General features: G+C 39.2%; 1 protein-coding gene and 2 long non-coding RNA genes across 3 annotated transcripts; 2 read left to right on the forward strand and 1 right to left on the reverse strand.

The window, feature by feature from the left end:
* Positions 1 to 46687: 46687 nt before the first annotated feature.
* On the reverse strand, positions 46688 to 193672 carry LOC135416804 (uncharacterized). Its single transcript, XR_010431743.1, has 6 exons — positions 193344 to 193672; positions 167785 to 167904; positions 157347 to 157554; positions 95013 to 95114; positions 94739 to 94765; positions 46688 to 46832 (listed from the first exon to the last, which is right to left on the reverse strand). It is a non-coding gene; the product is annotated as an uncharacterized LOC135416804 (long non-coding RNA).
* A 4157-nt stretch (positions 193673 to 197829) lies between these two features.
* On the forward strand, positions 197830 to 202681 carry LOC135416252 (collagen alpha-1(I) chain-like). Its single transcript, XM_064659190.1, has 2 exons — positions 197830 to 197871; positions 198454 to 202681. The coding sequence occupies exon 2, from the start codon at positions 200025 to 200027 to the stop codon at positions 201204 to 201206; it is 1182 nt and encodes a 393-aa protein (XP_064515260.1). The 5' UTR covers positions 197830 to 197871; positions 198454 to 200024; the 3' UTR covers positions 201207 to 202681.
* Positions 202682 to 205690: 3009 nt separating this feature from the next.
* LOC135416253 (uncharacterized) lies at positions 205691 to 243003 on the forward strand. Its single transcript, XR_010431498.1, has 2 exons — positions 205691 to 207371; positions 230614 to 243003. It is a non-coding gene; the product is annotated as an uncharacterized LOC135416253 (long non-coding RNA).
* Positions 243004 to 243793: the final 790 nt, after the last annotated feature.

The following is a 243793-nucleotide window of genomic DNA, read 5'->3' on the forward strand; positions in this document are numbered from 1 at the left end:
TGCTTAATGTTTTTTTAATTTTGAGAACAAACACAAAAGGAGGTTTCAGTAGAGCTTTGTTTTCTTGGTGAGCGTGGGAGACTGTTGGGTCATGCTGCTCTTCCCAAATAATTTTCAGTGTCACCAAGTGTTGGCCAACATGCAGTGAGGGAAGAGAGACATTTACAGCAACTAGTGTGACTTGTTTCAGGTTAAATATAAGGGCCTACCCCTATTGTCATGTACAGAGAAGTCCTATGACCCAATCAAGTAAACCTGTCAAAGATTTTGTCTGCTTCAGACGTGGACTTAGTCTAACCTACTGAAGTAAATAAGATTTTTTCCATTGGCTTTAGTGGGAGATGAGTCAGTCTTCAGAACTAGTTATTGTATCCTTGGGGTTTGCCAAAACTTACTTTCAAATACTTTACTTAATGAAAATAAATTAACAGAATCTAAAATTCCTCGCTAGAGGCAATGATGTCAATCAAAGGTGATTCATAGCCACTACTACTTTGGAGCTACCTCTATTGCTTTTACATTCTGCAAATCCTGTTGGTCCATTTTCATGTTGCTAGTCAGTTCAGAAGTTGACTCTGAATCAACTTGCTGGAAGACACATTGGTAATATCTATATAAGCTCATATGCTCTGCCTGGCTGCCCTGTGAGCTGATCTGATATTTTTAACACCCATAGTGTTCTGTTACCCAGCGTGCTACATTATATATCTTTGCTTTCTGAGCTATTTATCAGTCTCTAAATGCATCTGTGGATGGTTTAATCAATCCTGTGTATTCTCAACTCTGTTCATTCACTAACAGTGCCTGTTTCAAGTCTTTATTTTTTTTTCTTAAAACTATGAAATAAAGGATTGGAAATCTTGGAAAGGATCTGTATGTGTGCGAATCCCTTCTGACTGTGGAGTGTCTGTGAAACAGCATGGCAGTCTCTCTAAAGTAGAAGTATGGAACAAACATGAAAAATGGAAAGCAGTGCTTTAGAGGATGCATTCGTTTTGTTACCACATAACCTTTTCTTCTATCATTTGTTTAAAACATCCTCAAGCATGCAATTAAACCCTCAAGCATGCAATTAAATTATTCGACACTTAAATTTACTTTTGAAATTATGTTTGTATAACTTCCATACATAATTGTTTTAAATTAATTCATTAAAGTCTTTATTGTGCATGGCTTAAATTAATTCTAATCTGTAGCTCAGCCACATCAGAATCAATATCAAATACCTTCTGCTTTCATCTCTACGCACAGCAGGAAAAAATTTCTTTTGATTACAGCATTGAGGTAAGAAGAGAGATGATTTTAATAATTGAAAGCACTACAACTGGAAGGTAGAGCATTTAAAAATTTTCTGGTGTATTTCTGGCGTATTCACATCCTTCTATACACAGTCCTTCAAACAGATAAATGGTATTCAACCTTTTTGGAGGTCTCAGTGATGCTTATGATTTCCAGAATGGTACTTTTTTTTTCCACTGACAGTGATGAGAATCACTACAAGAGGTCAGATACTTCTGAAGTTGAATATGCTACTGAGTGAAACCCTTTTTAGTTTAACATGATGCTCCTGTACTTGACTATTATATCTATGAGAAAACAACTTTTCACTAAATTAATCCACAATTATTAAACTGTCTTACATTTTATCATATCCAAGACTGCTTATTATTGTGCATTTATGCAAAAGCTGGTGCATCATTAAAGTTCTAACGATTGACTGCAATGCACTTTTTGTATTATCATATTCCTGTTGCAATTTCTTTCCCTTACGGAAAAATATTATCCAGACAACTGATTTTTCCGCTTTCAACTGTGGAATAACAATCACTGGATATTTTTTATATTTATACAGGTAGAGGCATCAGTGAGCACAGAGAAAAACATGCTTTTTTCAATTAATCATTGCCTTTACATTTGAAAAAAGTTATTACATTTTTGACTATATACAGATTTTCTCTTATGATGATGTATTATTTTTCTGTGAGAGAACTTCAGAAAACAAAATGATTTTAAATTATTGTCATGAGAGGATGACATGTATGGTTTTTTACTTTTAAAAGAGTCATCATATATTTTTCTGTAATTTTACATTTCTTAAAAAATTTTCTAACTTTACTTCTTAGCAGCTATGTTGGAGTTCCTATTATAATTTCATAATGAGTGATTAAAATGCTTATTTAGCTACAGCAAATCTTGTGACAATTACTGTGCTTTTTCTTGGTACTTAAAAATAATTTCTTGAGTAAATGAAATACAAAAATTCATACTAATTACTCAACTTTTACTTGTTTAAATAATTTTTCTACTCTATGTTACATGTGCACAGCATTTGTGACCCAAAATATTTGCCTATACACTCATATTGTTTATCCAGTTAAAAAAATAAATGAAATGAAATAAAACAATTTTTGAGCAATTGCAGTCTGGGCATCCTAGCTGCAATTCCTTTAGAAAGACTGCAGCTATTTTGCAAATGCATTTCCCACCTTTTGCATTTTAACAGTATCTGAAATCTTTGCCCTGCAAATTATTAAAAAGTATGGATAATCTTTGGTTTTGAACATGCCATATATATGCAAATTGGTATTGCTTGAGCTTACTTACACATTCCTTTCTTTTCAGACAGGACTCAGGCAAATGAAGACACCTTTGGCAAAGAGGCTTTAGATTCAGTCGCTCATCAAGTCTCCCCTTTCGAAGCAAATCCTGTCATATTTGCATTAATCACTATCAGTACTTGGTCCTTTTCCTCTCTTTTACCAAATACAAAATAAAAAGTCCTCCAGCAGTGATCTCAGTGCTGGTGCTGATGGATGTCCACTTCAGTTTTTTGAGACAGATCTTTTATTTCCTTTGAAAGGCTTCAAAGTCTCGACCTGTCCAGCCCAAAGCCCAGAGAAAACCTCTTTGCAGTACCTTCCACTTAACTGAAAAACTTCCTTTTCTGCAGCCCCACCACCAGCTCAGAAAGTGTTGGCATGTTGCACATCCCAATCCTGTATGTTACCCATCAAAACTCTGCAACAAACTTAGCAGCATTCGTAGGTACCAAATATTTACAGAACAGTTAACGAAACATGTCCAGAAATGTTCTTTGAAGCTCTTTACCTGAGTCACGTATGAAAATTAAAGATCTTTGTTAATAAAATTCTTTTTTTTTTTTTAACAGGAAAACTTTAAGCTAAATTGATCATTTCTTATTTCAGGTTTGCAAGACAGTGAGATCTTCAAATAACCCAAAAGACAACACTGTTTCTGAAGGAAGATTTTTTGGATTGGTTTTACTCAAAGGTTGGATTTGTTTTGGTTGAATTCTACAGTGAAACAAAGATCAATTAAAAGTTTCATTATTTAGTGTCTCTATGAAGCACCAGTTTGTTGACTGAGCCTTTCTTGTATTCTGGCAAGTAACTGATGAATTTTGTAATATTACTTTGAAATAAGGAATGAATGGTCTCCCTGTCTGGATGTACCAATATTTTGGCCTTGACACAACCAACAGTAGCCATAACAAAGAGAAAGGTCAAGTAAGATATTGCATTCAACCTATCCAGCTCATTTCAGACACACGTCTAAACCCACTAAACACCCCTGCAGCACAATTTTCTGGACTAAAATGCAGCTATAAATGATCTACAGACTGAGACTCACTCAGATTTCTACAACAGAAGCTTTGTACCTTCGTTCAGCTGTAGCTCTTTAATCATGTCTTTTTTTAAAAGTTAAATTTAAAAGCAATAAAACACAAATTAAATAAAACTAAATTTTATACTATGCTTTTTGCCTGGCAAATCTTCTGAAAGAAATATTTGAAAGTTTACCAAACAGATCAAGTAATGATATTTTCCAGACTCTGGTTTTATCATCATGTAGTTTAAGCAATGATAGATGGCTTTCAGCCATTATCGGTCAGATAAGTACCAGTCAAAGGACTGGGGGATTGTGGTGGTGATATTTCTGCTCTTGGTTTAGTTCTAGTGTAAGTTGATCTGTATATCTTGTAATGGTTTTCGGTTGTTGAAGCACTGCTTCATTTGTTCTCTTCGTGCTGGTAAACAGATGGGTCCAAATCTTCCCCTAAACACAGAGGATTTGAGGGCTGTATCTGAGGGCAAAACGAAGCACATGTGACTTTACAAATTAGCTTATACATTTCTTGACATTTAAGAACATACATTTTATATTTTTTCATAAAAACATTTTGAAAACAGCATGAGACATATTTAAGTTGCAGATGTGCCAAAATAAAGAGACTTGGACTTTGTGTGTGTCCTTTGCACATGCAATGTAGGATTTCCCTTTGAATTTTTCCAAGCCCCACACTAAAAAATAGAATAATCTGTGATGATACTTAATAATTTTAACAGACTTTACCATTATTTGACAGTCTTCCATAGAACACATAGATGAAGCTATTTTTTTCAGAAATTTTAGTATTTATGCTACAGCTATTTGAGTTAATAATAAGAAGAACAGAACGATACTAGTACATAAGTCCTCACCCTGCTCCAAAAAGAACGAATGCCCTGGGTGTGATTCCAAATATACCTCTCTCTTGGGTTTCTCTTGCATTAACTTAAATTACAATGAACCATAATAGTGCATATTTTGACTAGAACTTGGCTGTGCCTCAGGTCTCTCTGATGGCTCCTTCTCTACTCTGCTTCCTAACCCACTAGTGCTACTGAAATCCCTTTACTCTGGCATTGAAGTCAAGCGTCAGTGAAGAGTTAATTTTGCAAACATGTTCAGATATGAGTTTTCTTTATCAAGCAAGATCCTCTAAGCAGATACTCTATAAATGAAGATATTCTTGAGCTTCTGGCTCCTTCTTCAATACATTGAAGCAAGACACAAAAAAAAAGATGATTGCATTTTAGGCACTGCGTGTTATATCTGGTCATAGAGAAAGTGTTCTGCCAGTTGGCTGTTTAAATTCTGAAATGATAACATTATGTTAGATTTTTGTAATGCTAAATTCAAATTCAGATTCTAGTGCTGATCTGGTTTCATACCAATCTAAATGTATTCCAGAAACAGTGTTTTCACACCCATTTTCTGTGGCTATAAATGATGAATATCCATATTAAAACAAGAAGAAATGATCCTTCCAGGAAGCAACAATGGTAGGTACAGGAGCAATTTGCTGTGTTCTAGCATCTTTCATTATTGTCAGGAGCAAGGCTCCAGATCTATGTTTACAACAAATTATTATGGTGTATGTCAGAGTATTTCCACGAATTTCATCCATTTAGAGATTGTTTTGAAGGAGATATTATTTAGTGTCTTTTGGAGCCAAACTAATTAACTGCCTTAGTATTCAAACTTTGTTTTTAACAATCTGAGCTCATATTTATAGGAGAGAGACATATTAACTAGTATTGCGATGCCGCTCCCTGGAAACATTAAGTCATCCCTGCAGATTAAATCTGCTAAAATATAAAACCTATTGTAGTAGATCCTGACCTGCAACATTATTCTTTCTTGGGAGGAGAAAAGGCAAAAGTATTATTAGTTTATCTTCTTTAATGAGTAAGTAGAGAATGTATTGTAGACATTTTTTCTTTCTGTTCAGAAAACAGTAATTCCTTAAAAAAAAGTGAGGTGGGGGGAAAGGAAGGAAAAAGGGGGGGTGGGAAGAGAAAAAGGAAAAGAAGAAAGAGAAACTGACTTTCCTACATTAAAGAGAAATCAACTTTCCTGCATCAACTAGACCAATGATTAAATGTGTGAATAAAATTCAGATTATATTTAAAAATTATTGGAAATCCAGGCAAACATTTGTTCAGGCTCCTAACACTCTTCAAAAATTATATTCTTCCTGAAATTTGCTGTATTATTACTGTTCTTCATCTGCTGTCACTCGGAGGTCTAGGAAAACTGATTTCATATTAAATGCAGATGCAAGTCATCTGCAACATGGGGTGACTGCATGTTTGCATTTTGCAAAATTAATAAAAGGGGTTCAATTAAGTTTTGGTTCTTAATATTGTTAATATTGTAACACAGATATTATAAATTTGAATATTCTATTTATGTATTTGAAAGTAGCATTAAATACTAGAATAGGTGGAAACTCTCAACAATAGTTACATTATTACCAATAATTCACAAAGTGTGCTTTTCTATTACATTTTAGACTTTTTTATACTTTCACAGTGTTGTGAAAAGTTGTTTTACTGGGGCTCATTTAGCTTAGGAAGCACTCAGGAAGAGCTCAATGGAGTCAGGGATCCCAGTCATGGCTTCAACAAGTTTCCAGGAGTGAATCCTGCGACGCCTGTCCTGCCTTGGACACAGCTCGCAGAGACAACGTGGCTGGGCTGCCAGCACACTGCCCTGCACCAGGTTGCAAGATCAAAGCTCACTGCTGTTGGACTCAGCCTTCACAAATCTCGATCTTGTAGCGCTGGAGATGAGCACTGCCATCCTTACGAGCAAGGAAAACCGAGCAGTGAGAAGGTTGGTTTATTTGCATACGGCCACACAGTAAGTCGGTGATAGAGCAGTGCAGGAGCTGGAGAGCCGCTGGCCAAGGAGAGGCCACGAGCACACCGTGTTGCTGTAGTGGTCAGGCCACGCGCCAGTACAAGCCGAGACATTCTAGGATAAATTGGCAGTACGCGCTCCGCAAAGTTTTCCTCCATTTCTTTTATTATGTAGTGAGTGATACATCAAAATCCCCTGTCTTAAAAGGATATAGAATAGCCATACACATTCACTGAAAATTTATATCATTGAATGCCAGCTTGAAGAAATGTAAGCTGGAACAAAAAAAATTAATAAAGTAACGAGATTAATTAACATTTTGTCACATTTTTAAGCATTTTAAATGTGTAAAATATATTTACATAAGAAACAATGTTAAAGTGCTCAACAAACCATTTAACTGATAGGTGGGATAGCAAAGAAAATTATATTTTTAAAACTCCGAGAGAAGGAAGAGAGCGAAGGAATTTTTACATGGTCATTAGCTTGCAGGATGAAAACAATTCATTGATATCTATTCCACGTGTTAGCATCTGGCCCTCAGGGAGGCAACATGACTGTTCAACTTGAAGAAAACAAGATTTTAAAAAAAAAGTTACTTGAAAAATTTCTGCGGAAAATCTACTTAATGCTGGCAATATTAAGTCATGGGCATAGCTCTGTGACCTGGGACTCTTGAAGCACTGAGAAAAACTTGAAACTGGGCCTCTGGGTCCCTGGTGACAAAGTCAGTGTAATGTTGCAGGAATGTTCATGTTTTTTGACACAGGGAACACTTCAGCAGTTGATCCCTGCTCCTTTTCTCTCCCCATTCTTCTTTCCTTTGCAGAAATGTCACTTATTTAATTAGAATAAATGGGCTATGCTAAGCATTTGAACCAAATCTGGGATGTAGCAATATTTGGATGTGCCCTCAACCACAAACTCAGCATGCCCGTGCCTCTACAATGTTGACTTTGGACTCTTGAGAACCCAAGCACAACTGGGGCACTTGGGGCAGGACAACTGGATAAGAAGAAGAAATTTGTGGGCCAAGGAACTTGACCAAATATTGTGTTCCAAAAGGCAGCTCTGTACACAAAGAATAAGGGGAGCAATAGTTTATTCAAGTGGCTCAACACAAAACAGATGGTGAGATTTCAACAGAGCAAAGGACTGATGGGCAGTTAAAGCAGACAGACACCCTCAGAAGACTAAGACCCCAAAACTGATATGCTGATATGCTATGATATCCTGTGAGACTTAAACTTCTGAAGCTAATTTGTGTGTTTCAGTATTTAAATTGAAAAGTAGTGTTTCTAAAAACAGTTTCTGGATTTCTTAAAACAGATCCACAGGTCAGATGTTGCCTTTTGTGGTTCTGTTTGTGGGGTTTTTTTAATTTTCACATAAATATAAAAGAAGAATACAGTCAACCTAAAAGCTTTCAGATTCTTCTATGAGACCTTTCCCACCCCTGGGCAAGTTTCCTGCCCTAGCAGGGACCTTTACCTCTAACATTTAGACAATTAATATCTCTTGACTTGGTGCACTGTTCTTGTTTTCACATTCCTGAGAATCACCTTAAAATGCCCCTAAGGTACAGAGGAGGAAAAGTAAACTAGCAAGACATGAAAAAAAAAAATTAGAGGTACAATTTTGGTTTCTGGTGAGAGGAGTGATGAGATTTTTCATTTTGTCAAATTTATAACAAACGCTAAAATCATGTTTTTTGGAGACAGAATAGAACTTTAAACTATTGAGTCTAAATTTCCTTTTGCTTCTGGTAAAATGCAAGTTCTAGGCTGTAGCAGGTTTTTCTGTTTTGTTTTGCTATAATTTTATTCCCCTGGTAATCCCAGAAGCAGGACAAGAATTAATTTCAAACAAGGATCTTTATTGTTTGCATAGTTCTGTACTTTGTTTAATTACAAAAACATGTTAGTTGTTTTTTTAATTTAATTTTCTTTGAGAAAATGATGGTTCAAATTAAGGGGAAAAATGTTTTTCAAAACTCAACAGTTCTGTGAAACCTTAAACTGTTTTTCTTTATGTTGTCTAAAGTTTTGAAAAAGCCCTAAATGCTACCAGTTGGGTTTTTTTGTTTTGTTTTGTTTTTAGGACTTCTAAAAGGATCAGAGACATAAATCAGTCATTGATTATGGTCAGTTGAGCTAATCAAACTATCATGTTACTATATATATTTTTTGCATCCACTGTATGCAAAATTGTTCTGACCATGGAAGTCTACAATTAGTCACCAAAATTTCACTTGCAGTTTGGGTTTCCATATTGCAATGAACATTGTATAGATTCTCACTGAAGAAGAAAAACATCTGTTGAGAAAAGAAGAAAGGGTTAGTCAGCTGTCTCTGAGAAATAAGAATGCAAATTAAAGTGGAAATACTTTGCAAATTTAGTTCACAGTCCTGAAAGTGAGGACATGTTCAAAAACACCAAAGATTGAGCCAAAGCTTGAGTGTCACATGAAACTTAACATTCCTTGGAAGAAGGATATTGTAAGATGCATTTCTACGTGATCTACTTTGCCACTCATTTCAGATCACTGGAAAGTCTCCTACCGGGTATTAGTGACAAAAAGCTATGAAACCACAGAATGATCTCAAACTTTAACAGAAGTTATATGATTTGAAAATTCAGCCATGAATACTTTAATTACTAGTGGTCTTTCAAAACACTGTAGTCTTCCAGTTGTCAATAATTAACTGCAATTTGTTATCAGCATTTTAACAGAGGAGCCAATAAGATTTTTCTCCGGTGCCTGTGCTGATTCCATCTTTTCCAACTGTGGTGCATTGAAGGCACTGGGAGAGATATCCAAAGGCTTAAACTGTGTTTTGCTTTTTGATGATCATAGAAAACATTCTCTTAGTATTCAGGAAGAAACAAACATTTGAATATACTATTATGTGGGCACATAAGGTCTCTGTATTTTTACAAGAACATAAATGTCCAGTAAAACTCAGCTCATACTCACCTAATATAGAGAACTCCATCAAAGTCATTAAAAATCAGATAAGACAGAAAATTATGTAGCTCTGAGTACTGCTCTTCAGAAACATCTCCAATTTGGTCCCACCGCCTCTTTCTAGAATTTGATTTTCATATTGCCTAGTGTGTTTTTATATCCCAGAAATTATTTGTCTATAGCGAGTGTAATGTACCAGAATACAAAGTTTAGAATTTTCCCATTTGGCATATTAGAAGGACCAAAAACTCCTGTAAGCCATGGTCTGTATAACCCACTCGTCTGCTCATTTCTATGGTGGTTTCCAAAAATATAACATTTAATAAATGGAGCAGAAATAAATTGAAGCAAATACTGAAGGATATGCAGCACAATATCTAATGCAGATTTTGATAATGTGAAATTTACCATATCCAGCGATTCACTAAGCATAAATCTTTTGTACTTGAAAGTCAAGTATACTAGAAATGAAATCTCAAATCTGTTGAAGAGAGTGGGAGTTTCCTCTTTGATTTCTAAGGTCCTGCATTTTACTGTAGGCATATTTTCTCTTCTAAAAGTACAATTCACATGGAATTAATTGAGTGGACAAATTATATTAAATTGGTTCATTACTTATTTCTGTCTTTAGACATGCATTGCACACTGTAGACCTGAGATGGTACCAGAAAGACTGATCTAAATGAAAGAATTTCTTGACTTCAAAGGGTCAGTGATATAAAATAAAATCTTCTATACATATATGTTTATGATATTCAGGAAACTAACTTCACCAAATAACATCTTTGCACTGATATATTTTATTTCAGAAATTAAAATAAGCTACACTCTATAACAGTATTTTATCATAAGGAACACTTAGGTACTTTATTTGAAAAATATCCTAGAAATAGTTGAATAACATTTTTGGTCAGATCTGCCAATTAGTCTTACTGAAATATTTCTGAATTCTGTATTCCAGATATTTTAACCAGAGAACTAAATGTGAAGATGGGAATCTTTAAATAATTTACTCATTTTATATATCTAAAATTTGTTTGCATAAGTGTTTAACCAAGTAGCCTGAAGGCATAATTTCTGCTGAGCCAGTATTAGTCCCTGGCTCAGCTGGGGGGCTTAAATACATGCTTTCTGCAAAAATGTCAGATATATCTGCCTGAAAAAATAGGAGTATTGCTGTCAGCATCAGATCTTGTGTCTCAAATTAGGTGTATTCCCAAACTCTTGTTAAAATCTGAGTTTTACGGTTAACTGTTCAAAAGCCAGTGTTTGAATGATGGAGTCTCTGACATGAAGAACATAATTTCTTTTAACTTCTTTGAGCAATCTGTGAATTCTTCCATGAGCTTCCCTTTCCTTGGTGACCTGAGATGACTTAAATTAGCTACAATGCACTATGTGGAAAACAGTGTCTCCAATCCGTCCTTCCCCACTTCTCACTTTTAATTTATTGGCCACCCACTCCTCTTTTTTCTTTTTGTTCTTGTCCAAATTTTCCTATTTCCAGCATATGTTTTAAGATTAAAAAACTCTTATTTGGCAGACAGTATAAACGCTGTACCTCAACAGATGTTTTTAGTGTCAGTGCAAGAAGCGGCCACACGCTGATGCGGTTCTGCTTGGCACCATTTCTTGTCTGGAGAGACTGACACTGCATGAATATATTCATTTTACTGCTGGGTTCTTTTTGTCATTTTTTTCCTTCTTTCCCCTCTCATGACACTGTGGTAAATTTGGTGTTTCTGTGACTTGTTCCCTCTTTGCATATGACTTTGTTTTATAAGCCATCCAAGTCTTGTTTTTGTAGACTACAACTGACCTGAATTTACCTTTGAGCACCTCTCCCTTTCCTTTAACTGTATTACCAGGAATATGTTTTCAGGTTAACTTGTAGCCTTCACCAACAGTTTTCATGTGTCTCAATATCACTATTTCTCTCCAAAATGTATTGCTATGCACATGCATCAAAATAGTTAGGGCCTCAGTAAGTACTATCCAGAAGTTCAACAGGTTTTTTTATTTACTCAGCTGGTCATGTTCTTGTACGAAGGAGGTTTTTTTCAAGCTGTATTTGAAACAGGGGACAGGTTATGTAAGGGCATAATAAAAATATGGCTTTTGTGAAGGTACAAGTATGATCCAAAAGAGACTTTCTCTCTAAGTCTCCTTCCGTCTCCTAATCTGAGTGGATTTTTTTGGCCTGATGACAGGGAAGGTTCTTCTGTGCAAATTCATGCCAGGTAACAGCTGAAAATGAGAACTGGAAAAGTGGACAAGAGTAAAAAAATGTGAAGCTAAACATTATGAGTTTAGAGTGCATGTTGACCATAAAAATCTCTTCTGGCGAAGTGTTAGCAAATGGTGCCATATGAGACGCCACAACATTTCCCTAAGCTTGCGAAAGGCCATAATTGTGGTACTCCAGATAATCTCATGTGGTAACTGCTTATAAAAATTGACTCTTTAATGGCAATCTCTGTGCTGTATATTTTTTTTATGGCCCCTCTGCAAGAAAAATGAAGCATAAGATGGAAGAAAAAAAAGAAAAATCAAGTGATGGAGCACTTGACTTTCAAAGAACAAGAATATCTGTCACATCCAGAGCCTCACGATGAGGATGCTTACCTGCTTGATGAACAGTGCTTTCTCTGAGCACCAGAAAAGGCTTTTCCAGCTGACACCCTTAGCTAGCGACAAATCTCTGCTCTCTCCTTCACTGCTAATCTGTTGCCTTTCACAGGAGTATATTCTTTTGGGCCACCTCCAAGAAAATGGAAAACTGGAGTGTAAATCCACTTAAATTGTGAGGGGAAGGGGGTTGTGACCAATATTGTCCACTTTCTAGTCAGTGCTCCTAACTGTTAAGCTACTACACAAAGCATAGATCTGTAGTACTGGGATTTTTAAAGGATGAGCCCTGCTCAGAAAGACATGGATCCTTCCAAGGTCAGCATCCAGAAGTGGACACAATCCCTGTATTCCAGGGAGCAATGGCAGCTCACCTTCATTGCCTCTCCTTGCTAACCATGTCTGAGAGCTGCTTATCTTCTCAGATACTGGCTGTGACCCTGCTGGGCTTGGGCACCCGTTTTAGGTATAGATACTTTTATACCAAATTCATCCTTTTGGAGCTCATTCCAACAGACAACCAGCACATAATGCTGCACGGAAGTGTGAGGTGTATCCTCCTCTTCTCCACTATGGCTTCACAGGAAATGATACTGCTGTTTGGAAGGAGCAGTGCAGGGAGCAGCTCCAAGAGGCAGTCCCACTGCTCATTTTGCTTTTCACTTGCTATAGATTCCTGCTAGACTCCCTGGGCTTTCCTTCTGTCTCTGCTTTGTGCAAGTAGCTGAAGATGTTATTTCAAAAGTGGGGGTGATGGAGCTCATCCTGACCTTAGGTAGCACTCAGTGTCATATCTCTACTCCAGCCGGCACAAACACACAAGCCTTCAGTGTCAGGGGTACATGTCTCATTCTTCCGGCTGCTTTTGTCGCAAACAAATATTTATTTTGGAGAAAGCAGGGGAAATCCAATTCTCTAGTTGTGGTTTCGATTCCTTTTGTCTGCAACATGTTCTGCTAGGGAAGTGATGCACAGCGGTTTCTTTTTCAAAGTTGCTTCTGGCTCGGCAAGAAGGTGGGTGGCAGGGCAGTTGGAAGTCATCAAGCACAAGCAATAATGTTTAGTAACCTTTTGTATAACTCTGCCCTGCAACCATTGCAATGGCTTCCTTTTTCTGTTCTTACTGGAGGACAGATCCTGGGAGGTCCTGAGTAACTTTGAATTTTTCTGAGAAATTCCAAGTTCTGAATTTAAGATTCTAAACATAGCACAGAAAAGGCATCATAAAACCTTTCTTATCCATACCGCAAAAAGGGAGCCAGCCACAAAACTGGAATAAAGTGAAGTCTCCTAAGGGCAACGGAAGAAGGCAGCAACAGGACAATTAACATGAGAAGGCCACAGTAACTCCCTCATGCTAAGAGTCAAATCCTAAACTCCTGGGCACCAGTTGGATAGATAGGATCTTTATGAAATATTTATGTCCAGAATGGAACAGGTGTCAGATTTTTCTCATCCCAGTGGCAAGCATAGCTGCCTTATTGCCACCAATTAAGCAAATGTCAGCATGAAAGACATGTTCAGGAAAAAAATTGCCTCTAGATCACAGTAGTTGCAACTGGTTAGTTGCTAATGACTTACAGTGATGATTGGTGATATTTATTCATGTGGTAGACTTTGAAAGCAAGAAGTGGAGTTTAGCATCCCTGGCTAATGTTTTCCCAAAAGTAATATGATGGCCCATTCAATGTGCTAATAGTTCTCTTAGCATTTTTCATTTGCAGATTTTGGAAAGTAAGAGATACAACTTACCAGCAAATATATGTAGTGCACAAATACATTCATGCTATGGTAGAAAGCAGGGAAAATATCTGCTTCCTGGCCATGTAATTTTTCCTTCAGCAGTATTTTCCCTTCCACTCCTTTGTCTAGAGGAAAAAGTTATTCTTTGTCTTCCTCGATGTCCACTGCCAGCAGAAAATGTATATGCATATTTTGAAGAAATTATCTTACTTTAAAATAAGCTGTTCTTCTCTTTTATGGTGATTGCACACATGCATATTGACACAACGTGAGCCCAGAGGAAGGCTGCATATTTGCCACAGAGAAGTAATGGAAGTTCTTTATACCAATAAAAATCGTAAGAACATTGCCAAGTGCAGCACCATTCCCGGATGCTCCTGGATGGCTCAGGATCTCATGAAATTGAAAAGAGCTCCACATGAATGCTCATCAGATGACAGGAAAGGTGAAATTTCTCAGCATTACCACCCACTTAGATGAAGAGCTAGTGGCATTCACTCCAATCATTGATGCAGTCTTGTCTGCAGTCTCAAAACAGGCCATGACAGCCTCTTATCTATATGAACAGTCTGCACGCAAAGATGACATCCCCAGATCATTAAGCTGTTGACAGAAAGAGCCTGAGAAAACACCTGGAATTTCTGATCCTGTCAGAAATCAGAAACAAGAAGAGAAACAAAAAATAAGGTAGAGATTTACTGGCATTCAAAGTATGGAGGAAAGACACGAACAATTGATAAAATTTAAGTTTCTGACTGAGATGGAATTCTGAGCCAAAAATAAGATGGCTCTTGAAAAGAAAGTCCCATGAAAAATGGACATGATAGAGAAAAAAAGACTCTCTTACCCTCCAGGAGGAGGCAATATTCAATTATAAACACATCTTCAACAGATGCATCAGTGAGGAAGTTACTGCAGGTTAACAGAAAGGATGTGAGTGAGGGTCATTAGCACCAGTTTCAAGTCTCATGGAGGAGAAAAGTTCTTAAGAAATGGAATAAATTTGATTGACCATTTCAGAAATTTGAGGACCAGGAGCCAGAAGTCCATCTGCAAGAAACAGAGTATACCTCTCATTTTGTAACCATATTCCCCCTTACCATGGCCCAACAGAACAAAAAAAAATACAGTAACTCAATCAGATCTTAAAAGGCACACTAATCTTTTCAAAAACATCCAGGGTTTGACTTTTTCAAATCTTCGTTCGTGAAGCCCAGCCATGATGAATAATAAAGCAGCCATAGAAGCCGAACATGCCAAACTGATGTCTGAAAATAGTATATGTATTCATCCTGAGACTCTCCACATATTTCTAGGAATGAAAGTACGCTGATATCAATAAAGGCCAAGGACTCCTTCTCTTCTCTCTGAAGGCTATCAAAAGACCCAGCAGCAATGCAGAAAAGCATTGTCTCTGTTGAAGAATGAGCTCTGTCCAGCTTCCAACAGATATTCTGCCCACCCATGGTTGTTTGCATTTATTGCCTCTCATAAAATGCACTTTTTATTCAAAGAAGAGAAACAAAGGAACTTCTGCTGGTACTGAAATCTTAGTTTGGATCTTAGGGGTAATGAGGGAAATATGCTCTTAACACCTCAAGTTCAGACAGTTGGTGCAGGAGATAGATGCCAGAAGGGTTGAGGACACAGCGTCAGTGATGAAGGGCCTGGATTTGTGTCATATCCCAGCTATCATGACAGCAGAGAGAGTGCTTCCAACCACTGTCCATGAAGATTGTGTTATTCACAGTGGACTTGCTACTTGACAAGAGTGACACAGTCAACCTGATAGGACAGAGAGATCCTCTGGAATAAAGGTACAGAAAATGGTAAGTACAATTTTTTCTTGGAATTTTTTTCCTGGCAACTTAACAGACACTCTGAGTCTGGGGTTAATGGCCTAAAAAGCACACAAGACTGTAAAAAAAAATTTCAGGGCATAGGAACATCCTCTCAATCATTTGCAAATTTTGGTGCACAAGTTCTTCATTATTGTTGAAGTAGAATGATAAAATCTGACCTAGCATATGAGTTTTTGAAGACCCAAACAAGGTCAAAGCAAGACTGCTGGCAGAGATATTTCTGAAGATGAGGCTTTCCCCTCCTGTAAACTTGAGGCTTGAAAAGCGGACACTTTAGAATAGTCTGAAGTATGCCTTTCTCCTAAGCTTTAAAGGCATGTTGCACACCAGTAAGCAGAAGCCAGAAGGAATTCAAACATTTTCTTAAGACGGTTCAAATAAAAAATGAAGAACTGAGATAAACATGCAGAAGCTGTACACAGCTCCCCAGAGGCAATGAAGGAAAGAACTGTTCAGGATTTACCAAAGAAAGTCTAACCCAAAATCACACACTGTTGAGTGCTGTCAAAAAGTAAAGAACTCCAGCACAATTGTGTCATTGAGAAGGGAAACATTATGAGCCGTTTCTCATTATACATATGTGCATAAATCACAAAGCTCACATACTAAAGTGCTGAAGGAATAAAATATGTGGTCTCAAGTGACAGGGTTTATTCATATGCTCTGTGTGAACGTATACATTGATTAACACTTTAAGTCAGGAGATAATCTTATCCACCTATTCTAAGATAGACCATACCTTCTGAATATATTTTTTTTAAAAAATCTTTACTATTGGAACTTACAATTCTTCTTTATGCTGGTGTAACAAAAAAAAATCAAATTTGGCCTTAATCCTTAAACTGACAAGACAAATTTGAATCTTCATCCTATGAAGAGAGCTAACAATGGTTTTGTAAATTCTGAGTCTTAGTTTATATTACTGTGACTGGGAAGCCTAATTTTTTTAAATTATGTTATGTTGGAGGTCATGATCTCCCAAATATTGAAGAACTTGTTTATAGTTTGGTGTTTAATAACCAAGTTCATTAAGCACTTTCTACTTTAAATTAGCCAGTTCTTGGATCATCACCAAACTCTGCAGCATGCTGCTCCAGGAAAACTCTATCCCAGATCTGATGAGAGTTTAAATTGCTTTATATTTTTAAAGCATTAATAATATTTAATATTATAAATACACTGAAAAGAGGTGATTAATTACTAACATAAAACAAAGCCCCAGACAAGCACTAATTTATTCTTGTCAAACTAATCCCAGATTTGTGTTTTGTATTTTCTTCTCTCCTTTATTATCTGTTTTTATTTTAGATTCATAGGATATATCCAACAGAAGTGTTTTTGATGCAATCATTGTCAAGCCATTCCCAGTATTACTGATAAATGCCAACTAATATAGATGAAGTTGTGATACTGGACTGTGGTTACCATACTCAACTGTGGGTGTACTAAAATTAGACATTTGTATTCCCATTTAGCCCCTTGAGTTACTCACATCACTGAAATGAAGGCCACTTGTTTAGGTGCCGTTCGATAAGTGACTAAATTGAGACCCCATGTGGCATACATATTACAAAATAACATTAGCTTGTTCCTTAATAGGCTCCCATGAAAGGCAACAGGAATTTAGCCATGGAATTCAAAGGGGACAGACTGCGCCCAGCTAGTGGATTGTGTAATAGTGTTTATTTTGATGTTAAGGTTTTGGTACTTTTTCTCTGCAAAAAGATTAAAAACATAAGTTAATAAATCTTCTAATTAAACCACTTACCAATATTACAACATTAGTGTTGGGATAAGAACAAGCAAAAAGAAAGGCAATTATAAAAGCGGAAAAGAAACAAAGGAGGAAGAAAAAGGGACAAGTAGGTGGACTCAGCCTTTGGCTGTCAGTTTGGCTCCTTCATTCTCTCCAAGGCGTCTTTTGGGGGACCAGAGTAGGTGACAAATTTCAAAAGTGTTGACAAGCCTGGCAGACCAGCCATTTCAATTCATCCCTCAGCAACAATGCCAGGCAGTTGTTAATGGCTCTAACATTCTCTGCTTCATGATGATTCCAGGATTAGGGATAGGTTTTTGCTTTAAGTCCAGTATGGGCTCCCTGCTAAGAGGCTCAAGCTTCCTTAGACAGTGAACACTTTCAGTCTACAAGCCACAAACCTAGCCTCTTTTGCCAAGATAAAAGGGACAGAAATCTTTCAAAAGTTGGAAAATCACTTAAGGAAGTAAAAAAGAGAAGCGAAAGGGACCCCACTCATCCACTTTTCTTTCAAGGGGACGTATGTTCTGAAATCCCTTCAAGAGTTTGGAAGTTTTCTGCATTAATTTGGAGGCATGTTACAAACTTTGCTCTTGTGCAGAGGATAGACAGTTCCATATAACATTGCACAAAAATAACAAATTACTTGGATTTTTAACAAAGGGTGAGCAGGTTTCCCAAAATGCCTCCTTTGCTTCTTGAACAGGCCTCTTCCTACTAAATGGTCTCTCCTTTTGCTACCAGAGCTCAGCATCAGGCTATAAACGGAATCAGCAGTAGGACAATATCTCTTGCAGTGTCATGGATGCTGGTGGACAGGACCTGCCCTCCATAGCCATGCTTCTTCTATATCACTTGAGGCATGACCAGAAACACTGGACACTCCTCCTCCTTTTTGCCTTATAACCTGACTCCCCTAGGTTACTAAATTTTGAGTTCCAGCAAAGGAACAGAAGGGACTAAAATGACTGAAAAACAGACTACATTTTTTAATATCTTCATACACTAAAAAGAGGGGGAGGGGTTCACCTATATTTTCAGCATTGCAAACCTGCAGAAGGAAAAATGAGATTTTGGCTCAAAACCAAAACCTCTTAATTTGTAGTTGTGAATATTGCACACTTCACTCTGAAACATTGAAATAAATGAAGTTTTGTCATTGGTTTTCTCTGGAAACTGGCACCAAGCCTTCATTTATTAACTTCAAGTCTGTTTTACAGCTGTAAACCAATGCACAAAGCATATGGTTTCTGATGCATTACAAGTTAGAACTGCCTAATGAACATTGTCTTAGAAGATTACTTTCTTTTATGTATAATTTATTATGTCTTCATCTGTGAAACTCATTCAAAGCACAAATGCAAAGTAAATATATTGGGGTTGAAGTTAGAGCTACAACAAGAATACACAATAGTAAATGTGCAAAACACTTTCTCTATCTTCAGTAGTTCCAATGGAAACCTTCACAAATCTGCAAGACTCTATTATAAACAAATACTGTCTTCTTTCAGCAGGGTTTGCAAAGCAAAGAAAGCTGGGAAAATAAGTGAGTTTCAACTTATTTTTAGTTTAAAGAAAAACTAACCCTAAAGCATCATCCATCCCTTTCAGGATTTTCCTTGAATCAAATCAAAATGGATGTTTATCTCCATAATTTAGGGGAGAAAAAATGTCACTCTAGACGGTATCAAGAGAGTTAAAATTTTATACTACTCTTTTTCACTGCCACTTTGTTGTCTTCCTAGTAGGTGGCTATACAAAACCCACATTCAATTACTCAAAAACACTAATTGTTCTGAAACATGTATGGCTGACTGACAACAAGAAATCCTTTTTTAATCTCACTTCTTTCAAGGTCTAAATTATTAACTTGCAGTGTGTAACATATAACTCAGTTTGGGAATAAAATTATCTCCAGATATAATATTTCCAAACTGCTGCTAAACTGATCACTTAAAGTCATCTCACTATTTAATCTGAGTAGAATTAAAAAGAAATAGAGGGTGTTTTGTATACATACAAATATGGGTGGGAGACAATAATATTAACAGAGTATTTCTTATCCTTCCTAGTTACGCTTCTTCTGTTTGTCTAAGCAGATTCTTGGCAACCTTAAAATTCATTAATATGGGAAATATTGAACTCATTGGCTGCAACACCTCTATTTTAGAAATCAGACTACTACTATCCACCACATGTTCTGGCACAAACCCAGGTTCATTCTCTCCCTCTCCATTCTTCTTATCCCTCAACCTCATTAAAGCCCCACAAAATTACCCATGGAAGCAAGCACTTTAGAAAAAGTCTTTTCAAGGATCGTGTCTAATGCTGCCACTTCATGGTCAGAGCCACAGCAGGAGAGCACAGAACCTCATGGAGCCCATGGGGGCTCTGACTGGGTGTAGGGATGTTCTCACATGGAAGATATTATAGAACTGGAGAACGAGGCCAAGCAATTTGTTCATTTTTCACATGATCATGTATTTTGCATATGTTGTGCAGCAATGTACCTTTCAGTTGGGACTGATTATGTTAAGCTGAAGTTCATCTTATGTAATGCTGATCACTTAGACCACAGATGTTGAATTAAGTAGGCCTTCAGGAGCTGGCCTTCTCGCCCCAGAGTGATTACAGAACCAAGAGCAAAGTGTACCAGGAGTAACATAAATCAAGAACTGAAGGACAGCAGTTCAAACAGGGCTCTATATGGACTCCTTATCCCAAACTTCTCTTATTTTTCTTTGCCATCTGAGCAGATTTTGATTACTGCAGCCTGTGTCCAGGTTTTCTTAGAGTTCTGCCAGAAACAAGAGCTGGGGCATGTTTATTTCTGAGGGCAGATCCAAGGGGATAAGTTCATCCAGCTAGCAGGCGCTAGCATCCAAGGGAGTGAAAGAGGACATGGGGAAGGTTCATAAATCCATAGCTTTAGAAACAGAAATGGACTTGGCAGTAATTGTTCCTACAGACATACAGACTGGGAGTAGGGAGGGAGGTTGATGGGGTGAATGTATAGGTGGAAAAGGATTTGACTGTAGACAGAAATGAGGAATGTACACAGATGAGTATCCAGGACACAACAGAGGAGAAGAAAACTTCAAGACATAATCTGAGAAGTCTGAGGTGACTTGGCAAGGAAAAAACATCAATAGTACCAGAGTAGACTGATCATGGGTGGAAAGGCCTTGGTACAATGAGATCAAGGGAGATGGAATTGCTGGCTGGGTGATATCTGGTAGGATACAGGTTTGAGGGGGTTTGAGGATTTGGGGACTAGGGTGGAGGTAGTAGCGGATCCTTGTGCAGTATCCCAGTTTGACATTAAGGATGTAACAATGACATGATGTTTTCACCACAGTAAGATGCTGCTATAGCCACTGATACCCAGTATTTCCCTCTTTTGTCCCCATCCCAATGAGGAGGTCTGCAAGCACATTTTCTGGAGGCTCTTTTTTCACTGATAGAAGTGCAGCAGTTCTAAGTCACAGTAGTAAGGAGAGCTCAAAACATTCAGAAACATGGAAAACCACTGAATATTTCCACAGAGCTGCACCGTGCCTGAGGAAGGTTAGGAACCATTAAAAGAAATGTGGTCGGCATTGCAGTCATGCTCTTTACTCTCACAGTGGAGCTGAAGCATTTGATATTCCTCATACAAAGTACAGCACAGCCGAACAGAAAAAAAAAAAAAAAGGAAAACCTGCAACATCATGAAACAATGTTGAAATATACCTTTGAAAACCTTTTAACAGTAGGAAATAATGAAAGGCCAATGAGAGAGAGTTTGGGGAAGTCTGGGGAATCTTACTTATCATTCAGGAGCCAAACAAATTCCCAATACAAGGCAAGACCTGGGATTAAAATTTCGGAATAACATTACTGGAAGAGTTACAATTTATCCTGGATAAGTGTTGGACCATGAAGCACCAGCATGCCATAAATCAACAGTTACTTGGTAATAGGTAAATTGCAGAGGTCTCTTGCAATCCAAACTGGAGACTGATGGTTATATGTCATAGGTATGCTTTGCATAAAAGCATTGTCTCATTTTTTGGGTGTCAGTGCTTTGGGACCCTGTTCACGTTCACGTGTATGGACACATATATTGTGGGTACTGCACATAGCCACTATAGCTAATACACAACAGCAAGGTCTACGCTTCTTTTTGAGTAACTGTGACTTCAGGAAGGGTTGTAATTGCAACACAGCAAGCATCCCACCGCCCAGACATATTCAGCAGGGACTGTTTGATCACCTAAACATTTGAATATCTGGTGCCTATTTATTTGCTTGAGCAAGTAGGTGGTAGGAGGAAAGTAGTACCTTAGTCAAGAAGAGGACAGTTTGCTCTCTGGAAAAGTTTGGGGCAGCTGCTTGATTTGAGGGAGCTGCTCCCAGAGGGAAGAGCTTCTTCTCAGGCAGAGGAAGTGGACAGCTTCTCTGGGGGTAGAAGGTCACATATGGCACATGTCTGTGAGTGATTACCTGCAGCTTGAGGGAATATGACTGCTGCAGGAGGAACTGAGGAGTTGCTTGCAGCGGAAGGATGAAAGGGTGCGAGACTGCTCAGCCTGTGGTGCAAAGGTACGGGGCTATAGGTTTCTAGGTGGGACAGCATAGGTGTGTTGTGCTGACCTGCAGGAGTCTGGGGACACATCTGTTTGGTTCACACCAAATTTTAGTTTTATTTCTGTAACTGGACCACCTGACTTTTGATATCAGCTCTGGCCAAACACAGCAACCTTTGAGCCCTGGCTGCTAAACATGACACTGAGTGCTTGGTGTAATCCAAAAAATAATGGTGCATGATTGCTGTAAGCTTCATGTTCTGCCAACTTCTTGTAGAGTGGTGTCATTGCAGCATGGTGGGTGGTGGGAACTCAGTGAAACTTTTGGAATTAGAGATGTTTGAATTCAGAAATAAATCTGTTTCTCTTCTTTTTGTTCTCATCATTTTCAGCTAGATATAGATCTGTCTAGACAGAGTGAAGCTATATTAATAACTTCATTATTATTATTATTACTATAGCTAACAAAACAGTCTAAGTGCTTTAAAAATAGGCTAGTTTTTATTAGTGGGAAGAAATTTCATGTCCAAGATTTGTCTGAGCTGTCCTTCTCATGCTGGCTAAGTACGGGAAGGCAGTGACTGTCCTCCCACTCCTCTCTGAATGGCTCCTAAGAAAGCCCTTTGGAGTTTGTGATTTACCCCTAGACCATTAAGTACGAACAGCTTCGTCTTACGGCATCTGGGCTTTTTTTGTCAGTGTTCATTTTCAGGACAATTTTGTATTGTTTATTTTTTTTTGCTTCAGCTGAAAAAACAAATGGCTGTCAGATTCCAGAACAAAGCTAACTGTGGTGAGGGATTCTGAAAATACTACACAGGAATCCATTTGTATCCGATGGAGCTAGTAAAGCAGCATTTATATAGCCTACTTTAAGGGTCTTGTAAAAGATGCTGAACTCACACTCAGAATCCCTGCACAAGGGTATTACCTAAAGTTTAAATCTTGGTGATGAGAGATTAGCTGTTGTACATTCCTTTGAAACGTCCTAAGTATTCAAAATGAACATCTGATTATTAAGAAAACTGCATCACTTTTATCACAGCATGAAAATCAAAGAACAATAAATTTCCCTTTTAATTGCACTAGTTTGTGTTTTAACTAGTTTGTTTTAATCCAAAATAATTTATCCTTAAAGAGAACAAAAAACTTGGAGGAAATCTGAAGCAAACCAATTTGTGCCCAAATGTAATTGCAAAATCTACATTTGCTTTCATTCTCCATTTTTTCCCTAGTTCAGCCTTGTGAAGCTTATTTGTCACTGTAAAAATCTCAAATGTACCAATCTCTAAGAAGCTACAGGTGATAGAAATGTCACCCATATAAACAATTTATGCTGTGTGGACTGTAATTTTCAGACAACTACCATTAGCTTTTTTTTTCTAGTGGAGAATATTACATTTACTAATTAATACCAGCTAGAAAAATAGAATATCCTTTCAAAGAACTGAAGGAAATGTCTTTGATACTCTGCTCTGGGCATTTTACACATATTCCCAACCCAAATATCTGAGTGAGGCACCTAAATTAGCTACTCGTGACACCTTCTGTAACTGATTAAGAGAGACAGGTTACTGCATTAAAAGAGTCAAAGTATGTGGGTTAGATTTTTGGACAGAATTCCAGGAGAAACTTCTCACCTTCCACTGTTCAGGGAGGGTTTGGTACATACTCTCAGTCTCCTTTTGAAGAATATGAAGTCCTTAAGAAGCTTTGAGTTGAAGCAAGTGATGTAGCTCATCCAAAATATCACCATTCCAAAGAACTTGAAATTTTTTTGTCTCATGCTGCCACAGTTTCTGTCCACTGTCCCTAAAGGGGCATGTCTCTGATCATACCAAAAATGCTTGTTTGCAGCAAGTGCTATAACACTTAGCTCAAGCAGAAGGTGATTGTTCAGGCAATGACTGTAGAGATGCAGTGGCCACTGACTGCAACAACAAACTATCCTGTCATGGATTCCTCACCTCTTCACATTCTTAGATCAAAACTAGATGCTTTTCTGAAATACAAAATCTAATCAAATCTAAATTATTTGGTTCAAACTATGAGTAACTGGTTTAAATAATATAACTTCTTATGGTATAGCAGCTTGAATTAAATATATAATTTCTTGAGAAATGCTGATATTAAAAATAAATCTTTGAATTTCAGTTCGTGTTCAGTGGTTAGCTATGGAAGTCAACAGAAACTTATGATATCTATTTGAACATTTAGTTAAATCCTGAGTATGAAAGAGAGACAAAGGAGATAGAAAGTGAATTTAGAAATAAAGCCAATTATGAAAGGTCATGCTCAGCAATGACACAACTACTTCAAGACAAAAAGAAAAAATGTATGCTTTTGCAACTGTTCTGGATTCTTGCCCCAAGTGGTTTGTTACAAAGCTGTGTGTTTGATTACACAAAGTGCTATTGAGCTGAGAAGCATCAAAACCAGGATCTGTTGGATTCTGAGCTATTGATGACACAATTAACAAGACAAAGGCACCTGTGCAGTTAGAAGTGCCATTTGTACAGACCAAATTTTAAGACAGTCTTGTTTTGACAGTTTTGTTATGCTTTTCTTGTTTATTTTCTAAAAACTCCCACAGCACTGAAGAATTGATCCTGTGATGTAAATAAGGCTCTGGTCATCTATTTATATAGCACATTCTCTACCCTAAGTAAAAATGCATCAAATATTTAATGGAATAATATTATATTAAGGAAATTGGTATATTTTTAATGGCACAGATTATTTTTAAAACTAGATGTGTGTATATTCCAAATTAAAATTAAAAAAAGAAGATAGATACAATTTATCAAACATACACTTCTCATTAATGTCTCAGATAGTTCAATAATTTTATGTTCAATTTTTTTTCAATTATAGGAAGCTCCCTAGTGACCTCTAAACCATCACAAATTATAACCAATGCAGGTTAGACCTTTCCCCAGAAAAGATTCTGTCCAGATGAATTTTTACTGGAAATGGGGTCTAATACTGCAGGAACAATAGTATGAAGTCTTTTTCGGTATATGGAAGTAAATTGCAAATTAAGAAGTTTATTTTCAAAATTAAAGGTAAAAGCACAGAAAGGCTGCTCTAAAGGACACCTGTTGCTTTAGAAAACCTGTAATAAAAATGCAGTTTTTGTACCATAGCAACATGCAAGAACACTACCAGGAGAGTGTTTTCAATCAAGGCATTCATTTCTGTCCACAGCTGTTCTGCATTTAGTTTTTTAGTTCACATTACTCCTATCTGTTTGTCCAGGGCTAATTCAAACTGAGAAGGAGCTATATGTCGCTCACTAAGCAACAGTATAATTAAAAGTCTCATTACTACAGCTGGTTTGAAACATTTGAGAGCTTAGGAATTTGAGGGAACTCATATTAAAAATAAAAAGGATGTAATCACAGCCTCCTGTACAGTTTAATGGGCAAAAGTAATTTCATGATTGCATTGGTTTGAATGAAGCACGTTGCTCTAATTATGTATATTGTGTATGCACGCAAGAGTGATTTAAAATATTCCTGAAATTTCAGTATTATAATTAATCTGGGTAAACTATTTACAAATCATGAGATCATTTCATATCATGCTGTAAGACAGTTTTCTTATACGTGAATCCCAGTTGCACATTTAAATTATCCATTTTTTGCACAGCGTCTGGCTTTCTGGATGGATGTAGGGAAGTACACTCATGTTGTAGCAGTTTGCTTTTCAAACACTGAGCAAGTAAACCATGTGTTTCATTGTTTGGCATGGCACTTCTGAGGATGCCTACATGTTACTCTGTTCTTCACCATACTACTCTTTCTGGAAAACTCATTCCAGACTGATGTCAGTTTGAGTATATGAAGGCTGCAGACTTGTTCTAATTGCAGTACTAAAACAAGCTGTGCTTGTGCCAATATTTTCCAAATTTAATTTCAATCCACAGCAAGTTTTGCTTACTTTTGAGCAAAATCAATTCTGTCAGGTTTTTTATTATTAGAAGACTATACTTTTCCTGTATAATTTTTACACCAAAATGCTTGAGATAAAGCTGAAACAAGAAACATCAAATGCTAGCTTTTTTGTAGATCATAGCAATGACTCAGGAAGCAACCCGAGGTTGAACCTCATCATCTCTGTATTTTTAAACTAGAACTATTGTATATTAGCATGTTTAGACTACTAGCTCTTAGAGTGTTGCTTTTTATAGATGGGCCTCTGCAGACAAGTTTGGTGTTTTTTCAGGAAAGCCTCAATTAAGAATGTTTTGCCATTATGAAAAGGCACTTTTAAAATGTATTTGTTAAGAAAACTTCAAGTTTTCTTCTTCCTTCTTTCTCTCTTCATCTCTCAATTAAAAGAACTCTGGGAATTAAAAAAAAAGTCTGCTTCTACAATGTTCTGATTGCCTCCTACAAAAGCAAAACCAATGGAAGGTAATCATGGTCAGTGCCTGTATAAACAGACTGACCTGCCAAATCAAGAGAAATACTAAGAAATATTGAGAAATCAAAAACATAAAAGAGCTAGTGGAAAACCTGGTTTGTATTTAGTGGAAACACTTATTTTAACACTTTGAGTTTAGCTTTGGAACTGGGAGAGTAAACAAAAGTGTTTCTTCTATGCCAGCATAGATGTTATAGAGTTGAAATCGTTTCTGCTGTCCAGAAGAGGGGTCATGGAGTTCCTAAAAGGAGCCAGGAGTATTCATTACACATAACTTTGAATCATAAAAGTTATCCAAATGATGCACTAACAGCATGAATGGTACATACCTCAGAATTCTGGGTTAGTTTGGAGAAGAGTACAAACTATCGATTCATGATATACTTGATGAATATCTGAACTTCTGAATATTTGTCCGATCCAAGCTTTCCCATCTGATGACTTATACAATGTTGCTTCAAATTGTGCAGGGTCATTTTAATCAGTTGGGAACTGCTTAATTCAGCCTCTAGTAATATAAATGAAATTTCTTTCATTATTCACATTGGAATTATATGTTTTGTGCTCATTTTGCTTTCTATATCTTTGGAAATTAAGTCCTAGATGTTGCCCTATTCTTAAGATTTTATTTCAGTTCACACTAACGTTTCACATTTCAGTAAGGAAAATATTTCTTAGCACAAGTGAAAACACACGATATTAATTTTGAGTATATTTCATCTGTTTTCTCTGCATCAGTTCAGGTAGCTGCCTAGCCAAATGCTTTATAAATGTAGTGTGCTTAATTTACAAAGAACTTTATTCAATGAAACAGCAGAATACCCTTTTGGCTTGCCCAACTGGATACATAACCAAGACATCTGGAAAAATGGCCTAATTTCACATTGTAAAATAATGCAGAAATATAAGATCTTCCCCTCTTTTCCTTCACTTACTGAGAATTATATCATCTAGGCAACCATAACCCAAAAGAACATCATTCCGCACATTGTTGGTGTTATTTTAAGTATTCTTCTGAATACTACTTAAGAACTCATTTCTTTTTTCACTTACACCTGACATATCCCTGTTGTTATCCTGACATTGCCCATGAATCTCCTCCAAAATAAGGTAGATTGTCTCAGATCAATTCTCAGTGGTACATTTCATATTTATTTACAGATACAGAAAATAGATCTTCCACGTGCTTGTTTCCTCTCAAGCTGTCTTGGGCTAATTCTTTTCCTACCATGGGGCCATTCTGTCTTTATTTAACTTGGTTATATTTAAATTTTGTCCTGTAACCTTTGACATTATTTTTTTTCTTAATAGAAAAAAGATGATACATTATTAATGTGGTTAAATTTTCCATTTAAACAATTCTGACTTGGTGTGCTTCACTACTTAATCTATTTGAGATTGCCTAAGTTTTTCCCCCCATCAAGACCAAAGAGAAACATATTGGTAAAATGAGCAACTTAAAGATGACAAGCTTACTGTCAGTATTCTGCTCAGCATGTAAAGTTGGCAGCTGCTTAACACGTATTCCAATTTCATAATGATGGACACTGGAAAATGCAGTATTTTTCTCTCTCAGCCTTTCCTAATTCACTCCATATGTAAGCAGAACTTACCTCATGCATCCGGATTTCTAGCACCCCCTCCCCATGTAGGGGCAGGGTCTCCAAAGCAAATAAATAAATAAAAATGACCTTGGTGGTTTGTGGTTTTTATACACACTTTTAGTCACACATACTCAGAACCACTAAAAATCACCAAATCCCCAGAGAGCCAAGATTTAATTTAGATCACACGTTACAGGCCAGAGTAGAGAGTATCTTTACAATAGCAATATTTACTTATATTCATCAACAGATGGTAAAAGAGCACAGGGAGAAAAGCTTGAAGAAAAGTGAGAAGCTTTTCACAGAAATAATGGTCATATCTGCTATAGGTCGTCAATAAAAAGCAAATCAGATATGGATAGAATATGTAATTCTTGCATAAGTATAGCTTGGTTTTTCAAAATTACATTATAGATCAGAAATTTCTTCCTTATGTGTCTAACTCAAAACTGAAAGTTAAGTTTACACTATTCCTCTCTGGTTTTTTGGCCAATGCCCATTTACTGTGCAAGACAGAAATCAGAAACAGCACTAGTATGAGATTTGACATATGCAGCCAGAACCAGAACAGTTTCTTTTAGAGTTGTTTCCAAAGAGATGACTTCATCTGCCATAGTTACATGTGGCCATGTGCAGAACTAATGGAGAAGAACACAAAAACCAAAGCAGAATGTAACTCCCACAATTATTCAGTTGTATTTTTGTAACCATCACTCTTCTTTGGAATACCTACAAGACTAATATAATTTCTACTTTGGCTAATTTCCCTCTCCCTAAAATAAGTATTATCAAAGATTAATATATTTTTTATCCCTTTCAAGAAGGCTGGTTCATATTCGGTTTTCCTCTTCAATGATAATGTTCCTTAGTTTCTTCAAATCCTAGTGTATAACCTGGATGTTCAAATTGGGCTTCCACTGAACTTTCACTTTATACACTATCTGCCTCAAGTTATAGAAATAAAAATAACTCTCCTGCCACACAAACGTACTCTGCAGAATAGTGCCATGAAAAAAGGCATTTTTTTGTAATGTAGATTTTCTTTATTTCTAACAGTGTGACACAGCTCTCCCTCACTACCAAGAAGACAGATGAAGCTCCTAACACTCCCCCCCAAAAAAGTAAAGAAATAACTCAGAAAGGACAATTATTTATGCAGCTTGGAGAGGAATGCCTGCAAGAACTGGTGCTATTGTTCAGATAAAGGGTGATTTGCTCATTAAATTGCATCAGATAACACGCAAGTTAAATCCAGGCTGCAAAAGTTACCTGAAATTAATATGTATGAAACAGAAACCTTAACCATCAATCACATGCCATATACTGGCACATATATGTCTACCATTTTTTTTTTATTTTCTGGCATTTCACCCATTCATAGAATCCCCTCAGCCATAGAAGGTAGTCTGCTAAAAGGGTGGCAGAAGACTTAGTGAAATCAGATGATTTTGCAAAAGAAATTAATTTTTCTGCATTTTATTTGCTGAAATATAATACATAGAACATTTTTTTTTCCTGTGATCAACTACAGCAGTAATCTTTTCATGACTCATCTGCCTACCCTAACCATGCCCCTAAAAGACAACCTGGTTCTTTGAATCAGTGTTCCTTAGGACAATTTACTACAGATGTGGAAGGAAACCTCAGCCCAGCATGAAAACAAAGACTTTTAATAATTTATTTAAGCATTCGTGTGAAACTACAGAGTGAATTTCTGTTTGTACAATATGCAAAACTTTACTTGCCAGACAGCAAATGTCTAAATACATGTTCTGTTTCTGATCAATCGCTCATTCAAATTGTCAAGTAGTCAAAAATACATTTAGAAAAAGATGTAGTAAATGAAGACTAATGTGGTTGCTTTTGGAAGTTAAGGTGTATGTTTACCTGGCTGTTTACCTCAGTGGAGAGGAAAGGCTGCTGCTGGCTATAAACTGAGAGTTCAGTTGCACAGTTTGCTGCAGCAGCATAGAGTTCTTGGTAGGTTAACTTAAATAATTTTCGTAACCATGTTGTAGACATACCACATATAAAAGTGAATGTAAAAAAAGATGGAGAGTAAAAACCTCATCTGATGTAGTTCCTGAACCATTATATGTCAAAAATTCAATGAGGCAAAAACAAAAAGACAAACTTTTCTGTTTTCCATGTGATCTTGTCTCCTAAAGTCATGAGCAAGGAGACTACCTTGTGTACACTGGAGCCTCTAGGCAGAACAATAATTTGGGGGGGGTTCCTTGCTGATTTTTTGTGGGTTTTTTTTCCAATCACTAGTGACTTTTCCTGACATCATTATGTTGGTTAGCTATCACTGACTGAAGCTTTTAATTATTATTAAAATATATATTTTAAAAAGGCACTGGTATCTACACTATCATAACATTCAACACTTTTTTACCATAACACAATTGTGTGTTTGGTTGTATCTTTTATCTGGGACCATCCCAAGTAGTATTAATTGTCCTAACAAATTGAGTTACACTTGAAACTTAGCAGGTGCCAGCCTCTAAACAAGCTAAACAAAGCTTGTTCTCAATATGCAATTACGGAGTGGAACACTGTGCTCTGGGTGCAGTTAACACGGGTTCAACAGAAGACTAGACAAGTTTATGGAAGAGGAATCCACTGAGACAAAGACACCTCAAACCCACATCATTATTTCTATTTTAGGAAGTCCCTGACCTGCAAATTGTTGAAGCACTGGGAGAACTGCTTGCTTCCCTGCCCCTACACATCTCTGTAGGCACAGGCTTTTTTGACACTGTCGGTGACAGGATGGAGTGCTAGAAACACAGCAACTCCTGCTGTAAACACACAGGAGCTTGTGTAGGTCAGTGCTGCTGGGGTTCAGCATGTGCTTCAGTGAAAACTCTAATGGATTGTTGACAGAAAGCAACCTTTTGAGATTTTTGTGGACAGTAGCTGCTCAAAGAAACTGTAAATTAGAAAATAAGCTTTCCTGGACAAGAGACAGCTTTTTGTTATGTGTTTGTATGGTGGCCACAAAGAGGTCTTATAATGAGGACAATAGGTTTACTGGGACAGTAAGTCCCGAACATTTCCAGTCACAACTTCACCAAAAGGGCATCATGACCTCTCTTTCTGTAACACTTCTGTGTTACAGAAAGTTCCTGTGCATTTTATATTTCTGTGATTATAACCCTAAGCAGGATTTACAGGCCCATATTTGGGATTAAGTGTCCACGACTGCTACTATTATACAACAAATACAAAGTCCCCAGAAGACTAGTTTGTTAGCAAACAGAATAAACTTCTTAGAGACTGAACCATAACTCTCTCCTGTAAAAAGTCTGCCATTGCCACTGCAAAGAAACTGAAACAATAGACTAAACAAAGACAAGAGTTAACCATAGTGTTTTTCATTCTTTAAAAGAATAAGCAGTGTAGCCATAGATTCTTGCCAGCTCCTGTTGCCATTTAAATTGTACCAAAGACACAAGTACTTAGAAGAGGAAGGATGAATATGAACCTGCCAAGCTGCAACAACAGTACTCTTATCTGTGGCGCAATAATATGGGTACAATAAAATTAGTTTATAAGGGTGAAAATAGCAACTTGCCATAACAGTTAGGTTTTTTCTCCCTTTAAAAATTTCTAGTAAACAAAATAAAAAGATGTTAAGAGTTATCCTTCCCCTATTTTCTTTTGTACATCTGTTATCTTCTTGCAGCCAATTTTTTCTGAAAAGTTGATGTTTTGTTGAAGCAAATCCAGTAGCTGTACAGCTGTGCTGCTGTGCAGAACAGCAACCCATTGCTCACCATCCTGAGAGCCGCACAAAACTTGGGAAGAATAATTGGCTCTGAATTTCAAGGTTCTCCATACTTTCTTCCCTCTTACAGTATTCCAGAGAGCAAGATGTCAAAATAGAGCATTCTTTTATGGTATATCAGCTGTTCCTGCTGTGAATGCAAGGCAGCTTCTTCCACCTTTCATAAAGGAGAAGTGACTTTTCAGTCAGTTTGCATTTTCTGCTGGGCAACAGCCTGCATACGGACAATCACCATGCCATAGCTGACAAATTGCTGGTTGACATTCTAGCTTATCTAATTCATATACACTCACCTTCAGAAAAAGAAATTGGAAGGTCACCTATTTTCAACAGCAAAATGATGCAATTTTAGACTTTTTTTTACCTTACAGACAAGCCAGCCAGGAAAACTAGGTTACTAGCTCTTTTTAAACTAATTTTACTACTAATGGTCCATATGCCAAGTAAATTTTTTTAATCATCATATAGTAGAGTATTTATATGTATCCTCAATAAGCAAATTGAATTTTAACCAGCTCCTATGCAACTAAATCTAAAAAAATAACATCTTCTAGCAGCCCTTCACATGGGAGATAAGAATCTTTGAGAATTCAGGCCCCAAGATTTTTCTGCTTGGTAAATTTTTCCATTTCTTGACCAGCTTTTCTGTGTATTTCACAGTTGTACTGGTCCAAGTAATGTTCACTGGTGGGAAAATATGGGTGTATCAAGTGGATATTGAAAAGGCTCCAGTATTTATGCTGAATGTACTCTAGAGGAAGAAGTTCTTTAAAAGTGTTAAGAAATGCAAATGTGGATATTTTATTGTTACTGTTCAGTGATTCTAGGAATGCATCAAAGGATATATTCATAATATCTGCTGGAGTGTAGATTGATTTTTAGTTGGTTAATAGCTAACAGCTTCTATTTTCTTACCTCCAATCAGTCTCTGAGGATTGTAAACTTCCATGACATGAAGTTTCAATGTGATGTGCAAAAGCTCTATGGGTTATCTCATGCTTCTGTTTACTAAAGAGACTCACAGATGGCTTTTAATGACTATCCTTTTGTTTCATATATGAAACTAATGTTCTTTTCTAAAGAAAATGACACTGTGGAGATGAGGTATGTTCCAGTTAGTCCTAAATTAGAACCACAGTGTTCAAAAATATCTGAGTGTTCCTGCCCTCAAGTGTTGGCAAACTCTGTAGAATACTTGTATAACTTGCTCATGTTGAGTGTTTCTTTAGGAGGAGTTGTATAAACCAGCAATACATCAGGTCTAAAAGGCAGTAGGAAGAAGACGTGGTTAATGGCAAGTAATGACACACAAAACAAATCTATGAAATCCCATCAGCAATTTTTTCCTTCATGGAACAAAATAATCTGACATTCAATCATCAGAAAGGTATCAGTTCTGAAAGGCACTAAGCAGTGAAACGCACTGGAGAAAATATATGAATCAGTGTGAAAATCATTTCCCCAGTGACATATCACCTTTCTTTTATCTGCTCCCTCCTTGGTGCTTCCCTCATTTTACCTTGCATGCTATTCACTTCCACAGTAGTGGAAATACATTCAGCTTTCTCATTTCACTCGCTTCATCCTCATATATAATTTCTACAGAAGTATTATTTTTATTTCTCTGTCATCACTTCCAACTCTCAAACCACTTTCATCACTTTTCCTTATTGCACTTGTTTTTTGCTCTTTTATTTTATATCTTCCTTTACATTCTAGTTAAGCTTTTTAACAAAACCAAAGAAAAGGTGATTGGACCATTTTTCACAACAAAGAACAGATATTCCATTCTACATGTACTGTGATTACATCATGTTTTTCATTGCTGCAGATATCCTCCCAAGCACTCACATCCCTGATGTGTTTTTGGGTAGATGGAACCTGTCCTGCTCAGCGTGTCTTCATCTCCTCCTCACAGTCATTTGCCAGATAACTCTATGCTCCCTTTTCCGCTCCAAAGCAGAGTCTTTGCCAGCAACTTCATCACAATTTACCTGATGCTTTTTCTAGAGATAAAATCACAGGTTTCCAGTGCAGACTTCTTTCCTTCAGGTATTGGTACTGTGCTCTTACTCCATGTGATAAGACATGGCTGCACACTTTGCCTTTAAGCTAACAAGCTAGCAACCCATCAAAAATTTCATGAGGAATCTGGCAAACTGTTCTGGATATTTTTCCATGTACCACCATCTCTATCTCAATATCTGAATGGAAAGCCAGTCTTATCCTGTGGATGCTTCACCAAAGAACATGAGACATGGAATATTTTAAAGGTATATATTATCTGCAATGGAAGCTCTAGAGAGAGACATCAGCATGAATACCTAAATATGTCCTGGATTTTCTGCATTAAAAGGCACAAGTGTAGCCATACAGACTCTCTGATACAGGTTCTATTCCTAGTTATTAATAAATTTAATGGCTAGAGAACAGAGAAAGGAAATTATGAAGAGACCTACTTCTGCAGTTACTTTCACAAAGAAGTTAATTGGGGGGTGAGTTTCACTTAAAGAATAATCAGATCGATATATCTCATATCTTAAATTGTAAGTTCAAACTGGAAGCAAGCCTTCCAAAGGGTGACCTAAAATTTTATTCAGACTGCCTTAAAAAAATGAAGCAACCAAAGACCAATCCATTTGGAATATATGAAAACCGACGACAGCTAATGCAATGTAGATGTGTTAGTGAAAATAACTGCCTGTGTATTTAGGTATGCACAGGATTACACCACATAAATAAATACATATAAATTTACTTACTTCAAGTCAATAGGATTTTATGTTGCTATTTTTAAAGAAAGTGATAATGATAGGATTGCACCAGCAAAGAAACTGTTATTAAACTGGTGACAGAAGAGTTGGAAAAGTCCTTGTTTGCCTTTATAATATTCATGCTTAGTCTCCAGTATTTTGGACTCAAACATGTGATTAGAGAAATCTAATTTAGCTTAAGACTATGTCTCTATTCAATACAGATGTCTAATTATGTGTGTACCTATATATATAGGCACGCATACCTACATAAATGTCACAGCAGTAGAGGAAGCAAAAGCATAGGAGATAAAACCTTTAGCTTCCCTCTGCCATTTAATAAGAGTAAGACATTTCAAAGGTATTCCATCCACCTTATCCCTTAGTTCTCCACCTGTAAAATAAGAACTTGCATCTATCTCAAACAGAAGAACTTGACGAACACTTCATTAATAGGAGAGTTTAACTAAAGCTGACCTCCACTAGGAAATTGCTACCTATTTCTAGTGTAAAGGAAAACTTCTAGTGATAATGTTATGCTATAATGACATACACTAAGTAGAGGAATATTACAAATGTTTATAGAATCTGGGGTGAGAGAGATCTAGATGCTTTACAAATAATTTGCTTTCAGTCACTTTAAAACTCTTTCCATTCAAATATTAATCACAATAAATTCAATACACTGTACAAAGAATTAAGATAAAAAGTATTTCACACTTAGGTGTAGATTTGTAGTACTGCTAGGTTTGAACTGACTGTAATGTAAGTATATCACTGCTCCAAAATCAGAAGACAAATAAGGCCACTTCAGACTATATCTGTCTTCCTGAAGAAATTAATTGCAGAAAGACTTTCTTTAAGCATTGTTCAAAGTCCCTTTCTTTAACCTGTAATAAGTTGCACATAAATGCATGTCCTTACTATGGGTATAATTTACTATTTGTGATGTCACAAGAGTGTTCTTACACTGTTTAGGTTTCAAAGTACTATTAATGGGAGAAAAGAAATTGTGTCTCTTTCATATATATCTTACCTTACAAAAGTAGAGAGAGGGTATAGTTCCCAATGTGTGATGCTCCATGTTTTTGAAATTACAGCCCTTAGAGATTTTTTTGGCATTAAATAAAACCACTAACAAATTGCTAGTGGTAAAACATTGCATGAACATTGTTTCTTGCAAAATATTGGAAATAACTATTGTAGCATTACTCAACAGTTAGGCAACCTCTGTTTACTGTAAGTATTAGCTCCTTGAACAACGTGTCCTGCATACGTAAATTCATTCCCTTTGGAACCAAACTCCCAACTCCTAACACTTGGATCACAAAAGTAAAACAAAAATATATGAACGAGTCCTCTTGCTAACTGGTCTAATATCCATAGCTGGACGAAACTGCTTACTTCAAATAAATAACTAAATAAAACATGGCTAAACAGAACCATGCTTATTTTTCAAACATTTCCCCACAAACAGTCCTAAAGAATATATTTCATTTAGTGAAAAATAAGATTTTGTTTTACTTCTTGTGTATACATCTGAGAATCAAATTGTGTAGCTACTTCTCTTAGGAAAAGTAACTAGAGCACTGTCCATCATACATCTCAACATCCCTTATTGGTCAGTGAAATTTTCATCTGAGCAAAAGAGGATTAACATGTTCCTATCTGTCTCCATCCACGAAGGAAACAATATACTAGGAGAAGAACTGAAAATTTTGAAGCATTTCCTCCATCATTAAAAGTTCAGTAGTGTGATGGGAAAATATAAACTCTTTTTTTTTTCCTTTTCCTCCATATAGAACTAGATCCAGCAAACTAAACATTGGCTCTCCTCGGAGGGTAGAATCAAAACTCAGATTTCGTTCCTACTCTCTCTAGCATACTTCTGTAGTGTTGAACAGTAAATGGAAACAACCTTGATTTGTAACCTTAAATCCAATTCCCTATTTTCCTCTTTCTGATTTTTTAGACTGTTCTCCTTGGATTTTGTAAAGATGGATTGGAAGAAGTCTTCTGGATTGAAATATTTCCGGTTCAAATCCAGCCTTACAGTGGAGCTAATACTGACTCTCCTCTGAGTTCCAAGTACATTCCTAATTATTCTTTCCCATTTTATTCCAAACATACATTGTAATAAATAAACAAGAAGAAGTGCTGGTTTTTTATACATGTGTCTTTGATTTTATCTTTTTTTTTCTTTTAAGTCATAATTACATGTAACATCAATTGTAAAAACACACATCTTAGAGGAGAGCTTGTTATTTAAGTAATTCTACTGTGGTTGACAACTAACATGCAGAAAATTAATTTAGATCCTACATTAATCCCAGAAGCTTAACAAAATTGGAATTTGGGAAGGAGTACAACCATCTTTACCGGAGAGAAAAGAATGTCACAACACGTTTAGCACATACTATGCCAGCAGTAGTAAAGCAGAGATGGGAGTTAGCACCTGCTTAAGAAGAGAACAAGCATGCTAACACTGGGAGTCAGGGGAATTTCCCACTAAACTACAACATATAGAAAGTAGGTCACTTTTACTCTTTTGAGAATGATAAAAAGCAACAAAATTCTGAATTATATATGAACCATTACATTTAATTTTCTTCATCTCCAGCAGCTCCCAGGAGCCTTGAAGACAGAAAAATCTGGATTTTACGACTCTGGCAATTATCTAAGTTAATACCGTAGAGTTCTCCACAACCATTTTTATTACAGTTATGGGTCTGTCAACTTTTCTATTTTACTCCCCTTTACACTTCTTTCTGTAGTGCTTGCCTCTGATTTAATGTTTGCTGTAAAATTTACTCCAGACATTACTTGGCACACAAACATCTTACAAACAGGCTTTACCTAAAATAAATCTTGAACATATCTGCAATGTAACTTATCTAGCTCTCTTGCCAGGTGTTACTGGCAGAAAATAGGGTCAAGTTCAAATTTATTACCTTTTTAAAGGTAATAAATATGATTGGGTAATGTGCCGCACCCAGAAACCTGTGAAAACTAAATATCTTCTCTGTGTGACCTTAAATGTCAATTATTTTCTATTCTGAAACATGGAGTCTATGCAAAACAAGAAAAACATTATGTGGGGAAAAGGAGAACTGCAGCTTGATAGCATACAACAAAACCTACTCCCATTTATAAATACAAAAAGCAAAGCTATCTGATAATAGAGTTGAATTTAGGAGTCACATTTTCTATAACATAGTAGGCTAAATGTAAAAAACTGATTACAACACTTCCATGGAAGAGAAGAAACACTGGAGGTCAGCACCCAAAACAGAGGCCTAGTAAAAGAACCAACCACTGCAATTTTCCTTAGGGACTAAGTTCAAATTCAGGGCAATGAATGTTGTTCACTTGAGTTATGCACAAAGGATGAGAAAGGGCAAAAATACAGGCACAGATAGAGCAGACAGCAGTAAAGCTCCAGAGACAACTAGAGAGAATGTAGGATGATTTTGATAAGAAATTAAGCAAGAAAGAGGGGCTTAGGGTAGACCATTTCTGAGGAGACTGTTAAAGCAATGAGCCTCTCGTGTTTACTTCTTATGGCATTCAGGGAAATGGGAGTTCACAAATATAGACAGAATTGCAAAAAAGAATGATTACATTTCATCATCAATTTGTAAAAACATTGCCCCCAGATATCAACTAATCACCATGGATTAAAAAGAGTGAAACACCATCAAAGTAGTTCAGCAGCTTTGCACCTGATTTCCACCTCTCCCAGTGCAAACACCTTTGTAACAGCACCTCCCCTTCACCTGCTGAGAATCACACTACTGCCAGCATAGCACTAGAGTCAAAAGGCATATTTTGGTAAGTCTTATTCCCATTGGAAATGCTTCCCTGAGCTCATGTTGAGAATGCTCCAAAATGAAGCCAGAGAGAAGTCAGGGGCACTGGTACTGAGAGGGGCACTGGTGTAGCACAGTTAGCTCATCAGGACTCACTCACGCTTTATTCACTCTTTGCAGCCTTTAAAAATTAATATCACCAAAGGCCTTAAATGTAGTCTTTCCCATCTGGGAACACTGGCTTGCCACAAGGCTTCAGTTCTGTTACAGTTCTTTCAATTTAAAGCCTTAAGAAATGTGTTGTTTTCTTATGTTGCTACTCAGCATGTGGCATATGGAAGATGACAGCAGAGGTCAATCCTGTGAGTTCCACAATAATATAGAAAATACAATTTATAAGGAGACAAAATATGGGTGAGAAACAAAGGAAATCATCAATATGGAGAGATGCCAACTACCAGGCATGTTGAATTTCCTGACAAAATCCATGCACAGGCATTAAAACTGTGAAAGCGAGAGCTAAGTCTCCATAGAGAATTTATAATGGAAGGTGAGAAAAATTGTTGGTATAACATTGTGGGGTTGGGGGCAGAGGGGAGATAATCAGGATGCTCCTGTTGGAATAATGCTCCCAAATGCTGAAACAGATCATCAAAATATTCAATGAGTCCAGAAAGAACAGTAGATACAAAAATGTTTTGTTTTGACTTTACCTGAATAAGTATTTGTATTGAGTAGTAAGAAAAAGATATACTACAGAGCTCACATTCTTGGCACCCACAAATAATCTCAGAAAGAATGGAAGCAGATCAGTTTTACATTTTTAAACCAATAGACCTAGCTTTAGAAACATGCTACTCATTGCAAGATCAACTACAGTGATCAGTGAAAGGAATATAACAATAATGTATTGATACAGAATAAGCACTCAAATTCCAAACTAAGCAAACAGTATGGAGTGTGCAGGTGCCATGTATTATAGATGCCATCTAACACATATGCTACAGAGTGCAATTTGACAGAAAAATTAATGGCCAACCAATAAACTGCAGTGACAGAAACAGAGGAAGCAGAGTCGATGTATCTCCATGTACTACTGATATGCCAGGAAAAACAACCACAAGCACCTATTCTTGCTGTATCTGAGACAGTTTGGAAAGACCTCCACTGAAGGGAAAGCAATCTGCACTGTCAGATAGCAGATGCAGAGATTATTTATGTACATTTATTACAGAAAAAGGCAGACAGACACTCAGCTGCCATTTTTGCTCTTTTGTTATTAAGTCAGCAATCGATCCAAATCAAACTAGATTGCAGAGCCACCTGCACTTCAACTTCAGCCACATCATGGATTAGCAAAACCAAGTACTGATGAGGTGTAATGAAACTGTTTCAAGACCAATAAACTGTTGATAAGAAGCCCATGAAACAAGTGATAATAACTCTTGGATTCAGTAGCAGATGACAAGATTGGATTTTATTTAAAAGGGACCATAATCCCATTGGATTCAGTAGCTGACACTAGGAAATGCATAAATACTACATAACCGAGAACAGGCATGCCAAACATAATTCAGGAAGCACAGCTCTTGCCAGAGATAAATTCCAGTTCTGAGTGTATATGATGCAGCATGAGGTGTGCAGAAAGTACTGTGATCTTTGTAGCAAAGTGAGACTGCATATTTTCTCAAGCCCAGCTTCAGCTGGGAACAGATCAGAAGAGACCTCCCCAGATTTACTTATGTAGCTCTATGGTCCAACTACACCACTCCAGTTTCTGGGAAAAAGACCATCTGAAGGACACTCAGACATAAAGTTTGATTTGGAAAATGAAAGCTCAGCGCAACTAGCAGACTGTGCTCAAACTTGCTAGTATGTCAAATCTTTACACGCTATAGTCCTTAAATTTCTCATTTTAAAATCTTATTATGCAACTATCACAGTCAGAAAGACAACATTAAAAGAAAAGGATGTCCTTTATATTATGCATGTCCCTAAAATATGGGACCTTCAGACATCAACATGTATCACACAACTCACAATAAAGATAGCTCTAAAATCTTAAACTTGTTCTGTCTTGTTTCCGGTTTAATGTTGCAATCTTGTACCACCTCCTATTTATTAATGTACTATTTATATAAAAAAAAACCAAACCCTCTTTCTTATACAATCACTTTGCTCTTGGAGGTACCTTCATGTCTTCAATCACTACCTGTATAAGACAGGAAGCAAAAGCAACATACGTTTACTAAAGATAAAAGAATATAGGAAAAGACCAGGATATGAAGCTCTGGTTTGTTTTCCTCACACATCATAATCCACTTACAGCTTAACTGTAAGTAACTGTAACTGTCAAATATTACTTAAGTAGCACTCAATTTATTTATGATACTGGTCAAGACTCAAAAGTGATAAATGTTGCACATTACAAACATATCAGATTGGCCAGATCACAAGCTCTTAAAGTTTTACCCCAGTAACCTCAGAGGTCTGGCAGATTAGTAATACTTGCATATTATACAGAATATTTTCTTCTAAAGAATTTCAGCAGGTCCTAAACACAAACTATACCTCTGAACAATAAATGTCATGTTTGCACACAACAGTGATCATTTTTTTGCCTCTCAATGCAACTCTAGCTAATATGCCAAAAGGAGTTGTCCTTCCCTCAAACCAGCAAGCACATCATCCATGTCAGGATAGTGCAAAGAGAGGTGCAACACTTCTGTCCAAGCACATTCCACTGTCATTTTGCTTGTGAGTTGAAATGACATTTCCTTTGAAGTGGTGGGATAGTAATGGAAGTCTGATAAAAGACTTCCATTAGCTTCATGGATTGAAAAAGCCATATATTAGCGGTTTAAGATTAGTAATAACAATTACTGCCTTCTCTCAATCTGTTGAAAACTGTATAAAGGTCACAGCACTGCTGATGCCCACATTTTTTGCCTGTTTTACACAGCTGAACAGATAGAGTGACTCATGACAGCCAAATTCTAAGATCAGACTCTAAGCAACGATGACATCAGATGCTGCCAAAAGACATTTGATTCCTCTATTGTGAAATGCCAGGTTGGTTCTGGGACATGGTAAGAAGCCAACAAAATTCTATAGTGAGCTATTGTGTGATACTAAATACAAGATCATCACTCCTGCTGCTGCTGCAAATCACAGGGCATCCAAGGATATGTCTAACGATATTGCCACTTTCTACTGTGTTTACAGAATACTGCAACAAAGCTTCATGCATTCAGACTATAGAAAGTGTCTGCGAGAGAATGGAGACCCAGAACTCAATGCTGGGACTACAAATTAAGAAACTGAAACTAACGAATCTAATGAAAGCCTCTCACCAGCAATATATACAGCATAGTGCTTCAAAAGCAATCTCATGTCCTGAGCATGTACAAGTTTCTCTGCACCTGACATTTTGCAAAATTTTTGCATTTATTTCTGAGCAATATGGTATTTTTATTAGGTTCGGCATGCAATTAAAAGGATCAGATCTTCCTTCCAAGCTCTCTGATACTAATTTAAATGTCTAAACAGAACTATTGCTGATTTCAGCCAGTAAGTGTCCTATCCTAACGTGATGACATTGTAGCCAATTCACTATATTCACAGTAAAAGGAGTAAAAGATAGCTGCGGACAGCTCCTTAAACCTGAGTAGTCTGTGCTTAATAGATGTGGGCTGGCTTGATTGGCAACTGTACAATTTATGTTGCAAAACAGCACATGATGTATAAAATGTATTATGCTTTTAATTAACTTATTTTTTGTCAGTTTTGACTTTGGGAAAGAGGACAGTTATGCAAAAGGAAAAAAAATACACCATTTATTTGATTCCAAATAAAGTGCTATGGAAAGGTTCTCAGAGCGTAGAGAACCAAATTAATCTCGGTAGAGCAATTGTCTTCTCTTTTTAATTATATAGAAATATGGCAAGTATAGCAAGTGTTTTGCACTGATAATAGCAGTATTTGGAAAATTCAAATAACACATATGCATATTCAGATATGCCAAATATTTTGTTCTTTTTTTAAAAGATGAATTTATAGAGACCCTTCCATACTATATTTGATCAGATCAAGCTTCCAATTCACCCAGCAGCCAATCCTGATGGTGTCCTAAATGGGTCCCAGGGAAGAGTGTGAGAATGGTTTATTATACAGCACTAATTTCCCAGAATATTTTTCAGCCTCCAGGGATTTATGGCTGAGCAATTCCTGAGCAAGGTGCAGCAACTCTATCTTTAATAGTTCTCAATGGTTTCTTCTTTTCATCCAAGGACTTTTCACATCTGAGAGTTTTTCCTGTCCATAGCATCTTGTGACAAGAACTTTGACAGCTTAACAGTGGAATGTGAGGCAGCAGTACCTTTTTTCCCTATTTTAAAATTGCCACTTCATGGGTTTACATATCCTACTTCTTTCTATAATTCTTCACAGTAAAACCTTACTGTGCCTAGGAAGCTCCTGGAACAGATCCTCCGGAAAGCTATGCTAATGCACGTGGAGAACAGGAAGGTGATTCAAAGCAGCCAGCATGGCTTCACCAAAGACAAGCCCAGTCTGACAAACCTAGTGGCCTTCTACAATGGCACAACTACATCAATGGACAAGGGAAGGGACAGATGTCATCTATCTGGACTTTTGTAAGGCCTTTGACATGGTCCCCCACAATATCCTTCTCTCTAAATGGGAGAGGGATGGATTTGATGGATGAACTTTTTGGTAGATGAGGAATTGGTTGGAGAGCCATATCCAGAGGGTAGTGGTCAACAGCTCATGATGGAAGCTCAATGTCCAGATGGAGATCAGTGACAAGGGATGTCCCTCAGTGGTCTGTACTAGTTTATATCTAGTTTATATTAAAAGTACTGATTAATATCTCCAGCAGTGCAATCGAGTGCACTCTAAGAAAATCTGTAGACGCCACCAAGCTATGTGGTGTGATTGACATGTGAGGGATGGGATGTCATTCAGAGGGACCTGGACAAGCTTGAGAAGTGGGCCTATGCCAAGATCACAACGTTCAACAAGGCCAAGTGCAAGGTGCTGCACCTGGGTCAGGCCAGCCCATGGTATCAATACAGGCTGAGGGACGAACACACCGAGAGCAGCCCTGACAGGAAAGATTTGTGGGTGCTGGTGGATGAGAAGCTGGACAGGAGTTGGCAATGTGTGCTTCCAGCCCAGAATGATACTAGATTTGTGAAGCATGATCCACCTTTAAAAATCCATATTGATTCTATGCCAACACACAGTATTGATTCCTGAGTACACTGGTTCTCCAAAACAATTTTTTTGCAGTAACCCAGGTTCCAAGTTTCTCTAGAATCCTTGGGTGAATATCATATATTGCTGTTCATTATTAACAACTTCCTTAAGCAATTCTATCAAAAACCAGCACTATGGAGTCTAAAAGCTTCTTGGAAACAATGTGCTTTTTTAGTTCCCAAGTCCTTACACAATCACAAGGTTATGATTATAGCCAGGTAACCAATATGTACAGTGAAAACTAACACAATTAATGGGATTTGGTGAAACAGGTATTCTTAAACCTGATGAAAATGAGGAATCCAATAGAACCGACTTCTTCAAGACTTATTTCCTGCACTCAAAACTTAAATTAATTCTAACCTAATCTGAAATGTAACTGTAGAATTAATCTCTACAGGAATCTGTAAACATGAAACATCAGTTGTTGATAGCATTCATCATCCCAAACTTCCAGGTCAAACTTTTTCTTTCCCAAACATGAGATAAACCCCAGCCATAATCCTGCTTAATATATGGACAGTGAACTAATTTTTGCAGTTAAAATGTATTAAAGACAGTAGCTGTATCATCAGAATACACTAGTGTCTCTAAATATTCCCTTCCCACTCAGGTGAACAAACTTCATAAGGTGTCAGAATAACACCATTTGCCCTTCACGATGCTAACCTGCTTCCTACCACTGAAGCCATTCCAGACCCAGTGACAAGCTAGGCCCAATGAGCACTTTTTTCTTAACTCCTACTTTTAAGCCAAAAAACTGAAATCAAACCAAGTGACCATTTCATCAAGAAAAATTGATTGAGATTCATTAGAAAACAACGTTCTTTCTAATCTTTGTTGACTCTAAACAATCCAACAGTAGGTCATAATGCCACCCTAAACCTATGCCTAATTTTCTTTTAAATCAAAACGGCTAATTTGTATAGTAAATAAAATTATAAGGCATTTGTTCCCAATCATACAAACTTTCATCGTATCTCTGTCAGTATTGCAGAATGTAAGAATAAAAAGGCTTTTTACCTTCTTTTCTGAAAACCTGATTCTAGTCCTAGCCCTAAAATTAACATGTACTGTAGAGAGGGAAGAATCTGTACTTGAATACCTAATATGAAGCATATGCTCCTGCCTACGCCATAGTACTCTCTCTGACATGTTTTTTCCCAGTTTCCTAGCCTTATCCCAAGCCTTCCTTAAATGGAAGATGTGTCCAGGAATACTGAAAACAAAATAGTTGCTTATGACTACACTAGCTGCCTTCTGAACCCTTATAAATCCAGCAAAAATCAGACTTGCTACAGCTTTCCTTTCTGATATCCTAACCCTATATTTCATCAGTTCCTAATGAAAAATTAAAGATATTCATCCCCAGTGATATCAACATTCTTATTCCTTCCAGTCATGTGGATCTGACATAAAAACAGGTTCTCAAGCCTTTTTTGTTTTTTTTCAAATTTTAAATCTAACCTATAGGTTACCTATACACAAGAGCCCTCCAGAACAACTGAACATTATCCATTCTCTCTTTCTTTCTTGATGGCCAGACAAGTATTTCATTATAAAATGACCTTTTCAAAACTTATTTTCAAATTTTAATCCAAAACTACACATTGAAAATCAGTAATCCAGACTAAAGTTCAAGAACTGGTGAATTTAACCACAGTGGCTATTAAAGCAACTATTTCAAAAGATTAAAGAGAAGTTGAAGAACAATCTTAAGGCACTGGGTCAGGTAAAGCTCTTATTATAAGTACATTGTTTGAAGTTTAAGGTTGGTTTCAAGACTAGCCTTAGAAGAGTGAAACAGTGTTTAGCACTGAACAAGCATTAAATAAAGATAATGCTTGCCCCATGAAACTCACCACCAAAAAGGGAACCTGGAAGAAGACAGGATGCTGTAGAAGGCTTAGAAGAGGACACTAGCAGCGTGATTTCATTGCAGGTGTGCCTGACCCACCTGACTAAATAAATGTTGACAGTAAAGAGATTATTTGACTGTTATTGTTAAGTATTAACATGCCTTACAAAGACGTGGTTTGAATGAGATAGCAGTATCTGGTATATCAAATTCAGAGGTTAGTTTACACTTGGAGCACTCGGTAGGCAATCTGAAGATGGGAATGAGAGATAGAGTGGGATGTGAGAACCTCTGTGTATCATCTGTGCTTTTGCTCATTAGATGGGAGAAATGTACATTATATTCAGCAACATATTTGTGGTTCTGGCACACATACAACCAGATTCAGATGTTGCCACATCGTTCTGCCTTATATAACCCACGGTGATGACAGAAACCGCTGACAAGCTTGCTGCAAAGGACTGGTCAGTTTTTGGACTGGCTAATGCCAACTAACTATCTCCACTGCTAGCATCTGTCATTCCAGAAATATCTGTTTTTAAAGGGATTTAAAAGAGCACTAAAGACTGCACTACACATTATCTGCAGGCAAAACTGCAAGTGAAATTTTGGACATTTCTTGTTAAAACCATAGCTACCAACATGCCATCTAACAACTTCTCCAAGATAATTCAGGTGACAATTTAACTGTAAAATGTGGATAAATTACAGAGAAATACATATATAATATAATACATAATGTTATCTTTGAATCAGCCTCTTTCTCTATAGAATTAACATTTTTCCCAATAAGTGTTTTCCCAATAAGTATTTCATTACACGTACAATAATTTATAATACTAGAAAAAAAGTAAAGCCAGGTTCAACTGGAAAGACAAAAATCCATCCAAACCACTTTTACTGAATTACTAAGCATGCCTTGCAAGAAAAGCTTCCATGGTCTTGTCAGGAAGGGAAGCAATTTATCACTGAATCCAGCCCTTAGGTATCTGAACAGAACTTCAGATTTCAGAAGTGAGCTCTGTGGCTTTCTTTTACAGGTTAAAAATACTTGTTAAAGCCGTCTAAACTGTTGCTAAGAGAAGTGACACATTTGGCAGGGATTTGTGAGTGCTAGCTGGAGATTCTAGAAAATAAAGTGGGTTTGGCTTACATGTTGTTTTTTTAATTTACTTCAGAATCTTTAGCAATAGTTACAGATAAAATTCAAATCATTATATAACACAAATTCAGTATACACTCACCAAAGGACTTCTATATCTTCTTCAGGATCTTCCTACGAAGCCCCATCAGCTGAGACAGAAATACACCATTTAGACGTAAATTTTAAAACATTTACAGAAATTTAAAATAAGTATCTTCCATGTCATACATGGATTTAGATACAGGGTTCCTCCTGCAAGAGGGAAGACTGAGCCAGACTCTCAGCTCTTCACAGCTCTCTATGCCCGTGTACCTTGTGTGTTAGTCATTCAGATGGCTCTCAACATACGCTGGAATAAGTTAGCTGGGATTTAGGTATTATCAGGCTGAGTTGGAGGAAGAACATGACCAGGAACCAATTTCACAGGTTATGCATTTCTATGAAATCTTTAAGAAAATGGAAAGTCTGGGTTTTTTTCTGTTTTCACTGTTTGGAAGAGAAACATGATGTTACTGAAACACGCTGCTAAATGGTACTATAGAAATACGCAGGCAATGGCTTAATAGAAATTAAATTGTTCCTTCAAAACTCTGAAACAGTGAAGTTCTAAACCACTCCTTGACTAGAAGCACATGACTATTCCCATCAGCTTCCCCTGGGTGTCCTCGATGGTTTATGAGCTGCCTGTTGGACTAGATCATGGTCATGTACAGTACTCTGAAGTCAAAAGCAGTCCTGTAATTCGGTTCTTAGCACTAACACCTCAGACCGTCCTTTGTATTCCTAAAATGTTATATATTTTTTAAAAAATAAGAAAAAAATAAAGCCTTGATGTTGTTCTGTAAGAATTGTTGTCAGTCCTAAACAGCTCCAAAACTTTTAATAGGAGTGGAGTATTGCTTGAGATTTTCAGGCATTCATATGTCAAACTCCTTTAAGAACCTTTGCATTAGTTGTAGCCATGACCTCAGCTAACCCAAAGAAAGCCACAGGCACGTCTCCTTCCCTATTGGCAGCTACTTTAATTGGCAGGTTCACAATGAGCACTTTTGTTTGCATCCTAAACATGCACAGGATGATTAAAATGTTTAATACTTTCATCCTGCAAGTGCAGCAATCAATATGTTGGGTTTTTTAACAGGCCAAGTCATTACACATTTAAATAACCTCATTCAAACACTTAAGGAACTTGTTTTACAAGGACTAAAAAGGTTCCCTATTGAAAATTATATGGATTTAGCTCAGTTTAAAAATAGATATTTTGTTTGTTTTCCATTCAGTTGCTCCGCTATTTGCTGCTCTTTGCTTGCATATGTAGTCTCTGAGTATTTTACTACCCCCTGCTGTATGGAAAGAAAACTGTGCAGTAGTTGTGTACTATGCTGCTAACACCTCTTGAGAGCTCCCCATCAGCTGGAACACCAAGGGGATGGATTCAGAGCGGTTGGAGACATAGAATTCTGTTTGGGTTGTCACATGAAGTTCCTAGTGGGTATGGCATGGATAACAGGGAACAAAGTTTTCTTGACAGCACCGAGATCATAGACCGTTGCTGGAGCAGAAGGGTTACTGGGTTTGTATAGTGCATATCATCGATGTTTCCCAAGCAACTAAAAGCGCTTTGTGAAGCAATGAGTCAGTCTGGTTGTGCAGTAACCACACACAGCGATTTATGTTTTCAGAAACTATGTGTTCAAGAACAGGATATTGTTATATATGTCTCTAGCACTAACACTGTTGAGCAGCCACTGAATCAGACTGACCACCTCTAAAGCGTGTGAGCAACATTTGGTGTACTACTGTGTACCAGAACAACCCACATAATATTCACTCACTTGGGCTGCTATATTATGTGAAGAAACTCTCGCACTTTCAACTCAGCTGAACTGCCTCTCTTGGTTAAGGGCATAATACTGAATTGCCTTCCACACTCACACGAGAAAATGCACATTCCATGTGCAGTTTGCAGCTCAAATAAAGAGCACACTCAAATATTGCTCACCTATCATCAGAAGCCAGAGACAAACATTTCTCTTACATTTTTTTCACAAAGTAATTTGCCAGAAAATCTCATTCTTCTACCATCAGTTCCCTGTGCTGGAAGAAAAGGGATTTGAATTTGTGCTCAGTGGCATTTCCTCTCCTGCTGCAGTTCACACTGGGTTAACCTGGTGTTCACACAGGGGAAACTTATTTGGAACTGGTGTCGAGGCTGGTTGGTGGCTGGTTCACCATAGCCCTGCCCCACCTGCCTGGCTGAGTAGCAAGGTGGTCTGCTCCCTGGACTGCCCAGCTATTTGTCCCAGTCATTAAACTGGAGCACCCTTGAAAAAACTGGTTTTTTAAAGGCAGTTCATGTTGGACTGTAACCTACTCTCAGGAATAATGGTAATTTAATATATGTATTCCCCAGCAGCAGAACAAGTCATAAATAGGAAGTCCCAGAGTTCAGATTCAATCCCTTGGTCCACAGGGGAAATGACCTGCTCCAAAACTTTTGCTGGCACCAGTCATTTCCAGCTTGGTGCCAAAACTGATGCATGTCCAGTGATGGATAAAATCTACCAAGTCTTCAGTACTATTTGCAGTCTAACATTGCCTGCATATGAGACTGCCAGCAATTTGGCATTGCCTGTTCTTCCTTGACAATACCTCCACCTTTGACAACAAGTTTAGGCAGAAAAAGAAAGGAACTGCTTATAATCACTTGTTCCTTTGGGTGAGCAGGAACCTTAGTCCATAAATAATTTCTGTTGCTTTGGCACAGTGCCTCTGTCTCTGAGTAAGGCACCACTCTACCACCCTCTCTTCAGGGCAAGCCACCTGTAAAGGGTACACAGCAGTATGGCCACATGATTTCATTCACTGCAGCAAAATAGGCACAGCAGATAGAGGCAGACAGCAATCCAAATTCCATTTCAGTTCCTAAAACAGAACTGATAATCACAGAATCACAGAATGTGCCAAGTTGGAAAGGACCCACAAGGATTATCAAGTCCAACTCCTGGCCCTGCATAGGACCATCCCCAAGAGTAATACCATGTGCCTGAGAGTATCATCCAAACACTTCTTGAACTTCGTCAGGCTTGGTGCTGTGACCAATTCCCTGGGGAGCCTCTTGCAGCATCCAACCACTCTCTAGTTGAAGAACCTTTTTCTCATATCCAACCTAAACCTCTCCTGACACAACTTCAGGCCATTTGTTTGGGTACTGTCACTGGTCATCACAGAGAAGAGATCAGTGTCTGCCCCTCCTCTTCCCCTCATGAAGAAGCTTTAACTGCAATGAGGTCTCCCCTCAGTCTCCTCCAGGCTGAACAGACCAATTGACCTCAGTCACTTCTCATACAGCTTCCCCTCAAGGCCCTTCACCACCTTCATTGCCCCCCTTTGGACACTCTTATAGCTGAATATCTTTCTTACATTGCAGTGCCCAAAACTGCCACAATATTCAAGGTGAGGCTGCCCCAGTGCAGAGCAGAGCGGGACAATCCCCTCCCTCGACCAGCTGGTGATGCTTTGCCTGATGCCCCCCAGGACACGGTTGACCCTCCTGGCTGCCAGGGCACTGCTGACTCATGTTCAACGTGACATCAACCAGGACCCTCAGGTACTTTTCCATGGCACTGCTCTTGCAGTGTCTCATTTCCCAGTCTGTACGAACACCCAGGGTTGCCCCATCCCAGGTGCAGAATCTGGCACTTTCCATTGTTGAACTTCATATGGTTGGTGACTGCCCTGTCCTCTAATTTTTTGAGGTCTCTCTGCAGGGCCTCCCTTCCTTCTAGGGAATCAACAGCTTTCTGTCATCTGCAAACTTGCTTAGTATCCCTTCCACTCCTGCATCCAAGTCATTTATGAAGGTGTTGAAGAGCACAGGGCCCAAGATGAAGCCCTGTGGAACTCCACTAGTGACAGGTCACCAGTCTGATGTTACCCCATTCACTATTACCATTTGTGCTCGACTTGGACTATGGACCTTCTGATGATGTTCAGCACTGAGTGATGCTAGTGGATTATAAAGGTTCAACAGGCAGAGGCTACGAAATGTATACCATGAAAGAGATGGATTAGCCAGATAGTTTCCTACAGCCAACTCTTTGTAAATCTAGTCATGTCCAGCACAACTGACTTCTCTAAACTTCTATTACCAATTCTTATAAAAAATAATGCATTTGACTATATTTTGCTATGATGTCAAATACATTATTTGACAAATTTTTTTTTAATTTAATTTTTTTTCAGACAGTTCAGCTAACTCCAATAATAAAAATGCCTTATTCTGTCATCATTCAATTCACTTCCCATTTCAGGAAAAAAAATCAAGACTAAACATCTACCAAATGTTATTCCTCTCCAACTGAATATGATGGATGGTCTGAGGATCACATAAAAATTAAACAAAAAGTGCATTGTTCCTTTCCAGATTTTTCAGCTGGTGTAAATCAACATAGCTTTGCTGATGCCAAGTTGCAGAGATGTACATCAATTGAGAATCTTGCCCTTCATCTTCAGAGAGAGATATTTTACCTACAATTTAGTTTCTCTGTCTTTTCAGGCTCAGGCAAACTTCAGCCTACTTTCCTTTCATGCTCTGCATATCACAATAAATAATCTCCATTTTGGTAAGTTCCTCACTGCTCCTAACCTGAGAAGAGGTCCTGTGGAGAAGGCACAGAACAGATGTAACTGGTCAGCCACTCTGTCCAAGACTGTCTGACTGAGATCCAGGCATCGTAATTACTCAGTGTTTCAGTCCTGATTTGTGAAATACATCCTTAGCAAAGAGAAGTACACATAGGCTTGTGCATTGATCAGGTCCCATGATGCTATAAAATCTATAAAAAACTTAATATCAAAATGAAATAATTTCAATTTAATTTAAAGTGCAGTCCTAAAGGTACTACCACTTTCCATGTAGTTTGATCCTTCTAACTCCTTTATTCTCTCTCCCTGAAATCCAGAGGAGCCCAACTACAGCAGGGACCAGGTATCCTCTTCCGACACCTGGGAAGCTGCAAGCATGAGGGAGAAGAAGCCTTTATAAGGTTAAACTCCAGGACTGTCAGGCTCCAAAAGCCTCTTGCTCAGGGTGTCTCATGCACAGGGAGAAAGGTACCTGCAGCCCAGACTCAGGAAAATGACTGCATCGCCAGTCCATGTCTTCACTTCTCCAAAGAAGCTGGCAGGGACCCAACTCTTAACCATCATCTCTAAAATGCTGCTTCCAGACTTTTTACCCTCACTTGCTGTAGCACCATTGGTTGTTTGTCTTCCTTCAACCTTCCCTGTCTCCCTCCCCAGGATCCTTTTCTCTTCCCAGTCTTCAACCACAGTCCCTCCCAAACCATACTAACGAAAGCTTTGTTTTCGTTATATAAGCCCAGCACATAATCAAATATATTTAAAAAATAACAAAACTGTGGAACTGACAAGACATGTGTCTACCATCAGCCCATATCCAAATACTGAGGTTTGAACTTGGCTCAGACATCCCTGAAAATGCCAAATGCAGATTTCCACGAACACAGGGAAATGGATCCATAGCTGATGTAAACAGAATAAAGGTGCATTGTTTAAAGTTGCTTAGCAAACACATATGGTAAATCGTAGATGAGAAGAGAGTTGCAGATTTCAGACTGACAAGCTCTTACACATATATTTAACACTAAGCAAGTGAGGGTCCCACTTTCAAACGGGATACTCACCAGCTTAAAGGTAGGTAGCTGTTCAAGAACTTGAAGAACAGAAGTCTCAGTTCTATAGGCTCTTTTTGTACTGAAACCCAATCCACATTTAGACCTTAGACATCTCTGTAATAATTCAAATCAGGCATCACCAGACAGACTTCTTTTTTTGTTTTAATTGGTTTTGAGGCTAAGATTAAAAACACATTAAGCTCCCCTATAACTGAATTCAATTAATTTGCTGAGGTCTACAAGTGCACACGAAACCAGAACAGAACATGAGGGATCAACCAGTCTAAGTTAAAGGAAAAAAAAATGCAAATTTGAAGATTTCTTACAGACAGTTTTTAGATGGAGGATCTGATTTATATGGCAAAAACTCAGCCTTGCTCCAAGGTGCCTGGCCACAGACGAAAAAATGGTAATTCAACTCTTGTCCCAGGGATCTGACAAAGTTGGACAACAAAGCAGACTGGCAGCCGTCATGGAAGCCTTCAGATGTTTTCACACTATAGAGATGTAGCATCCAGTTTAAGCATTAGCAGGAGCACAGAAGTTGCATTCCCATCTGCAGAGTGTTCAGCATAAGCTGAGCTCTAGCTTGGTGCAATTGCATTGCTCATGGCAAGTGAGTTGATAAGTTTGCAGCTAGCCAGATCATGCCTCATCACAGCAGAAGACTGACGTGAAGACATGTCAGGATAAGAAAAGTCAATACAAAGGAAATGTGGGGATGGGAGGGATTGGGGGGGGGGCAAGAAACGAATACAGAAATAAGGAAGCAAATTAATAGAGAATAAGAAATGTTTAAAACATCAGTTTTCCCTGTTGAGTACAATTCTCTTTGTGTTTGGGGTGTTACTGTTGATTTTCTATTTGGGCTGTTTTGGTTTTTCTTAATGTTGTTACATATAATTTTTCTTCTAGAACAATCTTCTATAAGGTAATAAAATGCTTCTGCATTGACCATTCCTGAAAATGATTTTATGAAAGAAGGAGACAGCAAGAAGCCCAACTCCTCTTTCACAATAAGTAAAACTGTCCCACTGGGTCTCTGGTCACGATAATATACTATGGGAAAAAAAGGACTACAAACATATTACAAGCAATATAATAAATAGCATGTGCAAAATGTACAGTATAGTAAATACACTACAGGGACTACTTACAGAGTCTCTTCCACTCCATAACCATCAACCATCTTCTGTGGTTTGGCACATCAAATATTTGCTATGTACGTTACTATTTTAAAAGCATTGCAAATCCTTGGCTGGACACCAAACAAATGCTGTATGTTTCTTTGTCAATTATTGCCTTGTATTTTCAATATCCGACACACCCCCCCCATGCAGTTCAATGTGTAGAAACACCAATAAAATACACAATGCTTATTTCCAGTGACACATATTACAAAATGGGTTTGTCGCATTGACAAAGCAAAGGATTTCTCTTTAAGGGGAAGTCTCAAAGGAAATCTACCCCATTAGGAGACAAGGACTTCAAAATTGTATTTGAGAATCACTTCTGTTAAAGAACCGTTTTGCAAGTTGTGTAAGCACAAGGTCCATTATATGAATAATAATATGGGACTTTCTGCACTGCTGTGGAAGGACTGACATATGAGTGATCCTTATGCACTCAAGTATACCACTGAGTAACACCAGTAACACCATATTAATTAATATTTATGTCACTAATGCACATACACACCCCAAACAGAGCCACCTGCCCAGGTAAGGGAAGAGAGAAAAAAAACTTTAGGCAGGTAAGATGGGGACACTTATCCTTGCTAGAGGTTTGGCTGGGCAAGATCTCAGAAGTCAAATTCCACAGCAGCTCCCAATAGCAAAGATGGATCAGTCCATCATCTCCTAGCAGGCTGAATACCCTGCAAGGGTTTTCTCACTCCTGCCTGCCTTGGACATGTCAAAGAAATCAGCATCTTTATAAATTAGAGAATACTATATCTTATCCAAGAAGGAAAAGAGAAATAATGAAAGAAATCAAAGGAATCCAGAAGAATGGAAATACAGAAGCAAATTATTGAGATTCTGCTTATACATGGAATAGAAATAAGACTACTAAGAAGGTTGCAAATTGTGATATCAGGCAGATGCCAGCAGAAAGAAGAGTGATTGCCAGCTTACTGAGTACAACATAGATATTAGAAGCAGTCCATCATGATTAGGAACCAGATACCGGGATGTTGTCAAGTGGCCCTGGCTCAGATCAGTAACAGGAGTTTAGAAGATATACTGGAGGGTGATCATGGTTCCATGATTCAATGTGTCCAATTTCTTATCAGCACATCTGACACCTTTTTTATACCAGCTCTAAAATATTTCTGCTACTGGCCTGGCCTGGATTCAAGCTGGAATCTGCAACAAAAAATTCCTCTCTAGTACGAGCAAATCCTAAACTTTTCAGTCCATACTTCTTTCTAAGTAAATTTTCTGTAAATAATAAAAATGAACTTGCAGAAATTGAAGATGGTTCAAAGAGGCATATTTGAAATGAAGAAATATGTTCCAGATTTTGTTGAGAAAAATAGTATCAGGAAATTAAAACACATACAGCATACATCAGGATACAGAAACTACTATTATTGCTATTATATGCCAGTCATAATGTCACTAAAAACTTTATCAGTTCTCATGGATTTGAGTTTGTATGGAAATCGCTTACATTAAGTACTGCTTTTAAAAAACTGTTGTGTAGCATATTACAGTTCCTCCTAGGTCATTGAGGGTTTTTTCTGAGATACATTAAAATCTAATAATAACAGGCCCTGCAGTTCATTACAAAAGTTTAGGATTTTGCACTCTCTTATAAAAGAGGACATGTCAAAGTATTACATTAGCAAAGTGTTTACCTCGCTATCCTGAAATTATATCAGTGAAGAATACATGCTCTAGGGCATCCAGCTGTCTCTATTTGTACTCAATGACAATCTTCCATCAGAAAATGCATCCATAGTGAGGGCATTGGGCATTTCTGGAGCATTTAAGTTATCTATATCCCATGTGACATAAATTCTTTGCTTAAGGTCAGCTGAAATGCAGAGTCTCTCCTTCCCTTCCCCTCAGACTCTATTTAGAACTGCAGACAAATATATATTTGTCAAAATAACTCCTTGTGGAAATGTAGCCAACTCGATTTACAGATTGATATATCTGCACCAAAGACTGACCTCAAGTCTTGGTTTGAGTTATTTAACTCGAGGAAAGCAGCCACTTTATCACTATTTTTGTCAGAAGATTGATTACCAATGGACACTTGCCAATGCTAAACTGATCCAGCTTGAGGATGGATGTTAAGTCCAGACATTTCTTTCAGGAGATTGTTTTCTTCTGTGCAAGCAGCTAAGCTTTCATTTCCAAAAATATGTGAATGTCCAGAGTTTGATGCTGTAAGGATAAACTATAAATTCAGAATCAAATATTACCTGATCCTGCCATGTGAGACTGAAGTTGCAAAAAAAAAAAAAAAAAAAAAGCTTTTGAGAATTAGAAGTTGAAAGTCACCTCAAACCATGTTAGCATTGAACTCTAACAATGGTCCATGTCTAGTGAACGTTGTCTGCCATTTCACATATATTTCATATATATATATATATTTCACATATGTGTGTCTTAAGTGTGCTACAGTGATTTCCACATTCTTTTAAGAATGACTTCTCATTTCAGTGTTTCATTATGCCAACAACTATTCAGCATTACAGTCAGTGGCATGCTAGCCCTCAAGCACTCACTTGCCCTCAAGCTTCTCTACAGTTCCTCTGCCGGCAATTTTCCAGAAAGGGTTTTGGCTCCTCAAAAGTCTACAGACTTGGTTAAAAAGCAGTAAATATAACCAACATGAGACTGCAAAAAGTAAGACAAAGAAATCACTATATATCACTAGATTTTGAGGTCAAAAGACATCTGATTGTATAACAGAGGCCACAGGGTTTCATCCAGGTACTTTTGCACTGAGCCGTATAATTTCTGTTTGAACAAAATATATCTTCCATAAAGGCATTTAGTCTTATTTAGAAATGTCAAGAGAGAGAGAATTCACTTCTTTTCTGGGTAGTTTGTTCCAGTGGTTTACGCCAACAATATTTCCAGAGCCTACAGAATGAAGGGATATTTTCTGTACTTATATAATTCCAGCTCTCATCTATGCAGACAGAAATTCATTAAAGTCAACAGACCTCGATCATCACTGATTTAAGCCAAAAACTTTAAGTTCCATTGACTGTCTTTGTTTTTAATATCATCAAACATTTTTTTCAAGCCAAGAACCCTCAAAATGTTTACTTGTTTGGCAGGGAATAGTAAGATGTGCAACAGTTTCTCAGGTTATACTGACTCTATTAGATAAGGACTGAGGATGTCTGGGTGTGCAGATAACATAGTAAATATGGATCTTCAAAAATTTACCCAAAAAGACATGGTCATACCCCACTGGCAAACAAACTTGTACAGCTTGGAAAGAAAGTCAAGCATTTGCTAAAGAACTGGATGTTTAGCATGGATCAAGGAACACAGTGGGTGGTTGTTCTCAATGCAAGATCATCCTTTTCCTCTGCTTGGAAATCTATTTCCACCAGCTCACTTAGGTGAACTGATTTTGCATTGTCTTCAATAATTTCTTACTCTCACTGTCTTCATTCATTACATTGTAAATATGGATGTCACAGTTTCTTCAGTTGTTTGCAATAAAGTTGTTGCAGCAAACGGATGTACGGGGTGCGTTCGTGGTCAATGCAGTCAGCAGTTGCTACAAGCTACTCCTACCACAAGAACCGCCACAGAGGCAGTCAGCTTCTGCTCGTCTCACATAGCTGGCCTTCTAGCAAAAAAATGGAAATGGCACTGCTTCCCTGTAAAGAAGTACAGAATAACTGCCCTTCCCATCAGCCAAAAGCTCCAGCTCAGCTGAGAAGGCAAAGAGTTAAAGATCGTATGGGACTTGCAGGATATAAGAATGGGATCACAGGAAAGCAAAGGCTCATGAGCAAAAAAAAGGTGGAATGAAGAAAGGATCATGAAGGGAATTAATAAAAAAATTGTGTAACTGGTAATGTCATCTTTATTTGAGTTTTTTGGATACTCCTGTAAAATATCCCATTGTGGGCTACAGTGTTGTTCTACTAAATTTTTAATATAGGGAGTCTTTCTGCAGCACAACGCACCACTGCTAGAAAGTGTACTATGTCTGGGTTCATGCAGATAATCGATAGGGAGACCAATATTGCAAACATAGGCTCCACCCTGTCTATCATGGAAGTAATATTGTTAAACATTTCTTCTGGCACCTCATAATACTGATATGCTGGGAATACACTTAGGGAAAGCAACTTTTAACACCTGAGCTGCCACTCTATGGAGTATTTCTCATCAAAAATTCATGGAATCTCTTGCACAAGCTAAATTACACTTTCCCATTCTTCTCAAGGGCCAACCCTGAAAACTTTCATACTAGGACTGGTCTCTCTCTATGCTTTGGTACTAAGAGGAGTAAGAGGAATAATCTGATGTTGAATGTAAAATCAGTATTTGGAACTCTAGAAATTTCCTTGCCATTTAGCCTTTAGACACAAGATGGCAGCAAGAAATTCATTTCAAGATTTTGCTATCGGTAACTCAACGTTACCTGGCAGTAACTGTTCAGTATATGGGCTTGTGGCCTTGGTTATTGTGAGTATTTGATGATAGTGTCCACAAACACTCCTACTGTTCTCCTATCTCCCACGACCCTGAACTCTGCTGTTCGTTCTAGTCGTAACAGCCAAGGATTATTGCTCTGGGTACACAGCCATGCACAAAAATAGTTCTATCACAAACTCAGTTGTGTAAGGTGGTCAAGCACAGCCCTTCTAGTGGACATAAATCAGTAGAAAATTCATTCAATAAGTCTTACTTTATTATGTAGCCCTTGCTTCCTATTCTTTCCTAATGTGATTTTTTTTTTCTCATGGTTTTAACTTTTAGGACGTAGAGCCTTTAGTAGTACCAAAATTTTTTTTGTTGTTTTTGTTCTTGTTGTTTTGTTTCTGTTTTGGGGGTTTTTTTAGATTTCTCCAACCTATGATGTTCTAGAATTCTTTTGGTCTAAAGTACCAACTTTAGAGTTGTTCAAGAAAGACTTTGTAAGTTCCTAAATGTTCTTTGTTGGAAGGTTTTTCTGTCTTTTAAATTCAAGTGAAAAGTGGGTTTTGTCATTACACAGAAAATTTATTTAATTTTACCCCACTAAAAAAAAAAGGTGGAAAAATTCAGATCTTTAGTCTATATCTCCAAAGTTCCTTAGTATTTGCAGAGCATTCACAGTTTTTGCTGACATGAGAAACTGCTCCAAGGATTCTTACTGCCAAAGCAACGCTCTAAAATTAAAGTTTGTGAACCAAACTTGGTGCCTACAGCCTACGACAGACTCAGATACACTTTGGATCAAAGGAACAGACATATAATACAAACAGGCCATAATAACTTATATATATTCAAAAACCAAAGCATGCTGAAGAGGACCTAGAGCATATCCTCAGAGCCAGCAACATTCTGGAACAATGTTCCTCATGTTGCAAGTAAGCCATAGCTGCAAAGACATCGCTCCACCTAATGTTGAAGTAACATGACTAAAGCACCCCGACTAAAAAAAAAAAAATAACTATAAGAAAAGTACTCGTATATATATGTCTGGTTCTACCCATAAAAATATGGATATCTATCCGCCTCTTTTATTTATTAAACTTCCTGGTAAAGAAGCCCCGGAATTTAATTACACAGCCCATCAAGAGATGTATGTATGTCTACTTTATTGCATATTTTTATTGTCTTTCTTTAAATAATTTTCTTCCGACTGTTAACAATTTTTTCAAGTGTCTTGTTATAATGGGACTGTCCGGGTTGGTCTGATAATACACATTTAATGCTTTAACTTCTCAGAATAAATATTCTGCTTCATAGTAACCAGACATTTCACTTGACACATTATAAGGACTGATATTACCTTGTTTGGGACATATGGTATACAAGTGTACAGAAAATTTGGCCCTTTGTTAAAGCTTGTTAGTGTTTTTCCCCTCAGAAACACATATTTTTCTTCAAAATTAAACAAACCAAGATTAATAAATATTCTCTGTGTTAAAAACTTTCATATTTTCTGTTCAAGAGGAACGAAGTCCAGCTAGTAATTAATCTGTACTCAGGTTCAAGGGCAGAATTACTTACTTACAGTCTTGGAATGCCAGAGATTGAAAACACATTTTCATCAGGATACTAACAATAATGAGAGGGGTGATGAGGTCTGAAGAACTCAGATGAAATTCTTAAAATAGCTACCTAGATATGTGTTTAAGTATTTACCCTTACTAACATTGAAGTTTTCACTGGGCATCAGTATGTCCGCCTCAAACTAAATAAACCTAAAATGACCCTCAAAATTACCTTATTTTTTTGTTGGAAGCAGTCCTGATGTTCTCTTTAATACTAAGAAAATGTGCAGCATCTATTGTGTGTTTAGATGGAAATCAATTCTTTTCTTCAGGAATATTATTCTAACATAACATTTTAGAGACCCTGCACTTACTCTCTTCTACCCACAAAGTTCTGAATAGCTTCTCATTTGACCTGTGCTTGAATAGCTGAAGAGTGAATTGCACTTTTAATTTTCCAGATAGCAATTCCTATTTTAAGAACATTTGTTCATTTGATTTTATCTGCTACATACAGCATTCACTTCAGAAAGCAAACACCACAGGAGCAAAAATCCCTCTCAGCAATCTAATTACTACAAACAAATTCCCGAGGCCAAAAATTCACACCACATTGTCTTCCTGGCAGGACAGGCAGATGTTGTCATGACCTTAAATCTTCACACCTTCTTCTGGTAAACTACAGGCAAAAGGTGGAAGCACAGATCTAATTTTTATTTGTCATCCTGAGAGAAAAATCCTAGCAGTTCCAGTAAACTGCTGCCCAATTTCAGGGAGGGTGAGATTTTTGACTAATCTCCTTAAGCTTTAGACTGTGCAAGGAGAAGCACAGACCTGTTACAGGGGTGCCTCGCACAGAATAATTGATACAGCACAAACACTGAGACCAGGGAGAACCAGAGCCAAAAGGTTCAGCCAGTAGAGCAGAAAGCTGTGGCAGACCTTTCCACATTGTCACCCAGTTCTGCACTTGGTACAAATCTTCCTCCACTGAAGTGGGCAGACCTGAATTGGAACAAGATGAAGCTACAGATTACGTAACTTATAAGCTCAGCCAAAATAATATAAAATTAATTGTCTCTTTCCCTTCAAACATAAACAAATTCACCTTGAATATGCTCAAATACTGTTTATATGTGCTTTCCACGGGCTCTCAAACTATCATATGGTACAAATACTATATATAAGTGAGCTTCTGAACTGATGCCCAAGTATTCATAGAAACCATATTTTAAAACTTCATGATGAACAATGGTGCCAGGCACCCAAAAGTTTAACGAATATTGTAGCAGAAACTATCTGTACTGTGTACCAGAAATTAACCAATTAAACTCCGGTTTCAAATTTATCTGAGTCAATATTCCCAGGGAAATTATCATTACCAATCTATTTTTTTTATTATAAAAATTGGTTTAATCTGAATAATGAATAATTTAAAATAACTGCCTTGCTCTTATAATGTAGTGAAGTGAGAATCTACATTTATCAAATAAATTATTCATTGCAAGATTAGTCATTCTGTTCTGCCAATACATATCACACAAACAGATTCACTTGCTAGAATTATGGTTTGAGAAGAAATCTTGGCTCATCTTAGCTTCCAGTTTCAGCAAAATCACTTAGTCAAACATGGGACCTCAGCACAGAGGCTATCATAAGGATAATGTCACATATCAAAGAAAATAAATGTAGTCTGAAGAAACCACTTAACCTAACAACACATTTTAAAATTAAAACAAATAAGGTAGCTTTAAAAAATGACATAAGTGATATGACACTATTGAAGTAATAGGCTATTCTGGATAGAAAAGGGTATAATAAATTTTTGAAGAAGATATCTATTAGAGAGTCAAATATTGTAGGCACAATGTTTTTGAAAACTAAAATGAAATGTTGCAAGAGAGTAGGAGTCTCTCATTTGGATTGAAGTCTGAGACTCAGTGACTTTAGAAACTATGACATAAAGAAACTTTTAATACTAACTTTGAATTCTTTTATACCATTCAAATACATCTAGTGAATCAGGTTCATGAGTACAGATGACCTGCAACAGAGCTTATACAATACTCTTTTGCTGGAAAACATCAATTTCAACCAACTCAATAAATAGTGAATATGGAAACAAGATGAATTTTTCAAACCATGAGACAGCATTAAAGATTTATAATATTTTAAACTGGAGTGAGTCCTTATTATTTGTGCATGTTATAACAAATTTGGTTTGTTTAATTTTGCCTAGACTTTTTTATATTCAAGGGATGTAGGGACTGTTCAAAATCAAATAAAAACTGAGTTGCAGACACAAAAGTAAAACACAAAGACCAAACAGGTATTAATTTCAGAAAATGCAAGTCTTTCCTACCAGGAACTTGACAATAATTGAAGAAACTATTATGATCATGATATGATTTGCAAAGATTTTGTGTTTTTCTTCAATCTCCAGCTCTTAAGAGTCCTGTGGTTACTAAAGAATAGAAAATTTTATTTAAAATGGCATAACTAAATCTCTAGCTTACACAACTGAGAAACAAGCCTCACAAAATGAAGCGAATGTGTTTTAAAGAATTAGAAACCACAATGCAATTAAAATTAAATAATAATATATTGCTGGGAGAAACACCCTGATATTGATACTGAGACTAACCTCATTAATGATTTTTAACGTCTGTTACACAAGTTACTTTCAACTATCTGGCCAACTTTCATTTTTTACAATATCTTGTCATAGAATCACAGAATGGTTTGGGTTGGAAGGGACCTTAAAGATCATTTAGTTCCAATTCCCCTGCCATGGGCACATACACCTAAAATTAGGAGCTGAAAAAAATACTGTGCATCAAGTTATCTGTGCATTATTGTATTTATATTAACAGTCATATCCTGTTATTCAAACCCTTACATGGTAATGTCTTACTCTACAAAATCACCACAAAAATTACCAGATGTATCTGTCTACAAAACTAGAAAATACTCCAGCACTATTGAAGTCAATGATTTTTTTGTCCAGAAGCTTAAATGGAACCAGGGAAAGTAATATTTAAGAGAATTAAAATAGATATACTCCTCTGTATTAAACATATTTTGATATTGCACTTTTCTTGGGGAACTTTACTAAAATCTGAAATTTTGTTGATAGTAGTGGAGAGATACAATATCAGCTCCATCTTATCAGAGGTGACTAAACTAAATAAATAAGTAGATAAACAAAAAAAAAAATTAAAAAAACCCAGAAATATATCCACCCCACTCATATTCAAGGAAAATCCTGAGGCTATTCTGATAAATATAAAAATCTAAACATTTCAAACTAGAGTGGCCATTATAAAAACAAGCAGTTCAAATGCTAGACTTGAAGGAAAAGACAGTAAGCAACAAAAAACATCAGATGAAGGAAATGCAATTAAAAAAAATATTGTAAACCAGACAAAATTGTATAGTGCTAATGGAAGGAGCATAGAAAAGATATTGTGACAGACAGGCATGTACCATTAGAAGCAACACACTTCATTTTGTACTAAGTGTTCCCTTGGCTTGTCAGTGTGTAAAGAACAAACACCAAGCAGGATTCTTATTCACCAGATAAGGAGCTGTGTTATAGCTGAACTCAATTAACCACTAAGTGAAAAATTTGATCCAGGAAGCTGAAGATGCTTAGAAACTAAATGAGTAAAATGAGATGAACAATTTTTAAATATTTTAGAATAATTTTACTCAAGAAAAAAAAAGTATAAATTTAGGTAAATAAATATTATAATTACTAATATTCTCTCATAAACAATTTCTTCACTAAGAAAACTAATGGAACATTATCTAGATTTTATTGCTATAGGATAAGCGTACAATTGTGTGGAAAAAAAAAGTGGCTGCCAGTGGCTCATTTTCAAACTAGAATATTATGCTTGAGAAGGTCTCAGCACAGTTGAAGTCATTAATAACTTGGTGGAACACAAAATAGTCCTAAAATTGGGCAAAGACAGAAGTGGAAGAGACTGCAAGAAATTTGAAAGATCCAAAGTAAGTGTGATAAATTAGTAGAGAGAGGGGAATGAAATCATTTAGATGAAATTTTATAAAGTGTAAAGTTCTGCATTAAAAGAAAAACTCCAATATAGGGTATAAAAAAGGGAAGGCTGGAAAAGAAAGAACTGGGTAAGCTGGATCACAGACTGAATATGAGTCAACTGCAGATGAACGTTTCAAAACAGAATAATATAATTCTGTGTTTATTAAAAAGAAAGCTCTACATAAAACATTGAAGGAAATTATCCACTCTACTAATGACTGGTAAAGCCTCTACTTCATCTATTTTTGTCTCTCAATTTTAAGAAAGATGTGGTAAAATGGAAAGAGTCCTGAGGAGAACAAAGAACAAGGGGAAATTTATAAAATGTGACCTATCAGGAAAAAACAGAAGACTGAAAACAGAATGATAAACATCAGCCAATGTTGACTTTAAAAATTTTAAAGTCATTACATATCCTGTTTCCATCAAAGGACAGCAAGAAGTAATCAGCTTCATGTGTGAGACAAGACAGATTAGATGTTAGGAAAAGCCTTTATACCAGGGAGACAGGCCCCTCCAAGGTGGGTGCAAGAGGGCAGGTAGGGAAAGTAATCACAGCATTACTTTGCTCTAAAGAAAATTTTCAGCTGAAAATGGAATAAGCAAAATGACTGCAGTGAGAGTAGGAGGAGTAAGGTGCTGGCTGTCCAGCAAATAGCCTCTTTCAATCACAGGCTCGATCTGCTACATCAAACACTACTCGTGGCTAATTTCTTTCCCAGTTAAAATTGGCACAGTTGCAATGGCCTGAAGTTTTTCTTGGTCACTATTGTCTGGTGGCATCAGACCTTGTCCTTTGTCTATGAAACGAAAAGTGAGAAATGCTTTTAACAAAAGACAGCTGTGGACAACTTCTGATGGTAGCCTCGCACCAGTGGTCGATTCCTGCCATCTTAACAGATTTACGTCTTAACAGTTTCCCAAGAAGCTGTGCTTGTACTTCAGGGAGGTACTGTACTAGGCTTTTAATTATCTGTGACCTTCTGATATAGCTATGGTTACATCCAGCATCTCCCTCCTGTCCTTCCATTACATAGGTCATCCATGTTTATAGTCAGTCCCTAGCATGCAGGGAATACAAGAGTAGCAGCAAAAGAAACTCCAAAACTCACCAAATGAGGCATAAGGATATTAAATCTGTAACACTGCAGTTGCACTAGAAATATTTATTTGCCTCCATCTTGGTATTCTGGCCAAGCAAATTTGTTTGAATTTGTAAATAGTCTGGTTCAAATGAGCTGTTTTTCTGAGTAGCTGATTTTAAAGTTTCCTCTTGTGAGGAAATTTTCTTGTTGTTTTGCAGATAAAAATCAAATATATTTTGAAAAGACTGCCTACATCCATGGGGGCAGAATAATATTTTGACAGAGGAAATGCCAATGTTTCTCTGCTTCATTCTTGGCCAAAGTCACTCGCCAAGGTATGGGAGGTGCTGGACAAAGGTCAGACCTTTGGGTTTACGTGCATTTTGGCTAAGTTTCTTCTTGGCTTAAAAAGGTTATTTGGGAACTATTGGTTTCAATGAACACAGATAGTATCTATGACTCTTTTCTGGGTAATCAGTTTGCTTAGTGCTCTTACCACTGTGGAAACCCTTATTTTCAAAGTGATAATGATTGACAATCTGATTTATGTTCATCTCTTTTTAATCTGCTCTGGGCTATAGTCACTGCAGAAGTGTATTATAAGGAGCAGACTGCAGTGCAGGATGCTGTTCAGGTCACAGCAGCTGACTGCTCCACTTCAGGATCTCCTTGGGAGTAAAAGCATTATCCAATCTATGCACAGAAAGTGGTATCATTGTGAGGTGACTGACCTCCTACACAAGAACTATTGATAAGATTGATTTTCATTTGCTGCTCCACGCTTAGGTTGCAGAGTATGGTATTGGTCAGCTGCTTCTCCCTCTCAAACCTGAGGTTCCCCAGGGTGACACCTGGCTAGTTTTCCTTCTGAGGCAGAGCAGGATCTGAGGGCTCAAACAGCTGTACTATAACAGCCTTACTCAAAAACTCAGCTGCCTAGTGTGCAGTCCCACCCTGACCCAACACAAAACCTCCATCTGTCCCCATTTGACCTAGCACATTAGAGAGGATGAGAGGGTTTTTGTCAGATGCCTCACCAGATGCTGCCAGATGTTGTCAGATGCCTGCCAGAATTTACCCTGCAGCTGTTAGGCTGTCACAGCTCCTTCTCTAACCTATTCCCAATGTGGTGCAGCTACATCCCATCCCTCTCTTGGAACAGCTTGTCCAGTTCCAGTCAAGGCAGAAGCTTTGAGTAACAGACAGTAAAACTTTCGGCACTGAAGTGCAACACAGGCACAACAGCAACAGACAAAACAGACTGACAATTTCTTAAAGTATTCCACCTAAGAGCAGGAATTGACTATAAAAATCACTGGAGCACTGCATCAGCAAAAGGTTTGGAGATAAAATAAACACTGTAAACATAATACAGCCTTTCATAGTAGGAGAAAGACTGAGGGAGGAGGAACAGTACAGCCTTTGCTGTTTTGACTGGCATCACTGCTTGTCTTGCTCTGACAGGTTGCCAGGTTAAGGTTTTGTTTTGAATCAGTCATTTCCCCTTGAACAGTGGCAACTGTTACCATTGTTACCCTGTTACACTGAATATAAAACAAAATTTCCACCAGCAGCTTTCCTACCATATGTTTATTCTAGGAGGCAGCAGGCATCTAGGATTTGGTAGCAATCACAGTGAAGAAACATTTGCAGGACCTGTCTCAACAATATAATTGCCTCAATCACAGTAATATCATACAGAAGGAGACACTGAATTCACAACTGCTGTCCATGAGACCTAAGAAATCTAATAATGTGAGGAATTTTTTTCTTTTTAATTGAAAGGTTACTATTTTGAAAATCATCCCTCTAAAGCGTAAAGCATACACTTGAAGTATTAGTGCTGAAACTGTGTCAATCAGGTTTTAGCTGCAAAATTATTTAACAGGTTTTCTAGAAACACTTTCACTTTTTCTCTGCGATAGATCTAGCCACATCCTGGTAAAATCAGTTTCACATAGAAAAGTGATATGAGGGGTTTAAAATAGGATTTCATAGGGTTTTCATATTAGCCTGGCTTTAATTAGTAAGATGTCTTTGAATATCTCTAAAAACTATCATGAATTCCTAATTACTTATTGAAAATATTATTATAAAATTACTCTTATTTACTTATGATGTTTTTTCTTCATAATCATTTAGATATGAAGAACTAACTCTATTAAAATTGGTGAAATCTCTCCTTATAAGAATACCTTTACAGCTAAATCAGAGTATCACTAAGTGCTTAGTAGTTCAATAAAGTCATTCAGTAAATAATGAGTGCTCCTTCTTTGCCTGAATTCCTAGAATGTATGCCAAATTGCCAGTGATCTCTCACTCCTAAACAAATTTTCTTAAATATTTGGTAAGAAAGCTAGAAGTTACTAGAAGTGGTTGAGAATAAACTACCCATATGGTCTCCTGGACTTAAAAAAGATGAAGTCTGATGTAATGTTACAGGCACTGGATGATAGTTTATTAATAACAGCTTGTATTTTTGAAAGAACCTAGAAGAGTTAGACTCCCAAATCCAAGTGCCCTTTAAAGGGAAATTTTTGCTAAATCCCATAGGTTCTTTTGAAATCCCAGATATCATTAAAAACTAGGAGAGGAGAAAGATACATCATTTTGACCTTAAAAAGAATCTACTGTCAATAATGTCAGCTGCTTGATACTGAATGAAAGAGGTATTTTTTTAATGAATGAGAATGAGTGGTCTTCTCCAATCATAAAAATTAGCTAAATTCACATTCACCTTCTTGAAGGTAAAATAAACTTATATCAAAGTACTGTAGTTCATTTATTATGCTGCAAGTAGTTAGATAATCACCTTTGACTTGTTCTGCTGCACTTCATTTTTTGAACATTAACAGGAACAGTTTATACGTGTGAGATTTATGTCATGCTGAGACACTTTTTATAAGATTTACAGACCAGAATACGAAGGAAGCAGAGCTTTTAGAAGGTAAGACAAACAAGATAAGGATGAGGGTGTTGAGCTTTTAATGAAACATAGATGCAGGATATCATTACAAAAATAAATACACGAGTAAAAAACAAAAGTCTAATCAGCCAAAATTCATTGTTACAGCAATGGATCTGCCCCAGTAGGGTTTACCTGTCCTTGTTTTAACAAGTAATTTGTAATTTCTTGGTGCCAAGTGATTTCTCTGAACATGGAAGTTGTTGCCTTCAGTGATTCAGCTGGAGGGAGCAAACTATTAAGAAAAATTACTATGAAAGCAGATTAAAAAATAAATTAAAATATTGTATCAGAACAGGGCCAGTCTCTGCTTTTTCAAGTGGTTAAATACAAGACAGGAACTCTTTTTTCCAAATTTACCTCCCCTCCCCTCTACCTATTTGTTTCCAAGCTCACAGAGTACATTAGGAAAAGCACCACCGGAAAAAAATAAGAGGAGGTAAGAGAGGGAGAACATACAATAGATGTTAAGCTATGCACAGAAAAACATGCAAGTCAAAACCACACAAATTATTCAAGGTTTTTGAGTTGTTTTCTTTTATTTACTCATGCTGAAGACTAACAGGCTTTCCATTACATCACATTATGATCACATTATGTGTAATTAAAGTGTGTTACATTTACAGATTCTGAAAAACTGATGTGGCAAAGCAAGTTCCTGGAAAATATGTATAAAGATATTTGGATTGAAGTATTTGTACCCTTTCACTTACTAATGTTCAGTTAAATAAAATCTGACAGTTTCTTTATTAAAACTATGAAGTGATGTAGGACATCCTCCCTCAAGGACTCCTCAAATGTAAAATAAACAGTATGAAAAAGAGGGTACACTTTTATCTCTCCATAAAATGTTCCCATCTTTTGGCTGAAACAAAGAAGCTGCATAAAGTTAGCTACAAGTCCCAATAATCAAGGGAAGGAATTGGAAAATAACCCTGCCAGGGAAACTGCAGGAAACTGCAGGAGTTCTTTTGGCCAATGTAGTGTCAACACACTGTCCCTTTGGCCAACCAAGTGGTTATTGGAATAACAAAAAAAAAAAAAAAAAACAACACAGAGTTGTCAAAAGTGTCCATGAATAGATAGGGGCAAATTTTCCAAGGGCAGAAACCTTTTTCAAGCAGACAAAAGAATCAGCATGAATTATACACCTGTATTCACCAAGATACCACATAAAAATGTCTGAGGGAAACTAGATGCGAAACAAAACAAAAAACAAAGCAGTGGAAAATGTCCAATCCTGTTTTTTTTACCCATCAGGAAGAAGTACAAGAAGAATTTTTTGTACTCCGGCATGATGGATGTCAAAACTTTCAAATATGTAAGTGAAAATCTGTGCAAATTTCATCCATCGTATAAGCTCTCAGCTTGGATCTGCTCTGGCAATTTGGACAAAAGGAAATCTAGTTGTGTACCATGATACTAGTTGCACTTGCAAATATGAGCACAAGTTTTTGTATGAACAAACCAATCATTAAAGACAGAGGGTCAAAAGTGACCATAAAGTGCCAGAATCTCCTATTGCAAAATTTTTTTAAAAGTTGATTACCCACTGCTAACATAGGAGAGATGTAACATCTAATGAAACCAATAACACTTCTTGCAACCAGTTAACTGGAGGGCTGACATTCAAATATTCCAGACAGTGTCAGTGGTAGAATTCTCTGGAGACTTGACTGGATTTAGGGGATGAAAGTAAACATGACTTTTTCTTCAAGTGTATTCTTACTTTGGTGGACCCCTTGTAACTTCTAAGCCCCTTAAATGAAATGGAAAATAGTTGACTGTCAGAAAACATCTGGCAGACTTAACGGAATGCACTGATTGTGTTCAATGACATCTGCTCCACAGAGAAGCATTACCTGGCTCTGTTCAGAATAAGCCAGCTGTTCAGTCAGCTGGAATGAGCAGTCAGAGGTGTCTAAAGAAATCGGAAATACGACAAATACATATTGTCTTGAGATTAATTTAAAAAGGGTCTTTCTTGGCAAAAAGCCAGGCATCCAAAGAAAAAAGGATTGCCAGCTGAAGATTTAATGTCTCTCTAGAAATATTTCCGTGAGGACATTTCTTTGGATCAAGATGATGGGAAGGAGAAGATTTGTCAGCATATACTCTATATCCACAAGCAGCTTTCTGAGAAGTGGCAGCCAAAATGGCTTTGTGGCTTACATGAGATTTACATTGAATAACTCTGCTGCCAAATCAAGATTCTTGACTTTATACACTCTCTACAGGGGCTGTTTCTTGAACTGGAGAGAATCAGTTGTTTACATCCTTTTATGGTAAATGATAATATTTCTACAAAATTCTAACTTCTTTCCACAGGGGAAAAAAAGAACCCAATCATTGTCATGAATCGAGACCTGATAAATACTTTAAGTAAAATAATATAATAAAATAAATATACAGGGAAACATTTGGAGAAAATGCCCACTTGAAACAGCCTCTACCCTCAGTATTTGAGGGACTGATTTTGTATGATTCAAACTAGCATGACCATTCAGAAGAGTTTGAAACTAAGAGGCCCAAGGAAGAAAACTCAAAAAGAGTTGCATTCAACTCTCCAAATCTGACTTTATTACACAAGCAAAAGAAAAACAGTTTAAAGAGTTCAGTAAAAAAGAAAAAAAAATGAGCAGAAGCAGCAAAGAGAAAAGTATAAGCAGAGAATATAGGAGTAGCCATGGAGACAGTTCAGTTACTGAAAGGATCGAGTTAAAGTGGGTGAGGTAACAGAGAGGCAAGTTTGGTGTTTGGAATCCAATGAAAAGTGGCAAGGTTACAAACCAGGGGAAGTGAAACCAATAGAGCAGGACATGAAATTAGACAGTAGAGCCCTAACAAGATTTGGTGGACTATCGTTCATGACTGGAAAGTAGATATTTAAATGCATGATAATCTTTTGAAAGCTAGAAATAAAATCAGGAGTAGAATACTGCCATAGTCTAATAAAGATCACTTCTGCAAGTAAAAATCGGCAGTAACATGGATAAAACTGAAGCTTTTAAGGTCAAAATCAATTTGAATGAAGGGATTTAGTATGAATTACGGTCAGAAGTTTGCCATTGCCTCACATGGATCAAATTTGAACCTGGATGAGGACCTCATTAATATTTTGTTGGAAAGAAAATGGCTATCAGAAATCGTATCGTTGTGTGGACACAAAAATTTCCCAGACACATATTGGAAAAAACATGCTACCAAATATGGTAGGACCCACTCATTGCTGAATGTGATAGCCAACATATTTCTTCACCAAGTGTACTGTGACTAATATGTACTATTACAAAAAAGGTTCTGGTCAGCTGGAAGCGACAGATCAAGCAGAAGACCTGGGCATGGAACTTAATCACAAGATTACTATGAGTCACCAGTATGATGATAAAGTGCAATGTGATACTAGCCCATGGCAAAAGCAGAATATTTCCAATAGAAATTAGGATGTATTAATATCATTATAAAAAGTAACAATAAACTGAAGACAGTGCTCTGTGTTATACTGTGTGCAAAGATGAACTCAGATCAGAATAGGTAAAAGGAAGGGGTACTCATCCTTACAGAATACTGAGAGTCTTCTTTGGGAGGAGAGACAAATATGGGAGCACAGATAAAATGTGACTGCTCTCTATGAATTGCACTAGTATGAGGTAAGAACGGGAGGGAAATAAAGTTGCCTGAATCAATTTAGGAAAGAAAAAAGGAATAAGTTTCCTTACAATCAGCTTCACAAAGTCTTGAAAAAGCTTCCTGTAAGAAGTACAGGAGCAAATGTTAATTCATTGGCTAATGAAAAGGATATCGAGGTCAGGAATGGGATTATATGATGCAGTTCATCCCCAGTGCAGAATACTGCAGATAACAATCCAGTAAAACCTTTGTCTTGTTCAATGTCCACATACCTGAGATGCAACTTTTCATCAGTAGATACCAAACTCTTCACACAGGACAATTAATACCCATGTAATATAGCATTAGAATCATAGAATCATAGAATGGTTTGTGTTGGAAGGGGCCTTAGAGATCATATAGTTCCAAACCCTCAATATACTAATACTTAGTTCTCTACATGCTGTACTGTTTGATTTATACCAGTGTAAGACATTTTTTAATATGTTGGATTTTATTTTCACACTGTACCTAATAATATTCATAAGACGTACACTATGGAAAATGCAGAAATATGAACCAAATTTATGTAGCACCAAATAGTATCAAATATCAGTGGCTTTTCACAACACAAATTGCATTTTTTCATCCATTCTTTCTTTCTTTCTCCCACCCTCTGTTTAAAATATGAACATTAAATAAAACAAAAGGGTCACATTTAGAAAGCAAAGATGAAAATAGGTGTTTGCTTTGGCATATGTGGTTTAGGTTATGTTTAAAAGGTAATAGAACACTACGTAATATGTGTTTATTTCTCCTCTGTCTCAAAGTCAAGTGTGTTAGGGTAAAGTTTTCTTTTAGATCTTATTGTCACAAATGTTACAAAGTTTAAAAACACTAAAGACTTCTTTGTGTTATCTACGGTGGACCTGCGGAATGAACTGCTCCTAGTTGTCACTGAGTCAGTGGACTTTTAAAATGAATGAATCATTTATGATCAGTAATAATTTCTGTAGCTATGCAAGATAGGACAATGAATTCAGCATCAAAATTGCATTTTTCAGAGCGTAAGTTTTTATGAGTATGAAAAGAGTCAATTTCTTCTCAATTTCAGCTCTCTGCTTCGACAGATACAGGGATATTTCAGCTATCCCTGACAGTAAAGTTAGTAGCTGGTGCTGTATGAAGACAAGAGATGAGATATGGATTGAGGTGTCAGTTCAGTGCAGTTCTCTTCCATATGGAATATGAGTATTTCTTTATATATGAGGACCTAATTCAGCAAAAAAACCAATGTAAAACTGACATAACCGTAAGAAAATTCAGGATTGATCTTAGAGAGAAACGGGAAAGATATTGTCTGAAATTGAAGAAGCTTTATGTATGTTTTCATCGGTAATACACAAAATTACATAAGCCAATGAAATTTCACCACTAGTGTCATAATCTCAGTGCTTGAGTCTATGCCTGTCTGACCTCACTTAAACTCAGAATTGTCATCTTGGTAAAAACATCCTCTCTAGTCTACACAAAAAACAGCTTGACCATTCTCAGTAACGAGGGGAGTTACAAAGCTGGTGCAGCTCATTCAGAAAGAGTTACTATGGAACTTGCGCATCACATGTATTTCTACATCTACACGAGGTAGGCACACGTGAGATACACAGTTGGATAGAAATGAAGGAGGGAGGAAAAAAAAGATGTGCAAATTAATTATACTTTCCATTTCCAATTATGCACAATTTTAAGGTCCTCACATGAGGCTTTAAATATCTGTAAACCACATCTCAAAACACATGCAGAACTACAACTAGTTTACTTAACTTCAGATTGCACTTTGAAGCATACATAATCTCAAAATCAACTAGAAGGCACATACAACTTGCCCTGAAAATTCAAGCTTTGGGAATTCAGGCTGCTTCTCATTGTACTAATCATGCAAAAGTATAAGAAGTTTAGAAGATAAGTCAAAGGAAAGGTAATCAACAGCAGTCTTCATGATTTTGCCAGAACATTAATACATCAGACTTCCACTGTCAAGGACAGTTTCCATCTATCTGCCTGAGTTGGGTCCATTGGGAAACATTCTTCACAGCTTTCATCTGAAAGAGCATCTAATAAAATGTAGAGGATGATGTAAAATCAGATCCATCAAAATCAAAATACATAACCTATTTGAATAGAACCTAAGCTGGTTTTCATTATTATGGCAAGTCTCCTATGATACAAATCATCATATTTTGAGACGTGATTGTATTGTAACAAGTGGTTCAAATCATTTTCAAACTGGAATTATGGGTAGATTACTTGTGGTACAGCTGTCCATCTGGAAATTTCAGATTTTATCTATTTTCAGCAGAATTCTAACACATCAAATACTTAGAGTTGCAGAAAATGACAATGTATTTTGACTACATGCTGTCTAGGTAAATATTTGCAAATGAGGAACACTGAAATTAAAACAGGTTTTTTGTGTATGTGTCACTCCATATATTTTGTTTTTTCTGGCTACCAGTTCAAATTTTGGCTACTACTTCAATACCATTCAAGAAGAAAGGTAACATTCAGATAATTGACAATTATATAGCATGAATAGTTGAGTGGCATTATATGTGGGTAACAATAATAATCTTCTTCCTTATCCAAAAATATGTGGTGCAACTGTTGAGACCTCTTCACTGGTGACAATCACACTGGGGATTGTCACTTTGAAATGATTGAAGCAAAGCATTTGGAAACAAATATACCTTGGATAGTGGAAAATTTAGTATAATTGAACTTGTCCTAGCTGGAGGTGTCAGCTAGAAAGCAAGCTTTTAGGCATCTGAAGATAGTGGGCTTGGCTTAGGAGTCAAGCCTCAACTTGAGAAAAAAGGGAATTCGCATGAAATATCCACCCAAACAATTGTATATCCCTTGTGACCAGCTGTTCCTACCGTCTTAGATTTACACAAGACATAATAAAGAACCAAAGAGGAATTTAAAAGCAAACAAAAGCCAGACCAGTAGGAGAAGGTTTGGATCCCAACCTGCCCAAACTTGGAAAGGCTTACTGCACTACTTTTCAGTTTGAGCTCATCTGCAGTTTTAAGTGTGCTTGTCAATTTAAATTAGACCTTTACAAGTAAAAATAAAAATTTATTTTACCAGTAACTCTTTAAGTGTTATCTTAAGAGCTGGATAAAGTATTTGCACTGAAATTCTGACTGATTCAAATGGACCCTGCATTCCAGGCTACATGGGTTTATGAAGCCCAGTCCATTCAAATGCACTCTGCAATGCAGTTGTCCATAAACACAACAAGCTCCAAAATTTCTCTTCTTAATCAATCTCAATCAATACATGCTCCAAATTCCTCTTGTTCTACTTTCTCTAATGCTCTCAAGCACTTCATGCTTCCCAAAATCAACTAATGTAAATGGAGACCTAAAATGTAGAGGAGATGAAGAATAAGATAACACAGTGTTAGTCTGTATTCCTGTCCAAGTATGGAAAATCAAGGCTAAAGGTTCATTTACCCTGCAGAATCTAAAGATTTCAAGATTAAAACAAGCCTAGCCTGCAACATACAACAACCATAGGTAAGGAAGGGCCATCACATGTATTTATCCATATTTATTTTTCAAGTACACAAAGTGTATGCATCACAATTCTCTGAAAACTGCAAAATGTATCACGCCATGGTAAGCAGCCATCAGAAAATGACCAGGACAGCTAAAGGAATCATTTATAAATCAACTTAAAAAAACACTCAGTAGATTATTTGCTGGAAAATGCAGCTAGGATGATAAAAAAGAGGCAGATAAAAGATTTGAACATATTTAATTGTTTTGTCTGAATATTTTTTCAGGAAAATGGTTTGGGTTTTCTCTTCAAAATAATTATTTTCTTTTCAAATATATTTAAAATTAATAACTCAATGTTAAAGGAAGGATTAAAAATCCCACAGTGATGTGCAATTTAGTAATTTGGAGCAGAAAATGTTTAGTGTAAGGAGAAACAACATTTTACTTGCATTACATTTGGATTTTTCCTTACCGAGGGATAAAGAAAAATTTTTCACTATGAGTCAATTTGAAATATTTTCTTAATTTTTGTAATTCATAATTTAAAGCGAAAAATTAATTTTCATAAAGACCTAATGGCAAAGTTTTAAATGGGAAGAGGCTGGAACTTTCTACCAAGTACAAATAAGGTCTTATTTGATTATTTCAATTCAGTTCAGTAGGTGACTAAGTTCAAATAGACACACAGAAGAAAAGAACTGAGGCTAACTTTTTACTTTCCGTGTTTTAGGAAGTGTGCTTCTCCCTATATGTGACACTCTCACATATATTCCAGCTCCATATGTCACACATACTGCATGTACATATCAGGTTGCCAATATGTCCTATAACCAAAGCATCACCTGACTCTGCCTGAACCCAACCTGATCCTATTAGGATCAGATTACACAGAAATGAAGCTGTTAATAAAGTTATGAATTTGATGTTAAATTTTATTACAGAAAGACCTGCCGGACATTTTGCTGTGAATTTTACCCCGTACAAATATCTGTCAAAAAGCCCAGAAGTAGCCACTGAAACAGATACTTTAAAATTCATCTTCAAGCACACGATGCAACCTGGCTTAATGGTAAATGCATATCAGCTACTATGCAATGAGCCTGACATACTAAAGTTATAGATCATAAAACATGAAAAAGACATTTGTTTTCTACTTCAAGATATTCAACAGCTGTGTTTATTCTGAGATTTTTTTTTTAACAGATAAGAAGTCAGACATGATGCCTTTTCTCTAACAGGAGTAAGAATGTTTTTAACCATTTTCTGAAGCTATTAGTTTCTGTCTTAGCCACTCTCTTAGTGGTGCTTAAAACAACAGTTGAAAAAACATATCTGTGAGTGACAATAATAGGAAAACCCCGATTTCTGGGTTTAACCTATTGAACCACCCCTAAACACTTTGGCACCCAGGTGTAGCAGCATTTGAAATGCCACATGCAACACAGAAATCCAGCATTTTTGATAGCTTTTCTCACAGACCAGAGTTATCTTAGTGCAGATAAAGAGCTGCCCATCCAATATGCTCTGGTTGTTACAAGCAGCTCTTGAGAGTCCAGCCAGCCATGGATCCTTGGATCCAGCCAGCCAGCATCCTAACAAATCCTCTGAGGATTCTCCCTGTGCAGATATTATCAGCAAGGCACATGGCGCCTTTTGTGATTAATGCTCTAACTGACATGATGGCTAAGGGATGGCCTTCCTCATGCACTGCAAGAGTTTAATGGTGCTCAGCCAAGCATAAATTAATCATTTTTCATCTTTTTTTTATATTATATGGCCACCCACCAATACTAACTTTTAGCCTTCTTTTAGTCTTTGCGATTCTGCCTTTTTTTTTTGTTTGCTCACTGTAGCCTTGATAGCAGGCAAAATTTACTAAAACATAACGAAATAACCTCTTTCCTGTCTAACAATTGGCACTGAGAGGAACTTTTAAGTTCTGGAAACTCTTAAGGTCTTCTTCATAAAGCTGATGAGCTCCTCAGCATTCTGCAGACATTTTTGTAAAATTACCTAGGCAAGAGTGATCCTAGCCAAAACCAAGATTTATTAAAAACAGAGAAAATGGAATTCAAAGAAAAAGTTTCCTGAATAGCAGCGAACTTAACACTTCAGTGAACCAGGATTTCTATGATGGCACATTGTAGTGATGGGGTCAGACATACAACTTCAGGCAGTCCGCAAAATAAAGGTACCTGATACAAACATACTCTTAATATGTTTTAAACTCACCTGAATACACATTCAAGTACATGTATTCCTAATAAAATATCACAGTTCCAATTTTTTTGCTGTTTATTCTAAATACTTTTTATGATAGATAAACAAATTAAAATGCAGTACCGGTTTACAGAAGAGAATATTCCTCAGGATAGCTCCACATAGCAACATACACACAATGTAGATAGTTAAGTTACTTTGTCTTCTGTCTTTAAACTTAGCAAATTATTAATAGTAACAAAAAAATAGTGAATTTACATTGATGCAGGTATCACTGGAGCAACTGATGTAAAAGTTGGAAAAATGTCACAAGCTTTCATCAAGTGAGAGTTTCTATTTCTTCCCAGTTCTATCACTTCTCCTAGTAAAAGTCATTACCTCTCTGCACAAAATTTTGCCCTATCTTGGTTTACCTAAATATCTCAGAAACATTAAAAGTTAAAAATATCGGCTCATTAACTTTTCCTGCTGTTAGTCACGTGTATAGGTAAAAGAGAAGGAGAGTGTAAAGATTAAACTGTCACTAGCTTTGCTAACCATGCCAAAGGCTGTATGCAGCAGAAACATTCAAGCAGAGACCCTGGCTTTACAGCACAGTAAGTTTTTTGAGGCCATGTCTCAAAGGGTCCGTGTTGTGCTAAGCCAGGTCTGTGTCATTTCCCTGATATTTCCTGAACTGGATGACGTCTACCCACAGCAGGAAAGAGAAGGCCAATGTCCATTACTGGCAGATGTGCACGAGAATGGCTGGATTTGAAAGATACCATGCCACGTTAAGACTCTAATCTGTTTCTGGACTCAACTTTTCATAGACTGTGGGAAAGAGAAAGGAAATCTATACTATAGTATACATTTTCATGGCAAATGAAAAACATTATACATCTTAAAATATTGTTCTCAAGTATTCCTCATATAATCATTGCCTGCATATGTTCAAATACACCTATTTATTGAGTTCATTGGCTGAACATGTTTTCATCAATATGACTCAGCCATAATTATTTTCACTGGAGTTAGGCACAAGTTTCATAGTTTCCGATCTAGTCCTATTCTTTGTCGTCTTTCTTATTCTTAGCTCTGTAATTAAGGCCTTATGTTTTAATAAGTGAAGAAGATGCAAGATACACTACTGCCACAACCCAATAAAATTTCTTTTTTTTTAGGCATATTCACACTGGGCTGAGTCTTTGTTTATAAAATGGTTAAGGTTTCTAGTTATTAAAAGAGATCAAATATATACTGAACTCTACTGCAGAAATCAGCTTCAGAGTTTTGTTATAAAGCTGTAAAACACAGCACCAAGGAGAACCACAGATTCCAAAATCCTGTCAGAGGATCCCTTGGGCACTTCAAGAGAGATTAAATCTACAGATTATTCAGGACAAAATAACTTGGCATGCTTTTTGGCACTAGAAAAAAAAATACCACCATTTCTAAGACCTCAGTTTCAGTTTGCTCCTGATTTCCCAAACATCTCAAATTCTCACTGTTGGAATTCCTCACAGCCGAATTCCTTCCAGCTTTTGTTGAAGTGCCTTCTTTGCAGAAATATCACAAAATTATCTGATGGCAAAAATAGGTATTTTCTAAATCCATATCTTAACTATCTAATCCCTGCATTTAAGCCTCCATCTTCATTTCAGTCACAACTGAAGGCTCCAACCCTGATTTAGGGAAGTCAGGGGATACAATCCCTTGGTTTAAAAGAAAAAGTAGGCAGAATAGCAGCAATATTGTACTCTAACCTTCTGAAAAGCAATTTCAGACTCTGTAAACAAATCCCCACAGTCTACTGAGACAAGACTAGGAAAAAATACCACCTGAGCAGCCCTTCCATCTGCCTAGGAAGGGCAATGCAGACTAGCACAAACTCTATCACTTACACAGGAGTAAGATTCAGGATCAGGGTTGTCATTTTATGCTGACCTGATGAAACAGCTCATAAAATACACTATCCATCAGGTGTAGCCCCAAACCCTGTTTTCAAACAGAACTGCCCCATAGAACTGAACGTCTGTAATTTGTTGTGGCACCAAGACTGCATAACCTCAAGCACGTAAAACTACTGCACTGCAATCTCAAAGCAAAATAGTCATGCTTCAACCAAATTACACGATCTCAGTTACTTGTTCTTGCCACTCGCTCATGTCCATATTAACCTTCCTTTTTTCTCATTATCAGTTTTCATTTGGTGAAGTTTCCTCATCTGACACCTTTTGCACTGACATGAACACTTCAGCCATCACAATGAAAGGGTTTGAAAAGGGCAGCTGATCCCTTTTAATAATGGTACAGATTGTTTAGGTAGCTACAGCCTCTATTCCTCAGTGACTGGCATCAATGGCAATTAGCCATAATGGTATTTGTAATGTTGCAGTGGCAGAAACAGTAATCTGTGCTTGCATTTAATTCAAAGTGTATATTGCACTGCCTGGTGCTGCATCAGGCAAAAACTCAGAGACTGTACATCTCATTTTCACTTTGAAATTTCATGATACAAGAACTGTACTTCCAGGTAGCTTTGTGGTCTTTTGCTTGTAATGGGGTGGGGGGGCAATGTTAGGGGGAAAATGGGCATTTTTCTATGCGGAAAGTATTGCCTTTCCTTCAGAAAAGCCAGCTATTCAACCTTTTCGAAATTTGGTAAGAGACAACCAAATAATTTTGGCCAAAGCCGTACAAAAATAGTTTGGGGGTTTCCCGCAAAAAGTCCTGCAAGTTTCTAAGAAATGTAGATTCTATCTGGAAGTACATTCAAAAAAGTCTTTTTCCCATTCAAACAAAGATTCAGACAGAAAGGTCATTTTGGGTAATCTCCTCCCTCCTTATTTCATCAATTATGCTATTGAATCTAATTTCATCAGAAGGAAGTCTCTCATGAACTACAGTATTTAAAAAAAAAAAAGAAATAGCTTTCAGGCTGACATGGGAAAAAACCCCAGCCATTTTTATTTGTGTCTGTTGTAGTGGGAACCTTGGAAAAACAAAGCAACCCAATGCCACTAGTGTTATTGCACATAAATCCAACTGCTGATTATATATTCTGACAATGCTAAACTGTTCAGTTCAATCTCAGATGAAGCTAAAACCAGGCAGAGCTACTGAAGAGAAAGACGGTGACAAATTTCAAGCAAGTATCAAAATATCTTACCCTGACCAAGAGGATTTATGAGCCTGAAAGCATCTGACCTCAATTTGAAGAACTTTGGAAAATTTTACTGTTGATTTGTTCAGTAGTATTTGGGCAAACAAGAATAAAATGCATAATAAACTATGATCCGTGCATGAGAACATATCTAAACAGTTGAATATATAAATAAGGGGTTTTCTGTAATCCAAGAAAAACAGTAGCATATTTGACCAAAAAGAAAGGAACTTTTTCTCTTAATTTTTGTCCATATCCCTAACAGGTTTTAAATTCACACAGACATATAAGACTTACAATCAGAAAAATATGGAGAAGGACAAAGAGAATGATAGAGAAAAAAATAAAGCCAGAGAGAAAAAAACAGACTTCACATACACTCTTAAATTAATTTACATGCAGAAGACGAAAAGTGAACTAAAAATTCAGGAACAGAGCACTTAGAATCTATTATTTCACTTCCCAATACCACAGATACAGGCAAAATCAGAGGATGTAAATGAGTTCATTTAAGGCTCATATTCCTGATATTTTTCCAATGAACATTTCAGACTCATTTTGAAAAACATGCCCAAGACAGATTTTCTTCTGGTGTTTGCCTGAATGGCACTCTTGCCTCTGCATAAGAATGCTTCACTGTTTTCGGATCCATTCCAATACTTTTCCTAGTGTTTCACTTTGAACTGAAGAAAATGAGAATTCTCAAGGCGCACCCTTGTAGTAAACTGAGTCACATCAGGTCACAATGATTTGGCTTATACGGCTACATAAAACATTGCAGTTGGCACAGACATATCATAAACAGCTTGGTAGTGATTTTTAACGAAATGTGTTTGCTTGGAAGTCTGCTGAAAGACGAACATCAAGACGTAGATTTTCAGTTCTCAATTCTGTTCTTCATGCTGGCAAAGCACCTGCATGTTGTTACAGGCAAATGCCAAACTCTTTGTTTGGAGGCAAGAGTTTCCTCCCTCCCTCATTTATACCCACTTTCATGGCATTCTAATGTAGGCTTTCCTCTCTGTTTATTCTCAGCTTAGTGGTGTGACAGCCTCTGATGTTCCATCCCAATAGTAAATCTTGTTTTCAAAGTGCCTTACTTGTCAAGAAGCACACTGTAAGATTCATGTATCTGCCTTCATCAGAAACCATTTTTAAGGATTAGCTGGCAAACCTGGGGTTCAGAAGTTCCTGCCAGTACCAGGAATATACCCCAACTCCGCTAAGCAATGCTGAGAAGCTTCCAGCTCCCACCTTGTCACAGCTGGGCACAAAGAGGACAGAATTGAAAATATCAATATGGCTCTGTGGAAGAAATTCATGCAGAAAGTAAGAAGGATGAGGCACTATTTTTTCCTCAGTTTTACCCTAGGAAAAATTCACTGACTTGAATGGAGTCACCCTGGAGTAAAATTAATATAATACAGTGATAAATCAGGCCTATTGGTGCACTGACAGTGCCCCTGTAGGACCTTCTCGAGCAGCCAACCTACTGAATATTGCTAGCAGCATTGTCTTCCCAAGCACTGTGCCATGGCATTTCCACAGACAAATTGTTTCCTGACACAGCAGAGACTGATCTCCATGCTTCCTGCTTAGCTAATGCATTATAACCACATTGTTTTGCACTGGTTGCCCTCTAATTTGTGTGCAAAAAGATTTCTGAGTCAAACACACAGCCCTCAGCTGTGGCAAATCCATGTGGAGTTTTGACTCCTAAAGCATCCAAAGATCACAGAAGTTACAGATGTAAAATATATTTCCCTAACTACTTTTATGATTTGATTATTTGAAAAGCCAGTATAGAAAAGATGGATCAGAATACTGGAGCCAAGAATGCTTTCTAAGGAGGCAATGATAGCCAAACTCCTGGCCTTGAAGTCCAAGGTAGAAAAGGATGCCCTGAGGAATATTTATACAGCTCTTGGTCTTTTTTGGACTCCTCAAAAATTTTCTGCCTTTTCTTTTCTGTCAGATATTAAAACCAAGAGGCAGCTTTAGACAGTGAAATATTGTGTCTGGTCATAATTGCTTGGTAATTAGCAGCTCTCAGTGGCAGCAAGCCAAATAATAAACGTTTCTTCCAAGTATATCTAGTCATTGTTTTGATGACACCTTTCCAACTCAAGGCTTTTCATTTCTGGCCAATGTGAAAAGCACCACAGGGGTGGGGCAACGTGAAATGAAAATCAGATTCCTCTTTGGAAATCAGATAGGAGGAAAAATACCTTAAGAAAAAAAAGTCAGATAATCAGGACTGTTCCATCCTTCTTTCAACAACTCCAAGAGACCTTTGATGGTGGAAACATTCTGGTTTTCTCCTACAGATCCAAAATGTCAGTATATTATGTACTGTTCCAGGCGAAGATAAAATGAGAAAAATCAAAATTTATATTCAACAGACTCATTTCATGCCTACTCTGAAAAGTTCTGTCAACATTTGGAGGAGAGAAGGAAGGCAACCTGAGTACAGAGACAAAATACAGACCACCATCTCTACAAACTGTTCCACCACTGTAAGCAGAAGACAAAAAAATCTTAGGATGTTCATCTTACCTTGGTCTCCCATCCAGTCAACATACACAGACGCTGTTCTGAACAGAGTCCATTTGGCATTTTAGACATCTGCTGTAGGGTAAGAAGAGCTGGTACCTACAGTCCATTGACTTCATTGACTGCATATCCATAGATCATAAGACAATGCTCAAGGACTCTCATAACAGCAAACATTTGCATTTCACATGCCTTTACATTGAGTTAGATAAAATCCACCCTCCTTCTCTAATCACAGAGGCCTACTGCTCTTCTAGACTTAGATGAAGAAGTCTCCTTCAGAAAAGAATGACTACTATCAAGGTAAACCAACATGGCTGGTTGTCCACAATCTTTAGGAAACAGTCAGGGATGTCAGAGACAGAGAACTATTGGTTAAAAAATTGTACGTTGCTCTAGCCCAAAAGGCAGAAAAATAGAGGAAGTTCTAATACAGAAGGGGTAGTTCCAAAATATCTACAACTGTTATCTTCCAGACATCTGTCCCACCTTTTCTAACATGAGGAGTACATCTTGAGTGTGTGCTCACACTCCAGAAGGCCAACTGTATCCATCTGTGTCAAAAGCAGCATGGGCAGCAGGGCAAGGGAGGTGATTCTGCCCCTCCACTCTGCTCTGGTGAGACCCCATCTGGAGCACTGTGTCCAGCCCTGGGATCCCCAGCACCAGAAAGACATGGACCTATTGGAGTGAGTCCAGAGGAGGGCCATAAAAATGGTAAGAGCACTGGAGCACCACCCCCACGAAGAAAGGCTGAGAGAGTTGGGGTTGTTCAACCTGGAGATGGGAAAGCTTTGGGAAGACCTCATTGCAGTACTTAAAGGGGGCTTATAAAAAAAGAGGAAAAATTACTTTTTAAACAGGCAGATAGGACAAGGGGGAACAAGGGTTTTAAACTAAAAGATGAGAGATTAAGAATACTTGTTAGGAAAATAGTTCTTTGTTCTGAGTGGTGAGACACTGGAACGGGTTTCCTAGAGAAGTTGTGGATGCCCCACAAGTGTTCAATGCCATGTTGGATAGGGTTCTGAGCCTTTCTATGATCTCCCTGGTTTAATTGTAAATTGGCTGACAAATAACCAGGGCTCAGCCCAGTTGTCCCTCCCTCCTCAGGACTAGGAAATTCCATCAAGAGGATGGGCAATATAGTTCAGGAGTGGGTGGAGGTATCTATTGTTTAGGCACTTCCAGACCCCACAGAGCTGCTCTTCTAGAGCCCTCTACAAGCTGAACAAGGTGTTTTGAGGGTTCCAAAACATGAAGTGTATCTTCTTGTATACACTTCCATTGTTTGTAAAACAAAGCAATCTCCATAAACCATGTAAGACAGAGGGCCCAGGGAAAAAGAAAGTACAGATTAACTAGATATCCCACGTATTTACTTTAGACTTCAGTGCTAGTAATGGTCTCTATGTGGATAAAATAAACTAGCACATTGACAAATTAAACGAGCTTGAAGGAATAACAAGAGTTGAAATTATTGCAATTACACAATTTTCACAGAAATGCCAGACTGAAGTTCTCTGAACTGTAAATGAGACCTGAGGGTCAGGTTCTGTCCCAGGAAACACATGAGAAATCTCAACCAAATAAGTGAAGTAGCACTAACAATAATCCAGTGCAGGACTGTGTGGGCTGCCTCTTCCCTGGGGAACTTTTCCCACCATTTAGGCTCTGACTTCAGTATTAAAAGTATTGTCTTCTTGTAAGCTCAGTCATTAGTCCTTTCTTGCTCCTCTACTGTTTACTTTCTTGAAGGAAAAACTGATTCACAGCCATGAGAACACAGCATCCTGGACAGCCTGGCCTGCACTCACTGAACTCCCTGAGTTCTCACAGAGAGACAGGTGCCTAAAACACCAAGGGATGCTCTGCCTCAAATAACTGCAGTCCTTCTGAGATTGCTTAAAAGGGATAACCCTCATATTTAATTCTGCAGCTTTAGGTCCACAGTTTAAACTGAGTTCTATTTTAGCAGCAGATACAGTAGGGGGAGGAAAAGTAAAGTAGAATCTCCCTAAATCTAAACACTATATTTGCTCAGCCTAAAGGCACAACACATCCCTTTAGACATAATTCCTTATGGTTTCCACAACTCCCAAAGCTTTAGGGAGCCTTTCTTGGATAGCCTCCAGCCCAGGACAACCAGCAGACACTTCACATACTCCTCCACTTGCCCTCACTCTACTGCTACACTTTGACCACTGGACCATTCTGACTTTACACACCTTCTGCACATCACCAGTATGGTGGAGTGTTTCATCTATTTCCCATCTCCATCTGATATGAACTTGATGCAAATTATAACTACTTTTCATAAGTTATAAGTTGGCAGAGAACTTACCTTGTGATTTTCCAACAGATATTCCATAGATTTGCAAGGGGTTGCACTTATTTATGCGTGACCCTGGAAGCCTTTTTAATGGGATATCACGGAGCATATTTTGGCAGGCCATTGAAAACGATTTTATTTTACTTGCAAGATCACATAGTCAGCTCAGCAGTGCTGAAATGTGGCAATGAATTCCTCTCATCGCGTAGAGATGATGATCAGCAATACTACCAATAGATAGGAAAAACTAACCAAGTCATCCTAGTCAGTGGATCTTACTTGCATTTAAGGCTGACACATACATAGCAATTTGCCTCTGTTCTGCAGCAGCTGCAAACTATTAACTATGACAATGAAGTTGATTTTTAAACCAACAAATATGATGGCTATTATGAAAGTTTTACCACTGTCACATGGTGTGCAGTCTTTAAATTCATCCCTTGCTGTGTGGCTGAACTTTTATTGAATTTTTTTTTAAATTAAAGGAAGGTCATGCAAGGACAGAAAGCCTCTTTGTCAATCAGACTGTGCAGTGCACAAAACTCTTCCAGAACTCTCATAAAAGCCAAGACCAGCACACTGTACTTAAAGCACAGTGTTGCAGAGATACCACAACTGTATTTGACAGATAAAAAGATACTCCCACTCATTCCCCATTGCTTCTTTCCGCCTCCAAAATGCCATCATCTTTGCTGGGTTCTCAGAAAATATAGCACTGAATGATCTATTTGTCAACTGAGGGAGTTTTCAACATAAGAAACCTTCAAAATTATACCCATGGCCCAAAGCACACACCTTTGCTCTAATACACTGATAGAAACAAATCAAATGAAAACCAACTTCCAATCCAAGATCTACACAGAGAAGAAGAAGGATTTTAGCCTCTTCTGATATCAGGAGATGTTGATGATTTGAGGAATACTTACAGTGGGATATCATATAAAATGTCTCTCATCATGCACAACTAAATTGTGGCCAAATAACTCTGTAAAAATCAATATGTAACCTTTAGATAATGTTCATTTTTTTTCCTACAGGCCCAGTGACACAGTACAAAAAAATCTTTGAATTCTAGAAGCCCTTATAACTATTCAGCTGAAGAACTGATTCCTCCTGGTTTCTATTTCCATTCATCTTCTTTCTCACCTCATCATATGAGCTACCCTTCTCCTTCAAAAGAACTGCAGAAACCCACAGGCAGAGCAGGGGGTGAGCCTCACTATTTTACATAACAAAATCATATGCATCAAAACACACACACAACTTCCCAAATGTCTGAGGTTAGTTATCCTTCATGTCCTGACAAGTTACACCCACCTTTCCCAGAGGAACTAACTCACTCCATAACAAATCCCAGACTTCTGTTAAAACAGCAAATAAAGTAGGACCACCTACCATCCAATCCTGCAAACACTTACTGGTAGACATCCTTGCATGCCTAGTGCCATGCACAACCTCAGAGTTTCAGCTGGTCTGTCCTCGTAACAAAGTGCCATATCTCCAGCAAATGTTTCCAGAGTTATGCTCTATTGCTAGGTCAAACTCAGCTCAATTCTGTAACCTCTGTTTACAGTCAGCCTCCAGCATTGGCTTATGCTGGAATAATTTATAAGAATGAAACACAAATCTGGATTTCAGGATAAGGCCCTCAGTAAACATGTGGGAGCATTTATGACTCTGCGAGACCTACGTTAAAAAATAACTTAAAAACAGACAGTATTTCCCTATGATTGCCCTGTTTTCCCATGTTCCAGTTTGCTCTTTCAAAAAGGCTGGTAGGCTGAGATATTGGTCACTATGTGAAAATGACAACATTCAATTAAAACAATAGCAATTTTCAAGTGACACTTTTTTTTTCAATAGATGTATGACATTCCTAGACATTCTATTAATTAGCAGGCCCCAGGCAACATATTTGGTAAAACAGAACAATCTGGCCTTTGATTTTTATCCAGGCCTTACCCAAGATCACACAGAGGTAGCCAGGCTGCTGATAGATCCCCCACACAGAGCACACACCCCCAGCAAACAGCTGTGCTAAGAACTGCATGTAAACCACTTTTAAGAGTTCTCAATCTGCAGTGAAAGAAAGAATGATTTATTCATTAATAAAAAACTGCTGGTGTTGGACTGGACAATCAGAATTTGCTAAATGGACTCTACTAATGAGTTCCAAGTTTGGTTTTGCATCCTTTTTTCCAGTTACCTGTTTCAACTTTAAGTCATGCTGGATGAAAAACATATCCTGAATGTTTTCTATCCTTCAGAACCAGGAATTCAAACAAGCCCATTACTCTCAAAGTAAGGAGGATATTAATATCCTGATGAGCATCTGAAATTAGCAGCATCTCGTGTTCTACACCTACATGATGGTTATCTAGGAACTGGCATCCTTGTTATATATTTTCTGGATGGCTATAGTTACAATCCATCAGTACACTGGATGAAAAACACCATCTCAACAGATGTTGTAAGATGCTAGCTGAAAGACTCTACCTTTTGATACTCCCACCTGCATTAATAATTTCTGGTTGCATTGGATAAAGATCTGTGAGTTCCTTCATGTTTAGGAATTTATTAAGGTAACCAAAACTTTGGAATCTTTCTTACTGGTTGTATTATTCATTTTGTCTGTAGACAATAATGGCCCTCTTACATTAGGGATAATTAGGGCCTTAGATGGGCTTTCAAAGACATTTCCACATTTTTCAGTGATGTAGCTGACTAAAACAAAATCCAAAGGGAAAAGGGGAGGAGTATTTGATCTTGAAAGCAGCCAGACTGTCTGGAGGATATGTATTTTGAAGGTTTTATTGGTAGCCCTCAGAGAAAGGCAGCTATAACCTAAGCTTGAAGGCTAGCAAGGGCTATGTGGGTTTGTGTGGGAGGGGGTTGTCTAATTTGTAAATGGTGAGTTATTAGCCCTGACATTTGAGAATAGACACTGCATTGTGTTGATGATGAAAGCAACCCTAGTTTTCTTGTTAATGGCAGTGATTCATTCTTTCCCACTCCACTATTGTTCCCATTTACCTGGCAAAGAGAATTACTTCTTATGTGCTCCCAGTTGCTGATTTCTGGAAAGACTATTCAGATGAGCAAAAGCACAGGAGAAGAAATGCACCAAACTGGCAAAGTTCTGGAAACAGCACCAGTGGATCTCTGAAAGGGTGTGTGGCTTTTTCCCCCCTGCCTACTCCCCTTAGCACTCGAGAAAACCCTGCCTCTCTTCTGCTATACTCAGAGCTTTCAGGCTCCCTTCCTTTCAATTCAGGATTAGTCTCTTAAACCCATGCTTTTAAAATTAATTAAAATATCCTAAGATGTGTTAAAGTTTTGGAAGCTTTAAATTACTTTAAACATGTATGTAGTCATACATTTGGTAACACAGAGCAACCAGCCTTAGATTTTCCACTACAGCCTTACCCAACTGCACAAAAGTAGCTATGGCCACAACTGGCCTCCTATAAGACATGAAAACACACAGAAATCCCACAAGGGCTCCCAGCCAATAGCCCTTACAGAAATCCATACATTAAAGTTTTTTAAATTGTCTTAAAGCCATGCAATATCAGGACAATGACCAGGAGTAAGAAAATCAAGACCGAAGCCTCCACACGGAGCTGTCTCTCCAACAGTCTGTTTTGTAACATGCCTGGCTACTGCGCTCAAATTCTCTGTTTTTCACTTGGCGAACTGCAAACCCAACACTTCTCAGGCTGCCTCCCCTCCTCCCCAGCAGACTGTGACACTGATAGATGGGCCTGATCCCTTGCTAAAGTGGAAGAGCTGCATTGACGTCAGTGATGATACTTCTCTTTCTTGCAACTACCAATCTGGCCCTCCCACTTTTACAAATGCCCCCGAGGGGACGACATGAAATACAAAGCTTGGAAAACTACAGAACTATGACTTGGGAACAGCCCATGGCACAGATTAGGGGACAGTAGCCATAAAGAGTTTGAATCCAGATGTGAAATTCCCCCAGGCTAGTACTATTCAAACCCTATCTCTTATGTGAAGCAAACAAGTTAAATTAACTATTAGTTCAACCTTACCCGTAAGACACAGCTTATTGTGAACAATGAAGATCTTTGGAAGCAGTTTACTTTGGGACACGCAAACAGCTATATGTCTGCCAAAAGGCTGAAGCATATTCCACCCTTGGTGCAGCCAGCCAGGACCACTGCAGCAGGCAGGGCAGACAAGCTGACTGACACACTGGGGTTTGCTCTGTGCAAATATTTCTTGTGCCCATGGAGCACAGAAACCACAGCTGCAGTTCTGCCAGTGGAGCAGAAGGTGTCACGTCCAGAGACAGTAGTGGGCATTCAGCTGACCGCAAGCAAACAAAGCCTAAGTGGAATGTGGTATCCTCAATTCCATCTTGGGTTTCAAGTGACTAAGTGAAGAGATGCATGAAGTTCATATTGAGTCCCCAAGCCACCAGGTGCCTACTAAACAGAGCTAGAGCTCTCTCTAAGCTGCTGCAGCCAGCCACAAAGGTAGCTGGGCTTTGGCCATGCAGAATTCCCACAGATTTCAATGGGAATTTCAGTGTTCCAGTCTGGACTCCAAGAATGCATTGCTGGACCCAGAGCTCTGACGGCTGGAGCCGTATTCAATATCAGCGTCTGGCAACACCCATTTGTAAAACAGTGACTCATTCACAGGCACAGCTTTAGAGGGACAGACAGGATGACTTTAATCATACATTTCCATTTCATTAACAAAGCTCAGTAAAAACAGATGAGCATCCTGGATGATAATAGTTGGTATTAATCTAATGACTGCAGTGATCCACTGCCACACTTAGGAACAGTTTTATATCCTACAGAATGCATTGTTTTCATTTGCTTCAAGAACATAGCAACTAATGGGCTCCTGAGGCTAAGGACAAAATAATTGTTAAAATACCCATGAATTTTGTTTGGGGAACAGGTTTGGGTTTTTTTCTGAAAATCAGAGGCAGGGAAATAAATTACAGAAAGTAATTTGAAAGAGAGCATCTTCAAAAGGACCTGAGTGACTTGGGAGTCTGGGACACCAGATAAATAAGTTGTCATTAGCACTTTCCATTCATTGTAAAGAAGAGAGCAAGTGGTTTGTGCAATGGACTGTATAGGAAGAGACATTTAGTTTAGGCAGCTGCTACTGCAAGGTGCTCATTTGTCATGCCTGCACAGTCCTTTCCACAGAACAGCTGGGTTTCCATTGAAACATACAATTTTAAGTCTTTCCCACTAACACTAGCATACATCAATCGTCAGACCTGACAGAATGCATCTGAAAGCAGATTGTTTGTTAAAGCTGGACTTTGGCACTGGATTATTACTCAAAGGTTCCTTTAAAAAGAATGGGCAGTCTTTAGGACACCATTTTTCTGAATCATGTCTGTCTAACCCTTCTAACATATTCAGGATGTACTTCTATGGCAGATTTGCAAACAGATCCAATTCTCTCTGCAAGTGCTCCAAGAAGCCCAGACAGAAACTACCTCTGACTCTAAAGTCCTATAACAGCAGCCCTCTAACACTGAACCCAAGCTAATATACCCTGCTTCCCAGCAGAACCAATTAGTTCATGCTCAGCCTCAAGTTAACGATGGCTACACAGCTTCCCATTCCCAGGCAGCTTTCATCAAGCCAGCTTGGAGCGCAGACAGAGTGAGTTCATAGAGTTCATATCTGCCAGCCAAATCCTGAGTAGACATACCTTCAGTGACTCAAGCAGTTAGGAGTAGAAAGGCAGGATGAATCTTGTGCAATATTCTCACAGTCCAATAAAGGCTGGCCTTGCTCACTAGTTTGAAAAGCCTGTCGGAATATGGAAACTTCCTTTGCTTTCTGGACTGATATAACTTACTTTGTGTATCAAAACTCTTCCTTGTTGACACTTTCCCAACTTGACAGTAAGTCTTGCTCCACCAAGAAGACTGAGTGCTCTCCTGCGCAGAGGCACATGTTCCTTCAGGATTCCCTTCCTCAAGAAAATATAAAATCAACATGTGCTCAACCAAACTCTTTTCATTAATTTAATTTCCTACATTCTGTAAGGTGACAGGTCCCCAGGGAACACCAGCACCTCACAAAGTGTTACTCAGTGACGAGACAGACAGATTTGAATTCAGCATTGCCGTCTGAAATCCCTCTGGTTAAGATCATTGCACACAGCCAACACATGAGATTTCCCACAACTGCACCCAGCTGAGAAATGAGATAAAAATCTGATGCTTTGATAGAATTAAACTTTCTACAAGGCACACAAATCCTATTGCTTTATCTTTCTATAGTAAAAAAGCATAGAGAATTAAAAACTGGTTTGCTTCTGAATGTTATTCACTTGCACCTACAGCCCCAGTCTCCTGTGCAGTTCCACCATGTGTCTTACTCACCTTTCAAGATCTCAGGCTAATTTTCCCCCGCCATTTTTATAGCAAAACACTTAACAGTAAGTTTGTCTGCTGCCTCTACCTAGTGCATACCTGCATACCTAGGTTAATGCTCCAAATTAAGTGGAAACTACCTTGAAAATCTGCAACGCTTCTGATCTCAGCTTGCATAAGGAGTCAAGTCTAAGACAGTTCTTTCTATCCTTCCAAATAGGTTTTCTGCTGTCTTCTCAGTTTCCTCTTCTACCATCCCCACACACGTAGGAAAAAAGGTCCCCTCATAACAGAACTTCATCATGGTTACATTTTATGAACTAAATCAAAATACCTGTTTGACATTTCAGCCACAGCTCATCTAATTTTGTTGTTTGTTGACCCCAATAAGTCATTCATTTACCAAATAATCTTAGTAATCAGGCATCGTTTTTCAGTAGTATATTTGTCCAGATTCATTATTGTCCACACAATTATCTGTAGTTCATTTATTATTTATATTTTTAGATCATAGGGACAATTTCTCCAGGCTTATACAACACTTCTAGTTGGGCAACACCAACCTGACAACACCTCTTTCTGCTTTTCACAGAAACTCTTCAATCAGGACTGCAGCATCCGTACATATTCTAACTTTTGCATAACCTTGTCCGCTAAGCTTCTAATATTCACTTACATTTGAGTTTGTAATTTCCAATTTGTTTTAGACAGAGCCTGTAGCTGTTCACCCAATATAGTAAAATCTGTCTAGCCATTAGGACTAGCAATGGTGCTAAGACAGTGTGATTTTCCTGCTTTGCTTAATGCATTTTCTACTGCATCTCTTGATTTCTGTCAACTTCTGCTAATATTTTCCTACCAACCTGGGCAGCAAGGTAGTGGCTGGTCTTACTGCGGCAGCATAAAAATATCTCTCATTGTGACAATAAACTAACAGGTGGGAAAATTTAGGTGTGCAAACTCTTTGAACACATGTTATGTCTATTTATTCTTCATATGCTCTGAGGAAGCCATCCAGGAACACTAATCAGAAAATGTGCAATAAATATAATGAAAAAACACCCAAAACTGTTAATATTCTACAAATATGTGCTTACTGGTTGGAGAAAAAAACAACACTACCTTCTTTTTTTACTGTCCTATTTAGCTCTTTCTTTTCTCTTGCCTCAGTTAATACTAAAAGACCTGTGATGATGAAAGCATGATGTCTGTGACACTCTCATTCATGGTCCAGGTGCAATACACATTGATCTCCTGCATGTAAACATCTTCCTCTGTTGTACAAGCTGAGAAACCATCTAGCCTATGGCTACTTTGCCAAAGGAACTTTCTCTTTACTCAGCTCCTGGCTTAATAACAACGATGTCACTCAGCATTTTTAATCACAGTTTGTTGTATGTAGCCCATTGTTTATGTGCAGCACTATAAGGTGTGTAACACATACTGTCTCTTGCTTATTTTCATAAGCTGAAACTAATTAATGTCATTTTGCATGCCAAGGATAAGAGGACAGCTGGAAACTATCAAGGAGAAATGCAAGCAGTACATGAGCTGTTTCTTCAGTCAGCTGTTTCACCGCCCAAGGCACACACACGCACTCACAGCTTCCTCTCTCAGGTCCAGTCCTGCTTTAGCTCTGCCCCTGTCACTCAGAATTCAATATAATTACCCCAGCTTTACAGTGGCCTAACAGAGAGCAGGCTTGGCCCCAAATATCCTATTGGTAATTCAAACGTGCCTGTTCTATCAAATCTTGATACTGAAAGCCTTCTGGGGACATAGACAATCAGGATAAAATAGCAATTAATACTACATAATTGCCTTAGAGTATGCTCAGAAGTCTTTTACAATTTCCAAATAAATGTCCACATGCTCAAGCCACAAGTCTTGGCCTACATTCGCCATCAATAGACATATCTTCGTCATATCTCCTGGAGGCCAAACACAGGGTTTGTCCTGACCATGAGGAATAGAAGCAGAGAATTGAGGTTCACTGCAAATGCCATCTTACTGGTCTTCATTTTCTGTGACAGTACACAGGCCTGGTAACAGTTATCCAGAATGCTTCTGCTGACCGCAGTTTCTGGGATAGTTCTCCCTCACTTAACCCTGAACCTTTCACATACACATGAAGATAAACACCCAAAGTTCTACATGCTAAGACTTAAGCAAACACATTTTGTGCCAGATGGCATAGGCCAATAACCTGCAAAAGTCCACACCCACACAGAATTACACAATGGACCACACGTAATTTGGAGTATGTCATTTGCCTATCGCCGAGAATTATCAAGATCAGTCATTTCCAGAAACAGTTTGCTGGTCTCAACGGATCAGTTACACTGCATTTATTTTTGCTCTAAGCAATACCTTCTATGCCAGTCATTCATACCAATTTGGGAGTTCACCCAGATCCATCCCTAACCCTTTTCCAGGTCCTCAAGCTCAATAACATTTAATTCACCAAGTGGAATTCCTCTGGCTCTTTTCTGCAATCCTAATTTCAACTTTGTCCTGATGAGCTGCCAGAGACAGAGTCTACTCCACAGGGATCTCAAATTCTACAGTCCACTGCAGCCCAACACTACATGACAGCAAATCTTTCAAAAGAAAGAAAAGGCTCCACAAAACATTATTGGAGGTCTAACACTTCAAAATGTGAATTCGTACGTCAGTTGTAACATGTTCAAACTTCGACACTCAGCTAATGCACAGACCTCTTCTGAGTCAGTGCTCCACAAAGGCTTAGCACGAGGTACCTACCTGATATCTTGGGTATCAGCTTTAATCTATTGAATGGCAAGTGTGTTGAGTCAGAAAAACCAGCACTCCAGGCAAGAGTGACACAAGAACTTTTCTCCATGCACAGTAAACAATACACCATTTAACTGATACCCTCAGTGATTCTTTCAGAACAGATACAAAGAATAGAAGTGAATTTCCAGGAAGTAGCTCCTGAACTCATCCAGAATATAAAATTACAAGGTATTTTGTAGATTTTCAACTGACATCAGAAAGGCCCAACTAACAAACCAATTAATCTCAAAACAATAACAGCCCTTAATCTAACATATATCAGCAAATTCCTGTTTCTCCCTTTTCTAACAAAAATAACAACACTGTAGTTGCCAGTGCATTAATAAGATCCTATTTCTGCTCCAGAGACTGAATCGAACCTTTGTTCTTCACAGCAAAGGATTAAGAAGGTTGCTATTTTGGTAATGAGATGTGGAGAGGTACTTACTTTGCAGCTGAGATCCAGGCTGGATGCCTGAAAAAGGAATAAACTCTGTTACCTCAGATGAACTTTATTTGTATAATCAGTATATCAAACTCTGTTAGTGTGATGCATATCATTAGCAATAAATAGAGACTATTCGTGAGTAATTACAACTTGATAGAGTGTTTAAGCTCATTTACAAAATATGTCTTATGTTGTAGATAAAATCATGAATGTAGATTTTAAGATAGCAACATATGCACACAAATAAGGAATTAGAAGAAGAAAAATTACTTACTTTCTAGGCAGCTTATTGGTCAGCTTCTTCTTTTTTTTCACACAGAATCTAATTTTTTTCTGGATATTTCACCTCTTTCAACAAGAACATCATGGAGAAACACTGTCATAAAGAGACACAAGAAGAAAAAAAGTGTCAGAAAAACAGCACATGGACAGGGACAAATAGGAGAACACTCTGAAAAGATCAAATCATAGGACATGGATCCAAGTGCTGAGGCACCAACTCAGTGCCCAAAATGATTGAGAAAACTGTTTGTGAAGCTGGAAAAGGAAGCAGTGACCTGTGAAAATGAAACCAACTTCATGAAAACATTAGTCATACAAAAAATATGTTGTTTATAGTTATCATAACAACATTTTTATTAAACAAACATGTTTGGTATATAAAGTTGTTGCAACTAAAACATTGCCAAAGGACTAGGGTAGGTAAGGTAGTGTGGTTAGAACCTGGCACCACTGCATAATTACATAGGGATCAACTTCTTGCACTTAGAAATGGAAATGTTTGGGGCTTACATCAGAGGAGGTCCAAATTTCTAAATGAAAAGTATTTTTGTAACAAAATCTAGGAGCATCTTCAGATATAGCAAACACAAACAGAAGTGAAGACAAACAGAGTCTCACCATTTCTTTTTCATCCTGCTTATTGGCTGTTGACGTGATGAAGTACTTTGAAAATATGACAAACATTAAACTATTTACTAACTCTCATTTCCAGTCTATCAGGGTAGTGTATTTTAAACATATTTTTTAAAGATCCACCATGATGCAAAAGAACCCCAGAAACAGGCAGAATGTCAGAGGGAAATTGCTCCATTGGTCATTGCTGATATCCACTGGGAATGATGTTTTATATCTGACAAAACTGCATGATTATCTGCATCTGATGATCTCTCCTTCTCTAATGAACAGTAAGAATAGAACACTAACAATCCACAGGGGTTCAGATATATCTGACAGCGTAGTTGCCAGATTCCATAGGGAAACAAATCTTATACAGATAAGCTTTGTCTTCATGAGTGGTCACATGCATATTACCTCTTCAATAATTTTTTGGACACCATCACCAATTTCAACTATATCTAATAAAAGCAGACACCTCAGAAACAATTAAGTTCTTAACATGCTGCAGGAAAATTGTTGGATGGGTGAACAGGATGGCCTTAATAGTGGTCCCAACAAATAAAAGGCTTCAGTGTGAACATAACCTACTAAGCTTAAGAGAATCCACTAGTATTGAGCCATCAGGAATTTCCTAGTTACTGAAAAATCTACTGTTGGAGCTTATGACGTTGGAAAACCAGAGAATCCAGTGCCATAGAAAACACCTTATTCATTCTGAGCTCCGAGTAACAGTTTTTCAAATTGAACATGAGTAGAAAAGAAATTGTGCTCACCAGTTTACATTTGCAGGTAACATTTTAATCAAACATGAAAGAATTGGGCTCAATGCAGATGCGACAGAGGAATATTTTTTGGCCTGTAAAACACAGGCAGTCAGAAGGTACAAATAAACAGTCCTCACTCCTTGAGTATACAGAACATGTTAATTTTCTTTTACATTCTCCAACAGGTTAACCAAACAAAAGATCTATTTACAGCAGAAAAAAGACAAAGTTCTTCAAGGACTGACATCTGAGTATCACTGTGAATTTATGACAGGAAGATCTATTCGCTGAAACTTTCACTTTTATTGTCTCCAGAAACACTAATATTGAGAATAATTTTAGATTTTAAAATAAGTCCTTCTTTGAGTATTTTCATTTTCATATCATAGTAGAAGTGCTTTGTAACTCAGGAGTTAACTTTCACTAAAAAGTCTTAAAGGCCCCGACCCTGAAGCTGGATCCACATCAGTTCAACTCTGGCAGGTCTCAAAGACAGCTCTGCTTACAGAAAAGAAAAAGATCCCATCCATGCAAGTCAGGGAACTGAAATTTGATATGCAGATTTTGCATAGGCATCCCTAACATTTAGGTATTCAGCCACCTAATGGAAATTCTTTGGACTAACCCAAGGGGAAGAGGCATTGTGGTTGAACAAGATGGTTGAATAAGAAATTCTGGAAGTGGCAGTTTCATTAGGGGGAAAAAAAAAAAAAAAGAAAAAAGCATATTTGAAAATTAAATACAGAAAATTTGGCTGCCATATGGCATGGGGAACTCAAATGGAAAAAAGTATCTTCCATGTTTTTGCTTTCTTTCTGATAGCTGACTATGCCTGCCCCATGCAGCCTATAGACAATGAATGGGCTGAATGGACACCTGCAGGAGGAGGGAAATATTCAGCTGGGTGAGAGCTTTAACATCTGGCTTCAGTTTCAAAAAGTACAGTCTGAGTTCTGATGGATGGAAAAATGGATGAGTGAAGGGATGAATGGATACACAGATACATTTTTCTTTTACAATGCAAAAATCTTCTTGACCTGAAATGCTGTCTCACTTTGTGCATAGTATGGCTACAGACTCAGGCATTTCTATGACAATAGCCTTCAGTGTTTAAATTATGTATTATCTCAGACTTCAAAATTTCGTAGAAGTGTAAAACAATTAAGCCTCTGTATTTAAATGAAATGGTTTAGTGCTCAGCAGTCTTTCTGCAGCATAGTTAGCAGATCCCTCAAGTCTCTCTTTCTCAAATATATAGGTAATGCCAAAGTCAAAAGTAAAAGAACATGCCTGCTGTGTCATTCTTGGTATCAGTGAAAGGCCCAGGGTTCCAGACATCAGTTAGAGGTTTTACCACCTTCAGAGCAAAGAAAATGCAAGTTAAATGTAATATACGTATTTATATGTATCAATAGGATAACCATAGCCTTAGTGACCTTTTATAGAAGCTGCAGAGGCAATGCACCAGTGCTCACTGGGTCACAGAGGGAGAAGGACAGACATGGCCCTCGGTACTGCACTTGCAGTAGTTTGGGAACACTGGCAGGAGGCATCCTAGGTCCTTCTTCCCTTGAACAGTCCCTGTAAAATCAACAGGTGTTTAGAGTGCCCAGACTTGCTGAAAATGAAGCCATGGTTGTCTCGACTTGGGCAACCACACTTAGAAGCAATTTTTGAAAAAATTTTTCCCTGCCTGCAGGGAAATGAGGGTTAGAGCAAAGCTGTCCTAGCTCCCAGGCCTCACACGGAGGCAGCTCTTTGACTGTAGGACTCCTTTTTCCCTCACTTCCCCTAGTCCTTTGCAGTGAGGTGGGGCCAGAGGGAGGCATTTTCAGCCTTCAGAGGACCTTTATACTGTATTAAAAATATGGTTTCTTTAATGTTTCCTTTCTCAAAAGTAGTAATATAAACTAACTGAGTGTGCTCTTAGGAGAGCTTTTGGCAAGGGTGTGGGACAATCCTGTGCCAAACCTCATCTTTGGCATGAAGAAATAAACAGACTGTGGTTCTGCAAAAAGACAAAACTTTTGGAAAGCCTTTAGAATATTTCTCATAATGAAACAGTGGGGGGGTAGTTTTCTTGAAATTCTGAATACTCTCCAGAATACAAATCCAACCTTTAAATGTTTTGGTCTCTTCAATTATGAACTGAGTTTGTTCACTAAAAAAAATGAAACAATTAAAAGATGAATGACAGATAGGCTCTGATTTTGAACAGACCTCATTAAGGCTATTTCCACACCTGTCTAAAGTAAATAAAAATATTGTGTCAGATAAGAATGAAATTATTCTCATCACTCTATATTACAGAAAGGGAAACTGAGATTGAAAGATCATGTGCTCTGTCTGCCTAAAGCCACAAAGGATTCACTGCCCAGAATAGCAGTGCCAGATTAGTTTGCTCTAGACTCTGGCTGTTGAACCCTGTGTTTCTTGATGATGTTCCCATTCACGATACCTGAACAAGAATATCATCAAAAATATGGGAAAGAAAGGTCTGGTCTTGGATTTCATTTCTGGATGCTCCCAATAATTTTCCAAAGTAAATTGAATGGCAATATAGATTGTACAGAGGATTCAGAAGAAAAGCAGTCACAATGTTTCACAAATATTTCAGTAAAAGGGTCCTGACAATGAGATTTCTCATTAACATCACGTTTTAGAGAAAAATGCAGCAAGTCAATTAAAAGTCGAGAAGCCCAACACCTTTATATTATTTTGATTTATTACCTGAAATCCTGCTGTGATATAGAGTGGATCAACCTCCCATATTTAGCAAATGAGGTTTATCACACGTAGGTCTGAAACACACTTAGATGAAGACTGAGAATTCAAAAAGCCACTGTACTTTGCCAATACACACAGAATCATGTTGGACTGCCCAATGTATCATGAGTGTTATTAAAAGAAACTAAATACTTTAAGAACAACTTTAAGAACATTGTAATAATATTCTTTTTTGATTTTGGGTGGAAAGGGAGGTTGTTCTCTTCCTTTTAAGGATTATTTTTTCTAAGTACATATTTAAATCCTACTTAGTTCTGTTTAACTCCAGCCTTGTAAACCCTTTGTGTGTTTCTTTTGCTCTCAAGCTTCTTTAAACACTTTTGTATCTCTCCTTCCAACACGGATTTTGCTGCATTTTTCCTCTTTGTGCTCTCAGAAATCAAGTCTCTGACTATTATTCGGAGAACTTCTCCCTTACACATCCAACTCCTCTGCTGTAGGCAACAGAAAGGTTTCAGAATTAATAACCTATGAAAAATGAATGAGACAATTCTCAACTCGTGTAGCTTTAAAGTTCTCTGCTTACTCCAGCAGATATCTCTGTAGCGGATTCATTCATGCCAGATCTTCAGCTTTTCTCTGCAATAATGACAATAAGAGAAAAATGTTTAAATATAGATGCCAACATTTTGATGTCACCACAGGATTGTTCAAGCTGGAGCCAGCACCCTGATGGAGGTCACTCTAGACCTTGACACCAGTCTGTCACTTTGAGAAAATGGACATACCTCAACTCCACAACCCTCCATTACAGCTACATAGTTGACATTTTTTTCCAGCACATCACTGCAAGAAGCAGTGGTTGAGTCCAAAGCTTCAAGAATTTCACTAAAGAATGTATCAGTATCTGGTTATGTAAAGGCCTTTGGTTAAAGAATACATAAACTCCAAATACCACCGAGGCTTGTGGTTTGAATTTTCGAGGGTTTTGAGTTTAGGAATTTATATCTCATCTTACTGTGAGAAAAGAGAAAGCAAAAACAACTGAGAAATTGTACTAGTCCACTGAAAACTAAGAGCCATATGCTGTCATATGCCACAATAATAAACAAAAGGTTCGTGTAGGACAGAAAGACAGGCTGTGACCTCCTTTCCACTAACTATCACAAAGCTGTTTGCTACATTTTTATAAATGCTTTCCTATTTTCACATTTAATACACTTTGTAACGGTGTGGCTCCCCCTCATTATTTAGACTCCAGGTTGATCAGTCCAACCTCTGATGTATGTCCAAGTGCTTCCCAACAGAATTTAGTACTTCTTATGCAGGAAGGTGAGAAGCTTTTCTTTAAAAATTTCCTCCCTATTTTCATCATAATTCACTGCAGTGTCTGTAGACATGATGCTACTATACTGAATAGGGCAAGATGGGGATTTTTTAAGTTTAAGATGCATACGGCGACATTTTAAGTTGTAAGTGATTCAGAAGCACTACTGAAGAGGTATTTCCTGTAAGTAGCACTATAAAATCAGTGGTTATTTAAAGAGGATTAACAAAACAAGAGTGTGGAAGTGGTTGACCTATTAAGAGGTGTAACACGAGGATGGCATGAAGCCAAGAGCAGGAGACAGCTGCATAGTACATTAAGAAGCCGGACCCTGTGGATCAGGCTGGATTTATACAATAAAAAGAGAAAAGGTTCAGTTGTGAAGAACTTCTCCTGCATGGATGAGAAAGCTCAAGGCAATATTTTCAACTGAGTAAGCACTAAATGATGAAGGAGAATTCCAAGGCCTGATCCAAGTTAATGAAAAAGGCTTTACTGACCAGGTTCCCGATTACAAGATGAAAAGCCCAAGTCTTACAGTGAATTCAGGCTCCAGCAGAGTCAGGTAAGCTCTATCAATAAAAGTGCTGCTGGTGTTCAACTGAAATACAAATGTGAAAAGGATGTTTATTTCACAAATACTTGCTAGACAAAGCTTCATGGCCTATCAAACACATACACTGAAATACACAGGCAAGTACAGACTTCCATTGCAAAAACATCTTTAAGGTAATGTGCATGCACAGTAGCTCTGTGGACTACAGCTTGTGTTCACTCCACTGACCTCATTCTCATCCATCTATGTTTAATGTAGCCCATCACAGCAACTGAGTTCTTTACTTGCTAAATACACAATGTGGATACACTTTGGCTTTTTCTAAATTGTAATTTCACAATTTTTTTTCAGGATAAAAAGGTGAATTTTATGCAAACTTCTTTCTTAGCAGATGATTGAAAACACAGTTTAAATATGTTCATCTTCTATTTAATAAAAAAAATATCAGCAGATGTTTTTTGGATGAGCTACGTTGTTTATTATTTTCCTAAGATGTCCAAAACATGATACTCATTTAACCCCTAGAGTAGTGACACAGAAATTACATTATGTGCATCATACATCAAATAATAGTCACTCCTGCTGTTCTTTAGACATTTGGGGCTTAATTTGCAATTATTTGCATTTATAGAGCAAAGCTATACAATAGAAATGGGAACACATCTCCTAAGTTGATACAGAATTAATTTTCAAAGGGTGACATGCACCAAAAATCCTATTGCGTGATTAGTACAAACATGTAAACAAAAGAATGAGGAACAGCGTTGTCTGCTAATGGATTTTCAGTTATGAATTTCCATTGTTACAACATGTGATTAATTTACATGTTCAAATTAAGTCTCCATTTTTGCATGTTTAATTATGAGGTATTTAAAAGCATGGATGGGTGTATTTGATTATGAGTAGCATCTAGGAAAAAGCTTGGCACTTGCAATTTGCTTGTCCTGGTTTAAAATGTTCTCATTACATCATGGAATGAACAAGTTAAAAAAAGGAATGTCTCTGTTCCCAGTTAACAATGCACACAAGTCAAGAGCTCTCCTCCTAATATTTCCCAGAAGGATGTGCATCAGAGGTATCTTTCTGACAAATGAATGGCAGAAGGAATCTGTGAAAACAACATTGTGTCTTTGGAGAGTCCAGTAGTGCGCATACTGTGGATGCCATTATTTAATCTCATTTTAGAGTTCTTCATTTCCAAAAAATTCAGACAACCCTAAATTTTAGTGGGATTTCCATTTTGTGTGTCTGTGCCATGCACGAACAGCTCTAGGGACTACTGCTACAATTTTCCTAGTAAAACGTGAGGGTCCAACTGCAAAGGAGGGCTTAGGGTTGTCAAATAACCAGTTTTTCAGTTAAGCTGCCAAGCCAAACAGTTGAAAAAGAATGCTGGTTCAAACTGAATCGAATTCAAAATTTTTCCAGGTTTCCACATTAAAACCACTACCACTCCCACCCAGCCCACTGTACTTCTTTTAACGTGGAATGTTCCCTGTGTCTCATTAGGAAACATTTTTGGAAAATGCAAATATTTGGTAAATGCAAACATAAAAGACAAGGAAATACAATACAAGATACATACAATTGTTGCAAAAGGATTGTTCTCTTTGACTTTTTATATACAATTCACTCCTTGCTATACTAAGAAATTCTTCCTGATGTGTTGACTGCAATAGGGTTTGCCGCAGCTTCCAAAGTGAATGCCATTAACATTAGCTTGAAGAATCATTCTTACTCTATTGCTCATTGACTACAAACTATCACTGAAGTAGTTTGCATGAAGTGGTTTATTGGACCAGTTTTATTTTGGAATTATACAAAAAGTAATTGCTAGGATACTCACATGAGTTAGGAACACAAATTCAAACTCCTGCATTGATTGGACAGTGCATGGGTTTGAATTAGGACCTGCCTTTCCTTGTGTGGCTGTTTTCTGGAGGATTGTGAGGCAGGTTCTCACCCCTTGCATTGTAAATGGTTCACTTTGTGTGCAGCACCGAAATGGCCATGATCAAAACTGAGAACATCTTTACAGCCAGTTGACTAACACACGCCCCTAGCAGAGAGGGCATCAGTCCCACAGACTGCTCCTCTGAAGAAAAAAGGGTAAAAAGGAGCAACTGAGAACACATTGCAGTAGACCTCACTGTTGCTAATTGTTCATGTCCTGTCCTAAGAGACAGGACAGCAGGATCTAAATACCCAGAGCAGAGGACAGAATTTAACCATGGCATCCATCATTGCAGACAGGAGGTAGAAGGTCTGCCTGCCTTCCCATCGCTGCCAGTATTCTCAGATTAAATTTTCTGGTAGATAAGAATCAAATTACCCTAAATAATTTGCTCAATGCCAAAAGTGACCTTTTTTTGACACTAATTTTTTCTCTTATTGTCCTAGAAGATAAACACACACTTTTGAGACAGAACAAGTTCTTCAAACAGGAATATCCCAGCAAAGAAAAAGTCTGGTAAATGTAACAGCAAGCTCTTCTAGATAAAAATCATTATATACTATGAATAGAGTTGACCACACATATACTCATTGGAGTACATATATTTGAAAATGCTTATATGCCTGAAACCTCAAGACACTGCAGCTCAGATCAGCTGCCCACTTTACAGAAAGGTTCTGGAGAAAATCCAGCCTTCATGCCATTCCCATTCATTTCTACACTCTGTGCTCTTTTCTGCATCTTGGCACTATTTCAACAAGGCATTTGCTGGACAAGCAGCAAAATGTAGTGTTAAATACCTGAATTCATGAAAGTTTGTGGAGGAATGGCCCTTCTGTTTGGTAAGCATCTATAAAGATGCCATAGTCATAGAATTACATAATGTAAGGGGTTGGAATGGACCTTAAAGATATTAGTCCCAACCCCCGGCCATGTCAGGGATACCTCCCACTAGACCAGGTTGCTCAAGACCTTACTGAACCTGGCCTTGAACACTGCCAGCATTGGGGCATCTACAACCTTCCTGGGCAACCTGTTCCAGTGCCTCACCACTCTCACAGTAAAGAATATCTTCCTAAATCTAACCTGAATTTTCTCTCTTTCAGTTTATATCCCTCATTCCTTGTCTTATCACTACCGTTCCTGACAGTGAGCTCCTCTCCAGCTTTCCTGTAGGACCCCTTCAGACACTGGAAGGTTGCTATGAAGTCCCCACACAACCTTCTCTTCTCAGTCTGGACAGCCCCAAATTTTTCAGCCTGTCTTTCAGCTTGCTCCAGTCCTCTTTTCATCTTTGTGGCCCTCTCTGGACTTGCTCCAACAGTTCCATGTCCTTCTTATGTTGAGGACATGCCATGGTTTGAGAGCTCCAAAATACAATTCCCTAGTCCAAGCCCCCTCCCACATCTCAACCCAATGTGAGATGGGTTTTCCAGACACTACACGAGACTCAAAAATGGGGGAAGGGAATATATATTACAATGACTGTACAAAATAAATACTACAATACATTACATACAATCTTAGCTATCTCTACCATGACAAAAAAAGTATTTACAATGGATCAAATCTCTTCTCCCTTCCAACTAAAAGTCCAGGAGGGAAGAAGGAAAAGATCCCTTTCCACTCTCAGAGCAGCAGTCTCTCTAGGGCAGCAGTCTCTCTGTTTTGCTCTTCCATGCAGCAGCTGTAGCTGGATCTCTGCCAGTACACACAAGGGGTTATCCAAGCCCCTCAGCCCGTCGTCTTCAAGCGAGGGTCTTCTCTTCCGTGGACTGTGTAGCAGGGACAAAACTCGCTTCACCACATCATATCATGGAGTGCAAGACCCCCATGAAGGTCCCTTCCTCAGGGGATTCACCCCCTGAGTCAGAACACCTCAGGCAGCTTTCAGTTGAAGGCCTTTTCCTCAAGAGTTCTATCAGAGCTTCTGTGCTCTGATCTCAGGCTGCTAGCTTAGCTTGGTAGCAGCGGGGAAGGGGGGCCAAGGTCACCCCCTCTGCATTCCTTTGGCCGTCCTGGTCCAGCTTTCCAGGATGCCTGAGCTTTTCAGCTCCCCTCTGCAGTGCTACTGCACTTCACACCTCCCTTCTAGGAGGGGTCTCCAAGGAGTTTGGGGTCTGTTTTGATCAGTTCTTACCCCAACTTTCTCTCTGTGTAGAGCCTAGTTCTCTCTCTGCTGCCGGTTCTTTCTCGGCTCTCTCTCTCTCCTTCCAGGAGTTCTCTCTGTGTTGCTGCATGCCTGTCGTTGTTGCTTGGTCTTATATCTTCTGGCTCTCTGCCACTGTTTCTCTGGTCAGTGCAGTTCTGCCACTGCTGCTGCTGCTGCTGACGGTGGAGAAGCATCCCCCAGTTTTCTAACTACAGGTACTTAGCCCAGTCTTACACTGTTCCAAGTCCCTGTAGCCCCCAGCCGGGGGCTGGGGGAGGCCCAGCCCCCAGTGGGGCTGCTGCTGCTTCTCCTCGTGGCTTCACAACATGGCTACTTCTTCAACAACTACAACTACTTTCTCTTCTGTTCTACTTGTGATATGTTTATATTTTGCAAAAGCGCTCATTGGGTAAAACCTCAAGGGTTACCACCCCCTGGGGTTTTACCATTTTATAACTCCAGGGGGAAAACTGTTTCCCCCCACCACAGGACACCAGAACTGTATACAGAACTCCAGGCAGAGTCTGGAGCAGAGCAGAGCAGAGTAGAGGGGAAGAATTGCTTCCCTCGACCTACTGGCCATGCTGCTTTTGATGCAGCTCTTAGCAGTGATAGCAGTAGGAAAATACTTTGTAAATACATTTATAAAACATTAAAATACATTTATAAAAATTATTTCTAATACGACAGAGAATCAATACTGAGCATTTTCAGGTAATCCTAGTCACTCACATTTGCTGAATAACTGGATGAATCATAGCAGTCCCTGTGTCAGAAGGCACACACCCTAACTTCACAGGATCACAGAATCTCAAAATCAATCAGGTTGGAAAAGACCTCAGAGATCATCGAGTCTAACCCTTAACCTAACACCACCCTGTCAACTAGATGCCATAGGTATGTAGCTGAGCTTGTTGAAATTTTAATTCCAAGTATGCTTTTTCCAGGAAGAGACAGAGAAAGTAGAAAGGTTTTCTTCACAAAATGCCTTTTAGAAAATGACAAACTGAATTAAACCAAGAAAAGACATTTTTACTCAAGTAGTGGAGATTAGAAGGAAATATATGTAAAAGAAAAAAAAAGTGAAAGTAGTGGGGGTTTTTGTTTGAAACTATTAACACATGGAAACATTTCTTTTGAAATTGCATGGAATTGAAGTTATTTTTAAGTGTTACTGAATACACTTTAATTTCCTTTGTTCTCTTTTTGATGGAGGCTTAACTGATAATCTCTTGCAGTTATCATTATAGTTGAAGCCTGCATCTATTGCTCTGGGGCAAGTAGCTATTTGCAGAAGCTTATTAGGTTTATTACTAAATGGTAGCTCAGTGGAAAAAACACCATGGCTTTGAAAGAAGACCTGGCATGCAGATAACATTTATGACTGAGTAAATTCCACTAATACTTCCATAAGCAATGTTTTTGTTTTCTACCATGTTTTTGTGACTTTTACTGTGCTTTTCACTTCACTTTAGGCATTCAAAATGTGCTGGTTAGCTTCTTGACTGATGATGAATTTTAATTTCCAGATGTTGCACATGCAGCTGGTATTCTCACCACTGCTTTACTTGCCACGGGAACCCAGCTATGGCTGAGGGTACAGCTGGAGTGCACAGAACTTCAGCCATTGCCCAGGAGACACAAACAGCTTCAGTCATTGAGTTACATTCCGAATATGCTGGATAAGAACTGACAAGATGTTAGGGTAAGCAGCAACAGCAGTTAAACTATCTGCAATACCACACTGGCACAATCATAACATTTCGTGTTATGTGCTACCTTGTTCAGCGGCACCCGAAGACATTGCCTCTCACTGAACTGTGGCACACTGACCTCCTCAAAAACCCCAACAGATTATGAGAATGCCCTAAAACACAGCTGGATTGCTCGCAGGCAGAGTAATACATTCAGAAAGCATTGCAAGAACTCTAGCTTACACAGCCTTACTGTGGGAGGGCTTTAGTTGAAGCTTTTATATATTAGCTAAGGAAAAGGGCTGTTTATATCATTTCAGCACAGCTCCCCATTCATTCCATTTGGATTTTTAACAGTTCCTTTGCTCTTGTTCAGTTAGAGGATCATCAGAAATTTGCAGTATTCTGGACGTTTTCAAACATTTCACATATTTTTGTGTCAGAACTGCAGTGGATCACATGACGTGCAGCTGTGTTAACATATTTAGGGTTTGGATACTTACAAGCTCCTGCACTCTGGAGTATTATTTTTCTACTTGTTTACATTTGAGAATTACTGGATTTTGTTGGGTTTTCTAACCACAAGGTTGGAATTTATGGGGAAAAATTAAGCAGTAAATAGATACAGTGTCTTACCTTCGTTTTTAATGCCCTCCCTGCCAGCAGAAGGATTAGAGAGATAAAGCTGGTTTTCTTCTGTGAAACTGCAACTAGTCCAGTCACAAGCTCACAAACACTCCTTTCCGTTTCAGCTATACTTTGGCCACACAAGTGTGGTTTACAGATTATGGAAGTTACAAAAACACATGACAAAGAGCTCTCAACAGCCTGACTTATGTATCAGCAGGAAGAGCTTCCCAGGGACCTCTCCATCCCTGCAGTGCTGAAAAACTTCCAGGGAAAATCTTCCTGGATACTGATGATCTCGTTTAACTCAGGCAAAACTGTACTCTCAGCCAGCTGCTTCATTATGGGAAAGTACCAGTTCACAGAAAAAGGACTCAGAAACACAAAACTTTATCTTTGAAACACAGATCTTTACCTGCAAAAATTCTGATAACAACAGCAAGTTTCTACCAACAGATCACAGACACACTTCATCATTTAATTTCATAGACAGAAGAACAGACCCCATAATTCTTTCTAAAGATGCATGATGCCACCATTAATAAACTAAATGTGCAGTACCTTAATTGAGATCATTTTTTTCTTTCTTAACTCTGCAACTTTTTTTAAATACCAACAGCCGCAATTGTGGAATCCAAGGCATGCCTGATGCTGATACTGGATGCAAGTAGCATGACTTTTTTTACAGATAAATTTGCAATTAGGCATATAAAGAAGAAAGTAATTACACTACTTTTGAGGGAAATATCTGAAATTACATAGACAACACTTCCCAAATGGAAAGTTTACAATGGAATTTGTCAGTAAGGATTTTTGAAAGTGATCTGATTAAAACAAGATGAGTCAGTCAGCTGACTGCACAATGTTTAATGGACAGTTCTTCAAAATCTGTGCTGTGAAATTTGGAGAAACAATAGCAAATTCTATGTTTGTAGAACTCAGAAAAGTATGTTACCTGCAGTCTTAAAGCAAAAGTGCTTCAGCAGAGACTCAGCAAAGGAGTATATTCCACTTGTCCTTTAGCTGCTGCTGCAGGTGGCTCATAGGTGTTAGCTTATACCTAGCAGTCTCGACCTCAAACATGCTTCAGCATACAAAGTTTGCATTTGATTGCCATCCTCAATCCAATTTCAAAGAATAAAAATATAAGATGTTTTTAGTGCCCAAACCATCCAGATTACTACCTCAAACCTTCTCTGAGCTTAAGGGAATGATACAGATGATTGTTCTTAAAATTGTTGTAATTGAGAATAAGAAGCAAACTTCTATTATAGAATGAAGGGCTCAAATTAGTTAATCTATTACTCAACACTTAGAACTAAATTAGAGGAGATCAACACAATATGAGGGTGTAATTCTGACTTCACCTACTTGCAGATATTTCAGCCATCTTTTTTCAGCTTGAGATACCATGGCAAGATAACTACTGTATGCTCATTAACTTGCTTTAGGAAAGGAAAAAATGCAATCATTTGTCAAGGAAGAACAAGCCTACAGGAGAAACTGTGAGATGGTCTGCTTAAGGGACTTGATGCCATCTCTCTCTTGCCCTTGAGATATTGATTTGGCATAAGGTCTCCATTGCCAAAGGCTGCCATGGTTCTGCAGCAACATTCTACTCTGTGGGAAGGAACTTACCATGTTTCCAAACAAGTCTTCATCTGAAACAGGAGTCAAAACATGGCATCTCTAAGTTTCCTGCAAGAAGGAAATTTCAACACATATAGTCTTAGAAAAAAAAGTTCATTTTGTTGTTTAGCAACAAGCTGCTCCAATTCTGAGGTTGCCCCAACACCTAGAATTGCTTGAGGAACACCCCTTGGGAGGAGGCTGTGCTCAGTCAGGGCAGATTTTCAACATCCTGAGAAGTAGAACTGTTTCAGCTACAAACCCATCTGGTTTCACACACAGCCAGCTTTTATACACTACACATTCTCTATATTGGTTGAGGTTTGCTCGTATATATGAAACAGAATCTACATTTAGGCTCTATTCTTACCCAATCACAAAATATGTTGAATGGGAAGGTACCCACAAGGATCATGGAGTCCAACTCCTGGCCCAGCACCCATTCCCAAGAGTCTCACCATATGCCCGAGAGTATCTCCCAAACACTTCCTGAACTCTGTCAGTCTTGGTGCTGTGATCACTTCCCTGGGGAGCCTCTTCCAGTGTCCAACCACCCTCTGGGGTAAGAACCTTTTTCTCACATCCAACCTAAACCTCCCCTGTCACAACTTCAGGCCATTCCCTCAAGCCCTGTCACTGGTCACCACAGAGAAGAGATCAGTGCTTGGCCCTCCTCTTTACCCTCACAAGGAAGTTGTAACTGTGATGAGATATCCTCTCAGTCTCCTCTTCTCCAGGCTGAACAGATCAAGTGACCTCAGCCACTCCTCATATGGCCTCCCCTCAAGGCCATTCACCATCTTCATTGCCCCCCTTTGGACACTGTCTAATAGCTGAATATCTTTTCTGTATTGTGGTGAACAAAACTGCCACAATATTCAAGGTGAGGCCGCCCTAGTGCAGAGCAGAGAGGGACAATCCCCTCCCTCGACCAGCTGGTGATGCTTTGCCTCATGCCCTCAGGACACCGTTGGCCCTCCTGGCTGCCAGGGCACTGCTGCCTCATGTTCAACTTGTCATCAATCAGGACCCCTAGGTCCCTTTCTGCAACACTACTTTCCAGCATCTCATTCCAATATACAGCCTTGCTTGCCCTTTTGTTTCTCCTACACAGCACTGTCTACCTGCACAAAGAACTGCATGTTAGCAGACATAATCAATACAATTATTTTTTTCTGAGCCAATTCAGAGGTTAATCTAGTCTTCCCTTCAGTGTCAGTGACAACTGATGACCTTATTGAAAAAAAACCAGTCTGGTATGTTCTTGAGAACCTAGACAGAACTTTTTTCCTGCCAAATATGAAGTCACCATCAGGATCAAAGCTTTGCCATCTGTCTCCTTCTACTCCTGGTTAAACCCCTATTTAAGTGTGAGGAAAAATTAAAAAAAAAAAATATAAGAAGCCTATCCAGTCCAAGCTATAATGCCTCAAGACCATTTAGTTGAAACTTGTAGTGTTACATACACTGCACACACTTCAACCCAATCCAAGAAGACGGTAAGCAAGGCAAAAACAAGAAAAAACCCTTCATTTCCTATTTTCTGATCCTCTACCTAGTAGTATATCCTTATTATTACTACAACTATCACCCATCAAGGATCAGGTTCTGACAGAATTCCCATTATACCTCAGCTGTCCTGTTACATTGACTTTGCTTCTACTTTGCACTTCTCCTTATCATGGCTAGGCTTTGCAAATGAAGATTTGGGAAGGACTCTATCCGCATTTGTTACAAGCGCACTGGTGGCTAAAAAGGCCAATACGAAATAGACAAGTCCGGTTGCAAAAGGCACAGCAGAAAGACTCCTTAGGTGGTATATTCTGCAAGACACGATTCTTTCTGTGTTGTCTTTTCTCTTCAAGAGTGATCCTGCGTGCGTTCTCAAAGGAAGTGATCCTGCGTGCGTTCTCAAAGGAAACAGCAGCGTTATAGACGGTGTGTCTGCAGGCCTCCCGATTGGAGGCCAGATTAGACCAGCTATGTTAATCAATATGGCCAAGGCTGAGATGTTGTTTCAGGGAGTCCTTGTATCTCCTCTTCGGGGCTCCTCTCGTGCAGCAGTCGGTGGCAAGTTCACGATAAAGCAAGATCTTAGGGAGGCGGTGATCCTTCATCCTGGAGACATGCCCTGCCCATCGCAGCTGTGTTCTCAGCAACATGGCCTTAATACTCATAACTGCTGCCTGTTCTAGAACAGACATATTGGTCACATAATCTGACCAGTGGATGTTTAGGATTGTGCGGAGACAGCATTGATGGAAGCGTTCTAAGAGTCGCAGGTGGTGGCGGTAGATGACCCATGATTTGGATCCATATAAAAGAGAAGACAGCACAATGGCTCTGTAAACACTGATCTTTGTACTTTTCTTCAAGTGTTTATTACGCCATACTCTTTTATGGAGTTTTCAGAAGGCACTGTATGCCTTTGCTAACCTGTTGTCTGTCTCTCCGTCAATCTTGCCATCCGAGGAGATGAGGCTACCAAAGTAATTAAACTGCTGGACTGATTTGAGCTCTGATTAGCCAATGGTGATATGGGAATGATGGAAGACTTCCTGAAGTGCAGGTTGATAGAGAACTGTCTTCTTTAAGCTGACTTCCAGCCCAAAAAGCTCAGTAGCCTCTGCGAAGCAGGATGTTAAACGCTGCAGAGTTACTTCTGTATGGGCAACAAGGGCAGCGTCATCAGCATAAAGCAGCTCCCAGACAAGATGGTTTAGGGTCTTCAGTTGCCTTAGGTTGAAAAGGCTTCCATCAGTACGGTATCGAATGAAGATACCATCGAGGTCTGCTGTGGCCCTTTGGAGCATCATGCTGAAAAAGACTGTGAATAGGATTGGTGCAAGGACGCAGCCTTGTTTCACACCATTGGTAATTAGAAAGGGCTCAGAAAGTGCATCTCCATATCTGACTTGGCTGTGCTGATCCTCATGAAGTGAGATGATCATTTTAAGGAACTTGGGGGGACATCCTAGATGTTCTAAAATCTGCCACAGACCTTTTCTGCTCACAGTATCGAAAGCCTTGGTGAGATCAACAAAGGTTACACAGAGATCTTTGTTCTGTTCCCTACACTTCTCTTGCAGTTGTCTGAGAACAAATATCGTGTCTGTGGTACTCCTGTTGGCTCTGAAACCACATTGGCTTTCAGGTAGAATTCCTTCTGCAAGAGCGGGTATTAGTCTGTTCAAGAGTATTCTTGCCAGGATTTTGCCAGCAATGGAAAGCAGAGTAATACCACGGTAATTTGAACATTCTGATCTAACTCCTTTCTTCTTATACAAAGTGATGATGACTGCATCACAAAGGTCTGATGATAGTTCGCCTAGTTCCCAACAGACACTTCTCCTTAATTACCTGATAAAGATCCAGATGCCTGTTCTGATTCTGGACAGACAAGAAAACAACACCTTATCCTAATAACAAGACCCGATATCCTAATAATAGGACCTGATATTCTAATAACAGGACCCTAATCAACAACTGAAAAAGAGAAAAGATGCCATAGGAACTAGAATCACCAGCAGGAGCAAGGAACCAAGATATACAGGAAGAAAGGAGCAGAGAAGCATGAGCAGATCATGAAGAAATTAGAAGGCAGTCAAATTAATTGTAGCATTGTCCATCATGACTAGCTTCTCTTCAGAAAGAACAAAACACTTGTGACAGTAAAGACTGTTGGAAGACACATTAAATATTTTTGGTTCCCTAGTAGTCCTATCCTGCATTTCCCATTGAACAGGGAAACAATGTGACTGCAAATGGACAACAGGACCACAGATGGGAAGCAATGGTGTAAGCAGCTGTGAACAGAAGGGATGTGTCCAACAGGAAGCTTTTCTGTTCAGAAATGGGTCATTCTCTGAAAGCATTTGAAAACCTTGCAACACACTGAAATAATTTAACCCATCTCAGAAGTGTTTAATGGTCTGTACAAAACAGTGTCACATAATATCTGTCTCAATCCCTTTGAATGAGGCAAGTTACAAAAAAAAAAAAAAAAAAGACTGGACAATGCAAATGCCAGAAATATAGCCTCTGGATTCCAAGGGCCAAAATAAGGGACAGGTTGAGTATCCAAAGTCATCCTTTTCCATCCTATATTACATCCGTATTCCACATTATTTTCTATACTGCCCACTAACCAAATGGAAGTAACTCAGTGTCAATATAGGTGAAAAGGCTTTGAAGAACCATCTATGTAGAGATTGCAAGAATAGCCATGGCTTGCATAGTCAGTGTCCAGCTCGCTTTGTTTTCAGGAGTACAGTCTATTGGAATCAGTTATAAGAAACAAATTAATCTGGGTTTTGCAATTAACTTTAATGAAAATTAAAAGTGTTTACAATGTAGTAAAGTCTGCCAATCAAAATGCTGCTCTGTGATTCTCACAGAAGTGCATGCTTCTCACCTAGATTCACCATCTTCTGGAAAGCAAGGATTCCTTTTTTCACCTGGAAGGCATAGGTATTAGTGTAGCATCCACAATAGGGGAATAAAGGAAAGCCAGAAACCATAAAGAGCAATCACACTTTAACACTACAGTGGTTCAGAGGCCAAGTACTGAACATTTCTATTGCATTAAATGAATCAAATATTCACAAGTCACAACAGCTGTGGAGGAAATCAGCCAACATGCTGGTAAATACACAATTGGCATTGCGTGCTGTCTCAACATATCAGCTATAGTGCAGCTCCCTGCGTTCCTGACTATAGTCAGTGCCTCTAGGAGGCACTATGGAACTGCAGTCCAGGGCACTGAAGGCATTTAGAAAAGCAGCCACAACCATAAATCCTCTTTTCACATGTTGTTGTTCATCTGCTCTCTATGAGGAGATGATTTATTTCTGTGGTAGGGAGCTACTCAAAGGAAAGCCTCAAAACATCCTAACAAGGATAAGTGTGACATATGTGTTATGTCAGCCACTACCCATTAGAAGGCCTATTTCCTAGAACTGACATAGATGCAAGTATTTTCTGTAAAACAAAGTGCTGACACCTTCTCTGATATTATGGAGGTCATTGTGAACTAGGAAATGCAACTTCCACTGATCTTTTTGTTTAGTCTAATTTTTCAGAACATTCTTAATGAAACATGTCATGTCATGTCAGGATACATCATGTTGTGTACATGATATACATATCACATGATATACATATCACATGATGTAGATCCTCCATCCCAGTATTCTGGGACAAGCTTTTCTTCATACTCTTGATCCCCAAGGATAATAATTCTTTCTCCACAATTAACGACCAGTGGTCATTCTCTGCAAACCAGCATTCTGGCCAGGGGCAGAACGGGACCCCTTCCCCTCAGATAGCATGAGTAGTAAAGCTCCATCTTTGTTCAGTTGAGATGATCTTGTGCAGAACTGGAGTAACATAGTGGTGAGTCAAGCTCACTATGCTTGCCCATGGAGTATTTTATTGTGTTCTTTTGTCTGTGGTTCATGTACATAATCGAAAAGGTCATTCTACACTGAAAGCAGTTGTTTTGCCTTTACTAATGGAAAAACAATTCCCCATCTCACAATCCATAACAATAAAAATAAGTACAACAAAACTCCACCCACATGAAAGAACCAGCCAGCAAGAACATCGCATTGCACAACATCTCCCCAACTCATAGAGGCCAACGCGTCCCAGTTCTCCCTAGATATCTGTTCAAGAAGCTGGGCTATAAAGCGTGCCCTGAAGGTGAACAGCTCCAAGAGTTTTTGGTCCTCTGCTTGGTCCAAGCCATTACTGTGACTCATTGTTCTTATTTCATGAGTGATTTTAATTTAAGGTCAATATGACAATGAGGTTGTCATGCTTGGGCAGAAAATTATGCATAGAGAACAGATTTTAACAGGTGTTCACATATTACTCCTAGTTGCCACTGTACTTCTATGTTTGCTGCACATTACATGTTTGCTATACAGACAAAAATTGGATTCTGAGCTAGTTAACTTGTCTTTAATGTTCTTCAGAATTGTTTTTCTGGAACTCCACTTTTATTGCAACTTGTGGCAGTCAATAAAATGCTATGGGTTTTTTTTGTAAAAAGGTCAAATGTGCATAAAGCATATAATTTAATTGAAAAATAGAAATCTCTCAACTGAAAAATACCCAACAATGTTTCTCAGTAGCTTTTAAAAGACATTTGTTTTTGATCTCTTCTGATTTTTCTTCTGTTTTGCTTTGGGTTTTAATCAGAAGTTAGTTCACAATCTTTCAAAAGGGAAAAGACATTATCTGGAGAGAAGATGGTAAGTAAAAAAAGTCCAACTTTTTATCAACTTGAGAAGAAAAAATTTCAGTATGTTTTCACTTTTTTCCCCCAAACCCTTCCATTTATGACACTAAGAGAGTTGACAGACATCACTAGCAGTAGATCTTCAGTCTCTTTGGCGAAACACTTCAGGTCTTTACGAAAACACTAAGTCAGCACTACCTCCTGTGAGCAAGAGTCCAGGGTGAAGTCCAAACACAGCATGTACCAGAGGTCTAATTTACTCGTTGTTCACACAGAATTCTGCAGCTCTTTCATGGCATGTCTCTCCCTTTCCTCCATCAGAAAATGTTTTGCCAGGCACAAATCAAGCTCCTGAACTTTCATTGCAAATCAAAAATTAGGACAGCTTAAGGCATATAATTTGGGTTATGATTTGCAATATTCATTAAAAGAGCAGCCAATTCTGGCAAAGAAAAAAATGTCCTGAGCTACAATAATGAATACAGAGTTTGTTACAACACCAAGACTGATGGTCTCATCTGTAATGATCTAACAGTGGCTGCCTTTATATGGTACCTTGTTTTGATTCTCATATCAATAATTACATTATATGTCTCAAAACATCTAGGTGTTTGGGTTCATGTTAAAACCTGTCTGTGGATATGCACTGGGATAGGAGCTATTATAGAATCACAGAACAGATTTCAAGAGAACTAATGATTCTTCAAAACATTGATGAACATGACCAGGGACCACTCACTATGATCCCTTCTGTCCTTAGAACTTACAATTTGAATGCGTGAACTGAGCTTCCCGATGCCAAATGAACTCACCAGCACAAAACTTCCTCTTTGTGCTCTTCTCCAACAGCTTCCCCAAGGCACAAATTCAACACCTGAGTTAGCATTCATTGCATGGTGCCACCTTGTCACCTACTAGAAAGTAGTACAAGAATTTCTGCTGCACATTTTCCTGACGATTCCTGGTTAGCATGGCCATGCTAAGTTATAACTTTCAAATAAATTGTACTTTTCTTTTGGCTATAAGGGTGCACATTGCTGCCCATTGACAGGAATGTTGCATTTACTACTTCATGTGTGACCTCAAGTATGTATCAGGTAGCCTTCAACTAGGCTAGCCAGTCTAAAACACTGGCACGGATTTGTGTGGCTTTTACACTTCTCGGTATTAAATGGATTCAAACAGCTTGAGAGACTAATGGATATTTCTCTAATTTAATTTGAAATTATGATATACTCTTTCTTCATATGCAGAGCTACAGAATCTCACTGTGAACTAACACCCAAAGTAACTTTAAAGCAATCTTTTAGGATCACAGGGGTAGCTTACAGTCAGTTGAGCAACTGCAGCACTGAGTTGATATGTTGGGAGAAGAGATCATTTGACTGGAATTTACTTCATTCCTCTCTGAACCAACAATCAGGTATCTTTTAATATAAACTCATTGCTAGTTCCAAAGTTAACTCTTTGCCTGAGTTCTGATTTCCAGAGCAACTTTACAATGTGAGGCTCAAAGAGTTTGGATTTTCTTAAAGGACAGATTGTAAGTCAAAGATTAAGAAATGGTTCTTTTTGTTTTAAAAAGACATACAGCTTATTGCAAATTCACAAGCTTCTGACGTAGTCTCTCTGATCCAAATCTCTACTATTCCTCCAGTATATTTTCCACTGCCTATCCCCCACTCCTCCCTGCACCCTAAGGCCAAATTATAAAAATTAATGTCTTGGTTTTTATGACATGGACACTGTTGAGAAATGTTAACCCAAAGTCACATTAAGTTTTTCTTGCTTCAACTTTCCTTACCAACTTGACACATAGAGTAAGTTTTTCAAAAGCCTCACTAAGATGCAAGTATCTTCCAAATAAACTCCGATGCCTAATAAGGCAAAACAATTGTATGATTTTGTACAGAGAATTGTGCAAGTCAAGTTTTTTTAATAATTTTTTTTTCATTATCTTTAATTTTGGAAGGTTCTGGTTGAACATGTAGAGGCAATAAAACTTTTCATTTAAAATCCCTAACATATGAAAATTGTCAATTATCATGGATGAAGTCTTGGGAACCTGATTCACTAAACCTTAATGTTCAAAGGAAAAGGAAGGTCCTAAGTCCAGATAGATTAAAAGCAAAGAAAATCCTAAGCCAGCACCCTCCTGTGAAACTACAGAAGACCAAGGGACATATCATCTTGTCAATATTTGCAGGGCTGTATGTACCTACCTGACTTTGTTGTGCAAATCACTGATTTAAATTCACAACCCCTATCAGACATATGCATGAAAATATGTGCTTGCACACATACTATATATACAGCTGCTCAGAAAAAAAAAATCAGACTAACAGAGCTAACAGAGATTTATGCAGTTAGAAAGAAACTAAATATAGGACAAAAGTTATAATTTAGCTTTAACTTGTTCAGAGATACAATGATTCTGAATTGAGCACTTGTGCTGCCTTATGTAGTCCTCATATTACCATGTTTTTAAATGTGATTTTCTTTAAAAAGTAGTTTAATTTCCTGGGAGGACTTCCCATTTCAACCCTTATTCAGTGAGTATCCCCACTGAGATCAACTTCATCTGTATTTGCAAAACTATATTTCAGTATTGAAATTAAGAAATACCTGCACAAGGAATCTGATCCGTCTTGCCTCCTGCATGCGAACAGCTTAGTTGGGGACAATGAAACTACTAACACAGCAGAGGCAAAAAGTTCTCACCTGAGAAGGATTAGTAGGAAATCACAGGAAAAAGGTTTTGAAAATCCATTCCTAATGCTCAAGGTATGCCACTATTGTATAATGTAATCAAGACCTTTAAAAGTATCAACCAAAGACACTTGATATACTCTGATTCAATTGCAGATTACTGATTGCAATTGGCAGTCTGTTATATAAGTCAGGACAGAATGCCACAAAAGTTACCTCTGACTTTAAGTATAGCTAATCCTAATGAATTATTGTGGGCCACTGATTTTCTCTCAATTTCTATTAGTAATGGAAAATACATTTCAGGTTATTTCTATTTCTCTTGAGTAATTTGTTTCAATTCCTTCTCTTTCCATTCATCAGACTTCAGCAGATATCTTCCAGGATGCAGAAGGACTGCCACAGGGCTGTAGTGGAAGATAATACTGAAATAAATTCAAGCTGCATGTTTCATTCTTGATGGTCATTGTTACTTTAATAGTGCATTCCGGACTTAATCAGTTAATATTCTGTTTGGCCACAGTCAGCTGGAGATGAATATCTACTGTAACAATAAGGATCTTATGATAAAAAGAAAAGATTTATCGTTCTTCCAGGATGAAGGTCATGAGGTTTTGGGTTGGGGGATTTTGTTGGGTTTTTCGAATTTTTTGAGAAAAACCAATTTGTCCCATCATATAAACAAAATAAGTCAATAATAAGTAATAACAATTCTTTGTCCTCATTAGCTCTTCACTAACAACATCACTGTGATGTTTTCCGGGATACTCCACTTACATTAAGGCAATTTTGTTGTTTTTCCAGTTCCAAAGCAGAATGATAATGACGGTAGCATCCAAAACAGTTTCTTGTAATTGCCCAAATTGTACAACACCTTACCAGGATGTCAGTAAAACAGCCAAAGAATTTCACATTATAAAACTGGGCATATCATCTGATATAGCAATTTTGAGCATATTTTCAGACTAGTCAGAGTTTATAAGCTTTCCCAACTCTAGTTTAGCCAAAAGTCTTTCATAGACCATCTGGTTCTAATGATACAAAACTAGAATTTTTGCTGTCTTTTTCACTATGCTACATTAAATTAAAGCTTAAAACATCAGTAAAGTAAAATCCATTCTTTTTATATTATGTCTTTTAAATTAAACATTAAGTATTCTGGCTAAGTAAATGTGTTTATTTTAGTAAAACTATACAGCATATACTATATGATACAGTCAGCAGAATCTTTAGTTCAGTTACTCTTGCATATTCCTGGTCCACAGCCCACTGAGGAAAAGGGAAGTGTTTCCATTGACAACAGTGGTCTCTAAATGAGGCTCCTACTGTGAGTGACACCACATCCTTACTCATCCTAAAACGTGTATGAGATTTCAATACTTTTCCCAAGAGAAAAGGTTCAAATTATGCTTACAGCAGCTCTTCCTAAGTGATAAAAGGACCCAACTGTGTATCTCATACACACTTGGTAACCCAACTGAAATTCAGTGAAATCAAAATATTAAGGATGTGATAAGAGGTTTTATAGTGAAAAGGTATTGTGAATTATATAATCTTTGTATTCACTGTAGGTAGCTATAAATTGGCTCTTCAAGTTCAACTTTCACAAGTGCCTGCAAGACACTTTCTTACAGCAGCTGTTGAACAGCAATGGAGTTTTGAAAACCCCACCCTAAATGTAGCCCATCATTTCTGAGCTCAGCTACAACAGGTTACAATTTCCTGCAATTCACCATCAGTCTTAGAAGCTTGTTCTGCAGGTGAAAACAAAGATCAAGATTTCTAAAGATGTGTAGGAGAAAAGTCCATTTTTAATAACAAAAGTGCCTAGCTACTGTAGTTTCAGAGAGGCCAAACCAATCTGGAGGTCTAATCAACCATGAAGATCAACCAGCCACTGCCTCAAGAAGCTGGCACCTTCCATGCATCAGCTAAGGTCAACCGACAGCAAATACGGTTTCTTACTTATGAAACCAGTTTATGTTTTATTGTAGCAAGTGGCCATCATCTTTTTCTGTATGTTTTATATTTCTTTGCAGTTCCTTTCACTATAACTCTCATTATAAAGTATCATCCCTCTTGTAGCAAACCCAAAAGCAAATATCCCACATATTTCACTGAGGTAAACAAAGACACAGCTACTATCCAAAGGGGACATCACAGACTGTTCTATTGTATTCACTTCCCTAAATCCAAATATGTTAGGAGCGCAGACCTCATTTTGTTTCTTCTTTCTGCTTTTTTCTCCTCTCTCCATGGTAGTTTCTGTGTTATTATTACAAGATAGTTAGAAGAGAGAGTTCCAGCCCTAAATTCCTTACAAAGTCGCCTGAACGGGAGGTTTTCTGCAGTAAGAAAGGACTGAGAGAGAACTGCATGAATTGGCCCATACGGAGTTACATGCTAAGTGTTGTTATTGTTCTCAGAGAGTGCATTTAAGGTTTTGGGAACAAACAATAAAACGAACAGCTGAACAATTTTAATCATGGCCCAGTTCCTAGTTACAATTATTTTTAAGCTGTCTCACCATTAGCTAGACTCTGATTTTTTTTTCCCAATGAAAAAATACATTATGTAAAACTTAAAGAAATACTGTATTTAAATGACAGAAAAAGTAAAAAATAGATTCTGAGATGTAGCCTGCTATGACTTCTGCTCTTAGCCCAGCATTTGTATATGAGTTACACATAATTTTCAAAATGTTCCATTCTCTATATACTTCATGTATAAGCCAGTTCTCTAGGAAAATATTCTTTCCTAGATGAGTTGAAAGAGTGGTCTCTGAACTCTGTGACTAGACAGAGAATATCAGATTTTGACCACAGACATGTCTGAAAAAAACTAGAACTCATGCATGTATGAAAAGCATATTTCATGCATTCTGTGTTTCAAAATGCTACAGCAGGGACACATCAAATCAAAGTAAGATGACAGCTCACACAAGCAAATGAGAACGAGAGAATAAGATGGCAAAAGGACGTGAAGACATTTGGAGAGACTACTGACCAAGAATATTCTTTTAAGATCCCTTCTTCATTCATTCAAGGCCTGATTCAATTACTTCCACTGGAGTCAACAGGAAGACTTGTGGTCTTCAGTGTCTGTTATTGTGGCTCATTACTTGTGTTACAGTAGCACACTGAATATTCAATTAAGCCCAAGCACTATAATACCAGGTGCTATACAAACACCCACAGTGGCATAACCCCTTCTTACCAAAGCTTGCATCAAGCAAGACCTTAAATCACATACAGCAAAAAAAAATACAGTAACAAAACATGGGAAAGAGTCCAAGGGATTTAGTCTGGCTTACAAAAACAATCAGTGGCAACACAAGGAAGACTGGTTGCATGACTGTATATAGTGCCCTTTGTATTAACCCATTCTGCCTGTTGGTGAACTTCAGGTCAAACCCACACCACACGGTATGAATGATAATTGAGGGAATGAAGTAAAAATTTACCTGCTAAATACGGTGAACAACTGCCACAGTGCTTCTACTCATGGAGATTCCATGCACTGCAGTTAAAATACATTACATGCAGAAGGCAGGAATAACAAGTACTCCGCTTGCAACTCTGTTTTTTAATAAGAGTTCTGCAGGAAAATGTCATAAACAGAAATACAGAATCACTCCAGAGGTTGCCCATTTCCACGCCTCCCACATTACAGCAGTCTCAGTTATAACCATGTCATTCCTAACAGATGTTTGTCTCATCTGTTGATGGATGCCCCAAGGCAATCCCTTCCAGCACTTCACCTCCCTTGCCATTAGAACTGTGTTCCTTGCTTCTAATCAGAACCTTTCTTGTTATAGCCTGTGCTATTAGTTCTTCTCCCACTGTATCACCTTTTCTGTCTTCTCTTCTTTAGGTTAATCAACCCAAACACATTAAAATCTCTCCTTTTAAATCTTCTTGTGGACTAATATTCAGCTTGAGATCCACTGTTACCTTAGTGTTTTTTCAACAGTTTCTACTATTAGAAACTGTCAGGTTATCCATCCTGCATTTACACAGTTGATTATTCCTGTCTAAGTGCAATAACTTCCACTTGTCTGTCAAAAAATCCTTGAACTTCATTTCTAAATCTAATTTTGAATTCCAGTTATTTTCTTTAGTGTATGCAGAGTCAGTGTCAACTGCAAATTTTATAAATCTGTTCAATATAATCATACAGGACACTACTAAAAATCTTGAAAGCCTCAACAGATCAATACATTAAAGAACTACTGAAGAGTACTATTTAGACACAGTAAGTCCATTTTGCACCAACCCCATGGTAGTTTAATTAGGAATATTTGCCTTGATTTCTCATTAGAATGCCATATAAAAAAAAAATCAAAGATCTTATTAAATTGACATAGGCTTTTTAATTCTTTTGTATCCAGAGTCTGCTGCTCTGTTGTAGATTGCCTTGACACAGCTTGAACAAGTGATACAATTTGTTTCTGACTTATTCATACATAGGTTGTTGTTCAACTCTTTATTTTCTACACGTTTAAAATTAGGTTGCTTGTAATTTGTTCCAGAATTTTGGGTAGAATTGCATTTATATTGATCAGTCTATTCTTTCTAACAGTTCTTTTCCCTCCCTTCTAAAGGTCATCACCAACTTTTTCCCTTTTCTCACCTATCTTCAGTGAGTTATCAATTAGGAATTATTCTGAACCTCATTTTCTTTAAATATGTCTAAATGTGTTATGTAAAATCCAGACAATCTGAAATCATTATCTTAGTTAAATACCATGCAGTTAAAACCTGTAACTTAATGAAAGTACACAGAGAAGAATGAATGTTCATTTTGCAATCTCCTGAGTTCTTTAAGTGTTTTATTTTGCAATTTTAATTGCCCCTTCAATAAAACCTTTCTCCCCTTTTTAAACAATTTGGGGAATTGGCTGGTTATTTTTAGCAGCTTGTGTTATTGCCTAGGAACAAAGCTGGATCATTCACATACAGATTTGGTCTTATGGCTATGAGGAATAAATGTCCTGTTTGGATTCTCCAGTTCAAAAAGTGGGATGAGTTCACATCTTCACTTTCTGAACAGTATAGCACTGTGCAGAAATAGCATCTGAATTTTGGAAGCAGTGTGGATGCATCAGTGAAATGCTGCATCTAAACTAAGTAAACCTATTCTGCAGAGCTAGTTATCCCAGACACAAAACAATATCATGAGCATCAGTTCTTTCAGATAGTGAATAAAGATCTTCCAAGGCAGTTCAAGGGAGTTTTTTGCCACATCATTGACTTCAGCCAGAGCCAGGTCAGATTCAAAAATGGCAATGTCTTCCCTCTACTGCCTTTCCTCACCAAGATAAGAAAATACAAAGCCAAGGTTCATATAAGTATATTCTTAAACAAATGGAAACCTTGCTTACACCATTGTATGTGGCATTGACACCAGATTACCACTAAATTCCATGATTGTGTAATTATAATAGTCAAAAAATTCCTACCTACCCTGTTAAAACAACCCATACATAGAAAGTGGAAAAAGAATCAGCAGAAATAGTTATAGTCATCTTCATCTGGTACTCAGCTAGTCACTTTTCCACCCTACATTTAATGTGGAGAGAGTAATTTCACATGTCACTTACTTCTCAGCAAATTTATGTTTCCAAGAATTTCAAGAAACAAAAGAGAGTTTGTTGTGAAAACTTAAATTACTGTCATACTGCATAATAAGAATGGTACATGGGAATATTTAGGTGGAATTGCCCCATTTATTTTATTCTTTTTTAACTGCTGATAAACATGTGTCTAATGATTCTAAGTTCTGTGAATCTTCTGACCACTAACCACAGCCTTTCAATGCAAGGCTGAATAGCAAACTACTTAATAGCATCCCTGTAAGTACAGTTGTTTTCAAAATAAGTGATCATGGAATAAACTCTGGGCAGTAGGACAAACCTATAAACAACTCAAACATTTTTTTATGCAAAGATTGGTTGGAATATCAAACAAACTGCCAGAAGTTATGCAGCCAGAAGTTAAAGTGACTTGTGCACATTAATTCAAGAAAAAGTTGGATTATGCTTTGGAAAACAAGGAAATACTACAGTGCAGTGCAGTAGACACTAGCTTTCTTTTTCCTCTTTTTTTTTTTTTAAGAAGTTGGGATTAAGGTTAGACTGTTGCACATAATTAACAAATATACCACAATTAGCAAACTTTCTTCCTTCATTTTCTGTAATCTGAAAGAAAGTTTTCCATGGTTTTATAGGACTGACCAGTTGGTTCCCTTTGCAAGACTACTTTTATATCTGTAATTGCTGAAGTAAACATGTCTCTTTTTTTGGGGGCTTGAGAATGCATAGCAGCACTTTAAAAAGAAATTTAAGCCTGAAAAAACAGATGAGAAAGACAAGATAAAGTAAGACATCTTAACGATTAGATAATTCAGTAGATACCTGAAGAACAGAAAAACTGAAACAAAGAGCATCTTCATCTGTTACATGTTTCTGTCATGTTCCACCCTTTTGTGGTCATCAGGACTTATAACACAGCAGGAAAAACAATCAGATACAGGATAAATAGCTCAGGGAACAGGATAAATAGCTCAGGGAAAAGGAAAACAAAATGAAAAGTCAAATGCAAATTCATTTTTCACCAAACTTTTGTGTCATAATAAAACTGATAAAGATTGTTTTCGTTGGAGAAGTGATTGCTAGGTTTGCCAGAAAGTTAAACCACTAAGATAATCAGGAAAGAAGAAAAAGAGGAAAAAAAAAAAAGGTTTCATGAAGCTTCAAACTTTTCATTGGAAAAGGCAAAAATATAAAGGCTTAAAGGTTGCTGGTAAGAGTAAAGTCCCTTCATTCACTCAAGCTGTCATCCAAGCCTGGTGCCACAAACAGAAGCAGTAACAATGATAAGCACAGTTGCTCCAACTGGATGAAAAAAAAAGGATACCATCCAGTCCCTTTCCTTTACAATATATGCTTGTTTCCTGTGGCACATCTCCTAATAGTTCGTACAGCATATTTTTAAAATTCTCAAAGGGTCAAGTTTCTACTGTCCTCCCTCAAAGACACCCTTGTGACTTAGGAACAACTAGAAATTATATAGCTGTGACTTAACATGTAAAGTAACAGGGCTGATCAACACAGGCAACAGAAGCAACTTCTGCTGACTACCTGATCGGGAAGAAGCAGACAAGACCTTCTTCAGACAACTTGGCCTTTGTCCTCACTGGAGACTTTAACCACCTCCAATATCTGCTGGGGCAAAAGTCAGCATGGCAGAAGTGATTCAGGAGGTTTCTGAAATGCACTGATTGTAAATTCCTGACCTAGGAGTTTAAGAAGCCAGTAAGGGTAGATACTCAACTGGGTCTCACACTTGTAAATACAGAAGAACTTGTCAGAGACATGAAGGTTGAGTGGAGCCTTGATTGCAGTAACCATGAGATGGTGGAATTCAGGATCCTGAGGGAAGAGAATCAGATAAAATGCAGGATCACAACACTAGACTTCAGGAGAGCAGATTTTGGCCTGTTAAGGAACCTGTTCAGGAAGAACTCTGTGGGATACAGTCCTAGAGAAGAGGCGTCCAGGATAGAGGGTAACTTTCCAAAGATCATCTCATCTATGCTCAAGAATTGTCCATCCCCACATTGAGGAACTCAAGCAAGGGTGGTAAGAGGCCTGAATGGATGAACAGAGTGCTCCTGACAAAACTCAAACACAAACAGAAATTATACAAGAGAAGGAAATAGAGATAGGTGGAACGAGGAAGAATACAGAGACACTGTTTAATTGTGCAGAGATGGGTTTAGGAAAACCAAAGGCCCCCAGCAGTTGGATCTGGAGAAGGATGGGAAGGGCAACAAGAACAGCCTCTACAAGTACAGCAGCAGCAAAAGGAAATCTATGGATAATGTGGGCCAGCTGCTGAAAGATACAGAGTACATCAAAAAGCCCAAGTCACTCCTCTTGATATAGGAAAGACATTTTTCACAGTAAGAACAATCAATTACAGGAAAAACCTCCTAAGGGATGTGGTGAAGTTCCCAGCGCTGGCGGTTTTCAAAACACAAATGAACAGGGTGCTAGATAATCTCCTCTAGACTCCCTTTTCCACAAAAAGTTGGATCATATATGTTCTTTCAACATCCTTCTCAACATGTGCTGTTCTATGATTCTCTGATTCTGCGATTCTGTGATTTTACACTCAATATCCTCTTCACATCAGTCTTTACTAGTAAAGAGGTTTACCTTCAGGAATCCCAGATCCTGACACCAGTGGGAAAGTCTGGACCAAGGAATAATTACTCTTTGTAGAGGAGTAACATTATGAAACATTAAACCAAATTGGACACCTCTGAGTCCACGAGGCCTCATAAGATGCACAGATGTGTGCTGACCAATGTCATTGTGAGATAATTCTCAATTATCTTTGAAAGCTTATGGTTGTCAGGAGAGGCTTGTGAGTGGGAAAAAAATCCAACTTCTGTCTTCAAGAAGTGCAAGAATGAGGTTTTAGAGAACTACAGGCCAGTTCACCTTCACCTTGGTCCATGGGAAAGTGATGAAGCAAATAATCCTGGAAGCTATCCAAACATATTAAGGGTGAGAAAGTGATAGGCAGTAGTCAGTATGGATACAGGGAGAAGAAATCGTGCTTTCTATGATAAGATTACTCTGGTGGATGAGCAGTGAATATAATTTATTTTGACTGTAGAAGAGCTTTTGCCACTGTCTCCTATACCATTCTTATTGAAAAGTGATGAATACAAGACAAATAAACAGAGAGGGGAGTGGACCAACAACTGGCTGAATGTCTCAAAGGGTTGTAATCAATGGTATAGAGAGTCCAGATGGAGGAGACCAATCACCAAATACCCCAGGATCCAGTGCTGTTTAACATCTTCATACATGACCTGAATAATAGAACAGAGTGAACCCTTAGCGTACAAAATTGGGAGGAGCTGCTCGTGCTGCCTTTGAAAGGACTTCAGTTGAGAAAATTGACAGCAATCCCATGAGGTACAACAAAAGGGAATGTGAAGTCCTGTACCTGGGCAAGAATAAGCCCATGCACCAGTACAGACTGGGGGATGACTGGCTGGTAAGCAATTTTGCAGAGAAGGACCTGCAATTCATGGGGGAAAAGGAGTGGAACATGAGTCAGCATTGTGCCCCTGTGTCAAAAAAACAACAGCCTGCTAGTCTACGTTAGGAACAGTGTTACCAGCAGGTCAAGGTAAGGGGTATTTCCCCTCTACTCAGCACTAGAGAGACACATCTGTAGTTCTGGACTCCTCAAGACAAGAAGCACAGGGACATTCTGAAGCAAGTCAGCAAAATGCCCCAAAAATGTTTAAGGGATCAGCTGGGACTGCTTAGTCCACATAGCAGAAAGCTAGGGAATCTTGCCCATGTGCATAAATACCTGCTGGGAAGTTAAAACTTCCTACTGTGATAGGGGGTAGACCACTGGAACAGGTTGCCCAGTGAGGATCAAGAGCCTTTGCAGATATTCAAAATGCAACTGGACACTACCCTAAACAACATGCTGTACTTGACTAAGCTTTGAACAAGGAGTTTGGACTGCATGATGTCCAGTGGTTCCTTTTATCCTCAACCATTCCATGATTATGTGCTCCAGGTAAAACTCTCATGAAAATTAAAATATCTTGTATCTTTAAAAAATGTTTTGCATTCCTCAAAATCCAGTAAAAAGAAAAAATAAGGTGAAGAAAACAGAACCATTGTTACTACACCCACACTAATTAGTGAATAAGCCAGAATCAGAGTACAACAAAGTCTGTCAGGTAGTAGTAGTGCTATATCATCAGATGACATTCCACATGATGGAGGTAAAATCTATATGGTTTAAATTAAGACACAGAGTAGATTTACTAGCAAGCTTTTGTTTTCTTGATTCAAGCATTTATCATAATTTTAGACTAACAGCTAGAGTTCTTCTTTGGTAGTGATAAAATATGGCTGGATGAAACTTGTCGGGGCCTGCCCTTTATTTCCTTCTTAGTTGCATTCCCTTGGTCTTTGAGGAACAGATAGTCAAATTAGGAAGTCCTCTTACAAAATGGTTTACAAGAAAGCAGGATTATTTCTGTAAACAATGGAAAAGTCCAGTTGTTGGATGTCTATTCATGAGAGATGAAAATAATGTGAGGTTATTTGACTCAAGAAAAAATCAAAAATCATAGCAAAAGGTGTTCACAGTGATGGACATGCCACAGTGACAGTTGTGATCTACCTAAGCATGAGGTATTATACATCAAAGTTTCAGAAAGTAAAAGATTCACAGTTGCTTGTTCAGAATCCTACTTGAAACAAATTTTTAGAAGAAAGTAAAGATCAAATACGAAACTGTGGACAAAGGTCATGGAGAAAGGCAGCATTTCTAAAAGAGAAAGCCTGAGATAATATCTGTAAGCAATGTTAGTGACAAGGGAGAAAGGAAGGAGAATTGTGCCTGTACATACTTATTATTGCCAAATAGGCTGAAAAAACCCCAACATCACTGCTATGGTATTTTTTTCCAATAGACTTAAAGGACAGCAGCAGCGGAATCTGCTGTTTGTGTTAAAGTGTCAGGAGGGGAAAGATCAAAGACATGGAAACATCTGCTTTTAGAAGCCACTTGAAAAATAATTATGCAATAGCCTGTGAAAAACATCTGTTAAAAATGCTGCTGTCCACCCATCACATAGAAGGAAGACACTTAAGGAAAATATAAGCAAGACCAGGAGAAGATCAGCGCTCATTTTTCTCTTGAAAGACTCATTATGTCAAATCCAAACTGAAACCCAAGGGTAAGTTTAGCAAGAGAAATATGATAGAAGCAAGCAGCATGATACACCACTGCCAAACAGATGGTACAACCTGTTGTTACATAATCAATACAAATTGAACCAGAAACTATGCTTAGCGTGTGTACACTTTCTGAACACAAACAAATTGCTTCCTGGGAATTTTCAGCCCTCCCATTCACAGAATCTAAGGCCTTGCAGCTCTCTGTTTTACAACATCAAGGCTATTCCAGCACAGAGCATCCCTCCCAATCACTCAAAGGAACTTGAGCTTTCTGTAAATCTGATCACACTGCATCTCCGCTCATTATACAGTGGATTTAACATCCAGATCTTTCAGAAGGACTAGTGAATCCAATGCAGCGTTGTGTTGACATGATGCTACCTGAATCATAGAGAATGCTTTCTCCTTATCACTTTGATGTGCTGTACACACTCAATAGCTCATTCAGTACTGGAATACATGTCCTGACATAGGTGATTTTATCCAAAACATTTTAATCTGCAATCAAGATAGTGTGTATGTGCTATTCCCATGGTCCTGCTGATTAGCAGAAACTGGCTGAATTACAATATTTAACACTGTTCTACACTGTGCCTACAACTTTAGCCAAATTAAAGGAAGAGTTCACGTTTTAGTTCTTAAAAAGGCAAAAGACAGCACCTGACGCTTTCCAACTTCTGCATCGAATACTCAATAGAGCTAACTTCATCTACATATCAAATGTCATATTATAGATAAGATTCTACATTGCATGTAACAGAAAGAGGCTGGATATGAGACACCTTCCTCTCCTGTATCCTTAAGTTCATGCTCAAATTCAGTTGCATAAGAAATTCTGCCCTTCCTACCAAAAGAAATTTTTCTTGGGCCTCAGAACAGACCCTCTAAAGTCATTGCCATATATTGCTGTGTTTGCCTCAGAAGTGGATATTTGTCAGTAGGAAGCAAACCACTTGCTAGAAATACAATATGGTATGTAAAATTCTTTGAGATCCTAGGGTAAGGAACACGATAAAGTAATATAAGAGAATATTAATTTTATATCAATAAAACAACTAATTCAATATAAAGTCACCTTGATGCTTAGGCTATCACAAGAAAATAGAACAAAGGAGGGACAGTGTGGTTTTAAACATGCCCAAAATAACTGTAAACCAGGTTTTCAATTCATAGAAATTCACAGGAACTGTATTCTCAAAACAGTGGTTTGTAAGAAGCACCATTGCAGTGTTTCCTCTGCTTATTTTTGTAATTAAAGAATTTTTATTAAAAGTTTTAGGCTCTGTTAGTACCAGTTCTTTTCTGAACTGTCAACAGTGATTAATGCAGATGGTTTAATAATTTGTTTTCTTTTCTCTAAATTTTTTAAAGGAACATTAAATGAACCCAATATCTCATCCCCAATCTTCACAGTTTGATAAAGGCCATCCATGTTTTGCTGCCTAAAAGCATTTACAGATGAGGAGTAAAACACACTGAGTATGACAGATTTAGGTATTTGTCAAGGAGTGGGAGTGCAGGTGGGAGAAATCTATGAGTATGTGCTGCTGTCCTCAAGTGTTTCCTTGAAATCCAGAGACTGCCAGTAGTGTTTCAAAACAAAGTCAGTGTCAATCTTAAATATTCTCTTGCACATAGATGATGTCTCTTCTAATTCTCATAGAATTAAAAATATATTATAAATATATTATAAAAAGTACATGTTTTGGAGATTCTGGGAAGGGAATTTCTGAAAATACAGCCACACAGCAAGAGCTTTGTTATATTCCCCGGGTTAAAATGACAAAGGAAGAGGTCTGCCTATCACTGCACTTCAAATTCACTGGCAAAGAGAGAAGATATTGAATTATATTGCTCTCTGAATATTTTGCCAATTAAACACTTTAAAATTTGGCTCAAGTAAACCATCTTCAAATTCCTCTCTCCTGTAGCTGGAATGCAGTAAAGCCACCAAATGAAGACCAAGCTAAATATTTTAACTGAGCAAGATACATTCTGGTTTTCTGCTCCAAACTACATGGAAGTCTCTATTATGGAATGGGATTACAGGATTAGAGCAGGTTTGCCTGTGGCATTTAGAGAGTGTGGCAGTTGGCTTCACTGGAGAATTTCCACAGCTAACATAGTTCACATGTGTCAGACCAATTTCCATGTCCATGCAGGACCAGCATCAGCACGTAAATGCTATATGGTTGCTCCCTGACTGTAAATGATCTAGTAATAGTTCAATACAATGCTGCCACTGACTTCCAGTGCCAGTTAATTTAACCAACAGTGTAACTTAATCAAAACCTTGGGTACCATGTAATCTCTATTAAAAATAGAAATTGCCCTCTCTAGTGACTATTTCAAATTGCCTTGGATGGGGGGAGGGAATAATTATGTTTACTAATGCCTTTTTTTTTTAAGGGAAAATAAACTAGAAAAGGAAATTCAAGGGCTTGAAAGATATGCAGACTCACCTACACAGAGAAGCTAATTTGCATTATAGTGGAATATGAATTTAAATGTAAATCTTTCTGATTAACCCCTGATGAGATAGCAACTTCTGGTATCATTTTTCTTGCACAGCCTTTTTGCAGAAGAACTTGTGCGGAAAATTAATTTGAGGCAATCTATCAGGAGGAGCCACTCTGGAGTAATTTCCTATGGCAGAATCCCTGGGACTGCTTGTTCAAATGCTTTCAGTCTGTACATTGAAGTTCTCTTCTATGCCTGACTGGGCTGTCACCTACATCAGTTGCTCAGCTCCACTGGACTCTGCTCCCCAAATCTACTAGTGAAGAATCAAAAGTGTGATGGAGGTTAGTTACCCTGTGCAGAGGGTCACACTAAGGTTTTTGCCAAATAGTGTTGTCTTTACAGTTCACATGCACATGTGTTAACACTATTCCTAGAAGACACTCAAGTAAAAGAATAAATCACTCTCTCACATGTGAATGAGATGCAGTCAACACATCAGTGAGACAAACTGTGCAATTCCTAACATACTGAGCAGGGATTGCTCCTGTCCAGCAAATGGACTTTGGTCCATGCCATAAATCAGTGCAAGCGGTAAAAACCCTGGAAAATCTTGGTCTCTCTGGAAGAAACCAATTTAATCTGGTCTTCAGACATTTGGGTGAGGAAAATACAACATATAAAGCTGTTCAGGGAAGGCAATAAATCACTTGTATTATGTCATGTACTGAAAGCAACACCTGATAGTCAGTTAAATGTACATAGAACAAGTGAAATCAGGCAGGTTTGATTCCTGTCAGCTGCCTTATAAGTCCTCAAGTCCTACCACTTGCTCATCTTACGGGTCTCAAAAAATAATTTTAAGTTAATCAGTTTTCAATTAATATTATGCCCATTTCCACTCAGAAATCTTGTAGGATTTTCCAACTTGTTCAGGTGTGCTCCAAACCATACACTATACAGCACAAGAAAATAGCTCATCTGCTAAAGGAAAATGACATAACCAATTTTTTATATTACATTTTCGCTACTACCAAAGATATAGATTAATTTAGATTTTTTTACTATAAATCTATCTACAATAACCAAAAATATGTAGTTCTGTGTCAGGGACACTAAAAATGTGAACATAAATGTTCCATAACACATGGAATTTTGTGGAAACTGTTACAGGAATAAAAATCTATGCATAAGTGGAGCCTTTCCAAGGCACTTTAGATCCCAGGTAGACAGGTAAAATTTAAACTAACAGCATTTAGAATTCAAAGACAAAACTTAAAACTCATTAAAAAAGCACAAGCCTCTGTAAATTGAAATAAAGCTGTATCTGCATTCAGGTGTAGCAGTACCAAATTCTTGTCCTCTGTGGACTGTGCATGTTATCTGTGCACAAGGTGGACCAGCCACAATACATTTCTGTGCCACACAGCAGCTCTTCTTGCTTCTTCATGGTTAAAGACAATTGTCGTAGCCAATCTGATTATCAAGTATGAGGCTGGGCTGCAGTGGACTCTGTTAGAACTTGCAGTGGATTAAGTTTGTGCTGTTTGCTGACATAGAATCACAGAATGGGTCAGGTTGGAAGGGACCACAATGGGTCATCTAGGCCAACCTCCCTGCTCAAGCAAGGTCACTCTAGAACACATGGCACAGGATTGTATCCAGATGGTTCTTGAACATCTCCAGTGAGGGAGATTCCACACCCTCTCTGGTCAATCTGTTACAATGCCTGGTCACCCATGCAATAAAGAAGTTGTTCCTCCTGTTCAGGTGCAACTTTCTGCCCGCTGCCTCTTGTCCTATTGCTCAGCACCACCGAGCAGAGCCTGGCTGCAACTCTCTTTGACACCCCCTCTTTAGCTATTTTTACATATTAATGGGGTCCCCTATCAGTTGCCTCTTCTCAAGGCTGAACAGGCCCAACTCTCTCAGCCTTTTTTCATAAGAGAGATTCTCCAGACCCTTGACCAATTTAGTATTTCTCCATTGGACCTGCTCCAGGAGCTCCATGCCTCTCTTGTACTGTGGAGCCAAGAACTGGACACAGTACTCCATGCTGTGGCTGTATCCACAGTGCTGGACACAGTCTCATCAGGAATGACTAGAGGGGCAGGATCACTTCCCTCGACCTGCTGGCAATGCTCTTCCTAATGTATTCCAGGATTCCATTGCCACTCTTGGCCACCATGGCACACTGCTGGCTCATGGAGAGCTTGTTGTCTACCAGCAGATCAGTCCCCAGCCTGTTGTTCCTTTCTAGGTACAGGACCCTGCATTTGCCTTTGCTGAATTTCAGAAGGTAAGGACATGGCCATTTTTAGATCTCTGTGCCTGGTGAGCACTGTATACTAGGAGGAGCGGCAACCTGCCTCATGGTATTACATTTTTCTAATAAGCTGAAGAAAGGTTCCATTATATCTTCAGGATATGTTGAAAAAAAATTCCCATTATTTTACTAAATACAAGTACTGTTGTTACCTTCCTAGTACTACTCATTAAATCTTCGCTTTACCAGTGCTATCTCAGTATTATCCTGCCTCTGCCCTGACTGCCTTGGTTTTGGATTTGTACTGACTAAAACCTCAGTAAACTCACGAATTGCATAATAATGCTTGCTAACAATTATTTCCAACATACATAAAAATACATATATGGGCTTGAAACCGCATGGTGTTACCTTTTAAGCTTTGTAGTATCTCTCCTCCTTCCTGTCTACTGTCTATGAGAGAAAGGCAGGCACAGGAGTAGATATTTTTATGAAGAATTTATTTCCCAGACATACTTTTGCCAGCTTCCCTCCTAAACATCTGAAAATGTATTCAGTTTCTATAAAATACCAGCTTTCCCAACAGTGAAAATACATTAGGCTGATGCTGCCCACAACACTGCAGAGCAGACTCAGCAGGCACTTCATCACATGAGGCACATTAGTAAAGCTCTGATTTTAAAAATCAGTTAAAGCCTGATGGCAATCTGCATCTCCCAATTTGTGCAAAAAAGACGTCTTATACTACAGAACTACTTGATCCATCCCTGCAAAATTATGCATGCTGAGCAGTACAGATTGCATTTAAACCCTTTTTTTAAAGGGCAGGAGCTGGGAACACTACATATTCAATGATGTGGACACAGCAATTGTTTCATACCATTACCCCTCCAAGAATGAACTGGAAGAGTCAAGGATAATTTTATTTCTTTTCAAAAGATCAGAAGATATGGCCAAAGAGAAGGGATTCTTTTCCTTTTTTTAATCTGTTGAATACCCCAAGGTAAATATAATCCTTAATGTAAGTGTATTAATAGGAGATCCCCTAGCTTTGATCAGGGAATAAATTTGCTGCTTCATCCACCTGGTGAAGCAAAATATTTCACCAAAACTACATTTATCTTCAAGCATCTCATATCTACACCAGAAAGAAGACATAAAAAGAAGAGGCCTCTTTGCAGAGACTTGTAAGTTAAATCAGAATAACAGAAGATGGAAATGGAGGTAAGAGGTAATGGGTTTGCAAGGTTTTTGCCAATACCAAAAGCAGAAAATCTGGTGGGATCTTTCATCGAGACAGACAAGTTCCAGTTTGATATTATTGTTAAGTTAGCATTAATAAAAAGTAATGTAACCACTTCCAATAAAAACACATGAATATAATCAACAGGATCAAGACCAATTCAGAGACAGACAGCACGCTAAAAAAATCTCTTACAACTGCTTTTAATTGGTTAAATTAATCAACTCTGATATAGAAAGACAATGTGTTTGTTATCGGTACAAAGATACAACATGTATCTCTAATCAGTAATAAATCAAGTTGGAAAACCTATTATGTTATAGCAACAAAGGAGAGGATGCCGTTTTGAATGAAAATTGAGATGTTTTTATGAATTCCCTACTACTAGTACATAGGTTACAAGTTGATGTGTAGCAACTAGATTTAAATTCCAAAAAGGGAAGCGTAGGTAGCAGGACAATTGGTTTGCGAATACATTAACTTAGAAAGGGAAAAGGTAGCTCAGTGTTCAGCTCCACAGGGACAACACTGTCGAGCACATGCATTAGCAGAATGTTGGGTTCTCAGCAGCATAAGAAGCCTCAGCAGTCCAGAGTCTCCTGGTCTCTGCACAGAGCATTTGAATCACTCCCTTGGATTTGGGTATCTAGGTTCTGCCTAAGTTTTACTTTAGGCATCTAAGTGCTTTTTTGGATCTCACTCTAAATTCTTACATATCATAGAACCTTTTCCAAAAACCCCATTAATTTCCCCAGCAATTACCAGAAAACTATGAGATTATTTCACTAAACAACAAAGAAAGAATTAAATTGTTTTTCTGGTTTTAAATGAACTATGAAAGAAAGCACATCTGCAAAGTAAACTTAAAATACTGGTTTGAGCATTTAAACCACTTTATAATAAAATATACATGTAGTGACTTCTGAGATCCTACTGCTGCAGGTCATAGAATCTATTGCTTAATTGCTATCAACAAATGTATAAATACACCTAATTAACTAGTTATTATGCACATAGTTTGCTTGTCCACCCCAAGAAACTGCACAAAACTCTTTTGTAATGTCCTCCACACTACTGGGAGATTACTCAGCATCTGCATGAAAACACACTCCTTCTACAAGAGAACACAGGATTAAATAAATACTGCATGATCTAGAAACAGCAGGACATCTAATCCAGGCAAGTATAACAACTTTGCTGTGTTTTCTTGGGAAAGACAAATACTCTTTTACTTCCTTCCAGAACCCTAAGGTGGAGATAACCAGTATCATTTCACAGGGCTGGTGAAATGAACTGAAAATAGTGAGGACAGCTTGTTAATTTTAAATAAACTTGCATGTTGGAATGAGAAAGAATCCATACCCATAGGGTTTAGTCAGGCCATTTTCCCCTTCTCTTTACCATGTAGAATAAAAAAACTCTAAAGGTTTTCAACTCATCACCCTTACAGGAAGTATCTTTTATTCCTCCTGGCAGACTTTTAGTATTCAAGCTGAAAGATGTGGGTTCTACTTTCATCTTCTTTTGATTTATATAATGATCCTATTTGTTTTTATGAGCTCAGTATACTGTCAACAACAACAGGACTCTCAGCTGGGCTTTGTGGATGCTGATGCTGAGTTGCAATTGAATTTATACGGCTCCGAAGTTTGTCTGAACCACAACCTTCAGATTCATGACCAAACTTAGGATGGAATGAGGCCCATGTTCTGTCCCAGGGCAATTCTTCTTCTACATGGTTGTTTAACTCCCTTGACACTCCAAGGATACTGTCCCATGGGAGGGATGGAGATTTCACTTCTCTCAACAGCAAAAAACATGTACTACTATGAGAGATATGCCCCTTGGAGCTGAAAAAGGATGGCTATACAGACAATATAGCCTATGTTTCTGATTTTTCCAAGAAAACAACAGAGGTAGCTGAGCATGTCAGATCTTAAACACAAAATTAAATTTCAATGTTAGTATCTTGCATCAGTATTTTAACTAAAAGGATATATATAAAAGGTAAACTTGGAAGAGAAAAAAAATTTAAAGTAACGTACAAGATCTGTAAGAAGTGTCCTGTAGGGTAAAATATCCATTCAGTGTTTGTCTGAGAAAACATCTGGGAAAAAAAATAAAGAAAAAAAAAACAAATCAGGGAAGTGCATGAAGCAACTCTTGAAAACATACAGTATTCAGGTACAGACCTCCAGCAATATAGCCAGAACTAATGGCTAACATAGCTAAACTGCTGATTGTATTAATATAATAAAAGACTTTCAAAGACCCCCTCAGAACACCTATAGTCCCATCAGGAGACTATCAGCATTTTAAATAAAATTAGCATTGTAATTTACCTATTGATAAAATCATTGCAAACTTCACTTTGATGATACTAATTGCTGTGGCTACATTTTTTAAAGGAGGAACCCAAAATACCTTTCAAGATTAGAGGCAATATCAACAAAGGGCATTCTATGCACTTCCAGATTGAGACACTTGAATACAAAAAAGTTATTATTTTGCTCTTTTGCTGAAGAATGCTGAAGAATGTTTCAAGTACAAGTTCAACCTTGTATGATGAACTATATATGTCTTTCTCTAAGTTAGGGGTTATCTCCCTCTGATTTAAATAGCCCCAAGAGATGCACCTTCAAAAAGCTTCAATTATTATAGGATGTTCATGTCCATATGAAACCAAAGGTTTTGTCTCCATTCCACATCCTGCTTTGGCATACCTCTAACATGCTGTGCTTACTCGTAGCTTCGAAAATGTATTACTTTTTAAGATGAAGGGTGTGAGGGAAGCAGAGAAACAGGGAAGGCCATGCTAAATTCAGACCATAAAACCACACCACATTTTCAGCAAGTAGCTGACCTCCTATGCTCCTATGATTTCAAACTTTCTTTGGATTCCCTAATAAACAAATTCCCAAGACCATTATGTGTATGGTGATAGCAAATTTTCCTTTTTTTTTTTAGACGATTATTCAGAAAGGGCACAAACTGATCCTTAGGAGAGATAGTGCTTTTATCTACAGGATCTTTGTAAACAAATTGATCCAGATGTTTTGCTTTAGAACTCTCTAGACATAGTAAATTATTCCTTACTACATCAACACTTCATTTCCTCTATTTGCAACTAACATCTCAAAACAGAACCCTTTTCAAAAGACAAATAATTGAAATGTTGTATTAGCATTAACAAGATCATTTGGACACTTTTTAAAATAAAATCTGTCTTCTATATATGGATGCATTTGGTTACATATAATAGTTTCCAGAAAGGATCAAGATCAAATATATTAAGAATGTATTTGGATCCTTTTCCTAAGCCACTGAAAATTTATCAAAGAAATCCTAAGAATTTAATTTTTCCTTTCCATTGTTACATGCTTTGTTGCATTTATCTTTAATAAACCCCTAGACATGTGGAATGGTAATGGATTCCAAAGTCTGAGTAAAAACTAAGACAACAACTAGTCTATCCCATCAAAATGAAACTAAAGTGAGACAAAGTAAGAAAGAGAGGGAATAGGTATATGGACTAGGTAAAAGATATTTAAGAATATTTGACAATATAGGCACATATACACTCAAAAATTAATGGAGAAGAAAGAAACCTGCTCCTTGTGTTTCTCAGTGGCATGCCCAATAGAATATTCTTCCAAAATGCCTATTTCTTTTAATTTAAATTTTGTTAAACCAGTAGTAAAAAGTGTTATTTACTTTAAAGATCTAAGGGGCTTTCAGAAATAAGAACAAGACAAATATATTACCTGTAAAAAGAGCACCATTAAATATATCCCAGATGAATACACTTTATCAAAACACATTTTAGCTGACTTCTCTAACTATCTTTAGATGTTTTTCTTGCATTTTAAAATGTGACCAATTTCTCCATAGCATTGAAATAATCTTTCCTATTCACACGCTTTCTGAAGAGCTCATGCTGTCAAATACAGCAACCAGATTTCCATCCTATGCTTCCTGAATCAGAATATTTTCTTTAAAATGAAATCTTTGGTAGTTTTCCAGTTACTGTAAGGACAGAGGGATCAACTGAGTGCACAGCAACAGATTACAAAGCAGGTGGCTTGAGGCTAAATCTAAACAGTTTCCTCACATAGCTTTGCAAAGTGGGGTGCAGATAACTCCTAATGAGTGTTAAGGGCTGTCTAGTCACTTAGTTGTATACAAGGTCTAGACAGGTCAAGGTCTAAGGATCAGAGCTTCTAATTACATTCTATTAAATACTTGTTAGTTGTAAAAGATGTCACCAGAACACCCATCAGAGCTATAGTATCTAGTTATTAAATAATAGTGCCCTCATAAGACCCTCAAGACTTGAAAAACTATGATAAGATACGGAAAAAGAAAAAGAGACAGCCAAAAAAGAGGTGAATCTGAGGACACAGCTGAAAATTGAGGTCATTGTTCTATATCACATTCCCCATGTAAAAGAGGAATTTGAAACTCATCGTCTATTGAATCAGTCGGTATTTGGCAGCATCATTTCTAATGTTGAGTTAAACCATTTAGGAGACAGAGTCAGAGAGCCTTTCATTGCACAATGAGAGAATAATGAAATACATTTATTTCATAACCTGTATTTGTTACAAACACAACTCATGGAGCTGTTGCTCATTCCCTAAAAGCTAATAAAAGGGAGAAATTAATATGCCTAAAACCAGCATGGTTTTTTATTTCCTTTAAATAAAAGCCTCATATAAAATCTCTTGTGGTTTGGTGATACTGTGCTGTTGCTGACTGGCAGGGCAGGATTTGGCGATGCAACCCCCCAAAGACTGTTATGCTGTTTTTCTCCCAGTGTTCATACTGGGAGGACACAGCAAGTCAGACAGCTAAAAGGAGAGAGCACCTGTTAGGCATGAATTCTGCAATGACATGTTTTCAAACAGCAACAACCTAAGTGGGTAGTAAATAAATAACAGGCTCAAGCTTTGGCTAGTGAAGAGCCACCCACATGCACGCAGCCAAGAACACCAGCACTCATAAGTAAAGGTAACACTTGCATCTCAGGACAAGGAATGCTAGTAGGCAGTGCCAAGGACTGATCTTGCCCATCTGGGAGGATGATCTCAGGAGACAGAAATATGGTCTCCAGGGTCAGGAAACAAATTCCTGAGGATCCCTTTAAAGGCAGCACAGCAGTGCTGGAATAACTCCAAAGTACTCTTTTTTTCTTTTTCTTTCTTTCTTTCTATTGGAGCACCCAAAAACATGACATTGTTCAGACCTCCTGGACCTATGAAACATTTTGGAAAATGAAAGACTCCAGGTTTTGTCATGACCTCTGGTGCTTCTCAGCCTCCTGACAGCCCTTGAATTACCTGGACTGCAGCCTTCCTTGCAATATCTTGGCTCTGCTGTTCCCTGTCTGCCTGGAACCAATTAATGCATTAGCACAAAAAAAAAAAAAAAAAAAAAAAGGCAATTAATCATCCTTCTCTGAACCTCAAAAGATTCAAGTTTTGGAAAGGCCTTTATGGAGATGGGGTAAGATCTGAACTGAGTTACCTTTCTAGCTGACAAAAAGCCTTGCTATTTATTTCCCTTCTTACCAGCTGATATCTAAGTTGTGGAATTGCATTTATCAGGCTTGCTTCCCTTATAGAGAACCTCTGTCCTCTATAGCACCCTAGTAGAGGCTAAAAAGGGCACCACCTTCTACTCACAGTCTCCTTTTTTCCCTCCCAGGACTCAAACTGCCCGGTACAAGGTGGTAAGAACCTCCACTTTGTCATCTCATCTTTTGGTGAATCTTTTTTAGCCTCAAGCCACAACATATCAATGCCAACAGGAACACACAAATTTTTTTTTATCTCACTCATAAATGGAATACCTTCCTTCTGTCACCCAGGAGAGTCTCAGAACCTCACAAACCTCTTCAGTTCCCTATAATCCTATCTATCCAGAAAAGCCCCTTTTTGTACAATTCTCCTCTCCTGACACAGTTAACCTGCTCACTCACATCTCTCAGATGCGACAGAGCGCTTCGTTCTCCCTGGGACTCACAACCACTTCTCCTGCCCCAACAACCCTCCACCAACCCCTCCCACAGACTCAGGGCATCGCTAAGCACATACTAAGTTTGAAAGAGTCCTTAAATTCAAAATCTGAGGATACCCTCACTGCTGACAAGCCTCTGTCTCCTCCTCCTCCTCCCTTCTATTTCTGGTCCTCGATAAGAAGAAACGAAGGCTGCGAGGAAAGCCTGTAAGAGCAACTCACATCAGCAGTGCACCAAACACTGCCTTTGCTCTACAGAATCAATTTGTAGATGTTCCTCAGGGCCAGCATCATTTAATAAACTCACTCCATACCTATGGCAAGCAGAAAGGAACATGGGCATGGCAGGACGGGGTTCAGTCACAACTGGTAACAGGAAAATGCAGCTGAGTCTCGAGCGGCTTAACCACTCTCCAGGCCTCCATCCCCTGCAATCCCAGAAACTAGCAGACGGCACTGATCCCAACTACACCTTCTTTTAATTTTTTGTCCCTTTACCAGATTTTCATTTCTGTCCCAAAATACTCCCATATTTCTTTTTTTACCCTTAAAAACAAGGGTAAAACAAGAGCTGGCTTTGAAAACTGTCAATTAACCAAGAACAGAGGGGAAATGACACATCAGGAGTAAAATGGAGCACTCAATTCTCTGGCTTGCTAATTAGGATTTATGTACTGGAAAAATCTAATTCCTGGCACCGGTGAGTTAATAAAGAAATGAAAAAATGTCTGGAAAATTGGAAAAACTGGTATAATTGTCTAAAAAAACTAGCACATCTGGTCATTCCCCAACACATTGTTATTAGCACCACAATTATTTCAGCAGGAGGCAAGCTGGGAAGAAGTAATACATGACCAGTGAAGAAAAGCAGTAGCAGGAAAACCTACCATTCAGGCACTGAATCCTGAGAGAAAGCAGACTTGCCATTAAATAGAAAAGTCTACTTTACCATGCATTTCTTTAAACTGTGATTTATAGTGTTTAAACTGGAGATAATTGTTTCCACTAGGATTATCACAACTGCAAAATTATCCAGTTCTTTTTGTGTAGTCATTTACACTGGTACATGAATTGCTAACATTCTGATATTTACCTGCTTATTCTAGTGGTAGGAAGGGAAATCTGAGGTGCAAAACAAGAGAAAACAGATCTCAAGATAGCAATTCATACAGCATGTATGTGTACATGAAGAGGATTCATTTGCATGCTCTTGAGACTCAAACGCTCATCATAAAGATTTCCCAGACCATACCAGTGAACCTGATAAGTTACTTGTCCTTCTTTCATAATTGTTTTTATGAGGAAGGCAAGAAAAAAAAATCCCAGGAATAATGCCAGTAACCATTGCACTTTGTTGATTCTCCTTTGAGTTTTTTGCTTTAATATTTTTGCTGGGTGATATTTCATGATATGTCCATTTTGAGAGTTTAATGGGGTTCTCTTGCTTATTCTGAAGGTAAATCCTTCAGGAATCTTATACAGAATGAGCCTCTTGCTACCATATTGACTACTAAGACCTTTTTCTTTTTTAAAGTATGCATAAAAATTATCAGCCATCTTTCAAAAGTAAAGCATGTTAATTTACATTCTACCTAAATTGAGCAAGATCCAGTAAGTGATTGAGCCGTTTCAGTGCTAGGCAGTGTAACATGCACGTATCTTTCAGTACCTCAGATCCCACAGAAAATTTCAAAAAGGAAATGGAATCTCAGTCAATTCACAAGATAAGTTCATGCCTCAGAATTTAATCCAAAGCTGCCAACACCACGCAACACCTGACGGCAACATATTCAGGAGCTAATCACCTAGAAGTGGCCTAGAAGGTGGCTATGCCTTAAATCCTGATCATTCAGGACAGCAGTTTCACTTAAAGAGTATCTGGAGCCCAGAAGCCTCTACTCATATTACATATCTCTCTCTGTAAAAAAAAAAAAAAAAACCAACAAAACAAAACAAACAAAAAAAAACAACAACAACAACAAAACAAAAAAAAAAAAAAACACACACAAAAACATGATTCATGCTTTTCTATTAAAAACAGGTTGGGAAAGCAGATGGATTCCTGTCTTCATATAATCACCCAGTAATTGCCCAGGCAGTAAAGGATCTCATTTCTTCCCTTAGCTCAAGGGAGCTCAAAGTCACATCTCCAAAGAAAGCTTCCTATTCACAAGTATGCTCAACCCCTCAGGCACAGTCAAGAAGCTCTGGGCTCAAAACAGACACCAAAAACTGAAGCACAGCAAGATCAGTAGGTTTACTTGTAAGTAAAGAGGCATCCCTTTTGCTCCTTTACCAGGACTTTACTTTATCAAGCAGCAATTTCACACAAAATACACAATATGTCCTGCAAGCAGGGAGAAGAAACACATCTCTGTGTAATGTGAGCACTTCTTCTTCACTCGCATGCTCAAGTGAACAGTGAAGCATGACAAACTGAATAGTTGACTACTGCCTACCCAGTGGCAAAGCTTCATGGAGTAAGATGACAAATGCTCTACTACACAAACCAAGACTAATTGACAGCCTAGAGGCTAGATATAACTCAGTCAGTGGAAGATGTAGGATTTCACCCCATTAGTTAAAGGGCACTGAAGCATTCTCACTCATCCTGCTCAAGTATCTCATCCAGCAGGCTGGATTAAGCCCCTTGAGGTGAGCTTTAGAAATAAGTCAGCAGCTGCCACTCTTTTTTTTTTAAATGATCGAATATCTCAGCATGTAAATATTCCTCACAGATTAAACCCATCCCAAAATTCACAAACCTGCCATCTTTGCCCTTTCCCACACTGATGTATCATCTACCTCTTTAATTTAAACTTCTTACATATCTTCTGACATCACTCAAACACCAACTAATTTATTTCAAAATATGTTGCTTCAACAGGTTTGTTTTTCTCTCTTGAAATTGTAAAACATTCTTCTCTATCCCAAAGAAGTGGTCAAAAAACCCCAATCTTATTCATCTCAAACATGTCAAAATTTCACTGTTAAGCATACAAAGAGACATGGGGAAAGGGGAGAAAGGTATTAACTTGGACTAATGGAACTGCTGTGCTTCACCTTGGAGTGCAAAAGAGCATCTCAGCAAGTCCATCCAAAACACATTTATTTGCTTTTTACAGTTACCAGATATTATGTTCCCATACACATACAGAACTGATCTATTTTTTTTATATTCTGTACTGGTAGCAAAAAAATAGTCATAGGAATACTCTGTTCCCTTTCAGGTCAGTATGTGATTTAGATATTGAGATGCTTTGCCTTGTCCATACTAAGGTGTGTATACAAAAGACAACACTCAGGCTCCTGGAGAATATGTAGACAAGACAGACAGTGATTGTTGATCCCTGGATGATGGTGAGTCATAGCTAGATGGCAGAAATGCTGTGTTACTACTGCTCCTTTCTACTCATCTTGTTTTTAAATCAATGAGTGCCCATAGCGGCAGAGATGATCAAATTGTCCATGAAGCAGCTCCACGACTGTAGGTATCTACAGCCTGGCATGTTTGGGTACCTGGAAATTTCTGACTCCTTGCTTTGCCAATGACCTTTGGCTCCTCAGCAGAAGCTACCCATGCACTTTAGCTTTTTCTGATGTCCAGTTGGACAGAAATTTCCACGAGAAAAATAGAGCACAGGGTTCAGCTGGAAATGTCTATCTTTTCACTATTCAGTTTAATCCATCTATGTTCATAAATCAATGCCCATGAAATGTAGGATTCTCCAGTTTCAGATAGGGGCAGAGGGAAAGAAAGAGTTCAAGATCTCTTTTGACATTTTAAATTACAATGGAGTTGATTTTTTTCAGCCTTAATAAGGATCATGAAACCATATAGCAGCAGTCACCTTAATGTCTGCAGTGCTTACAATTACCCTTTGGTTTCAGACTTAACACAGAGAGTTTGGGATTCCTGAAGCATTAGTTACATGGTAGTTATGCTTCAATTAGTTTGAAATCAGTCTCTTTGAGACACTTATACTGAAGATCCATGTCATTAGAGAGTATCCATACAGTTGAATCACCGCATTTTATGAGGGATCATTTTGTTGTTTGGTCTCCAATGGTGACTGCTGCCCCATTCAACATCTAAAGATTCTTATCAGCTCTCACTGAAAAAGCAGTATCATCAACAGTCAAAAATGCATTTTTCCCTGCATAACCCCTCCTACCATGCCCACTCTCATCCACAACTGATTATTGGCCAAGATTGCCAAAACTGATCTTTCTGTCCTCTTCCTCAAAGGTGCCACTAAAACTATCTTTTTTTTTTCTTTTCCACCCCTTTGGTAACCTGTGAAAAGAAGATGCCTCGAAGGGACAAGATACTGAAATCTAAACTTTTTTTTATTTGTATCACTACAATCAAACTAGATTAATAAACATCATATAAAATCATCAGATTTGCTTTTCCCTGTTAATATAACTTGTTTACTATATATGCTTCAGGTGCCAACAAAGGCTAATAAGTTGTGTCACCCTCATACAAAACCAGAATCAAATATCATTTCTCCAACCTATAGGAAGAATAACTTGTGAAGAATTTTACTGCCTTGTATCTCAGTGCACTTTAAAAAAAAATAGCATAAGTGTTCTCATCCATACTTCACCTAAACATAACAAGGAACTGAAGCACAAAAGAGTCACCAGGTGTGTTACATGCAGAGCTGGAAGCACAAAGAACAGCTTCTCTCTGTATGTTTTTCTTTCCCCTTATTTTTCTCCTTTTGTATTAGAAAGTTTGCTGTCAATGACTCTCATGATTGACCACATGACATTACAAAAGTCAAGAGAGTGAAAACTAAAAAACCAGGGAAAAGAAGCTGTGAAGTGAGACTATTCTAAAGTCTTTGATTCTTCCTTTTGTTTTAAATTACTTTTTATTTTTCTGCAACTAACACAGGTTTTGATTAAGATTTTCTTTGTTAAAGAATCAGCATTTTCACTTCTGCTGTTCTTTTGAGATATCCATGAATTCACCAGGAAAACCATAACATAGCAGATTTGGCAATTCTGAAATTTCTAAGTAAAAATCAAACAGAAAAAAAAAATCAACATTATAGAACATAAAGCATAAAAAAAGACTTAGGCCAAAGTTTAAACTATATTCTTTCAAATCTTCCTAAGAAAGGGTTAGGGCAGGGGGAACTGCCCTCATTAAGCTGGATTCCATGGAAAGAGAGTTGTTGTGCTTTGGGGTTTTTTTGGTTTAGACTATTTTTTTTAAGAGCTAAAAGAAATTTCAAGGCTTACACTTGCCTTGGAGCCTCATTGCCAATTTTTGTGGTTTTACAACCACGGTTTCTTATTTTTCTTTTTTTCTTTCTTGTGTTTTTGGGTTTTGGTTTGTTGTTTTGTTGCTGGGGTTTTTTCCGCGTTTTGTTTTTTCGTTTTTTTTTTGAGAGGGAGGAGTCGTTTGTTTGTTTTTCTAAAGTATTTCTTTCTTTCCCATTGTCATGTATGATACCCACACACTAAACAGGGGAAACTAATGCCAAAGGGCATACAGAGAAATTGCCTATTCAAACCCAATTACATTTTCCCTTCTTCATCACCAAAGTCTAAATGCAGGACTGCTAAAGTAAGAAGGAGATTTCACCTCTCTTCCCAACCTTGATAATCAAGTCCTGCAGGACCTTAACTCTACCACCAATTTCTTTTCTAGCCTGCTACAGAGGCTATGCCCAGTATGGAGCTAAAGCCAGTAGTCAAATTTAGCTTTTGGGCAGGGCACTCTGGGCCCAGTAGCAAAAGGTTGAGCAGTCATATTTCCAGTGCAGTTTTGCCTGGGACAAGCAGATCTCAAGTGTTTAGCCCTCTCTATCTCATAGAAACACAAAGAGTAGACAAGACAAACGCAACAGCCTTCTTAGGAGGACTCCAGCACCTGTGGGCTGCCACATTGAAGCCACTTTGCCCACTATTGGCTGGCACCAAACAAAACCAAAGAATTTTTTGCATGCACAAGTCTTCTCTGCATCCAACTTGAAAAGATTTACTATGAGAGTAGTCAAGGGAAATCCAGGTTCTGATAGTGACACTGCGAACTCATTCATCTACTGTCCTGTGTAGTTTTAATATTTATGAGTTTTATTCTTAAACACCTCTGTGAAGAAAGAGCAAATTTTGGGGTTTTCTGATTGCTGCAGGCCACTGTTGATTTGTCATACTGTGGTTTATGTTATGGTAGGAGAAAGAGAACATCCTCTGCTGATTTTTATGCTGATGATTTTGCAATCTTGTTTGAAGTTTTAAATAAATAACAGCTTCTTAACAGTAGCTTGAAGTAAACAGTGACTTTGTCCCTGGTCTGTGTATGATATTTCTTGGTTTTGGTGGTGGGTTTTGGCAAGGAGAGGAAGATGAGAGCAAGATGCTTCCCTCTGCCATTCTTTCATACTGTGAGAAAATCTAGTCTTACATGTCAATATCCCCAAGGTTACAGGGACTATACTCCCTCTATTTCCTGATCATCTCAGTGAACCCAAAGCAAGTAAGAGGGGAGACTGACTTAGAAAACAAGGTTTTTGAGATACACCTGTTTCAATCATGAGACCTACTTGGACTCATTGCCTGCAATATCTTTGGACCAAGGACCATCAAGACATGCATCCTTCCCAAAAGCCAGTATAGAGACAATGCAATTCCATATCATGTTGTGTGAATTGCCTGTGATTCAGACTTGCATGATGCAGTCTGCACTGTTCTCACAAGCAACATACCACAAGGGAAAAACTGAGCTGTTGCTGGTTTTTAGTGACTAAGTTTTGACAACATTTATAAAGGCTTTTAAAATTTCTTAGGGTTTCAAAATATTTGACTATTTTCAGTTTAGGTTATAACACTTTCCACCACACAAGACATTCAGGCCAATTGAACTGATGTTCACTACATCACAAACTGATAACCAGAAGGGCTGTTAGTTTCCCTCTGTATTCTAGGGACTGCTCATGCTTTTTGTAACTAAGTCAAGGTGGGAATCCCAGAAGAGCAGTCTAGAAAGAGTTAGTTGGTTTAAGACCTGTTTTCTTCTTAAGCCCATGAAAAATTTATTGCTCTAATAAAAACTGATTGAATATAAATAAAAGGAGCATTAAATTAAAAGAACTTGAGCTGACAAGCTCGACTAACCTGATCTTCTATGACAATGTAACCCACTTGTGGATGAGGGAAAGGCTGTTGGATGTCGTCTACCCTGACTTTTATAAAGCCTTTGACACCGTTTCCCACAGATTGTCCTGGAGAAACTGGCTGCTCAGGGCTTGGATAGGCATATTCTTCATTGGGTAATAAACTGGCTGGATGGATAAGCCTAAAGATTTGTGGTGAATGGTGTCAAATCCAGCTGTCAGCTGTTCAATAGTGGTGTTCCCCAAGGATCAGTGCTGGGGCCAGTCCTGTTTTATATTGTTATCAAAGATCTAGACAGCAACATTGAGGGCACCCTCAGTCTGCAGATGACACCAAGTTGGGTAGGAGTGTCAATCTGCTGGAGAGTAGGAAGGCTCTGCAGAAGGATCTGGACAGGCTGGATAGATGGGCCAAGGCCAGTTGTATGAGGGGTCCTGCACTTGGGTCACAACCCAAGGCAACACTACACACTGGGGACAGAGTGGCTGAAAGGCTGCTCAGCAGAAAAGGACCTGGGGGTGCCGGTCGGCAGTAGCTGAACATGAGCCAGCAGCATGCCCAGATGGCCAAGAAGGCCAATGACATCCTGGTTTGTATCAGGAATAGTGTGGCCAGCAGGACCAGGGCAGTGGTCATCCCTGTGCACTGGTGAGGCCACAGCAGAGTATTAAGTTTTGGGCCCCTCTGCAATAAAGACATTCAAGTGCTGAGCATATCCAGAGAAGGGCAACAAAGCTGGGGAAGGGTTTGGAGCACAAGTCTTGTGAGGAGTGACTGACAGAGATGGGGGTGTTTAGCCTGGAAAAAAGGAGGCTCGAGGAGACCTTATCACTCTCTACAACTACCTGAAAGGAGGTTGAAGCAAGGTGGGGGTCAGTCTCTTCTAAAAGGTAACAAGTGATAGGACAAGAGGAAATGGCCTCAAGTTGCACCAGGGGAGGTTTAGGTAGGATATTAGAAAAAATTTCCTCACAGAAAGGGTTGTCAAGCATTGAAACAGGCTGCTTGGGAAAGTGGTGGAGTCATCATCCCTGGGAGTATTTAAAAGACATGTAGATGTGGTACTTAGGGACAACCAGCTTGGCAGTGCTGGGGTAATGGTTGAGCCTAATGATCTTAGGTCCTTTTCCAACCTAAACAATTTTATGATTCTATTATAAACCAGAAGAGATGCAAAGACGCTACAAGTCCTAAGGAAAGAGTGGGTTTATTTTGTATTTTGCAGCATTTTTAAAGTTTCTTGAATATAAACAATGCATTTTACTCTCCAACATCATACACTTTGTTCCACAGTTTGAAAAAATAAATTCTCCTTGTAGCTGTTGCTTTTCCAGACCACAGGAAAATACTAACAGTGAATTTAAGATTCATGTTCCTGAAGAGGTATACATATTGTCACAGTCTGAAGTGTGCTACTGCTTGAGAGCTTGATTACAAACTTTATGACTGTTTATGGAAACAGTGACATTCTTATGAATTTTCTTCTAAAGAGGAGGATTTACTACAAGTTAAAGGGGTTGTCTTGCAGTAGTTTACCCAAAGTTCATTATGACAGCACTGAAAGGCTAGAAATAGATATTTTAGAAGAGAAAAATAAGAACCATACTCTTCCCATTTCTATCTCCTATTATCACTCATCCCCATCTTCTGTAATATCTTGCCATCTGTATTAAAGTTCTTATTTTGCTCCCTCACTTCAGAAAACCAACCTCTTAATTTATCAGCCTTTCTAGCTTCTGTCTTCTATCTTTTCTTTCTTTTGCCCATTGCTTCTCAGTATCTCTCCTCAACTTTTCCTGTGGAACTGACTTTGCATTTCAGGCTCCTGAGTCAGTTTGCTCTCAACAATAGAGAGGTTTTATGCCCAGGTGAGCATTTGTCTGGGTACTGAAAAACCACTAAACCTGGGCATAAAAGCATCTATTATTTATAAAAACACAAATTTCATCTGCAGCTAACATTCCTATTATAAAGACCTAGAGTTTGATTCTGCAGCAAGGAATGACAAAATATGGAGCAAAATTGTTATGTCATATCTTTAAAATGGGGACATTTTTCTTGGTCCACTGAAGCATAGCTTAATCCTGAGCTTAGCTTTGTTCTTTTTACAGCACACGTTGTTCATCAGCTAATTACTAGTGCTCCCATATGCTAAGGATTATCTAATCCTAATTGCACTCTATTTTTCTTATATTTTGAATATTTATCTACATTTTTTTGCAGAATTTCTCCAACAGCTCCTTCTGAAGTTGTGAGTAATCCCACTACAGTTCTATCCCAGATGTTCAGATGACTGTGTCTCAGAGAACCCACAACTGTATTGTCAGAGATTTTGTCAGTGTGCTTCCATAGACCTATTAAACTTCTTTTTATATATGACCTAAAACCTTAGTGCTGAAGATAGTCTACATAATACAAGTGTTCCGTGACATACTTATCTACTGCCCCTCTAACAGAAGCTGAGGCAGCAGATGTTCACTGAATTTTTCTCTGGGCTAATGTCTTCTGCAGAATACATGCTCAGAATCAGTGAGGACTGGTACTTTGAAAGTTCCTAGCATGCTGTGGCTTATCTAACCTTGCTTCATGATTAGTGACACTATTTAGGGATGAAGATTCCTTCATGCTGAGTGCTGCGGTAAGATATACACTTTGTCAAAATGAGATTACATTATAGGCATAGAAAGTGTGAGAAACACATACCAGAGGCAACAACACAGCATCAGGTAGTCCCACCTGTAGGGATCAATCACCAGTGACCTAGTTTTTGTAAAGGTTTCTTTTAGCTATCCCCACACACACCAAAAAAAAGAGAGGTTTTAGGGTCAAGAGTAAGATTACACATTTGTTTAGTGGCTAGTTACAGGAAAATCTTTCCAAATATTAGGAGCAGCAGAAAGGAAAGTAAAAAGGTACTTGCTTGAAATCAAGAAGAAATGAACCATCATTAGCAAACTATAAGGCCAGCTTGGAGATAGCATCTGAAGGTGAGGCTGAAGATACAAAAAGCCACAAAACAAAAATAAAGTAGTTCATATTTGGTAGGACAGATTTGGATGAATGTGGATAGAGGAGAATGATAGATAATTCTATAAAAAAGGCATCACAGTCTGAAAATGATGACTTAGAAGAAAGTTTCTGTCGAATATGACATTCCAGGTCAAAGACAGGAACAGTAGGAAAGAAGGTGATCTAGTAGGAAGATATTGGAAAAGCTCAATTTTGGCCATAGTGAACTTGTGCTGGTGGCTAATACCACTCAGGAATTGCTAGATGCAGGCTAACATGTTTGTAATTGGCTCTGGTAGAGGAAAATGGGGTGTTAATTGTCTGGGGAAAAAAAATCAGAAGTTAAAATCAACACTGCATAAAAAATAGGTCCTTATAATTTTGGTCTGTTAGTTTATAGATTCTTTTGCCTTCATAGTAAAGTATATAACTTCTATTTCTATGATTCTCACCATTGCAACATTTATTTCATGACAATACCAAAATGAAATCAAAAGGATGAAGTCTGCTAAAAAGAAGTCAGTGGACTCAGTAAGAGGGATTTTGCAAATGAGAAGCATGGCATATGTTGGAAGTGCTCCGTTAATTCTAAGGGAAACCCGCCAATCTGTGTCCAAGCATCAACAGCTTTACATGTTTCCAAATAAATGAAGTATTTCTGACCCATAGGTTAACTTTAATCTTTGCAGTATTCATAAAATACCCTGTCTTTCTCTATGTCTAGATATGTATGATGAGTCATAGAAATATCTTACAGATGATAAGTGGACACACAGATAGTATTGGGAAAAACTGGACAGCACCAAAGGCTTTCGGCTGCTTCCGTTCTTCAAAATATCTGCCAGGTTGAATGGTAGAGGACAGAAGACACTTACAGTAATGGGAAAGATGGTGAATCCCCTGGGAAAAGTCTGGGAGTTTTTTTCCTCTTTAACAAGTACAGCTTCAGAGATCAAAAATTGCTCCATGTAAACGGAAGAGGAGTAATTATAGTATACACAGTTCTGGTGTTGATATCTCTCCAAACATCTGTAAAACTAGATTTATTTGCAGTATTGGCATTTGGAAGCTATTGCCTTATGAGTGATCAATGGAACAATGGGAAGCAAAATTGAGATATTCTTTTTTACCCACTGTATATTGAACAGAGAATATGTTTCCCTTCAACTTACTTAAATAATAAGGTTCTCCAACCAAGATAATCCAACCAACCAATGAGTTAACTGAAGAAGTTTCATTCACCTTTCAAAATTAATGGCCTAGTCCTGAGTATAGCCCAACAGGCTTGGAAAAAACACAGTTGAACCATACATTACTAGCCAAACATGAAAAGTTGTCAAAAGCATCTACCAAACAACAAGCATTATGACAGGGTGCTTTGCTAGCATTTATGAACAACATGAATCTGCTACTCCACAATCCTGCATGTTCTACAGTTGTCTACTTCTGCGCAAAAAGATTGCAATATGCAAAAAGATTGCAATAAGATCACTTTGCACTGGTGCCAATTACTATACAATATGTAAAGCAGCAAAAAATCAAGCCTTCTCTCTCCCAGTCACCCAATGTGGATAACCAATGGTGTTTACTCATTGACTGGTGTCCCTAAAACTTTAATATATTTTTAAGACTGGTATATGAAAAACACATTCCCTGGTGGCATTATACTTTAAAAGACTCAAAAAACAAATAAATTAAGTTAGCATGTTATGAAAGAATTAAACAATACCAACATATTTTTACTGTTCCCATGAGAACTACTATTTTCTTATGGGCCTGCTCTTTGCCTTTTGCCAAAATTCAAGATGGCCCCAGAGAAAGGCAGGATAAACCTGCTAGTCATTTACGTGAATAGCAATTGCCATTTCTGAGCCTACATCTGGTAGAGGCCACCTTCCTAAAAAGGACAATACATTTCTTCTGACACCAAGTCCTCTGGGAGTTAACTACAAACACATTTCCCTTGTTTTAATACTGTTTTAACAAGCAGAAGCAAAGTATTAGTCTTTTTAAAAATATATTTCCTTAATAAGATTAAAATTCTTTTGTGATTGTTCTGGCATTTAAAATAATACTAGCAAATAAAAAAGTGGTATTTAGATCATCCTACAAGATTTTAAAGGGTTTTGTTCCACGGAATCATGTAAGATAATAAAATGTGACTGTACTACTTCTAAACCAATGTGGTGACATGTCACTTAGTTAAAAGAATTGACATATTTAGGGATAAATTCTTAAATACTTAATCAGAAATTATAAGATACACAAGACAACATGATTCATCTTCTTATTGGTATTTTCAGAAATGACTGTCCATTTCTATGGTCCAGAGAGTTTTCAATGAGCTTCTCTTGGCCCCTTATGAACTCCCTCATCCCAAAGTCCAAAGGGCCACAGTGCTGCTGAAGAAGAAACCCGTTTGCAGATCCTGCTCTGAGAAAACAGATCTTAGGACACACTGAAGTAGTTCTTACAAATTCTGAAGCCACCAGAGTCAACAGCAAAACCATCATTGACTTTAACTGGATTTGTCTCTGAAGTCTCTTCACTACAAAGCAACTTTGCCAACTTACCAGAGGTGGCTTCTGTGAGATGGCCAGCTTGACTACCATGGTCAAAATGCCAACACACTAGGCAGTTCACTCACAGGTAAGTGGAATTCTAACATTTTTAGTTGTATGCACTGTTTGAAAACAGGAATTATTAGTCTTAAAACAGGCAGAAATTAGATGGATATGGATTTGGTAACATGTGAGGAAGGGGCCATGAGTCCACGAGGGAAGTGTGCTACAACCTACTTATCTACTCAGCATGTATACATCAACCAAGTGTCACAATGGTATTCCATAAGTACATAGCGAAATGTGAATTATCTTATGGAAATGGTGGTTGCAAACACATTTGTACTTTGTTCTCTAATTCACTCCAGTTTGCCTGTTGTGTTGTTGAGAAGATAGCCTTGACACAATAGTTAAACTTTTACTCAGTGTGATTCTGGCAAATAAAGGGCTTGATAGAGTTTTTTTTCTTTAAGTGGAGACAATGTTAGAGCTACATCTGTAATATACTTTATTACAAACTAATCACAGAACAACAGGAAATGTACTGTTCATTACTCATGCCATACTGAAACTATGAATACTACATTTTCTTACTTTGATTGTAAGCAACAGTTGTTTTTTTAGCCCAATACAAGTCAAAATGGTAGGAGGGAGGTAGGAAATGGAAGCATACTGAAAAAAATATTACTGATATACTGTAATTTGATACATATGTCCTGTAACTGTTATGAACAGCATTGGTAAAAAATTTTAATGTGATTAATGTGTTTTTAAAAGGATTTTGGTCTTCCATTGACTGAATGATATTCCATTGACAATAATTATCAGAACTAAGTGCATGAGTAGGAAGATTATCATCATCACAAAGACCTGGAATTCTGCAATTTCAGTTTGAAATATCACTACAAGACAGTGTCAATAATAGCACTAAGTGTATTTCCTATGCAGGAAGATGTACGTGCACTTCGAAGCAAAACAAGAATATTTACATTTAGAACAAAATTAAGTACTTTGAGCTACACAGTCACTGAAGGACTTTTATTTTCAATAGTAACTCCTACCTTCATTGAAAAAAAGCACAATAAATCTGTCTTATTATCAGCTAAGCTTATCTGAGCTTGCAGGTTTGACTTTTTAGATCTTGTCTTTTGAGATTGCATAGATATAAAGCCTTAGGTATTATTTATAGCACTCATGGAAAAAATCAATAACCCATATATATATATTTGTAAATATAAAAGAACATAGAAATGCAGAATATTTACACCACATGGGCACAGGAAAAAAAACTGAATGTATTAAGTATATCTGAGTGCCAATCCCTCTCCCAAACATTCCTTCTCTACAGGAACAATGCTAAAGAATAGAGAAAGTGCTCTGACTGCAGTTGGAGAAAAGGTAGAAAATTGGTTATATTTCAAAAATGAACATTTTTCACTGGGCACAATATAGTTATGTGTTTTGGAACACATAATTCTCAGGCACTGCAGGTTATTGCTTGCCCAGAGGAAACAGAAATCAATGCCATAGTATGGTAATACATAAATCAATAAAATCTAAGCACAAACAACTTGATAGACACAGCACCAAGATGTTTCATGGAGCCAGGAAAACCTCTGCACTTGAAAAAAGCATGCAAGACATGGACACTGCCCTTTAAAAAAAACTTGGAAAACCTTTTCTAAACTATGTGATTCACCAAAGCTCTAATTTCTTAGAAACAAACCTTCTCAGTATTTTGTACTCGGAAGCACCAGTAGCTATAAATCTGGCTAGATACATACATGCCTACCTTATGGGTCAGTTCTCTATTGTTGCAAAAGATAGTACGAAGCATAGCACAAATGTCTGTGAAATAATTTTTAATAAATTTTAACAATATGAGCAACTATTTATATCTGAATATTTTGGAAATCAGGATAGCTTTGGCATTTCTGAACCATGAAAAATAATTTCTTTTGCACCAGTCTAATCAGATAGCCTTACAGCAGGCAAAATCTAAACAGATGAAATCATAAAACAGAAGAACAAGGACATTATGGTGTTGAATCTAGTGACCTGAGCAGGTAAAGTCCCATTAAAAAAAAAGTTTGTCACCAGATTTGACAAGATGGTGGTTCCTAGGCACAGAATTAAATATTTTTAGACATTCACTGGAAGACTGTTTTTTTCAACAGTGGCTACATTTTTGTTATTAATTCAACAATTCAACCACAGAAAAAGTAAACAATCTAAAGTATTCTTTTGAAAAAAGCCATCAGAGAAGAAAGAGGTACTAATTATTGAAGATATCTGCCTCATCCATGGATTTGGCTCCATGATTGAATCCAGCTCGGCGTAAGGAAAAATAAAGAGTGCAAATTAAATACACGCAGGAGAGCTGGGCTTGGCTTCATGCCCACTGTCATCAGAGTTAAAATCCATTTCCAAGATCCACTATAACACTTTCCTCTTAAGCTTCCTCTGGGTCACAATGACCTTTGTTAAACACTGTAACAAGTGATAAAAATGAAGACTGGGAGTACATTTGTTGCAGAGTTAAAATTGAAAAGAACCAGGAGATCTGAAACAGATTGCAGATAAATGTAATATACTGCTCAGCTACATTCCTCTTTGTTCCAGATGTGTGATTTGTTACTAGTTATAACAGAATGCAAATTGTATTTTGTAGAGACTAAAACCAAACATTACAGAATGCAGAAGCACCGTCTATCTATTTCTAAAAGGAAATTGCACCTGCCTGCAATCTTGTCCTCATTTGACTGAGCCCTCTGAGTATTACAACGATTTAATGCAACAGCTTTTCACATTTGAAGGGTGTGGCTCAGCTCCGGCTTCACAGAAATGAGTCTAAGAGACTAAATTTAGCAGGTAGTAAAAGTTTATCCATGAAAACAACAAAAAAAAAAAGGACAAAAACCTCTCTTCACATAACTGTGTACATCAGTGTGATTCACAGATTGTGCCCTGCCGTTTCCGTGGGACTGACCGACATCAGTCGTATTTTCAGTCTTGCAGTTCTCACAGGCAAGGTGGGCAGCATACCCACTTATTTGCATCAATGCCATCCTTCTCACACTTTCAGAAACATTGACCCCTAAATGGTTATAAAGGAGCATGGGAGTTTACCCATGCAGCTGTAGTCCTGAGTACTGGCCCTGAGTACTGGCTCTAATCACTGCAAAAGTAAACAGTCATTTAAAGTTACTCTGTTAAAATGTTCCAATTTATCTTCAAGCAAAAATGTGAAGCAAAGCTTTGTTTTTATTTGCTCTTTCCAAGAGACAAAGATAAGGGATGCAGTAAAAATAATCATACTGCAAAAGGAAACAAGGCCTGCCATTTACAACAACCCAATGTGAGGAAAAGGGAGACAGGTGACATGCAAAAACCAGTTTCAATTGTTAATGCTGAGGACACTGTTACAATTTTCATTCTTATCTGGTCTCAGCTCCTGACATTTTTTCATGATTTACTACAGTCCTCACCCAAGCAAAATTTCTGCAGAGTTCAGTAACATTTTTGTGGGAGCAAAATTAAGTAAAACAAGGAAGGGATGAAAATGCAGAGCTGTCTGCTGCAATGAATGGGGCTATTTGTGCAGCAAGGAACTGTTCAAAAGCCTGTGTTGGCATATTACCCTTCATCCCCAAGTAAACTTCAAACACACACATGCTGTCTCCAAACCCAGCAGGAACTACCCGAAACACCAATACAGCTCAGTTCCTATCCATCACAAGTGCCCTCCCGTTCTGTGCAGTGCTCACACCAGGACAGGGCCTTCTATTTTGTGTCCCAGCATGTTGCCACTTTGCAAGGAGAAGTGCTGCACGCAAAATACTCACAGGAACTCAGCAGGAGTCACTGCCTCATGCAGAGTCAAGAGACTGGCTAACAGTGGGGCTCACTGAGGAGGGGTTTGCAGACTACTTTGCAGCAACCCACCTGTCCCCTTCTACAGGTGCAGAGCAGCAGATTGGTTCATGAGGAAATTTGGAGCCAGATTTTGAATGTTCAATATTCTTCAGGCTGTGACATTTTCCAAAGGTTTTGCTGTGGAAAGAAACACACAGGTGATCACATATTAGAACAAACATTGTGTAGGAAGACTTGCACAGAGCTACTTATTTGGGAGCCCTGCTGACAGGCCCCAAAGAGAGCTGCTAGAGGAAACAATATGGGATTGCTTACATCCTACATGAGGCAGATGCCCAAGCAGGAACTACAGAAAGAGACAGTAACTCTGAGAGAATGTGGAAGTCTGTCCCAACCACAAGAGATCAGCTGACTGGTGGCATCATGTATTGGTATGAGGCAAAGTCAGTCAACTCTCACCAAGCAAATATCTCAGCAGGAACCCACAGGCAGGAACCCTTACATTGAAGAATAAGACATCATGTCCCATTAAGATGCCACATGGGCAGAAGTTGCTGCATTATATAATGGTAAGCTTGGCTCCTACCTCTCTGCATGGTAGGGATTCTCAGCTCCCAAGGAGTTCACAACTTGGAGGAGCTGTGAGATGTTGCCCCTGGCCATGGGTGTGGCTTTAGCACCACCATAATTTCCTGGCTCTTCTGTCTCTGTTGTCTATGTCAAGCATTTTGAAGTGGCAATGTTACTTATTTCTAAGTGCAGTTGCCACTGATGCTGAACAGTGATCCATTGTTCCTATTGTTGCTTCTGAACTCAGTGGTTCACAAAAACAATGCTTAAGATGCAACTTCAGCACAGGGAGTCTCAAAACTGCTGACTGTCAGAAGCTGGAAGAATCACTGTCCTTGCCCTTTTTCCTATGCTTCTCCATGAGCACCTTCTGCTGGCTGCTGTCAAGAAAAAGTTGCTGAAATGTTTGGTACACGCATATATTGGTCCCCTTATGCTCTTCCTCTGGCATTTCCCTGATCAACACTAATAGCTAAGGTTCAGTTATTTCAACTGACAATGCTGATGTCCTTCCTAATGTTGTTTAAAAACTGCTTTCAAAGTGTGTGATATTTTGATTTTCCATGTCAATGTCTTTTCCATATTGTACTGCATTGACTGAAGTAACCACACCATGGGAGTGAAGTAATCTTTGCTTAACAACAAAGAAAAGCCTGAAATAAATATTGGAACATATTGATATGCTCTGGTTTGGACATAACTACCTAAAAAAAAAATAAACACATCTCCCCCGCAGAAAAAAAAATTATTATCTGATCTGCATTCTGTCACCTGGTTCTCATGAAGATTTACAAATTCAAGAATAACAATGGGAATTTTTGAAGAAGGGGAAAATTAGTGAAGATAAACTTCACTAGCATTTTCCAGCTTTTGATAAAATGTCAAATGGGTGTTTATTTTTTTTCCATTTTGAAATCCTAATTTCACCAGCTGTTTTCTCTTTCCCCAAGGGAAAATGAGATAAATGTCTCAAAAACATAAGAAAGTGGCATTATTTTCTGCAGAATTCCTCATTTCATTAAGAAATTCTGAATAAAAGGATTTCTGTGTTTTAAAAATAAAAATTAAAAAATCAGAAACTATATATTCAAGGAACAAATAAACAAGCATTTTTTCAACACCCTTCGCTCATAAAAGGTAAGAGTATGATGTACTATATGTGAAATAGAATAAATAATGATCAGAACTGCACAGCAACTCTGAATTTTAAACATATGGCAGAAGGGTATGGGGATTCCAGAGAGAAATAAAACTTATTAAAATGACCAGATAATTTTAAAGGCAGAGACTTAAGATGAGAGAAATCAATGCCCACAGGACCCAAAGGTGCACACTAGACAGTGTGAGGGCTATGGGGGAAGCCTGTATGGTTTCCAAACAGAACTTTTCTTTAAGCTATTTAGTAAAACAATTGTTCAATATATGCTTGCCTTTTTCTTGAGTAAGAGTTACTCTCAAAGGAAACCAAGTTCAATAGCATTCAAAATATTTTTAAATTTATATATTTGGACAGACAGAGGTATTAGTTTACTAAAGAATGGGCAACATCCATAAGGAACAACTAATGAAATTTGCTTTATCATTGTTTACCACAATAAATGGCAATATTTTATTATAGAGTATATTCAAATGCTATGTCACAGTATTTTCAACAATGTAACTGTAAACTGCAAGTGCCACACCAAATTGACTGAAAAAGATACCTGTACTATTCCTGAACCAAAAAAGAAAATTCATTTTAAAAAATACGTGAAATTAATGACAAACTAAATCTTAAATCTTAAAAAAAGGAATTCATAAATATCCCACATCAATTTAAGACTTTTTTAAACAATAACCTTTTGAGAAAGATACTTGCAAACAGATATTACATTCAAGATTATATTACTGAAATTGTCTCTACATCTTTAAACACTTGCAGAGGTTCATTTCTGGCTAAGAATTCAAATCATACGTCATACCACAGTTTTGGATAAACAATGATCAAAACAGACTAGAAGAGCAATCATGAAAGCACTAAACAACCGAGAGAAACGATAACGATGAAATGTTGATTTGCCCCTGTGTGGCAGATTAAGGAACCTGTACAGAGCGGATGTCACATTTTTTTAGCAATGCATGTACCCAAATTTGCTTTTGGCAAACATTGCTTAACTGCTGCTGTTTTTCATGAAGTCAATGAAGACTTGAGTTAGATAATGAGCTGGCATGCACTTTTGAAATGTTTACTGTGTTCCTTAAAGTAAGGGGAACATGCTGGTTCTTAAACTAATTTGTTTTTTGTTGTTGGCTTCCCCCATCTCTCCCCTACTATTCTGTTCTCCCTGTCTTTGGGATAAACAGAAAACGACTGAGTCTTTTTATACTTTTTTATTTTAACAATTATACAACTGAAGAATCAGTACTTTCCAAATGGCAAACAACTGAGCCATGTCAAGAGCCATGTTAATCTCATGTGTTCACTCCATTGTTAACAATGAAGGAAGGGGGATGGGGAGGACAAAATAAAATCCATCTATTCTGGCCTAGATGCAGGATATGAACAAGGAGACATTCCACAAACAATGCAGTCTTTTTCTTCTGGCAGGGGGAAATGAAGGGGAAGATGATGGTAGGAGGACTTTTGTGGAAGAGGAAGCTGCACCCATCTTGCCAGTCAATACAGCATTCAGAAAGCTTGCATGGTGGGAAGAATTTCCCACCCATTGTTAACTAGGAACTTGATTTGAAGATGCAGTTTTTAATTAAAATTGGCACTTCCAAGCTTCATGCTGGCGTCCACCATCTTGCTAAACACTGAGCTCATTTGTGGTTCCAGCAGTTTGCAAACGCAGTCTTAGAGGTGACAAACCATTTCCCATCCTGCCACCCTTACTCGGTGCTTAGTCCCCATCTCATCCTGAGTAAATGGGAAATTTACTCCAGTAAGACAAAGTAAGGACTGTAGGATGTGACCTCATTTAGCTAGAATCCGCAGATCCCAGCCTTTATTACTTTTAAGGCATTATTAACGGACCCGAATTCTTCAGAAATGTTTGGAGGAAAACAGGGTCAGTTGTTTTCAAGGCTTCTATATGCTTCACTTCACTCAGACATCCACAGCAGTCATTATGAATTACAGATCCTACTGCTTAGCTTACATTTCATTCTCCTCTTACTTACAGACAATAGAATTCAAAGATAGAAATTCTAAAATATTACCACCAACAACAAAAATTTCTGGGTAGATAAGATCTAGAATTTACGTTTCACATGGATGGACAAAATGGTTAATTTGTTTTGTTGATTTAATGAATCAAGTATGAATGAATATAACCTATTTAATGAATATATTTGCATATGTAATACATTCTGACTAGAGGGATCTCGGATGAAAAACCTAGTTACAGCTTTGCTGAAAAAAATAACAAAATATCTTCATAATACCCTCATTAAGAGACAACATGTCATTTTTTAGGACCTTTTTTCTAAATAGTCCTCTGGGGGAAAAAAAAGAGAACAAAAAAAAAGTCTATTTTTTTCTAGCTATGCATATTCTGAGATGTTGAAGGACAAGCTGGGAGGGTGATTTTTCTGGTTTTTAAATTTTATTTGGATTGATGTCTTTACAATGTCTAACATTATTATGTTCACTACAAAGGATTTCATTTCATCTTACAGTAGAATAATATTATGCAAATTGCATAAGGGACTTCACAAGACTATCCAGTTCATGTGAATACTAGCTAGCAAAGCAAGCTGTTGTTGGCTTTTGAAAAATCTGTCAACAATTAAGCTCATCAAAAGGAAATTCATAAGCCGATTTAGCAGAAATGTCTCACAAAGCCTGAGCACTGTAAGGTACATTCATGTATTTAGTTCAATTAAATTTCTATTCATGAATTAAAGTAATTGCCAAAGATTCATATATTTGCATTAAAAGCTTGCCGAATGTACAAATCCAAATATAGACAGAACCTCAAAATTTCTAAATTACTGCAATTTGGAGTCATTTGCAGAATGATCTTACAACAGGAATAAATCAGTGTTCCAAGCCTTCTCACGCTATTCTGAGAAATACCGTCTTTCAAATAGTACAAAAAATGGAAGATATCTACACCTACACTCAGTGTCCATTTACTTCTGAAAAAAAACCCCAATATTTATTACTGCATTTACAACATTCTATAGCCTTTATTTAAGCCAGAGGACAAGGTCTTAAGAGGGTTCTACAGAGTATGAGAGTTCTTCAGTAATGACACCGAAGCACGTAATCCAACAAAATAATATGTCTACACTGCAAACTGTCTGTCCATCTCCCAAAAAAAAGGAGTTCTTTTGTCTCATGACTTGTCCAAACCATATTTAGCAATCTAGAGAAGTCTCTCCAGGAAATTACAGGCTTCATTATGGAAATTCTCTCTTCACTGCATGTTAATTTGATTATTTTTATTCAGAATTTTGCATATATACGCCACTTGACCAGATCTGACTCATCACACTTGCTCTGTATTTAAGACTTTATTCTAGCTTCTTCCAGTAATGAATTTATGTTGAAATGTTTACTGTGTTCCTTTACTGTGTTGCACTTTCATTATTCAACCTCCAGTCTTACAGGAATAGGACTTGGCTGATACTTATTTTTGCGAAACTCTTTGCTTTCTGATCTCAGGAATTTTGAAACTCTGTGCTTCAGAGTGTCTGATTAAATCTGGATTAAGACTCTGTCCTTAATCTAGAGTTCAACAAATGTTTCAGCTTTGGTATAAGACAATTTATAAGAAAAACATTAAATACATCTTCATTGTATTGGAAGAAATCTATGGGGGAACAACTGCTACACTCTCTCTCCACATTTCTAGATGACAGTTAGTTTTTGGCTACTGTTTGTTTCTTTTCACATATAAACACAGCGTAGATATTGCCAGGAAAAAAAAACCAATGTTGGAATGAATTTATGGTTGCAAGACTGTACTAGAACTTCTAAAACACCGTAGTAATTATGCCTTTACTCTTCAAATAAATAGCCTGTACTTAACTTTGTTTGGCTGAATTCAAATATTAAGATAGAAGTCATACAGGTGTGAAACAAGCAATTTCCACCCTATCCTGTAAAAATACTACACATTAGCTGTACAGCTATGATTAATCATAATACTGTTCATCATTCCAAATCAGACTCAGTGACTTTTATAGACATCTGTTTTCTTTCACATTTACCACATACATGGATGTACGGTCACTATTACAGAGATTTGACTCATCGAAAAACATCACAAGCCAACCACTAAATCAGTGAGGAATATGCAGTTCATCAGAAGCCATGAATAACATAAGATCCATATGGACTTGGGCAAAATTACTGAATTTGTCAGGCCATTAGGCTCCTTGCACACTACCTTCCTGGAGATGAGGTGGTGCTCAGCAAGCAAGCCGTCTATCAGCGGGCAGCCACAAAGCTTGGAGAAGCTGGTGAACATAACTATCTTCTACTCATCCGAAATGAGGGAGCAAAAAACCACTCCTTTTGTTTAGCAATAAATACAATAGAGGCTACAGGCTAAAGCACGAATCAGCATGACAAGGTTGGAGGAGGAGCTGGGCGGTGCAGCCTGAGGGGTCTTCCCCAGAGTCAAATGCAGAAGCAGGAATTGGACTTGCTTGTTATAAGAACTACTTCTTTTCAGAAGAAAAAAACCATGCAGTAACGCAAGAAGACAGTGCAGAGATGGGTCCGCAGAGGCTAGTGAAGACAGCAGTTTGACACTCAAAGAAAAGCAGAAAGCTTTTTGGGCAAAGTGATGGCTGCTGGAGGACTTGGAACTGAATGAGGAAGGGTGTTCAAAGAACTTAAAACTAATGGAACATTATTTTAATTAAACAAGAATGTGTAAAGGACATATCTGACAGTTATCACAATCTCCTCCCTGCAGTAGCAACCTGTGAGGCTCATGCACAGGGTGTCTACTAGGGCAAAGAGGGAATAATTGGGAGAGTAAGACCCCACAGGTCTTTGCAAAGTTAATGTCAGTGGGGCAGAGATTCTTCCCTGACACACTTTCCTCTAAATGACCTCTTAGCGTGTTCAGTAAGGTACTCTCCAAGGAGTAGAGCTACATGACTGTACCTGCTGTGGCTGAAAACACTCAGTGGAGAGGGTATTTCAAACCCGTGCAGGAGAAGGGAAAGCACACTCACTGCCAGCTAGGCACTGAAGAAGGCCCCAGCCATCAAGAAAATGTGAGACTTAATCCTGCTCGCACTCAGGGTTTGCCTGCAAGAGAACAAGCCCATGGCAAGCCTGAGGGAATAGGGGTCACCCTGGCAAACAGAATAGTGCTAATCTCAGTTGTGACCAGGGACACTACAGCTACCTTGCCTGCCACAATAGGGAAGTGCTCTGTTAGAGCCAGCAGGATAGTCAGTGGAGCTGCTGTTCCAGCCTCCACAGTGCCAGTGATTCTTTCTGCCATGAGAGAGGGACTGGGCTGAAAAACTGGGACACCAAAGACACAGGTAATTCATACCCAACCATTCCTGCCACAATTCTCCTGCCATTACACTTCTCCATATATATGAGAATGGAGCCAGGCTCTTCTCATTGGTGTTGATCAATAAGACAAGAGGCAACAGGCAGAAACTGACTCACAGCAAGTTCCCCCCAACATGAGGAAGAACTTCTTTACTGTGAGGGTGACTGAGCACTGGAGTAGGTTGCCCACAGAAGTTGTGGAGTCTCCTTCTCTGGAGATATTCAAAAGCTGTCTTGACACAATCCTGAGTAATGGGCTTCAGGGGACCCTGCCTGAGCAAGAAGGTTGGATAAGATGACCTCTAGTGATCCTTTCCAACCTTACCTATTCTGTGTTATACTTCTTGACCCAAAAATGTTCTCACAGCAGAAGGAGAACTTTACACCGAGCATATGCTTCAATTGGATCTGCTTATCTGGGTTCAAATCTGAATTTGAAGTGGGAACTCCACCCTTGGAGTACTCTTCTCTCCAGAGAGTGAACATAGTTATTATGGACTCTGAGGCAACCAGCTGGTACACAGCAGCAGAGGGTACCTGTGTACATCCTACTTTGGGGCATCATATCCCTCGTGTCTCTCCATGGGTCTAGCCATTATTTTGTGCAGTTTGTGCTTGATGCAATTGAAAGACTCTCACTGACTTCACTAGGTTTAGATCACACATTTGATGGAAAATCGTAATGGAGAATGATGGACTAAAGGCAGCAGGATTTAACAAGTACTTTCATGAGGGAATGCACAAGTGCTACCTGCTGCATACCAAAATGACCACATGAGGTGCATAAAGTAGGAAACAAACTTCTACCTTCAAATCTCTATTTTATCTCTGAATTTAGGTATTTTAATCCAAGAGACAGAACGCAAGCTTGAATTTCTTTTCTCTAGCTTTTCCTACTGACTTTTCTCTGAATTTCTCTACTATGCTTCCCACGCTATGTTATGTCTCTTTGACCCCAGTCAGAGTAGAGTGCTGGATACCTAATTTTAAGTTGTTACCTTTGTGATGATTTAGTGCCATAAGTTTCTTTCCAAACAGGTTAATGTACTTATACCAGAACAATGCTATACAATTTTTTTAGAAAACACCTATTTGACATTTAAGCTGTGTGCAATTGTTGGCAGCCTACTGACATAGCAGACACCAGATTTGCAGAAAACTGCCTCCTCCTGCAGATCTTCCAAAAGTATCCCATATTGAGCATATTAAAAAGAAGCTCTGAACATCTTCTGAAAGTGGAGCAGTTATGAAGGAAAGGAAAAACAGATTGGAGTAACTAAAGAACATAGAGAGGGCAAATAATTTGTGCTAAGGCAGTCAGGAAATCAGAAGCCTAGAAAGACCATGCAGAAAACTGGTTGTATTCTGCCAGTGCTACTGAACAATACCCCACTGCATGGGTTTTTAAATAGTTTTTAACATTTAGCTCTTTTTAAACGTGTAATTGTGTTGTGGATACTAATTTCTTCAGATCCAAGTATAATTATTCTTCTAAGTATTTTGTCCATCTCTATTGTAAGCGTTTCTTAAGACAGCTACAAAATATTGCTAATATTTTTTAGTTAATAGTGTGTTTAGAGGGTCATGTCAGGTTATTGCTGGGAGGATTAAAAGATTTTCTTTCCTCCAGAGCCCTTTGTTGTAAGAAAGCAAGGAAATTTAAAACAGGATTTATTCCTTCGAACCAGGACAAACCAACAGAGTACCGTGGCAAGAGCATGAAGCAAGAGCAGTCTGGGCCAGGAAATTTACAAAGAAAGCTTTCTTCAAACTCAAAAGTTAAGCTGAAATTTTAAAACTCTTAATGGTTCTACATTAAGGGCAGCAAAAGACAACTGATTTCACAGTCATTCCCACTTGCAAGTCCTTTTTCAAAAGATCCCTGTACAATAACTGGTAAGCTAGTGGCTGTCACTAACATGGGTACACATTCCTGGCACATATAAACTTCATTTGGTACTTGTCAAGCCAAGCCCTGCTGGCTGCTCCCACTGCCACCAGCAGGAAGAAAGGATAGTGATGAGCATCAGTTCAGTGGAAAAACAGGAAAGATTGGCAGGAAAGAAGAAAAGAAAAAGGAGAACTTGGAAAAGTTTGGTCTCAGATGTCAAAACAAATCCACTGGCAGATATAATGGATTTTCCCAACAGATGTTACTTAGAACTAAACAAGACTCTCAGGCCTTAGGATCGTGTCTGTAGGAAGTTTTAAGTAGGTGTGCATCTTTATATAAGTGCTGTCATTATATTAGTCAACTGCTAATATAGAGTAATGATGAGATCCAGGGTGAAAGGAAGATAATTAAAGTGGATGTACCTTCTGACTTAGTTTAAAATTGGAATGCATCAGCCCTATGAACTGATTGTGGATGTCTCAAAATTTATTGCTCAGAATGTAATTTATTTGGAATACTTCAAAACCCAGCAAATCCTACCCTTAACAAGACATTAGGTATCGTGGTGTTTTCTGTCCTTAATCCTTTCCAGTGATCTCCCAAATACACACAGCTTAGACCCTGCTTTCTACAAACACCTTGTCCTGAAAAAAAGTCTACTTAGATTTTTTTTCTCTCAGTCATTAACTTAGCATGACATTCACTTCTAAATGTTGCATCAAACTGGTTTTTTGAGCAACTGAAAGCAAGATCATGGTCTGCTGGAACTGGGCCTATAAATATCCTGACCATTTCCAAATAAAAGTGTCATGCCATAATAGATATCCTGAAAAAGAACTGATGCAACAGCACCAACAGAAATATTTATATATTGTTTTAAAGACTGCATCAACAGGTGGCTTTCATCTACCACACAGTGTTGCTAACTTAGCTACTGCAACATTTTGAACAGATGTTTTTAAACATCATCAATAGTATTAGTCTAGAATTTTCTCATCAGCATACTGCAATGTCCTTTCTGGTGGGCAGTTAATATATCCTGCTTCCATTGGTTCATCTAAATGATAGTTCACGGGAGGATGAATGAGCTGACTTCTATTTGAGATGACAGCTTGATGCAGCATTTCAAGGCTTAACCTAACATGCCCTTACTCGAGGTCAGCCAGCAACCAGTCCCAGAAAACATGTTTGTTAGATGTGACTGAAAACAGTTTAGCACTTGCATTAAAGTAATAATTAAACATGAACAGTGTGCCTTGATGTTGTTTAAATGAATGACACATTCCATGCCCAGAGCAGTTTTCAACCCAGTTCTGTGACAGACAAAACACAATAACTGATCCAAGGAAAAATTAATGAAAAGTGTACCAAGAGGTTAAGTAGCTATCATTCTGACCGAACCATATATTATGGTGTCACTTGTATAATATACCTTGACAAAGAAGGTGGAGCTCAGTTGCATCCAGCATGCCTCCACTAAAAGAGCTGGCACGAACCATCAGATGGGCTTGTTAGTAGTTTCCTCTTGAGTGCTGTTATATAAGCATGGGGACTGCAAACAAAAAAAAAAAAGAGAAAAATGGAAAATAACTAGACAAAAAAATTCAAGGAAAAAATTATTTGTATGCATCTACCTTTGTAATTCTAGCCTGGACAGAAAACGGAAACTTCAGTTTTCCCACAACTGGGTAAATTCTCTAATTTAAAACAGCTTTTCACAGAAATTTGTTTTTGCAGTTTATATCAGCTAGACATCTCCCAGAAACCCAGAACAAGTGATACTGTTGACATCTCTACCAAAAGTTTCTCTTCTCTCTCTAAATCATAATGCTGAGCTGAGAACCCTAAGCCAAGTGACTCTACATACACACCACACAAAACCACTGAGGAGTAGGTGAGCTTTTGGAGAAATAAACTTTTATTTGGGTGTCTAAGAGGAACTGTGCCTTTTTCTGTATGAGCTGGAGGCAGCTGCAAAAATGGGCCATGAACAAACAGGTTAGGATTCCCAGTCAGACCAGAGTGCACTTCATATTGAACAGTACTTAAAATGTGGAGGGGAAAAGGAAATCCAGGGAGCAGTGCAGTGGCCATGTCCTAATGCCCCTAATATCTAATTGTGTGGGTCAAAGCAAAGGGAGACAGCAGAGGCTCAGCAGGTGCAAACGCTCAGGACAGACCCTACACCTCTCCCATGCCACAGAGCAGGAAAGCTGCCCTCCTCCACCTCCCCTGATACACTTCAGAAAGGCAAACCCATGCTGCTGCAAGTAATCCCAGCACTCAGAAACATTATGTCTTTCTCAAAGGTGCAAGCTGTGAAGCCCTGGATAGACAAAGAAACTGTGCCTGGATAGAAAGGACTACCAAAACAGACATTTCGACCCACTGAATCTCCAGATAAGCTTCTGCCAAGCTCAGTTCCAGTTCCTGTAGCAGAGATCCATCTCATCTCACTTTGGGGGTCTGCACCTGAGGCTCATAACAGGGTCTCTTCCAGACACACTTCACTTGGCCTACTTCAGTAATTTTCCAGAGATGCTGCTTATTCTAAAAGAGTGTCCATTTCTCCAGTTAGAGTTATAAGAGTCTAAAAAACTGGTCCAGAAGCAGAGGCATAATTACCTAACTGAATCCCAGTCTTTGATGTCTTCCTTTACAAGTGACATTCCTAAGGTAACCACTTCCAGGTATAGTCAGAAAGGGCTTCCCTAGCCTTCAAAGTGCTTCCCAATTTAGCATTTGTCAAATGAGGCTCCTCATTATGCACAGAGTTTAGGCATTTAGTTGAGAAGACTGTACTAGAAAGGCTACATTCAGCACTATAAAATACATTTCTTGTGCATCTAAGCTAAATTCAAAAGGGGACCGGGCCACAGAAACTCTACTTTGTAGCTGGTCTCTGCCATGCAAGGGGACACTAGCTTGAATGGACAAGAAGAAATGGCTCAGCCCCAGACAGATGATGAGGTTACTGTGCCCAAGTGTCCCCCTCACCTCCCCCTGCACTGATATTTGAGCTGTTCATAAACCAGCTGCTGAACCACTGGAGTTACTTAACACTTTAGGGTGGGGTAAACAGCTAGAGGTGATAACCACATTAGCTGTCTCAAGCTCACAGCAACACATAAATCAGTCAGAGGCCACTAGGCACACTGAAATGGGATACACAGACACCAGCAAACTAAGCAGGAAGCTGCTTAAGCTAGCCAGTGGGAAACACAAAGGCAAGTGCAGTATAAGATTGCACACACACACACACACAAACACAGATACAAACTTACAAACTATTTTGGAGACTGTACTCTGTGACTCAAACACCAGGACATTCATCAATCTCAGCCTTGGTTTTCTGTTCTTCCTTTGGTGACAGACTTTTAACCTACATCTTCCAGAAGAATGGCAGTCACCAAGATGCCACAGCAAGTTCCCACTGTCCTGCCCATCATCCATACATACACACCTTTTTATTTTCTTCCTTTTTAAAAAATACCCTTCAACTTTCTAGATGTCTATTAGTCTCAAGGGACAGAAGCCTACCTCTCCTTCCTCTGTAGTAAGCGTCCTAAAACAGATTTTCTAGAAATCATTCTTTTTTTACCCTCTGCGTACTGCAGAGGGAAAATACAGCAGGAATATCAGTAGGAGGGCACCAAGTAGAAAAACCCTAACACTGAATAGTGTTACAGCATTCTCATGGGTAAAAGGTCTTTTCGTCCACCAAAACGTGAAAAAATCTCAACATCTCCTGACTGAAAGGTAAGAACTCTAAGGAATGTTTGATTCAACATCACAAAACAGACCTTTTTCTGATGAAATTGTACATATTCTTTATATGCTTTTTTTTCTGTAACCACAAGTGAGACAGAAAAGAAAGGGGATGAGAACACATTTGTCTCCGTTTCAAGCTGCGGGCTGCAGAGCCAGGGATTGATGTGGTCAGGACACAGGCAGGTGGCACAGACTCAGAAACAAGACTGATAAGTTCTGTAGATGTTTTACTAGCAGAAACTAGCCCAGAAAGAATTGGCATAGGGGGAGAGAAGGTAGATGGGAAAGCAGTGAATGCCAGTGACACCTAGTGACATCCTAAGTGTTAAAGAGGCATTCAGATAAAATTCAGATAAAATTAATCTAGTCCATTATTTGTGGGGGTTTAGTTGCCTGCAAAACTAATTGTGCTATTCTGCCAGAAAGCTGCCTATGTATGGGAAGAGATGGAGACTTTCAGCCATCACCTTGTCTGCACTGATCACTTATTTTCTTGGAACAAAAGCAGCAGCCATCATGGACAGGAAAGTAAAAATATTATGCCTGTTGATACATTCTCTTCATACAGTTTGGAGAGCACTTCCCCTCTTCTTTATGCTCAACACTGGCAAATAATGTGACTTCCCTCTAGAACCACGTGCACTGTGTGTACAGGTTGAGTCCAACATTAACCTACAGAGCCATTCTAAGTAAAAACACATAAAAGAGAAGTGTACTTAAAAATAAAGTCACAATCATGTACAGTACTCAGCGTGCTTAAACAGTGCACGTAACACAGTTCAGAGTAATAACCACTCACTACTCAGGTTTCTAATATTAAGGAAGATATAGAATGGAATTAAAATTCAGTCTGGAGCTAATTCTGGAGTACAGCCAGCCTCATACAATCCATAATGATTCCTGTGTCAAAATTATGTGTCCCATTGTCTTGATGCCTTGATCAAGGTTTCAGAGTTTCTCATTTTTCTGACATCCTCAACATTAACAAACTTACAGTCAACATGTGTTTATCTAACTGCACCGTCACTGAAGTTCTGCTCAGGAATCTACTCCTTTGCAATTTTTTTCATCAGCATACGTAGTAATGAATGCTGTCCCTGTATAGCTAATTCTCTTCAGCACAAATTAAAGAGTCTCTTGAAAAGGTAGTGGAAATGGAAACACGATTGCAAAAGTTCCCTTCACTTGCAACCACCCTACCAAGTTACACTCTTTACTTATAAGCCTTATTCATCAGTTATTGATGAACTGACTACAAAAAAGTACCAGTTATACTTAGCCCTCTTGTAAATAATCCTAAATCACAGAGTTCCCAGTAATCATAAAGGTCTTCAGAAAATCAATGAGCATCCCCTTGTCATATACTTAAGCTTCCAGGTTCAGGTTTTCCACTTGAACTGAAATGACATATTCAATTTCAGTTGTTATTAAAGAACTTTTTTTAAATTATTTTTCCATTTCCTTTGGTTATTTGCATGGGAGAATCAGAATGACAGTATGTCAGAGTGTATGTAATACAGGTAGAGTGCACAAGTGTCCTGCATTTTCATAAAGTCTCCCCTAATCTTCTGAAAAGCCGCTGAAAGAATGGGAAAAACTAATCCACATTATAACATAGTAAACCTTCTTAAGATTATTAAGTAACCTCTGCACTCCTGGTGGGGCATGGGTTCCTCCTTCCTTCAGCTGTAAGCTCCAGCCAGCAGATGGTAGGTTCTCTCGACCAGAAAAACAGCAATGTGCACCTGACGAGTGAGGAGTCTTGCAGAGGATGCGTGCAATGACATACCTGCCTCCCCTGGTGTGTGTACCAGAAAGTGGGGGATTGGATCCAGCAAGATAGGAATGCATGGTTAGAGACCTCCAGTACTTAGACACTGAATACATATGAGAGCTATGATTTTTGAAGCCAAGTTCCTATTAAAAACAATAGAAATTTGGGTGTACAGATCCCTTAGTCTCTGTCCAGCCAAAGCAATTCCTCTCCCCTCAGTCTCTAGCTGCTACCCATTGGTTAGCACTGCTGGTACAATTTTTTAGAAGGATTTGTTGCACAAAGAGAAAGACTTATTAAAAACAGAAAAAGAATGTGTAGTGCCTCTGTAGCCAGAATCATAGTTTAAAAATCTGTGGGCTGGATTTTCCTGAGTGCTGAAAAGATCCAAAACAGTTATAAACCCATATGAACAACCTAAGCTCAAATATATGCCCGTTTTTCATTTCCAGTGATTCAAAGGAGATATGTTTACTACTGCACCTGGCACAGCACTCTTCCAGAAGAGACAAAAATAAAATCATGTTTTCATTAATATTTTTTTCCTTTTTAAACACTTCTCTCCATTATTTATTGGTTCAGAGATTGTGATTCACTTTAGGATAACAGTATAAAACCAAAATATTTTTATCTTATTTTATGATTATTCTCTTTGGCTATAAATAACTCTCTAGCTATCAGGCCAACACTCTTGAGATTCCTCTTCTGCCTTTCCACTTCACTCTACAGCTGGATTGACTAAAATACAAAAAGAATAGTTACCTTTTCTGAGCTAAGAAGGTGCAATTCTTGCCTCTGTTCTAGGTGAATTTCACCCCAGGAGAACCAGCAGCTTAGTGCATATTTGTGATCAGGTCCTGAACTGCTTGTACAATCATCTCTTCTATTAGTTTCTATTTAAGTAATGTGAGTTCAGTTAGATATTTGTGCATTTGCCAGGATTGAAAGGGGGGGGAATAAAGCAGCCCTTTAAAAACTTTCTAAAAGCCACTGGAGAACAAGTCAGCTGATGAGTATATTTATTGCTCTTAAATAATTTGGGAAGCAAAGAGTGACCATTTCACTGTTGGGAAACCTGTTATTAAACACACCAGACACTAGGCAAATTGTTATGTTTTCTTTTTATTTTTTTTTCTGCTTTGTTGATGACTATCACAGCAAGATTATTTTTTTCTGTTACAATTATTTCTGAGATGAACAGAGGCATCCATTGTCAAACCAGTGCCCTAGGGTGTCAGCTGCCTGCCTGCCAGAAGCCCAAATCCATGATATTACAGACATAGTGCCAAGCTTCAGCTAGTGATCCAGTCGTTGCCCAGTGCTGTTCATGAGCACTAATAAAACTGTCAGGTGTGACTCAGACCAGACCAACCAGAGTGGCTATTGGCTCTAGGGAAGGGCTGGGGAAACAGGAACACAGGTAGTATTCTGGCCAACCTTCCTAATGGAGATGAAAAATATATCATGTCAGACCTTTCTATTTTGTTCCATGTTTATAGTCCACAGCTTAAGGGAGAAACAGAAAATAGGATATTAAGTTTAGAAAGATTGTGGTACAAGCTGCACAATATGCCCTCAGTGCTTTCATTAGTAAACCAGTAGAAGAAAGTTCTTCAAAATACATTACTATATGATTCTTGGATGAATACTATTATTGTTGCTTTTTTTTGAAAGGATTGACTGAAGTCTAGCTAGAAGCAGAATGTTGGAATACTAAGGTACACTAAATTTGCAGGGCATCTGGCTGTGAAGAATAGAAAAACATCCACAGGACAGGTCAAAAGAGTTGTCAATTAATCATTGGCTGTGAAATTGGTGGAATGAAATAAAAAGACAAGTTCTGCACTTCTGCAGGAAAATCAAATGCACAATTACAAAGTAGAGAAAAGCAAGTTAGCTACAGAAATGTAGAAAAATCTTTGATAAACTAGGTGCAAACTAAGTTAGGAGTATGATTCTCTTGCAAATACGATGTTTTATGAGAGGTACCTAGTTCACACCTTTTGGCATGAATGATGCCTAAAATCAAAAATACAGTCCAGTTTTGAACTATATGCTTAAAGATTCATGCAGACAATCTGAAGAGTCCAGAGAAGAGCAACCAAAAAAACCCACACACACTGGGTTGGAATATACGATCTAGGAAGAAAGCTGAAAGATTTGAGTTTGTTTAGTCTAGAAAAGAGGCTGAGGAAAGACATAAGTCTTCAAATATGCAAGATGCTGTTATAAATATGACAGTGATCAACTGTTCTTCAGGTTCAGCAAGGTTAGAAGAATAGTTCCGCTTACCATGTGGTAAAAGAAGATTTGTAAGCTATTGGGACAAAATAACTAACAAAAACAGCCATACACTGGAACAGCTCACCGAGGCTTGTCATGGAATCCTCATCACAAGAGTCCATTATGGAAAAGTTAGACAAATCACTGTCAAAAACAGTCCTTGGCTCAGCCACAAAACAGAGAGATGGACTGGTCGCCTGAGCTCCCTCCCATTCCTACACTTCTATGATTTACTAGGGAATATGCAGTTTCTTGCACAAGCCACTCTTTTTAGGGGTTTAGTAAGTCACACTGACTAATATATTGCATGCAAAAACCTCTATCCTGATGCCAAGTATTTCAAACTCTATTTAAAACTTTACCACTGTAAAAACTGTTATGTTCTAGCAGGAAAATCCAGGAAGTAGTACCCTGCAATATTATCGTACCAAGGGAGAAGCCAATTAATTCCAAAAGACCTTTCAAAATCTCATGAGTGACCACAAGGCAAGGTCAGAAAAGGCCAATGACATTTCTGTCAGAAGGTAAGAAAATCCCAACACAGTTGGGGTTGTCACAGGCTGACAAAAACCAACACACAGCAGTGGCTGAAGGCTACACAGTAATTGATTCAACACACTGGTACAGCAGGAAGTCTTGGGTGTCCAGTACATCTTGAGTATAAAAACTAACATCTAGCTAGCTGATATGTTTCAGAAGCTGTCATCCTAATGTTACCAGGGGATACTTATAACTGATAAACATGCTGAATTTATTAAGCATGTCAGACACTTAATAAGGAATCCCCAAATACGTTACAGACATCCATACTACTGGCTTTGGCAGGAAATACCCTTGGAAGAAACAAGTGTGGTGACTCCATTCCACTTAAATAATGAATGAAAACATCAAGCCCAGCAAAGGCCTGCATAGGCACAATAGCACACTGTTCAATTCTAGGACAAAAATCAAGTAAAATCTTCAACACTTGAGAGATGTTATCATCTCCACGGGATCCACTGGAATATCTGTGATGATCTGACAAGGCATAATTCAGGAAAGTACTTAAGCTTCTGAAGTCTTGCAAACTTCGGTGGCATACAGGCAATTAGTGTATACACTGGTCAGAAATATTTTCCTGAATTATTTGCCCTCAGAAGCATTTCACAAAAGCGTCTAAAGACAGCCTGGAAGAATGTAAGTTACCTGCAAGGCTAATTCATAAAAGCAATAGCAAAGAGCCTGAAGGAGCTCAGCTTTCTTGCTAAAGTTCTTAAGGCAAGTTTCTGCAAAACATCTTTCTGGTTTAGAACATTTCTACATACAGATTCTGTTTTTCAGAGATCCCATTCCTGCATTCCTTGCAAACCCAAAAACACCCGCTGACATCATTAAGCAATGCACTGGCATCAGAAATACAGGACTAAGCCAACAGAGGTTGTGGGTAGCCAAAACTGTGCTGGAAACAGTTCATCCCGGTTCGGTCAAACCAACCTCTGAAATCACAGCTGGTTCACCAGTTGTGAGCTTCTGAGGGTCTTAGCAGATCCCACTCACTGCTACTGCTGCCAGCTCTTTAAGAAGCTGATGTACCCATGCTCAGCACAGATGACTACACTCCTCACCTCCTCAACCCTCACAAGCTAGGACCCAGACATCCCCTTTCCTACACTTAGGGATGCAGTTATTCCTGCTTCTTGGCCCAGCCCCATTCCCTTGCTCCCTGGCCCCACTCCCGGAACCAATTCATATGCAATGGGCTACATATCCTGCTGGTGGAGAAGGGCTAGGAGGGACTGTCTTGAAAAGATTTAAAATCTTATTAATGAATACAATATGAACTTCAAAGTCCTACTGGGGAGCACTATTTGTGTAATGGCAAGAAAGAAAAACAAATGTATCTTGAATCCTGACACTACTAAAGGCAGTAGAGAGAAACACCCGGGGAACCAGGATTTCAATCAACAATTGATTTGAGTACCCATTCTTGTAGTGGATGGAAGGAATCTGCTTGAGAAAAGCATAGAAAAGGAAACTCTGGATGGAAGGAAAACAGATCATAAAGGCAAAGAGCAATGGCTGAGAGAAAGTCAGACTGAATTACAACAAAAGCTAAAAAAAACTTGAATGCATGGCAGTCAAAATGGGAAAAAAGCTTTGTTAGTATTAGCTAAATAGGCCTCCTGTAAAGAGTCAATGGGCCCTTAATTTTCTGTTATTTATATTCTGTTTAAAAATCCTTAATCATCCTTCTACAACCCACACATATGACCACCATATAACCCATTGTATATAAAGTGCAGGGAAGCTGCAGATTCAGGACTAACTCTGCTCTTAACTTGGCAAAATAATTTTGGCAGTGGAGGGAGCAAATGCAGCCCTTGAAGTGCAAATCTCTTCTTCATATAATGAGAGTCAGTTGCTCCCATGCAGCTGTCAAAATCTTGGGAAGGTTAACCACCTCTCTCGTCCTGAACATAATATGAACTTCTATATTTCTGACAAAACCCAATTCTTGGATTTAACAGGTCTCATCCAGCTATTTACTGCTGCAGGTTGTGGATGTGTTGTGGACTCCTTGAACACACCTGAAGAAAATGCAGAAACTCAAACACAAAACTCTGCTCAGAGTTCATATCGGAGGATAAATCTAAAGCAAAAATTCTTTTCCTTTTCTATATTAGAAAAGAGCTAGCAGATCAAGATTAGATTATAAACTTGGATCCTCTGTACTTTGTACAGCACTGCAGCAGTCTTTGGACTATAGCACACTCCTACTCAGTGAAGCAGGAAGATAGAGTCATGATTATTATTTTCTTTACTTTTCAGGCAATGATATTATACAAGGAGAAAAGAGAAGACAGGGCAATATCGGTATGATTAATACCTTTAAATATGTCAGTTACAGGTCTGAGCATTCTTTCTGCATAACCACCACTGAAATACAAGGACCAATTCTTGGTAGTATTTGTTTTTCCAGACAGCATATCACTGGTACAAACCCTTCATCAGACTTCCTGTCAGTGTCCTCAGATATTGGATGAGATTCAGAGATTGAACCTTCTGGACTACAAATATCCACAGGAAGAAATCCCATCTTGTAGTTTTTCTCCTATCTGACTGCTCTGCAATTCAGTGTCTTCTGCTACTCAGACTCCATTCTATCACCCAAAGAACATTAGTTTTCCTGCTTCAGTAGAGCCAGTGTTCGGATATTCCAAAGAAAGAAGCCAAGAGCTCTAAACGCTCTCCAAATTTCTCCATCATACTGACACACAAAAAAAAGTAACTTTTGACACCATGAGAACTTTTCATTATCATGAGGAGAAAAGACCTAAAACTACATTTCTCAGGAGGTATCACAAATTGATTTTGATGGTGCAGAAGACTGTCATTAGCTAGCCACTATATTACTGTACTCATGTCATAATAATCATTATTACAAGTAGATCAAAAATAAATCACCTGAAAATTAATAAATAAAAAACCTCCACACCTCAAAAACCAAACCTAAATCAGCAGTAGTATAATCATACTTCAGCAGCCTTGCTTTCAATGAATACACTTTATGCTTAATTTTCCATTTCCAGAATTATTTTTATTCCATTGTTATATTCACTTGCAACTGAAGAATGTGAAATAGTTCTTCAATCCTCCTTAAAGTCTACAATGAATTTTGCAGCCAGACCAAATTGTTTCAAGTTTAGCTTTTAACCCTACATTTGGCTTTGGGGAAAAAAAGTCAAAATACCAAATACTTCAATCTTTTCAATTTTACAGAATTTCCAGAAACATATAAGCCACATATCAAAACTTTAAATTGCAAAATCCCATTTTGGGATCTGGAAGTGTCTGAAGTTAATATTCACTGCAATTAGAATTCTTTATCTTGAAGCGGAATCTGCATTCAAAGTGGTTCAGTTAGAAAGCACTTTTACATAGATTAAGGCAAAATGTTCATGGAGTCTTTGACAGTCAGAGTAAAATACTTTTTTAATTGAGCAATCGTATAAAATTTCACAACCTTCTTCGACAGCAGATGGAATTCACCTTGTACATCCTTGACCAATTCTGTAGTAATTTGGTTGATACCAATGCAATCAAACTGCTGTCAAAACACTTGGGGCAGTCCTACCTCTTTTGAAATTAGTTACAAAACTCCCACTGACTTCAGACCCCATACATGCAGCTCACAGGCACAGTGCTGCTCTTGGTTGGCCTACTAACCTTTGTGACTTTACATATGCTACGCTTCCCGTTCACAATCTCTGAGGAAAACCCTCTGCGCTGTTGAAGGTTCCTGGCCTAAGGTATCATTTCCTTTGTTTACTGTCTGGCTGCATAGATGTCTGGCACAGGTTTCAAAGTACAGTAGCTAAAAAATATGCTCTGTGCATAAGTGCATAAACCCTGTAGTGGATTGCATCACACATCTTGCATCTGAAACTAAAAACACTTAACTGATTCTCTCTGCCATTCATGGTTTACATGAAGCAGGTAATAAAATGCAGCCATATCAGTAGCACACCTTAGTAGTTTAACATTATTTATTAAAGTGGATTTATTCCAGAATGATATCAAGCAAAGAAGTTCATGAGATTTTTCTTCATGTGTGCAAGAAAAAACACCCCAAATACTCTGAGATCAGCAGTGTTCACCTAATCCAGTATCCATCTGTGCCAACATTCACAGCACATACAAGAAATTCTATACTGTACAGATACTGAATTACATTTCCTCCAATTTTGCAGAGCTTGGCACAGTCAAATGCTCCAAATAAATTCAGAAGCACATTAAAAAGTACCAACTTAGTATCAATAAAACAAGTGCCTCAGATCAATAAGAAAACTGTTTTATAAGCTTGCAGGGAAGTTTCTTACTGTTTTGAATGGAATGGATTGTATTGAACTTGCTGAAGTCAAGCATTTAAGTAATATTTGGTTTATGTAACCCAGTGATACAGAATCACAATTAAACTGCAAAAATGAATGACGGCAGAGATGGGAAAACACAGTGAGCTAGATTCCAGCCCACCTTTTTTATACCCTTCTCTGTCCAGCTTCAGTAGAACATTATAATTACTGTTCTGGTTTCAGCTGGCACGAATTTAATTTTCTTCCTGGTAGCTGGTACAGAGCTGTGTTTTGGATTCAGTATGAGAATAATGCTGATAACACAAATGTTTTTGCTGCTTCTGAGCGGTGCTTACCAGAAGCCAAGGACTTTTCAGTTTCCCATGCCCTGCCAGTGAGGAGCTGCACAAGAAGCTGGGAGGGAGCATGGCTGGGACAGATGAAGCAAACTGGGCAAAGGGATATTCCATACCATAGAACACTATGCCCAGTATAGAAACTGGGGGAGCTGGCCAGGAGAACCCGATCGCTGCTGCAGGATGGGCTGGGTGTTGGTCAGTGGGTGGTGAGCAACTGTATTGTACATCACTTGTTTCTCTCAGATTTTACAGAATCACAGAATATTCTGAGTTGGAAGGGACCTATGAGGATCATTTTATTCCCCTCTCTCTTCTTTTCATTACTATTATTATATTTTGCTTATTTTTTCAATTGTTATAATGTTCTTATCAAAACCTACAGGTTTTACCTTTTACCAATTTCCCCATCTTGCCAGGGAGAGGGGGAAGTTAGCAAGCAGCTCGATGATACTTAGCTGCCAGCTGGGATTAAACCACAACTGCCACAAAAAAGGCTTTGTCCCTCTTTCATATTTTATTGCTGATTTTGTACTCCAGTCTACCATTGCTTACCTACCAGCCCTGGTAAAAGGACTGATGCAGCCATGGCACAGTAGCAGTACCAGACTCCCAGTGAACCCCAAATTGTCCCACCCTTGGGACTGGTGTCCCTTCTCAGGCCTTGAATTTCTCACACATCATGGATCTTGTCAATTTAGACACAGTGAGAGGAGAGTTCTACCATTTGTTCCAGGCAAAACAGGACAAAGAGAAACAACAAGGTCCTGGGAGGAATAAGCAACTCCTCCTTTACTCTGGACAGTATGTGCTGCTCTAACGGGAAAAATCTGACCGAACGAAGCTGAAATCTGGCTTTTATCCACTCCTAGTGAAAATCTGGCTTTTATCTGCTCCTAAGTGAAATCAAAACCACTGTACAGTCTAAATAGCTGAATAAATTCCTTCCAGGTCAATTAATACCAACATCCTTGATCTTAAAGCATTACCTCATCACAGGTTATTATTATTGTGAAAGAAAGGCAAAAAACACAGAATCACAGAATAGTTGGTGTTGGGAGGGACCTCTGGAGATCATCTAGTCCAACTCTCCTGCTAGAGCAGGTTCACCTACAGGAAGTTGCGCAGGATCATGTCCAGACAAATTTTGAATACCTGCAGAGAAGGAAACTCCACAACCTCTCTGGGTAGCCTTTTCCAGAGCTCTGTCACCCACACAGTAAAGAAGTTTTCCTCATATTTGGATAGAACTTCCTGTGTTTCAGTTATTGCCCATTGCCCCTTGTCCTGTCACTGGATACCACTGAAAAGTCTGGCCCCATCCTCTTGACAGCTGCCCTTATGATATTTGTGTACATTGATAAGAGCCCCTCGTCTCTTCTCCAAGCTAAAGAGGCTCCCTCAGTCTTTCCTCCTAAGATTGACATTCCAGTTTCCTGATCATCTTTGTAGCCCTCCACTGGACCTGCTCCAGTATTTCCTTGTCTTTCTTGAGCAGAGGAGCCCAGATCTGGACACAGAACTCCAGATGCAGCCTCACTGGAACTGAGTAGAAGTTCCCACTTGACCTGGGTCCTCCTTCTTGCCATTTTTGAAGAGTGGAGTGACATTGGCTTTCCTCCAGTCCTTGAGCATCTCTCCTGTTCTCCATGGCCTTGGAGAGTGGCCCAATCTCAGGCACCTCTCCTATTCTCCATGACTGTGGAGAGGAGTTAGCAATAACATCTGCCACCTTCCTCGGCACTCATGAGTGCATCCCATCGGGGTCCATGGATTTGTGGATGTCAAGTTTGCCTAAATGATCTCTAATCCAATCTCACTCAACCAAGGGAAAGTTTTCCTTTCTCCAGACTTTCTCTCTTGCCTCCAGAGTCTGGGATTCCTGAGGGCTGGCCTCGGCAGTAAAGACTGAAGCAAAGAAGGAGTTCAGTAACTCCACCTTGACTGAATCCTTCGTCACCACAGCACCCACCCCATTCAGCAGCGGGCCCACATTTTCCCTAGTCTTCCTTTTGCTGCTGATGTACTTGAGGGAGCCCTTCATGTTGTCCCTGGCATCCCTTGCCAGATTTGATTCCAAATGGACCTTTCTGTAACCTCTGCTACCGTCTCTGAAGTCAGACAGAAACACAGGTCATGTCTGTGAGTGGGCAAGCATGGATTTCTGCAGGTAGAAGGGTTAGTCATGTTTAGTTTCCCATATTTCTTGCTTGGCTGATCCTAGAGAGGAGCTCTAAAGCCTGCAGTCCAATTCTGGCTTCCAAACATTGCCAGCTTGCCCTCGCTGTTTGGCAAGAAGTAGCAAAATTGTGTTAACAGTTTCTTTCAAGAATACATGTTAGTAAGTGCCAAATGACAGTTGTAATGACCATTATGCATTTCTCCCCTTAGGGCTTTTTTGTTTAGAAGCCGGTTGCCGCCCAAGAAGAAAAAATCATTCTTTGTCATGAACTCTCCCATCACCCTGAGCTTTCTCCGCTGGTACTAGCACTAAGTGAGAGTAAGAGTATCTCCTGCCTAACAAGGAGCTACTCCTGCCAGGGATTATACACACCAGAACATGCATTAAGGGTTTGAAGTAGAGCTTGCTAAAATCCAAAGAGTCTTTCCATCAATTTTAACAGGCTCTTGGTCATGTCTTGAGAGTCTATTTCTATGAAATCACTCATTTTTTCCCTTGTTTATATAAAGAACCTTTCTTCCTGAAATCCATGCAGAAAAATTCTATTTGGTGGTGTATCAGGGCAATGGTTTAGTCATAAGTTAAACTGAGAAGTGCCACTATCTGCAGCCAAAAGAAAGAGGCTAACTGCACCTGTGCAGTGCTTCTCTGGCTCAGCATTGACCCTGGATGACAGGAACATGTGCCTGAAAAATGCACTCAAGAGGAAACTCATCACAACATGAACAATCACAGTAGAATGATAAACACCCACACTGCACAAGAAAGCTGCCAAACCCTCACAGCAGCCAGGACTCCAACTGCATCTGGAAGGAAGCGTACCAAAAGAACGCATGTGTGTAGATGCAAGTATGTACATATGTGTTTACACGCTCTCTCTTGCTTCACTTTGTGCCTAGAGCACTGTGTTTTATTTTGCAATAAAACACATGCATAAAAATATCTTTCTGCTCCTTTATGACAGAGATAACTAAGATTATCAGGTTCCCTATATGCAATCACAACAGGTTATAATGTCTTGCAGGGATTTAATCCTACTGATCCATTCACATACATTTTCCTCCTTAACAAGATAACTTATGTGTTTAGCTTTGAGCAGCTTAAATTTCCTTTTAATAATTTATGATTACATGCTCCCACGAGATAATCAAAGCTGTGAGAAGGCCATAAAAACACATTCAGTAAGAAATTAGTCTGTGTTTCCTCTTAACTAATGGAGGAAACAATGGCTTTTAAATGTTGCACGGATGATTTTCTTGCACATGTGGTCTTACGCAAGATTCCTGCTGTAAAAGTCTGAGGTTGGCAGACATCTTCAAAGATGAACTGAAGAGCCATAACAGACTTTATGGGCTCAGATCTGTTCACCCACACAGGTACTCACACGAGGAGAACACAATGCATTCATGCAGAAATCATTTAAATTTTGAAAGATCAGACACATTCAGTGTTCACGCTGCCAGAATAAGCCTTTCTGCAAAAGTGTTTGAAATGCAGAAACAGCGTGGTGTGCCAACTAAGACTGAAGACAATTCTTGCTTTCTTCTATCATCTTTCATCTAAAATATTTGCTGTCTCCTGCCATATCTAGCTATCCACAGACCAAGAGTACTGAGGCCAATAGAAGAGTTGAAGGTGCTCAGTTCTTTAGCATGAGAGGTATATTTGTAGCAACACAAGCAAGACTACAAGAAATCCATTTTTTTCTGTACCTGCATGTCAGTCACAGAAGATCCATATCATTCTTGTAGGAAGGAGATTCAGAAAAGAGTTGCATCTCTGGTGAAATGTATGGATATTTGGGGTTTAAGGATAAGTGCACTTGCAATCTGTTAGAATGTCTGATAAACTTTATTTTTGAAGGCCAAATATGACACCTTTTAGGTAGTTTTCACATTGCAAGCACCGACTCTGCTTGAGATGTGTGAAACCCTTGATGTGGCTAGAAAAAGCTGTGGATCAGCTCAAGCAGCAGATCTTGCAGGGTGCTGAGCCGCTACAGTTCCTTCACAATCACTGGTGGAGCGCATTCTTCCTGCTCTTGCCCACATGTGTGCATTGCAGCATTTAGTCATGTAAATATGAGAATAAACAGTGGTGAGGATGCATGGTTTTGTTTTTGTTTCAAAGACTGTCTGTGCCTGCAGACTTGCCAAAGCCAGATGCTGTAACTCTGCACAGTGCTATTCTGCAAGATGGGCCAGAATCTTCCAGTCGCTGGGTGTGGTGGGTGCGAGGTCGCCTCATTAGCTGTTTGAAGCTGCGTGGGTAGTTTCCATTGTGGTCTAGCAGCCCATGCAGGACACACCCAAAGAAGCTGGGTAAACTGCATGCAGGAATTAGCCCACGCTAAATTCCATGCTTCCACAGCTGGATTACTACCCATACTACAGCAAGCCAATTGAAAGCAGGGTAGATACATCTCCAGCCAGGAGAGATGGATGAAACTTTCAGACAGGAGCCCCTTCTTTTGGCATCCTACAACACAGAACACGACCCTGATGCTGGATAACAAGGCGTGAAATGGCTCACTTGAAATAAGGGTGTTTAGTGAGGAATCAGGAGGCAGATCTGCTCAATGGAGTGTCCCAAAGAGGGAAAACACCAAGCTTCCACGATTTCAGCCACCTAAGCTGGAAGTCTTGAAAACCCTGACCTTAAAAGGAGTAACTTCCCGCTAAGGGTAGAGAAAACGTGGAAATCCCAGTATTTTCCAGAGTTTCTATTTGCCTAACAGTATATGCCAACTGAAAGCTGGAAGTCCTGCAACAGACTTCCAGTCAGTCCACAGAGCAGGGCTGCCAAAATATCACTGATAGCATAGAGCTCCACAACCACACTACAGAGCTGATAGTCAAAGTCACCTGTCAAATGCCATTTTAACTGAGAAGCTGCAGGAACCAGGGAGCACATGAATTCCAGAAATAAAATGTTGGTCGAACATGTAAAATGTTTCCAGAAGCAAATTATCAAAAAATTTCTGGTTGGCAGAAAAATTTCTTTTTATTTCCCAGATCAATTTGGACCAAAACCCCTCCCACCAAAAAAAGGAAAAAGTCAGTAAAAATTAAAGAAAAGAAGATTTCCTATGAACCAGAATTTCTGTTCCTTGGCCAATTTAAATCAGTAAAAAGTGGAAAGGAGAAAATGAGGAAGGAGTACTGTTAACCTGTATAAATCTTCTTGAGACCTTTATATTGCCAGACTTGTTTTCCTGTAGTCAAAGATGCTGATACCAGAAGGAACAACAGCAATTTCTTATCTCAACCTTTATATGAGCTCAGATCAAATTACGAGGGCTTAACAAGTTGCCACATGTCAGCTGAGCCAAGCAGTTTTGTACATCCTCAGCCCTGAAGTAGCACAAGACAATGTGGTTTGACATAACCATTTCTGTCACAGACTAAACCAAGTTTCATTGCCTTAAGTATGTCATAGCCCAAATGTATAAACACTTACCACATTTCACCTATAGAGTCATAGAATATCTCAAGTTGAAGGGGTCTGACACCTCATTAATCTGCAGCAATTTGCATATATACAAGAAAAGAGGCAATAATTGACTTGCAGCACCATGACTTGGCTGTGATACTGCAGTGCCATTAGGAGTACCACATGAGACCAAGGCTCACAAGTCCCTTATTTAATGTCCTTTCCCAAGACATGCTATGACTCTATGATTCCCTTACACAAAAAGCAGGAGCAACAGCTGTTACTCTACCAGCTACTAATTAACTAACATAACTAACTGATAACTAATGAACTACTAGTACTATTTACCCAACTGTTTCAGATCAAACTTATGCCTGAGTCTTATGAGAAATCTCTCTGAATCATAAAATGTGCCACAGATACATCTGGTACTGCTACCCATCTGAGCACATCACTCCTTTTAATGCAACGATGTGCTGCTGTGCCTGGTTTAGAGATTCAAAGGGGAGCACTATTAACTAGCCTAAAAGTCATACAGGAAATCTGTGATGTAACAAAGTCTCAAATCCAACAGATCCCTACATCCCTTTTACACACTGATACCTTCTCAATGATCTCTCCTTTGAGACTACAGTCTCTGTTTCCCAAGTTAGTTATCAGGAGTGTTAGCTTATGATCATCCAAAGTAATGAGATTGCTCCTCCTGCTAAATAGGAGCTTTGCAAATAATTTTAACGGGGACAGGCTCATTAACTTCAGAAATTTAAAGATACCACAATGCTTCCCTCATATTGCAAATAGAGCAGTAGATTAGTTAGTAATTAGAGGGAATATGTATATATGTATATATGTAATAACAGAAACGTATATTTACAATACGTATGCTGTTGTAACAACAGACTTAAGTTTTACTTCTGTAGTCATGGAACAACCTTTGGACCCATAAAATGTCCGGCATCTGACTTCTGCCTTGTTTACTTTCTCGAGGTCTCCATTAACTTATCTCTTGATCCATAAGATTGCAAGTCTGATACAGATTTCAAACTGCTACCATTTAAAATGAACAAATAGCCTACATCTATAGAAATTATGCTGTAATTTTACCTTAAAATAGAGATGGGGGAAAAGGTACGTATTTCAACATCGAGGTCAATATACAAGAGCACTAGCTAACCCTCCAACAGGACTGTCAAATGTAAGCATCGAATATCCCATGATTTGCTGTGATTAAGGACATGCTCACTTCCCAGCATTTGCTGCAGTTCTGGCAAGTCGTGAGACAGCAGACTTTAAATCTGTAACATGACTGATAGAAGTGTTGTTTTTAAAGGTTGAAAATGTTTTAGCACTAAATATTAAGTCACTCAGAGATTAGAATATGTATGGGATCAATTTTTCACCACATTCCATCCAACTTTTATACTGTGAAAAACGGTGGGGTTGCTCTGGCATGAAACTGATGCAATGGAATGGAGACTCATACCTGTGGTCACTAACATGACCTAATTGTACATACAAAGGGATATGGGGGAAAAAATATTAAGAAAGGGTGTCAAAGCCCAAACGTGTTTTAAAATTAATTTCCAGTGTGACACTAAGTAAAATCAACATGGTTTTTTGATAAACACTTTGGTAGGATTTGTTGGAGATGGTCTATGAGTCTCACTTTTCACTCATCATTGGGCTGCAGAATTTATGTTCATATCAATTACAGAAATTTGCACCCCCTTGCCACCAAACTGCAGCTGTGCCTGCAGTAGAACAAACTGTGTGACACAGAGGCCACATACCATGCAAAATTACAGATAGAAGCAGATTCCAGCAAAAAGTCTGACATCATTCTAGCTGTTAGGCTATGCTGTCTCCGTTTCAATTCTCTCTCAGACGGTTTCTTACTGAATCCAAGACTATCTTTTGAGTTTTGCCCTTGGTTTATGTTGTCATAATAATTACACCCATTAAATGTCAGAGAAGATTCATGAAGGCCATGAGAAGATAGGCCAAGCAGTACAGAAGAAATTTCAGTGTTAGACAAAGCTATGACACACAAATCATGTAGAGTGGTAGTCTGGAGAAAAATGGCTTGGCGAGCCAAAATGAAGGCCATAAAGTCATAGAATCATTTGAGTTGGAAGGATCTTAAAGATCACAGCCTTCAGTGAGAAAATTCATTTAAATCAACCAAACATGAGAAGGTCCACACTGCTCTGCGCTCCTTAGGTTTTGTTTTTCTCAGTTTAGATCAGATCTGCCTTTGAGCTCTTTCTGCCAAACTCTTGACAAGTTTAATTTTGAAAACTGAAAACAAAAAGGAAGCTTTTAACTGTTTTTATATTAATCTACTTCGAACTCATTTTTATCGAACTAGAGGCAGGGTTTAATCAATCACAGGTTCTTTCTCCAAAGAAGGTCTCAGCTCAACTTAACCACAGTTTACACTGTGGCCTACATTACTAAATTCCAATGGCATTTAACTTTTCAAGGTCTTTCTTTAGAGTGGTAACACTAAGTTTTACATGATACACAGACAAGGGTTTAGGAAATGCCAGATGATTACTACTGAAAGGATTCACTGACGGACTACGCCACCACTAATGGAAAACTGAAGAGCACACTTAGCCAGAACGTTGTCAGGCGCTAGGATTTCTCCCTACCCATCACACACACACACACACACACAAAAAAAAAAAAAACCAAAACCTCTTTCATGCTTACTGGGAAGCTCCTGGAAGAGCCCAATTTTGCATTCCCTGCAAACCCCCAAATTCCCTTGGATTTCACTAAAAATTTTGAGTTGCTCAAGCATAATTCCCTCTCCAACTAGTAACTTCTGCCAGAGCCACAAAAGACATGACTCTCCTACAACTGTTAGCCAGAAGATTTAGCCTTTTTGAGCTCAAATTGTCAAGCTATTCTCTAGCTCTGGTAATTCCAGGTTCAATTCCTGGTAATGATTAGGACAACAGTTACTTCATGGAGAACACAGAATCCATCTCCAAGTACTTCAGAAATTCTTAATATAGAAGAACACCTTTAGTTTTATTTTAGTAGGCATAAATGTATACCCACATACTCTCTCAGTATATGATCGGGGGGAAAAAAAACATCGAAAACTGATTTGTAAGAGGAGAGGTAGATTAATAATAAATGGTTACATAACACAAAATGGCACGTAATATCAGGAATCATTAACTGCAATAAAAACCAGATGTCACTGTGTCTATAACAACCCTGCAAAATTCTACTTGTCTGTTACCTCTGGGGTTTTTCTTTTACATATACACTTACATGTCTAAACTTGCAATTTCCATGGTAAAGACCAGTCAAAGAGCTTCCATGTCTGAGCTTATGAGGTTTGATAACAATTTTCTAAATTTTCCTAGCATAAAACACATAACAACTGCAAGCACCTGACTCAAAAAATCACATAATATTATCTGTGTATATACTTACAGCTTGTGTTTAGGAGGAAAAACACATTCAGTGAGAGAATGACATCTTTTCAAGGAATTAAACAAAAACACACAAAAAAAAAAGTCAGAGCAGAATTTAGGCTTAAAAGCAGAAAGATATACAGCAATAATTGCAAAATAACCTCCCTGATTTTCTGCATTGGCTCAGGGAAGCTCACTGTATGAGCACATACTCTTTGCTACACTGTAGCTTAACACAGAAACTGCTTAAAATCCCAACTCTGGAAAAACTTCTGAAAGAGCTTAATTTGAAATTCTGCTGCAGTCAGTGGGACATGCTTATCCATATTTATATGCTTGGCAGCTCAGGACCCAAAAGATCTACAGCAGGTTCCTCTTTCCCCGTGCACATTGAGGTCTTTTCAAATCCCAACAACCAGTTATGGAACTCCAGCTCTCAGCTGAATAAAATGCTTACGATAATCTGGAGTGCACAGTCTAGACAACCCTCATCCTGAGAACATATTTGCTACCACAGGGCACCAAAAGTCTGCAAAACATTGTAAAGAAGTAGAGAATTTCCTTCCCTTTGGAAACAGTGAAGGCTACTGCGTGTGTTAGCTTGGACTCTCTCTATCAATTGCTTTTTCCTACTGCCACAAAGTGTATTAAGGGTCTAATATCATACCCCATTCCTATAGTGATCGACTTATACAGACAGTAAATTAAAGAATTTCAGCATGTAATCTAGTTACAATCCTTGTTGTCAGGAGCAGTAAAAGTCTACATGTTTACATCTTTCATGAAGCTGAAAATGATAACCAAAGCAACAGGACGACTTGACTTCTGTCTTCATAGAGAAGAAAGTGCAAGCTGTTGCAGAAAAAATAACATTTACTGATGATATACAAATTTTAAGACAGAAAAGTGTGAACAAACAAAAGCTGTTTCATCAAATTCTGTAACAGATACTCAAAGCAAATGCCAGTATGCCTTACATTAATAGGATGCAGTTTCTGGCAGGTAGTTAACCCTTACAAAATTATAGAATCAAAGAATGGTTTGGGTTGGAAAGAACCTTCAAGAACATCTCGTTCCAGCCCCTGCTGTGGGCAGGGACACCTTCCACTAGACCAGGTTTCTCAGAGCCCCATCCAACCTGGCCTTGAACATTTCCTGGGATGGAGTATCTACAACTTCCTTGAGCAACCTGTTCCAGTGTCTCACTACTCTCATAGCAAAGAATTTCTTCCTAATATCTAATTTAAACCTGCCCTCTGTCAGTTTAAAGCCATTGCCCATTGTCCTATCCCTACAGGCCCTTGTAAAAAGTCCTTTTCCAGCTCTCTTGTAGCCACTTTAGGTACTGAAAGGGTGCTATAGGGTCCCCAGAGCCTTCTCTTTTCAAAGCATCAGTGATGCTGAAAATCATGAGACTGAATTACCTCATTTCCCTGCATAGTACATTCTATTTGTTCTATCATGGGAAAATCTCCTTTTTTTAAGTCTACTTCAAAGTTTATTTTGGTGCAATATTCCACTCAGATACAGCAATGTGACCACCTGACCTAAGCCATAGTGTGGTAATACACATACATATTACCCTTCCTCCTGCAGCATCTTTTGCAATATATGGTGTTCACACGCCAAACACCCTTTCACCGTTAGACCCTTTATTGGGAAATCAGGTAAACTGGCCAACTATGTGTACCAATTAAAGGTAAAACACTGATAGAAGCTGGCTAGATGAACAGAGAAGCAGGGGTTTGTAACAAGAGAGAGGAAGCTTGATGAGTGAAGAGCGGCAAAAAAGATAAAAATAGTCTCTGAAAATTAGAAAAATTTAATTTAATTAGTGTCTGTATGCAACATGTATTTACATGATAATAATTTACATGATAATAATAGGATCCATCAAGAAACAATATCCCTGTATGAGCAGAGACCCAAACAGTCCAACAGTTTTGTACAGGACTCTGTTGGGAAGACTTGTCCAGGAAAGATCTTACCCAAGACCCCTACCAGAACCTCCAGGCAGTTTGTAACATGCTCCCTGGCAGAGCCAAGGCACTCAGAAAATGAGATGACAGCTGGGCATGATTTTATGGAGCCTAGCAAGGCCCACACAGTGCAGTTGCGTGCAGTTGCAGACCTATCTGCTAGAATTTTACTCAAGTTTACACGGGCCATCTGTGCAACAGCCCAAGTGACAGTGCCAATGCACCGCCGCCCACTGCACCAGTGACTGAGCAGCAATGCCGTCTCGCTCTTTTCAACCACCTCCTGCCACAGATCTCTCCACAATGAGCCCCTGATTTGGAAACAAAAATCCATGCAGGGACATTTCTCATGGAAAGCAGAATTAAACAGCCTGGGCACCAATCTGAAAGGCAGTGGGGGTCCGAGAGGCAGATGCCCTAGCAGGAGCAGATCTGGTACTGGTTAGAGAGACTCTGCCTTGAGTACATTTTGAAATGCTTACATATTGCACAGTTCCTTAGCTACTCCACACTGTGCTTCTGTACACTGCACTATAAAATCTCCCAGTGCAGTAGGTGGGCTGGCTATTTTTAAAGTGCTTTGGATGAGTTTAGGCTGATTATTATGCCTCTTCAATTTTCCTCCTTTTTGCAAAAGAGTCTGAGTTTTGACTCAGAAATAAATACGTCTGGCAAAAGAAAACAAAGTCAGGCTTTATATAAAATTTACACCATACATAAACCTAAGTCTAAGTACAAGACAAATCATTTTGATAAGTGGTTAATAAGTTAATAAAGATACTATTCATCAACCCACTGGAGTTGAACATTATAGTGATTTATAATTCTCTGGAATGTTTTTTACTGGTGTATTTATAACTGCTTACACCACATGGTCCTCACATGGCTAACCAGCTTTGCAGGATCTGTTTGTTATTTAAGAAAAGCATATTAACGAAATCTTAACAAAAAAGTTAGTGACCAGACAATATAATGAAATATATTTTATAATCCATGAACTGAACTATTTACCAGATCATTCTTTCAATAACTGTTAACATATTAAGCCAGCAGCAGTGATTTGTATATATTAAATAAACAAGAAAGTAAAGGTTACAATGGACAACTCTTCTATTGCTGTCAAAAGTGGAACCTGGTGAGCTGCAAAGCTCACTAGATGCTGCTGAATCCATTCTTAGGTTAAAGAGTTTGAAGCTCAGCCTCAGGAAGTGCTTGAATAATAAAGAGTCTTAATAATTCTTCCAGGCAGAGGTGAGAAAAGGATGTTGTATGCACTATCTCTGTCCTTTGACATGTAGCTGGCAACACTGCTGCACTCTCCCAGGGCTCTGCCAGAGTAGCTAAGACCTCACCACTTCCTACTGCAGGCACTCAGTGTTCAGATTGCACTGACGGTTGCTGCAACAGAAGGGTTATGAACTCTTGCACTTCCACAACTCAATTTCAAACAGACTTTCAGTGCCAATAGTCTTGCACAAAAGCTTGTTTACAGATTAGGAAAATGAATAGAGAAATAATGCAGTTGTTCCTGTGTCAAAATTTAACTGGGTTGTACATATTGTAGGACATTGGGTCCTACAATTCACATCCAAATATAGGCTTAGACTCATAGGAAGAAGGAAATTTTAATACAAAGATAATTTCTAGAAGAACACTGTTTGAGTTTTATTGACTAGTTAGAAAGACAAACTAAACAGCCAGCTTATCCTGGAAAGCATCAGATGCTTTTTCACAAATGACTGATCTGCTTAGTGAGACACAAGGCTGGACTCTGAACATCTATACTGCATGCACCCTCTGGGTCTGAACTTGGGGTTTGACCCAAGAGATTTACCACTGCTGTGTGCTCATTTGGATGATTTACTTCCTCCTTGTCTCTATTCTTTTGAGACCTAACACTAGCTGTATTAACACTTCTCTCTAATTTCATCTAGATGGCTCAACTTTGAACTGGAACAGAGCAGAGGAGACTTGCTTGCATAGCAACCCCCAACCTTTACCCATACGGCAACAATTAACAGCAACTTCTGTCACCGCCTCTTTGCACTGAATAGAGATCTCTGAGCAAACAGACCCTTGCACACTAGCCCCAGGAACCCTGGGAGGCTGCAGAATCATCAGTAGGAAAACCCACAGTCCAGAGTCTGACATAAACTGTGTGTGCTGATGGTAAGTTACATCACAAGCCCAACTGAAGTTTGAACAAAGTGCAGCTACAGGCAACCCCTCAGTTCTCTTTCCAGATCAGATAATGACTTGTTTGTGATTTTGAACACTTCTGTTTGTTTGGTTTGCATTCCTTCTGAGACCCTCTTTGTCTGACCTGCAGGTACTCCCAAAAGATATATCTGGACCAGGATATTTCTCACTGCAAGTCCTACATCAGCAATTTAGTACATCAGAGAGCTTCTTATTAAATTCAAAGTTGCCCCTCTACTTGGAGTCCTATGGCATGTACTTGAGAATATCACTGGCATATCAAAACCACTTTTTCTCCCAATGGATTCAAGATGATGTTGCAGGGTGCTGTTTAAAACATCCCGTTTGCAATATGAATAGTCCAGCACTACTTCTCCTCTATGCCCACATCTCTAAGACCCACAGTCACTGCAATCCTTGCTGCTGATAAAAGTACAATGATGACTCACAGTGCTAGAACTATTTGGGATCATACCCAGTCAAACCCAGGTCCTTCTGCTGTACAAATGCACTCTGTATGTTTACACCATGCTTGGAGCATTTTTATATAGTTCTGTGTCATATTGCAAAGTTTTAAAGTCCTCCAGGACCACAGAAAACCTCTGGAGAAACAAAAACAAAAAAGCAGAAGTGGGAGGTAGAAAAGTAAGAAAAATTACTAACAGTAGTCTGTGAACTTCATGAACCCATTACAGAAACCTCAGATTCAAAATGCAGAACAGAGTTAAGTTCCAGCACCCATTACTCACCCTGCTTTTGCAACATGAGTAAGTCATGAGCAGAATAAGATACTGCTCTGCATGAGACATCCACGGTTCAGTATAACCTGGACCACACTGCGTGAGGGATTTTCTGTCCTTAAAGCAAAGAAGAAAATTGAGTGAAAAAGAAAGCAGAAAAAGATGACAATGTGAAAGTTCTAGGTCAACGTATTGTCAGAAGGACAAAATATGAGTTGCAGTTACATATATATACTCTGAACTCTGCTTTCAGAGTAGATACACGTCTTCTTGTTGACAGGCATTTACCATGGGGCAGATGATTTTGCTGGACATTAAGTACCTTCAACTTTTTTTTAGGGGGGGACAAGAGGTATCAGATATTTTTTATCATCTTTAAAATTACTGGAATTTCTTTCCAAATTTTCTCTAGTTCCAGCTTAGTTTTGTCCAAGATTTTAAGTGTATCCTACCCAATGTGTGGGCTAGGCAGGCTTTAGAAATTGAAAAGAAACAAATTAAGAAATTGCCTCTTGCTTTTTCATTCTCTCCTTACTTTCTCAATCTTTCAGTGTTGCACATAGATTCCAAGTTGCATCCCCACTGAGAAATGCAGGGCATGGTAAATAAGGGGTAGTCTGGTCAAATGACAAACTCTGAATGCTGTCTGCACAGGCTCCTCCTGTCCCATCCCACCACCAACCATTCCACTGCAAGTCCCACATTTCCTATCTTCGTTCTGTGCTCTCCAAGCACCCTCTCTTTTCCCTTTTCCTCTTTCACTCACTTTTTTTCTCCTGTATACACAAAGTCTTACCTCTGCACTATCATACTCAATCTCTCAATAAAAAAAGTGACCTTTTGAATAAAAAATAAAAAGTTAAGTAACTGCAAGTAATGACAAAGAAGGAGGCTGGACTTCAAGAACAATGCACCAAGAAAGCAAAAATGTCTACACTGGGCTAATGTAATCTCTCTGTGGTGGCCAAAAGTGAATAATTATGAAAAAAAATAAAGAAGTGAAAATACATAGGAGACTAACCTGTTAAGTTCTTAAAATTTCCTTCAATTAGTAGTTTGGGGATTTCCCGTGTGGCAGCTGGCATCCACACTACCATACTGCATTATCTATACATAAATTTCCTTGATTAATTTTTCATTGCCCTCTCATTTTGTATTTGTGAGAAACAATAATTAGTGAGTCCTGTTACGGAACTAATACGCGATGCTTCCACTAGCACCCTGTACGACTGCTGATGTGCCACATCCAATCCATGCAGCCGTAAAGTTTGTTTCACATCCAATCAGCAGTCACAAGCTGGTATTTTCTTCCACAACAAAACCGAAACAACTATCATTATATCACGTCTGTTTTCTAGCTTCAAGCAGATGTATAAGGGCAGCTCTGGAACCATCCACATTTCTCAAAATACCTCTTCCAGTTCGTTACTCTGTAGTGTCGATGGCCATGTAGTGCAAATTAACTCATATGTTTTTGGATGTAAGCCTGACGGTGAATGCCAGCCCCTGATTTTCCACAGCCCAGACTGCACACATTCACAAATGGTTGTAATGTTTATGATAATGCTTTTTAAATTACAAGTCTTAAAAGAATGTTAATGTTGCCTTAAGAATATCAGATGAACAAGGTAATCACTGTAGTAATTTCAGTCTGCTTTTCAAGAGTTACTGGACAACATGTGATATATTGATATGCAGAACAGAGCTTTTATGATACTCAGGAAACACAATTTTCAAGAAATTTCAACAAATCTGAATAAAAACCCGTCAGGGTTATCTCAGATTTTGTTGGCAGTTTTTCCAGAATTTGTGTCATTTCTGCAGCTGCATATCATAGGGTTTTCAGAATGGGTTGATTCAGACACACCCAAGTATTCTTGTAAGGCTCTGTTATTTACAAGCCACTCTGTTAAAATGGGCAGTTATGATTTGGCTATACTCATTACTTTGCTTTCATTGTTTTCACATACTTTCCCATATCTTTGTCTTGATACTGCTGGGCTTCCTAGCAACATGAAGAAACCTAAGACTTGCTCCTTCAAAGAATTCATGGTCCCAACCCAAAGAGTCCCACTGACCAAAGTGAATTTCGGTTTAGGTTAAACATGCAGAACATCATCAAGAGCAACAGCAAAATCTAAACCTGAATATACCTGAATTTCTCTATCCTTGCAATTTTCTGCAACAAGGCGTCCTTCATAGTGGCTGAAATTCTGACTTCACTAACATCACTGACCAACTTTCTGTAGAAGATTTCACAGATAAGATTTCATTGGCACATGCACCTTACAAGTTAGATCACTTACGCTGTTATTTCTAATTTGAGAACCAGCTGCCAAGACAATTATCAGAATGTTTACTCCTTAAAAATAACTGTCAAAAGAAAGATATGAGGGCTCGAGAATCCTGAACATATAAACTCAAAAGCTTAAGCAGTCATTTCCAATTTTCTTATATCTGATGCAATTTTCCTAATGGTTGTGGCATAGTTCTAAATTACTAACAGGGCATTCGTCTTTTTCATTTATTTTCTTTCCCTCTTTTTCCTTTAAATTTGCAGCTGCAAATCAATGCAAACTCATTCAGCAATTACCCAGGAGAAAACTTCTATTTTATAAAATGAACATTGTGCTTTCAGGACCTCTCTGAAAACTTTTAACAATGTTACACCCTTGGGCCTTTCTGTCCTTCAGTCCCTAGCTTGAAAGCTTGCATTCTCACTAGCTGTCCCTTTTTAAGTATGCTTTTGTAAAACTGCACTGAAGTGAAAAATGTTCATTAAGAACTTTGGTTTGTTATTTTAAATAGCAAAGGTAGCTCTCCTGCCTCAGTCCTGGCATCTTATGGATTTTTATTTTTTTTTAAATTTTGCCAAAAAATAGCAATAAAATAAACCAATTACCAGTTACAGCCAACAAACTGATTACATTATTACTACATAACATCATCTCTTTGGAATTAGGCTGCTAGCTGAGGTCTTATTATAGTAGTGAATTCACACTGCCACAGTTAGCAATGTCAGCATTTCAATTATAGTAGTCTCTTCCTCCTCCTTTCGTTTCTCAGGGACTGAAATTTGGATTTAAAAATGAACTTAAGGTTGAAGCACTGACAACATAATCCATGTCCCTAAATCCAGGGCTTATCATTCTAGCACATTTTTGACAAGTAGATTTAGAGTACTTTTAAGTACAGGCCCAGTCAAGCCTTCATCCTATACCCAAAACTTGAGCCTGTATGCAGAGAACGTAGCACTCATTATCATTATCTTCATGGCCTGAGTTTCTTAATAAATGAGCTTTTAATAATATCTTCATTTTAGGGAGTCTCTGCTTTTAAAACTGTGCATCCAGCCAACAGTGTGGACTGGGAGATGTGTATTGCCACAGCTTCACATCAAAATTCTGTTTCAGAACAGGGATGTCATGCTCTAAGCATGTTTCTCAAAAGCACTGCTGGTGTTGAGCTACGCAGTGTAATGGACCTGAAAAGGCTCCACCTGGGAGCTCTGAGCAGAAGCGGGAGACCTGTTGCAGGCTCGCCTGTGAAGGCATCTGCCATACGTTCTGGCTCGGACGTGCCAGGAGAACTCCATGGAAACCGCAGGCAGCTAAAACCCTGCAGCCTGTTTCCCGAGCGGGGCAGAGCATACCGGTGATGACACCGACGCTGCCCTGCACGTGGGACTCCGGGTCCCTGTCCTCGTCTGCGCCCCGCGTCCCCTCCCCGCCTCGCCGTTCAGCGGGCTCCGGGCTGTTGTTTGCCTTTGTCCGGGTGCAGGCGGGCGGCTCTTCCCGCAGGCACAGGCCGGGCACAGCTCCGGGGGCAGCGCGGGGCACAGCGCCGGGGCCGCGCTTGGGGCCACGGCCGGGGGTCGGCCCGGCCCGGCCCGCCCGCCCGCACCAGCCCCGGGCCCGGAGCGCAGCCCCGGGGCAGGGGCACGAGGCGCGGCCACCCCCTCCCGGGCCCGACGGTCACTTACGTTGGGGGCGGGCGCCGCCGGGAGCGCTGCCGGCCGCGGGCACCGACCCCGGCCCGCCTCCGACAGGGGTGCCGGCCCGGCCGGGAGGGGGGCGGCCTCCCGCTCGGTGTCTGAAGGGTGAATATTTGCCGGAAAACCGGGGCGTTTATTCCACTTGGCAGAAGCGGAGGGGGGCCCGGGGAGATGGGGAGCATGTGTGCGAGGGGTGGCCCGCGGTGCCTGGGGAAGGGGGCGAGGGGCGGCCGCGACGTGCCCAGTTCCCGCTCGACTGGCGGATCCGCTACCCGGCGGCTGCCGCGGGCCGCCGTGAGTCACCCCCGGCCGCGGCAGCGTCAGCCTCGCCGCGGCGTTGGCAGCCAGACGAGCCGCGGCGCGGAGCCTCTGCTGTCCTCGGATGAACCCGGCGGGGCTGCCAGCGCCAGCCGAGTGCGCGCAAGGCGAGAGCCGAGGCTGTGCCGGCGCGGCGGCGTGCGACACCCCTGCGGCGGGGATGGCAGAGACGGGGCGGGGGGCGGGAGCGGGGGGGGGCAGCCCCTCGGCGGCCGGGCCGGAAAGGTAAGAGTGGGACAACAAAGGTACGGCGGGGGCACGGTCGCTCAAAGGGCACGGCGCGGGGGCGAGGCTGCCCCACGGGCCGCCCGTTCCCGAGGATGGGGCTGCGGCGGCCCGGGGCGCGGGGAGGAGGCGGAGGGGGGCTGTGGGGGTCGAGAGTCCCTGGGCGCCAGGCAGGGTGCAGATCGTTCCCGACAGCAGGGATGCTCGTCGGTGAGAATGGCAAACCCCACCCGGGCCCTGCCATGTTAAAAAAATAAAACAACAGCATCCTCTGCCCCGCGGTGCAAAGACCTGGATCCTCTTGGGCGAAAGGTCCCTCGCTGCCCAAGAGCCCTGTCTCCCCGTTCCTGGCCGCGGGGAGCGGCAGGAAATCGAGGCAGCTGCCGGCAGCTGCTGGCAATGTCTCGAAAGCCGCGGACAGGGTCACGGCCTCTGCCGCGCTCCCACCGCCGTGTCCCCGAGGTGGCGTAACCCGGGGAGGGGGGTGCTCATGGGCTCATAGCCAGCCTCTTCCTTTGCTCCCACCTGTCATTTTTACTTTTTCTTTATTTCTTTGATGTCCGCCCTTCCCATCCCCTGTAGCTGGAGCAAGCGAGTCCCTAAGGACGGAGCAGGTTGCCCCCGTTCAAACGGCAAGTTTGAACCCCGGGAGGACATCTTCTGCCCTCTGCCCCTGACCCGGGCGTTCCCAGTGCCGCACTTCTCCTGGGGCTTTCGACGAGCTCTAGCTACCGGGCTGGCATCAGCCGGGGGCTGCGCTGCGCCCTCATTCCGCGCCCTGCGGAGCGGGGGCGGTGGGGAGAGGGCTCCGCTCTCCCCCCGAGGAGCCGCACTGGGAGGTGGAATGAGTCTGGGAAGGGCTCGACTTCAGGGAGAGGAGACCTGGGGAAAAGGCTTTTAAGGAAATTCTCCCTCGGGGATGTAGGGGAGGAGAGGATGGAAGGAACGGAACCCCTCTTTGCCCCGGTAGGGAGAGCCCTATCCGCACACGCAGATCAGATCTTCGCGGTGCAGCAGGTGCCTCTGAACCCCTTCGCTTCTTCCCCTCTCCGTCCCTAGGAGCAGCGCCTGAGGGAGCCCACAAATACCACCTTAATAGCCGTAATAATTAAAAACAACAACAACAACAAAAACCCCCTTCTGCCTGGCCTTAATGATCCTTTACACACATTCCCCACTCGCTCCCTCCCCCGTCCCCCCAGTGAAGGGCAATGATTATTCGCACTCCTCTGCTTGCCGAGAGCGGAGCCTGATGAAAGGACTTTATCCTCGAGTGACTCCATCGCTTGCTCCTCCTCCTCTCCCCAGCCCGCCGGCCGCCTCGCTTCGCTCTCAGCCCTAATTGGGCTCTTGCTAATATGATTAAAGCCCAGTTAAATGTTTCTTGATAAATCTTGTCAAGAGAGGATCCCCCCCCCCACGTCCCCTCCCTCTCTGTCGGTTGTCAGAAGCCCGGTTACAGACAGGACATGCCCGGCTCCTGCTGTTCATACTCTGGTGGGAAGTTGGCATTTCACAATTGTTCCTTTAACAGGGTTGTTTTGGAGCCGCTCCTGGGGATCGTTCTTCTTCAGGCCGGGCTTGCTGATAAGAACCGCCCGTGGCTTTTATGTAACACGTTAGGATTTGGTCCTGGTCCCAAAATCTCACTGTTTCTTTAGCCTTTTATTTCATACCGACCCTCCCCCCCTCCTCCTTCTGCTCTTGGTAGCCTGTTCCCGGAAAGGCTCTTGCTCGATGCGAGTCGGCCGGGCGCGATCGCCCGTGCAAAAGCCCCGCAGGTCCCGGTGGAGCTGCGCGGGGGCCGAAGGTGCGCGCCGAGGGCTGGCTCCGCATCGACAGCTGCCACACCCGCCCCCCCTTCCCGGGAAAATTCCCGCTTCCTCGGCTCCTCTCTCCGCTCTAGGAGCCCTCGCGAGAGGCTCCCCCGTTGCCGCCCGTCGTTGTGCGAGGCGCCCCGGCCCCCCAGCACAACTTTTGCCGCTGCGCTCGCTGCTGCGGGCGCGCTCTCAACCCTTCACCTGCGTCTGTTTTCTTGTGATTACACCGCAATTGAACTCGGGCATTAGACCACATCCCGCCCCCGTTATCATTTGGGGACTCTGGTTGAATTCGTAGGAATTAGGAACCCGCAGTCGGCGGTGGAGGGGAGGATGGTTCCCCGGGCTTCGGGCATCCCTGCGGCCGGCCACGGTCTTGGCGGCGCTGCCTGGGCTGGCTCGCCCCGCCGTTTTGAGGGGCTCGTTTGGTGGGGCTGTTGGCTTACTCTCACTTTGGTTTTCAGTTTTCTTTGGGGGTGCAGATATTCGGCAGAGGCTTTTCGAGGGCTTTTGGTGGCTGTTGCTTCAGCCTTAATGGCCTTGGAGGCTGCAGGGGGTGTAGTTGTTGGAGGGGGGGATGGGGACAGGCTGTTTGGCCCTCTGTCGAGCCGTGAAGCCACGGTCTGGAAGCTCTTCGATCCGGGGCTGGAAGTAGTATTTCCCGATGGAACACCTGGCCCTGGTTCCAGCCCGCGCCCCTGCACAGTAGCCCGTGCCCCGCGTGCGAGCGGAGGGCTGCTGCCACACAGCTTTTCCACGGGAAACACGCACTGCCTTCACCCATTGGGAAGCAGGGACATAGGTCGCCGAGGGACACGGACCGACTGCCCTGGCGAAGAGCCCCCGAATCCCTCCCGCTCGCCACCGTTTCAGCCCCTTCAGCTCCTTCGCTCCCGAGGCTCGCCCGGGGACAGGCGGCAGCGCGCTGTCCGTCCGCCCTCGGGGCCGCCGGTGCGGGGACGTGCTGGACCGCGGGAGGCAGCGGAGGAGGAAGGTCAAAATCAAACAAACGAAAAAATCACCCCCAGCCCTGGGGAGCGCAGCTCCAACAAAGGCGCTTGTTCCCTGGGCAGGGGGAAAACCGAGCCAAGGGGTAAAACGGAAATCTGCCTCCCCGCCGAGCCCTGCTCCCTCTTCCCGGCGGCAGGAGCCCGGGGGCGCGGGGCTGAGCCCCGGCGGGGCGAGGGGGCGCGGGCAGAACTCCAGAGGGGCCGACAGGGAGGGGGCAGAGCCCGGCAGGGCAGGCAGGGGGTGCAGACCTGCGCCCCTCCAAGGGCGGGCAGGGAGCGTAATGCTAAACCCGTGCAGGGACCCTCGTCCCGAGGGGGGTTCTCCGCTCTCGTTCGCCCCAGCGGAGCGTCGGCCCTCCCCGGGCGAGGTTTCAATCGCGGTTTGAGGATGGTCCTCTCTCCCTACTCGTTCCTTCCTCCCTCCCTTGTGTGTTCCCCCACCGGGGTGGGTCTGGGTTTTTGCGAGACCACAAGAGCTGCGGCCCCTTTGGCCCGGGGCTGTTGATTTACCCGAGCAGAGTCCCAAATAAGCAGCTGTTTGTGCTCTAGCTGGAACGCTGGAGGCTTTCTAAGAATGGCGCTTTTCTTACTCGAGGGTTTCTTTTTTTTTAATTTAATTTTATTTTTATTGGTACATCGAACCAGCCTACAGCATTGCTGGCGTCTTTCCACCAGGTGTCTAGGGCTCAGAGAAAAATTCAAATTAATCTGAAAATTATGAGACAGTTTCCCTCCCCTTCTCCCAAATAAAATAATTATGAGAGAAAGAATTGGTACAAACTGTCCAGTAAGGGATTCAAGATGGAAACAGAAAAGCACCTTCACCCCACCAGAGTGGTGAGGACCCAGAGGGGCCTTCCGCAGGCAGGAAGGAATCAAAGCAGCTGGAAGATGGAATTTGACTGGTTTGAGAACCAGCTTCAGAGATGTGGTTACCACCCACAGCAAGGGACTTGACCTCGTGATCCAAAACATCCCTTCTAATCCTCTCCCTAAAACATAATAACTTGCCCTTCTATATACAAAAAAAAAAAAAAAAAATCAAGTACATTGCACACATTAAACTATTCTGCTTCACAGCTCTCTTGTAGGTCTCTATTCCCATTCTGCAGAGGAGTTAACTGGTTTGCTCCAGGGGTCGCACTTGTAGCTGGGGGCACTTGCTCGGTCCTGATACCCAGAGCCCACATCACCACCCAGCACTGCTCTACTCAGTGAGGTCCCCCATGAAACTATGCTGTTATGAACTGAGAGAAGGCTATCTGCAAATACAAGGGGCTGCTTTGCGAGATCCAGGAAATACCAATTCTGGATGTTGTTTTAAACCTAAGTATACGGTATGAGGAAACAGACCTGCAACTGGGGGGTTTAGGTGTTAAACTCTCAGTGTTTGACTATTATAATTATTTAACTAAGCTCCATTTAGTCTTGATAAGTAGCCCTTGTTACTTTTAGAGGAACCTTTCAGAACTTACTGAAAGATTTCCTACTCACCTGACTTACAAAAGCAATCGTTCTCTTTCTGAATAAATAGAGAGGACTGAGTGATGCTCATGCTTTAGATATAGACAGCAAAACCTAGACTCAAATCTACTTGCTTTTCTTATGCAAATCTTCTCACAGGATTAGAAGGGAAAGTAAACAGCAGTCCAACCTTAAGATCTTTTTCTTTTTAGAGGCAGCCTGTTATATAAATCTGAAACAGAAACTGTTTTCATTTGAAGATCAAATAGAAGTTATCTAGTGAAGCTGACAAACAGGGCAGAATAATCTCTTTGCATTTTTGAGAAATGGATAGCTCTGGTTTTGTTTCAAGGCAAGTAACTTTTAAATAATATTTAACGAAATAATTGACCTTGATGTTTAAACTACAACTTCCTTCACGTCATTAAGCTCACTGTTTTTGAAAAAAAAGTTTAGTATCTGAACTCTGGCGTTCATTCTGCTAATCTCATAATAACATTTGTTTCTTGTGGAATTTTGTTTGATGAACTCATTGGTGAAAAAGAGAAAAAGTTCAGAACAACATGAGCTTTACAGCTCATTTATATTTTTTCTCCCCGAAAAACAGCAAAAACACCCATATGCAGAATGACTTTTCAGGAATAATTTTTCAGATGGATGGATCAAGAAGAAGCTTCCTACAGCTGAACCATAAGCCTTGAGACAAACTGTGTTCTTTTAAGGTGTATTCTGACTTCTAAAAAACATTGCAGTCCTAGACTACAAAAAATGAATTTGTAGAATTTTTTCCTCAGGATAATTAGGGTCTGAGTCTGCTTTTGAAATGTGAGAGAAATGGAACTAACTTCATAAAGTGTGTCTATCACATAAAGCTTTTAGGACAGCCTGATTCACACTATATCCTGCTCTTTGTTCAAGTGACAGATTTCCAACAGCAGAGAGAGGCACATATCTGGGGGCTGCTATTATCTAAGCTAAATATGTACATTTTGGATCAGTTCTATTTTATTTGAATACTCACAATTTCTGTTTTGGGATCTTAAGCATGAAAGGACTGCAGAGATGTGCATTTTATTAACTATTTATCATTCTTTGGACATGCACAAAGGTGCATAAACATACACATTTACTAGTCTCTCTGCTCTTCAAGAGTTCAGAAAATTACATGCAAAATTATTTCAAATAAAAGCAAACAAACAACCAAACAACATACTCATTATAATACAAGAAAACAGGTAAACAAACAAGGTAGGGAGAAATAAAAGCAATAAATGAACAGAGTTTAACTTAATGTTTATTTGTCTGTAAAGGAAAAATATCATGGCAGAGTGGATAATTATTTTTTTTTAAGATCCTTGAATTACAAAACACCGGTATCTACTGAAACACTGTTGTGTACCTTGCACATTGTGTACTCACACATAGATGAAAGCTCTTCCTTTGTCCCGCTGGCACACATTTTTTCTCTCCGGTGAGTTCCTATTTTCAATACGAGGACGTATGAGAAATCAGGTTGCTTTACTGCCAACAAAGGACACATAGTTAACATTTCCACTGATAAACAACATTTGAATTCCCTCCACAGGTACAAACAGTCAGCTCAATAACATTTTAAGGCCCAGGATCTAGAGAGCATGGTGATGTTACACAACTGGAGATGTGACGTTATCTGGCAATCTGAGCAGTCACACTGGCCAAGGGACAATACAAATTCTGTGTCAGGCATTGCATTGATGCAGATTGTCTCAACTTCACAAAAGTATCATGCAGTGCAAGCAAGAATAAATCTCAGAGTCATATCCCATCTCATCATTATCCTCTATCTCTTCCTCCCCTATGACAGAATTGGCATAAGACATCCCTCAGAGCATTCTGTTGCAGTCCCTCAAGCTCCTCTCCAGCTCCTCAGCCCCACATACGAGGTGCCAACTGACTACCTGGTAACAAGCTGCATCTGGCAGAGGGGAGCACCCACATCAGAGCGATGATGTGTGTTTGGAGGAGATGGGGCTGTTTCTGTTGCCCTCATAATACCCACACTGACTCAACACCAGCAAGTGAAGACAGGAGGCACCCCCAGCCTGTGGGGCTATTGTGCAGTTCCCTGTCTACATAGGTTGCCTCTGTGTCTGCCAAGCTATATTTTTACTTCTTAAGCAGCTACTGCCCTTCAGTTTTACACAGAAGGAGAACATGGCACCTGGGGATGGCAGTCCTCAACCTGAAATACTACAGATGCTACAACAGAGTAGCAGTTGTTGTTCAGATGTAGTTACTTGCAAAAGCTGCTGGCTCTACTTTTTTTGGGTTTTATTTTTTTTAGATTGTGAACTACAAAGAAAACAGAACAGTTACTCTTGCCAGTGAATTGGGTGCTGTGCCTTCTATAAGTCACATGAGACCTATCACCAGTATGCAGCTGACGCCCAAACTGATACCTCTTTTCCCAACAACCAAACATAGCTTGCAACATACTGGTAGTGACAGGAGATGGCATTTCTGTTACTCTGGGTATACATGTTCATACCATCTCCTGTTACTCTGATGGTGATTTGAGAGGAACCCACCTAGCATGTTGCCTCAGCCCAGGGTGTTAAGAAGGGAGCTGTGCAAAACCAGGCTTCTCTGTGATGCTGAATACACTGCTCTTCCCTATTCTCCTGAGGATGATTTACCTTGAGATTGTGCTGGACCTTGGGAGATTCTCTCACCCCAGTTCTCATATCTACTGCCTTAATACTTGCTAAGGGAACTAGCAAGAGTGACTCTGTCCTAAATTTCATCAGTCTCTGGTTGTCTTGCTTTAGAATCTTCTGTCCTAAAAAACTCTTCTTATCAGGCATGGCTATTTTTTATATCCTTTGCTGAACTGGTATAGAGTGTTTCTGCCCACTGCAAAACAGTCACTGAATATTTCCCCCTGTACATCTGTGCCAAATTCAGTGGTTCTTATGGAGATCATGTCAGTCAACTTGTAAAGAGCTTCAGGGTCTGTAGGTAACATGAGCTTAAACAATATATGCCTTATATATACATTATATACATATATACATTTCCTTACCTTTGTCTCCAAACATACTGAGTCTGTCAGAGAACTTTGGGGAAGCTGTAACCATGATGAAGGCACTAATGTTGTGGATACACATAGGATTAAGACTGCTAGCCACTGCAGCGTGTCACTGCTGCCTGCACCTTACTAAAGCACAAAACTCTTGTGACTGGCGTGTCCTCCACTTCACTGAGGTTACATGACAGATGCCAGAAAATGTGTCAACCCACTCCCCACCTCTTCAGCATTATTAGCCCAGGGAGGGAAATGCAGCCAAAGAACACGCACACAACTTTGACAGGTTCTGCCTAATCCACCCACATAATGACATTTCTTATGCTAAGTGCCAGAGCGGTGTAGGGAGGCCACTGCCTGTACCAGCTGCTGGCAAGTCAAAGTTAGTTTCATGGTTATGTTTAAGAGATAGCCTGATGTTACGTTAAGAAGTCTTTGTCTCCTGTGGTGCAGCGCTCAGAGAATGACATCAAAAGCCTTCCTAACTCACCCCCCGGGTCATCTGATTATAGGCATGGCACAGAGCCATGCTGCCCCAGAAGACTGTGAGTCACGACGACATCCATGACTATCCTCTTATTCCATGGAAGGAAGTAATGTGCCTTGACCATGAAACAACCAGGAGTAGATTACATCTTTCCCCGTGTCAGCTTAGCCCTGCTGGCTGTTGGGGCAGGCACTGGGGAGGCAAGAGCAGCCTCTCATTTCCCAGCCTTGCTCCTTCCCACCCCTACCTCAGGGAAGCCATTCCTCCCCATGCTGGGACATGCCGTGTGGGCAAACCACATGAGAGGGTTTTGCTCAGCCAGGCAAGGAAGACGATGCTCCGGCTCTCTTCTCCAGTGTGGTGCAGTTACATCACATGGTGAAACATCCGTCTCTCCTCCAACAGGCCAGGCATATCTGATCATGAGGATGCTGTGTGTTCTCCATTCCTTGGCATTTGTCCTTGTAATTAGTCTATCTGTTTCTGATTTACTTATTTTCAGGCAGTCTTCTGCACCCTTGCTCCCTCGTTTGGGCACATGGGGCAAACCACAGACTTGCCCTTAAACTACACAGAAAAATAAAATCAGAAACAGACTAACCACAAGAATCAATAGCAAGGGGCAGAAGGCACACAATTGGATACTGGAGCTTCCTTCAGAGATCCATCTGCCTCTAAATGTGATGTAACTAGGCTCACATACCACATCTGCAAAAGGGGGTAACAGATTCCTCTGCGTAACCTGACTGGCAGGGTAAAACTATGCTGGCTCAGAGAAGCCAAGGCATGTTTAAAAATCATTTCTAAGGAAGAAAAAGAAGTCCATTTTGTGCTCACAGAGCTAAAGCAATCCCTTTCAAGTCTGACGTGATTCCTGTTAGTGTTATTGTTGCTTCCTAGAATTTAGGCTTGAATTTGGCAGAAGTCAAGAAGCCAAGGCATACACAGAACCATTTGTGAGAATCAGTGTGCCTGTGTGCATGGGCCAATTCTTTCCTGAATAAACACCAGTCACTGGGCTGCTGGGTAAAGTGGCGATATATGATGGCAGTCAGACGTGTAGGCTCACACCCATGAGGAAAGGCTATTTAAGGCAAGTTACCTTTTTCCCTACAAATAAACACAACCAGATAATAAACCACACCTCTCAGTGCCAATAAAATATATGTGTTATATTCCATAACTGTTCCTTGTTTGTCTCCCGAAAGTAACATCATTGCCTGGGAGGTAGTATCAAGCCATTAATCAAAAATAAATGAGCAGTACAGGAAATGAAGGATATTTATGAGTATAAATATCTTCCTGTGTACCCAGAATACAGGAGCTGCCTGAAAACATTGTGATTAGAGTCAATACACTTGATCCAGCCACACAGACAGTGAGCACAGCTGTCATTCCTATTCTGAACATCTCATTTGATACCCTGGGGTTCTGCAGCCCTTCATCAGGTGAGCGATGTGAGGTTGTTGTTCATGTGATAGATCAGACAGTAGAGAAACACTCCAGACAGAAACCTCTGCTTGTTTCTTACTAGGAAGAATAAATCTTTCCTTCTTTTGGAATCCACAGAAATACAGATCTAAAAGCAGGACATGGATAAATGAGAGAAGATAAGATATTGCTCCTGCGAGCAGAACATCCTGTCTTCAAAATGGGTGAGTCCTTCCAAACTTCCCAGATATTTCATTGCCATTCAAATAGTTCAATAGATCTGCCTCCCTCTCCTTCCCAGATACTTTCCAGCATTCTAAGCCATAATAGAAGCAAGTAGAAAATAGAAGTTTGTTTTGAAAAAAGAGATGAGACAAATAAAAGGAAAGAAAAAAATAAACAAACAAACAAACCAATAAAAAAAACAAAAAAAACAAAAAAAAACTGAGAATGCCCTAAATTTCATAGTTAATCTCCTGGACACTGTCACAGAATTTTGCATATCTCCGTGAAGATGTGGCTGATTCTGGTTAATCATTAGCAGAACTTAGGGCAGCTGTATAAACAGCAGATTTCTACACCTACAGGTCTTCATTCATTTCCTCCAGTGAGGTTTTTAATTTGACTGGCAGCTAGCCTATCTGGGCAGCTGATAAGAGAAGAAAAAATCACCCTCCAGTCCTTGCATCGCCACTGCCTTTCCTCTGGTTCTCATCACAGAAGTGTACAAAGAATTAAAGAGCTCCCAATACATTTGTAGCCAAATATTTACCCTAAGTGAGGTAGATTATATTTGCTTATTGTACCCATTGCCATCCTGGCATGTGTTCAAGACTGTGTAATTCCTTCGAGTGCTATTGAATAGTTTAAAAAAAAAAAAAAAAAAGAACTTTGTTTATAACAAACTGTTTGCCAATGAGCGCACATTCGATGTTGTCCAGGGTATAGTACCTCCTGAGCTCACACGCCTGGCGTTTGGGCACTTGGCGTTCTCTCACTTCACAAACAGAGCACTGGGGACAGTCCTGGAACGCGGCCAGCTTACCTTAGTCTGTTGCAGGGTTATTAAGAGTATTTTGAAATTGTCTCAGGCATTTCATGGAGAGAAAACATAATTAAACAATGTTCAGAGGAAACATTCTTTAAGGAAATAAAACTTCATCTTAATCAGCTTGGTTTTTTGAGAGCATACTTATTTTGAAAACATTTTAAATGGAGACAAATTAAAATATTATTTACAATAAATTATGTTTAAATTATTGTTTTCCCTAAAGTGAAAACATGGTTCCTTTTAATCCTGTTTTCAACTTTATATAGCATTCATACATTTAACATTTCTCCTACTAAATTGAATATTTTAATGTCATTATAAATTTGGGCTTTCTGGTGTGAGAATGATTTGACACTTACGGAACACTTCCACCATGCCAAATATATTTTCTTCGAATTTTCAATCCCTGAAAAATTCAGCACCTTCGCTTTTTTCCCAAGTGCTGGAATTTCCCATAGAATGGAAATTCTGTTTACTGACCAGATCTGCTAAAATTTCTTTCTCTATTAAAAATAAAAAAGGGGGGGAGGGTGTCACAAATACACAACCGTAAACTTGTCAGAATGTATTTCTTATTGTTGGCTCATATGTTGCCCTCTTTTGGTAGCTTTTGTATTGTACTACACATAAAATATTTAACTGCTGTAGCGCTTCAACATCCAAAGGGGACTGTACTGAATGGTAGAACTAAGTAAATGTATGAGGAGAGCAATAGGTTGTGAGTTAGGCACTTAAATAGCTTATGGACACATCCTGTCAGGAGAAGAAAAGCACTAGGGAATGAATGAGCAGTACAATATAAAACTGGGTTATAAAGGTTAATGAGAAAGAAGAAAAAGGAGAAGGATCTGTAGATACTCGCTCACGTGAATAATTTAATCCCATATCCTGGCTTTGATCTTCTGATGACAAACACGACTTTCAAGTATTTGTTCGATCAAGATTTGTAAAGGGAAGCTCCGCCCTAATCGTCACTCACTTGGTCTTTCTCTGTTACTTATTTCATAATCTACACAGGGGTCTTATTAAATTCTTATGGATATTGAGTAGTCAATCCCAGAAAAGTGCCTGCTAATTTTCCAAGACTAAATTCCTACTGAAGTTAACACTTTTTTCACTAATAAATTTCTGAATGATAAAATTAAAGATTACGTGTTCTTTTATGCAGTGATTTGTTACTACTAGCTATAAAATCGTGTGATACAGACTGCATTATAAGCCTAGAATAATTATTTAAGCAAACACTGAGGTGTTAATTTTTTCCAGAAGACAGTTTTTTTCCTACTATTTCTGAGTAAAATTTACAAAAAGAAACCACTTCAGTCTGTGACAATGATGAAGAGTTTGAGGAGATGGGTATTCACCTCTACTGACTTTAAAAAAGAATTGAGTACAAACTCCCCCAAAATGCCATTCTTAGAGAACAAACTGCTTGCTAATTCATACAATTCTCAGTTAAAAGCACAATAAATGGTTACATAGAAGAGATATTCCAACCATATCTGTGTTCCCAGTTCAGCATTTCACAGCCCTATTCTTTAAAGATTAATTTTTCTTGGTTTGAAAATCAGCATCAGGAATTCAGCCTCACAGGAACTCTTTTATGAACAGTCACAGAAATTATTTCAGAGCTCAGAAGGGAACCATTCCTCCCACCTTGAATTGTGGAGCTTTTGTGGCAACCATATATGATCAGGAAATCTTGGGATAGGAAAGAACTCCCAGCCTTCCAAAGTAAAGACACAAATTCTCCAGTGCTTTGTTCAAATCTATCCTAAAACCCCCAGCAATATGAGCTCCCCTTGAAAGACCATGCGACAGCCTTCCCATTTTCACCTTTAAAAGAAATATACTCAAAAGGCATGATTTCATTGCCTTCCTCTCTCTCAATTATATAATGTTTGCTGCTTTAGGATTTTGCAGACCTTTGTTCCATGTCTAAGAATACAGCAGCCCAGCCTTATGGAAATAAATGACTGCCTGCTGACTTCAATGCAGCCAATATGCACCTTTTAGTGGCCAAGGGCTCACAGATATGACTTTTTGTCACATTTCCTTGCAGGTCTAACCAAATCCCTTCTGCTCCAGGGTAATGAAGTGCTTTAACATGTGCATTGTTTAGCTTGATATGTAGTTCCTTTGTTAAAGCCACCTAGCATGTCAGTAAAGGGAGTTGTAAATCTGCAGCACAGCTCATACACCTAAAGTTAAGTTTATGCTTAATGAGATGTTTGGTTTGAGCCTGACTCTCTCCCCCAAGTGTTTTTTCCAGCCTTTGAATCGTTGTGGGATTTTTTCCAGCTCCTTCCAGTCAGTCAGTGGCTGTCAATATTGAACACAGAGTTGAATGTAATTGCATAGAGTTTTACATGGCCACTATCACCGCCCTGTATTGTGATATGTCTTTATGTGCACAGCCTTTATCATTACATAAATGCATCTTGTCCCCTCTCCCTATACCTTGAAACTGTATCAGTGTTAGTGATGGTCATTTCTTTCTTTCTTTCTCTTTCTTTCTCTTTCTTTCTCTTTCTTTCTTTCTTTCTTTCTTCTTCTTTCTTTCTTTCTTTCTTTCTTTCTTTCTTTCTTTCTTTCTTTCTTTCTTTCTTTCTTTCTTTCTTTCTTTCTTTCTTTCTTTCTTTCTTTCTTTTCTTTCTTCTTTCTTTCTTTCTTTCTTTCTTTCTTTCTTTCTTTCTTTCTTTCTTTCTTTCTTTCTTTCTTTCTTTCTTTCTTTCTTTCTTTCTTTCTTTTTCTTTCTTTCTTTCTTTCCTTCTTTCTTTCTTTCTTTCTTTCTTTCTTTCTTTCTTTTCTTTTTCTTTCTTTCTTTCTTTCTTTCTTTCTTTCTTTCTTTCTTTCTTTCTTTCTTTCTTTCTTTCTTTCTTTCTTTCTTTCTTTCTTTCCTTCTTTCCTTCTTTCCTTCTTTCCTTCTTTCCTTCTTTCCTTCTTTCTTTCCTTCTTTCCTTCTTTCTTTTTTCTTTTTCTTTTTCTTTTTCTTTTTCTTTTTCTTTTTCTTTTTCTTTCTCTTTCTCTTTCTCTTTCTTTCTTTCTTTTTTTCCTTCTTTCCTTCTTTCTTTCCTTCTTTCCTTCTTGCTTTCTTTCTTGCATTCTTTCTTACACTCTTTCTTACATTCTTTCTTTCTTCCTTTGAGTTGTTTGGGTGATTTTGTACTCAGCTTTCTAATATCTCCCAGTCCTTTGATATCATTTGTCTTCTGTCTTCTGTTTGCATTCCTACTACTGGTTTAGTATCATCAGCACATTTCACTATTGTGCTGTTTACCTCTACTTTGAGATTACCATAGAGATATTAAATAGAACAATGTCTGTCACAAGTCCCTGCCATGACCCACAATACATTTCTACAAGCTACAACAATTGACCATTGCTCTTTGTTTACATACTTTCTCCCATTTCAGTCTACACAGCAGTGTTCCCCGCCAAAACAATTGAAGTTCTTTCTCTCAACATGAATACCTGAAACAGTGTCAAGTGACATACGCACTCACCCACATTCCCACCCAGTCTGTGTATCAGCTCACTCACTGAGCATACTACCTTGTTTGCTGAGTGCCAGCTCGGAGCATCCTGACCATAGCCCACAGCCTTGGCCCCCAAATCTGTAATATACGGAATTTATAATGGTTCATATTAACATGAAAGGCACATTTAATATGTTTTATCTTTTACAAGACCATACCGCTTGCTGCTCCTGATATTATTTGCCTCAGTGTTTCCTTGGGATTAGTTGGATGACTTAGCTATATGAAATAAACAGAATTTGGCCTAAAATATTTAAAACATTGACCTTGATTTATGACTTTTGAGGTCAGAAAGGACCATTAACTATCCTATCTAACCTCTTCTGTGTCACAGACATTACCCCATTTCCCATATACTGAGCCCAATAATTTCTGCTTGCCTGACACATGTTTTCCAGAAAGGGATTCAGTTTTGATATGTGCACAGTCACTTTCTTGGGCAGTTTGTTTCAGCAGTTCATCACACTTACTGCTACAGATCCAAGCCTCAATGCTTGCTTCAATTTACTTGGCTTACATTTCCAACCACTGATTCTTGTAATACATTAATCTGATGCAAGACGTTTTTTTCTTGTTGTGAAGGTAATTATACAGTGTAATCCAGTCATCTCATTTTGGTAAGGGAAACAAAACATACTGTCCAATCTACAGGCAGTTCTTACACCTTTTCTCCCACCCTTTCTCAGATTTCTAGCACCCATTGCGCTGCCACACACTACAGCCATATAGTCAACTTGTATGTCCCTGCTAACTTATTCAAAGAGGACTTTATTCCTCTTTCACACCATGAGACTGAGTCCTGTGTCCAATTGCTTTCCCACAATGATACCAAAGACTTTTCAAGCACTGCCCTTGGGATATGATTTCTATCGCATCAATACAGACACCGCATGATTTAAAATTCCTGTTGTCTGCAGAGGTCCTTCTCACCAAATTTGGGCTGCTCCATCTTCGCAATTTATTTGTAATTCCACCAATTTTAATTTCCTCCCTAATTTACTAAGCATCGTTTTACTAGGGATGTACTTGTCTCCCGACCATTAAGGACAATTCTGTGGCCTGCCAAGCGTAACACCCATTTCTGCAAACTGACTCCAGAGCTTTCATTTGGAGCTGACAGCTGCTTTTTGACATCTATCAGTTAGTCAGTTCTTAATCCACTCGGCAGTCACTCAATAACTGTTGTACAACACTCACTTTTCCCAAGTGCCTAAACAGAAAAGGCAAACAAGTGTATTTGAATGCTGAAAAAATGGATTTAGAACTTAAATCCTGGAAAGTGTTAAAAAGCCTAATCCCTACTGGAGCCTAAATGCTTATAAGCACGCAGACTTATGTGACTGGTTGTAGGTCCACAGTTATGAAACCTCATGCTTTGTATATTTTTCTGTTGATATTAATTTCTCTTATCTGTGAAAGACAAAACTTAGACTGTTGGATGGACCACATGTTGTCTTTTGTAGTCACATACGCATAGATTTCCTTTTGTTTCTCTGCATCTCCACAGGTAACTATTATTTTTCAAAAATAATTGGCAATGTCAGTGTAAATCTTTTAGATAATACTTGTCATATTATTGGGTGAGGATTATGCAGCTTTAGTGACTTTCATACATATATTCAAATATCCTAAGTATTCCCTCATCTGTTTCTATCAATAGGATTTATTTATTTGTGCCACAGTGTTTCTTTCTTGTTAATTGCTTCAAGTTATTTTATGTAATTAAAGACAGATGGTAAAGCAAAGTTCAGTATCTCATCCATTTGTTAATCGGTGGCTTATGCAGCTCTATAAATGTAGCAGGGATGTTATGATTTTGGTGTTTTGTGTGCTGTGCTTTAAATTAAATACTGGGACCAATTCCTAGTTATGCTGAAGCCAATGACAAAAGCTGCCATTGACCAGGATCTCGCAGTGGGAGACCATGGATGAGGAAAGCTGTGAGCCAGCTCAGTGTGGTGTTTATACTTTACAGAGGCACACAGCTCACCCACTCCTACACCCAGGTCTTACCCTGGACCTTTGCATCAACAGCTTCCACAGATTGTCAGTAGGAAATGAGCATCCAGATCAGGGCACTGATGAAGAGGTTTATGGAAACCCATCACTGGTTTCAGCATTCTTTGGGCTTATGCTATTTTGGGTGATTTTTTTTTTTTTTTTCCATATGCAAGGGAGCAAAACATCTGTTTTCATTAAGGACATCTTGTTCTTCAGATTAGAGGAAATCACCAGAAAAGGAATAACAAACAAAAGTCTCCAGAGGAGAGAGAAGCCTGCCACGTGCTCCCTTGGGCAGCCATCTTGAACCGATCCAGAGCGTTGCCTGCAGCCCGCGAGCAGCGCAGCCGGCCCGGCTTCCTCCCTCCCGCACAGTCCACGCACCGCTCACTCCACACCCAACCTGTTCATGGGCTTGTTTTGCCCCGGCTGCTTTTCACCTCCAGATCAATCCGTAGAGTGCTCTCCTCGCCCTGCAGGCTGGAGCACGCAGTACTGTATTGATGCCCTTATCCTTCCTCTTTCATAAAGAGGAGATTCATCGCATTCTTGCTGGTTTGCCTGTCCATCCACTGCGCCTCCACACTGGGTGAGTGTATCATTTGCACAGCCACCAGCAGCAGCAATGGGTTTCTAACCAACTTGCTTGCTCCCATCTTTCAGTCCAACAAGCTATTTGGCTTTATCTGTTTTGACTCAGTATGAGCCTGCTCCTATTGTTTCTCGCATTCTTGCATTTCCACCACAGTATGCGACTGACAGAAAAGCAATTTCTCAATTAGACTACAAGGGGTGTGCTGGGAATCGCGAGTCAGCCTAAGGATTTATGTGCTACACCAAATTATCATAACTGACACAACACTTCCAGCAAGTGAGTTTGGAAATATCAGAATCTCCCCCATCCCCTCGCCACCACCACCACTCCTCCCCCGCCTCCACCCCCCTCTTCCTTCTTTGGGGAGGCCAAATTAGAGAGAATAAGGATTCCTCATCGCTACCATGAGTCATGCTCACATTGAGCACATGGCTGGTGAGGTCAGCGACAAGGGTTACTGGGCTATAGAAAAAATGGATTTTTCTAAATGCATCACAGACAGAGCAACATGAAAGAAGAAGAGGAATGCAGAAGCCACCAAGGCCCCTAAACCAGAGGTGAAAGGGAAGCACAGACGGACTCATGCTTCTCAGAAGAATGACCAGAGGCCGGTGGCACGGGACGCTTTGCCCTTTTATTCACCTAAGCTTTTGTCCCTTAATATAAGCCTTTATTTCCCTTCCCCCATGTCTGTTCACAGAAACAACAAATTCACCTATTTTACTCAGCTTAGGGTGGGATTTTTGAAAGCATTAGCACCACTTATTCTCAGGAACACGCAGTGAGGCATATTTGAAAATAACCGAGTAATTTTTGCCAAGCAGGTGTCATGCATAATCCCTATTTAAAATTCAGATACTGAACTTTAAACACATGCTTAAGTCCCAATAAAGACAATGCAATTTAAGCAAAGTGTAATTCAGCATGTGCTTGGTTGACTGCTTGAATCAGATCACATCTGAGGAAGGATTACCCACACCAGCAATTCAGCAGTGGATTGTTAGATGGCACTTAGATTGCTGAATCTACTACAGCAAGTAGTTTTTTTCCTTTGTTTTTACTTTTTCTTTTTTTCATGTGTGTTCCTGGAAAACAAATTTCATCCTTCAGGAAACTGGCTGTATTTGGCACCTATTTGGCACATTTTTACCTATTGAAAAGATAGTTGAAAATTCCAAAGTGCTTCAACCACAGAGGAAAAAATCTTCTAATGTTGATGCTGAAACACAACTTTAAATTTTAATGATTGATACTTTTTTCTCTTTCTCTTTTAATTGTTAAATGCTAAAGCAGCAAGCAAACACACTTTGCAGTCTATTGCATCAGGCTCTATTTAGTAGGTTGGCTCCTGCCAACAGCAGGTTCAGAACTGCCAGTTCTAATTAAAAACTTTATTTTAAAGATACATTTCACAGTTTATTCATGGCACCCTGAGAAATTTAAATTGCTGGATTGAGCAAATGGATACAGTTTCTTTTCTACTGATTCCCAAGTAATGGCTTTAATTAATTGTTTCAACAATTCATGATTGATCTACTATTGCTGCTGAAATCAGTTTCTTCTTTTAAACAAATCACCTAGAGTGGACTCCCCAGGTCCTGTCTATTGCTTTGCCTAGGGTCCAGCTGTATTTTATTTTTGTTTGTAATTTTATGTTGCATCAGCCCAAAAATGGAGAAAGATTATTCTCGTCTCAAGAATTTCTGTGACAAATCCTTTTTGTAGTCCCACTTGTAACAGACAGACAATTGCCATCATAAACTCTGCATAAGTAGCGTTGTGAAATCTGTGATTTATAAGCATATTCCAAGCAAAAAATATTTTGATAACCCATGCTTCTCCCTGCTGTATCTAGCTCTCTGGCTCAGAAAAATACATGAGTGAAGCAGCTTTCTTCCTTCTAGATTTAGTGGGAAAATAGCGCCTTCAAGAGCAAAGTCTTTCCTGAACACCAGATCTGGAAATGCCACATGTATGGGTGGCTAAATTTTGCTTCAGCTTATTTCTCTGCCACCTAAGGCACACACTGAATGGAGTTTTAAAGTAGCAACACGTAGCCTAACCTTTTGACTCATCTTGTTTTTACAATTATTGATCAAATGCAGAGTATGAATTACACTTCTATAAATAGCACTTGTTATCTTGTATCTTTTATAAGATTTTCAGATTAAAAATCTAGACCATGTGTTCTATTAAGTGATGAAATAATATATCTTTATTTTATTATTTGGTCATCATTAGTTACCGTAGAGCATATTACCAGCAGCAAGTCCTCCAAAAAAATTGTATATTGACAGTATCAGATCAGAAAAAAAACTTACAATGCATTAGAGCACTATCTGCACTCTTACAATGATATAAGCACATCTTAGTCACTTAGTGAAGTGCATTTACCAGCAGGTTCTAAAGCATAATATATGCTAAAGATTCCTTGAAGAGTTTCAGATTACAGACAGTATCTTCATAAATTTTGTCATTGAGACTCACCCTTGCTTTCTGATCACACAGAAACCTTCTGGTTTTGGTGGCTGAATAACAGCCCTGAGGCAAGTACAACTGTTAACATTTGAAAGTGCTAGCTGGGAAATATTTTAACGCATTTTTAGCTACTTGTAACACCATTAAGCTGTTGGGGACAAAAAGAAAAAAAACAACCAAATAAACAAACAAAAATAACAAACAAACAAAAAGAAAAAGCAGTGGATCCTATCTGATGAGCCAGCTCTTCCACAGACCTCCAGCAAACACTCCCCAGGTCTTTGATAATCTACAAACCACAGCTTGAAATCCACTGCAATGTCTGAAATCTTAGAGCAGCTGAACATTCTTCACACCTGTATTTTTCTTTTTACAGTAAGAGCTGGATCTGGCTTCAACTGCATGATAAAGAAAGACGTATAATTTTGACTGAGAGACATTTAACTAAACCACCAATATACTCTCTTAATTCAAAGCAGGAATAGGGCGAACATCTCCAAATCCCAAGAATGTATTATATCATCAACTCCTTGTTTTTATGTGGTTCCAAATCATCAAAAAGATTGTGTAAGAGCAGCTGATTCCCAATATAGATATCCTTTTCTTGGGCACTAAGTCATGCCAAGACCCTGGCTGAAATTTTACAAGTGTCTCAGATTGTACTTTAAATAATAGTTATTAGTCATAAGGATTGGCTACCTTTCTTTTCTTTGAAAAGAAGCTATAAATGTATCATCATTTATTCATTTCTGAAATCATCACATTGTTCTCCAAAAGAGTCGGGTTAAATTTACAAAATTTAGGAGCGTATGTTGTGGGACATGTGTAGGATGCCCCTCCCACTAAACTCTAGTTTAAGAGAATGTGTCCCATCCCAGCTGGGAATTCTGTGAAAAGTATTTTCAGTCAGAAGTAAGCACTCTTCTGCAAATTTGTGAAGGTGGGATTTCCTCCTCATTTATGTAAAGCAGTTTCTATCTTGAATAAAAATAACCTGATAATTACTTCTAGTCTTGCATTGGTGCACCAGTTCTAAGGTCCAGTCATTAAATAGCACTCCAAGTTAATGAGGGCTATATGAACAAGGAGGAAGAAAACTTTCCCTGCCCCAGAGGCTTTGCAATGTAAACTCCTAATTTAAAGTTCATTAATTTTACACATCACCTTACATAACAATCACAATGCCATAAAAGAATGAACACATGCTTGTAATTAAAGCCATGGCAGTCTCATCCCATTGTATGAAAAATAGCTCTATCATAATGGTACTGAGTTCATGCCAGAATAGCAGCTAATCATGGGAGAAAGATGATCTAACACTTACAGAACATGAAAATAGAAATGAAACGTTCTGGTTCCAGCCTATTTTCTCTAGACTTGTTGGGTGATCTCGTGCGTGCTACTTAAGCTTTCTGTCCTTCAATTTACCCATGTGCAGAACAGCAATAACAGTATTTATCTGACTCAGAAACGTTTTGTAAGAATAAATTCATAAATCATTAAGACTTTTACGTACTCTCAACATGCTTTCTACACAGCACCCATTTTAGACACTTTGAGAAGCACACATGGACTACTGATTTTAGCCCCATAGTGTCTCTAAAAAGTAGAGTTCGGGGAACACATGGCAGGAGCAAATAGATCTGTCATGGTCAAATCCTTTCTATTCCTGTGCTATTTGTATTTCACCTTTAATATGCAATAAGGATAAAGTTAATTAAATTAATTTTGTAATTTCTTGGTTTATAACAGTTTAGCAAATATGTGTTTAGAAACTCAGACCAAGATTTTCTATGCAAAACTTGTGGAGTAACTCCTTTGATTCCTAATTTGTATACTGTTTTCATAAGAGATATCAAATCTTTGGAAATCAAAAAGGTCACAATAATACCTTACAAGGAGAGAAATTCTGGTAAATGCTATTGTGGATGACTTTTCATCTTAAAAGAATGCAGGAGTATTGCTCATTAGTCACAGCATCACTGTGTGCTTGTACCTAGCAGGAAATGCCAATACTAGATCATCAAGGTCAGTAGTCCCATTCATTGACAAAACCATTCGTGACATGAGAATGAATGAAGTGTCTTGAAAGTCAGCAGTCTCTGATTCTCTGAGCAAGCTTCACAGTTCAGGACAGAGCCAGTCTATCAGTGGCATACTTTCAGCATGTAATCGTCTGTAAAGTCACGTCCCAATAGAGATAATGAGGTCCCATTCATGATTTGCCAATGAAGTGCAGCAATTTAAGCTTGACTCTCTTCTGCTGGAAAATTAAGCGTTTGAAATTTGGACCTGATCCTACTTTCACTGAAGTCAATGATAAGACACCACCTGATTTCAAGGGCACAGCAGCAGACTTTTTGTAACATTAAATTCACTTATCCTTCTCTCACAGAGTGAAAAGCAGGTCATGGATCTGATGTTTGCAGCAACAATGAGGAGGCTTTAGAAACTAAATGGGATGTAGCTGATTATTTTAGAACAAATTGAACTGAAGTACTAATGGCTTACCAAGCGTTGCACAACCAGCACATGATGATGTCCAGAAATAGTGTAACACCATACTGTGTTCAGTAAAAGGCTGAAGGGCTGAAGGGCTGAAGGGCTGATACTCCTTTCACTCTCACCAACATAAATCAGGACGCAACCTCACTAAAGTAATTGAATTATATAAGACTAAAAGTAGTGAGAGGAGAGTTAGACCTAAGAAGGACTGCTCCAAGCAGTGCAAGGGAAGAAGGTGTCACCTGTCCCCAGCACTGTCCATCTGAGTCAAGGGCCACCTCAACCAGCGCTGCTCGCGGAGACCCCAGCCCTGGTGGGACCGCAGCAGCTCTCCTGTCATACAGTCTGTGGTAGCTTTGCTCAGGGCAAAAAAAAAGCTGGGAGTTTTGAGATCAGAGACAAACCGAGCATATGGGACCACCCCAAAGGAAGTCACAGGAAAGATCAGGTACTTGAATTTTACTGTGACACCAACTCACCTCGGTCAGACTCAGGCCAAGGTACAGGGCTGTTCTGAGCCTGTTTGTCTGGCCATAGAGCTAACATGCAGATTGCAATGAATATCCTGGAGATATGGTCTCTTTTTGACACTTGTCCTATCTCCCTGGTAAACACAGCTGCCCTCAGCGGAGAGGCACTGACTGCTTCCACCATGGGCTCCTAATTCCCAGTATTTAGCGCAGGGTATTCAGACGAGTTTTTCTCCAATGCTTTAACACAGCTCACTCATATAAATTATTCAGCCTCTGGTGGAAATGCATGTTTCTCAGTCCAGTATTCAGCTCCACTCCTTCTTAGCAATGTCACATTCCCCACTATGACACAGCCAAATGCTCTGTGCACTGCCCTGCTGTATCCCCCTTTTTTGCTCACCCAAGATCCTGACCCTAATTGCAGGGTGCTACCAGAAGTCCCCAGCTTGTCCAGGGGGGAACACACAGCCCCTCATAATGGCCTCCTGCTGTGAGTAGCAGAGGACATACAGTAAGGCTACAGGTGACCATACAAATCCCCTCCAGGACACCATCTGACAGTAAGTCAGGGAACATTGATTTAACACCAGGAACCGAAAACTGACCTATGACCCAGACTCTACAGCTGACAGAGCCATGCCCTAGCCTATTCAATGATTTTTTCTACCTTCTGAACTCAGAGAGACACTGAAAGTATTACTATACTGCCCTCTTATATCTTTTTACACGAACCCGATATCATGTTCTAGCAAGACAGCCACAGTATTTCAAAAACAGTAGCATGTTCAGCAGAAGACCCTTAACTCATTCTTCTCTTTATGCACAGCAAACACTTGCACTTCTATAGCTGTGGGCATCCTCTTTTATGTACAAAAGAGCTAAAATTAAGATGAATGGTTCCTGCACAGAAATTTAGCATTCATTATAATGAAAAACTCTGGCTTGTAAAGTTAAGGGGTCTTTTACATCATGGTTAAACTATTCACAGTGGTATATCTTTAAGCAGTATTTTAGCTATTTTATAACTATCTGCAAGTCAGCATCTTACATGGCTCAGAAAAATTAACTAAATTGAAGACTTAAATTAAATCAATGCTCAGCAGAACCGTAGCCTTATTCTTGAATGCCAAGCCACACTACAGAAAACTTTGTTAGAAAGCAAAGAGAATGTTATTTTTCAACTAGAACATGTGTGTGCGTACAAAGGAAAACATTATTCACAGCTGAAGTTATCCACGAAATATGAATAGAGAAGATTATAAAAGCTGAAAATCTCATATAGTACTTTAGATTAGGAACAATAAACTTTATATTTTTCTGTAATACCTTACACCTGAGCAGCTTTAATTACATTACAATAATTAAGACTGTCTGATAACATCACTGTGATATATGTCTTCATTTACAGATGGGTAAATTAAGACTGAAAGTGATTCTTTGTGCCAATTTGTGCCTCTCCCAATCAATCAAAGAACAAAATAGCCCAGAATTTATGATGTCCTGGCTTCCACTTCACTGGTCAAACTTTTACCAGATCACATCTCATGCCAGTGGGACCTCATGCTAACAACCTCATTGTATTTGAGGGTGAGACCCGGAGCTTTCAACTCCATTATTACAGTACCACTTCATCACTTGTATTTCTGCCTATTAGTTTAGCATATACAACTATTTTTATAGTCAAAAAAAATAAGTTTAGGAATTCATATACTTTTAATTATTAATTAAATTGTTTTCCAAGCACCTCATGTAAAATACCATTGAAAGTCTTTCTCTCATTTGTCAAAAGTCCCAGTAAATTTATTCCTCTTTTATGTGGTACTGGATTATTTACTGTTCATTTTCCACATGGAACAAGCCCTGACTAGTAACTAGATGGCAGACATGACATGTCCATATCCCAGAAACCTGCTTATTTGACTTTGCAGATCTGTTGAGGGTTTGGCTTTTTTCCTGACCTTGCACATGTGAGCTCCATCTTTCTGCAAATGCATCAGGCAGCCTGCCTGAGCTAGTCACAGGCAGGATTAGTAAAATTAGGCATCTGCAGATGTTAGGCTACCAAAAATGAATACCAGTGCTGTGTTTCAGGGGCTTTCATTTGGTGAAGGACTGTGGGACTTGGCGAGGTGGGGGGAACTGGGATACTCCTGCACGATAGTTTATCTGCATGAAAAGGAATGGCAGGGTTTAGAGGAGTTAGCAGCAGCAAGACTAATGAGAACAGAGCAGTCTGACCCGTGGAAGTATTGAGCAACCACAACTCCCATTTACTTCAGCGCTTTTGTAGATCAGATCCTCAAGCTTGTTTGCTTTTTGGAATAAGCCAGTTGTGGTCTATATTAGCTTGTTCTCTTGGCAGTAGTGGTCCATGCCATTTCTTGCTGGCTTTGGCCAGCCCTGACCAGCACAGCTTTTGATCACAGACCACGTGACACAGTTATTTTTAGCATATCAAATTCACAGAGAGGCTAAATGCCCAGTTTTTGCAAAGTGATTGAAATGCTTGTTTCCTCTTGCTCAAAGCATTTGTCTCTCCAGGTCCAGTAAACTGTTCCTTTTGACAAACTACAATTCACCGTCTTGCTACTGGGCAGACTGTGCCTGGGAGAAAAGAATCAGATAATAAAAGTATTAGAGTATTTGTTTATTTTATCACTTCATTTATCTTTTCAGTGTTACTGTTCTGTCAAGAAATCAAAAAGTGAAGGGCTACATCACAATTACTCTTCACTTTGACTCACACAAATCAAGGAAGATGGGTCAATGCTGGCTGTCATGAGCTGCACCCATTGCCACTGCTGTCCCTTGGAAAGAGTCTTGTTCATTTTTCCTCACTTCCAGCTACTCACCAGGAAAGACCAATAAAGTGAGAATCTTCTGCAGGGTGATCTGCATCAGTAGGAAAGAAAAGAAACTAAGCAACACAATACAGGGTTTTTCTCCTCTGACTTAAAGAATGCTAAGTATTTTTTTCCCCATAGACTACTGCTGCCCTACTTCATTGCCACTGGTTTATCTGTTTCCCTGTGTGAAAAGCTCATCCTGTACTAGACTGAACAGCTGACACATCATGTACTGCACGATTCATATACCTTCCCAAAGAACTTCCTTGCAGGCTTTTGATAAGGTGAGAAAATAACCTGGCTAAAACAGTGTAACTGGATTGATTTAAAAAAAAAAAAAAAAAAAACCTAGAATTTTCTAAAAGATTTCCTGAAACTCATTGTGATGATTTTAAACTTTTCTTTTAAAAATGAGACACAAAGGGATCTACTCAACCAAATCTAATTGCATTGCGACTTGGCTATCCACCTGGGTACAGATGCTTCCTTTGTCTGATTTAGAATATAGATGTAGGCGTGGGGCTGCCACACAACTACTTTATTGAAGAGCTTGTCCACCTCTTTCCATCCCTCTTTCCCCATTTTCTACCAATCTATATACTCTCCTCACTGTCAACTCCTCCCCTGGCCTAGCTCTAAAAATGTAGCTCATAAAATATCCTGACTGTCTCCATGGACCTGTACAACAACAAGGAAAACTTGGCTATCATTTGTCACACACATCGAACATAGCTCAGAGCCTCACTAGACCCACATGGGAAGCTTCAAGGGTATTTGTTTGGGATGGGCTGTGAACTTATCTCAACCAAAGGTAACTCCTATTCACTGGCAGATGGAGGAGGTGGTGCCAGTAACATTACTGGGTTCAGAAATACAACACAGCTTGTCATAACAAGTTGCTCTGGCAACATCTGTTAGCAGCCCACAGAGCTATGTAGCACTTAAGCCAGATATAGCCATAATGTAGTTTTTTGCACTGAGCTGCAGCTAATTGTACCTTTCCCAGACAATAACACATTATTTGCTCCTCGCCTCAGAAAACCCCACCGTTTCTTTCAGGGATCATTTGCATTTCTCTGGTATTAGGTTACAATGTCATGCCAGGTACATCTCAGTAGCAGCCTTTTTGGAGACGTCAAGCTCAGAATTATACCAAATTCCTTCAGACAATCCTGATGATGCTCAGCCAGCAGCACAGTTTGGTCCAGACATCATTGCTGCTCAGTCAATGGAGCTAGTTGCTTACAGGAACTCCTCCCAGCTTAACCATCACTTCAAACCCTTAACAAGATAGCATCCAGTTTCATATATTCTGTCCCGTATTGGGGAAGCTGTGCTGGCACCACCAGAAAAGACAATAGAAAAATAATTTTGGCTTTTGAATTCATAGTTATGACCAGTTTGGTGTCTTGCAGCTGCTGATGGATTTGCACAGACCAACCTAGTCTCCTACAAGCAGTGAGGTTGCATCAACATGAATACTCTACCACAAATGTAGTATACAAAGAGGGGTAGATGATAAGGAAGGAGATAAGGACTCCTATTTTCCTGTGTACCATCAGTATCCTGTCACAAGTCACTATTTTTTATACTTTTAGAATTTTACATGTTTAATGCATGAAAGAGGTGAGTACAAAGACAATTTCCAGAGTGAAAATTACTCGAGAATATTTCTTTTGTGATAAAGGAGCCCTTCTGGGTGTCAGCAGAGACAAAAGTCAAAAGAGGTAAATACATGCAGCAGCTGTGCCATACCCTTCCTCTGGCTTTTGTAAGCCTGGTGGGTTTTTCCACTGAAACAGCAAGGGATTTTCCTATCAGAAGGCAGTTGGTATCAGCAGATCTCCCAGCTTATCTAGATGTCGCATCTCTTCCAATTTAAATGCTACATCAGTGGTTATTAAACCTGCATTGCAAAGAAATAAAACTAAGGAAAACATTCTGGAGGGTGCTCTGGATTCCATTAAAGGATTGAATTTCTCACTATATTACACTTTTTCCATATGGCTGAAACATGGAGCTGAATACACTCGTATACTGCTAGTGGTATAATCCCAGATGGTGACAAATGACCTCATTTCAACAGCAACATATAGATCTTTATGACACCAATGCTTAGCCATGCTCTTGGGATATTCTCTCCAAACAATGAATGACTGGCAGATAACATGTTTAACTTCTGCCTTCACTTTTGTATGCAATTTATGACTAACACTGCAGAGCTACTCGTTTGTTAAGTACTCAGCCTTGTAACAGCGTATAGATGACATGAGATATTCCCTCAGCTGCCAGTGAAGGATCTCCTTTGGTCCGTGAAGGTCAACTGTGGTGCACGCAGCGTGTCACTATCTGTGTGCAAAGATATGCTCTGGCAGGGTAGAAGTGAGCTGATAACGTCTCACCCCTGCTTGGGCCCTTCAGCTGCCTCTTGGGGAAGTGTGAAAGGCTGCCAAGCTCAAGATGTGCTGCATCCTGCAATTTGGCTTTCCAGAGAAGAACAACCCCTCCCCCCAAACTCACCCACGCAGTTCTTTACCCCAAGAAGAGGTCATCACACAAAAAGTAGATAGGAGAGAAAGAGACTGCACACTTGACTATAACTGCAAAAGAGAGAAGTCTGGAGTCCTCTTGAGATGTTGTGTAAAGAGAAAGCAATCTGGGCTGTCTCCATTTTTACAGAAAGACCTCTGTGCTTTTGTGGACTTCATGGCCTGCCAGATGGAGACGGCTCCAAGTAACACTGAGCTCTTATTGCCGCAGAAAACCAAGGAGAACTATAACCCCAAGAACTGCAGGTGTAGGAGGGAATACTTGCTCAGATGATGATTCATGTCAGCATCTGAATAAATAAGGTCAGACAGCCAGAGATTATTCCAGCGAAGGGGAGTTGATTTGTTTGGGGGGCAGAAAGGAGGGGCTGTTTGTTTGTTTCATGTCATTATACTGAAACCCTGGCCTGCTCTGAGTTGTTTGGGTTTTTTTCCCCAAGAATTAGTATTCATTTATTTTAATTAAGACTTCAGTTAACAAAACATATAACTGGGTGTAGCCTACCTGAACTGGAACAGCTGAATCAAAAGCAGAAATCCTAAGGTTAGCGTACACTGTGTAGTCAGTATAATGCAGCCTTTATAAACATATCTGCAATCGTTTTAAAGAAGACGTCTCTACTACAGACCATTAAAAATAAAAAATTACTTGCCTCAAAGGGGTGAGAAAGGATTAATTAGTTAGTGCTCATGCAGAACTATGAAGATACAAATCGTGGGACTCTGTTATTAGTAAGCAGAAGATGCCAACAGGAAGCAGCATTGTTAAGGGCACGAGGACTAACAATGGTTTTGTTCTCACATTTGTAAATGAGTCTTCTGCTATTGAAAGGTGTTGGCCTTTCAGCCTAGGAGGCTGAAATTCTCTTTCTTCACCCAAAAGAGCCTTCATGGGCTGTGCATACTTTCTCACACTCCCTCACTGGTGTTACTCACTCTTAGCTTATAGATGCTAGACAGTAGCCCATTCTCCATAGCCCTTTTATTGCTTGGCCTCTGCTTCAGCTGCCAAGAGGGGTGCCATTTAGACTCATTGTTATGGTAGCTTTTATGATCTAGACACGGTGTCTAGGATCGGAGACTTCCTAGCAATTTTGCATATGCTGCTGCGCTGCCATCAGAAGAGAAGGACTCCTAGTTGCCAAAATTCTGGGCAGAATTCAAAGCAGTGACCTACAGATGAAAGGCGCCCCATCTGGGCCAGCTATGCCATCCAGCCCCTGAATGCCAGCTCTTCACTGAATGAAAGTGTATTGTGATGTGATGCTCAGAAGGGAATAAAAGAAAAAGAACCAGTTTTAAAATATCTGTGGATAACAACTGTCTAGAGCTACAGCTACAGACATTCAGACCTTGCTTACATAATATTTCTATCACGCACCATCCTCCCATCCAACTCCCCACCTCATGCCAAGGTGCTGGAGGGAGGTCTTGTTCTTATTTATGCAGCAATGAATACAAAATCAGAAACTTTCCACAGAAAGGTATGGTGCCTTGGCATGCTGGGGAAAATAGTAGAGCAAGAACAGTTTGTAAGTTAGGGGGAAGAGAAGGATTAAAGAAATTGGAATAATGGTATCCAAGTATTTCCTCTAAAAACAGGATGACTGCAGACCTTTAAACCCAAAGCACAGAGAGCAAAATATGCTACAGCAGAGTGAAGCATCTTTTCTCCCTACATTTGATATACTACTCACTTAGACAAGCAAAATCCTTTTTCACCCCATTGTCCTCAAGCTCCTTTTTCACCCCGTTGTCCTCAGCTCATGCCACACATTTGACCCCTTCCCTCCCTTCTTGCAAACACAGTGCAGATGAGGAAGGTGATTTTGTCACCTGGAGTTAATTTATGCTGTTCACTGTGCTGTGCTGCTGTGCTGGGGTGGAATCTTTTCAGATGTTGGGATGATAGGAGAAAGAACAACGAAGCAGCAGAGTATATGTGGCGGGTGGCCGAGTCATCCTATCACCACGTATTTGTGTAGTTTCTTTTAGTGCCATCCAATCTTTCCTTCTGTCCCTAAATGGCCTGTGTTGAAAATGTCCCTGCTTACAGTTGCTCAACTGGAATGAGGACAAATTGTTTGCAGTGGCACCCTTCCAAATGCTTGTGCTGTAACTTTTGTCTTGACTAGTCTCTGGAGATATCTCTAGAGTGAGTTTCCTATGACTCGTTTGCGCTATCCCTAAGTCATGTCAGATTTTCTTCCTCTAGTCTTTCAACTTTGTGGCAAAAATCTTGTTTAAAACACCCTCATCACAGAAAAAGCCAGAGCAGGCAGAGACTGTTGTTATGTCACAAGTTCCCCAATGAATTAAAAGCGAGGGGGTTGGGTCTCAAGGGTGCCTAAGGTTACAAGGTTGTTCTAGCAGACAAGGAGACCCACAAGCAGAAAAGGGGTGGCCACACCAAGCAGCTTTGAGTTACTAAGTCCTGGTAGTGTCAGGAGTGCATTGCCCTCCATACTACTACATCAGCCACTTTTATAAGTAGAAACGCCTGACCTCTTGGCCCTCCAGACTGCTTCAATTCAGCACTGAAGGGGTGGTGAAGGTACTCTTGCCTCTCACATTCGCATGTGAATTAGTCCAGGATAACACAGCAGCAAAAAAAAAAAAAAAAAAAAAAAAAGCATTAACACAGCCTGAAGAACTAAGCCAAGAAAGGAAGGGTTTATAGTTCCAAAAACCATTGGATGAAGTTTTGCACGTAGACTCATTAATAGACATTACAGAGGAAAAGGTTCATTCCTCCCCTCTTAGATGCATGACCTGTTAGATATATATGTATCAATAATATTCAAAGGCCATTGTGTGCTTGTTTTTAATGGCTGTTAAATATTAGTTTTTCATCAAAAGTACAATCTGCTTTTAGAAAAGAAATACAGAGTTAATGCTATGAAATGGTCTCACTACTAGGGCAGAAAACCAGGCCTGCATAAAACAGGCTGTCTCTTAACACGCTTTTCAGAAGATGATATGAGCACCCTCAGAGTGAGGGAGAGTGCAGCCTGGAGATGAGACAGCCATGGTTCCTCATGGAGCCTCTGGGAGTATTAGGGCCATGATGGCGAGCAAATTGTGGGACCATCAGCCCTTCCTGCCCTTTGACTGGAAGTAACCAGCCAGCACACAGACCTGTTGCAGGTTCCCTGGGGAGGGACTTTTCCCTGCTAAGCCTTCCCAGGGTCCTCAAATCACAGGGGAGCCCTCCTATGCAACCCCTCTCAAAGCATCTCAGCACCTTTTGCTTTGTGCCATGAGAAATGCAAGTGGGGAGGGAAAAAAGAGCAATGAAGTTTAGTGAAGGCATCTCATGGTTACAGTCATATGTTGTTCACTTTGCATATTGGTTCATACATCACATTACAATGGCATCTCCTGCTCTATCGATGTTTTCTAGACCCTGGATTCAGCAAAGAGGGATAATCTCCACTGCAGACATATCCCTGTATCTCTGAGATAACATAACCAGCTAGAAGTGGACACAGCACAGCCGGACAAGGCATTCCAGACACTAGGGGTTGCTCACTGTTATGAGGCTTAGCAAATACAAGGATTATGTATGACTTTGCAATTATTCTGGGGATTTAAAACCTTTGCCACTGACACTCTTTTTTTCTTTTTTTTTTCTTTTTCTTTTCTTTTTTTCTTTTTTTTAACAAAACTGGTGTCATACTGTGCCTCTGTCTGCCAGTTAGCCAGCCAAATGATTGCTTGCGCTGCATTGGGATCTCATGAAACCCTAAGACTACTTTGTTTTTCATTAGCACTAGAGGGGAAAAATAAATAGGCTGGGCTCACGGTTTATAATTGCATATGTATTTACCACTTTAAGACCACTATTAGCAATACAAATTAGCTCACTGCCCTTTATATCATCTCTGCAGTTCCTCTCAGAGCACACATAAGCCGTCTCATTTTTTGTCCGTCATGCAGCCAGATTCTAATCTTGGATGTGCTGGAAGCAGTGTGATGTACCTCTAAAAATGATCTGCTCTGCTTGCAAACAGAGTGACCAATATTTGGAGCCATGCCTTGACATTCACCATGTAGTTGGAAGTAGAACCTGTCCAGGCCAATCTTTGGGGCAAATCCAGCTGGTAAATGTTGTAGAGCAGAGGAAGTTTTTGTAGAGTTACTCCTGGTTTGCTTTGTTTTCAGCATCTCAAAAGATCCACGGGAAGAGGTCTGCTGATACCAGGAAGGCAGAATCTGCGCTTGGCATGATTGGTTTCTTCCATATAAGTAGTAGGGAAGATGAGGAGCATATTGTCAATAAAATGCAGACGTTATTTACAATTCAACTTCTAAGAGCTACCATAAAGTAGTGAATAGCAATGATTAAGTCCAAAGCCATTCTACTCTGTTTTGGTTACTACTTTATTCTCCCAGAGCTCACATTTTCAAAGAGACAAAGCAGAGATGCCCAGAGGAGAGGAAGTTTCATTCTAAGAAGCCATAAAAAGAAATGCATGGCCACAGATCGAGGGACAATTTTATGTCTCACATTTTTTCTGACCCTATGAAGAGCAGCTTTAAACTGTTGCTCTCCTCCTCAATTTTAGTGGAGGCTGTGGCAGACACCATAGTTTACAAAATAGAGGGTGGGCATGAATCCTGAAAAAGTAGATCCATAACAAAATCTTGGTCACTGAGGCCAGAAGGACCCCTTGCCTACCCTTCTGTCTGTGGCAGAATTGATCTAATTATTCTATAACTGTTCCTGCAGATGGGTGTCTGGCCTCGAATAACTCCGACAGTGAATGTCCAACGGCTCTTGGCAGCTTGTCCAATTGCCGAACAGTTCTTCTACAGTTTTGCCTAATATTTAACCTAAAACTTCCCTTCTGCTTCAGCCAATTATTATTTGTCCCATCTTTGTTGACTAATGAGAATAATTGATCCTTGTCCTCTTTATAACATTCCTTTATGTTTCCTGTTGTTATGTTCCCCACACTTTACTTTTGCCTTTAGGCTAAAGGTGCCAAGTTATCTTAACCTTTCCTCTTAATCTGAATGCCAGACTTCTTACTATCTTTCTTCCACTCTAAATTCTTCAATTTGTCCGCGTTTTTTCATACAGAATTGAATGTAGTTACTCCAGTTATGCTTTAACCAGTGCCAAGCAGAGCGCAATAATTACTTCAGTAACCTTACTGACCTCATCTAATAACAAAGGCAAAATGCAGCATGTAATTAAAATCTAAAAAAATAACTATTTTTAAAAGCTAATTGCCTTAACAATCAGAATATTCTACAGCTCAGAGAACACACACTAAAGAATTTAAAGGTTATTGTTCATTCAAAACATCTTTTTCAATTATATTCCGTATATTGTATTTTGAGCTATGTCCAGTCTTACTCCTATTAGGAATGGTCTGTGCTGCATCTCTCACACTCCCTCCCCATCTTTTTATTTCCTGCAGATTTAACTCCTAAAAGCTCCATGGGGTCCTTTCTACACCGAGGATATTCACTAAGGATTTCCCACTGTGGTGAACACTTCTTCAGCTCCACCAGTATGGCACAGCAGAGAACTCCCACTCATGCTTTTGATCCTTTAGTCTATTACAATGTCTTCCAACTTCGCTAATGTCAGTGGAGCAGAGCCAACAGTGAGGCATTTTTAGAAAGCTTCTTTTACAGGGACAAAGTTTTCATCTCCTTTGCCAAGTCCAGGGTGTCCTACCTTGAATCCCCTTCTCTCTGTTGTCTGGCTGTTCTTTTAAGAGCCCCTCTGTCCTCTTCACATCATCAGCACTGTATGTGCCCATCATGGTTTGTAACGGTACATACTCCTGCCTTTCAGTGGCTGTCTCTTCAGGAATAGAAATCCTTGTCACAACCAGTACAAATGATTCACCATTACTATCAGTCTGCTGACAACAGCCATTCTTGGAAAATGGTTACATGAATTTCTGGAATCCCTAAAAATAAACAAATTTGGCTCCATTAACAGGAATGGTAAATTCAGACTGCAAACCCACTTGACTACGCCAATGCATTTAATTAAATTGTTTTGCTATTACGCTGATAAGCAGAGATATGACTGTTGCTAGTAGATGTAATAGTTTCTATTCTTGTTGCCTCCTAGCACCTTAATTAAATTACAATTGTTCTGTTGGAAAACATGGCTGTGAACACCTCTAGGTAGACAACACAGGAAAATATTCCTAGCAATATAAAAATCAGGAATGTGATATTGCATGGTAGACAGGATAAAAAGGAACTGGGTTAAGATTGCAGTAGGGAAGATTCAGATTTGCTTTAAGAAAAACCTAATTGTGAATCATTGGAATATATAATCTGGATTTTCCCATACTGAATTATCTTCTAGTACAGGTTAAATGAACAGCTGACAGGAACGACACAGGCATAAGTGATCCTGCTTTGTTACACACCGATAATTGAGGTTGAGGACCCTTTCATCTTTTTTTTTGTATGGTTGTACTTTGCTTTAAATTTCTAAAAAATGAAGTAAATTCCTGCTCTCATTTACATGCATCTGAGCCTCTTATATTCTATAAAGTCTGTAAATTTACAAATGAGATCAGAATTTGGCTTCCTATAAAAACACATTGTAACATGCCAGCAATTGCTCCATAACAACGAAAAGAGCAAAGTACCTTGTTATATAGGTCTTGTCGCTCAACCAATACATACAAGGCAAAATAATCACTGCTTTTATAGCAAGACCTCATCCAAGTGCATGTGTAAGACCTTCCCGTATAGCTGAGTAAAGTAACACCTCCACACATTTCCACCTAGAGAAGAGGTACCTTTGGAGGCTGAATGAAATCAAACAGAAATATAACCTGCAAATTTACAGTGTGCAACCAAGCATTGGTTGTAGTCCAGGCAAACATGAACTTCAAAGACCTTTTATGTTTGCATGGTTCTTTGGCAGTTAGGTATTTTCTTCCTTCATTGTTTATTACGGTGCTCTGGATAGAGATTAAATTTAATAGCTCAGTATTTTTTTCTTTTCCACTTATCTTGAAATAAGATTTGCACACATATTTGTAACTAGATTAAAAACTGTCAAGTGGCTTTTTAAACAATTCTTGGTGCTTGCAGAAGAGTTGATCATGGCCTCTTACATACAAGTACTTCCCTGGACCCACTGATCCCATCCCACATGAATAAAGCTTTACCCTCTTTGTCCAGAATTAGAAAGGCACTTCTGCTTAAAGTATGCCAGGACACAAAATCCGCATAGTATTCCACTAGCAAATTCTGCAATAAGACTAAATTTAAAGCCTATTTAGGTCAGTTAAAGGCTTGCCATAAACTCAGTGAGGTTCGGGAGAGGCCCTTAACCTACAGGTCTTAAGGACAGGAAAGCCTCCATATACATGATAGTTCTTTGGGACATCACTGAGGTCAGCAGAGGCTGATTGACTTCAGCAGATCACTGAGGTCAGCAGATGCTCAGTGTGACAAGAATTTTATGCTGATCCAAAGCTATCAGAGAAATAAGAAGATGGGAAGACTGAAGAGAGTGAGTCCTCCCCACATGTCATTCACCTGCAGGCTGTCAGTGCTGTGGTGACCAGAAAATCCAACCAGGCATCCCTACTCATCCATGCTGTGCTTTGGAATTGACTAAAGAGGTCAGCACTCCCACATTGTGTAGAAATGATTACATGATGTGGGTTTTATTTTTAAAATAAATTGAAGATTCCATACCCTAATTCACACAAAAGCTAACAAAATATGGTGTTATTTTAATGATGTACAAATCAATATTATAAAAATAGGTAAATATTTCCCTTGGCAAGAAAATATCAAATATCTCATCCTTGTAACATGCAAGTTTTATATTTACACAGTGTAAAGCGTCCCACGTTACCATAACGTGTTAGTAGCATGAAATTTTTTTATCTGCCATGTCTTAAACAAAGCCTGAGTTACTGTCTGCAGTGCCCTTAAGCTATATGCCATAGTCTTCACCAGATTGAAACAAAACACATAGAGCAGCTAGCAGTAACCACATTAAGGTTTAATGCTTATAAACACAGAAGGTTTAACACTTGGCAAGCCAGAATTCCCCTATGACCTGAAGACATGCAGATCATGACCTGAGAATTAAGTGCTGTGTTAAGCAGTCAAGCTGTCTCCCTGAAGAAAAGACAAAAATAGCCAAAGACTAGCTGAGCCATTGGGTTGGCATATGTCAGCTGCGACCAGGCCCAATTCAGAGTCGATCTGTAGCTATGTGGGGCCAAGTCTGACCTAGTCCAGCCTTTCCAGGAAGGGCTTCCTAAGTAGAAGGATTTTCAGAGGCACTCAACACCCGTTGTCCCCACTGACCCCCAGGGAAGAGGAACACTAAGCTATCATGCAACCAAGTCTCAACGGAAAGCTTCCGGTATTAACTGGAGGGGGAGAGACAAAGTGAAATTACTTTCCCCTCTGTATTCCTAACCATGAAGATGCCCTCTTGCCTGCCCTGCCTCCTTCCAAGGGCTTCTTCTAAAAGCAAGTGCCACAGTCTTGAAAAGCCTGGGGATAGAGGGGGAAAGAGAGGAAAGAGGGAAAATTTAAGTGTGAAACAAAGGGTTTGAACTAAATATTTAAAGACAGATAGCTCAGTCTTCGTATCAAAAAAAAGGTCTTTGTTTTAAAAAAGTGCAAGGCAGAGAAGTTGATTTGGGAAAGATGAAGGTCAGCAAAACAACAGGTCCAAACATTAGAGATGAAGAGAAGGAATGCAGCAAGAAGAGGGGAGTGTTGAACAGCTGCCTGGGGGATCTTAAAAAGGATGCTCAGCATGCTCAAAATACTCTAATTTTGCCATAGTACATCTGCTTGTGCCAGATTCCCACACAGAAAAATCTCAGTGACATGAGACTGACCTGGCTATCATGGTTTTATTTCTCTTGCTTTTTTCACTGCAAACTGTGTTTAGCTTGTAAATACACAAGTTTTCTATTCTCAAGTATTTATTGCATTCTTCACAAATTAGTTTTGGGAGTTGGTCAATATGAAGCTCATCCATGAAGTTACTATACAATTCCTGTTGGATTAAAGTTGGACATTTCTCTGTTTGTTGGTAAATTGCCAAATGCTGTTACAAGTAACACTTAATTGTAATAAAATTTTATTCAGGGTCCAAAGGTGCTCATTAAAGAGAGATGTGTACATATATATATATATATATATATATATACACACACACATTAGTTAAGGCAACAAAAGAATCCCATGCTGCATAAGGCCTACCCAAAAGGCAAAATTTCCAATCTGGAGGGAATCCTGTTATTTCAACTTTCATTTCTATTCTAAAACAGGCCAAGAAATCAAAATATCAATGAAATAAATTGGTGGAACTCAAATATCAGTATAATTTAGGTTTGAAAATGTCAGTAGACAAAATACTGATGTTTCCAATTGAAAATGTAATGGTCCCAGGCTGAAAAGTCCTGGAATCCTCTTCTCACATGGATAGAAATCGACAATATTCTTCTAGAAATCCATGAAGTTACATTGGTGGAAGCCTTCACATGGGTCATAAAAAATACTTAGAATTACAAGCATTTGATAAAGCCAAGTGCTTTGGAAAGCTTTACACTTTCAACCTTCAGGGCATAAAGCAACCTAGGAATTGGGAGGAAAACTTCATGGCTCATTCCCATGGCTGCTATGGTGGAGGCCAGGGAGTCACACTGCCCCACCAGGGAGGTGGAGAGCACGGCTGGTGGCTGCTCAGTCTGAATGCAAGAACATCTATATTCTCTTTGTTTAGCAAATCCTGGGGCTAGTGCATATGACTTGTGAATGGCAGGGTCCAAACTGTCTGCTGGGCTTCCCAGCTGACTCAGGGAGGAGGCAGTAGCCTGCTCTGCAGTGGGAAACACTGGCTGTCAGAGGCAGCCAGGCAAGCTCTGGCAACATGCTCCCGAGGAAAGTGGAGACAAACTGTCTGCCCAGCACTCTGAATGCAGAAGTCTTGGACCCATGAGCAAAGAAACTCTCTTCAGATGCTTGACTCCTCTCCAGGGTTCAGGAAATTAGAATTTAGATATATTCATTGTGAGGGATACAAGGTGTCACTGAAGAAACCTGCTCTTCTGCTATCAACTGCTCCTTTTAGTGAAGACAACTCAAAACAACTCCTCCTGTTTGGGTCTTTACTGTGTGGGTTTTTTTGAACAAGATTCTTTCAAAAGGCCATAGCCTTCAGATCACAAGTTAATCTTTAGCCAGCTGCTTAATTTTTCTTAAAAACCTGGTACTGACCATTACTGGGAGGTGTCACTTTGGGGAAAAAAACACGGACATTCCCACGCAAAGCTCATTTTGCAGAGGACCTGGAGACAACTTAAGCTCTGCATGACACAGACATCAGCAAAATTCCCAGCTGACTTCTGATAAAAAAAAAAAACCAGAAATGGAAGCTGAGTGCTGCCATCTCTTCTAAGAGTGGGCCAAAGTGTGTAAGGACATTTCCACCACCTTCTCTGAAGGTGGTCCCCACATCTGGAGCAGTAGAATTACAGTGATGGGAAGCTGTGGTCTGGTTACCATCAGGCTTCGAATCTAGCATGCAATAAATACTATAAACCTCATAGAGTTCAGACCTGAGCATCCAAATTCTGTACATTCGTTTGTCCCAAATCTAGTGAGTTTAATCTCTGAACATGACTACAGTTTGTGTTTGTAGAAACTGGTTAGGAAAAGAAACAAGAGTGACATCTGCGGGCACTTACTTATGGTTCAGCATTTTTAAAAGTTTGAGATCACACAATTTGATAGTATGTCATGCAGTAATGCTCTAAGGATTAGACCACAAGGCAAAAAAAAAGACTTAAGGAAATTAATGGCTCAACTTTAAACTTAGGAATTTTTAGAGGTATTTAAAAAAATTAAAACCCCATTGCAAAAGAAGAAAAATTGTTTTTTCCAGAGAAACTAAGGTCACAGTCCAAGAAAGAATTCAGAATACACTGAACCAAGAGTTTTCTTGATAACTTCAGAACTAAGTTGAAAAAAAGCATGTTGATTTGTCCCCAGTTATTTATATTTAGTTAGGGGTAAATAATTTCAAAGACAAATTCAGTCACCATCTGAGTGAGACAATTCAAAGGAAGGGTCTGTCAAAAAGCATCCTGTAGAGTGACCTGCATTGTTCATTTCTGACTCATTCCCCGATTCCACCCCAGCAGTCAACCTCCCAACAAACTCCATCCTACAGTCTTCTCTAGCCTCCACAGTGATTTCATAGAGTTAGTCATAATGGAAGTGCAACAAGACTGAACTTCAAGTCATTGAACCCTCACACAAAATACGGACAGCTTTTTCCACATAATTCTACCAAAATTTTCCAAGTCTCAGGCTAGGGTCTTGGCCATCAGATTGTCTGCCCAGCACTAAGAAACAGCATCCATTTCAGAATTATTGAGAAAGTTGGAAAATCTGGAATGAATGAAATAACTTGTGATCAGGACAAAAAGGAAAAAAACCCTCAACTTCAGAAATCAGCTGAATTGAGCCAAAATTCAAGGCAACTGTATTTACGGGGGAAAAAAGGAAAGCCTGATCTAATCTCTCACCCAAAACCCAACCACAGTGTCTGAATTCAACAGGGTCAGGTTATTTTCTCATAGTATCACAACCACAACTAGAAATAGTCAAAAGAAGCAACTGTCCAAAGAAGCCACACATTTCATTAAGTTTCCAATACATCTCTCTGATCAAAGTGACAGTTACACTTCAGTAAAGTCTTTTGATCTTGTTGATGCTCAGCTGAATGGAATCATCACGTCCTCAGAGCTGTGCACAATGAGAACATAAATTATGACTGCTAGTCGCTGAAAAGATTGCTTGCTATTTTTATTCTGGTAGTTTTTTTCTTTAAGAGAAAAGCTGAATTCTCTCTGTCAAAACCAACAGAAGGGTTGTTTAAAGGTATGGCAAGATGCACATTCATTTAATGGAATACATACAAGAGTCTTTATAATAACTTGATGAGTTCCAGAAGTGGACTGAATACTATTGAGCAAAGTCAATCGTGCTGGTGATACATTATACCAAAAATGCAGAACTGCTTCAGAGGTAGATTTCAAGAATTAAAAAAAAAATCTCACCAAAAACACAAGGGAAGGGAAAAATACGAGGTGTGCATGGAGCAAATGGAGATAGCATTAGAGAATGAATGCAACACAAACCAGCTAATGGTTTAGGAAAAATTGGGAAAAATTGCAATTAGTCTTGCGCTGAAGTCTCTCAGCCAGCGGTTCCTGAGCTGTGATGTACAAACCACCCCTGGCCAACAAATCTTTGGTGGCTGACCACTGCCAACTGCCTGAGCATTGTCTTTCTTGTCCCAGATGTTACATAACACTGAAGATGCTGCTAATGGGTGTCAGACTAAACCAAGTCAGTGCTATCATTGCTACAGAGGCACTTACAGAACTGCACATGGGAAATGAATCAGATCAAAGGGCAGAGAGCAAAAATTTATTTTGCCCCTCTCTATACAGAGACACAGGGTAGTCCACGTAAAAAAATCAAAACCTTCTTTCGCTGTTCAAAAATTTGCACCAGCCAGGTTGAGTGGTCAACAGTATAACAAACCACAGCTGATATATCAGTCAATACAAAGTTTAAAAGAGTTCACAAAGGAAAAAAGCAATTTTGACTCTTGACTTAAAGAAATTCCTGGCAAAGGAAGAAACTATGCTCAACTCCCGAATAATCAAACACCCATCCACTGCATGTGGAAATTATTCTGCCACCATTTTACTATTCCAGCAGAGGTGGTGCATGGCCCTTTCGAAGCTTTGGCTCTTTTCAAAGGCTGTTATTTTAAATGTTTTAATACTGGGAACTGCATGGAGCTGGCAATTACGGAATTAGAGTGCAGAGTGGAGAATGTCACTTTGAAATCATTTCACTCAGTTCATTTCCTTTTCAAGCGCAATAGAAAGCAGATGGAGCAGGGAGGGCCAACGTGCCACAGAAGAACTCCCCAGGCCTTGGCCAGCACTCCCTTCCCCAGGTCTTACAGAAGGGTCACCAAAGCCCCATGGAGTTATTATTCTTTAGGAAAAACACATGCTAGAACTCAGCCAGGATCTTTGGAGCAAGTCACTTCACTTCTAGGTTTGTGTTAAACATCAAATGTTAGACCTAAATTGCTAGCAAGGTCAACAGGGACACGAAGTTCACACCAGAAGAGCAGTGCAGGGAAGCCAGAGAGAGGCCAGTGGAGCACAGCAAGAAGATTAAGTGCTTTGCAAAAGAGAAGCCTTGATAGAGAGAAAGAGGCCTCCAAAGAGTTGTCCAATATGAAGGAAAGGCTGTTACCAAAAGAAATCTTTGCCATATGCAGCAAGAGTTGGACAAGGAATTGTAATCTCAACTTGCAGCAAATATACACTGAGGTCAGGAGAACAAAAATAAATGAAGTGCAAGGTGAGTGAAGCATTGCAGCCTCAGTTTATAGCTGATGGTGCATCACTGGAGGTGTCGGGGAAGAGTTACAGGAATTTCTCCTAGGGACCATCTAGTTAAGTGTGATCTTGCCTCAGAATAAGGGGATGAATTCCAGGGACGCTCTCCTGTGCGACATCTCTTGGATAATTTAATAAATTCTGTTACAGCTTATTTCTTGTGTTTCTTATACAAGAAAGAGGGATTCCCCAGACAAGAGTAATGTACAACAAGAGAAACAGATTCAACTGTTGGAGTTGCAGTAGGATCTAACAGAGACACTGGAACTTAGGAAGTCCAAATCCATTCCCTGTTAGTGTAACCAGACAGATATTCCTCTCTCAGTGTCAGTAATGTAGAGAGCCCAAGTCTCACTGGCCAGGGTTACTTGCACCAAAGAGCAACCAGAGTGAGCCTCAACCTCTGAATCGCCCCATGCGCAGCTCCAGTTTGACTCATGCATCAAGCTCAACTCCTGTTTGCTACACTTCAATGGCAAGCATATTAAAGGTGGGCCAGGCTCTAAGCTTTCTGGTATCCATTGTCCAACATATAGGCAGCAGCAGCATCACCACTGTTCCCACTTGTTTCACCTCTGCTGAGCAAGTTGCTCATGCTCATCCCTACAGACCTTGCTTCTGTCTCCCACCTAACAAAGGATCTGCCTTCTTAAAAACAGTCTGTTTGGTCAAGGCATTGTGTCAGACGGACAGACTTGTTCAGATGGACCTCCAAAGCATAGACAAGACTGATGCCAAAGATAAGGGCAGCTATCCCAGGTTGATGGAACCAACATGGGACACAGTGTTCCCTCTGCTTTTTGTGTCAGTCTCTTCATGTTCACTGGAGGTGAGGTCTGGAGACCATTCTCTCCTGGAAGAGCTTGTTCTTTGTATCTAGGATCACCCTCAATGGAGGCAACACTTCATACATCAGACCAACTTCAGAGTTTCCTGCAGTTCCCCTTCTAGAAACCTGTAGTGAAAGAGAAAACTTCTGCAATTGCCTTAGAGGGATTTACCACTCAAAGTTCTCACCAGTTGCTGACAACCCGTTCAAGGCTGGCTATTACCGGTCATGGGCATGACTGTGATAGAGGTCTGTGCGATTTGCCAGCTGGTCTGCTCATGCAATATGTCCACTGAAAATACCAGAAGGCTGATACAAGTGTTTGCCCAATGTGCACTCTCCAGATATCCAAGCAAACTAATGAAACTCCTTAGTATCTTCCAGAAATACCTCAAGCAAACAGATTTCCACTCTTCCCATTTCTGAGCCTTAAACAGAAGGCTCAGAGACAACCAGCAGCTGCACCAGACACCTGCGAAAGAGCAGCTATTTGAAACACTGCTCTGTGGTATGGGAGCTAGGGTTCTCTTCCTATCTCAGATATTGGCAACATAACACTTTTCGGCACGTGGGCAAACTCTACTTACAATCTCCTACAGAGATTCGGGCACTGTATCAATACAAGGATGGGTCTGGCTGCCTGCGAGCTCTCAGCAGAGCATGTGTTCGGCTAGTTGACCTCAACATGACAAATCTGGGGCGACAGGCTGGACAGGTCATTGCGGCCTCTTGCATAACCCGTTCCAGGCCACCAGTAAGCCACCCATAAGCCAGGTCACCAATAAATCATTCTGGCAGTGTCTGTCTTTCTCTTCTCTCCCCACACACCCCTCAGAGGCAGTGTCTCTTTCCAGCACCACTGCCAGTCACACAGCATGTACAGAGGTTTCTTTCCACTTCTGTTCCAGCCACCGGGAGATTCAGTCCCTCTCCAGACCAGGGAGGTAGCTCCAAGACTATCAAGTATACTTATATGTCTCCAGATCCCTAAATCAACACCATGGCTATTGCTCCCTCACTTCTTTTCTGCCTGCTCATCTCCTTCTCTGAAGTGTATCTCCATGTTCTCCCTCTCTTTTTTTAACCATTGCTACAAACAACTATGCAGAAACCCTGGTGATGGAGTCAGAAAGCTTCCAGGGTGGGCTTGGATGGGAATGGCTGGCAGAGGGAGAGAGTGGAAGGTGTCCCCCAGAGAGCTGGGGCTGCAAGGGTGTGAGCCAAGAGACCAGACTGCTGGACAGGGAGTAGATGCATTAGGCTAACACTGTCTCAGTCAAATAAACTTCCTCTCTGCTTGTCATGCTCACTTATTCCCACCTCTCCTGCCTCTCCAAGGGATGGAGCTCATGTGAGAAAATGTACTCTCTCAAACATCACTTTAAGGAGCCACTGAGAGTAGTCTTTATTGGATGCAAGAAGTCAAACTAGGTATTTCCTTCCTCACTGTGCCTCAGAAGAGGTTCCAGGAGACAACCCTGCTCTTGCACTTTGTTTTAAGAGAATCAATTGATTCAAAAGGGAGTTTAAAAGCAACATGGCAAAAGGACATATGACATAAGCAGTCAGTATAGTTTCACTCTCCCTCCACTGCCTCATCAAAATTAACATGACCTTCATGATGAGGAGGAATGGTGAAAAGGGTTAAAAAGAGGCAGGAAGGTGTTTGAACTCTAGGAGAATTATTAAAAATCTTTATTCCAACACATTAGTATTCATTAAGAGGCACAGACAATAATTACATGTTTTTTTCACTGAGTTATTTAAACATGAACAGAGTGCTTGGCAAATTAACATACAGAACAATACTGCTCTGGTAGCTCAAATGATAATGGGACCTAATAGGATTTCCCTATCCCTAATTCTGTTGAATCCAAGTAAGGTTGGTTTGAAAATTGTTAATGTGCAGTAGGTGGCTTCCGAGATAATAAAAAGCATGTCTGTTCTCTGTAAAACAAGCTCTGAGGATGTGACAACACATGAAAAAGTCCTTCAGCCATGCCTCTGCTCAGCATGGTTTGGGTAAGCTGAGGCTGCCCTAGTGGCAGATTTGTCATATCTTGCTTCATTTCCATGTGCATTCTGCTCCTGTGGCTTTCTTGGCAGCTCCCTCTCAGCTGGTACTGCACCCCATTGCATCCACACACACAAAGCAAGTTCCTGGGCTGATGAACTTGGAGAGAACAGGCATCGCTGTCAGGAGGCACTGGAAGAAATGTCCCTGCCCGGGGCAGCTCATGGGCTTGATCTCAGCAGGCTGCACAGTGTTTGAGGCAGGCATGCAGGGAGGATGGAGAGGAATGGGCAAGTGAAAAGTAAGTAAGAAGTAAGGAAAAAGCTCAGCCAGCAGAGACACAGCTCAGCTAAGTCTCCTGAAAATTCCTCGGAAAATTAGAAAAACATCGATTCACAGTACCAAAGGAACACACATGCTGGCAGGGACATGCACATGTGAAGACAGGTGTAGCTGTGGAGAGGGCTCGAATGTGTGAGTACATTTGTCTGAACAGCAATAACCTCCTAGTTCCATTTTAATGTCACATCAAAAGTAAAGCAGGTGATGGAATACATGGGTCTGTGTGTGGGAACCAGCACAACAGAATGAATCTGCACAGGCTCACTGCAACTCCTCACGTCCAAAGGAGGTATTAGATTGGACAGAGATAGATGCAAGTTTAGAAATACAACAGACAGAAGCACTGAACAGTTTTCAGCAAAATCCCCACTCATGTAAAATGCCAGCATCCTGGACTAAATACCTTTGTTAGAAGTGATTGAATCCCTAACAGCTGTGACAAAATTACTTCACTTGTGGTCATTGTTGGTGAATAAGCAAAATTATCTTGCTATTGTTGCTATTTATAGCAGCACCCATAACACTAGCTGCTTTCCAAACAGATTTCTCTCCAGTGAGCCTGCGACAACTGTTATGTGCATGTGGACATAATATTATTGTCTTCTGTAGTACAAGTTGCTCACTTGGCTCAAAATTCACTTAGACTCACTCAGACTTCAAAGTTCAAATAGCATCATGGTGGGTGAAACTGGAGTTAAACAACCCAAAGACTGTAACTGTATAAGGGATATAAGAGCAATTCCCTCACTACAAGCACCATTTATCCTCTGAACAATAAGATTTTTAATGTTGAAAAGTATGTTTGATTTTAAATTCATACTTAAATTCATAAGAAAACACTGTGGTACTCTATGTTTGAACTAACAATTTTGTTTTGTTTTATCACTGTTAAAATTTTATTGACAGTAAAATCATCAAATACTTCTGGGAATAAAAAGTAATAAGTGAAAGCTTAGAGATTTAGAGAATAACATTTCAGGAATTTTGCCTCAAATAACCAGGTCTTTTATTTTTGTTGGTGCACTTGTATGCATGAGAAAAAACAGTGGTGTTCTGTCAAATAAAAAGAAACATCTTTCTCATTAGGACTGTGTTTATCACGCTTTCAAATGTTCTACAAACCAATGCCCCTATTTGTCACTGTAATTCAATATAATAAAAGCTGTCAAAACTGCTCACTTTGCTCACTAGAGACAAATTTGCTGAAGTTTTGCAGCATGAGCCAAATAACACAGCACCAGATCCTCCAGCTTTTATTTCACTCTGCTCTAGGCAGTATTCATACTGGTTTCTGTGCAATTTTTGCAAAAGTAAGGGCTGAAAGTTTCACTTTTGAAAATGAGACTTTTCTAGAAATAAACAGTCACAGAAATCCCATTTACAAAGCATGTTGGGTGACTGGAATGGTACTGCTTGTGAGTTCTATCTCTGAAATACCAAGCTTATTTCCTTCAGATTATTGCAAAATACAGACTAAGTACATCCTTGATGAAACTCCCTCGAGGTCCATGAGGTCACCCCCAGGATTAAACACTGCCTGACCTTTTGCATACAGAGCTCAGAAGCACTGTATTTTGACGCCTACTACGCCTTCAGAGATGTTAGTCTGTTCCACTAAAAACAAAGATTATAGATCTCATCCCTCGTGGGAAGAGCTTTGATGAAGCAACTCTCTGTTACTACCTTGTCCAGAGACTCTGCAGGACCACACTGTGTCCTTCTGGCAATAGACAAAATAGATAGAGCTATCACTCAAGGGCAGCCTTGACTAGTGCTACATTTTCCATGGTTCAAAAAGAACATTTTGATGCATTAAATAAAAAAAAAAACACATCGAGAGCTTTGTGTTGGGAATTGGTAGAGTGGCAGGCCATGTGAAAAGCAGCTGGGACAGTGCAAAGGATTAGAGTCAGCTGCTCTTTTTAGTCTTCCCCACACTACCGACTTGTCCTGAGATCTGGAGA

The sequence above is a fragment of the Pseudopipra pipra genome, chromosome 6 (genome assembly GCF_036250125.1).
Source record: "Pseudopipra pipra isolate bDixPip1 chromosome 6, bDixPip1.hap1, whole genome shotgun sequence".
In the NCBI taxonomy this organism is placed as follows: Eukaryota; Metazoa; Chordata; class Aves; order Passeriformes; family Pipridae; genus Pseudopipra; species Pseudopipra pipra.

Bases quoted from the DNA above. Each gene is read 5' to 3' on its own strand.
- LOC135416252 (XM_064659190.1), top strand. From the start codon at position 200,025: ATGGTTCCCCGGGCTTCGGGCATCCCTGCGGCCGGCCACGGTCTTGGC.